Source organism: Diplotaxodon limnothrissa, linkage group LG9 (genome assembly GCF_057381915.1).
Source record: "Diplotaxodon limnothrissa isolate DT_005_m linkage group LG9, D_limnothrissa_male_GT1.1, whole genome shotgun sequence".
Lineage (NCBI taxonomy): Eukaryota > Metazoa > Chordata > Actinopteri > Cichliformes > Cichlidae > Diplotaxodon > Diplotaxodon limnothrissa.
Genome location: NC_140604.1, coordinates 28278789 through 28558489, shown reverse-complemented (window position 1 = coordinate 28558489; position 279701 = coordinate 28278789). Strand labels below are relative to the sequence as shown.

Sequence of the window (279701 nt, the reverse complement as noted above, 5' to 3'; positions counted from 1 at the left end):
CTGAATAAAAGTCCCTTAGACTGTCAGAGAGGAGCTTTCGCTGAGATAGAAAATTGCAGTGTCTGCTCTAAATGACTATTGGTGACCTCAAAGTATAGCACTCAGGGCTTTTATATCATTTAAGGTATTCTGTAATTATGACCGGGCTGTCCACACACACTGTACATCTGTCAAGTGGATGCAGCCCTGGATAAATGCTGGATGTTTACACCTACAGAAACCCTTTTTGATTCAGAGGGTTTTAGCAGACTACACACACACATGCACACAAACACATACACACAGACAAGATCTGTTTTAGGCAGTCCTCTAGTAAACCATTGCCTGCATCATCATTTCTCTTTTCTACTATTGTATGAGAAGATTGTGTTTATTTATTTATTTATTTTTGGATGTGCTGATGATGACATGTATGTGTGTGTTTGTACACATCCACACATGGATCTTTGTTGTCTGGATCATAAGCGTTTTATTACATTTTGCTATGCCTATTCACTTTTTTTTTACAACTTAAATGAATACCGAAGGACTGCTTTTTCCTGTATTTATCTCTTTGCTTTGAATAATGGATAATATGAATACTCACACTCCTGCACTATTGTCACTCTGGGTTGTAACTGTTTTCAAGTAACTGAATTATGCTACACCTCCTGCATTTGACTACAGTTACACATAGAAGACCCTAAATGTGTAGCTTTTTTACTGTAGAATGGATAAACTAAAGGAAGGAATCAGGGTTCCCTTCGGGAATACATTTTTATCCTTGGAAGGATATGGGCTCTGGGACGCCTATATCAAGCTGCACATATCGCCTTGTCAATATACAGTTTTGTTTTGACAGCTCCTCATGCTGTTGCCAAGGATGCTCCAGAACACACATGCTATTCCAAGCACTCAGCTGCTGCTTGCATCACCGATTCCTCTGAGCGAGCTCCCGCTCTCGGTTTCCAGAGAAACGTAATGACTTGCCAATAATGCGCAAGAGCACACGAGCGTTCTCCGTGTAATATAGTGAGCGAGAGGGCCCTGGGAGTGCTTGCCCATTGTTTGCTTTAATTTCAAATTGCTCAAATGCTCCAGTCGACACTGGGCAATGCACTGAAAGGGGGTGAGGGGCTGGGGAAAAGGAGGAAACAAAATGTGAATTGTGTGTGGCAGGGGAAAACCTATTAGAGCTGGAGAGAACAAAGGGAGGCGAAGGAGGGGGCAGCAGTTGTGGAGGGGCCCATATAGCTACTGAAATAGTGAAAATGGAAAATTATTATTATTTATTTTTTTCACAACTTGCATTTGATTAAATCAAAGCTCGATTTATGCCCAGTGTTCCTCAAGTTGCAGGAGAAGACCCCTCCCTGAGATAGAAAATTAAAGCGACACTGTCTACTCCCAGGTGACCTCAGAGATTACATATAATTAAAAGTACTGTGTGATTATAACCAAGCTGCCTTATAGAATAACAACATGTGAAAGCTTTATAGTTCATGTGGTGATTTATGTTGAGAAACTAAAAAAGTGGTCCAACGTCTTTTTGCCAACCAATAAAAGTTGTGTATTGTCAGAGACACTCTGAAGAAATCCATGTTTTGTTTTTCTTCACAGTTCAAATGTATCCCATGCTGCAAAGTTTATGTGATGGGCTCCTGACTGATTTAGTGTATTCTGCACGCTGGGTGGCCTAATTCAGTTACTGATGTAGTAAATGATGTAGGCTACAGAAGCACATAATGTTTTGAGCAAGAGAGCTGAAATAAACAAAAGTTTTAAACAAAATTTAAAGCCAAGATAAAACACAGAACCAGGCACAGAAGTAGAAAATAGTGTAATTGCTTTGTCCTTTGATTGTGAGGTGTCCTCGCTTACACTGTTCTTGTTAACTGTGAGATAGCTGACACTGATTTAAAAGTCAGAGGACTTCCGTGTTTGAGTTCTGGTTATGTTTGTATGGTGGCTGCGTTATGTTTTGGCGTCTCTTTGTTCAGAATGAGGAGCATGTAAAACATGCAGGGAGCAAGAATGACAACACGGGCGAAAAAAGCATAGGAAAAAAGCACCCCCCGCCACACACGCACACACGTGCACCCAGGGACCTATCGGCCATGTCTGCAATATCTTTGTGTAAATGCATTGTATAGCTGCACAAATGTTAGATGTACTTCCCTGCTTGCCTGGCAGTTATTAGTTACTGTTGTCCTGGTGATTGCATGCCTAACTCCATCTTTTCAAACTCCAAAGTTAATTATCAGAAAAAGAAAAGAAAAAAGACCCATGAGCAAAGAAACATTACGATGTAAATGAATTCTGAATTTGTTCCTAAATATTGAAGTGTGTGTGTGTGTGTGTGTGTGTGTGTGTGTGTGTGTGTGTGTGTGTGTGTGTGTGTGTGTGTGTGTGTGTGTGTGTGTGTGGCACTCTGGCAGGAATGTTTTCACAGACTGAGCTCATAAGCTTCAACAAATGACTACCAATAGGACTTTTATTTTGAAACAATAGCGTTCGCAAACATGCCAGATGCCTTTTTTCGAGTCAATTAACTGCGAGCGCTAACGGTGTTTACGTCAAATTGGAGATATAGGTTTGGCCCCATTATTTATGTATTTTTTTATATTAAAGACAAGTTAACCTGTATCAACTGTTTTAAAGACAAAGCGGTGACTTAGCTGCACATGCGCCGCGTGCTCTCTGTCCCCTCAAACGTGCGCTGGATTCGAGCATCCTTGAATTCATAAATTGCGCGCAATCAGCTATCAGTCAAACTATCATTACAAAGAGCTTTAGTTAATGTTATTCACCCGTAGTGGCCTAATAAATGCATCATTAAATTTAAGTGAGCCTCGTAGTCATTTAGGAAGTAATTATGGGCTATATGGCAATTTTATAGATATTTGGAATGATATTGTGTATGACAATGTGCATGTGGGGTTAAGGCAGGGCTGTCACATGTACCATCTGTATCTTTTTCCAGAGGACTCCAGAGGCTAACTGGCTGTTTGTGTGAATAGTCATTAGGTATTGGGGCTGCTACTGAGTTATTCACGCTTTTCTCCCCCCCACGACTGGGGGGGAGAAAAGCGTGAATACACACCAAAAGTGACATGAACACATGCAGCACGCTTTCAGAACCATCGGTGTGTAGCCCAGGTCTCCTCTATCTTGTGCGAGTAGCACAGGGGCCCAGGAAAAAAAATACAAACAGTTCCAACACGGCGGGGTGAAAGGTGAAGAGAACCCTCCCCCCATCACTGTCCGCACATACTTCAGGCTCGGATTGCATGTAAAATCACATTCTCCCTCAGTGGTGGTAGTGGTGGTGGTGTTGGGGGTGGTGGAGAGGAATTCATTGTTTTGGCATGGGGCAGTGGGTTTGTGTCATTAAAAAAAAGGTCTACGCGCTTACAAGTGCCTAAGCGTCCTTGACCAAATGTCTCCGTAAAACTCAATGCAGAGAAAGTGAGATGGAGCTGCAGGAGGCGGCGCGGTTGCTTTGATGAGTGTTATTTTTTTTAAAGCAGAAGAAGAAGAAAGAAAACGGATTACATAAAGTGTAAATTTTTATTTTCATTAATTATATGTTGAATTGAAATCACACACACAATTAATAATAAACCAGTCACGTGAAAAGTAGAGCAAAACACCGGGATGCAGACGTCATCACATGTGTTTATTGATTATATCTGATAAGTGAGTAAAGTCCTTACCCATAATCGGTCCCGTTAAGCCTTGGACATCCACGATGAAGTGACAAATGCAAAATATTATTGCTTAAAGCTTATTTAGTATTAACAACTGAAAAGGTTTAAAACGTCGTCTTAAAAATTATCTATATTTCACTTTGGAAAAGAAATAAAAGCTACGCCATCATTGGAATCTAGATCACAAGGTCGCTCACTCCCAATATGTCTTAAATATGTCCTACAGTTTACAGACCTATTATAACTCACCACATACAGCTCAGTTACAATGGCAATGCTAACCATGAGCCTTAACTGTGAGATTTAATCACGATCATTTCCCCACGCCTCCTCAGCACACAGAGGGGCTGCTGCATAGAAACCTTCACCGTACTTGAGAACTCTCTCCAGGCCACTCGGTCTTGCTTCCTCCCGCTGGTCCCCGGCCGACATCCAGGCGCAGTGGAGGGGGGAATAAGTGCCCTGTGGCATCTGTGCATGACAAAAGAGCCCCTGCTCTTAATTGGAAATACTCAGATTGGGGCAGATCTATACACACGCGGTAATACATTTAAATTTGTTTCATTAATTATTTGAATGTTGACTTGTTGTTAGATGTCTCCAAACTGACACTTTGGGGCGGTTAAGACATGAGGAGATGAAAATCCACCGACAGAGGTGCTGCAAATTTATCCCGAGGCTTTACAGATGGTGTGAAAGTGCTTTTATATATTTATTTAAAAATTATTATTTCTGATCATATTTAATACTCGCAGTTTAATAAATAATAACAAAATATATAATTATAATAATAATACACCGATATAGGTGTGTGTGTGTGTGTGTGTGTGTGTGTGTGTGTGTGTGTGTGTGTGTGTGTGTGTCATTTTTACATTACTACATAGATGACGTGCCTGTGACAAAACCACAACTCTTTACAAATAAAGTGAGTAAAATCCGCGTGGTTGTTATCTCAAAAACTAACACACCAGTCTCTGTGCGTAACTGCAGGATGGATTTCCGCTGCAGACCAGTCACATTCAGGGAAAAGCAACAAAACAAAGAGGATCGCTATGGAGCTTACGCAAGTTTGAATTGCTTGCGTTTTACGTGAGAACCTTTGGCTATAAGGGATTAGAGGAAGTAGAAAAAATAACAACAAGGGTCTAGTGTGCCAAATAAAAGTAAACCCGGGTTGTCCAAAGGACAAGGCGTGCAGATGTCAGAATGTCTGATGAATCAAGCCTCGACTATCCATTCTTTCCTGCGTCTCCCTAGGCCGGCCACGGTGCACAGTGTCTCGGGGATGTGAGCTATTCCCCGGGGACCCGGACTTCAGCGAGCCCTCTCCTATCCCCCTACCACCCACCCCCACCCCTCCCTTCACATCCGTGAAGCTCCTCATGTTGCATGTATTAATGCTGTCATAGATAATCAGCAAGTAAGAACACGTCAACGTGCGTATGTTGCATCTAAAGCAACCGCAAGGGTGCAGGTCAAATGACCCCCGTGCAGTGGAGCTGGACTTAAGGGAGCTAAAGAGATCGCGGGGGCTTCCAGTAAGACCCATTTTCAGTTATAGTTGCACAAAGGTATACACACAAAGACGGTTGCGTTGAGTTGCTCATCAGCGCACCAGCTAATATCCACATGCAATTGGTGCATTTAATGACAGCCTTCTGTGACTTATTAAACTAAAATATAGCCGACTTTATATGTACCCCCCCCCCCCCCCCCCCCCGCGTGCGCGCACACGCACACACACACAGAGGGTATTATATTTTTGATTATCTCCGTGGCTGTATTTCGCACAGTCGGTGTAATGCAAGCTATGAAATTAAAAAGGAGCAAACATCTTTTAACACGCACGATCTTGTTCCTGAGTCCAGCAGCACTACGTTGGTGGTTACGCACCACAGTCCCGGTCCTGCAGGGATATTGTGGATATGATGTTCTTAATCATTCGGATATTTAAAGATCTATAATAACAACGCCTACACATGTGACACGCCGTTTGATGTAACACACTGGTAACATCGATGCTATTCAGCGCGCAGTGACAAGCCAGCAAATAAGCAAATAGGCTTAATATTTATGGAAACGAGTATGCCCAGTGCTGAGTTTGACCCCACCGCGCTGCAGCACCGGCAGCAGGAGCAGGAGGAACTGGTCACAAGGGACTCACGTGTTTTATAGATCACAAAGATGGAATATAACCCGGGGACTATTGGAGAAAAAAATATGGCTCAGGGGCGAACATAATAGTCAGTCCATTCAGGCTAACTGTGGCCCGTTGCTATTTCAAACAATTAGTCCGTACTACACGGTCACATTATTTGGTAAACCCGCGCGCGTGTGTGTGTGTGTGTGTGTGTGTGTGTGTGTGTGTGTGTGTGTGTGTGTGTGTGTTTGGGCGGGGGTCCCATATCTGTGGCCGTGTGCGTGGAAAAAAGGTGTGCCGCTCTCAGATCCGCGGTGTTTTATGTAGTTCTGCGCGTGCATGCGCGTTCATTCTAATGAATTCTAACGTTCGAGTTTGTGCGCGTATTTGCGTTTTTGACGTGCGTAAAGACAAACTGTGTATACTGTGCATTTTACAAGAAATACAAAGAAATCTCTTGAAACAAAAGGTGTTCGTTTTTTAATGAATAATCTCACAAAAGTCAGGGTGCACGCCCTCCCGCTCAGATAAGCTACTTGTTGATGGAAACATAACCAAAGCACATATTCGTGACGCAACAGCCTATTGCGTATTTTATGCAATTTATAGAATGATATATTTAATAAGTGCTTCTATGTGCCTTGTTGAAAAACTAATTAAAATGGATCCGGTTTTTGAAGAGTTATTATCAGTGTTAATATTACAAGGATTCTTATTTATGCAGAAAATCATGTTGGAAAAGCAGCCCCGACCTGGCACTGTGATCACGCTCAAAAATCACGGTTCACATGGTACAATTTCACAGGAATTGCGTGACTCCGCAAAATTCACACACACGCAGCTTAGACGGTTTAAATGGCTTCTGAAACGCTGGGAGCGCCGGTTCGTTTATTACGGTATCACCAGGCGGATGGACGCGAGCCTATGTGGTCTCAGCTGATAAGTAGGTCAGTCTATAGAAGGCCTACAACCTTGGGGAAGAAAAATCAGGAGAAAAGGCTCGAGCACGCTAAAGCAGTTAAGTTTGATGTTTACTGGTCAGGGGGGAAAGCAGTGAGGGGGGGGAAAAGAGGCAAATTTCTTTGTTTAAGCAGCACGTCCGTAACGCACATCAGCCCGACTAAAATAGCACGTGCTGACTGGAGTCATTTTTACCAACATGCAATCGATTGCATGCTACGGTTACATACATTCTGATGACGACCGCGGGGGGAATTAGCACGACACATCCCGTCCTGTCATGACTATTTTCCGGTTCGGACTACTTACACCGGCTCTACACAAACTCTGCACTGGGCTGGATTTTCTGCAGCTCTTTATTTAGCTATCGAGGAAAAAATGTCACAACAGCATTATTTACTCAGACGGCGGAGACTGTGGGCACAGTTGTAAACTATTGTAATAGCAGGGTGCTGGAGGGGTAGGTGGGCGGGTGGGTGGGGATGGAATATCCATTTTTATTGCATCACCTGTCAGCGGCGTCCAATGGGCGTCGACTCCAGGGGCATTAATTGATGAAGGTGTCTCCAGACAGGCCCCCCCCCCCTCTCTCTCTCTCTCCCTGTCATTTTATTTGTGGCTCAACCAGCATCCAGAATAGCAGCTGCATTTTAGCTCTTTCTGTTTCTCTCTGGATCTGATTCTCTCTCTCTCTCTCTCATTCTGCTTTCCCCCACCCTCACAACACCCTCTCTCCCTCCCTTTCTGTCGCTCTCCCTCCCTCTCTCTCTCTTCTAGCTATTTTATCCCTCTGGCTGAGGCAGTGGTGTACACCTACCCCTCGTCCTGCTGCCGACCAGAGGGGAGTGGAGTCGGCAGAGGCAGGTAGCAGCCCCGGCTTGGTGGACGCATCCGTCGCATTCCTCCACCACCATGCCGGACCCGGGGCAAGAAGCAAGGAGTGGATGCTGTCGGCTCATTCAATCTATTAGACAGGGGCAGCTCCATTTAACTCCGCATGTCAAAGTTTGCATTTTCATTACGCAGCAGTGTGGCTGGATTATAGGTGTGAGCAGGATGCCTTAAGCTCGCTAACCTATGCCACTCACTGGTGAATCCACAGTATATTGAGGCTGACTACATGGAGTAATAGATTCTAGTGGATACACACAAATCATGGGAGACCTGGAGTGTGGCTTTGAGGAAATGCAAGGAGTGAGGCTGGGATACCTGCTCATCCAAGGCAAGCAAATGTTTGCTTTGTCCCAGGTCTTCACCGACCTGCTGAAGAACATCCCTCGGACCACGGTGCACAAGCGCATGGACTACCTGAAAGTGAAGAAGCACCAGTGCGACCTGGAAGAGCTACGGAAGCTCAAAGCAATAAACTCTATAGCTTTCCACGCCGCCAAATGCACTCTCATATCGCGGGAGGACGTGGAGGCTCTGTATTTCTCCTGCAAGACGGAGCGGGTGTTGAAGTCCAACAAAAGGAAAGCGAAAGCGGCGTGCTCCCCCGGGGATGAGGACGAGTCCTCGGGGTTCCTCCGTGCTGACGGCGAGCTGTGGAGGGAAAAAGTTTGGTTTAGTTTGCAGCACGGCGTCCCGGAGACTCTCACACTCCACGGCAAAGTGGGCAGGAAGAAGGAGCTGACTCCTTGCCTTACCGACTCCAAACTACCTCAGTTTTATCACAAAACGCACGGACGGGATTGCCGTTCGGCGACCAAGTCCAGTTACAAACACTTTAAAAACTATGAAACAGCGAAAATAACAGGGAACCGCGTCACTTTGAGCCAAAGGCACTCGTTTTTCCGGAGCGCGGTGAGCCGGCAGCCGGTGGTGCTTCAGTCCGCCATAGCTGCTCAGTCCAGGCTCTCTCGCTCAGCCGGCGACCTACTTCACAAAAGGAAGAGGAGGCGCGAGGGGGGCGGCGGGAGGGACAGCGCGAGGCACTCGTGGAGCAGAAGCAGGCACGCGCACCACCACGCACCGCCGGTGCTGCTCGTGCAACCCAAATCGTCTGGAAGTCACGGGACTTCTTTCGGTGCTTTTCACCTCGGTCCAGATTTTTATCTCGACCCCCGACCCCACCACCATCACCACCACCAACATCATCATCATCACCACCACCACCACCACGAGCCAACTTTCCCGGAGAGTTACAGCAGCGACACCGAGTCCAGCACCTACTCGGAACGGGCTTACCCCGACTGGGACCTCGGCTCTGGCTTTTCCACCAGCAGCAACTCCGCCAGTTCGGAAGAAGAAGAGGACGGCGAGGAAGAAGATGACACTCAGTCGGAGAGTTCAGAGGTCAGCTCAGAGGAGGAGGAGGAGGAAGAGAGCTCCTCTCAGTCCGACTCCAGCTCAGTTTCGAGCCGTGTTTCGGTTCAGAGCATCCGATTCAGACGGGCGCGGGTCGGATCGCTTGCCAAAAGTCTCAACACCAGCAAAGCACCTTTGGTCCTGCAGCCTACGTTTCACTACAACAACCCAGTGCAGCACGAAAAAGAGCACAAGACCCTCGGACATGTTGCTGCTTCGCAATCACGGGACAGGAGACAGGACAAACTTCAGAAATGTGAATTCACATGCAGAGAGACAGAGCAGGACTCGGGACCCTCGCAGCCCCAAAACTTTAACTCAGCTTCTGTGGGGGAGAGCTTTTTCAGCGAGTCTAAAAGGGAAAATCTGAACCAGGCCGACACTGTGGATGAGCTCATCACATATTCACTGGGACCCAATCGGAATAAGGCCTCTCACCCTTCACGCAGGACACAGGGGCATCCCATCAAATGCCCCCCGGGACTGAGGGCTCAGTATGACCACAGTAAAGAGGCCAAGCAGACCCAGAAATTTGTGGACAGGAGGGATGCGAAAGCGATCGCCAGCCCAAGTCTGCCCACTGCACTGAAAAAAATAAAGACCGAGTCAGAGGAGCCCTCTGTGACCGCCACCTCCTCTTCGGACAGGACAGCCAGGACGCCGCCGTTCAGTCTCCACAATGTGAAAGTTAAAGTGGAGGATAGCTGTGATGAGTATGAATACCAGAGCCAGGCCACTGTAGCTAAATGCAAAGGAGATAAAACAGAGAGCAACAATGGCCACTATCCCAGCGGAGCCATAAAACAAGGAGATTTTTCCAACAGTGGGATTAAAGCCACAGAGAAGAGCCCCGATGTGGCCCTCAGGTCCCCCTGTGGTCCTCAGGAATGCAGAAGTAGTCAAGACGCCCCGTGTATCGAGGAGGGGGAGCACAGGCACAAAAACTGCAGGGCTCCGGTGCAGGGGAGTAAGAAACCCAGAGTTTCCAGGACGCAAACAAAACAAAACCTATCCAGGGTCCACAAGGCTGCCTCTTCTTCTTCGTCGTCGTCGTCCTCCTCTTCTTCTTCTTCTTCTTGTTCTCGTCCCGTGGGGCGCGAGGAGGCATCCACGGAGGATTTACCGAGCAGACGCAAACGCAGCAACGTGAACACTGTAGCATCGCCGGCAAAAATGCCTTTCAGCCTAATGGCAAATTTCCCATCCCCGCCGTCGCTGATTGTTGGCAGCGACGGGGATTTGTGCCCCGCTTACTCCCTGAACTCGCTGAGGGGCCCCGGGCCTCCCCCTCCGTCCCACCCCGTGTGGAGGTGGCAGCCAGGCGGCCAGATTCTCCCTCCCCCACACGTTCACAGAACTAGGAAATAGACGGCGGAGCTGTTTTTTAAAGCAAAAAAAAGCCCTGAAAAAGCCCTCACCATTTCCAACCCAAACGTAGCCCGAGTCTTAACCTGTGCGCACCGAAATGCTCGCAACTTTATCGGTGTTGTTTCTTTTCTGTCCCCCCTTTTCTCTCCTGAGAATGGATTTACATTCCGCTTTGTTTTCAAGCTCGATCGAGGAAAACCCACAAGATTCCCCCCTTTTCGGAGCCTCTGAAAACGCCCACAGGACTGTGAGACACCGCTCGTGGATATAAGATTTAAAAAAAAAACTTGTGTTAAAATAAGCTATCCTAAGCAATATCTATTCTCAATGGTGTGTTCACGCGACTGTGTGTGTGTGTGTGTGTGTGTGTGTGTGTGTGTGTGTGTGTGTGTGTGTGTGTGTGTGTGTGTGTGTGTGTGTGTGTGTGTGTGTGTGTGAACTCGAATGTTTCTTGTTCGCTTTTCTAATTTGCTCGACCTGTTGGATTGTATAGTGCCGGGTTTCAGTGGTTTGTGCTTTGTCTGAAAGAAGGAAGGGGGGGGTAAAAAAATCACAGCATTCCTTGGGACGAGGCTACTTTAAAAAAGAAAAAAAAACTTGCTAGGATTGAGGAGTAAACTTGACTGAGCAAATCATAAAATAATAATAATTATAATAATATAAAAATCAGGGTTTCCCATTCTGTGCCACTTGGCATATTTTATATATATCAGCGCTGTCTTTCCTCTGGCGTGCTAACCAGCTTGGCCACAAACATCCATGTGCCCAAATATTCAGTTTCAGACATGTATACAAGAAAAGCTCAGTTAATGTCTGGTCATATGCTCACGGTTAAGCCTTTATTAGATTTGACATAAATTTATTCTCGGTGGTTGTGGGATTTCTTTTATTATTATTGTTGTTGGTGTTATTATTTAAAATGATTATTTTTCTAAGGGTGGTTGTATTCTGGTTTTCAGTCATGTTTTTATTTCTGCGGACTATTTCCTGGTTTGCAAGCGTGTGACTGCACATACGCAGGCCCAAACACAACGCGGGCCTTGTATACAGACAATCAAAAAAAAAAAAAAAAAACAGAAAGAATTTTTTTTTGAATGAATAAGCCTCCTTTATGAGGTCTCACGACAGACTCGACAGATTTGTGTCCCTCTAGGTCCATGTGGCCTCGGCTTCCTCTGGACGCAATAAGAAGTTGTGCCGGGGAGAGTGTGCGCGTGGTGAACATGTAAATAATTCAAGAAAATATAAAATGCAGACAAAATGGGATGTGATTTAGTGATAACGGGAGGGAGGGGGAGTGTAGGGGGAGGCACCAAGAAAGAAAAGAAAAACGAAAAAAAAAATCTGCGTGAAAACACCTTCTAGCCACTAATAAGAAACAATGCGACCAAGCACATGAGAGGGGCTTAAATGCATTGCATTTTGAATGTGTTTAGGTTGTTTTTCAGCTTTAGGGATTTCTAACAAACGTGAAATTACGCGCGAGAGCTGTTGATGCAAAAAGGGAAAGCCCCCACTGCCGGAAGATTGACTGTTTGATTTGAGGTTAAATATTTTATTATTTACAATTCAGCCATGTGCGGCCGAACCATCCAAATGCTGATTTTCTCATCCCTCATTCTCAGTCTCGTTGTTCTTAAAGATGAAAGAAAAACACAGTTCTTTACTATCATTGGCTGCCTTCCTTATAGGGAAGGCAGAAATGCAATCAGGTTCTCTGAAATCTCGCTTCCTTTTTATTTCCTAAACGCATCATCATCATCATCATCATCATCATCATCTCACCGTTCTGAATGTAGCCTCTTTTTTTTAATATGGCCGCTCTCGGCGTAGTAGCAGGCTATCCCAGACCTGTTTAATGTAGCCCCCACCCATAGCAGTACCAACTCAGACTCAAGCCTACACGCCTTTAAATCAAGTGGTCGAGAAGCACCTACACGTATAGGCATTTTAAGTGAATGTGTGGATGTTTTTAATGGCAGTTGCAGGACGCGCTCTGCTAATTGGTGTGCTTTTCTGTCCACGACAAAGAGAGGCCCCAGCTTATAGGGTGAGCCAGATCACAACAAACCCAAAGCCCCGTGAATGATGTCAGCCTCCTCCACAAGCACAGCAAAGGGCGCATTCATTCAGAGGATTGAAGAAACTATGTAATACGTGATTGTATAGAGAGAGAGAGAGAGTGGGGGGGAGGAGGAGAGAGAGAGAGAAGAAAAAATGTACAAAAAGTGCGTTTCACTCTGCCTGCACCATTGTGGATACATGTGGTAGATGTTTAGCCATGTGATTAAAGCGCCACTCTGACTGAACTCACCGTGAGCCTTATGTCTGAGGCTGGGAGAGACAATTCGGACCTGAACTCATATCCCCTACAAGCTTGTAAAAAACTGAAAAGAAAAAATGGCTAGTTTAGAAGCTACACAACACGAGCTCGTGTTTGTGCAAGCTAGCAGTAAAAGGGGGGGGGGGGGGGTTGCGATGGGTTTGGAGTGTAGTGGTGATGTTGGTGTCGATGGTGGAGGAGGGGGGGTGGTGTAGCTGTGTTGCAAGAGTGAAGCTTTCAACCTTTAATCCGCATGTCAAAAGCATAGGTTGCACGGCATAGGAGGAAGAGGAATCGCCTGCGCCGTGGAGTTGCGCTGGCTTTAGGCCCCCCTCTCCTGACGCACCAGCCTATTCTCACAGTGCACGGCTGAGGGGGGGCGGAGGTGGTTAGAATGGCCTGTTGGGAGGGCCTTTCCACCGTTAAGACAAACAGCTCTCTGACAGTGACGCTATCAATGTAAACAATTGCATCGCACAGCAACTACAAGCTTCATGCTCTCTCCCTCCATACTCCTCCTGTTACCCACTTCACTGCCCTCCATTCATTTACTTTTTGATTTTTACTTTTAAATTTTTTTTCTTTGGATACAATACTTGAGGTCAGGTTTTTTGACACGGAATTTGAAGTCACTGGTTGTTTATATGAAACTGAATATTTATTTTTGTGAATTTTATGGGGTTTCCTGTATATTGATTGATTTTTTTCATTCTTCTTGTGAATATACATGAGAAAACTGCACTCGAAATAGAAACTTGAACGGTGGATTTCTGAAGCACTTTCCCTTTCTTCTTTTTTAAATGATAAAGCATTCATTAAACGGGACTGAGTGTAATTGTCGGACTCCTTCTCCTTCTTTTGAGATGGGTAATCGTTTTTTGTTTTGGTGTGTGTGTGTGTGTGTGTGTGTGTGTGTGTGTGTGTGTGTGTGTGTGTGTGTGTGTGTGTGTGTGTGTGTGTGTGTGTGTGTGTGTGATGAGAGAGTTCTAAATGCCATTAAAGAATGGTATTTAAAATACATAAAGATTGCCACTTATTTTATATATGGAAAGCAGCTCCGTTTCACCTTTAATATTTCTTTACGTGACCTTGTTATAAAATATCCACAGCCTCTTAGTGTATTCTAAATTGCTCATCCAAGTCTCCCATTAGTTAAAAATCAATAAATAAATAGATAAAAAAGACAGATAGGTGGGTATTCCTTGGGCAAGACTTTAAGGTTAGAAGGGAATTGACCCCAAATAGATCTACAGTGTCGTTATCTCCATAATGTGGGCATCGTAATAGTACTGGCGATGGCTAAGGGCAAATTTCCTTCAAAGAAGGCCACATGTTGTGCCTTTAGTTTGGTTAAGCTCTTACAGTAGTAAGGGATTCCCTTTCCGGTGGATTTTAGAGGGATGTGGGACGGGAGAAGTGGTAGGCCTCCGGTGTCTGCAATAACAACAAGAGGCAAACCGCAGACATTTACGCATGCAGCATTTCCAACCGCTGCGCGTGAGATGGTTCAATATATATATATATATATATATATATATATATATATATATATATATATATATATATATATATATATATATATATATATATATATATATGTGTGTGTGTGTGTGTGTGTGTGTGTGTGTGTGTGTGTGTGTGTGTGTGGTTGCTGTAGTTTATATGCATCAGTAGTTTGCAGTAGCATGAATTTCCTGTGAGCGCAGACAGTCTGCATTTCTTACAACATTCGTGAGTCCTGGGTGTGATAGAATAACTGGGGGAAAAACCAATAAAACAACTAACAATTTAACACCATGCTGTTACCAAAGGGAATGAAAATAGAAACCCTGCTAAAACTCCGAGTCTCCAACTTTTAAGTGCAGTGTGACGTATTTGACGCGATGTTTCCCTGAGTAATGGCACTCTGCGATATAATGTCCAGGCCAAAGTCGCAAGGAAGTTAGGGGGAACCGGGGCTAGCAGGCTTTCTGGCCCGGCCAGTTGGGCTTCTGCCGCCAAAGCCCGGAGGGGCGATACTGGGAGTAGAGACAGGCCATTATGCTGTTGCTGCTGCTGGCATTTCAGGGTTAAATTCCTGCGCGGATTGGGAATCACTAGACTGTAACTTCTATAGAATAACAATAGAAACCATACATGAAAAGAACAAAACCAGCCTCAATACAATAAGTGTTTCCTTTAGAGGAAAAAAAAAAGGAAGAAGGAAAAGAAAACAATTGTTTCCCCAAAGCTGGACTAATACACTCCAAATTATATTTGTCTTTGGCTGCTTGTTCGGGAAACGAAGTTATGGGTAGTGTTGAAAGAAACATGGCGCGTTGTAGGGTCAGCACTTTGCATTGATCTTTGAGACAATTAAATACATTAAAAGCTGTCAGGAGGTTTTTATGTGGAATCTCTCAACTGTAAAACATTTGCCTGCCACTCCTCTCGTTCAAGGTCGCTCAAGAATGGCAAAATGTGTAGATGTGAAATATTAATAAGGACAAACAGTCGATTTGAAGTTTAGAAGTTTGGTGGAAACTTGGAGAAAATGTGAAAATAAGTGTTTGTTGTAGGATTGCAGTTCACAGATGATTTGTGAGCAGCTCTCTCTCTCTCTCTCTCTCTCTCTCTCTCTCTCAGTTTCTCTCTCTCACCCTTTCTCGCTCTCTGTGAGTGAATGAATCTGTGACATGTGTTTTGTGTGAAAGCGGGAGAGTCTCAGGGAGCAAAGGAGCCCTCGGAAAAGGCTCTGCAGGATAGAACCGCTTCAAACTTCGGTGAAAGCAAGAGACTGCAAGCGCATTCTTTGCTCTTCTGGAAATGCACCATGCACCGGAGAACTGCTGGTGCTGCCGGTGCACGCGCACGGCGATGACCTGCTGCCACGGATAACGGTGAAACGGTTAATGCAAAAAAGTAAACACTGTTAACTCCAGCAGTGGAAAAACCTGAAGATTAAACAATAACAAAAAAACTTTTAATAAAATGACAAAAGTTGTGCTTCTTTTTTTTGGGGGGGGGGGAAGGAAATGGATGATAAACACTTTTCATTTGATGCTCAGTGATGCAGTAGATCCGTATATCACACGGAGTCTAAACACACGCTGCAAGACACTGAACAGCGTCATCGTTTAGATTATCATAGCAGTACAGTCTGCGCTATGCTTTGGGCTTCTGATAACACTGAAGGCTTTACAGTCTCTCTCTCTCTCTCTCTCTCTCTCTCTCTCTCTGTGTGTGTGTGTGTGTGTGTGTGTGTGTGTGTGTGTGTGTGTGTGTGTGTGTGTGTGTGTGTGTGTGTGTGTGTGTGTGTGTATTCTCTTAAACCACACTGTTACGCAGTATAGAGGGAGTGAATGCAATAATCAGAGCCAATAGGAAGAAATGATTATTCTTATTAATATTCAGGTCTGTGATATCACAATAAATGCTTCATTTGTTAACTGTTGTGAAGCACCACGTGTTACTACCACGGACTCCCCGCATAAGTTTCTACTTTATGGGTAAAAACCAAGTTTCTCCGTCTAAAAAGTCGTGGTTTGAGATGGCTTCCCATGACCACCACAGCTTTTTTCTTTTGATTTGTAAAAGTCAATTTGTAGCAACTTGATTTGTAGCAACTTGAAATAGGATGATGACCAAAGAAAGCCTTATGTTCCAGGATTTCTTGAAATCCCTACTTGCATATATGCTTAGATATTCCTATTTAGATATATAACTATATACAACTGTATCACCTCAGCACAACTCCCACAATCTTTCTGTTTACCACTCTTGGTAATCCCCCTCCCTTTTTTAGCGACAGCTTAATTATTAGTATGGCTAGAAATTAAAACTCCCACAAACTAAAATCAATTAGTACAAAGGTCAGAAGTTCTTACATTATTAATACTAAAAAAATAAGTTTAAAAAACAAAAAAACACTTCATCAGCTTTTCTCGGCGTTCAGACAGCTGAACTGTGTGTGTGTGTGTGTGTGTGTGTGTGTGTGTGTGTGTGTGTGTGTGTGTCTTCTGCATGATATTCCCCTTCATTAACATCTCCCCCATTCCTTTCAATTGAACCGCGAACGTGTCTTAACGCGAAGGAGGAAACAGCGCTGCCTCTCCCGGGGGTTTGCCTGGGATCCCACTGCACAGACCCGGGATCAGAGAAGAAGACAGCGGCCTGTGTGGGGAAGAGATGGGAAGTAAATTGCTGCAACTTTATTATTATTATTATTATTATTATTATTATTATTATTATTATTATTATTATAATAAGCCGTATAAATTAAATTTAAATGCTCCTGACTTAATGACCGAGCCTGAAGCGCTGGAAGCAAGTTTCGAAAAGACACAAGGACAGTCGAAAGAGCTGGAGTCTGGTGGATTTCCCTGGCCAGGGGGACTGGTGGGTGGGTGGGTGATGGAGAGGAGGTCGGGGAAAAGCAGCGCCAGAGGGCTTCTGCTCCGTCATGGAGCTCAACTCCATTTGTAAGGGCTTTTCTGGGGACAGGAGAGACAGAGTCAGCCCAGTGCTGAACTTTTAACGCACAATCCAATCAGTTATCAACGAAGCAATGACGTGCGCTGACCTCGAGTCACAGCTATGAACCAAGATGGGACCGAGAGTGTTAGGAAGTCTGATCAGAAACAGTCCTGTTGTACTTCATCAATTAACAAGTTTTCCCTCCCCTAGTTGGCCTATAGCTCTGCTTACACCATATTCTTAATGTTAGTTTTTTTTAAATGAATAGTTCATTAAGGTTTAACTGATCATTCACGAAACTACGCGAAGAATTTAAAGTGTCTTTTCTTCTTCTGATTTCTGTGGAGACAATTTTGGTCGTGAAAAATATGCAAATATTTGGTTTATGGTCACACATTAAAAGGAAAAAGAAAAAAAACAAAGAAAAAGAAAAAACTCCAGCCAGTGTGACAGAAATTCTTGCTTTTCGTTGAAAATAACAATGAAGGTGCCCCTCAGCTAAAAAGGATATCAGGTATACGAACAAATCACCATTCAAGGTCTGAAAGTTGAATTCCAGTTGCTCATTGTCAAAACTTGCCTAATTCCATTACATGAATGATTGAACACGTGTCATGTTGGAGCATGTTAAGGGTATTATTCTTCTTCTTCTTTATTAATATCATTATTAGTAGTAGTATTTTGCCATGAAACCATGCTCCTGAACAAAATGGATTTAAAGCCCCAGATCAGCTGATTAAAATGTTCCACGCTCTGAAAGCTAATATCTGGACACTGCCCCCTCTATAACACGACGGGTCAGCTGAGAACATTGCACACTATAGAAGGATTTGAACACGGCCACATGCAGCAGTGACCTTTGACCTCTCCCTCCCTCTCCCCTTCATACCAGCGAGTTGGGAACCCAACATTCTGGATAAAAGCCACCAACACAAACAAACACACGCACTTTAATATGCTCACAACACTGATGGGAAAATAAAAGAAAAAAGTCTACCAGTGGCCTGCATGCATTCAGGCCACTGCTTGTTGACTATCGATTATTAGTACGTCAGTGTCATTTCTCTCTGCCTGAGTCGACAGATATCATCGCCAATAGGAGCCTATTTGTCAAACATGAGACAGATGAAGAGCCCGGGCTTTTTCTTCGGTGCTGCAGGGCGCGGAGGAGGCAGAGGACATAACGTGACAAAAACAGATTTGACTGGATGAGCTTCCTTTCTTCTCCCAGTCAAGTGATTTTTTTCTTTATTGGGCGGTTGAGAAATATAATAGGATGTTTTTTGGAGAGGTGTGGGAGGCAGTGTGGGCCTTTGTCAGGTAAGGTTTCAAGATCCCCCCCCCCCCCTCTCCAGTTCTTTATATCCAATGAGTATGTGAGGCAACACGGGAAGAAAGAGGGATTCAGTTAGGAATAATTTCTGTGGTTAGTAAGAAGCTTTTCCAAATGTACAAACCAAACTAAGCGGACATATATGTAGTCAATGTATTTTATATTGCTTATTAACACATGCTGTTTGATTATGTTCATTATGACAAGCAGAGACTTTAACTGAACTGCCTTTTCTTCTTTTAGCTTTCCTGACTCTGCCAAGATTTTAATAATTTCTACTGCGTTTTCTTTAATTCCCCCACAGCATATAATAAACAAAATATCAACTTGTTTCTGTTTTCTTTTTGTTGCTTTTTTTCTTTTTCTTTTTTCTTTTCTTTTTTTTGGTAAATCCTATCAAAGCTAATTTCCTGAACGTTGCTTCTGTTTTCTCAAACACACGAGGATCGCTCCTGGTAATCCAGCTTTGATAAGATCTGTGCCTTACACTGGATCCTCGCTTATGATTTGGCCCGACTGAGGCTTGTTTGCACAACGTAATGTGAGCCTGGGGAGATCTTTCCTCACTAGACCCACAGCGCGCGTCAAATAGCTTTTTAATACGCTTGTTTAACTTCTAACTTTAAACATATGTGCTTCAAAAAGAGGAAACAAGTATTAAATATGAATACATCACTGAGATCTAAAATAAAGCAGGGCTCTGGTTTCCTGCTGCTTAATTGCCTAAATCATTTCTATTTGTGTCACCATTTATTTTTTTGTAATGTATTTGCTTGTTGGTTACTTTCCTGCAGGCACCTGTTCACTCTCACATGTTTGTTCCCAGCACTGCCAGGACTTTATATGCCACGTTTGAACTGTGGACGTGTTTAAAGTGCTGTGCCCGCAAAGACAAGAATCAAATAGTGTTCTGCTTTTCGAATCGCCAGATAAACAGATGTGGGCAGAGAGAAAAAAAATGCAGAAAAAATAAAGACAAAACATCAGCTGATCGGGAAGAGACGGAGGTCCAGTATCTCGTTCATTCATTAATCATCACCAAAACAATCACATGTATTGATATGATGACGTTGGATTTCATTAGATCTTATGAATAAAGTCAGTGTGTACAAAACGCTTAATCATGAATGATCCATCCAATTTACGCCACTGTGTTCGCCTGTATTTAATAGAAAAGAGGTCAACAAGCAGAGTTATAAAAAAAATTCTGTGAAGTAAAAATACACCCCAGTGCTACAGGGGTCATGAATTTTCTCACTTTTTGTGTTTTTCTTGATATTTGTCTATTTATTATTTTTGGTTGATGAGCGAGTCTCTTTACCTCTTGCGCAAAATCATTGCCTTCATCGCTTGATCTGCTCACCTTAGCATGTTTTCACCGACAACATGTCACAGGCCTGACATCATAAATAAATAAGGATCAAATTATCGTCTTTTCCTCCTCTTTTTTTCCTTTGAATCTCTGTCATTTTCTGTGTATATGTGAGCCACTGTGGCTAACATTTAGAAATATTTCACTCAAGCAAACATGGCGAATTGGGGAGCACTGTGGCCACACCTGAGCCCCCTTCAACCTACAACAGGCTGGCTCACAAATTGCTTAATTTAATGAATGATCTGTGGTCTGGTTTCCATTTCAGGAAAATATACTGGCGGGGGGAAATCCTTGACTCAGTCAGGGCAGCGTTCTCAAACTTAAATTGATTAAAAAAGAAAAGGAAAAGAAAAAAGCACAGTTATTGTATCTGCTATAACAAAAGTCTCTGGAGTCTGTTGAGTGCAGGCCTTTTTGAATCTTAAAGATTTATAAACTAGAATATTTAATGCAATTTGATGAAAGTCTAGCCAAAATATGGGCTGTCCAGGGTTAATATTCCTCTCTAAAACGAGAAATAAAATGGCTACAAAAAAGGAAGCGCAAAGAACCAGGCAACCACTGTCAGGTCTATATTTGGGAGAACTAAGCAGGAAACATCTTTTAGAGCTAGAAGCAGTGCTTCGACTGTCTCCTCTCACCACACGATAACGTAATACTATTTTTATGAGCTTTGAACACCCGGAAAGAAAGTCTGACATTATCATGGGGTGATCTGCTCTGTTATGCAGTTTTGCGCACTGCCTTCAAATGAATGCGCTCAGTTGTGCGCAAATTTAAAAGAAAAAAGAAAAAAGTGACTGAGTTGTCATCCCTCCTCCTCACCCCTAACCCAACATCACTGAGACACAATCTATTTTCATCATCGCTCCACCTCGAGAGGCTCCAGTCTCCCGGAGTCAGCCGTGCTGTTTTCTCCGCTCCGTGTCCTCCTCGGTGGGGGCGCAAAGCTGCAGCCGCTTAAATAACGCTTCGCCCGTTCAGGAGGACTCTCCGTTACACGGCCGGTCCTCGAGAATATTTCGTTTTCTGATTAAGTGTTAAATGTTTCGCAGAGAAAGGAAGGCACGTGAATAACGAATGAAAAAAAGGGGGGCGGGAGGGTTCCCGATTCACGCGGGTCTACAGCGGGGTATTACGCAGCGTCGCCGCCACTGATTTTTAGGGTTTGGTTCGAAAAATGTGTCTCAGTGTGTGATCAGTGGGGACTCTTGGGTCTTCAGAGGTGCACGAGGAGGAGGAGGGGAGGTGGCCAAAGCATAAAGCATGTAACACGTTTTCGTTGCAGCTTAATTAATTCACGTGAATCAACCCCACTTCGATTTGAAGATCCCAAATTAAGCTTCACCCACGCAGCTGCTTCACTATCACACACAACTCACTCATTAATATAAAGTACCACAGGTTGGGTTTTGTTTTGTTTTGTTGTTTTTTGGGGGGTGGAATAAGATAAGCCAAAAATTAGTTCCGGTTTCTAGGGTTCCACGTGCATGCCTCCGTGATGTGTTAACGGTGCAAAAACTTCTGGGGACCCCTGAGTGACGAGATGAAACGAAATCGCAGAACAAAGTGCGCGTTTTCAGTATGAAAATACTCTGAGAGAAATGTGTTTGATTCCTCCACTCATGGAGAGATGGCACGGTCTGACAGTGCCCCCTGCCGCTAACTTCAAGCTCTGGGAATTTCTCTTAAAGGGGATGTCGAGCAAACCGGAAGAGCTTTTTAAGGTGGACCGGCGGAGTTAGCTACACGGCGCAGACTTGGTTTCCAGCAAAAGGGCTCACGGGCAAAGCTGAACTCCGAAGAGTCACACCGGTTCCGTCGCGGTTTTGCCCTTTTCGGCGTGACAGCTCAGATAAAATAAACCCACTGAGAGGACGCTTTGTCTCGTGTCCGAGCTGACAACCTTGGATTTCTCAAACTTAGCACAAAATTATCACTGCTGGTGAGATTTCATTTAAATTTACCAGTTTAACGCGAAGCATTTGGAATTTATTTCAGTTAACCAAATAATTGGCGAACCTAACCTGAGCAGAGGGGACAGCCTGAGACACCACACAGTTCTCTGTAGTACCTGTCCCCGTGTTTCCATTTTACTTGTGTAATTTAAAATAAAGTTACACGTGTAGCCCACATTAGACTTCGAATCTAATGCTTAATAAGGTTAATATTTGTGTTTTTAAATGTAATCTGGCGTCGAGCGTCGTCTGTCTAACGACCAGTTTCAAGCCGTCTGGCAGGTGATTCAGGGCTGCTCCTTCAGAATATAAACTAGCGTCTCATTCTCACAATAAAACAATGACATGTGATTACTTTGGAATTCTTTCCTTTGTTTGGAATTCTGGTGACAGAGGAGAAACGAGTCTGGAGACATCCTCTGGATCAGTTCGCTTGAAAAAAAGGGGCTGCTGGGCATCAAATCACTGAAAGGCACTGAGTGTCTAATGGCTCAGTAAATGTTATAACCTGTACGTGAAGCATGTGACCAGGTCGCTTTAGGCCACCTGAGCTTAGTGCAGTTTAATTCAGTGTCAAGCAGAATTCTTATGATCATGGAGCCGGATCCTTGGAGTAAAACAAAGCAAACACCTGCCGTTCCTCCCTCTCACTGCGGCTTTCCATTTAACGTATCTCAGTTTTCTGCCTTAAAGGCCGCATGATGCTGCTTTGTTGGCCACAAACGAAGCAGCAGTTCAGATCGCTGCAGAGGCTTTATTTGATGCAAGTCTCATAGTCCAGTAAAACACCCAGCCATTGGGTGTCACTGACATGTGACCTTACAGCGCAGCAGACATGCGTTGCTGCATTAAAATCTAACAGTGTTATTATTATTATTTTTGCAACGGGCATTTTGATGCTTCCGAAGCAGCTGCTCTCGTATTTAAATTCAAAAACGTCCTTAAGCTTTGCACAAATTATTAGCAAAGGCAAGTGGGGGATCACTCCATCTTCACACACGCAGGTGCAGGGCACCTGAGCCTTCACCTTTAAATAACTAGAATGGTAACACGCGCCTTAAACTTAGTAATAACAACAATAGCGTTTCCTGCACAGCAACAAAAGGCCGTGATTTTTTTTTCTGTTAGATTCCCGATCATTAACGCGATCTCCCTCCTCCCTCACGTGGTCTTTGACCCATTATTTGCATACAGTTACCCTCTCTGTTCACGCCTCCCAAACACCTTGTATGCACAGTTGCAGGTCTCGGTGCACCTGCTCCTCTCTCCTGTTCTCTCGTTCTCTCCCACTTGAAGCGTCCTCCTCAATCGCAGTTCATCCCGAGTTTCGCTCTATAGTCGAGGCCCGTGTCCGAGCAGTCATGCTCCGCGCTTTTGTCTTCTTTGCACTGCACTCCTTGTCCGCGTTGGCCTCCTCATCAGGTCAGCAGAGTTCACCCTGGTTCATCGGATGCGTCAGCGCGAGCTCTTCCCTCGGATTTCACGGACCCACGGGTGTCGGTGCCCGTGACCTTGACCCGGTAGCCTGCTCTGCACACTGCTTGGATGAGGGGTGAGCTGGTGGAGAAATGCTAAAAGAGCTTTCCGGGTCAGGGGGCATTACAGATGAAGATGAAATGTGGATGCTTGTCTGAAATTGTTTGACAGTGATGACAGTAACAGGTTAAAGAAATATTCAAATTTTTATAGCAGCCTTTTATTATTGCATATTTGAGGCATCATCTGTTGTGTGTAAAAGCACTTAAAAACAAACTCTCAGAAATCTTAATATATTCTCATCCTGAAATAATTTAAGAAATTACAAAAATATTTTTAAATTTATGAATAAAATTTGTGAATAAAAAAAATCCCAATAGCAAATCTCTAATACAAAAAACAAACAAACAAAGAATATATATGTATATATATCAAAAGTGCTGTTTTCAAGAAGATGTAACAGAAATTTAAAGCATCATATATTAGAATACCAACAAAGGCTTATTTGACATGTGACATGTGCTCTCAGTATGTAAAACACTAACCTTCACTGTGTTTATTGTGGAAGGTATGGAGTGGCTGCATTGTCTTCACAGACCTGTTACTGTGGGAACCAGCTCAGTGGTTTGGTGTTTAGAGAGTGTTTCAAGACATCTCCCAGTGAAGGAACAAAGGACGTGAAAGGAGGAAGTGAAAGACAAAGGTGAGGTAGCAGATTGCTTTCTTTTGCTTTTGATGTCTAACTATAGCTGCCGCTTCTCTTCTCATTTAAACTTGTGTTGTCGTGTCATCACTAAAGTACATTTTAAAAGCTTAAAGCAAGAAGCTTTTTGTCCTGGATAACTTCTTTTCTCTTCCAGTACCTTGAACTTACCTCTTGGAAAAGCACAAGATGGAAGCATGGCGCTCTACAGAACTGAAGGGCCATTTTTGCACAACATTAGTGTATTTACTTCTCCAGCAAGACTGGAGGCTGGGAAGACTTTTGTCATTGAAGTGAAAGGAAACCTCGCTGGACGTTCCAATCAGCCACCAGGTCAGCTGCTGCAGTGTTTTATAACAATGAGGTTCTTTGAAATGCAACTCTTCACCCCCGTGCTTTAATTAAGTTATTCCCTGATTTGAAAAGGTTTGCTTCAATGAACGCATTAATTATTAGTTTACACTGTCAGGTATTATTTGCGTATCTGTATCTGAAATTGTTTTAATTTAATTTACTTTTATCCTACTGTGTATTTTCTGTGGTCTCACATAATGTAGAACCTGTAGTTTTGGCTTCTATAAATTGGACTTTTATTATTATATCATATTATTTCTTGATATAAATTATTGCAAGTAATATTATTCATGTTTTCACACAGGCAGACGGGATCTGTAAACTGAGTATTTAAAATGTTGTTTTCAGTCTTTTTTCCATTCTTTATTTTTTAATTTAGATTTAAATGTTTCCTTAAAAATAATTATACTTATCAAAATGTATTTCAACAGAAACTGAACAAGCAGTATCAAACATAAGGCACATTTTTGCTGTTACAGTTGTATTGTGTGAAGTCATTACAAGTATCTAGTATGTGTTAAATTTTTGATATATATTGTACATTTAAACTTAATATAATTTGAAGAATTTTAATGAAAATTACTTACAATGTATTGCAAATAAATAGGTTTTTAAATTATTTTGATTGTTTTTCTTTTGTTGAGAAACCGAAATTTTCTATATAGTTGCTAGACAATGCTTTATTCAGAAAGTTAATGGACTGCACTGATGCTTGTTAATGAGTTTAAGTATGTTGGAATATATGCTAATAACCTCTGAATATTTGTGTATTATTTCCACGATTTGTAGAATTTTAAGCACTTTATATCAAAGCTCTTTTTTTTATCCTTTACATGATTATTTGTGTGATTTCCAGGCATCCTGGGTCTTAGCAGCCAGGCCCTGACCTATGTCACTGTGGAGTCTCTGGGGATGACCCTAAAGGTCAACGTGACGGATGATGGCTCCTTTACTGTGTCATCCGATTGGATTTTGAATGTTGCAGGCAAATACAAAATAAGTAAGTTCACCAGAGAAAATTTAATGTGTTTGCTGGTGATTTTTTCATCAGTTAATTAATCAAGAAAGGGATCACGTATGAGTAATCCTGTCTGCTCTGTGTGTATTTTTTGTCTTCTGTTTTCTTTTTAGACATCACCGTTTCCAACCTTCTCTCCACACTCTCCTCCACCCTCCACTTGTACATTTTGCCACCCTTTCCAGGGAACCTAACGGTGTCTTTGCTCCACGGCCCCCTGAATGTTCCCTCCTGCATCCCCACGGTTCACTTGGACTCTGACGGTGTGACTGAGGGTGTGGCTGCATATTGGGCCGATCCCGTCACTCTGCAGGCGTTTGTAAGTGACAGATTAGCAGCTGAGTTCTGCTGGTGCTTTACTCACAGGGAAGAAGAAACAGCTTCCCTTTCACAGCCACACTGTCTGAACAGCACAGTGGTAAATCACACAACAATAACTTATAAATGAGTCTAAATTAATTAACTTGTCAGGTTTGGCTTTAAAAGGAAATAGCTATTTGGGGATTTATAATGGGAAATTGATTTATGTGTTTATTATGTTAAGCTCATATATGCAGTTTGGCCTGTTTGTGATTTTCCAGCAGGAAAATATTAATATAAAAATATTATATATCTAAAATATATATAAGAAAGATGTTTTGCTCACTTGAATTGTCAGCTTTTCAAAGAATTTTATCAGCTGTGAATGTTAGCTTTAAAAAAAAAAGAAAAACGAAACAACCAAAAAATATAAAATAACTGAACATTCAACATATATGATAAATAATTTTTGATGTTTTTGCCCTGTTTTTCATGTATTTTATGTATTTTTTTAATGTATTTTTAAAAAACCTTTTCTTTAGATTAATACTCATCTGGTAAATCCAGTAACTCTTTTTTTTAAAACCAATTGCATCTAGAGTTTTTCCAAAAGAATCATAACGTATAAATAATAAACTAAAAATCTTGGAAAAATTGCAACAAAGAGAAAAGCTCTTGAGGGAGTTTTATTCAGGTTGAATGTGCAAAATGTGCATAATCCTCAAAATTACTGATTAGCATAACTACGTATTTGTGAGTCATTACACAACTCTTCTACGGTGACAGGGAAAAGAGCATAAGCAAACCTTGATGTGCTCATTAAAGCTCATCAAAGCTCCTCAGAGCTTAGTTTGTTCATTCAGAGCCACTGGTGTGTTCAAACTGAGATAAAGTAGAAGGTTAAGTGTTCAAACATTATTTAAGCAGTAGCCAACACCATAAATCTGCTGGGTCTGCAGAAGGACTGAAAAAAATGCTGTAACGCTAGTGAGCCAGAATGGCATACATACTTCTGATGCCGGACTGTCAGCTTTGCAAATAAGAATTCATGGAATTCCTCTTCTTGTTGAAGGAACGCAGTTTTCTGTAGGTGACCTGATTTTTTAATCTCCATCATCTGAAATATCCCTCATCCTTCAATGTACTGTCATGTTTTTTAATCTGAAAACTTAACGCTTCTCATCATTTTCAGAAGTGGACCTTCGAATCAGAGGGAGTTCACGCAGTGTCAGTGAATGCATCATGCCTCTATGGGTTGTTACGTTTCGGTGTTGTCAGTGTTTTGTTTTAGGCGTGACTGTAATGTGTTTCCTGTTTTACTTTGAAAGTCTGTCTTATCTCAGTGTTTTCAGTTTACGCTTCCTTGTCTCGTCAGTTCTGATTTGCCCCAGCTGTGTTTCCCTCCTGTTGTCCCTTCCCTGATTGCTCCCTCTATGTATTTAAACCCTGTGTTTCAGTGTGTCATGGTCGCGATCTTCCCCCCGTTGTAAATAGTTTGACGTCTTGTGTGTGGTGATGAAAATAAATGTCTTATTTTTGCTTTGATGTAAATAGGTGTCGATGCTTTCGTTTTGGGATTTTTGTGGAGAACCGTAGTAGTTTTTTTTTGTTTTTTTTTTTCCCTTATTTTTATTTTTTCTACGTTGCACCCCGGTTGCCTAGGCCGGGGTGTAACATATGGGGGCTCGTCCGGGATCGCTGGAGGGTCCGTGGGACCGCTCCAGCCTTCATCCGCCTTCGCTGGAGGGTCCGAGGGACCGCTCCAGCCTTCGTTTGTCTTCGCTGGAGGGTCCGGGATCGCTGGAGGGTCCGAAGGAGGGACAGCTTCGGCCTTCTGTCTTCGCTGGAGGGTCCGAGGACCGCTTCAGCCTCCGTCTGTCTTCGCTGGAGGGCCCGGGGACCGCTCCAGCCTTCATCCGCTTTCGCTGGAGGATCCGAGGGACCGCTCCAGCCTTCTGCAGCTGGTGGGCTGCGTGTCCGTGTGTGCAGCTGGTGGGCTGCGTGTCCGTGTGTGCAGCTGGTGGGCTGCGTGTCCGTGTGTGCAGCTGGTGAGCTGCTCATCCGCCTTCGCTGGAGCGTCCAAGTGACCGCTCCAGCCTTCATCCGCTTCTGCTGGAGGGTCCGGGGGACCGCACCAGCCTTCGTCGTCTGCTGGAGGGTCCGTGGGACCGCTCCAGCCTCCATCAGCTTCGTCTGCCTTCATCCGCCTTCGCTGGGGGGGAGGGTCCGTGGGACCGCCCCAGCCTTTGTCGTCGCTGGAGGGTCCGTGGGACCGCTCCAGCCTTCATCCGCCTTCGCTGGAGGGTCCGTGGGACCGCTCCAGCCTTCGTCGTCTGCTGGAGGGTCAGTGGGACCGCTCCAGCCTCCATCAGCTTCGTCTGCCTTCGTTTCAGCCTTCGTTTGTTTTGATCAAACATTTCACTTGGGGTTACATGTTTGATTTTTGGGTGGGGGGAACTGTTACGTTTCGGTGTTGTCAGTGTTTTGTTTTAGGCGTGACTGTAATGTGTTTCCTGTTTTACTTTGAAAGTCTGTCTTATCTCAGTGTTTTCAGTTTACGCTTCCTTGTCTCGTCAGTTCTGATTTGCCCCAGCTGTGTTTCCCTCCTGTTGTCCCTTCCCTGATTGCTCCCTCTATGTATTTAAACCCTGTGTTTCAGTGTGTCATGGTCGCGATCTTCCCCCCGTTGTAAATAGTTTGACGTCTTGTGTGTGGTGATGAAAATAAATGTCTTATTTTTGCTTTGATGTAAATAGGTGTCGATGCTTTCGTTTTGGGATTTTTGTGGAGAACCGTAGTAGTTTTTTTTTGTTTTTTTTTTTCCCTTATTTTTATTTTTTCTACGTTGCACCCCGGTTGCCTAGGCCGGGGTGTAACAGGGTGGAAGCAGAAGACAATACATGTTGTGAGTTCTCAGCTTTCAGTCATTAAAAAATGCAACGGTTTTGTATGAATTATGCTAGTATTAATAAATTAAAGGTGCAAACAACTAAAACATTTTATAGTTCTCTTTTTTTTAGAAAGGCTCAGTATGTTTAAAACAATAGCTGGGATATTATATAACCGCGGGAAATAAGAGATACAAGATTTTAAAAGCATTTATGCTCATTGTGTTCTTTCTTCGATGAGAAGAAAAATCAAATATGAATGGAGATATCCTTTAATCTCACATTGGTGTGTGTCTTTGTGTGTGTGCTTTCTGCATGTGGTCGTGTGGTCTTGCAGGTGGTCTTATCTCCCGGCTGCTCTCACCTTAAAGGGATCTTGTGTGGGAATCATTTAACTTCAGGTGAGATTGTTTCTGTGAGAGCTGCTCACCACCATGAAACACCTGCTTGTCCTCAGCCTCACACTAAATGTAGCCCCCACCTATGAGAGCGACCATGGCAACATCACATATGCTTACAATCTTGTTTGTTGACACGGCGGTACCCTCACACGTCAAACCTTGATAACCTTCACACCTCCGCCCACTCCAGCTGCAATTTGCACTCAATCGCCACTGCTGTAGGACAGCATCACCTCACAGCATCGATCCTCTCCACTGCCATCATTCATCAGTGGTGTCTCGAGGCCTACTAGGAGTTCATGCATCCGTACATTCAGAAGTCATCCATGGGAGGTCATGCCAGGCCAGGATTAGGTTTAGAAAAGCATTAGGTTTTATTTTAGAGGTGCACCGGGGTCAAACGTGGCTGCTTCGCTGCTGGTGAGCTCATCACCGCTGTACAGGAAATGCAGCTACATGACAGGAGCACAGGAAGTGGTCACGGTTTAGCTTTTCAACCACACTAGGACGGTTGCATTTGAGCGTCAGGCTGAGAATCAAGTGTTTTACTTGAGGTGTGAGAGCGTGTACAAAGAACAGGAAGCTGTCACCACAAGTGAGACTAAATCTAAAACGGTAACCACCGAGGAGTCACAGCATTGATGCCAAATGTTTCTGTCTTTTTTTGTTGTTGTTGTTATCTTTAATTAGTGTCATTATCTTTGGTGTGATTTATCTGTAATGACCATGTGTGTCTCTTATCCTTAGCTGTGAGGATTTTTGCAGCAAGGCAAGCATATCCAACAAATACAGATATAATCTTCCAAGCTGTGACTGACGTACCAGATCCAGTGTTCGTCTGGCACTTTGGAGACTACACATCAGCCACAACTACCTCTAGGATCATCACTAGAAAATACCTAAAGCCTGGCAGGTAATAGCGAGGCATGTGCAACATTTTTAAAATAAAATAATTGGAGATTTTTTAAATAAGCCAGAGCCTTAAAAGTGTTCATCCACGGACAAGGTTACATACGTTTTGTTTTTCAAATCCTGACAGTTAAAAAAAAAAGTCAACAAAACTGTCACAAGGGTAAAACATGTGAAGTTGGTTTACATGCATAAATTTTAACTTGTAATCTAACAGTCATAACAGAAACTGGCAAACAACTAGAATCACCCAGCCTCTGTTGGTTGGTCCTTCTCAAGTCTTCTAACGCTAAAAAAACGTTCTTCATCCCCACATTATTACGTGCACCAAGGAGGTTATGTTTTTGGTAGCATTTGTGTGTCATTATGTCTTTAAACACAATAGCTCAACAGCTTCTAAATAAAATATGATTAAATAAATCAAACACCATGTGAATTAAACTAACCCCTCTTAAATCCCACCTTTCCTCACCATAGGTATAATGTGTCTGTAATCATGTCACATGGTAAGATGGCCGTTACCTCTGACATGTTCCCGGTGGTAGTCCAGAGAACAGTGAAGCTCAACAGGCTGGTCCACCGGGCCTCGGTTTTGCAGAATCATACAGTGGTGTTCAGTTGCCGGGTAAATATGGGGACCGACATCAACTTCCTGTGGAGCTTTGGGGATGGAACAAGCCGGTCTGGACAGAGCACAGAACGGCACATCTTCCACAGGTGAGTCAGAGAGTTTAACAAGACTTTGGGCTTTCATTCTCCTTGTAAACTCAAATCGGACTTTAAGTTTAGATTAAGTTAGGATTAAGATTCTCTAATTTTGTATTTACCTTTTACAAACTTGTTAGTATGTTTCACTATCTGTCTTTCAGATAAATATGAAAATCACATGTAGCCTAACACAAGTGTGCTTAATAAACATGTTTTTCCTCCTCAGAACGGGAGAGTTCAGAGTGGAAGTGACGGCGTCTAACCTGGTCAGCTCTGCTTCCCTGAGCAGCCACATCTTTGTTGTGGACCAGCCTTGTCAGCCTCCACCTGTCAAAAACATGGGGCCTCTTAAACTACAGGTAGCTCTTTGTCCAGACCTCACAAGTACGTATGGCGGAGCATAGTTAATAAAAGACAATACAACCTTCTCTTTGCACCTAGGTACGAAGATATGAGGTTGTCCATCTGGGTGTGACGTACGAAACGGAAGTGGATTGTGATGTATCAAGAGGCCTGCGCTACTCCTGGACTTTATTCGACTCTGCAGGCCAGGCAGTGCCGCTGCCTCTCACAGACACACACAGGCAGATCCTCATAGTGCAAAGCCATCTCCTGGAGTATGACACTTATACGGCTACAGCCAGGGTGTGTAATAATAATACAATAATACAGAAGAACTATTTAACGGCCGGTCTCTCCATTTCAAGTCGTTATTTCTGTTGCTATACGATTATTCCGAATGATCGAGGCTTGTGTTTCTCCTGCAGGTTCAGGTCGTCGGCAGTGTGGTGTACAGTAACTACAGCGTAAAGGTTCAGGTGATGCCGAGCCCTCCTGTGGCTTTCATCCAGGGTGGCACCAACATCTTCCTTAACAACAGGAACACCATAGTAACCCTGGATGGGCAGGCATCTTACGACCCTGACTTCCCCACGAACCCACTCAGGTAGAAATTGAGCCCTGACACCTTTAATAGGCAACAAGCCAGAAGCTGTCGCCTCAATGAGGAAAAACGGATAAGAATGTTCACTTTCCTCTGGTTTTAAATGTTTATGGAAGTGGTCACGTTCCCATTCTCACCGCTACCTCTGCTGTAAGTTTAGTGTTCAGCTCAAGGTTTGCTGAGATTTTGCTTTTTAGGTCCTCCTCCTGACTGAGGGTATCTTACTCACTATTTAACTCCTGGATCAAAATTCAGTTTGTCCTATAGCGTGAGGCTTTTCCTCTGCCTTGAGCAGTTCATGATGGGTGTGTTCCTGTTGCTGCAGCTGCTCGCTTAGCTGCGCTCTCCAGATCCGCTCCTTCTGAAGCTGGTTAGTGAGCTGTGTCCACAGAAAGCTATTCTCTCTCGTCTCTGTGTTGCAGTTTGGGTGCCTAGAGTCTCATTTGTTTTTCGGCTGCACGTCTGGCCCACATAACATTTGCCAGTAGCATTTCTGAGCTGTAATTGCCAAAAGTCGCCAACATTGGGCTCAGCTATAACTAAATAAATGGCAAAAAATGCCAATAAATATGTAAATATTATATTTTGGTGGATTTTCCTACATCTTAGTCATTTTTAGTTGTATTTGTTTCACCTTGAGAAATTTAATGTGTGTTTGGAAGTTAACAGAATTTCTGATTTTCTCTGTATAGCTACAGTTGGGCATGTAAACCAGTGAGCACCATCACCAGCTCCTGCTTCAACCAGCACATTCCCACTTCGTCGCTGGTGCTCAAATTTCCCGCCAGCTTCTTAAAAACCAACTTTGACCAGTTCCAGTTCACGCTCACTGTCCAAAGCGGAGAGCGTTCAGCTTCATCAGAGACCTTCCTCACTGTAACATCAAACCTCATCGGGTGTGACCTCTTCATAAAGTCTCAATTGAATCACATAACCGAACAGAATCAAATAGAAGTGTTTGATTAAAAGCAGCACTTTAATTCTTAAGTGACGTTTAACATGCGCCTAAATGCATCCGATCCAGGAAGCTGTCCATTTACTGCCCTGAGTGTCGGGGAGACCGTGTGAACTGGGATCAGTCGTTCTCTGTCGGCACCGTGTGTGAAGACTGCCACATTCCTGCACGGCACATCCAGTACACCTGGAGTCTGTACCTGGTCAATGCTTCATCCAAGCCTTTCACAGAAGGTAAATTCAGTGCCACTGTGCAAGAAAATTCCCCCAAAAATTCCCCTAAAAATGGAAATTAAATTAAAAAAGTAAAATCTTGTGTTCTATTCTAGTCCCGTTTTGCCACACAGTAGATCTCAGCACCATGTCTGCCATCATGGAAAGTCCTGCCACCTCTACTCTACACCCTCCTGTTACAAATGTGTCACAGAACACCCAGACGACCCCTTATTCATCTTCTTCAGCCGTTACCGTGGCTACCTTTGAAACCAGAAACGGTGATGTGGACCTGGCTGATAGTGGGGCATCAACAACCAGGAGTGGAGACACATCAGACAAAGCTGGTGTGTTATTAGCTGTATAAACAAATATATATACATGACTTGGAGCGTACCACTCTGTCACTAAATGTGACTTCTTTCCTCACCCCGCAGGTTTGCCAGAGTCTAGTCCACGTGTTCTCAACAATGATGGTGTCCTATATTCCGACTACTTGATCCAAGGGGACATTAGCAGTGAAACTTCAGTGGAGTCTGACTCCTCTGCCGACTGGGACTTTTCTTTTCGTGTTCTGGAGAGTAGCAATGCGGGTGGTCGACTAGGTGAGAAAATCTAAAATCGCCATATAAGCTCAGTCTATTTAAGTTATATATAATTTGATGCTGTTAGCACAATTTAAACGGATTAAATTACAATAAAAATACAGTTTGTGAAAGAGTTTTACCAACCTGGAACCAACATGAAGAAAGTTCCCATCATAAATAAATAACTTTTTCCAAATATAAAGAATATTTTTCAGTTATATGGGGCAATATTATGTTGCTTGACTGTTATTATTATTGCACTAAAGCTGGTTCTGTTACAGATCCAGATTATGGTGCTCCCTTTCCAAACGCAGAGGAAGGCGACCCAGGGATGTCAGCAGGGAGACCCAGAGGTACAGTTCATATCTACAATCACTGTTTATTTCTTATCTGAGATGGTTTTTACTGGTACTCACTCACGATCGTTCCCAGGTGAAGATGGTGAGCGCTTCAGTGCAGGAGACGTCTCGATGTTTGATATGGGATTACACAAAGATGAAGGGAGTAATCTAGTGGATTCTAAGCCTTTTGTGGCAATTCAGGCACCGACTTTGCTCAACTTACCTCGAAATCCTCTGAACAGAGGCCTCTTTGAGTCCTTTACTTACACAGGTACATTATGCAGAAAAATTCCTGCTTCTGTGCCACTGTGTCAGCATTTAGCCATCTTTTTTTCCCTTTTAAAAATCTCTACAGGAATCTCCTGTTCTTTTCTCAAGATCAAGCCCTTCAGTCTGAGGCCCAGGAGCAGATACATGTTGGAGGTCACTGCCAGTAAGTTTGGGATGGCTACATATAGACCAGCCCAGGCGAGAGTTATTAGAGATTTATAAAACAGGATAATGGGACAAAAGGACAAAATCACAGACATATATTATTTTTTACATTTACTGCAGTACTTTAACTTGAACATTAAAATGCCCACATTGCCTTTAAAGTCAGTCTCCGTCTGTTAATGATCCTCTCGATTGTTGTCTGATGAATTGAGAATCTCAGAGCAGGCGTCTGGGCCGGACTCAGCTGTTCTTACAGACCAATCCTGTTCCAGAGGGCTTGGCGTGCCAGGTGCAGCCTGTCAGAGGACTCGAGTTACACACACACTTCAGCATCTTCTGCACCTCAGGGAAGGAGGTATTTTCTGTCGCATGCTTTTAACACTCTTCCTGCTTTGATTAAAGATTTTCAAAGTGCATTTTTATTACAAGACATTGCCACTCAGTGCTTGAAGTTCGGAGCTGTCTGCCGATGATTGAAGTAAACCTCTTCAGGGCTCTCCTTGACCCCATAATTTTACTAATTGATCACCCCAAATTTTTTGACCTTGGTCCTGGCATGCCAGTCTTCACAGAAATGTGTGTGTGTGTGTGTGTGTGTGTGTGTGTGTGTGTGTGTGTGTGTGTGCCAAAGGACTTAGTGTATGAGTACAGCTTCAGTGTAGGAGACCGACTCCCCAGGACACTGTACCAGGGGAGAGACTTCCAATACTACTTCAGCCTTCCTTCAGGTGACCCCAGGGATGACTATAAAGGTAAACACACAAAGACACACTGTTGCTTAAGGAGCATTAACAGAATTATTATTTTTCTAATATTTTCTTATTTTTTTATTGCTCTTATTACTGTTGTCACCGCAGTAACTATTTACACAGAAATAAGAAGCAGCACATATGGGTCAGCCACCAAACCCTGTCCTGTGACAGTACAAGTCCAACCAAGCTTCCTCAGAGACACCTCATCTTCCTCTTCCCATCATGATCCTGATCTTGAGCTGTAAGAACCCCCATGTGATCATATTATGATGATATGATATGCAGATGTCTCGTGCTGTCTACTTAAGAGGGCCTGCTGGTGATTTAAATAGCACTGAGCTTGAGCACGCTCAGGGATTTTATGCTGTCAGCCAAAAAGCTGCTGTTAAGAACGACTGTGTGTGTTAAACTACAAAGCATCAATCTGAGCAAGTCAACAATAATATAGATTCTATAGAACATGCAAATCCTTACTTTCACCATCTCCAGGTCGGAGTCCGGTCTGAGGAACCTGTCGGCTTTGGTGCAGCTTGGGAACAGTATGGAGATTCGTAACTACATCAGCCTCCTCACCAGCATCCTGAACAGACTCAGCCTGGAAACAGAGGCCAACACACATGCACAGAGGCACATGCGCACTGTGCTCATTCGCACCTTGTGTGAGCTTGAGAGCAGCGATCAGGTAAACACACTGACATCACAAGTGATAAAACACAACAATGTTCTTTTTCTGTTCTACAGCCCCGGCTCTCTGGGAGGAAGAGCGGTAGCATTAAAATCGAGTTTTGATCAAAGAAAAGAAAAATCAAGCATCTCACGTGGCTCTGAGGGGAAAGAGAAGGAAAGAGAAGAGAGCAAAAGACAACTAATCAATGCTCGTTTAAGCCTCTGAATGCAATACTGGTGTATAAACAGGTGGAGGTGAATGAAGAAGACACACCCAGTGCATAATGGGATGCCCCCAGCAGTCCTAGTGTACTGCAGCATAACTAAGAGAGGGTTCAGGGTCACCTGATCCAGTCCTAACTATAAGCTTTATCAAAAAGGAAAGTGTTTTTATGAATGAGGCCTGTTGTATAAAGTGCTTGGAGTGGAAGTAGAAAAGTGCTGTATAAGAACCAGTCCATTTACTGTTAATCATTCAGTTATGTTTCCATTCTAGGAGTCAATGACAGACAATATTTGCATTCTGAACGACCTGCTACGAGTTACAAGTCAGGTGAGTGGATGGACTCACAAAACCAAACTGGGAGCAGGGTTGTAGATGCTAGATTGTTTCTAATACTTCCTTTATTCCTTTTAGGTGACACTAGCAAGTGCCAAACGAGTAACAGCTCACATTCAGATGATGTCCGAGCAGTTTTCTGCATCTAGTGCTTATCGCCACTACATTATAAACCAGAAGGTGCTCAATACAGCTCTCACCCTGCTTTCACACAGCCTTCAGGTGGTGACTACTTGCACCTTCACACCTGACATTACACAAGAAGACTCAACTGCTGATGGAAACCTAAGAAATGATGAAAACACTCCAAACAGCACTGCAGTGAACTCATCCACCAGTGGCCACATCAAACAAGGACGTTCACCTCCAGCAAAGCAAGCGGTGATGCTCGTAGCTGATATTCTGCAGGCTGCATCAGAGCTCATGCTGGTGAGACAAAACACATTTAAAACTATTTCTCCACAGTTTTAGTTTTTTAATGAAATTCATCCTCCTTTTCTTGTTTTCCAGAAGTACATTTTGTTTCATGAGACCAAGGAGCACAGAGTTAGCAGCAGCCTCATTAATTTGTATGCTGCATCCCAAAACAACACCTCCACAGTCATAAACAGTGGCTCAGTCAGGGTCTACATGCCTGCTTCTTTCATCCAGATTCTGTTTCTCCAGCATGGACCGTGTGTCCTCACTGTGCTCACCGAGCTTGCTCACAGTCCTTACACCTGGGCCAATCCTACACAGGTGAGACCTGCTCAGTAGTTGCACATACAGTGATTTAACATCTATACCATCAGTGAGACTTTTAACTCTAACCCCTTTATCGGTTTTGTTTGTTTAACATAAACTGTGAATGATGCATTTTCTACCAGTTATTTCATGGTTCAGCTTAACAGGGTTAAAGGTGAGACATCTCTCTTACTTATTCTTTGGATTTCCAGGTGAGTGGACCAGTGGTTGACCTAAGTCTTTACAAGTGCAACACGAGGAGAAGGATCCACGTTTCCTCCCTCATTCAACCATTCAACACCGAGCTTCGTCACACACAAAGAAACGTGAGCTGCTGATTGTCCTTTTCTTTTGTTTGTGGAAAATGAGAGGTTCTTCATAATAAGATTTTGTTAAAAGAAATTCTTAAAACGTGCAGTGTTGTATCTTTACTCCAACAACACGAGACTAAATTTCTGCTGCAGAAAAGCTCCTCGTGGGAGTTCGCCCTCCTGCGCAGCCGGGTCAACTACCACAGCTTCAACATTACCCAGGAACACTTGCTGCAGTCCATCCAGTTCACTCTACTCTTCAGACCCACGACCAAAAAGGCATTTCCCCTCATGGTGCTCTTCAGGTATTATTACAGCACCGTGTTATACTCATACTCAGATAATAACAGAATAATTTGAATGAGTTTTGACTGAAAGGTGAGACTATGGCACATATCTAACCGTGAGTGTCCGCTGTATCAGGATGTTTGAAAAGCCGACTCCTAGAATGCACCATCTGCGCAAGATTTACAGGTGGGAGAGCAACACCTCACACATCACTCTGCCCTCATCCTACCTCAGCGGTAAGACCATTTTCTGTTTCTGACTCTTCTGCCCTCCTGGTCTTTCCTTCTGTTAAATTCTCTGTCCTTTTACAAAGTATTTTTAAGACTGATCATCTATTTGTGGAGTGAAAAATCTACCCAGAATCTCAGTTAAACTTAATAGAAATCAATTGATCCATGTATGTTTTAGCTGAGTAGTATGAGTCAGTCAAGTCATCTTTCTAACATGTACATGCTTTGAGTAAGTTCGCTGGGAAATATTGTAACAAATTCCCAAAACTTCCAGCTGCAGGTGTTGGTCACTTGGCACTGCTTAATGCTGATTTTGGTAAAGCACCCAGAGCCAATCACCTGACTGAAGAGATAAGCTACAGTCTGACAGTGGACAGCAGTCTGTGTTTGTCCTGGGACGGCCAGCAGGGGGCTTGGACACATCAGGGCTGCAGAACACAGCTAGCAGACACAGATTCAGCTGTCAGCTGCAGGTAAAGCATGTGAGTGTGTCTGTGTGTGAGAATATAAGAAAACAAACAAACACTAGAGGACAAATCTGGATGCAGAGGTGATTAACATGCTTCTTTATATTTGCTGAATCCTAGCTGCCACCGTTTGAGACCGCTGACCGTGAAGCAGCAGCAGATCCAGAGCATCCACAGCACAGCAGATGTGAACCCGTTCCTAAGGTGACCAACCGAGACCTGGAAAATAACAAAAAACACTGATCTGCACAAATATTTTTACATGCATTTTACCAAAAAAAGGGGGGGGGGGAGAAAGAAACAGTAGGATTTTTTTGCTCATCAGGTTTGAAACGTAATAAAATGAAACCGGATTGCTAGATTTTTTTTCTTTTATTTGTATTTTGAAATATATCAACCTCTTGACCTGTTGAAGCTACCGGTAAGTTTCTTTTGCAAACAAAATGTACCGTAGATGAAAAATAGAAATATAACATTAGTGTTGATATTTAACGCATCCTCTAAGGCATCTCTCTCCTTTTCTTTGCTTCTCTGAAACCTCAGCGCATCCACTGATCTGACAGTGCTGGGCATGCTGTTGCTGTTCGTGTGCCTGTACATCGCGGGGTTGGCGGCGTGTAAAAGAGCTGATGTTGTTGCAACGCAAAGTCAAAGGGTTCACTACCTGTCTGACAACTCTGCATCTGATCCGTATCTCTACGCAGTTACAACCCACACGGGTCTCAGCTCTGCAGCCCGTATGAGTGCAAAGGCAGGGCTGTTTTTGGTTTCTTTCAAACTTATCAGCTCCTTTGGTATTTAGCTGTTCTCAAAATATGCTCCTCCTGGATCCTTATGGCCACTGTATTTGTGTATTTCATTTTTTGTTGTCTTTCTTCCCATTTTCCCATTGTTTTCCACATACTATTCCCTGCATACAGAGCAGGTAAAGCAGATAAACTGTAACACTCCTCATTCTGTAGCACCTGATGCCGTTTGACATGCTTTATTAAATTATCTGAATATTTTTCGTACACTAATTCAGAACATGTTATAGATTAGTGTAAGAGAATTAATCACATAAAAAAGTTTTTAAAAGTTTTTCTCCCCAGACTAATGTTTTTTTTAATCTTTATATATTGACCAGGTGTACATATCACTGTATGGTGAAGATGGGTTCTCACAGACAAAAGAACTACATGTCCCAGGATGCACTCTGTTCAGGAGGAACTCTAAAGACATCTTCATACTTAGGTAAAATCCTCAGTGATTTAGAAACAAGTTTTTTTTCTTTGTGTTTGTGTTCAATATGTAAGAAAAAGGCAGATAAATCAGTGTAATTTTTCATTATCTCATTACCACGTGCTATAATCTCTGTGTCTTTGCTCCCCCACAGTGCAGCAGAAAGCCTGGGCCCAGTGTGGGGGGTTCACATCTGGCATGACAACTCTGGACCTTCCCCTGATTGGTACCTTACACAGGTGGAGGTATCTGAGGTAATAAAAAAATCCTATAACAAAAACTGTTTGTGAACACACCTTTTCATTGATGAGTGGACTTTTAAGGTGGTTTGACTTGTTATTCAGGTGCTCAGAGGGCATGTGGTGGGATGCTCTTGGCTGTTTGCTGCCCAGTGCTGGCTGGCTGCGAACAAAGGCGATGGCCGAGTGGAGAGGATGCTGCGTGTTTGCACTCAGGGGATAAACTTTGCTCAGGTACAACACTCATGTTCACATAAAAACTATTTTCGGCATCGTCACAGTGAGTTAATCTACACTAGACATAAAACTTAATGTAATATTTGCTGCTGTGTCACCCCAGGTCTCCCTCTGTGTAATTGCAGATGCTGCGTCTCAAGCTTAATGACTACTTGGCTGATTTCCATACGTGGGTATCCGTGTACAGCTGCCCCTCTCCCAGCTCCTTCACACATACTCAAAGACTAAGTGTGTGTCTGCTGCTGCTGTTGGGGTACGCATGTGTTGGTGCAGTAATCGTTGCACAAACGGATGATCAGGTAGGCCCTCAAAGTTGAAGATTTGGTGAGCAAGAGCTCTGAAATGCCTTACCTACAGCTTAATGATGCATCTACTTATTCTGTATTTGCAGCCGCTGTTTGCGTTGGGCTTTGTCGATGTGTCCGCTGGTGCTGTAACAAATGGGCTTGTAAGCGTGGTAGCTGTGCTGCCCGTAGCAACAGCGGTGTCTTTCCTGTTTCGACTGCGTGCGGTACAGCCGACGGGGTCACGAGTCCATCGTGTAAAATGCAGAAAGACTGAAAAGGAATATTCTGAAGGTAAATTGGTTTTCTGTGGACCTCTTTTTGAATTTTGTTGTGTCTTTTCTTGAATTGTTCATTATCCTTTTATTTTATTATCTCCTCACAGACCCCCTCTCACTAAGCGACAGCACGTTTGACCGCCGTCTCTCCTGGAGCAGCCTCCAGCAGTGGGATGAATCCTGGATGCAGAAATACCAGGTTACACCTCAGAATAGTTTCTGTATTCCCTTCCTTTCCATTTCTCCTCATTGTCATTCTCACAGCTTCTAACATCACTGCCTGACCTTTCTTTTTCTGCTGTAGGACGCAGACCTGTCGGTTTCATACAGTAATGTGGATGAAGCACCCCACAAAAAACAGTCTGAATTCCTTCCTGGCAGCAGCAGGTTTCATGAAACCCAAAGAGCTTGTTTGTCCAGGGCAAAAGATGAAGGTCAAAAAGAGAAAGGTCTCCAAGGACGATGTTCACCAGACTCTTCCTCTGAGAGAGGAAGCTATTATGATGCCACCGACAAACTGAGAGAAAGACCAACATGTCAGCGGCGTGTCTGTTTGGCCTGGACTCTGTGTCTGCTGTTGTCCCTCTCCTGCCTGGTGCTCTCTGCAGTGCTGGGAATGAGGTAGTGAAAGTAATGTTCATTGTGATGTCTGCTGTTTTATCTGTTATAATATTGTATCACGGGTGTCAGTGTCACGCTTTTGAAGCCTCTCTGTGCGTTTTGATGTGTTAGGTTTAACAGTGGCAAGGTTCTGCTTTGGGTCCATTCTCTTTTCATCTCCCTGATGTCTTGCATCTTCATCATTCAGCCAGCTTTGGTAACATAATATGTGCTTTTTATAATCAGCTACACAACTAAATAATGGCACAAACCTTAAATAAAAATATCATCTTGATGTTTTTCTTTTACAGATACTTGCAGTGGCCTTGGCTGTTTCCTGTTGGCACAGAAAAACATCAGACTTTCATACTTTTTTCAGATTGAGGGAATTCAATATTGAGGCTATGAAACTTTGGAGCCATAGAGGCATTAATGGAGCTGAAGAGCAGCTTACTGAGTCTGCTTTTCCCTACAGACGACGCTCACACCTTAAAAAGGTAATAATCAGACGCTCGTAGAGTTTAATGTTGTTCTGGTTTTTTCCTTCTGCAATGTGAACTCGGTTATTTATCGTTTACAGCTGCTCCGAGCTCGACAGCGAGCTCGGTACCTGGGTCTTGTACGGCCACCGACTCTGGCAGAGCTGAGGAAAACTCATAGGAGGAAAAGAAGAGAGGCTGTTATTCATAAAACCCTGAGGTGTGCTTTTGCGAATGCATGCGCACCCCTCTATATTTGATGTAAGACTTTTAAGTGCTTTTCCTTCTCATGCAGGGATTTGTCTCTCAGTGTCGCCATGCTTTCCCTGATGATGTGTATAACCTATGACAGCTCATTCAGGGAACATTACCAGCTCAACAGAGCTGTCAGAAGACACTTTGTGAGGTAGCACCCGAACACTCTTGCTGTATATCTCACTGACATTCACACTTACTTCTAAAGCAGAGAAAAATCAGATGTTATCTTTTATTAGGAACCGTGATCATTCATTTATGTTGATACAAAAGCATACGGAGTGGTGGAACTGGTCACAGACAGGTCTGATAGAGTCACTGTACGAGCATACATCAGCCCAAACAGAGGTAAGCTATGACTTTAAGCTCCAAAGGGACTTAAAACTCCAGGTTGGTGAAGAAAACTCTGACCACATGTTCACCTCTCTTTGATCCTTCAAAATTAAGATTAGTCATAAAGTCAAACCAAAGCACCACATCGTGACATTCTGATGTCATTCAGCAGCCACATATTGTGATTGGAGAGCCAATCCTGCAGAAGATTGAAATATCTGACACCTCTCCAACTGAGGTTTGTGACCAAAGATGAACTGATAGAAGGATAGATTCATATTTTCTTACATTAAGGAATGCGTGACTTCCTGCACTTATAAGTACTCACAATTAGTTAAGAAAAATGCTGTACTGTACATTTGTTAAACTTGTAATGGCACTGTAAAATCTGGATTTCTAGATTCTGTCTCTGTACTTTAGTTGTGTTTCTTGCCTCACAATTTCCAGGTACCTGTTATGACTTCAACAACGCTATGCGGTCGCCTTAGTTGTTACTCAGGACCAAGCGCTACAGTTGGCTTAGGGCACACAAAGTGAGAGATCCACGATGGAAACTGTTGATTAACTCACCTTTTTTTTGCTTCCAAATAATGATCAGTTCTCCTCCTCTCCTGCAGGTCTGATTCTGCATCAAAACTGAAACTTCTGCGTTCAGCTGGCTGGTTGGACGGACGGACGGTGGCCCTGAAGGTTCAATTCACCTTGTACAGCCCCGCACCGAACTTGTTCACCAGTGTGACGCTGCTTGCTGAGCGCAGCCCCACCGGTGTCCTGCTGCCCTCTGTGGAAGTCCATTCAGTCAGAGTACATCACACTCCTACTGCCTGGGACTATGCTGTTATGGTCTGCAAGGTAAAACACTACACTAACTTTTAGACTGAGTCTTAAAAGATGCTACAGATTAAGGTTTACAACACATTTGAATACATTTTTTTTCTCCTTCCTCCCCTCTGACCAGCTTCTCTTCCTCTTCTTGTCTCTCATACAAATCTCATGCCAAGTGTCCAGTATGGGACAGCAAGGGCTGATTGGATACTGGACAACACCTTGCAGCTGGGTGGAAGTAAGTCTGCCCGAGACAAAATAATCATTCCAGCATAAATGTTTGTAAGACTTTAGAAAGCAGGCGCACACACCAGCTCTCAGTCAGGCGCACACTAATCCAAACAAGATCACGACAACCTCACTGGAAGAATAAAGTAACCTGTGGCTGTTTGTCTAACAACCCTGACAAGCAAAACACACAGAAATATTATCTGAAGGTCAAATTATCCATGAAGCACAGTGAACGCAGCTTTCTCCCTCTTTCTGTCTTTTGCAGGTCGGTGTGCCCACAGCGACACTTGTGCACTATGTGTGTCACATTTATCACTCCGCTGTTATCATGAGCGTTGCAGAGCTGCTGGAGAGAAACAACCACAGAGGCCGTGTGGACGTTCGCCTCCTGGCTTCCTGGGAACAAGTGAGAGAAATTTACAGCACCTTCTCTTGGAAAATAAAGAATAAACCCTGTGAGGCGATCATTATGAGCAGCTTGTTTGCACTGTAGTTAGAGTACATTTTAAGAATGCAGAGATATGTTTTCCTCTACAGTTTCTCCGTACTCTGCGTGGCATCATGCTCTTCCTTCTCACCATCAAGTGTGTGGCTGTGCTGAGGGTGAACAGGACCTTTGCCACCCCTGCTAAACTCCTTTCCCGCTTATTCTCAAGTCTTTTATGGCCAATGGTAAACACTTTATAACTCTTCTTAGGAAAGGTCTTCACTCCAAGCACTGTAATAGTACTTGCTGCAAAATAAAGCAGTTGACATTTATTGCACCTACATTGGTGATATTTGATATATTTTGCAAAGTGTTCTTGCCAAAATGACTAGAAATTGTTGCATCTTCTCTTGTGCTAGATTTCAGGTGTGATCCTGCTGATGGCATCGTCCTGCTTGGGTCATCTGCTGCACATTCAAAGCTCCTGGGCAGTCAGCCCTATTCACGTCCTCCTTAGGACCCTGCCCTGCGTCCTCTACCGGGGACTCAGAGCCACCAGCAATAACAGAGGCCTCCTCCACTCTGACTGCGATGTATTCACCTGTGGAGTTCTGTATCTGTCTGCTGTGGTGTGGACAGCAGTGGTACATGTTTCCCATAATATTACTTTTTGTTTATGTGGTTGGTTGCTTTGTTTTGTTTTGTGTGTGTGTGTGTGTGTGTGTGTGGGGGGGGGCTTGTAAAACTTGTTGTCAAAAGGTTGATTTCTGTGATAGACAGCAACCCTATCTGAGATCACCTCATTGTTCTGTAAGAATTGTGTCTTTCTTGTAGGTGATTGGTGTGATGTCCTCACTGGTTAGAAGTGCCAGAAGATCTCACAGCAGGAGGAATTTGATCACCATTGCAGAACTGGCAAACTACATCAGACTCAGGGTCTCTGAGCTGACTACTGGGCAACATGAAGAAGCACGAATTGATAACCATACAGAGGGGAGGGTAAGTAACAGCTTCAAAAAAGAAGAAAAAATGCAGAACAGTTAGCTTGCTTTATGTAGGTAGATATAGCTTGAATTTAAAAACACTCCGATTGTGGTCAGTAGCTCTTGTTTTGTTCCTAGAAATGTGCCAGTTGACTAAATTATTTTGATTCCTTCCAATATAGAAATAGACTTTTCCCTTTTTTCAGGCCTACTATCTCGAGGAGTGTGAAAGTTTAGTGGACGAACTGTTGTTCAGACTCAATGCCCTCTCTGACAGCCTGCACCTCAAAGCCCATCGCTACAGGAAGGAGAGTCCTGTCATCTCCCCCACACCAGAGCCCTCCAACATGGACTCACAGGTGAATCCGTCTATATATGTGCCATACAAATAAACTTTGATTGTTTAAAGATACACAAAAAAATAAATTTAAGGAGTAAAATCAACATATTTGAATCTCTGTGTGATTCTATTAGGGCTCAGCAAGGTCACAGATAATCATGAATGGCACACATTCAGATGACCAATGTTTGTTAAATCTGGGAGGAACCCCAACTATGTCTCACCTGTTCAGGTAACAGAAATAGAAAAGGCTTCACCCAGTTTGTAGGTATTATTTTTAAGCAGGTACTAAAGGTGAATAACGTAATCATGTGACTAACTATAACACTTATAGGTCCCAGGCTAACAAGGACATCCTGCAGCAGAGGGGTCAGACTGGATGTAACCCCTCCTCCAACTTTGTTGTGGCATCTGATGATAGTTTAAAGGGCAAAAAATGCCCAGAGTCAGCCGGCAAAAGTCAGACCGCCTACACAACTTCACCACTAGAGGTTGTGGTGAAAGTTCTGGTCCATGAAGACCCTGCGAGAGCAGTCCCAGATAAACACTAGAGTCCTCATGGAGATAGCAAATCATGAATTCATTGTTCACTCTTATATTTGTTAATTGTTGTAAAGGCATGTGGAATAGGACAGCACGATATATTAATAACAAACCTTCTACTTCTTTTCTTCTTGGTATCGAGGTTGTGGGTAAAAGTCATGATTAAAATGTTTGAAGCAACAAATCTGCTGTTATTAATATCCATCCATCTTCATCCGCTTTATCCGGGGCCGGGTCGCGGGGGCAGCAGCCTAAGCAGAGAAGCCCAGACCTCCCTCTCCCCAGCCACCTCCTCCAGCTTATCCGGGGGAATACCAAGGCGTTCCCAGGCCAGCCGAGAGATATAATCTCATATCTATAATCTATAATCTCTGTTATTAATATTTTTGTTGAATTTATCTACAAAAAGGTACATTTAACTTGTTATTTTTACCCAGTAGTAGCATAACTTTTTAAAAACTTGTTAGCACAAAAGTTTGTAACCCATCCATCCATCAATCTATTTGGAGACAGTGGCAGTGACAAAGCTTTGTACTGCACAGACTCTGGAAGTTTTTCACTCTGAGCCTGAGATCTGCAAACTCAGTGGTCTCTTTCTACAAACAGTTAAAAACTCATCTTTTTAGATTTGTGTTTGGTTAACTTTTCTTTTTTCTCTTTTTGATGTTTGTGATGTCTGTCTTGAAATGTGCTATACGAATAAAAGTTTTGCTTTCTTACAAAAATACAGGAGGTTAAGCTGGAAGTGACAGAGCTTAACATGGTCAGATTTTCATTGGGAGTGACCAGAATTAACATGACTAGAAATGAGGGCATCAGAGGGACAGATCAGGTTGAGCAGTTTGGACAGCTTGGACATGCACGGAGAAGGAACAGAGGCCAAAGGATTCTGAAGATAGAGGTGACAGGCAGGAGGAAAAGGGGAAGACCAAAGAGTAGTGCTGTTCAATACTCCAGATTTTGGTATCGATCCAATACCAGGTAAACACAGGGCCAGTATTGCCTATGTCGATACTGGCTTGTCGATACAAGCAACACAAAAGTGTTCAGACATTTTTCATAGTGCATCTTTAAGGTATACTTGTTCATTTCTAAAACAAAAACAAACCAACAATAACAATTCATTGGGTTACATACTGAACTCAGAGGACAGAAACAAAGTATCAATGCTATTGACTTAATATCAGTCCAGTATAAATACCAGATTTCAGCAGTGTTGATATTTGGTATGGACATTTGGAACATTTATGGAAGTAGGGAAGGAGGCCATGCAGAGGGCTGGTGTGACAGGGGAGGGTGAGATGCATGGAGGTAGATTAACTGCTGTGGCATCCCATAAAGGGAACTGTCGAAAGAAAAAGAAGTGGAGTTGGAACAGTAAGATATGAAAATGACCCTTATGGGTTTCTGTTGTCTTCAACACAGGAAGCTGTAAACATGTAAAGACAGATCACCAGGCCATCTCTTCCTGTTTAATGAATAATTTCCTCCCTAAATCCTCTAAACATCAGGCTAAAAATAGTCCTGTGCAGTGACTATTTATTATTTGTGTACCATATATATTTAAGGTACTGTTAACACTCATTTAAAACATAAAAAATACTTTTAAAATTATGAAACTAAACAAACAAACGCTTTGAAAAACTTTGCCGTGAGCCAGAAAAGAGTAAACAAAAGCATCCAATAGTATCTGTCAACGTTTCAGCCTCAGGAATTGAGTGGCGACGTGTGATTGGAGGACAGTCGATGATGGCGTCCAATCACGACGTGGCAAGTCAGACAAGTTCCAGTACAGGGGAGGAGGAGGTGGTGAACTGTGTGCTTTCTGAAGGGCTAGTTTGTATGAAAGGTATGCTAAAGGTTGGTGGGGCCACACATCAGTATTGATCCGGGCGGCTGGTCTGTGCAGCCCGCAGTGTTTTTGATGACATTCATCAGCCTTTTTTATTAGCTAAGTTAATTAGCCGGCTACTCGTGATCGAGCAGCAACAACGATTGACGCGGGGCCGTATCATCTGTGGACACAATGAAGAAGCTTGCTCTGCTGCTAATTGTGCTGCTTGGCGTTGCACATTTCGCGACTGTCAGCAGATGTGAAGAGGGTGAGTGTGGGCATTTGTACAACCCTGCAGCTGAACTATTTATTGAAGTAGGAAGGTCGGTTTATTGTGTTAAAATTAACGAGCTAATTAGTGTAGTTGTGTTAGCTTGCCAGCTAACAGGACCGCTAATGTCAACACACTTGAATAAATGCACTTTAGGGTCTTCACTGAATGCACGCAAGAAATGAATCCAGGCTGTAGTGGATCTGACACGGACTGAAATCAGTGTGTGCTCTGTTTGCTTGCTTATTTGGTGTTTAGATGTTGAAGAAAGCAAAGAGGAGACTGATGAAGAGGACAGTGACGATGAAGAGGATGATGAAGACGACGATACAGAGGTGAAAGAAGAGAACGGGGTGCTGGTGCTCACCGACAACAACTTCGACACCTTCATAGAGGGCAAAGACACGGTCTTGGTGGAGTTTTACGCTCCATGGTAAGTTGGATGTGCCAAACTACTGAAATCCTTATGAGTCTGAGTGAGTTGGAGAAACAGAAGAAGCTCTGATTGTTTTCAAACTGTAACCAATGAGCCATGCAAACTTTACAGCGTGCCTCTTCCTGTCTACATCCTGTTGCATTATCTCTGTCCCTTTGTTTTTGGTATACTTTAGGTGCGGTCACTGCAAGCAGTTTGCCCCAGAATATGAAAAAATTGCCCAGACGCTCAAGGAGAATGACCCTCCTATACCTGTAGCCAAAGTGGATGCGACAGTGGCCAGTGGTCTGGGGAGCAGGTTCGATGTGTCTGGGTATCCCACCATAAAGATCCTTAAAAACGGGGAGCCTGTGGACTATGACGGAGAGCGGACAGAGAAGGGTAAGAGTGGTTCGTCCAGTCTGAGCATCATTTTGTTAAACAAATGAAGCACCGGCATGGCTAATTTTATCAGTTTCCTGCAGCCATTGTGGAGCGTGTTAAAGAGGTGGCTCAACCAGATTGGAAGCCCCCTCCTGAAGCCACACTGGTGCTGACCAAAGACAACTTTGATGACACTGTAAATAACGCAGACATCATCCTGGTGGAGTTCTACGCCCCATGGTGAGTCAGTTATGAAGTACTGGTTAGATGCCATAAACTGTAGATGGTCTCTGAGGGGGGGAAGTAATAAACTAATTATCACCTCCAGGTGTGGACACTGTAAGCATCTGGCTCCAGAGTATGAGAAGGCGGCCAAGGAACTGAGCCAGCGCACTCCTCCCATCCCTCTGGCCAAGGTGGACGCCACAGTGGAAAGTGAGCTCGCCTCACGCTTCGGGGTCACCGGCTATCCTACTCTGAAGATCTTCAGGAAGGGCAAGGTGTTTGAATACAACGGACCCAGAGAAAAAAATGGTAGGTCACAAAATGTGTAGTATGTATACTGCGGTTTGACACAGCATGTACATTTGGCTTCTTTTCATCCTCTAACAAAGCTGATCCATGTCTTCCACCTTCTCCATAGGGATTGTTGACTATATGAGTGAGCAGGCTGGGCCGCCCTCCAAGCAGGTACAGGCAGCGAAACAGATCCAGGAGCTCATCAAAGATGGCGATGATGCTGTCATAGTCGGAGTGTTTTCCAGCGAGCAGGATGCAGCCTATGACATCTACGTTGAAGCTTGTAAGTAATTCCATAAAAATAGCGTACAGTTTTTTGTTTTTTTTCCCCTCTCCTCTGGGTTTTGATATCACTCATCTTCAGTTCTCTGGAGTTCTTTGGGATTTGCATATGTATTAACTGTATTCACTGCTGTTTGGCTTGCAGGTAACTCGCTAAGGGAGGACTTCACTTTCCGTCACTCCTTCAGTGCCGAAGTGGCCAAACTGCTCAAAGTTTCTCCCGGTCACGTCGTTATTGTCCAGCCTGAAAAATTCCGCTCCAAGCACGAGCCATCGTCTCGCACGTTTTCAGTCAAGGTGGAGTCTTTTACTTCCAACAGATTGTTGTGACTGATTTGAATTTTGTTTCAGTGTGTATGAAACTCATCAGCATTGCAAATGGCTGTGCTTTCGTTCAGTCACCGTTGGTGCATAAATGCACTGCATCGCCTAGCAGCAGCTATCGTTTTGATTGTTGCACTACTCTGATCTGCAAATGTCAGCAGTGTTGCGTTGGGGGGGGAAAAACATTTGACATCAACACGTTCTTCTTCATAACACAGGACTCGACGGTGGTGTCTGACGTGCAAGAGTTCTTCAAAAAACATGTAATTCCTCTTGTGGGACACAGAAAACCAAGCAACGATGCTAAACGCTACACGAAAAGACCCCTGGTGGTTGTGTATTATGGCGTTGACTTCAGCTTTGACTACAGAAAAGGCGAGTAGGGTGGAAGAGTCATCTGCTTACACTTGCAGCTACTGTGAATAGCAGCAACATTCATGCGGGAGGAGTTCTGTGCTGTAACACATACGCCTTGTCTCCTTTCACTTTCAGCTACGCAGTTCTGGAGGGGCAAGGTGCTCGATGTAGCCAAAGACTTCCCAGAGTATACATTTGCTATCGCTGATGAGGAGGATTATGCGGAAGAGCTGAAGGGCCTGGGCCTGAGTGAGAGCGGAGAGGAAGTGAATGTGGGAATTCTGGCAGATGGAGGCAAAAAATATGCGATGGAGCCCGAGGAGTTTGACTCGGAAGTGCTGAGAGATTTTGTCGTGGCTTTTAAGAAAGGCAAGTGCTAAAAATCTGTGTGGGGTTTTTGCATGAAGGACTTAACTTGTTCATTTAGAGTTTGTATTGACAGATGTGTAAATTTCACTAAAACTCTAAATTTTGTCCACAGGAAAGCTCAAACCCATCATCAAGTCCCAGCCGGTGCCAAAGAACAACAAAGGACCTGTTAAGGTGGTTGTAGGAAAAACTTTTGACGATATCGTCATGGATACCCAGAAGGACGTCCTGATCGAGTTTTACGCCCCCTGGTGCGGCCACTGCAAGAAATTAGAGCCTGATTATTTGGCTCTGGGCAAAAAGTACAAGGGTGAGAAAAACCTAGTGATTGCCAAGATGGACGCCACAGCCAACGACGTACCCAACGACAGCTACAAAGTGGAAGGCTTCCCCACGATATATTTCGCCCCGAGCAACAAGAAGCAGAGCCCCATCAAATTCGAAGGTGGTGACAGAACAGTAGAAGGGTTCAGTAAGTTCTTGGAGGAGCATGCCACAAAGCTATCACAGAAGAGAGACGAACTTTGAACTTCCTCTGAGAAGTAGCAAAGAACTCTTACCGTGCTTGTGCAGAGTTTCAGAGGATGCTGACAAAACCTCTGGGAAGGTGAAGGGAATGCAGTAATTAAACAAAAATGGTGTTACTGATTTGCTGCGATGGTTTCTTTTCAATCATCCTTTTAGTTTGTGTTCATTCCAAGATTCAGGTTTCTTGTTTCTGAAAGCATGTAAGCACTGTTCAAGATTAATCCTTTTTAAATAAAACTGAAAATGCTGGCACATTTGCAGGCCAGCGCTGAGAAGTGGCTCTTTGTGTTTGTTTAATGGATACAAGTCATGCCAGAGAATGTGTTGCAAATATAGGAACAGGCACTGCACGCAGTTTCAGAAAACAAGTGTTTGGTTTTAATTACATTTAAGAACAATTAAAACAATTACTAATACAATTGGCTACATTCTGAGACATGTGAACAGCCCAGAGAGTACGCCTCAACGTGGCAGGGGCATAAAACAACGGTTAGTTAATCAAGTAATCCCTTAAAATGAATTGGCAGGAGAGGGATGCACCAGCAGAGTAAGAAACTGCAGAGACAATCAGTACTATCATCAGTTTGAACATTAAAAACCTGCAGGGCAATACTTTAAGAAAGTGCATCATGTAGTAAAACTTATTGACATCATCTTCATGTGCTGTACGAACATGAACGGGGCTTCTGCCTCAGTCACGTAAAGGTACTTAATGATACTGGCACTGAACAGTTGGTTCTTGAGATGTGGGACCATTAAGAAAACTCTTGTGTGAAGCGCAACTGGAACTCCCGGATCTTCTGCAGTACCACCTTCAGCTTCTCAGTTGGCGGCAGGATGGTCATTCTGGACGGAGAAAAGGTGGGTTCAGATTAATGATAAAGGTATCGGTAGAGGTGCTGTAAAACTGGAAATCAGATTTACGTAATAGAAGGACGGTGCAAACAATCAGGCTTTATCCAATACAGCTTTTTGTTTTTGGATCAAGGAGTATTTGTTAAATACTGTTGGCCACCTCAGCCTCCTAGTAGAGGTGCAGGTGTAGTATGCATTTGAAAATCCTAGTTCACGTTCATCTTCAGTTATCATGTTCAGAAACCTTGTGTCCACACTGCCTGCCCTGCCTGTGTGGCAGGGTGAGGATAACACCTCATCAGCTTCATACAGCTGAGAGGTAAAAACTGCAATGAATTACGCTTTTTTTTCAACATGTTTTACAAACTACATTATTTTATTTTGACTAGTTTGTTTTCATATAAATGCACACTTTGCTTAGACTTAAACCTGTGTGACTGTAAACTGACACAAGGTGTCACCGCTGAGCCATAAATTAGTAAGGTAAAACTTTCTCCATAGTTAAATCAAAATGTTTACATTATGAACTGACTGAGCAGGTACTGACTAGTTAGCTGCAGATTCGGATTGAGTTTCAGAGTGCCAGCTGCCTCTGTGCAGCACAACTGAAATTCACAGTTAGATGAGTGATAAGCTTATGAGGCACGTGTCACCGCACGCACAAGTGAGCCACAAAGTGAACAGGATCACAAACTCTCCTGAAGTCATGAAGTGTGTGTGTTTGATATTGTAAGATAGAGAAGTTTAACTTCTCAAACTTCAGGATGGAAGGGAGACAAATAGAAGAGCAGCAGGGCAAAGGAGTAATAAAACCCAAACTTAGGTGTATTTAGATTCAGACAATTCAGCATAATGTTAGTGCAGGGCAGTAGGAGAGTTGAAAAGTTCATATTTAAAGAAAACTGTTCATGTCACAAGAGAACTTGTGATCGAGTGGAATTGGATTTGGGGATAAGCAGAGGGTGTTAGTGGGAGCACATATGCAAACAAGATGGAAATACTGGCACAGAAAGAAACGTAATGCAACATCAGAATAAACAGATATAAGTGGTCTCATGTCTCATTCTCTCTTGTTGGTGAATATATATCAATATGACTTAAAAATGAATGCAAAGTGAAATGTCCTTTTGTTTTAGTTTACACCTGAAAAGTTTCAACTCTGAATGTGGACAGCAGGGGGCGGTAGTTACATTTGACTAGTACAAAAATTACCTCCTAATCACTTTACCTTGACCTTGATGAAAAAATGTCATGATGTCAAGGAAAGGTGTAAAATTGATAAGAAATTTGATAAGTGCGTAGAGAATGAAACCGCATTAAAACACAACCGAATCAAACTAGACTAACGTCACACTGGGTGCTGTGGGGTTTAAACCAATCCACACGTTTTTACCCCACCGATTTAGTTAGGTCATATAAATGAGAACTGATGAAAATTACTACTTCATTACAAAGGTTGGAATTTTTTAGAAAAACAAAGACATAGGGTCAGTATTCTGAGAGTACTTTAAGTTATCTAATAAAATATCAGTATCTGGTGTCCCTGTATTGATACAATATTGCCACACAAAATATCACCGCTGCATCAATTTCCCCCCCTCACCCCTAGTTTATACAGTGGAAAGGTTTGTAATAACGCAGAGCTTCTCTGCATAAACCCTGAACACCACCTCAGTCTCAGCCAACGGGACCTCACACAGAGCCCGGGAATTTGTATCAGAGACTTTGTCCTTTCATGAAAACCACTGATTCCTTTTCAGCCTCTGCTTGAACTACATTGCTGTTTTCACAAAGAAACACATACTTAAGGCCTGCGTTTACACTGTGTTATTTTGGTCCGACTCCCTCCTTCACTGGGTCTGCTGGCTTTTGAGCCACAAATCTGCTCTGCTCTGGGCACAATGCTGGTTATTATTGAAATGAACTGGCTGTGTATGTAAATTAGTACACCGTTAGTAGATGATCCTGTGATTGCGGCATCAAGCTAATTTGCCTCGCTTAGTAAATGTCCCTCATAGCCAAACAATGAAATAAATCTAAATAAATAAATAAAGTGTATTATTATTTTTTTAAGTTTTACTGCTGCAGAGTGTAAATAACTCCTCATCAACTCCTTTTCTAGGATTTCTATGACTGAAAATTCCCTCCATCTAGCTCTTATCCCATATTTTTTTTATTAATTCATGATCATTCAAAAGACCCCCCCCCCCCCCCCACCCCAGAAATGAACGTAAATCATACAGACACACTTTAATTATTATTGCTCACAAGTTAGATTTAAAGAGCTTACACAAATCTACATTTTTTATGCAGGGCAACAAACTGACAAGAAGGAGATTTAGTAGTTCAACTGTGGGTTTAACAGGCTTGTGTTTTTCATAATATATCAGTATTTTGTGCTACAGAAGATAATAAAGGAAACACTGGAGCTCTTTTGCTCAGATAATTCCAACAGCTCTTCCATCCATATACTTCCAGGTCACTTCTCTCACTTTGAAATCTTTCTAAGCAAAAACTATTTGAACATACTCAGCGTGTGAATTTAGCCATACTGACCTGAAGTGGTAGGTTCCCTCTCTCTGACCAAAGCCACTTCCTGGTACCAGGCAGATTCCCTCCTCATCTAACAGCCTCATACAATAGAACATGTCTGGAACCAGGCCCAACTCCTGCACACACACACACCTTATTTATAAGCAAAATTGCCTGCACACAAGAGTAACTCAAGGGATGCAGTGGGTGTATCGAGCAGACCTTGGCTTTGTCAATGGCCTTCTGAGGTAGAGTGATGCGAGGGAAGGTGTACATGGCTCCCTGGACTGGGTTACAGGTGATACCAGGCACTGTGTTGAAGATCTGCTCTGTTAGCCGGGCCTTCTCGGCCAGAGCTGATAGCACTGCCGTCCGCTCCTGGAGGGAAAACAAAAGGTAAAACTGTCAGCATTATATGAGTGAAAGCCGTTTAAAATAAAATACAATGCTACTATGTCAGCCCATGTTCACATGATACTATGTACTGTTTTAACTTTGGCGTTCATTTGCCAGGTTTTGGTGAAGTACCAACTATGATTATTTTGTATTCTGCATAAAATAGTAAGGAAAGATACTGGGTAGACAAAAACATGTATATCTGGTTTCAATGTGTAATTCAGGACGTAGGCTTTGAATCTAACACAAACAATCGTTTGTTTACCAGCCCCATTGTGGCCAATGGTGGCATACCTGTATGTAGCCATCCATTCACTACACAATAATTGAAGATCAGACTTTCCCACAGCTAAAACTCGCAGCTACACACTGCAACAACAAAGACAACTGAAGGTTTGCACTAGCTATGAGCACATTAATGATGATCAAGCTGTCTTTCAAGTCCTCACTGAACACATCGAGTTAATTACTCACAAAGCAGGCTGGAAAAACCAACCTAAGAGAACCTCTGTGACATTGACTTCTCTAAAAGCTACTCGGAATCAGGTGTACCAAGTAAGGAGATTAGATTGGAAGTGTGAGTTGCAGTAGAGGCCTTCCCAGCAAATAAAGCAACTCAAAGTGTGGTTGTGAAAGTCTGTGCCTAAGAAAGACCAGTGTGAACCGAACCTTGATTACAACAAGGTTTAAAGCATTACAGATCTCCGAAAGTTAGAAAACGGTTACAAAAGCCTTCGCAAACACCTGGGTGTAATGTTCACTTTATATTTTTACGAACTGCATACAAGGAAGGTAATTCAAGACTGCTGCTAATCTCCCAGAAAAGGGTACTGAAAGATCACGCCAAGAGCACAGAGCGCAGTCTTGAAATGGGCGAAAACATAACTAAGTGTAATTCAAAAAAAAGGTATGAAGCAATTTCTGCACCTTGCTAGAAGACAACAGACTAAATAAAATGTCAATGGACAACATGAAAGAAACTACTGCTTTTCAAAAATAATGAGTTTTCAAAATATAATATTAATGTTCTATAAAACTTTTAGACAGCAAACACATCACACTAACACCAAAAGTTCATCTTAACTCTGGATCATGAAGCATGGAGCAGAATGGTTACAGGACATTTTGCTATCTCAGAACATGAATCCCTTGGACTCACTGATGAAACAATAAAATTTTTTTACAGGCGCCTCTCGGGGCAGTAGTCCATGACACATCCAAGGGTTATGTAATGCATAAAGACAGTAACCAAAAGTCCAACATAAGTAAATCAACAACAGTGGAAAATAATTGAAAAAGATGGAGCAGCTGAGACGAAGTAACCAGAACAGGGCAGCTCAATCCGGACACCACAAATACTGATGTAATAGCAGGAGTGTTTTTTAAGGAATGATTCAAAAACCTTTCTCATCATACCCTGTTCTCACTGTATATGCTTCCTTTAAGTGTCATTTTGGAGAAATACCACATTGCCTTTCACTATTATGCCGATGACATCCAGATCTATTTTGAGCTGAATGATGATCTAGCTATGTCCGTGAGTAACTTTCGAGAGTGCATGTGTGAGGTCAAGCAATGGCTTCTGGCAAATTTTCTTATCCTTAACGATAAGAAAACTGAAATTATGATCTTTGGCAGTGACGCTCTTCGTGCCAAACTTCATGATGCTTTTGGTTTTCTCACTAGTTCTTTCCCTGACACTGTTAGGAATCTGGGTGTGCTACTTGACAGCTCATTTAAACTTGACAAACAAGTATCTGCTGTCGTTAGATCTAGTTTCTACCAACTTCGCCTTATTTCCAGGGCCAAACATTACATCCCGCACAATGACTTGGAAAAGCTTATCCATGCCTTTGTTACGTCACGACTAGATTACTGTAATTCACTTTATTATGGTCTCCACTCTACCCTTTTACATAGATTACAGACAGTCCAGAATGCCGCTGCACGCATTCTAACTAAAACTAGGAAGTTTGCTCACATCACTCCCGTCCTTGCCGATCTGCACTGGTTGCCTGTGAAATTTCGTATTCAATTTAAAATTCCGTTGTTTACTTTTAAAATTACCAATAACACAGGGCCAAGTTATCTTAAGGAACTCTTAAATTCATATCTTCCTACGAGGGCCTTAAGATCTTCCTCACAGTCATTGTTGGTTCAGCCCAGATCTCGCTTGAAGTCTAGAGGTGATCGAGCGTTCGCTCTAGCTGCACCTGAGCTGTGGAACAGTCTCCCGATTGGCATCCGGGCGTCTGATTCTATTCAATCTTTTAAATCACGGCTTAAAACATATCTGTTTGAACTTGCTTTTTCTACCAGTTAAATTCTCGCCTTGCTTCTAGTGAGTTGTTCTAATGTTCTAATGTGTCTGGTTGTTTTGCGTTGTCCTGTGCTGTCAATGTTTTCCATCACTGTGTTTGATGGTTCAGCTTTACAGCTTTACTCTGCTTTAGCTGTGTGCTATAGTTTATTCTTATTAGTGGTTTTTACCTGTGAACATAATCTCACACTTATATGACTCTGACGTTATAGTCTTAATTATTTTATTATTTTATTGTTGCGTTGCCTATGTCCTCTATCACTGTGTATGATGGTACAGTTCTTCTTTGCTACAGCTGTGTGCTATTGACTGTTCCTATTAGTGGTTTTTACCTGTGAACATAATCCCACACCTATATGATTCTGATGTTTTAGTGTAAATCATTTTATTGTTTTATTGTTTCATGTAAAGCACTTTGGCATGCCCCTGGCTTTTAATGTGCTCTATAAATAAAGATTGTTGTTGTTGTTGTTGTTGTTGTTTAAGTCTCACAAACAGCTAAAGAGAACATCTGTGGGAGTTACCAGTTTGCATACTTGTTTAGTCAGATTGTGGTCATCTATAATTGAGACTTAATGAAGACCAGACCACAATGAGTAGAAATCCAGAAGATGTGAAACAAAACAGCTCTGATTGTATGTTCAAATTTCAAAACCTGATCTGACCGAGTGCCACCTGAGAACTTTATCAAACCTAACACAGCTTTTGTGTGTAGATTAGGTGAGGCGATGTTTGCACTAGTTAATTCTGTTTGCATACACTCAGACCTTCATAAAAGTGGCATAAGAGGGCTCATCAGGCTGTGGGGGGTTCACCACGAGATCCAGTAGGGCCTGTCCGGGGACTGGTGGACACAGACGCACAGACACTAGTTTTATGAGTTGGGCTTTCACTTCAGGGTCCAAGTTGATGACCTCCATGTATCCTCCACGGAATCCACACCTAGAAAACAAACAGAGACAAGAAAGGTAAAGTTTGCTCTAACTGAAGGAGATGTACACGTCAACAAGGATTAACAACTCCAAGGACCATTTTCAGCTGCCCTGTGGGGTTTTCGTGCTTGTTTATTGGTTTTAGTTGAGGTGCATTACTAATAAGCATCTGTAAAACTCAACCATAAACCCCCAATGAAAACGTGAAGTAATTATGTTGAGTAAAATGCAGCTGAAATATATAAAATCAAAGGTTTATTTATTCAAACAATGAATCATTAAGAGAATATGCTTTGTATAACCAGAAAAGCAATCAAGTCAATTTCACTTAATTAGATACTAATAAATGTAAAATTTTACATTGTGTATATGTAACAAAATTCTTTTTTTTAGTGTATTTTAATCTTGTTTACTGCTTCCACTCATATTTACTGGCTTTCACTTTATTTTCTTTATATTTATGGCGTGTGCATGTGTGTGGCTGTATCTGTGTGAGATACTCACTCTCCCATGTAACATTTGGAGGTGGAGTGGAACGAAGCCATTTCCACTGTGTTTGAGTACTCCGGTCCCATCTCAAACAGAACTTTCTTAAAAGAGTGAAACTGGCAGCCCTCTGCGTATACATTATCCTGGTAGACCTAAAAAAATAAAATAAACATGGCTTTATTAACATTAATAACACTTCATTATATTATAAACATCAAAGACATTTTTCTCACACCCTTTTGGTGTATATGATAAAATATTAGAAAGTAAAAGAAACAACTGCTGCAGTGCAGTAAGTTTGAAAGAAACCTTTAAAGCGTAAAAGTTTGCACTCGGACACAAAACAGAATGTGAAATACGTACTTCATCGGCCATGAGGAAGAGATGTTCCTCTTTAGCAAATCGGATCACATCTTCGATGCACTGCCTGCTCTGGACCTGACCTGTCACACAGGGCAGAGAGTTTGATAATTAGGAGAAGTGTGTGAAGACAGAGAGAATAAACTAAATGTCTTTGAAGTCTTAACTGTCCAAGATCAAATATTATTGTTAACTAGGTTTGGTTTTGGTCCACACATACACAACAAGACTCTAAAACATCAGCAGCTTCTTAACGTCACATGGAGAAACTGCAAAGAAGTGTACCAGTGGGGTTTCCGGGGTTGATGATGCAGAGGACACGAGGATTGCAGTGCTCCCTCGCGGCACTGAGCGCTCTCCTGAGCTCTGTGATGTTCAGACTCCAACAGTTGTCTTCGTCCAGGTAGTAATTTATCTGGACAGCGCCCAGGTCTGCCAGGGCAGCTGAGTACAGAGGGTACTGGGGGATGGAGATCATCACTCCTGTTCGGTCACGACCCTCCCCACACACCAGCAACTTCAATATGGTCTTGGATTGGAAGGTGTAAAGAGAAAAAGGAGGAGAGTGGAGTGTTGTTATTATGGAGACTATGTATGGACTGTTGGGTTGATTGTGTACATTAAAAAGAAGAGTACAAACAATCAATTTTGTTGGGAGACAAACTTTAACACCTACATAGAAACATATTGGGGAAAAACAAGTTTCATACTGCAGGATCTTTAGTGCAGGAGTTAGGGTATTTTAAGGTCATTCAGCAGCCTGATTGGGTTGCAAAAAAGTGAGACAGACAAAGGTCTGTGGGTGGAGTAGTATTAGAGATGTACAAAGTACAGATAAGTATATATTTAACAAAAGCTGACTAAAGCACCTGTCCTCAGTTGCCATTTGTACAGCAGCAAAGTGAGTCAGCACATACCACAATGGCATCGCTGGCCCCAGTGGAGAGGTAGATGTTGTCGGGGTTGGAGGGGATGCCACCGTCTCTTTTCTCGATGTAGCGCGCCACATCCTGACGGATGCACTCGATCCCCTGGCTAGCACTGTAGGCCCCTAATGATATGACAATGAACTTTGTTTAACAAGTAACATATTTAGTTGACCAGTTAACACAGAGATCAGACTGTCCAAATTAATGATTGATAAGCAGACAAATAGACGTAGATGCTAGTGCTGAAGGACTGGGACAGAGAATGTGGTTGGTGTAGTGAGGGGGGAGTTGTCTAACCTATACTGTGGCCTCCGCAGGCCTCAAGAATGCGCCGTGCTCTTTGCTTGGCATCCTCAGGAAACTTGCTATCTTCCAACAGTGCTGGATAAGAGCAGAGAGCCAAGACCTGAGAGGAAAAGAACAAAAATCACTACATGTCCCACAACTGTGACCACTGTGACTTATTCAATCTGTAATTATTTGCAAAGTTAAGCATTTATTGTTCATGTTTTTTAATTTTAAATCCAATATCAAAAGTTACACTAAAATGCCACCATTAAGCTTCTATTTGAGTACTTTTATCTTAGTGCTGAAAGTACTGTGTATATGACATAGACATCTATGGCTTTTGGGCATCTGGGGGAAACCCAGAGGCCCAAGAAGAACATGGAAGCTTCATATGGTTTAAACTGAGAACCTTCTTGCTGTGAGGTGACAGTGCTAGCCACTGCACCACCATGCTACACCAGTTTCATAATATATGACCTAAATTGCAAGACTAACAAGGAGCTGGCCACTAAATATTTCTTTGGCGGGAATGTGTTGCTTCAACATTATTTCATATGTGGCTTTAGGGTTGTTTTGGGTTTTCTGTCATACAGTTTTGTTTCCTTCTGTAATTATGAGTCCGTCCTACTTAGCAAAAACACAAGCATTAACAGATTGTAAGCTTTAACCAAGAGAGTGGTCTAACCTGTCTGAAAAATGTAATTGGTTTCTGACCCATAGCGTGGGCGTCACCTATGTTGGCCTTGATGACTTCTGTGAAAGGTTTCTTCGCTCCCTGGAACAAAACAGAGAAAGGTACCTGATATCAGTGACTGAACAAAGTGTGAAAAAAAAAAGTTTGCATTGTTAATTCTAGGAACATATGCTCACCAAACAAGTTTGGACGTGTAAAAAAGGAGTAAGTGAGGAGGAAACAAGTGAGCAAAGGTAAAGCAGAAACGTTACTGTTTTCCCTGTCTTTTTCTCCGTTCCTTCTTTTGACATCCAACATCAATCATGGTTAAAATGATTATGGTTATTACATCATAACTGACATCTGGAGAAGAGCAGATGAGAAGCATACCCGGCATAAGAGACTCTTTGTAGGGAGAGATTAAAACAAAGACTCATAGGAAGCAGGATTGAGAATTGCAAAGTAACTCCAAGAGGTACATCACAAATCACCTTTGCTGTGCTCCTAATCTGAGCAACCTCAGGTTATAGCTTACAAGCATATAACTGATTACTACACATAAAATCTCAAACTACTAAATAATAAAGTCTGTATGAGAACGGGATCACCATTTCAACACGATCACAAGAGAAGGTTTTCTTTCTGACAAGCATATACATGACAGACATTTAGGCTACCTTCACACTGCAGGTCTTAATGCTCAATTCCAATTTTTTGATCAAATCCGATTTTTTTGTCTGCTTGTTCGCACTACAAATAAAATGCCTCCCTAGTGTGAACGCTCAAAGCGGCCGACATGCCCAAAAGAAGATGTCACACACAACGCGCTCTGTTTAGACCCAGAGCAAACAATATTGTTTGACTGATGGCCCTTAATATAAAGACTTCGGACTTTACGTTTCCCAATTTTTGCTTTAAGTAATGTAAATAACCTAATAATTATCCTTATTGCTGTTTTAGAGAGGAGCGGTGCTTCAAAGGATAGTTGCAGGTTTCTGTCAGAATCTGCAGATTATACAGTACAAATAAAATGTTCACGTTGTCTTCCCAACAGTTTCACTGACATCTACACTGGATGGCCAGGAAGCATTCGCGATGTCTTCTCCGGCGCTGATAATTGGCGTCTGTCTTGTGTCAGTGACGTAAAAGACGGATTTAATGCGACGTGACCGTTCAAACAGCAGTCGCTTTCTAAAACATCAGATATGTATCGGATTCAGTACCACATACGAAAGTGACCCAGATCGGATTTGAAAATATCGGATTTGTGCCATTCACACTGTCATACCATGATCGGATATGGGTCAAAAAAATCGGATTTGATGCGCTTTCGCCTGCAGTGTGAACGTAGCCTTAGTCACCAGTCCTGAGCGCTAGCATTTCTTTGCCCTTTAAGCACTGGTATTGTCATGTAATCCTTTAAAGCAATAAAAGCTTGTACTTGCTGACACCATAAGAGTAGAAAGCAAGCCAAGCATGAATTATGTTTTTTTTATGTTTACTTCCACCCAAGCATGTTTAACAGAGCCACGGGTTCAAATGTACAGGCTACACTTGTCTCAGGAGCTGTAAGAATACATGTAATCATTAATGAACACACTAATGTCATGGAATTTACAACTGCAGTTAAAGTCAGTCACCTTGTTCTTCGATATTATTAGGCTTATCTTCTTTTTTCATGTGCAATGTTTGCTTTTGGTTACGGTTTTAGCTGCAGTGCCTTTAACTTTTAAGCAGTGTTGTATTTTTCATTTTCCCTATTTGGTTTGCTCTTCTTTTGAAAATTTTGAGGTTATCGGGAGTCAGATCATGGTGGCAGCAGACCAAGAAGGATATTCTAGAGGCCCTTACCCCTAGCAACACTTTCCATTTGCTCCTGGGGGATTCTGAGGCATTCCCAGGCCTGATGAGATAATCTCTCAAATCAGAAGTCCTTGTATTCATCTCACATAGAGCTTTTTGTCCCCTCATAAACCTCACATGGATCTTCTCACCATTAGAAGTTTTTGTTTTACAAAGGCTCTGGTACAGACTGTAGTTTGGGCTGCAGCGCAAAAGTGCTGGCCTGGAAGGGCACAGTCCTGCTGCCAGGGCTACCAGACACACAAAAACGTCATTTGCTATTGTTGATGTTGGGGTTTCACTCACAAATTGCAGGCTGAATCCAATTATAAGACACTCTTGAGTCCTCTTCATTTCATTCCTCTATTTATCCAAACCATTTTCTGCTTCTGTCCACCTCATTGTCCACCTTCATTTTATTTGAACCCTTCCTCGTCAACTATTTCACCTAACCAAATTATGCACACGCTGGTCTGGAGCCCATTTGTCTATTTACTGATCACAACATGCACCACCCTTTGCTGTTAATTAGAGGAGGACATGTGATAACAGATGTCCTCTGTTACTTTGGACAGCCTGGGCCAGTCATAAAACTAAAGTGAAAACTGTACTAAGCCTTCACTGAAGGTTTGTCTGAAATACAATTAGAAAACTGCAAATCCCCAGTTTGTATTGCATTGTGATATAAACACAACTACATAGTACATCCACACTTCACTCAAAGGGGGAAGTGGTATATCCTTTTTCATAACTGTGGGTAAGAGGCAGGGTACATCCAGTCACCAAACCATCAAGAGAGACAACCACACATTCTCATTTGACGCCTATAGCCAATTTAGAAATCCATTTAACCTGAGAAGCATTTGTTTGGACTATGGGAGGAAGTCATGCAAGCACAGAGTGAACATGCAGTACACAAAAAGGCCCCAGCGTACCAGGAGGCTCAGCCCAGGAATGTTCTTGTCGTGAGGCGACAGTATCCGTGCACTGCTGTGTGGCCATTTAACTTTACCAAACACTTCCACAAGTGGCCTTTAATTAGCATTTCAGGCAAGGATACAACATTTTATTATCTAGTAATACAATAAAAAAAACAACAACACAAAGAACATAAAAAGAAAAAAATCCACAGAGCAGTTCCAGAAGTACATCGGAGCTTACTGCACCCTGTTTATGTAAACTGTCTTTGTGGTTCTGAAATTCAGGACATGCTGTTCTCATTCTACTGGCTCGCACCAATTCTTGCACCTCCCAAAAAATCTTGGGAACTTGTTTTGTTTTCTGCAGAACTGCAGCCACTGTCTATTCTGAAACCTGCCTCAGATGGGTTCTACACGGCTTTTCCTATATGTAATTCCTTACCTCAAGAGATTTTGGACTTTCACCAGTGAAAGGCTTCAGGTTTGCACATATTAACCATTTATAAGATAATTAAGACAAAACAGAAGATTTCTGTTAACCAAAATTACCAAAAGGATAATTTTAATCTATGAAAATGATTGGGCATTGTTTTTATCATGATGAAATAATGTTACGTTTCACTACATTTCTAAATAGCTACAGAAAGAAAACAAAAATTGCTGGTAAACTCAACCCAACATTCATTTTGGGTCTTATTTACTTCTTAACATTCACCAAAATAAGTGGACTATATTGTGGTAATATACACCTTACCTTACTGTAGTTTAAGTTGTCCTTTGGGTTAAACAACTACATACACACAACAAACAAACTGCTGTTTACATTATTCTTGCCATGATTCACTGTGCTCTACATGACAAAACAGCAAGCAACCTGCCTCTAAGTTCAACTGAAAGTATTTTCCTTGAAACCAAGTCACTATTAGTCATTTTTGTGTCCTTGAATAATATCAAGAGCAAGCTTTCAAATGTCCTTTGAGTTAGGATTTTGTCAGATAAGAGCTTGATTGGAATCTAAGTAACGGGATGCAGCACTTTTCCTTTTTAGCCCCCATTCTCGAGCAACAAAGAGACTGCTGTTCTCCGGGTAGAATAGGAGCCAGTTGGTTCCCCGGCTCGCTGCTCCGTTTCTCCTGCTCAGTCAGCACCAGGTGAATATTACGCAGACCAGACCTGCAGACCAGGCCAAGAAAGCCTGTGGGACAACAGGCCTGACAGTCATCGTGAATGTTATTTCACTTACAACAGCTGTAGTTTGGACTCTTTGTTCTCTATGCTTAACTGTGCTAGAGTAACTGGAACATGGTTCATTCAAGCTATAACTAAGGCAAAGTGGAAAATAACCTTGTTGCTTTAATCATGTGGTTTATCAAAGTAAATTTTACTGAAATGCACTCAATGTTCATTTCAGTAAAAGAAAATTAAAGAACTGTTTACAGTAATAGATGGGCTCTTTTCCCCCGTTCTACTGGTGTATTGTCACCCTTTTATTATGACAGGAAGTGAAGAACTGCCAGAAGCTTAGGTTCATGCTTGAATTAGCACTGTGGGCACTGTTCTGCCAGATGTCTGGGTCATTATCACACAGACGCACACACGCATAATATCTGCTGAGTTGTCAGTAAGTGTTCCAGTTAAAAGATTTGACAGGAAGCTCACCAATAGATGACGAGTCAACTTTGTCATGACTTCTGGGAAAAGTTTTTTTTTGCAGGATTTGCTTTGGCTTCAATAAGCAAAGAAGAACAATTTGACAACCAGAGAAGTGAGGCCACATTTCACCAGAACTGGGGGGGGGGGGGGGGGGGGGGGGGGGGGGGGGGGGCTGCTTGTTATAAGGCTCCTTGCACAGAAAGGCCTCTGAGGCTGCTGGGCCTCACAGCTGCAGCTCAGTTCAATGAAACCTCTCCCCCGCGTGCAGAAGGGAGGTGGGTAAACCCAGAAAGAAACGAAGGAGGACAGAGAGTGCACCCTCTCCTCTTATGTAATAACCCTTTGTATTATACACATCCTTTTGGATCCTTTGGCCACCCCTGGCAAGATGAGAGCAAAGTGTACTCAAAGAAGGCCAGAGCCGTCCCCGCAGGCTCATCACGTGTCTCGTGAAGAGGACATAACTGCAGAGCCGAGGGTTGCGTTACAGCTTTCAAAAGAGAGATTGTTCAGCCTAGCTGTACTTCCTAAGGGGAGCACAGTAAATCAATATTGCCCTGTTGAATGTAAGACGAGCAGAGGGCGACAAGCTCATCGTGGCGCATGCAAACATTTTGAATGCTGACGTGCCCTGAATGTCCTGCTTCCACTCCCTGAGCCAGTCAGCAAAAGTCAAGCATCTCATGCACAAAGCCTGCCCTGAATTATTATTTTGTAACTGTATCAGGAGGAAACAGAGTCGAAAAATTACACTTTTTACTTACTGAGTGCCAAAATCTAATATGAGGCAATCTTAATAATTTCTGGGCTTATATATAATGGGGGTATTTCCAACAGGTGTGACCTATGACTGTGTAGAGTTAGATTCCAGCTGTTTAATAGTTTCAACAGCTGGGTATGTACATAACTGCATAACCGTGTCTTCCCCTTGGCTAAAACAAACAAAAACAACAACAAACAATTAAAAAAAACACGGGAAATATGATTTAACACTTAAAAAAAACCACGTTAGAACCCGCACTTTAAAGCACATAGCTTTAAATTAACAAGCCATTCTTTTGAAACCCAATTCCCTCCTGAGTGCCACCTCAGCGATACTCTTAACTCAGTTCGCGCTTTTCTCCTGCTTTGTCCAACTTTGGCTCCACTTTACCTCCTTCAGCTCCTTCTCTATCTGCACCGCCCGCTGGACGATGGGTCCGCGGACCGCGTACTCCACCCGCTTAACGTTGGGGTTCATGCTGTCCAAAGTCAGCACCCTGCCCCGGTGCGAGACCCCGTTCACTGCCTGCTGGGACATGTTTGTTATGTCACGAGCGCACCGTTGAAGCTGAAGCGTTATCTAAAAGATGAAAAAGAAAGAAAAGAAGTTCAGCAATTAGACGCTCCTAGCTGCACGGGGAGCAGATAAAGTATATCAGCAGTTACCAGTTGTTCAGCGGTGATATTGTCAGAAAAGTTTCCGTTTTTGCTTTCCCTTCAAGCCCCTTTCCTTTAAGCTTCAACTGACACACGAGCCTCTGCACCCTGGGTGTTTGTATTCCCCCCCCCAGGGCCGCCCCGTGCTGCCCCGCCTTCGCGCGCTGTCGTTTGCGATTGGCTGGATTTTCCTAACCGTGACTGACGTCAGCGTCTAACGCTGCTGACTGGCGCCGTGTCATACTGCAAATTTTGTTATCGATCCGATACCAAGTGAATATGGTGCAGGTCCTGCCGATACCAATACCAATACTTTTAACCTATAAAGGCAGCTTATGTAGGGGAGTGACAGTGTGTTGTGTGACAGTGACATTTTAATGATTACAAAGTTTTTGTGATTTCCACTTTCCACAAAAATTGGTTATTTAAAAAAATATTTTTTGAGACTGAGCTTGCAAAGAAAAGCGTCTGGACTTCTTTAAGTTGCTTGAAGACGTTTCACCTCTCATCCGAGAAGCTTCTTCAGTTCTAAGGTCAAATGGTGGGGAGTCCCAGATTTAAACCTAGTGGGAGTAACCCCCCACAGAGGGACAAAGGACCCCCTGATGAGCCAAGGTGTGAAAATGGGTGTGGGTCCCAATCAGCCAGGTTTTCAGTTGAGCTCATTGTGAAACCTGGCCCCCCACCTTATCATTATGATATCATGCGAAAGCAACTTAAAGAAGTCCAGACCCTTTTCTTTGCAAGCTCATTTGACTACGATGACCTGGATGACTGAGAACCTTCACAGACATTTTTTGAGACTCTAAATCGCTTTGGGTTAGTGTTTGCTATGTATATAGGTTAAAGACTATACAGTCAGCACAAAAAGGCTAATAAATGTTTCACAATGCATGTTTGAGCTCTATTTTTCCATTTAAACAAATAATTTATTTAAGAAAATTTAATGGGCAACATACTGTATTGGAGAATAGAAGCAAAGTATCGATCCTATTCTCCAAAAGTTGATTCTGTTCATCTGGACATAGTGTTTTGTGGGAGAAACGTTTCATCACTCATCCAGGTGACTTCTTCAGTCTCAGCTGACTGCAGGTTTCCCCAATCTTATAAATGGTACATTGCATAATGACTGAAACTAGCCCACTGAAGGAACAATGGGCTGGGAGGTCCAGTTTTGTGGGAGAAATGTTTCTCCCACAAAACGCTACCTCCAGATGAACAGAATCAACTTTTGGAGATTTACTTACCTGGATGACTGAGCATGCATCAAGATATCGATCCTATTGCGTCAGTATCAATCCAATACCGATGCCAGCGTTGGCATCAGCTTCAGCTGCCTTTTGCTTCCATGTTTTTACAGTTATTCTTAATTGTTATGCATCGGGAAGTATTTCTTTAAAATTAAAGCATGAAATCATAAATAAGTAAGTAGCATTTAACGTTGTTAGCAAGCAGCGGCTAATTTACGTTAAGAGACAATGTTAGCCTATGCAAGTCCGAACCAATGTTGGCCACCTAAATAACAGTGACGAAAAAATGGATGGTAAAAGAGTGCACAAAGTACAGCCCAAGTTCTTTAATAAGGAGATTTTTCTTCCTTTCTTTGTCCTGCTTGAGAGTGTGGCTTGTCCAGTAGAAGAAGGCGTTTGGAAGATGTTAGTTTGCTAGTTTTATTGGCTTTTCATGAAGACAAGCAGCACAGCTCAAAAGAAAGAAAAAGCACTAAAGGTTAAGTCAAGGTCAAAGTTCCCACATTAAAGCGGTTTTCTTTTCTTTTTTAAAAAAAACAAAACAAAACAAAACTGAACTGTATAATTAGAAAAGAGCTAAGCAATAAGCACAATTCCCAACTGTTTTAAAGTCATATTTATGCTAGGTTCTCAAAACTGGCTGACTAACTCGCCTGGAATAGGCCTCTGGCGTGTTGCATCTGCTGTACAAATACTTTATTTACCTTGGACATGGACTTCATCGCGACGATGGCTCTGTTATCATGCGAATACCGTAATCTGTACTTCGTAAAATCTTACAAGACTAGTCCAATTTATTAAATGTCCTTCTTGAGTATCCGCTGCTGTGATCAATGTGGAGCAAAACAGTAGAGCAACATGAAGAAGCCACTATCTGATTTTTAGTACAGTTAATCAATAACCAGACAGTATTTAATAAACAACTTTTTGAATTATCTGTTCATAATGTAGGTCAGTGGTTACAACTGCAGTTACAATAGTTGTTAACAACATATAATAACTAGTTTCAGTTTTAAGTTATTGTACTTAGGTTTGTGTTTAAAAAATAATAATATTAATACAAATACTTTTTAGTTTTAGAGATCCTTGTCAATCACACATCATACAATCAAACATCTAACTTCTATTTTTATTTCTCTCATTCAGAAAATTCTTGCTGAAAACAAAAACGTGGGTTTTAATTGGGTGATTTGCTGTGGGTTCACCACTGGACAACAGTGTAATATCAGCCATACAGTGGCCCTGCTCTGAAGCAGAGATTTTGACTTGATATAGCAGGTGAAGCAGGCCTGGCTTTTCTTACAGTGAGGTGTCCCAGACAGCCATTACAGGTTGACAGTCAGCATACACAATACCAGGACCCCGATTGTCAAGCAGATAAATGAAATGCAGGTTTCATTAATTTTATTACTTAGCGTTTCTAGCTCTTAAAAAAAATCCATAAAACAGGTATACTGCTACAGTGAATGTAACGACAGAGTAACTATTAAAGTATTATGTTGTCAGCTCAGAATGGAAACTTCTTTGCCGGAGGGAGAGAGTCAGATTAATGCTGTCTGTGTCATTTTAACAGTATCATTTCTATTGGATTGTTGATGAATAATGCCCTGTATTATGACGGACATTAAGTGCAATAGCAACAGCTAACATATAGAAAAATAGACTTCTAAAGAGGGTTTGGGGCAAGAGTTTTGAAAGTTTTCCTCTTTTTTTTTTTAACACTGGAAACTGGCTGCTTTTTCAGTCATCTTGAGTCCAGTCCTTGTACCTTCACATTTTCAGAAGAATGTGTTTGTTTGTTGACCAACTTAACACTGACCTACAAATCATTCAACTCTGAAAACGGCACCTAAGTCAAGGCATGAAACAATGTTGTGTCTACACATCACACAACTTAACAAAGAACCCATTTTAAATTGTATCTTTAGGCTCTTTGTGACTAACAGCTGTCACAAAACTCATCATTTGTTACATCAAAATATGAAATGCCAAAGATAACAGTTTGAAAGGCATAAAACTGTACCAAGAAGGTCATTTTCAAAGAGCTCTTAGTTGAAAACTTGGCATCTTTCAGTATGGTGTGTGGCATGCCCTTAAAAAAATCTGATGGAGTAACACAAAAGAAGGTGCAGGTCTAAAGACTACAGCAGAAGAGCGTCTGATAGTCAGGTCTTTAAGAAACAGGGGAAACAAATCCAGCAAAGACCTGACGGAGGACCTGAGAGATGCATTGCCCCTTCAATTGATACATCTGCTGTTCACTCAAGCCTCATCAGAAATGGTGTCAGTGGAAGAGCTGCTGTTAGGAAGCCATTATTGAGTAAGGAAAACATAGAGAAAAGGCTGAGGTATGCCAAATTACACAAGACACAGACTGAAATCAGTAGCAACAGGTTTTATGGAGTGATGAATCCAAATTTGAAACACAGGGACAATAGTGAGTGTCTACAGTCGACTCTAAAACATGGTGGAGCCGTGTTGAAGTAGTGTGGGCTCATCTTGACAGGAAACCAAAGGCAGCCAACATCCAAAGAAGAGCTTTAAATGTCCTTCAAGAAGCCTGGAGAAGTACTCCTGAAGACTACTTAAAGAAACTACAAGACAGCTTCCATTAGAGAGCGCAGACTGTGTTGAATAAATTGTGGTCATTATCAAATATTGATTTTCAAAGTTCTTAGAACTATATTCATTCTTTTGCTTTGTATACTGTATTTTGGTTTATGTTATTGGACTGTGGCACGAAGGTATGGGTTAATAATTTGCATCCACGACACATCACTGTGTTGTCTTTTCATGCGAAAGGAACTACAGTACCAGAGAAAAACCACCTAGAATGCAAAGAATGCAGAGGAAATTAATGCAATGTCAAATAAAATTCATTTCTCACATGGAAATTTCCTTCCTTTGCATGTCATTTGTTTTAATCAGAGACAGAGAGGTGTGTGAATGCGTATCTGTAGGACAGTGTGAGACCCCCCCGATGGCTTGGAAAGAGTTTGGGATATCAAATGTCTTTCCCAAACTAAAACAGTTCACACACAAGCATGTGATGCCCTGGTGACTTTCATGTGCATTTTGTCAGACTGTAAGTGCATCATCTGTTCCAACTTTACCTCAACGTTAAATGACAGATCAACATCACATACCTTATGTTGTGCAACAGCTATATAATTACTATAAGAGAGACTTACAGGCTTGGTCCTTGTAACTCAGTGGTGCTGGCTCACAGTCAAAACAAGTCTGAACATAAGCATAAGGGTAACTGTTACTGAGGCCTTATACAACATAAAGATCTGTGCGCATATGTTTATGTGTGTGGATGAAGGTAATTCTGGTGCACCACAATGTTAAACCACCTAAATAAGCTGTCATTGTGTATTAACTGCTGCTCTGGAAGATGGCTCGGAACAGACTGTGTCATTCGAGATGTGCGGAAAGTCAGAGAGTGACTGATCTGAGCTAAGAGGACGACAAAAGGGGGAATGAGGGCAAGTAAAAAACATTCAGCTGATCATTTTTACCACAAGAGGGAGCTGTCATCAACATGAAACAAACAAGACAGACTGGGGATATGTTCAGCTTTTTTTGAACCAACTATAAGGCAATAACCTGATCAAATCTGTGCCTCAAATCACACACTTAAAAATGTAAGTTGGAATAAAATAAAATATTTTAAACCCATTATCTGATCTGATCCCCTCCCTGTAAGCATCCCAGTCATAACATCCAGATACATTCATTAAGAGTTCTTGCATATTAAAAAATATATACAAAAATCATTTGTGAAAACATGTTTTTATGTTTTGTTTTTCTAAACAGGGATCAGTAAAAATCACTAACAAAACTGAAATGCAATACAGAAAAAGAGTGCATTGAGAGTACATCAAGTCCATGTCAGACCGATTATGTAATAATCCCACTGCTCACAAAATTTAAACGTGGGACTTCGTGCAAGCATTGCAACCTTTTTTTAAATAAGACATTTAATGAAGGCACCAACCTCTGTTAAACAATCGTGACACGTTTGCTCAGTTTGACAAGAAAACTAAACAGACTCTTTGACAGTTCGGTTAACACAAACATATCATAATTTTCTTTTTATAAATTGTCTCCGGATCAGGAAGAATAAATAATATGATTACATTCTGAGGGTAGAAAAATAGAAATACTGACAGAAAAATAGGAATCTGATAGATGATGATGATGATGATGATGATGATGACAGGCTGAGCTAAATTTCCCCACAGTAGAGACAAATGGTTCATTAGCAAATTGCACCATTTCAAATTTTGTGCACTTGAAAGCAACAAGAGAAAAAATTTTCAGTCCAAAGTAGAGAAAAAAATAAATCAAGCAAGGAAACGGTCCATCTTCATTAAATATAAATTCAGAATATTGATTAAACCAATCATGATCAATCCCCCATAAAGAAACAAACCCCTTTCACTCTCGTTTACAATATAAATGTACGCTAATGTAGATCATGTACCTGTCATAGCACTCATTAAGAAGAAAAGAAAAAAAAAAGAACCTCATTGATTTAAAACAAATCAACTGCAATTCAGTCTTCTGCCTTATCTAGAAAACTTCACATGATTCTATGGCTTTCAGCCAGTCTAATTGTGTATTTAAGAGATGAGTAATGTAATGCCCCAAGAAATGGAGTGGGGGAGCTGTCTGCTTCTAACTGCAAGACTACAATCTGGAGTTCTCCTGTAGGTGAAGCAGGAGGGAAAGCTAGGACCTGCTAAAGGTGTGAAATGTGCAACAGAAATGAGAAAGCTAATCAAAGGAGGAATAATCACAGATTGCACTTTAGTTCACTTGGAAATGCAAAGCAGATTGATCCATCATTGGCATGTAGCCTTAACCTAAAGAGTCTCCAGTGATTCACTTAAAGCATGTCTGTTTTAACAGGGTTTTTTGCCACTTTTTGCCACCAGCTTTTGAACTTTATAGGCAGCATATTTGTCTGATTGCATGATTCTTTCTACATGAGTCCACAGCAAGGCTCCTTATTGTCGGACTGCTCTTCCTCAGGGGCTCGGAGTTTCAGAAGTGGAGGATCTCCACTGGCTGGGGTGAAGTACACCTGACTGGGGGAGACTGCCTCGGCGGCAGGCGTCATTTCAGGATCTGGCTGAGCCTGAATGGCTGTCACCTCAGCTGCTGCAACGGAGGGCTCCTCCTCAACGGGCGAGGGCAGCGGTGGTGCAGGTGCTTGGTATTTATTGAGCTTAGCAGCTGCCCGCTGGCGTTTCAGGTCAGCCAAGGTGTGGTGTGATTTCTCCCGAGTCATATTGTCTGCCCCCTCGCCCTCTGCAGACCCCACTCCAGACGCAGAGCCGAGCTGGTAGGAGGCGCTACGCTCCATGATTCCTCCCCCACTCCACTGCTCTCCAGGTACAGAAGATGCCAGAGAAACAGAGGTCTCTCCATTCCCTAGGCTGGGCATAATTTTCCTGTCTGCAGCCTCCAGTTCTTCCAAATGTGATGTTGCTGCACCTCGAGTAGCAACCTAAAACACGAGGGGGGGGGGGAGACAAACAAACAAAAAAACCATTTACACTGTTTGTAATGGTCACAAAAACAGTAATGAGAAACATTTTCCAAACAAAACCTCCATCACCATAGTGGCATGCTGGTGCAACTCATTGTCGGTCTGTCTGTCCTCATCGTCGTCCTGCGGCTCGGGCTGTCGACCGCGCTCCTGCCACACCATGGCCTCTTTGTGGTGCTCCCGGCGGTAGAGACTGGAGCGCTCGTTCACGCTGACGCGACGCACCACTTTACTGCACATAGAAATGAGAGACAGGAGGGGAAGCAGTAAAACAATGATCCATTTCAACTTCGGTGTATGCTTTTCCCCCTCTGGTTCCACTGAGCTCCACACTCACCCTCTGCTTCCTGTGCTAGATGCTCGTCTTTGCAGTGTGCCTTTCTGCCTGTCCTGGCTCTTCATGATGGCATCATGTTTGTGCTTCAAGTCCATCAGTTTGGCTCTGACTTCCTCATCAACACATAAATCTGAAAGGCAAAAGTGTCTCTCATGAATAAGCTTGATAAAAAAGGCAGAAACAGCAGCAACAACAATACTCTAGTTTCACCTAGTGGTGTCTCCTCTAAGACGGACTTTGCATTTAGATTGGCTCCGTGTGCCACCAGCAGTTCCACCATCTGCATCTATGGAACAAAAAAGAAAAAACAACAAAAAAAAAAAACAAACAAAACACTATGAATGAGTCATTTCAGAAAACTAGTTGCTTTAGGCATGACAGCAGTATGAACCTGTCCCCAGCAGGAGGCAGCATGCAGTGGAGTCCACCCATCAGAGTCCTTCACATCCACCTGAGCCTTGTTCTCTAGTAACAGCTCAGCCACAGACATATAGCCGTTAGCAGATACGATATGGAGCTAAAGGAATAAAGAAAATGAACTGCACGTCAGTAAAGAACAATATTTCACAAGAAAATAAAATTAACAAAATATTTTCCCAATTCTCTGAACCTTTATATTATTATTACATTGGCTGAATGTTACAGAAATGGTTGGTAAAACATTACAAAGAATGCAGGAAACCTGTGCAACCTGTTAATAGTCAGGGAATTATTGCATTTATATTCAGATGTTTTTAAAATATCTAGCTTTACAGCATTGGATATAGATTTGAACTCTGAGCTGACAAATCTTAAGTGCACAACACAGTTCATGTGCATGCGTCCTTGTGTCTCACCAGAGTTGCTCCATTATCATCTTGTGCATTTAAATCTGCTCCGCTCTGAGCCAGAGCCCGAATGTCAGCCAGCATAGCCGCCTCTTTAGCCCCTCTGCATTCATCTATACGGTCCTGAGTTATCCCTTCACAAAACAACACACACAGGGACAGGATTGAAAAGATCACTTGGACTTATTTTCTTCCTACTTTGGAACTGCACATAAATGTTGGCTGTCTGATTTCAAATGTGATACATGACAGGTAAGTTAAGCTTGATCATGCCTCTTTTTCCCCAACCTGTCAAAGGCAGGAAGGTGAATCTGTGCACAAACTTCTCACTGACCCTGTTCAGCCATAACCATCTCCAGCAGCTCAAGGGTAGCCTCGTCCTCACAGATGTCATAAGGCATGTTGCCATCCGCATTGACAGCCAGCAGATCGGCCCCACTGAAAGCACACATATCCATATTCAAAAAGACCTGAGTTAGCAGCTTTGCATATTAGGGTGTGTCACTCTAAGTGTTTTCATTTGCATTGGGTTCAGAAATTGCTTTCTCTTCCCAAGAAGGCTCTAAGTCTCAATTGTGGCTTAGCAAATAACATCCACTGAGGTTGAAATGAAAAAAAGCACATTATAAACAAAACATATTAGCTTAGAAATTTAAACATTTTGTGAGAGAAACAGAAAAGTTATGATGTGAGGCAGCACTCACCCCTGAATCAGGAGCTGCACCAGACCAGTGTGTCCACAGGTGGCAGCAGCGTGCAGAGGGGTCCACAACTCACTGTCACAAGCATTCACATTGGCACCAGCGTCTAGCAGACACTGCACTATCTCCACAAAATCATCAATGCAGCACTGAGAACAGACAACAGATACAATTGGGCCCATAAGTTTTTGGACAATGACAGATTCTTTTTTAATACTGTGCTTTTGCCTGTGTGCTATGGGCTCAAAATGTGGTCATAAATATTTTGTACTTGTAAATCAGTTTTGTACTTGTAAAAAAAGATTTGTGCGTGCGTAAAAAAAAGATTTGTGTGTGTGTAAAAAAAGATTTGTGTGTGCGTAAAAAAAAAGATTTGTGTGTGCGTAAAAAAAGATTTGTGTGTGGACTTAGCCAAAAAACCCCTGCAAGTTACAACTACGAATTTTGACCCTATTTTTCTTCCTTTCATCTGATTGGTGAATGTCATGTCAATCACAAATGTAACAATCCAATCAGAGAACAGATGGGTTTGGATGTCGGAGGGGCGCTTTTTTTGAACTGCAGGTCTTTGAAGGGAATAAATGCCCTTTTACGTGCCAACCCAGCGTTTTCCTTCATCACCACGAAGGAAAACAGTCTGTGGTCGTCAGAGTTTGGTGATTTTTGTGTCACAGGACTACGTGTTTAATACAGGGACTTCCACAGCCTTTTCAACAGCACTGCGGACGCGGGGGGCAGTGTTTTGGAAATGACAGTCTTCATCACAAAGCTTTCTTCGTTATGAATTAGCATACATGTTTTTATTGAACATTTGAAGAACTAGCAAAAAAACCAGAAACTCTTGTAGTTCACATAAAGTCAGCGATAAAAACAACAAGGAGCAGGTGCATCTAGTACAGGTAGAGCTACTGCAAAAACCCACAGAGCCCAGCAGCCAGCAACAAATTCTGGATCCTTTGCCAGCAACAAATTCTGGATCCTTTGCTTTTAGTTAGCAATTAGCATTAGCAGCACATCCTGCGTCCGATGTGAAGGGACTTTTATGCTGCGCGCTGTGACTCACAGCAATGGTCCCGGGTCAGCCCTGATGTTGTGTTAAACTAATCCTAAAGTAATAATGGTATTTCTAACCACTGATATACCACAACTTTATCCTTTCAACAGCTGCTGAAAGTAAGGGGACCTAACTGCTATTGGATATTTATATAGAGAATACCCTTCAAGGACCTGCAGTTCAAAAAAGTGCCCCTCCAACAGCCAAACCCATCTGTTCTCTGATTGGATTGTTTAATTTGTGATTGACATGACATTGACCAATCAGCTTAAAGGAAGAAAAATAGGGTCAAAATTCGTATTTGTAACTTGCAGGGTTTTCTTTGGGCTAAGTCCACACACAAATCTTAAAAAAAAAAAAAAAAAAAAAAAAAAAAACACAACACACAAATTTTTTTTTTTTTTTTTTTTTTTACACGCACAAATCTTTTTTACGCACGCACAAATCTTTTTTACACACGCACAAATCTTTTTTACACACGCACAAATCTTTTTTACAAGTACAAAACCGATTTACAAGTACAAAATATTTATGACCACATTTTGAGCCCATAGTGTGCAACTTTAAACATGATGTAATTGAAGTGCAAAATTTCCATTTGAATCCACTGGATGTAATCAAAGTACTGTAATAACCATTTAGGAAATACAGCTATTTTTATATATTCCATGTTTGTAAATCTCAAAAGGTAATTGGACAAACCAACGTAAATGTTTTAAATGTAAGGATTGTTTTCAACACTTTGGTATAAACCGTTTGCAGTCACTGACTCCCTAAAGTCTAGACCCCAAGGACATCACCAAATTCTGTTCTTCCGCTGAGATGCTTCAGTCGCTGCTTGTTTGTGAGACTCTGTGCCTTCAGTTTAGTATTTAATAACTGAAAACATGCTCGGTTTGAGATTAGCTGACTGACATGGCGATTGAAGAATGTCTCATGTCTTTGCCTTGAGAAACTCTTTGGATGCTTTTGCAGTTTCCTTTGACCCATTATCCATTAACACTGTGTTTCTGATCAGTTTGCAGCATTTCACTGAATGTGAGCAGAAAGTATAGCCCTGTACACTTCACAGTTCATCCTGCCATCCTATCACCAATCGCATCATCAATAAACACTAGTGGCCTGTGGCACCCATACATGCCCATACCATGACACTGCTCCTACCAAGTTTGATAGATCGTGTGGTATGCTTTGGTTCATCTTGTTGTTTCTCTCATTTACCACACTTTTCTGTTCCCATCACTCTGGCATAAATTCATAATGGTTTCATCTGTACAAAGCTTTTGTTTCCAGAACTGTGCAGGCTCTTTTAGAGGTTTTCTGTCAAAGTCTAATCTGATTATCTTGTTCTTGAGTGTAACCAGTGGTTTGTTCCTTTTGGTAAAGCCTCTGTATTTACATTTATAAAGGCGTCTCTTACTTGCAGACCTTGAGAGCGATTGAGTGTGTTCTTGACTTAGTCAGATGTTGTGAAATTGTTTTTCTCAATCACAGAAATAATTATGTCATAATGCACCTTAGCTGTTTTCTGGGGTCTTTAAGGACTTTTGATTTTGCTGACATGACCAGAGCATTCCTTCTTTTTAAGAATTAACAAGATTCCTGATTTGGACCCTCCTCAAGTTTTTCCTCTACTTATGGTAGGTTTGTGCGGATTTTCAGCCTAATGATGGTCTCCCTCACTTACAACAACATCTCTTTGAACATCATTTTAGGAGTTCCAGTGAGAAAATCCCAAATGGAACTATTCTTCTGCTTAATATGTCATGGAAACTGCCTGTCAGTCAATTTTCTAATTAACTTGAAGCCTCTGAAAATTGTCGACCGTTTATTAAAAACGGATGGAATAAACTTGAGGGAAAAAATATGATGTTAGAAAACGAGTACAAACAGAGATAGAAAAATCTAAACATTAGTATTAATGTCAACTAAAGCACTGGATAAAGAAAAGAATTTACATGTACTCAGCCCTCTGTGTAAACACTACATTTTCCAAGGGAAACGGCAAAGCAAACCGCTCTTGTAAAGAGTTCTCTGTGCTAACAAACAGTCCTCTCAGGAGTGTGTAGTAGTGCGTGTATGTGTAAACATAAGGAGAAATTAAAAAGGGGTGAGAAAATCGCAAGGATTTAAGGTGTCTTAAGGTGTCAACTAACAAAACACAGCAATATTGTGGTGGTTAAGTGTGACTGAGGTTGCCCAGAAATAGGAATGCAAGAAAAAAAAAAACAACCCTTTTTCACCTTTTCCATCTATAATCAGGGTAATAACTACTTTCTTTATGTAAAGTAACCAAGAAAACGTTAAGACATAATAAACACAACTAGCACTTGGTGAGCTCAAAACTGTGACCACACACAAACAAACATAAACACAGAACAGAACTGGCCTAAATGTTGACAGTGGTATATGTGCAACATGTGGTTTTACCGGCCGTAACAAAATCATGCCGCGTAAGCAGAACTGCTTTGTGTTTAACTCAGTAATGTTGATGACAATTTAGCATTTGATTAGTGCAAAGGCAGAACTAGGTAAGTGAGAGGAGGCATCTGAGTTTGTACAACTGGCAGTGTTAACAGTGAACAGTGGTTGACTGGTGGCGGCTCCTGGAGCTAAATGCATGTGTACCTGATGCAGAGCAGTCAGTCCATCCTCATTGACCAGATCGGGGTTGATTCCGCTGTTAAGCATCTCCCTCACTAGCACAAAAGAAAAAAAAAAGAAATTTACAATCATGTATATACAGATTATGCATGACCATCAGGGCAGAGTCTTTTCCATAAAAAATACAAACAAACAAAAACAACCTTGCCATTTACCTGCCCTGAACATATACCATCTTGTAAAGATTGTTCTATGTAAAATGTAAAAGGATTTACCACCTTACCAACTAGCTCAGATCCAACAACTTATAATAAAGCTCTTAATACTATTTTTAATCTCTAATATATTCAGTACAATTTTTTCAGTTCCTGTAAGTCATTGGTTTTTACAGTGCAAGAGCTTCTTTCAGCAAATGCCAACAGCTACAGGACAAAGAAGCCTCGGCATTACAGTCAATTCATGGCACACCAATACTTCTGGGGTCTTCCTTCACACGTTTCTGAGATCTGGATCAGTCTTCTACAGGTGTCAATACCCTGGATTAGTATATATTTGCACTTTGATGCTCTAAAATCACTGAGTTTAAGCTGAAGCATTTGAAAAAAAATTGTTGTTTTCTGATTATGAACTTTTTGTGCAGTGTGTATACCCACCTTCATCCAGGTCGTTGCGGGAAGCAGCATCAAGCAGGATGACAGCACTGGGGAATGTCACTTTGGTGGTGCGTGGCTTCTTCTTATCTGCTTTGGCCCTCGACCCTCGTACTGCATCCTTTTCCATCTGTGCCCAAGCCTTCAGCTGCTGAGCGCGGCGCTTCTTGGCATGCTTGAGCCGTTCTGTGGCACTCAGGCGCCCCATGGTTGCCATTTCAGCAAGCAGCTCGCCGTGATCTGCTGCCATGATACCGCACCGCCACAGCGGCTCAGCTACTATAGTACTGTTTCTTTCACTTATGTGAGGATATCCTTTAGGGGGTTTCAGCCTTCTTAATTTATCATATGCCTCCTGTCCTTTTTATAGGGAAGCCAAAGAGGCCTACATCAGGGTGGGAGAACACAAAAAGATACTGCAGTTCATCTTTAAAAGTAACTTGAACCACAAAAAACAGCAAAAATTTCAAAAATATGATGGGAAAGAAACTAAGTTGTGCAATCAGGTGACAGATATTTCTGTCTCTTTCCCATCTTTAAAAAACTCTTATCGTGCTAAAGTAAAATAGCAGCAGGAAGGTGTCCAAAACATAATAATCCAAAGGGTAGGTTTCAACCAGCTGTCAGTCCTCCAATCCATTTCTACTTTGGGTAACTTGGCGAATCATCCACTTGGCAAACAGAGAAAACAAAACACAACTATAAAAGGTCAGTCTATCTTAGCTTCTAATCCAAACAGATAGCAATCATGCTTCAGTATATGGTCCAAAGGAGGTGTGGATTTGTGAGAATCCATAGGCAGCAGTGAAAAACAAATCCACAAGGTGGAAAGAACCAAACATCCAATGAGAATAAAAAAAAAGGAGTCCTACTTCAGTTACTGACAGTAAACAATATTTGACAGAATTAAAATATTTCTGGGTGGTCAAATAACAACATTTCACAACTTCCTGTTGATAGTGTTGGTGCACTTTTTGGTAAATCTTCAAAAGATGTGATCTAGGTATAACGTGTTCACCAACTTGAATGACATTGTCTTCAGCCTGTGGGACAGGGAGAGAGAAGGAAAAACTGCAGTGAGACAAAATGTCAGGGCTATGTTACAGTATAATGACAACATACTGCTCTCTTAATCCTGTTATCTTTAACCCCTGAGCTCCTCTCCCCTACTCCCTCCTCTCCCACTCCTCTCCTGAAGGAAACTTGAGAGGGTGGGATGCTTTTCATTAATGACTGACACACCCTGCAGCCCAGCACACACATTACATGTGTTACAGGGTATTCACACGGTGAGAGTGAGTGATGGATGTTGTGGCAATGCAGTTAAGTAACAAGTATGTGACCTGTTATGGTGCAAGTTCCCACCCCTGACAACCCTGCTCAGTGAGATCCCTCTCATTGGCTTTCGTTCACTTCCAAGTAGAGATACGCGGCTCACACACTCGGCTCTTTCCAGGCTGTTCATTTATTATTTAGGCCTGGGCCAGTGAGCGCTGAGAGGAAGGTCAACTAGAGGCACTCAGTGAGATAGAGAGAGTGACTGATAAGACTGTAGTCCCAGGACACAGCTACTGCAACATTGTACCAATGACAAAAAAAAAAAAAAAAAAGCTGGGAGAACACACCGGTCCATAAATCAGCAAGATTAGAGGGCAATCAAGTGTAGAATCATTAGACATAACAATTACAGTGGTCCTCTTGGACTTTCACCTCATTATTAAAAACACTGTTGGATTCTTAGTTGTATTAAACACAAATAGTCCTTTGTTACAAACTAAGTGCAGATGCCTATATCTTAAAGCCTTGTGTGCAATATGATATAACATACAAAGAACTATAATTGTGCTTTTTAAATAGGGTTTTGCCCTGCCATTTGAAAGACTAATAGTTCTTGCCTTGGGGACAGGCAAGAACTATTAATATTCTGTGTATACCTACTATTTTCAGGATACCTAACCCTTCACCCTTTGTCACAAGCTACAATGTAAGGATTTCCTTAGTTGAAGGTCACACTCTGACTCTCTCCATGGATTGAAGGCTACTACGCAGATCTGTCTTTTAAATACACAGATTAATAAGGACTTGGAATGCACAGGACAGAGATATGTGTAATGAAGGTTAGTTTCAATTAGAATGTACCGACAATTGTACAATATAGCTTTTTAAACTTTCTCCCTCAGAGAAGAAAGCCACAGTATCCAAAAATCAGCACTGTAAAAGTCAAGAGTAAACAGTAAGTATACGGACTATTAAAGAATAGTCCAATTAGAGTTAGTGGCCTTGGTTATACTGCACTTAACTAATGAAAAGGGGAATAAGTTTTGTGGCATTTTAAGGGGCTTTAAAGGGGAAAAGGATTAGAGAAATCTGGAAAAATCCCTTCAAGAACTTTACTGATGTATTAGTGGGATAATTCCAGACACAATCGGAGAGATCAGTGGGAAAAAAATCTTAAATATGTTGTTGTTGTTTTTTTGTCAGACTCCCAAACCTAGTGTTTTTGACATTTTATCCTGTGCTGTGAATTTTAAAGATATCTTTTCATACTCAAAGCCTATGTTAAATGTTGACACTCAGACATAAACAACAAAGCCATAATATATCACCTGTATATTAAAATACATCCTTTAGTCCACATCTTTCACAAAAATCAGCCACTACTTGATTTGTGCACATCAGAAGTTCATTTCTTCTGAAAAAAGATGCTTTGATTCTTACTTCACTAACATTTCATGTTTGCTGAGTTTACACAAACAAAGAGTGATAAACTTTTTTTTTTTTTTTTTTTTTATATGCGATTCACAACAGCGCACTTTAAAGAGATGGAATTTGATGATTTGCATTTCTAAAGTGATCAATGTGAGAATCAAGGCTGCCCTCACCGCTCTTTCTGAATAACGTTATCCTACTGACTAAGCAGACAATAAAAGTGTGCCCCATTTGTCCCTGTGACTATAAAACCGGTTTACTGTGTTTCAACCCTCACCATGAAAATATGGGCTCACCTGACCTGCTGGAACTGCTGGCCTGCCACTGTTGTGGTGTGTATCTTACATGGTGTATCACTCTGGGATGACAGCATTATTGCGGTTTCTTATATTATTGTGGTTTCTTATACTCATGACCACATTGCTAACAAGTTTTCCACCATATAGTTATCGCTGCAAAGAAGGTGCTGCATCAAAAACCTCCTAGTGTTTGATTTGGTTACAGTTGCCTGCAATGTTTCATGTTTTGTGTGCAAATACTTGGCAACCCAGTGGAAGCAAAACTTGAAAAATGAAAAAAAAAAAAAAAGAAAGAAAAGAAAATGCTGATGCTTCATCTTCAAAGTAAAGGTTGAGCCAACTGTGTCCATTTACAGTTTGAATCAGACTTTTCTCTGTTTGTTCTAGAGCTCGGAGAATATCTGAAAAATGTTTCTAGACAAGTGCATCACTTAGATTTATTCTACGACCACAGCAATATAATAACAGCCAAATCACAAACAGGTTTTTGCCAACTGGTTGAGGAATACATACTTTTCCCTCGCAACAGGAGGTTGCCAGATTGCTGCAGACAGGTCTCCATGTCTGTGTGTAATTTACGTACTTATTCACTTAAACCTACATGGTCACCATGAATGTCAAACATCCAGAATGGCAGACAAATTGACATCATGCTAATAGTGGTCACATGTCGGCAAAACCTCAATGGGTCATTAGAACAATAGTCTATTCAATATGTCCTCTGTAGTGGGCATTGAATAGTTCTCAGGATGATATCACCACCTCTTGCCTTAGCGTGCTCTTGACAACACCTGAGAATGCTTTATGCAATTTCAAAACAAACTCAGAAAAATCAATTTTAAGAAATATCCATGAACCTATGGATGCAGCCATAGCGTGGTTAATCCATATATATCTTACGCATAAAATCCAGTCATCAAAAACACATGTCACTTAAAACAACCCATCCCTCCAAAAACTGTCATATATGTGGTGTGTTGACTGATTCACAATGGCAGATAATGCACTGAGGAAAATGCAAGAACACTGTTAAAGTTACCCAACTATACTATTAATACCAAACTTAATACTTTCTGAATCCTTTTCAAATTACAGTCTACAGAAAATGTTGGAGATTAGCAATAGGTCACTAAAAGCTACTTTTAGCTTCCCTCTTTTTTCATTACAGCAGATAGCTCCACATGTTTGACTTGGCAGATTGTTGTTTTTCTTCAGATTTCCTCTCTGATGTAACACTGAAGGGATTTATTTCTCCTCCCAGGATCAAACTAGGGATCTTTCACCTGTTAGGAAAATCAGTAAACCATGCCAATGTGGAGCCACAGTTTAGTAACTCATGCTATTAACCGGAACTGAAAATAACAGAGAGACAAAAGGAGTCAAAGAGAGAAAGAAGAGATATCCATGTTGGCAAGTCAGACAGACAGACTTGGAGAGGTAGGTAGAACATAGGTAAAGTGATTAGACTACCTTGGGAAGAAGTAACAAACTGTGTCCATGTGAACGCTCGTGCATGCATCTTTTGTACACTATGGGACTTGAACACACAGCAAAATTACACACGAGTAGCGATGGGAGGCATGATACATTGCACACAGGCTAACTTTCTCGCCTGTGAAACTTAACATAGATAATGTCAGAAATTTATTTCTAATTAAAATGTACGATCACACACATAAACACAAACTCTGGCATCAGAGCAATATATTCTGATGTTATGCCGTGGAGTGTTAAGTTTAGCAAACATGTAAGACATCCTCTCATACTAAGGTCTAATGAAGCGCATTTATTTGTTTGTTTAACCAACAGCGCCAGAGTTCCAGGTTTACATTAATGTCCCAAGCCTAATGGGTTTTTTGACCTCCATCACATCTTTTTCCCTAAGAAACTAATCCTGAAACCATTAATAATAAATGTATCCATTTCAAAACCAAGTAGTGTAGCAATGATAACACTTCCTAAATCCTTTCAGCAGGAAACACAGTGACAATTTCTCTTGCCAAGGACCAATTCTGGAAGACACAACATCCTTGTAAATGTTTTTCACTACGCAAGCTGATCTTGGAGAGTGTAAATAATGTTATGTGACAACTGCACTCTGCTCAGGACACTGTGGATTCTCACAGCTACCAGTGCTACCCCTCATTCACCAGATTTTCAGAAAACCTGAACTCTGGGGCCTTGACATTGAGGTCAATGAGATTTGAACTGATCAAGATTTTTTATAAATGCACTTTTGGTATATTTTTAAAAAAAAAAAAATCCCACATTGCCTTCTTCTCGAGTTAGCACATGCAAAAACACGGGCAGCCACACTGCCTGCCAAGGTGACTACAATACCCCATTAGTCTTTTACAGTTAAGGGGTAAAAATTGGGCTGAAGGAGAAATTAAGTTCAACGTCGCAAGTAATTCTGTGTTAGCCCATCATCAACGAAACAATGCGAGCACCTGATTCAATCACAATGTACACAAAAGTATTTGCTGTGAGTGTGAACACCGCTAACTTGTGGCTACACACTGACGCAAAAAACAGTATGTGTCAAAATCAGCCACTTCCACTCTGGATCTTGTCTCTTTAAATCATATACTGTCCAGTTTTGTTTTGACTCCACTTTAACCATGACCTTTCAGTCCAGTCTTTGCTTTAAAAGTCCCAGTCCCTAAAAGTAGGGAAGTTTATCCCTTTAGAGTATTACTCCGATAGTTCAGTTTTAGCCAAACAAACTACAAGTCATGTTGCTGTGAAAAAGAGAAAACACGTCTTCAGTATCCTCACAACATGAAAATGCTATCTTACTCAGACAGACCAGCAGCTCAGAAGTGAACTAGAGAAAAAAAACTACAAGATAAACAGTCAGTGGCCCAATACTGTGTTGCCTCTCTGGACATATTAATAGTTTGGTTGTAGTCAATTGTAGACAAGGCATCACCATGTGAGGATATTTCTAAGATAAATATTGAAGCTACAGTATTGTGCAAAAGTCTTGAGCCATGTCTGATTTCTTTAGATTTTGCTTCCAAGGAGTCAGACTTTCTTGTAATTTTTCTTTTCTTTACAATTTCTTGCAAGTGGGCGTGGTCAGCAGTTCTCCAAGCTTTCTGGAGGTATTTCAAAGTTTTTCTTTCACATTTCATTTCACAGGAATGTTTTGTTTGTTAAGCCACTTAACACTGGCCTATGAATCATTCAAGCCTGAAAAAGGACCCTAACTCAAGGAACCAGTGTTGTGTCTACACATAACAGACATTTTCATTTTAAACTGTATCTTAAGGCACATTGTTACTAGCAGTCTTTTACAAAGGCAAATAAATTGTTCCAATTTTTTAAGCTGAATCCAGGAAAAGTAGTTTGGACCAAACAGGCAATTCCCAAAGAGATATTAGCTGAAAACGGTGCATATCTCAGCAATGTGTGCTCTTTTTTTGTAGAGGATAAAAGAAGAAATGGCAGGCTTAAAGACTCTCTACAACACATGAACACTATTGGAAAGTCACATATTTAAGAAATAAGAAAAAAAAGGCAATCAAAGACCTGACACAGGGCCTTTAAGATGCATCTGATCCTTCAGTTGACCAATCTTCTGTTCACCGAGGACTTAACAAATTATAGGACAGTTTGTCTAAGAGAGATCAGACTGTGCTGAAGAATAAAGGTGTTAGAATTGCACAAAATTTGTTTGTTTTTTTTATACTGTATCTCTTGTAGTTTTGCACATTTCAATAAAGAGCTCCAACGACTTCCCATTTTCGTAGAGGGAAAAAAGGAAAGAAATGTAAGCTTTTGCACAGCACTGTATATTTTCAACAGTATACACTAGGATCAAGTGTTCAACAAAGAGCAACCCCTCCCCCGTCCTTGTGTTTTCTTAAGGAAGGATTTTGCTAACTATTCAAAAAGAAATAAGGAGAAAGCTATAAATGAAACTCTGAACACTAAATGAACAATCAATAATAATCTTTAAAAATTTGCTTCAATTTCTCTGCGATGCTGTGATCTTACCTTACCGATGTACTCACTACAAACACTTGATGCACAACAGACCTCAGCCTCATGAGTCTGTTAGTTTTGCTTCTGCTATATAAAGAATGGGGAATTTGTTAGTGGGAAGACTGTGGAAGAACCTTGTGATTCCCAGTGTTGGGCAAAGACGAGACAGGAAACTACACAGGAAAAGACAAATTTTAGCACGGCAGACACCACAGCGCACACTCACACACGCGCTGAAAAATATGACTAACATTTATTATGTTTGGGAAAACGTCCCTTCGTCAATGTGACATTTGTAGTCTTCTGACTAATTTTCCACCTAGTGACCTAACAGGAAGGTCTGTCTACAGCTGCTGACAAATACAACCTTTCACTCAACAGCTAGAATGAATAGAGTACTATGAATACATATACTGGGGCTCAAACTTCACCAGGTGGGTGGGACTGATCAAAACAGAAAATACAGCCTAAACACCCAACCTTAAATCTGGCCACACTTGGTCCTCTGTGCTTCAATCATGGGTTTGTCATCATAAAACAGCACCGGACGGCTCCTGTGTACAGCCTCCAGCCTGGTGAGCTATTTGATTTGAAACAGAGGACCTTACCGACCCACTCATTGAAACAAACATTGCTGAGTCAGTGTAGCTTGATGATTCGGGAATGATCCCGCCTGCAGTCTGAAACAATGCCAAAGTAGCCTAAAATGTGTGCCACATACTCACAAATACTCACTGTTAGAAGGGATAGAGCTGGGAATGGCTTGTCAAATCATGAATCATTATTTCTAATCAAAAAGCCAAGCGTTACCCAAGTGTAGCATCTACACTGCTTCTCTGCGTTTAAAAAAAAAAAAAAAAAAGAAAAAGAAAAAAGAAAAACTTGTTTTAAATTTAATGTATTTTTGGGCTGATGCTTGGACAAAGCAAGACAAACGAAGATGTCACATACCTTGAAATAATTTCCACTTTGGGTACTGATACAGGAAATGTTTGTAGCTGCAGCCCTTGAAGGACGGACAAAATTATAATCACTACAAATGAGAGCGAGGGAGGAGGATCTACAATAAGCCCTGTCATGTGTTAAGGTTTGAGTTGCTCCATGTAATCACTCAGAAATCTCAGTAATTCTATCAAGCAGCCAAGGGTTAGGAGAGACCATGAGAAACAAAAAACACAATGATGAAGGCGAAGATACGTCACACAAAAGAGCCGCTGCTTTTTTTGGAAGACAGGATGTGGACAGAGAGAGAAAGAGAGGGTTAAAGGATGTGGAGGAAAGAATGTGAAGGAGATAGAGAAGAATATGAGGAGGAGACAGGAGGGGGAGGAGACAGCCAGACTAGCTTTGACTTTAACTCCTCCGACTGCTTGTAAGTAGGAAGTAGGGTCATGTCATGCTGGAGCGGAGGAGGAGAGGCGAAGAAACAAAAAAGAAAACAGGAATCTTTAAACGGAGCCAGGTGACAGAATGAGATGTATCTTTATTATCCCATAATGGGATAATAAAGAAATGCCTCAGTAAGACGAGAGAGAGCCCCAAACCCGACAGAATTACTTTACAGAATTAATCTATTAGTTTAGTGGCGATTGCTACTCTTGCTGTAAAATCACAGTCCGGCCTTTTTATCCATTCTTCCTAAGTCTCTGAAAGCACGTAGCACTGTGTGGGCTGTCACATCGTGTATCAAGGAGCCCTCACACTAATTTTAGTCTATATTGTGAAACCTGCAAATATTTAACTTTACATACCAAGTCAATGTTGTTGAAGAGGCACTTTAAACATAGGCCTGACAAGAACAAATGCCTGAGTTTATTTAGGTTAATAAGTTATTGATGGAGGGTTAAAGTCAAATAGCTGAAGGGCCGTGCTTGATTGTGAATAATAATCCTTTTCTTCCTTAATCCCTTCAGACTTGTGGGTCTGCCCCTGTGCAGTGTGCCTATTTTCACAATAAGCAAATCAATTCTCTTTACAATTCGCTTTTAGCTGAGAAAAGAGATGTTATCATAAGATATCGGAATTTTTCATTATTATTCATTCAGTCATCAACCTGTAATATCATTTGCCAGACTGAGCTTGCTATTTTTATTATTATATTATTATTATTATTATTATTATTAACAAAATAGTTGATTAATTCAACTAATGTTAAAGTAATCCAACAAAACCCATTTCAGTAAATGATTGGATCTACTTGACCCTGAACTCTGAGCTGCCGCATGTAAGATAAATGAGTTGTATTTTTTTACGTCATGGTAATTAACTGTATAAGTTGGCACGTCGCCCTTTCACGCTGCTGTGATATATTTAGCTTTTTAAAAAATAAGTTAAACTTAGTCCCAAATCACCTTCACTTTTTCATCACAGTTTGATGAGATCGCTATAGCGCTAAACAACATTAATACAATAATGGAAAGTTTTAACAGCAACAGCAGCGGAAGCTTTAGCTCCTGTCACGGGATTAGCTAACCGACCTAGCGGTTCATAGACAAGCCCAACAGGTGTATTGTCTGCTGACAGGTAATGCAAGCGGCTCTTTCCCCACTTGCTTCATTCGTAGCTCTCATAACGTAGTTGTATCCCACACGCTTGACTTTATAAGTTGAAAAATTGGCAAGCGTACCTGTTGTGCGGCTACCTGTGGTGAAGTCATATTATGCTAACGTTACCTTAGCTTCGCATTAGCTCGCTGCTCACCGACGCTGAACTCGGAGCCGCTGCCCTCAGATAATTAACGTTAACGTCTCGGCGACAACTAAGTTCAGCTTATACACAATCGTTTGAACCGAGCAGGACGTTCAGATTCATTGTAAAACAATAGAAAAACAAAGTGGCGACATCTTACCTGTTGCGCTGCCTGTCAGCGGTAGGTCCTGGGCGAGCGGTGAAACTGAATCAGCTGCTGTCCGCCGCAGCTCCAGCTTCAGCCAGCCCTCTGGGGAAATGCTTCACCATAACAACCGAACCTGCGCCCTCTCCTCCCGCCGGACAGCCTCCACCAGGGGGCGGCAGGAGACAGGTGATCATCTGCCAAAAAACATGCCCGTATTTAAACTGTTACAAATGACTTGCTGACTCAAACCCCCCCCCCCCCAAAAGAAAAAAACATCCCAATGTGTAAGCAGCAATCAAGTTTTTGACAAAGTGAATTTTATACATCATTTATTTATCCAGGTACAAAAAAAGGTGTGAGATAAAAAATTGTATTTTTTAAAATGAGATCTGGCCAAGAGGGCAGCAGAAATGGCAACAAACATAATGGCTCTATAAATATATTTTAAGTGGATAGATTAATAGATACTTTATTCATCCCCAGGGGGGCATTAACGAATTCCACATACATGCTAGACAGGCCAGGACTGATACAAAAGCAATCACGACACTATGTACTGACTAATAATGAGTTATACTGTAGTGCATCATGTTATATTTAAAAGCTGTACTTTAGCTATTAGCGGTGGCTTGTGGTCAAAGTAGCCATTCATTTTACTTGAATCTCTGCCCTTCCTAACTTTTCCCCTCCATCTATTTTCTTACCACTCTCTTTTTGGGATTTCTGTCCCTCCTCCTGCACTTCTCCAAGACTAGTGCTAAGAACAGCAGTTGTTTGTGACGCGAGGGTTTGTTTGTTTTTTGTTTTTTTTTTACTAGTTGTTGCTGTTGACAGTGTAGCTGCTAACATGCCGGTTAATTTGACTCATTTTGTTGCATTTTTGTTTGTCTTTCTTTTTGCCTCTCAGCTTTTCAGCTCCACCTTTCGTTTCGCTGTCTTTATCAACCACGTCTTCCACAATAAAATCTCTTATACAAGGTGCGCGGGCGCACAGGGAACGCTGGCAGGGGAGGGAACAGTTTGAAATTAAGATATTTGATTGGGCAATCCAGTGTCAATAATGAAAATGCACCAATGGGCTGCTGTAAGTGTTTGAAGGCCCGGTGCACAGCTGCCCTACGACCTGTTGCCTGTATAAACATATCGACCAAAGACAAACAAACAAAGAACAGTTATATTGACCCACCAGGCAAATGCGCGGTATGCCAAATTACCAGTCCAGCCTTGATGATAGACATTCAATAAATACTAACAAACACTAATAGATACTTGTAAATACACAGTATTGCCAAAAAACTACTAAAAAGCAATTTAAAAAAAACATTAAAAAATAAACAGGTTGAACTTGCCTTAGTGTAAAAACAACAACCCATCCTTCATTTTTAAGTCAAATATTGAGGGTGTGTTTGCATGTATAAGGATGTGTTTGCCTATGCACCTGCGTTCTTAGAAATGTGAATTCACTGCAGTCTTTTCACAGTAAACTGTTAAGATGTGTTTGGTAACTAAATGATAATTGCTGCAACACACAAGCCTAAACAAGTGTGTCTTTAACACTCCCATAATTAAAAATCAACTTTGAGGCACTCAACCAAAAACACTGCTGGACAATGAAATACACAAGGTGTCCCTGTGAGCACCCGAATCAGTTACTAAATCCTAAAAAAGAGATAGACACTGAAGACGCTGTGACCTGCTGACCCCCGCAGTGACCCAGCTATGCATCACAGCGGTGATACCCTGCAGAGTCACAACAAGGAACCTGCGTTGGAGCTTTTGTTACCATCTCTGGTCCTCGGGAGAAGATTCAGTGCAGTGCTTCTTCAAGTGTTTTGAATATGCATAGAATGAGTTTCATAAAAATGATGGCAAACAAAGAGAAGAGTGACTCAGTAATTGGACTGGACTCAATCAGCCCATGTGAAGAGCCTTGTGAAACCAGTGATGCCCATGTTTAAAATCAATTAGATTTGGCTTACACAAATATTTATTATCCATTTCTGTGTCAGGAAAGAAAAGAAATCTTCGCCGTAAATGAAAATATTATTTTCAGGCCTTTTAGTTTTTCATTATTCTGGTTTTGAATGCTTCGGAAAAGTCAGATTTCATGTGGCATGACAGATAAACTGCCTGATACCAGCCTACAGACAAAAGGTCAGAAACACCTGATGAAGGTTTTTCTAAATGCTAGTACTAACCAATGGTATGCTTTTTTATTGCTTAAGTTATACAAAAGTCACTCTTGTCTTAACTGACACATCTCAAATCAAACTTTTCCTTACTTTCTCTGTGACAAAGAGCATGCCTTTCTTCCTCCTCTATCCCAGTATCGGGATGGGTGACAGCTTAGGAAGGATTTGTCTGGACTCAATCAGCCCATGTAAAGAGCCCTGTCCCCGATGCTGACCTATTCACATAGGACCCCATTCTCTTTATGTGTGGCTTTCTAATCCAGACCAAACCTATTAACTGGCATTCCAGCAAACAGGAAGGGATGAATTGACAGTTTGTATTCAAATCAGTGCGTCTGGCACTGGGCCCTTCACTGGAGAATGCTATGCAAATGCAGGTGGAAATTCCCCATATACACCAGTGATTCCCACCCTTTTTTGTGTCAGGTTTCAGCATGTGTTCGGTACTGTTTTTCCAGTACCTCTTAAAAGTAATACTGTATTTAGTTAACTCTTTTACTTTCGTTATTATTATTATCTGTTACTTTGTAGCATTACAATTAATCTGCCATTCCCTGATTGAAAATGTATCCATTACTTTCAGCTGTTTCTTAACTTTCAGACATATACCATGTATTCATTTTCTTTATGTATAACCTACAGAGGTTTTCCATTTTTAATCTGATTTTTTGTTTCAGACTCTTAGGCTGTGAATCATTCTTATACCTGTTTAATTGCCTCCGAATGTCTCAAATAGAAAGAGATATGAGGAATTTAACCCCGTTAAATTCTACATATTTATGAATCTTATGTAATTATGCTTAATTTTAATTCTTCTAATACTTCTGTGGTTTTTGAGTGAAACCGCTAGGTGGGGATAAACCTCCAGGGAAGGTCACCGACAGTGTAAGAAAAATACTGACCCAAATTGAAGCAGGTGTGCGACGAAGATTTGATGTTCACCGTGTTTAGGAGTGCCATCTGACCTAGAAAAACAAACAAAGAAACTCATTCAAATATTTTTGACTGCAGAAATTACACATTTGTGCGGTAAGTTTGTCACACGGGCGAATTATTTATTTGAAACAAAGCAAAAACGAGCAGAGCGTCCTTTTTTATTCTAATTTTTACAGCAACCTGATTAAAAGAGCGTCATCAGCTTTGTTGCCTGGACATTTAAGGTTAACTTGTGGAGTGGTGTGATGTGAGTGGGGGTCAATGTGAAAACGCCCAGTAGCGCCCATTAAAAGTGAATGGATTTTAATTGCAGGAAAACTGAGTTGTTTCCAGCTCTGCTGCTTCTGTAACTTTCAGGTGACACAACTGTTGGATCAAATCATCTTTAATCTGCGCATTAGTGCGAAACTCCTTACAACCCCGTGTCAAAGTTCACGCTTTGTCACATGATGGATCCTAAAGTTGATTCTTTGGTTGACTTGTTGATATTTTTCTTCTGCTTGAGGGAGATATTGAGGCATTTTCCAGCAGCTGGGGGTGTACGTGATTGCCCCTGTTTAAGGTGTGAATGTTCGACCCAACTACAACACTTAGCAGCTTGTAAGCGCCAGAAACCCCACAAATGGTGTTGAAACCCCCGCACCCCCCCGTATTTCCTCACATGCTAAGCAGCTTCTCTTTTTCTTGGGATGGAAAAGTCTCCAGCTTCCCGATGGGGGTTCTTCTAATCCAACTTGTTTTCACTGTCTTGCTGGGAAGCAAGAGTTTCAACATTAGCACTACGTTAAGTTGAACAAAAGAGGCGCATACCCGAAAATAGTCTTTTCAGCGCTGAATGGCATGCTCAACACTCCAGAGGGAGACCCCACTGTGGAAAAACACCCCCGTCGACTGCAGCGCGTTATCAAACAACCCAAAACAATGATGACTTCAAATATTCTGCACCTACTAATCAGCTAATCAGCGTAGTTTATGCTTTTTTCTTCATTTTTTTCTTTTTCTTTTTAGGAATAGCTTTCATGGGAATAGTTTCTCCTCTGGAATTAAAAGCCAAATCAAATACACAATTTGGCTAATTTGATTTTAGTTTCTCACAATTAAAAACCATTCTAAAAGAATTCAGTAGGCAGTGAAGGCTGAATTGCTTATTTAATAATTAATAAAGAAATGAAGTACTGAAAGGGGCATCGTCAGTGTTTGTATATTGGCCCTCTATTGTGTATATTGCTCATCTATAATTGTTGATTGCATCCGAGGTTAAATCGAAAATATTTGTACCCACCCTACCCCCACAAGTTTCACCTTTTACATCTAAGCCCAAGTAAAAGCTTTAGTGATATTAAAATTAAATAGACAAATAATTAAAAAAGTGTACGATAAGACTAAAATGTGTAATTGTGTAAAGCCAGACTTGTATTAATGTAGATGTGTTCCCCAAACATTTAAAGTCTCCATCCACGAATCTTGTAAACAGAGATTTTAAAGTAGTTGTGGAATCACTATGTTGCATGTCGGCGTGTTGATAAGGTATCGTATGGGTGGTTTACAGTTTTGCCCTGTCTTTCTCTCCCCTCTTCGCACACAGACCCAGCCCAGCCCCCAGGGCCGATCAGTCATTCTGCTTTCAGATAACGCATCCCCCCGATTACGCAGCGGGATTTACATGAAACTGTTAATTGTTTGCTCTTCAAATAGTCAGCCTGGAGCCAGCAGTCTGCCAGAAGTTAAGGACCGACTCTTTGACCTCCTCCCCCTCTACGTGCAGAGCGATATTCCTCCCCTGACTGATCAGCATGACAAAGCATTGGCCGGGGCAGAGTCTCTTGGCACCGATCGCTTCATCCCACCTAGGAGAACTTCTCGACCATCAACTTGACTTCCACAGAAATGAGCAGCAGAGTTTTTCTCCCAGCGGCGTAGCGCCGTGGAGCTCACCGGCCCAATACTGGCCTTACCTCACGGATCCGATGCCTCCCCAGCAGCTGCCGCGCTCGGAGGAACCAACGGAGCGCCCCGGACACCTCACCGGCGCCACGGGATTCATGGATAAAGAGGAAGCGCCTGGATCTTTAAACCCGAATGATCAAGATGGACAGTTTAAGCAGGATGAAACGCAGGACATGTGGAAAAGTGAACGGGAGAAAAGAAATGCCGGCAATGGGAAGAAAAAGAACTACCAGAGGTATCCAAAACCTCCGTATTCCTATCTTGCAATGATCGCTATGGTCATCCAGAGGTCTCCAGAGAAGAAGCTGACGTTAGCAGAGGTAATGATAAAACGAATGCTTTTATGTGTTAACTGTGTAAATGCTGCCGGAATTTGGCATTTGTGAGTAGACGACGCGCGCGGTGTTTTACGCACGGTGCCGCTTATGATCGTCACTTATTTCATCAGCAGAAGCAAATCCATCACTGCGTCGTGTATTTAGAGTAGACTCCATTAGAGTTTTATGCGAAATTTCTACAATCTGTCTGAGAAGATCGTTTACAGTTCCTAAAGTGACACTAAACAGCCACATCGTCGTGACACTTGAGTGACTTCTACCCGTTCCCTTCTTGGTTTGCTGAGATAAGGCTGGACTGCAGTGGAACCAGACGCAGATCTGTATCAGAAACAGTGATAAGATATACAGTACATTCCAATATTAGGCTTCAAATGGGGGCTCCATTCACTTTTTGTACCAGATGGAAAACGTATTTTCAATTTGTTTCAATTTTAAGTTCAATGAGTATAAAAATCCAAATCCTTCGTTGAAATTTGTAGTTTCACCGAGCTGTTTTTACGCAAGCATGGATTGCAGTTAATATAGTGACCATATAACGAAAATCTGTGATGCTGGTGTGTGTGTGTTGGTTCAGACTTTAATGCTGATATTTGTTTACATTTTAGATCCTCAAGGAGATCAGTACCCTCTTTCCATTTTTCAAAGGAAACTACAAAGGCTGGCGAGATTCTGTGCGACACAACCTTTCCTCATATGACTGCTTTGTTAAGGTTTGTATGGTAAAATGTTATGTAATGATCATTAAACAGAGAAAAAAACTAAAAAACAACCTACTCCTGTAGAAATACACCACTGGAGTCTTTCTATTAAAACCTAGAACCCACTTTAAATCACTTGTGTTGTGATAATTATTAGGTTGCCAGTCCTGTCAGACTAGGTTGTCCAGGCAAGCACTAATATTTCTGTCCATCCTTCCTCCACCTTGTAGGTATTGAAAGACCCAGGTAAGCCACAGGGCAAAGGCAATTTCTGGGCAGTGGAGCTGAGCCGCATTCCTCTGGAGCTTCTCAAGAGGCAGAACACGGCCGTGTCCCGCCAGGATGAAACCATCTTTGCTCAGGATCTGGCTCCTTACATCATGCAGGGACACAAGCCTGAGTCTGAGGCGCCCCCTGAACCTGTGACCTCGCTCCCTCCCACATCTTCTGGAAACTCTTTCCCACCGCAGGATGACTTGTACAGACCTAAGCTGGATTCGTCCTTCGCGATCGACTCCCTGCTACACAGCCTGAGGCCAATCAGTGCCTCTGGGGATTTAGATATGGCTTCAGGGGACTGCTGGGGTGAGGTGACTCGGGCTCGGCCTTCACCGGCTCCGCAACATCGTTACACCTCCTCTGCTCGGAGTGCCTCTGCCAGCTCTGCAAGCCCAGCCTCCACGTCCTCCTCTTCCTCGTCTTCATCTGATGAAGAGTGGAAAGGAGTAACTGGGAAGCGTGTTCCTCCTGATGTGGAAGCAGGGGGAGATATTTGTAGGCCACCACTGCAAAAATCAGCCAGACGGGAAACTGTACCACCTCCATGGGAGCTCCCCACCTCCTACGCTAAATATGCACCCCCTAATGTCGTTGCCCCACCTAGCATGCGTTTCAACGGGGGTCCTCTCATGCCCCTGCACAGCGGGCTACCCATCTACGGCTATGGTAGCTCTCCCATGACACAAAGTCACTTCTTGGGCCATACATACTGGCCCATCCTCCCCACTAGACAAGTTTCAGTGAGAGCCCCTCCTTTACTCATGGACCTGGACAACATGTTGCAATCTGTACCTCCAAATAAGAGCGTGTTTGATGTGCTGGTACCAGCCAGTCAAAACTCTCACCCACACTATCAGCAGCCCGGTCAGTACTCTTTGCAGAACGGGGCTCCTCTCAACCGGTACCATCAATACTGAGTATTACTGTCACTCAAACAGGATACAAAACCACAATGACAAACAACTGGATGCACATCAAGATCCATAAAGGAACTATATTTTGTTTGCCACTTCCACAAACTCAAGAAATACTACAATAAATGTAAAAAACAAAACTCGCTGAGCTGTAGACAATGTTATCAATTGACTCAGAGTTTTATCAGGAGATGAAAGTGTTTTTATGTTGCAATTAAAAAAAAAAAAAAAGAAAGTGTATGGAGTATTACATGGCTTCACTGAAAGAAAACCTTTTATAACTGTACAACAAAACGAGTATCTACCTCAGTCTTTCAGTGAAACTGTGTAAAGTCATTGCACTGCACCTATAGTTTGCACTGTTTCTTTATTTGCATATACAAGCTTCTTTTTTTAACCTTTATTATCATTTTTTGAATGTTTTCTACCTATTGTGACTACTGAATGTATTACACATACAAAGCCACAAAGAACTGGACTACAAGGCCTATGCAGTAAATATGAGCTAAAGACTGACACTGTAGAGTTAGTAAATGAAGACATTGCATCTTTGTCTTTATGGTGCGACAGTGCACAGATCAGTGCCTACATCTAAATTATGATAGATACCAAGAGATACCATTTGTTCATGTACGTCTGTGATGCTTCTATTGATGGTGGCATTGGCCTTGTTTACTCTTTTTTTCTGTCATTGTGTGTAAGGGGAAAGGAAATCTGTACTGGGAAGAAAACAAAAGATTTCTGGAGACAGTGTAATTTTTGTAATATCTTTGTTTTAGTCTGAACTCAGTTCAAGTGATATAATCTGAGAATCTGACAGCTTGTCATGACACTGGAGACTATTTTTCACATCCTGACAGCCAAAACGTACCTCAAACTGAATCATTTCCTGCAGAATTTGCACTGCTGGTTATTTTGCACTATTTTAAATGCCATTACAATCATCTTTTATAGGAAGCTGCTTTTAAAAGTCTCCTTACCTTGACAAGTGAATGTTTTGTTAGTTTTCTGACATTTTACTGTGATTTCTTTTTTTACAGTACTGAGTAGGTCAGCTCAAAAGTTTTGGGTATCCAAAGAATGTTCTGGAGTTTAACAGGGTATGTAAATAAAATGTTTATATTAACAGTGCTGTTCAGTGTTTTGTGAGGCTGTATAACAATTACGCTGTTAAGTGCAAAATCCTGCTAACTTTACATGAATATGCCGTATTGTGGTTGCACTATTTATGTTTATTTACACTCTGCAGCCACTTTATTAGGTACACCTTATTAGCAGTGGGTGGGACCCCACGTTGTGTTTTGAGTTTCCTTCAATTCAATAAGGAACTGGAAACATTTCTCCAGAGATTTTTATCCATATTGACATGAAGCTAATCACACAGTTGTAGATTTGTCAGCTGCACATCCATGATGCAAATCTCCTATTCCACTACATCCCAAATATGCTCTGTTTGACTGAGATCTAGTTACTGTCCAGGTCATCTGAGGACATTGGGTAGGCTGTGGCATTTAAACAATTCTCCGTTCATATCTGGGTGACTAAAAGAAATATCATCCACATTATTAGATGACCAGCACCAGCCTGAACTGTTGATACAAGACAGGATGGATCCATGCTTTTAAGTTTTGTTTTATTTTAATCCAAGATTCCAACTCTGACATCCAAATGTTGCAGCAGAAATCAAGCCTCATCAAATCAAACATTCTTACAATCTTCTATTGTACAATTTTGGTGATCCTTTGCAAATTGTATCCTCAATTTCCCGTTCTTACCTGACAGGAGTGGCACCTGGTGTGGTACTCCTCTGCCGTTTCTCATCTGCTTTAAGGATCAGCAGTTTTTGTACCCAGAGATGCTCTTCTGCATACCCTGGATGTAATGAGTAGTTATTCAGTAACTGTTTTTTTCCCCCTTTCCTGCCACTGACTTGATATTTCCCCTGTTTTTGGACTACTGTGCAAACCCTAGAGATGGTTGTGTGGGAAAATCCCAGTGGATCGGCAGTTTCTAAAATACTCAGACAAGCCAGTCTGGGACCAACCGTGGAGTGATCAAAGTCAATTAAATTAGTCAATTAAGTCTAATCTTTCTAACTTCTGCAGGTCATTTTGACCATGTCTATATAAATAAATAAACTGAGTTGCTGCTGTCTGATTAGCAGATTTGTATTAATGAAAAGTTCAATAGGTGTACCTAATGAAGTGGCTGGTAAGCATGTTTTCTTTATATGCAGGATCACTGGTTTTAGATGGTTTCTGTTACTTTAAAAAAAAAATTCAGAACTTTTGTATTTTGAGAATCAAAATTTTTAAATATAAAGCTTAGGCTAGTCACGTGAAAATAACAAGCTATTTTTTTTCATGATTATTTTGTGAATAAATCTTCTGATGCCCTTTATATATAAAGCAGCGGTGTAGCTGGTCTGCTACAAGCCAACCTATTTAACCTCAGGTATTTTGTGTCACCTCAAAATAAAAAGAACAGCAGAATGTCTTCTGAGTGTTACATCATCACAAATTACACTGAATTTACATATGCGAATACCATATGACTGATGGATGAGGCTTGTTTGAATGTATTGTTATGTAAGTGAAGGTTGTAAAAATGACATTATTGAAATATTTAAATAAATTAACTTGAAATTCCTACTTGAAATTGCATGGGAGTAAAAGAAAAAGAAAAAACACTTAAGTACCTCACGCTCAGCCTCGTGATTTAAAATCTTTTTATATTGTTTTTGTTATTTTTGTGCTATAAGCTGTCCTTGACTGTTTTGAAACTGCCAAGAAATTAATTTGTCATTATTATTACTTTATTTACTATATGAGAAACAAATGTATCAATTGAAAAACTAAATGGCAATGCACTTAAATATTTGCAATCAATCAGCTTTTGGGGATTTGCAATGAAATATTTTTTTCTAGCGTGTGTCTTTGAGTTTCTCCAATCTTTTTTATGCAAACAGTTTTTTTGTGGGTATTTTTGGTGACAGACTTTTTTTTAAGCTGTTCTAGTGATGCCAACACATCTGACTGCTTTGACTGGTGTGACGGAGTGTGAGTGTAACATTTATGTGTCTTTAAATACTCCCCCCCCTTTTCTTTGTATTTTGTGAATCTAGCTTCTCTCATTTCTTTTTATCTTTAGTACTTTCCTAAAGTTAATACTGATAATAAGCCAGTGGATAAGGTGAAAAGACAGAGTGGGCCAAGCAGCAGCAGCAGAGAGATTGTTTTATCACAGGAATTGTAATCCAGAAACAAGGAAGCTTTCTTTGATCCACAGTCCACGGCCTCCATAATGGGAGTTTCTAGCACAGCTATATCCACACACACACACACACACACACACACAGAGCTGATTTGCATCAATCGTCCAGCAGCCGTCAGCCTCCTGCTGCCTCACCTGCAGTGACCACTATCTCTTTATCTGCTGCATACGCATGCCTGCACTCCCTCACTATCCTTCCTGCTCTGCTCCACGATCATTCCTGACCCAGAGATGGGAGGAGGGGACAACACTTTAAACAGGGACAAGCCCCCACCCCGCACCAACACATTCAACAATCCTGGGATTTTTTTTGTGGCATGTCAGAAGTTATCCTAATCGAACTATTTTCATTAACTATCCACGATCCAGGTCAAATAATTTGAGCCTGCACGTGCCTGGATCACAATTCAGTTTAGTTTCAATGCATTCGAAGCTTAAACTGTCCTCATGAGTGAAGTTTGTGCGACACAATGTCGTGTCATTTGAAATTTTGAGTAAATCTGTGTGTGTGTGTGTGTGTGACTGCTATGGTGCAAAAAAAATCTTTTTAGTAGAAATAGAGTTTATTTGTCTGATTTGTTAGGACAAGAAAAACATCTTGAAATCGATATTAGACAAAAAAAAAGACTCTTTGAGGTCTAAATTAATGCTTTTTGAAAAAGCATCAAATGGAACTAAACATTAAAACTACTGAGTAGATTCAGTATAAGAACAGAGCGATGGATATGCGACATATAACAACTGTATGTCCGTTACAAAGGTCCTTTGATGGCATATTTAGTCTGGTGAGGACAGACCCAGCCTGAGTTATTAGTATTTAGCCAACTTCCCTGCAAATGTAAGCACAGTCTGTCTGTGTAACACGCCACATGTGCTGCATCTTTTAAACACGGACACTGCAACAAAAAAAAATCTTTTAATGGTGTTCAAGTAAAAATCTGAAATTCTGACAGCCTGCATGTAGGCTTGAAATCCTTTTTACTCAGTATGTGTCTCGCAAATATTTTGCAGTACAATGACAAAACTGTCTTAACTCTTCCTCCTTTTCTCACGTCTTTTCACACTCCCTCTTGTGCCATTCTGTATTCAAAGATGCTACCCCTCTCGGAGAATGTCTCATTCAAGCGCCTTCGCTTGGTCTGAGGCCTATTGTTTGCTTCCTCTTCTTTTCCATATCCACCTCCTCCAGGGGTGTAGAGGCAGAACATGTCCTGTTTGGGGACACACACAAACACAAAAGCTATGATGAAGCAACAGAAGTACCACAAAACGAAGCTCCTCTAGGTGTTACTTAAGGCTTGGTTTCCATGTTTATACCCAACCCAAGCAATGATTTTGGTCTTCATGGCCAGTGTGCCATTTCATGTTAAAGTAAAGTAATGCATTATTAGGGGTGTAACAGGTGGGCGCAATTATTTTGTTCTTCAGCCTACAGTTGGAAACAAAGGCTTTCTAAGATAGGGGTGTCAGAATATGCCTTACAAAGACTCCAATCCAGCCCACTGGACTGCTTTGGAAAAAATGCGGAGGGCATAAATTCTGGAGTTTAAACTGTATTTTTAAGTCAGGAGTCTCCATAGTGTAGAAAAACGACATACTGTTGTAACTGCAGTTGTTTTTCTTATGTTAAGATATCTCCAGGATTCAATGTGCAGTTGCTTCTGTGCAGTGACAAATAGGGAATGTTCACTGGTCTGGACCACTTAACACTAAAGTGGGCTGTACGTGACCCATGATGTAATATAGGTTTGACATCTCTGCTCTGACTGGACAGATGTTCAGTTTCTCTGGTGCATACAATTTGTTTATCAGCACATTTTTGATTCACCAACGTTAGCTTGTTATTTAATATCAAAGTGAATTATAATTTAAGATAGCTGCGCAGTTCTGGCTTTAAATGCATCACTAATCTGCCTGCACTGCTTTCTCATGTTGTCATTTCTTTCCAGCCTTTTGTGAACCGAGTAGCTTCTTCTGTCATTCTGCCTTTCAGGCTCCCATTCATATGACCCACTTCCTCCCGATCTCCATCCGAGCCCTCCACCTGCTTCATTTCCACTTCCAAGAGGAAACTGGACTCTGGGTGTTCCTGTCCTACTTCCTTTAACTTGGAAGTGGCCAACCCTGCTAAACACAAGGCTTAAAAACCACCAAAACAATTGATGTTGCCTCCATGATAATAATTGATGGTTTTTCAACCACAATAAAGCCATGTCCTTAAGTTTAACCCGTTTCAGTTCTGCCACTTTTATCTAAATTGCTCAGTGACTTCCCCCTTCTTTCTTGTCTGTCTATCTTCCTTGCTTCAGTATCTAATGAAGGCAAAATGACCCCAAAATAATCTAAAAACTAATAAAAATAAAAATTGTAACAAGAGACAAATGTATTTTTCATGAGTTTACAGTAAACAAGAAGTAAGCTCATTTTCCTATAGAAATCAATAATTCAAGACACCTCAGATATAGATTTAGATTGCTTTTTGCAACCAGAGCCCACTGATGGCCGCTGGCTTCAACTTTCTGTTGTTTTCAGACTTGGATGCTACGGCCATCTTGTATATAGTTATTCTGGGCTGGCATTTTTTCTGTGTAGTGTCATTATAAGTACACTAAAGCACGACGGTGCTTCACACGTGCACAGCCTTACCCCGGGGTCAAGGCTGACACTGGTCTTGGCTCCCAGGTTGAGGACTCTGCCTTCAGCTCTGTGGAGGAGGTTCAGCCCTGCTACACCATCATCTCCCCCTGACCGGCAACAAAAGATTACATTTTTTAAGATTAAGTAAGGAAAATGTGAGCATTTAGACTTTTTTTTAAAAATTGTTGAGGACATTGGGACTGTCATCAGGCTTTGATATTGAAAATTTACCCCGGAGGCCATAGGGGCGAGTGGATCGCCTCTCTGTCAGTACGGACAGAACAACCTTGTTCCTGAACAGAAGTTTACGAATCACACCGTCTCCACCGCAGTATTTCCCTGCACCCCCTGAGCCGGGCCGTAGAGAGAACTGCTCTAAAACCACTGGATACCTGAACATCAGAAGGACACAGACGGCATTCAGATGAATAACAGAAATGATATCATCACACGACACAAATCGTCAACTTATATCCCACCTCTTCTCCAGAATCTCTGGGTCAGTGATGCGGGTGTTTGTCATGTGAGTATGAACTCCACTCCGCCCGTTCCAGCCCGGCCCTGCCCCAGCTCCTCCAGCAACTGTCTCATAATAACCAATTTTCTCACTTCCAAATGAAATGTTGTTCATACAGCCCTAATGGAAGGAGCGAAATAAACAAAACGCCATTAACTAGTCAGTTGAATGCCAACGCATTGTGTTTCACACCATGTCAACAAGTTGTTTACTCTACAGGTGGAAAACATACAACAGTCGAAAAGCGGTACATAGCTATCAAATGTATGCTTCATCAGTCAAGCTTCACAGTAGAAACATGCATTTTTGCAAACATATTTTGGAATATCATTTACCTGTGAGGCCGCGCACACCTCAAACGCCTTAAAAATCACATCAACCACTCTCTGGGATGTGAGCACGTTTCCTCCAACCACAGCTGCATTCTGGGAAGGCTGGAGGATGGACCCAGGAGGGATGATGACATTGATGGGTGCGAGGCAACCCTAAACATGGGAAAAGAAAGGTGGTCAAAAAAGCAGCCCAGATGAATCACGATAGCCCCCCGCCCCAAAAATTACAACCAACATTCAAACCACGAGTTATTCAAAGTGAGCCAAGAGCTCCTAGAACTGGATTTTTACCTGATTGAGGGGGATGTCCTGTCCAACCATGCAGCGCAGGCAGTAGATAAGTGCAGACAGGGTGATGGCCCGTGGAGCGTTGCAGTTCCCCCACACCTCTGTTCCTGTCCCTGTGAAGTCAAACACCGCACTGCCCTGTAAAGAAGGAGGTTCACACATTTAACCAATCACAGTCCTTCTTGAAGAGCGGTTTCTATCCCAGCTTTGCAAACTAATAAATATGCTGTGTTACGATTCCTCCTCACCTCTTCTTCATTAATCTGAACCCGCAGTCTGATTGGTGTTCCGTCGTCCATGAAATCCTCTGACTCCACCTCCAAGGAGCCCGTCTCCTGCCGCCGCCGTCGTGCAAAGTCTCTCAGCATGTCCCTCACCGCCAGTTCTGCGTTGCTCTAAAATGCACAGAGGCTTTACAACACCCTCATAGCCCATACTTTTCAGAAATAAGAATACTTGCGGCCACCAGTGCTACCCCTCATCGCCTTGTTCTCAAGTTATTGCATTCACAAGATTTTCAGAAATCTTGACCTCTGTGCTTCAGGTCAAGGTCACTGAGATTTGAAATCATCAACCTTTTGAGGGGCAAAAAATCAAATTTTTCTTCTTTAAATTTTTGCTTGTAGCAACAGTTTACCTGGATGTATCCCATGTAGGCCTGAACCACAGCAAGTCCATAACTGTCAATCAGCTCTCCCACCAGCTGGCTCCCTCTCTGATTGGCCGCCACCTGAGCCCGCAGGTCTGACAGGTTGTCATGGAGATTTCGAGTCCCAGAGCAGCCTGGGTATTGGGCTGGAGCTATCAGAGCTTCAGTTACAGCTGATACAGAGAGATGGGAGAGGAAGTAAGGGGTCTAGAAAACAAAATGAATGCTAAAAAAATAAAATAAAATTGTCAACAGAGCAATAAAAAAAACAACAACTATTATTTACTAGTAATTTTAAAAACAAAGTCCTTTAAGTGCCAAAGAATGACTCTTTATCTTAAGTTAAGTGTCATCTCTTGATTTTCTATGCTCTCTCCTTTCAGAAGTGTGTCACATTCAGGTCCTGACTCGTCTCCTCCTCACTTACCTTCTTCCTGGAAGACCCCACCAGTGACAAGCTTAAAGGAAGTGAAGACAGCGCCCTCCTGCTGAAGGGAAGTGGAATGGGGTGGCATGGAGCCTGGAGTGATGCCACCTATGTCGGCGTGGTGCCCCCTGCTGGCCACAAAGAACACAGGGCCGCTCACTCCTTTTCTAAACACCTGAACAAGAAAGAAAAAAGGCAATGAGGAAAGAATAGAAGAAGAATTTGAGGGAAGAAATAGTGTTGAAAAGCGTGGTGGACTGACCGGTGTGATCACTGTGAGGTCTGGGAGATGGCTGCCCCCAGCAGATGGGTGGTTACTCAAAATCACATCCCCTTCTTTGAGCTTATTCCCAAGTGATCTGAGCTGCTCACAGAAGAAAAACAACAACATCCTTTTGTCATTCAACGTGTATGGCCACACTAAGAAAAACTCACTCACACATGGCTGGACTGTTCGTGCCTCACCTGGTACTGGACAGTCTCCTGCATGGCTCCCAGGTGGACGGGGATGTGAGGTGCGTTGGACACCAGACCTCCATCCTGTCCAAACACAGCACAGGAGAAGTCAAGTCGCTCCTTGATGTTCGTGGAGATGGAGGTTCTTTGCAGAACTCTGCCCATCTGCTCTGTAGGGGAAGACAGAAGAGGTAAACAGGAAGTTCATACTCTTCAACAACCTTCTTCCTCATCTGATTTTGCATGCTGGCATACCCGCGATGCTCATGAAGCGATGGGAGAAGATGGAGAGCTGCACTGTGTTGAGCTCAGTGCCGAGGGCGCAGTGAGGGTCTGAGCCTACCGTCATGCAAACGTCACCACCTTCTGTCAGACGAGCCTCACAACAGGGCTCCACCAGGATGGTGCTGATGGAGGAAACCGGAGCAAATCATGTACAAAGTACAATACATTTCAAAATCAGCACAGGAAATTAAAAATCACATCCACAGAAGTAAAAACTGCTGAAACAAGGACCTCAACTGATAACGCAGAGGTTTAATTTGCTTAATTTAAATAGATTTTAATGTCCTGAGTTCAAAAAATGCAAAAAGGAGAGCATAAAGAATATAAAACATTATTTAGATATGTTTAATTTGGTAGTTGTCAGCAAAAAGCAAATGCCTGCCTGTTTTTGTCAATGATGATGGCTGGTCCCTGGATGCTGTGACCACACGGCAGCTCCTCCCATAGATACACACTGGTGTCGACGTAACCGCCCTCGAAGTAACACTTGGTTATCTACACAGAAGAGCAGAAACAGAGTGACATGAAATAAATGTGCCCACAAGTTTAGGTAAAACATCAATATTACAATGATGGAACAGAACATTTGTCTGTGAACATCTCCCACTTCTCCCATGCTGCTTTTTTATGTTCACCTGCTGGTAACCACCTTTGTTTTATTAAAGGCTCTTTTTTTTCAGCTTCTAAAAACTCAGACGTGGTCACAGCTTGAGCCGGTGACCATGCAGCGGCCCAGGTTTGATCGTTTTTCCTTCAGGCCTTGGTGAGACTGCCTGCGTGTGATCATGTCTGATAAGTGATATATGTGGTACCCGGTAAGTGACTCCATTTACCGTGGCTGGTTTGGCCTGTCTGTGTCCCATTTCTGCTTTGTAAACTGATGTAATACCAGATTGCCCACAACCCCTCACTCTGATGTCATCCACCATGATGGGTCTGTCTGGGATGGTGAACCCGAACTCCTTCAGATAACTGTAATAAGAAGAAGGGGAAAAAAGAGTTAAGAGGAGGAGTAAGAAATCAAGGGTCCTGTGTACAAATGTCATGTAATATTTTCTCCTAAAGATAAAAGAAGATGAACAACAACAGCCAAAAATATAAACAAAGTGTACGCAGCAGTGATTTAGCCCTCTGAAAGCGAAAACATGTAGCAGCCAGAAGCTCAGGACATGAATGGGTAAAGAGAAGAGGAGCAAACCGTTTGGTGAAGGCACTACGAAAGTCTCCGGCTCTACAGGACCGGGCGTTGCTGGGGTATCCGGCAGCGGTAACCATGAGAGCGCAGTCCGTGCCCTCGTAACGCATGTGGAGGAAAACCTCGGTGGTTATCTGACCGCTGAAGCGGACGACAAACAAGACTACTTTAGTCTAGCGGCTACGATTGTTCAACAAACATCATGACTTCTTAACATTCACGTCTTTGCTTTTTTCACTTTAACAAAATGTAAGCAAGGCCACAAAGTCCCTTTTTCATTTTATTATTTGCTTTTAAATCTTTAAATGAGTTGGTGCCTCCTTAACATTCATCCTTTAAATTATGCATATCCGAATTGAATGGACAGAAACTTTTATAGTCACCTCTACTTGTTTCACACATATTCATACTTCACTTTATTCTGTGGATTTAAGAATTTTATATACAACCCCCGATTCCAAAAACGTTGGGACCCTGTGCAGAATAAAGCTAAAAACAGAATGCAAAGATTTGCAAATCTCATAAGCTCATATTTTATTCAAAATAGAACATATCACATATCAAATTTTTAAAGCGAGAAATTGAGAAAATGAACCATTTTTACAAAAATATCAGCAAATTCTGATTTTTATAACAGCTACACGTCTCAAAAGAGGTGGGACACAGCCATGTTTACTACTGAGTAGCACCTCCTCTTCTTTTAACAATAGTGTGTAAACATCTGGGACCGGAAGAAAGCAGATACTGGACTGCAGGCACACCAGTTTAACATCCAGACTCTTCTGCTATAAAGCCATGCTGCTGTAAAAGCTGCAGTATGCGGTTTAGCTTTGAAAGTTGACTAGCATGCCTGGAGTCTTACAGATGTGCTTGACCCCAGCCCATGTATTGTTTTGTGGTTTCTAACCTGGTGAAGCCTCGTGCACGGAGTGTATCGTGGCAGCGTTTGGATAGCTGCTCAACCCTTTGATCAAGCTCACTGAAGGACGCCGGCTTGTACTGCAGAGAGCACGGCTCCTGCACCTCCTCCACCACATCTGCTAGAGCCAGACCGTACGCTGACAGCACGCCGCTGTACCTGCAAATCATAAACACGGGCAACTGCTCACTCCGTGGCTCTCGGCTGTCTTTCACCTCTAGTGAAACAGAATCTAGAAGCCTTACTTATGTATAAAGACAGTCTTCATCCCAAGAGAGCGGGCAATCGCACAAGCATGTTGACCGCCTGCCCCCCCGAAACACGCCAACACATGCTGAGATGTATCGTGGCCTTTGGCCTGCAAGAGTGGAGCAGGTGGGAAATGAGTGGGAGAGAGAACAACAAGATGATTTTTTATGCTGAAATGTAGAAAACACAGTTTAATACCAAACATACCTGTGTGAGAGCTCTGATTGGCCGGCACATTGCCTCATTGGCGACACGAATGAATCCCATGGCAACCGCTTCCATGCTCATCTCTGATTGTCTGCTGTGTGAGTGGTTGGCCCCATTAGCATCAGCCTTCAAATGAAAGCACGAAGAGCATTTAAACCTAATATCATCATAAATATTTGAACTTACTCCACAAAGTAGTCCAGTACATATCAGTGCCTGTGATTGGTTTGAAGACAGGAAGACGTTGATCTCTTCAGTGAGTTGACGGAAATGCTTCGTGGTCTCTTCCAGGGACAAAGGCTCATTCTCTTTGGGCCCGAAGATCTTTGGGAAGAAGGAAGGGATGAGACGACCCAGGGCTAAGTTAGCATCTGTCACAGTCAGAGGTCCACCTGGGAAAATACCACAGCACCCGACAGGGAATCAGGTCTCGGTCTGTTTTTCAATAACCCCATTGTTCTGAGTTTTGAGTCAGCGTTAGCGTTCAGTGCTTTACTTGGCACCGAGGATGGTGGTATCTGAAATGAAGCTTAAGGCTAACCAATGAATCTACAGGGAACGTCAACAAAGAAGACTCCGATTTCTTTTTGTTAACACACTTGTTATAATGAAGTGCTTTGAGAAACTGGTCCGACGTCACATCATGTCCTGCCTGCCACCCACACTCGACCCGCTCCAGTTTGCATACAGAGCTAACAGATCAACTGAAGATGCCATTGCTACAACGCTCCACACCACCATCTCTCACCTGGAAGTGCAGGGCCGTTACGCCAGGCTGCTCTTTGTTGACTTTAGCTCTGCTTTCAATACGATACTCCCGGACAGACTAATAGATAAACTGCTGGAAATTGGACTTCCTTCCACCACCTGCCGCTGGATCAGAGACTTCCTCTCAGACCGTGTACAGAGAGTTAGAGTGGGGCCTCATCTTTCCTCAGCCCTCAGCCTCAACACCGGCTCTCCACAAGGCTGTGTACTGAGTCCCCTACTGTACACTCTGTACACACATGACTGTGTTAGTTCCCACCCAGACAACACAGTCATCAAGTTTGCAGATGATACCACTGTGGTGGGGCTCATCTCAGGGGGAGATGAGACTGCATACAGAGCTGAAGTTCAGAGGCTGTCAGATTGGTGTGCAGACAACAACCTGGACCTCAATACCACCAAAACAAAAGAACTGGTAGTTGACTTCAGAAGGAGGAAGTCCGAGCTGCAGCCTGTCAGCATCAACGGGGAGTGCGTGGAAAGGGTCTCCAGTTTCAAGTTTCTGGGTGTGCACATAGACACAGACCTCCAATGGAGCTCTAACACCTCTGCGGTCTTAAAGAAGGCCCAACAGCGTCTCCACTTTCTGAGAATCCTCAGAAAAATGGACCTGAAGAAGGAGCTGCTGACCGTCTTCTACCGCTGCTCCATTGAAAGTGTGCTGACATATTGCATCGGTGTGTGGTTCTCCAGCTGCACCACAGCACACAGAAAGGCACTCCAGAGGGTCATCAACATGGCCCAAAAAATCATTGGACATCCTCTTCCCTCCCTGAAGGACCTGTACAGCACTCGCTGTCTCAAGAGGGCACGCAGCATCCTACGGGACTGCACACACCCAGGACACCGGGTGTTTAAGCTGCTGCCGTCTGGCAGGAGGTTCAGGCTGCTGAGGTCCCGAACAAATAGACTCAAGGACAGCTTTTACAACAGGGCAATAGCCCTGATCAATGTAAATAGCTGACCTGACTGGATACCTCCCTGGACTTTTTAGGGGGAGGTAACAATGTTTAAAACAATAACAATAATATTTATATTTATAACAAGGTGCAATAATAATTAATGTGCAATAATAACAGTGTGCAATACACATACACTTATTCTTCTTTTTTATACTAAGTTAATATACTGTGTTGTGTTGTTTGTTACGTTGTGATGTGTCATATCGTGTCGTGTTGTGTTATATGTAGTGCCGACGTAGGACAGTTTTTCCAATTTCATTGTACTACTGTACTATGTATGACTGTGCAATGACAATAAAGAGTTATCTTATCTTATCTTACTTTACAGTTCTGACTGAGAACTATGAGGCAAGTTTGTGTTATATCATCTCAACTTTGGACGTGCCAATTTCCAGCCTTCTGACGCATAAATCGGATGATTAACCTCGGGAACAGGACAGGAGAACAAGCTCCGTGCCAGTGGGTGCTGGACTCAGTATAATGATTTTAAAAAGAGAAAAAGGGGAAAAAAAGAGCTGAAACTGCACAATTAATGGTTCACTAGATAGAGAAAGAGAGAGAGAGAGAGAGAAAGAGAGAAAGAAAGAGAGAGAGAAAGAGAGAAAGAAAGAAAGAAAGAAAGAAAGAAAGAAAGAAAGAAAGAAAGAACAACAACTGCTGGCAACAGTAGAACATGAATAACGGAAAAGCTGTTACCTTTTCTGTAGCAGGCTGGTCCTGGATGTGCTCCTGCAGACTCTGGTCCAACTACAAACATCCCTGATCTGGTAGGGTTAGAAAGAAGATAAATACAGAGAGTAGTCATTAAATAAGAAAATAAATAAAATATAAAACAATCAAAGTCAAAATGGGTAATATCACAATTACCACATCATCACATTATACTGGTATTATAGAAGATTGCTCGCAAATATGGAGCTAGTCCCACCGTCCGTTACACAATTTGTGCAAACTTGCCTGAAAAACAGTCGCGATCCTCCGCCTGCAGCCACAGTGTTGATGTCCAGCTGAGGTGCTTGCAGGGTGACTCCAGCTGTGGTAGCCTCAAACACATGCTCATACTGGCCTGCATACCGACTCACATCTGTGGACGTTCCTGCAGACAACAACAAACGAGAGCATGTAGGCACGAAAAGCTAAAGATAAAAACCAAAGTTAAAAACATCGCCCAAAAGAGAAGCGTAACTTTACTCCATAGGATCAGAAATATCAAATCCTGGATGTGGCACATGGAAGACAACAAACTGTATGAAGATCACACAAAAAGACTTCAAGACAATATCCAGAAGATGCTCAGTTGTCTCCTTTGCTCCCACATACACTCACCGCCCATGTCAAAGCCAATCACAGGCTTTTTCTCCATCTGGCTGTAAGAGGTGATGGCGTATCCCACCACACCTCCCGCCGGGCCGGATAGAATAGCCCGTGAACCGCAGAACTGCTCCATGGGAGTCAAGCCTCCATCTGACTGCATGAACAACACATCTACATCCTGAAGACACACAGACATGAGAGGTTTATGTTTTCAGACTAGTTTAAAGGTGTGGTTAAGTACATATTTATATGTAGGCTGTATGGTTGAGAGCTGCTGTTTGTCTCTGGTGGTACTTAAAGGGGTGGTGGGAGAGTGTCTAACTGAGAGGAAAAGTACTTATGCATACAATAGAGTTCTGAAAATTGTCAACCCCTGAAACATATCGACTGATGTGCGAGAAAAACAAACCTTCAGGCCATCCTTGAAGCCCGAGGTGAAACCTTTTAGATACTGGTGAATTTTGGGTGTGAGGTAGGCATCGGCGCAGACTGTATATCCTCGAGGCACCGCCCGCACCATCGGCATGACCTCACTGGAAAGAGACACCTGGCTGAAGCCCAAGCGACGAGCCAGAGAGCCCACTGCTTTCTCATGCTCGGACCATCTGAAGCACAGAGAGAAAGAGACGTAATCCTAGAAAGCAAGTGAAACATTAAACTCTTACGTAATTTGTTCTGCAGTATAATGTGTTTGTCTTATCACTTCAGTGTCCATTGATCACCTTTTTCTTAAAGCAAAGAACACCAAGTCTGGGCTTTCAGTGTGACATGTGACAAAAAGCATAAAATGAGAACTATTGGGTACCGAGATAAGAGATAAGGCTGCTGAGGTATGACGTCGGTAGACCGAGGTCTTATTTATAGAATGGAAGCAAGTTACTGGGAGAGGACAAGAGAACAGACTAGGATCGTGAGTAAATATTAAAGAAGCTGTAATACTGACGTGTACGAGTGCAGAAGAAGGACAGCCAGACTGGTGATACCACGGGCCAAAACTCCTCTCAGGTCCTTTTCTACTTGCTCCAAGTCTAACTCCTTCCACACCTCAAGGGAATCCCCAGTACTGCCTGGGAAAGACACACAAAGGGATTAGTGGGATTAAGTGAAATTATGTCAGTTAAGGCTTCCATGTTTGAACCAATAGCCAACAGAACTTATTTTCATTACTTTCCTCACTCTGAAAAAATAAATTCAAAACATAACTCTCACCTGAAATATTTTGTTATATATTTAAAATATTTACACACAATGCCAAAGAAAATCATTGTGCTTCATCCAGGTGTTTCCACAGATTAGATGTGTTGCCATGCTTTGCATTTTGCATTAAAAATGCAAAGCTGCATTTTGCACTTGAACCATTGTTTTGCTTGTTGGGCAAATGCATTATTATTGTATAAATAATGGGCTATTTAGTGCTTGTTAGCTTGTTATAGCTGTCAGTTTTTCAAGGAAGTCGAGGTAGCTGAATTACTGGTTTAATTAACCTCATGATTTTTCAGTCTGTTTAGATTGACAAGATTCCACAGTTTGTACAGGCACCACACGACGCTTTGTGGAGTGGCACAGTCAGTGTGAAAGATGGGCGTACCCACTGTTCCACATTCCCACTGGCAGTGCAGTTTATGAAGCGTACTGAAATGGGACATGAGCATATACCTGAAGGATTCTCCTTTCTGACTCCAGTAATTTACAATATAGCATGAAACCAGTGACTGAGCCCATGAAGTCATCAGTTCACTTTTCAGATGTGGAAATTAGATCTTTGGGAGTAACAACAATGCTTTAGCTAAAGGCTCACACTGATACTGATAACCTGCTAATGTTTAAAAGGTATAATATTAGGCAATTCTGGATGGACTAAAAACCTGAAGCCACATACTGCTAACACGGCAGAAGAAATTAGCAGTAAAGGGAGCGCACAACTGCCCCTCGCACCTGTGACAATCCGTTCGGGATCTTTTCTGGGCAGCTGACAACCATCTTGCCTGAGGACGACTCGCTCGTCCACCTCGATCACCTCCTCGTACAGGACGTCAGGCACCGCGACCTCCTGTTACGCACGTGCAAACACAAGGTATACCAGCTCAAAGCGCATGTACTGGGAAGAGCCAGAAAGTGATAAACAATAACAGTAACTGCTTTTACCAGCTAAGGCTTTAGACTGTTATGGTGCAAAAGCTTATCAGGTTTAGTTGGTGTGTTCTGCTGACCTTAAAGGTTAAAGAAAAAAAAAATCTATGTACAGCACAGTAAGCCACAGTTTACTGATCCGTAACCTGAGCTTTACAGATAAGCGACCACTTAATGTGTTAACTCTACAGCTAGCTCAGGGCAAACTCCAGTACTTGCCACAAGCCTGAGCACAACGAGATAATAACTAAACCTTGCAGAGACACAAGCCGTGCCTCACACTACTAATGAGCACCACATGCAGTACAATCACTGGTACAGGCTGAAAAAACAGACCAAGTCAAACAGCTTTGGCCTGGCCTGAGTGCCAATGTGCAGCAGGTCCTTGAATCCCTTTGTGACCAGGAGCGCCGTCCTTTCTCCCTCCCTCTCCAGCAGCGCGTTGGTTGCTACCGTAGTGCCCATTCTGATCCAGCCAATCAGAGAAGTGTCTACAGGCTGATCGCGGGGATACGCCTTCCCTGTTTCCTGTCAAGAAATGCAAACATCAGCATCATATACAGCTATCCCTAGAGATAATGTATGGATATGAATGTAGTGTTGCTCAATATTACATATCGTTTCCACATTGAGCCGCCTATTCTGCTTTTTTTGATACATGCTTATTAATAATCTATAAAAACAGTGAAATGACAGCCAGTATGACAGCAATTAACCTGATATTTCCTTGGCTGAAGGTGGACAGCACAACATTACCTCCTCCAAGATTCTGCGGATCCCCTCAGTGGGAGCATCTTTGTAGTTCTGGGGGTCTCGGGACAGCAGCTTAAGGACTCTCTCACAACCATCGGGCAGCCGGGCGAACACATCGGTGAAGGTGCCACCCCGGTCGATGGCAAAGTCAAATTTCCCCTTAGTCTCAGCCATAGTGAAGAAAGTAAAGTGCCACTCCCAAGTCTATAATAAGAAAAGAACAGGAGAACGTGGAAGTTAAAATTATTCATTCAACACTGTGATGATACAGGAGCAACTAAGGAACCTTTAATTTGAAGGAGAAGGAACATTTCTCGTTTAAAAAACACCACCTTCTTATTTTTAAGCCAGCAGCCTGCCACCATGCTCACTCCTTCACTCATTTTCCTCTCTCTGCTAGACCTCCAGGTTTTTCTTTGTTTATATGACTCCAGACTGCAGAGACAACACATGCATTCCTCTCTCATAGTGCACCGCTAATGCATCTGCAAAGTTCATGCATGGCTACCAAAGTTACTATAGTTTCACATTTTCTAATTAGTATTTATCTCATTTTTGACTTTTTGCTTTTAAAACAGTTTAGTTTCCAGAGTGGATTTCCTTGTTTCGGTTTAGTTTTTATTAGTTTTACTCTTTTTAATTATTATTGTATGTCTGAGTAAAGACTTATGAAAATCAGTACAGGTATTACAACAAACACAAACGTCTTATTTTTTTAAGGCAGCTGTCTTATAGACACCCAGTCTCTAGAAATATGTCCATCAATGTCCACATCAGCAAAGGTGTAACAAAACTTTGACCAAACTAACTAAAACTATGCATATTATCTCTCTATTTTTCTAAATTATAGTTTTCTTAGTTGTAAAAATTCACAAAATAATTTCAGTTAACTAACTTTTTTAAAGTCTACGATTAATAACTACGCTAACCTTGATATGCACTTGAACTTTGTCCACACTACTGTGCAAGGTGACGCTTTACGCGCGGTAAAGTCCCAGAAATGTAAGTTTAAACAAATGTGGTGATCATTTATACAAATCTAGACTCCACTAGGTCTTTACAGAAAAAAGGAAGAGGTGATCTGATGCTATTACTTCAAAATGAAGCGAACAGACGTGATCAAACTGCACTAAGTAGGACAGTAGCATGCATATTCCAGAGGAAGCATGCAGGAATATCACAGACAGGTCAGCCAGCATTAAGAGACAGAAATCCTTACAAACTCTGCCCGAATCCTTCAAGAGTGAAGTTTTTCTGCACCTGAGATATATGCACATCTTAAACCGATGCGAACTGAGCTCCATTGCATGCAGCTCACAGCGTGAAGCATGCCGGACACGAAGCAAAGCAGCTAGTAACAGCACCGACATACTCACCTGTGCGCCGGGCACTGCTGCTGCACTGCTAGTCTGCTAATCTCTGATAATCCGACGTCGGTCAAATCCTCCTCCCATAACCCCGCTCTGCCTCCTTTTCCAAGAGAAACAACGACGAAGTAGCTCCTCGGTGCCGCTGTCCGGTCTTAACTCCGCCTCCCCCAACTCTTGAAGGGAGCTCGAGGTCTATAATTTGAGCATATCGAGTTCCTGGGTGAAAGTGCTCGCAAAGAAGAAGGGGGTGTGGAAAGTGGGACTGACTTTGCGCTTAAACGAACATCATGTGCACTCGAAAATAAGTGCTTGTTTTGTTTTTTAATGCTAAACAGCAACAACAATAAAGCACTATAAAATGTGACAACGGCGATAAAAGGCGCGCAGGAAGTCCACTGCAGGAATGGCGAACTGGAGGAATAACCTTGAAACCGAAAGGTGATTAAAACCCCTGGAGGGTCTTAGGGTCGATTTGTGGCTTTTTCAAATTTCGATTACATGCCATTTGCACAGTGTTGAATGGAATATAGCGAAAGTCTGCAAAAAAAAGTTCGGTCACATTTACTGTTAAAATTTCAGTATGACTTCCGGAAATTAGCTTCAGTGGCTAAGCTAGCGATAAACTTACGCTATTGGTCCTAGTGGTCGATTTGTGCCCCATTGAAACCCATTATAAACGCTATTTTTCACGGCAAAAAAATTACGGTCAAATCGATCGTGATCGGTTATGTTTCCGCTTCCGCTTGCAGTACTGGCCTTAGAGTTGTAATTTTTTTATTTGTCCACCGGGTGGCGCCCTTGCTCCACATGTGACGCCTGCTGGAACATACACATGTTCTCCAGCGGCCTGCTCGAGACAGATACCCGGAAAAGGCAGACTAATTTCCCGCGTACAGCAGCAGCTTGGCCCGCTGCTCGTTCCGGACCATTTTCTGACCTTAGGATCATTTGAGGGTGCATTAATTTTTTTTAATCAACAGGAAATGACGTATTTGTTTTCACGTGGTAGCGGAAGTGTGTGCTGCAGACACGGGAACCGAACCATATGCTCCGGCGCTGCGCGAAACACACCCGCGGCAGAGGCACTCCTCCCCGGGGGAGCAGGAGCAGCAGCGCCGCCTGGGGACATTTTTGGCTTCTGGAAAAAAAATTAAAACCGGATCGAAATTAATGTTGGTGCCAATCTTTTGTCCATCTAAAGGCCTAATTATAATAACAATAAAATATTACTTCAAATGTTTTTTTTGGAAAATATTTTATGTTTTATGTTTTATGTTTTTGGGGCAAAAAAAGCAGTGCGCTCATGTGACGAAACCGGGATATAAAGGGTTAAAATCCGCGAAATGTAATTAAAACTTGACATGAATATTTCAAGGAGAAGTAGGTCTAAAAGATTGGCTAATTTAAAGTGGAATAAAATATTAATATATAAATTTTTTATAGCACTTTTTGGGCGTGGTCGATAGTGTGCATTTTATGAAATGCGCTCCTGGAAAAAAAATAAAAGGCGATCGAAATGACTCTTGGTGCCAATCTTTAGTCCATCTAAAGGCCTAATTATAATAACAATTGAATATTACCTCAAATGTTTTTTTTGGAAAATATTCAAGTTTTTTGTTTTTTGGGGCAAAAAAAGCAGTGCGCTCATGTGACGAAACCGGGATATAAAGGGTTAAAATCCGCGAAATGTAATTAAAACTTGACATGAATATTTCAAGGAGAAGTAGGTCTAAAAGATTGGCTAATTTAAAGTGGAAAAAAATATTAATATATAAATTTTTTATAGCACTTTTTTGGGCGTGGTCGATTTGTGGCTCTAAGACCGATAGTGTATGCATTTTTCTAAGACCCTCCAGGTTAAAGGGTTTTTGCTGAAAGAGTTTGTTGTTCTGAAGTGTGGTCCCATCTGATTAAATACGCAAATTGTAACATTAATAAAATGTGATGTAGATGTAATAAAATACTAGATGTAGATGTTGTGAAGGCGGATGAGGTTAAATACCCGGGATCAAGCATCCGAGGCAACACAGTGCAGAAGACAGGTGAAGTAGAGAGTGCAGAGTGGGTGGAGCAGGTGGAAACGACTGCTATGACGTATGGTTTGGAGATGGTGGCACTGACAGAAAGACAGGAGGCGAACCAGCTTCACCTGAAGTGTCAGAGTTAAAGATTTGAAGATTGTCATTGGGAGTGAAGCGCAGTTTGGAAGGGTCATGGATGTAGTGAAGGAGGAGATGCAGAAGGTTGATGGAGGAGCAGCATGCTAGAGTTAGGTGGAGAGATGGGGAAATAATCCCCTAAAGGGAGCAGTTGAAAGAAAGGGATAATGTTTTTGTGCATTTAAGAAGACATGCAGAAGTCACCAAGTCTTCTCTTTGGACGCTACAAATAGCCTTTGAATATTTACAAGCTGTGAAAAATTTACCCTACTAAAGGATTAGAAAGCACGATGACAGCTTTAAAGCTGCTCATTCACTCAGTTCTACGTTAAATCACTCACAAACACACGTGTGAGTTTGAATGGTGTTTATTTATTGTTAAGGCACAACAGAAAGTCAGCAGCACAGTGCTGACTTTTACACACAGAAAGGAGTGAGGATCTTTTCTTGGCCTGTCAGTTCTGGGCAGTAGTGTAGTCGAGGGAAAACTCAGGAATTTGAAGTTAGGCATCCCCCCCTTTTCCAGTGAAGAGAGAGGGCATTGATGCGTACATGGATAAAAACATGTTCCAAGTATTTACACTGTTATGAATTACTTTATTGTATCCGAGGTCTTCTACAGGAATAAAAGCTTATTGACAAAAGGTGTTTACATGTGCCTCCCCATACAGGAAATATAAACTTAACAACCAATACCTGCCTTTTAATTAACACGTTGACATTTATTGGTGATGTCATCACACAATACTCAAATGTGAGCAGTTTCTGGGGGAACACAGAGTCGTGGGTAATAAAACACGACTCTGTGAAAACAGTCTGGTTTCTCTCAGCCATCAGGCCAACGGATCCCAATCGAAGGAATAATCAGACACACACTTGTTTCGGTTCAAACCTCTTTGGTAACAAGGCACCCATGCAGTCATTACACGGCATCACGCAGACGTACAAACACACACATACACACATTCAGAAATGCTTCTATATGTAACTCTGGACTCTTGCTTCATCTATTTATCACATTCATCTATCACAATGAGAAAAAATTGGCACATTTTGTTTCATTCAGAAACACCCTGCTACTGATTTTTGTGCACGAGAAACAAGGCCACTTCAGTTTTCTGTAATGCATCCAGGCTCGTAACTGCTTAAACAGAAAGTAACGCACCCGTACTGCTACATCAGCTGTGCAAACATTCTGAAAAGGCACCACATGCATTCAAAGTAAATACTCCTGTTTTTTATACCGCATAATTCTGACCACGCTCATCTTCGTTACATAACTAACCACATTCTTATTAGTGAGATGCAGCGACATGTAAAAATATTATTTCTTTCATTCGGATTCCAGTGGAAAAACCAGTGAAAATAAGTGACTGTTAGAGATTTGTTGATTAAAGATCTCAGTATGTATTTAATGTATAAATTCTGCACAGTTTTGTATTAAATATAGCTTAAATAGAAATCTCAGTCTTTCTTTCCATGCTATTGAGAGAGCAGCTTTTTTCCCCAAGTTCAGTCATTCATTCATTCGGGGCAATCTGACCCATATTGACCCTCTCAGTGGCAGTTTTGGCATTTAGGGTGACACTTTCGGTTGTTCACGTTGCAACGACATCCTCCACTGGTGTCTCCTGGACCCTTTAAAAGCAACAGAATGAGGAACATGCTTTGATGGAAAACAAGGCTTTGCAGTCTTTTTAGGTAGACATAAACAGTTTTTGAGTCTATCTGACCAAGGTTACTAAATAAAGCAAAAATAGATAAATTGTTAAAGTTAAGGTAGAAAGGACAGATTTCATACCCTTGGCCCCCAGCGTGGCCCTCTGGTTACCCAGCAGATCTCAGTGTGACAGACTGTACAGCGCAGCCAGTCACATCCATCTCTCTTCTGTACAATGATGCCACACTGTGGACAGCGCATGGCCTCCCCTGACTGCACAAGAGTCTGTTTGTGAGAGATAAAATGAGAACAAGAAAAAGAAGAAAGAATATGAGACCCGAGGATATGGAAAGCATTACCAGTATATATCAGTTTGTCTGTAAGCATTAGACCACAAAGCCATTCACTGCTTACGAGTGGAGGTAAAAATGGATCTGCAACACTGTCCCTTCTATCTCTGTGCATTACAAATAGCCTTAAAACAGTGTACAACTCAAAAGAACTCTCTGTCATGTCGCACATCCCACATACAGTACAGATGTTGTGGTTAGAAGTTCACATACACTCATCATTGGCTGTCATGGTAATTTGGGGATTTTAATGATTTCTTTGGACGGTTCTTTTTCCAGGGTGGCACTGTTCAGCATACATCTTTTGTTACTTTGTTACTTTAAAACCAAGAATTTCTTGCACAGGTTTGAATTTATTTGAGATATTCGCTAATCTACACAGATTTAAAGGTATACACACAGGCACAAATATATACATACACTCACTTAAATGTTTTAATAATTAGTGATGAAGGTTCTACAATGTGTGGTGGCACGGTGGTTAGCACTGTTGCCGCACAGCAAGAAGGTCCTGAGTTCAATTCCACCATCAGGCCGGGGTCTTTCTGTGTGGAGTTTGCATGTTCTCCCCGTGTTTGCGTGGGTTCTCTCCGGGTACTCCGGCTTCCTCCCACCGTCCAAAGACATGCAGCTTGTGGGGATAGGTTAATTGGATAATCCAAATTGCCACTAGGTGTGAATGTGAGTGTGAATGGTTGTCTGTCCCTATGTGTTGGCCCTGTGACAGACTGGCGACCTGTCCAGGGTGTACCCCGCCTTTCGCCCTATGACAGCTGGGATAGGCTCCAGCGCCCCCCGCGACCCTGAAAAGGATAAGCGGAAGCGAATGGATGGATGGATGGTTCTACAATGTCTTTTAACTTGACAAAGCCAAGGCACGCTTACGTCTTGTTAGTAATTGTGATTGACTACAACTTTTTGTTTTTATTTGCTGCATAAAAGGGATTTATGTGCTGATCATGAAAGATGCCCCTGCTCCAAAATCAACACCATCTAGTTCAACTGAAATTTGCAGCTGCCCCCATGGACAAGCCAAATGTGTTTTATGGTCAGATTGAGCTATTTGGCCACAATTGCAAGACACATGTTTGGAGGAGTAAGGGTGTGGCTTTCAAACTTAAAAACAAAGTAAAACTGTGAAGCATGGTGGTGGTAGCATCGTGTTCTAGGGTTGTTTTGCTGCCAGTGGTACTGGTACAATACACAGAATGGATAGAATAATGAAGAAGGACTACCTCCAAATTCTTCAGCTTCACCGTAAATCAACAGCTGGATGGTTGAAACTTTGATTCAGTTGGTGTTGAGACAGGACAATGATTCCAAATACACACATGAACTGGTTTTGGATTGGATAAAGCAGGCTAACATTAAGCTTCTGCAATGGTCTTCCCAATGTACAAACTTCAAACCTACTGAAGACTTGTGGATTAAAAGCGGGTCTGTGCCAAGAGACCAACTAATTTAAAGAACTCTACCAATTCTGCCAAGAAGAGTGGTTAAATATCACAGACAGAATTATAGCAGAAGCTTGTTGATGGCTACCAAAACATCTGCTCATAGTACAACTTGCTATGAGATATTTAACCAAATGTTAGTGGGGTTGTATGTATAGATCTGAGCCTGTATGGATTAGAAACTCGTGCACCCAATTCTTGTTTTTCAAAGTAATAAAAATGTATCCTGCCGTTCAAAGAAATAACTAAAAACCCCAAATTACCGTGATATTCATGCCACAAGGAATGTATGAAAACTTCTGACCACAACTCCATGTCTGTTGTAGCTCACATTTAGTAGATGTGTTGTCCTTCGAGCAGCAGAGTCATTGATAGCACGCGCTGCAAGATCGTCCTGGTACTGCTTACAATTCATACCCTCATGGATAGACTGAGGAGAAAATAGAAAGAGGAACAAATAAGGATCTTTTAAAAACTGTAATTTATGTAAATCACTCTAGGACAATTGGATAAATTCAATAAAAATGTAGCTAGGAATGAGCAAAACAGGCATTCTTTGCAGAAATAAACATTTCTTATTCAATTTGCAGTTAGCATGAGGCAACCAAACCAGTTAAAACCATGTCAATACTTGGACATTTTTTCATTTATGTACGGTATTCATTTTTACAAAGTATTTTTCATTTTTAACAGCATAATGTGCAATTAAAATGAACTGTTCCTGGCAGAAGCCACTCAAATAAACTTATTCTAAATGAGCTTGGACTAATTAATTAGTTCAAAGTTCAGTCTGCATCTCTACATAGTATATGTGCAAATCTAATGCATCACATGAGTTCAAGCAACCAATATAGGAACAAAAGACAGGAATAAATTATTAAATTTCATTTTATACCAGTATATACTGTGTATGATTTCTACCTTGCAGATTAGGCAGTTGTGTTTCTTGCAGACAGGGCAGTGGAAGACATTGACAGTATCCTCATACACACACCAGCCCAGACAGTCAGGAGTAGCACAGTGATAGCTGCCCTCACACCGAGACTCTGCAACTGAAAGGCCCCTCTGCAGCCAGCGTTCATACTCCTCTGCAGGAACCAACTGTCACCAGGAAACAGGAGGAAGATGGTGAATGTGTGCTAACACTAAAAGATAAAACTGTAGCTTTAAAAACAAAACAAAAAAAAAAAAATGTGTCAGAAGCTGTTAGTTGGTCTCACTCACAGCTCTGATCTCCCTCTCCTGCAGGAAGCAGGAACAGGAGTATGTGTCATCTCTGTAGGGACAGGACACCTCGGGCTCCTCGCTCAGCATAATGACAGAGCGCAAGCACTCTCTAAGCAGGCGTGCACACAAACACAGAAAAGTCACCCAAGGTGTACAAGAAAAACAAAACAAATCAAAAAACCGCCACCCCTTAAATTTTACCTGCAAAAACAGTGCAGACACTCCCTCAGGAGGATGCCATCTCCCGGCTGTAAGCCTGCATAGCAGATCCTACACTCCACAGATTCAGGGTTAGGCACCAGGTCCTGACCATCCATCATCACCAGCCGGGCAAAGTTCTGCCTTCGCTCCTCCTCCCTCGCCTGGAAGAAGGAGCGGTGTTGTTGGAGGAGGGAAGTGAGGGTTAAAGGCAAGTTCTGTAAACTGCGCTCTTCCAGCTTTTTCTTATAATGTGCATTTTAAACTCGAAAATGCTCAAAATCCTCATTTACACAAACACAGACAAGCACACAGAGTCAAAACCTTTTATTTTTATCCATTCAGAGTATATACAGTATTGCAGTGCAAAATAAATGACTCATACATTCAACTCGGTGGCAACTATTGCTCCTAAAGAGTTCATTAAAAAGCCACTTCATTTGATTTGCTGAAAGGCTGCAGTGATTACGACTGTCACTGGATGTTCAATATGAGTAACGTCTTTTGGAGCCAGGGTCAAAATGTAAAAAGAAATCTCACAGGTTTTTTTTAAAAACCTGCCCGTCCTTGTCAGCATTACTGCTCATTCAGAGCACGTTTTCCACATTTTTCAGAAAATGTGCAAAAAAAAAAAAAAAAGTAACATGTTCTCACACAGCCTGTAAACTGCACGATCTTATGAATCTGCAAATATGGGATGCAACCGATGCATGAAGGCAGCTTAAAATGACTTCAGGGGTAAAATTCGACAGTTTTATTGCATAAATGTGGATATACATGAATATAGTCATGGGCAGTGGAGATGGTGCTTCAAGGATAGAAATGAACATAAGGTGTATGTCTGCCTGTGTCTGTGTGTTCAGTAGTTCTGGTCCAGGTTAAACAGGAGTGAGGTGTTTTGAAGCCCAGCACTCTTCAGCCCCTCTCTTCTCCCTTTCTCCTTCAAAAAACAGAGACAGAAGAGAAGAGAGTCAACCTGAGAGAGCCTGAAAGTTTCAATTCAAATACCACGGTTATTAATTTTTTTCTAAATAAATACATATCACCCTCTCCCTTTCATCGGTTTCACTTTGAGCATTTTGTCAAATTTGGCCAAACTGTGTGTCACTAAGTGGTGCTCCCCTCCCTGAATTTTTAACTGAGCTTTGTGTGCCCACCATCATGTTATATTCCAGAAATCATATTAAGTATGTGCACGTAAAACCATACTACCCGGAATGTATTCTTTTTTTAAATACCTGCTGGTATTGTCGGATAGCTTCTTTCTCCTTCTGAATTCTTCTGAGCTCCAGTGTATCAGGTCGATATCCCCCCGGGACAACGTAGTTCTCAGGTCGGTCCGTACTGCAGATCTCACAGCCCGGCCGTGTTGGTTTGTTAATGTAGGTGCACGAAGGACATGACCAACCCTGAAAATTTGTTTAGCGCCGTTATTCTCTACATTCTTTTTACCTTACTGAACTTAACTGTGTGTCCTTTAAGTATATGTTTTCGATAGGTTGACAAAAATTACATTACCTGGGTAGGCGATGTTTTCGGGCTCAGGGCTTTATCAAGCTGAGGCATCTCTAGGTTGATGAGATCTCTGATCTCTCTGATGTTTTGCCTCTCTAAACCGCCTGAGGCATTTAAGGAGAAAAAAAAGAGACTGAGCAGCCAACATCAAATCTGCGTGCAAACATGTTTGCTCAATATGCCAGTGTGTGAAAGACTTTATGGCACCTTTATGGTGTATGCATATAGATTTAAATTGAGTAATTATTTCTTTTCCTTGGTATTCTGCTGAGTTACATTTTCACTATGTGGGCACAGACCATACAAAGTCACAGACAAACTATGTTTAGTAGGGGATTGCTCACTTTACATTATTTATTTATTTATTTTTATCTAACAATAGAAATAAGGTGTTAAACAGTCATACAAGGTGAGATCAATAAAGTCTTTGAATCTGTCACTGAAAAAAAGAAAGCCATACTTAATTTAAATGTAGTCACTATTTTTGGTCTTCTTGGGCAGTGTGCAACAACTTCAAACACTTCTGCTTCTAGATCATGTCTCAGAAACTGTGCTGTGACCTACTTTGTGTGACAAAATATTAAGTTCTTTGTCAGACAGGTCAGGAGCATGCTTGTCACTCTTTTCCCTTCGACATTCATCCCACCGTGTGAAACGTTCATTCCCCCAGCATTAGGCTGTCAATGCAGGCCACTACTGTAACGTCTCAAGGTGCCTGAGAGTTCAACACGCGCTGAACTGAGCAGGCAGAAGCTTTTTCATCACACCATCACACTCATGAGCCCTACTCTCTGTCTTCATACTCAAAAAAATATATCGATACTGCACTGTATTGCAATATTTTACATGGCTATTTTGTATCGATACAGGGGCACCAAATATCGATATTTTATGAAATAAATAAAGATACGTAAATAAATGGGAACGCTGCTCTGCTAACATGAGACGAGCCCTCTAATAGCAACAGTGTTCATCTCCTGCACGGCGATCCTGAGATAATTTTAGCTGAGCAATCTTACAATAAATCAGCTCACCCGAAAAAACAGCCAACACTGGACACACTCAGCTTGACAGAGTGTATAATTACCAATTTGTCCTCATTCAGTCACAGACTGATTCCATTGTGATAAATTGTAGTATATGTTATTGTGAGCTTATTGCAAAATGCTAAAAATTGCAATAATACTGTATCGTGGGTAGCGGTGCAACAGATCAAAAATCTCACGGTTCGGATCAGATCGGTTTTAAGTCACGGATTGGATCAATTTTCGGATCAGCAAAAATAGAAAAAAAAGACAAAAATTCGACTCGCCATTTACTTATTTAAGTATTTTTTGCCTATTAAAAAACATTCAAGTGAAGACTCATTCCACACACTTATATAAAAACAAATTAAGGTGCAATATGGACATTATGGACCATGCTGGGCATCCTCTGCACACGGCCATAAACAACCAGAGGAGTCTGTTCAGTGACAGGTTGCTTCTCCCAAAGTCAAGGACCAGCAGACTTAAAAAGTCCTTTGTCCCACACGCCAACAAACTGTTTAACTCCTCGCTGGAGGGGAGAGGGAGGGGAAACGGGGACAAAGGAGGGGCGAACAAGTAAGCTGTAGTGCCTTTTCACTGTGCAATAGTTTTTGTTAATAACCAACGGTGTAATAGACTCACAATACTTGAAATGTGCCGTTCCCTTGTATTCTTATTCCTATTTATTCTTTTTATCCCTTTTGTATTCTCTGTGTTTATATATCTGGTATATTTCTGCTCACATTCTGCAACTTCTGTGGGTGCTGTGCTACTGGAAACTGAATTTCCCAGAGGAACCCACCCAAGGGATAAAGTTTCATCTAATCTAATGTGATCTATAGGGCAGTACAGGGCCACTCCGCTGTGATATAACGAGCGGTCACGGTCACGTGGCTTTCCTTTGCCCTGGAGGTCCACCCATTTGTAGTTTGAGCAACAGAAGATGCCTGGGACAGTTCAGCCATAACTTTAAACTTCTCCTGCTCATACATGCTTGGAACGATCTTGTCACACTGAAGTGGACGCGCAACGAGATATCATAGCGTGGCTCAAGCACATTCATCACAGTTTAAACCCCTTGTTTTGCACAACGGAATACGGCCTCCTGTCTGCAACTAAACACCCCAGTAGCTTTTGTAATAACTTTAGCCCGGTCGGATTGGTTGGCAAAGGGCTGCTTAAATGCCGCAAACTCCTCTGCTCTGCCACTTGGACCGCTAGCGCTGGCCATAACTACCGGCTGACAGACTGACCTCGCGCACCATACACATACTTTTTTCTCTTTTTCGAATCTTTGGATCACGTGCGTACCGAACCGTGGAGTGGGATCGGTTCGGATTTCAGATCAACTGTGATCCGTTGCACCACTAATCACGGGTGGTCTTATGATTCACAGAATCATAGACAGATGAACACTTGCAAACTGGCAGAACAGGACTTTTAGGAACTGATCTAGAATAGCAGGAGCCCTGGAAGCAATGTGGAGGTGCACAAGAACACAACCTTAAAGAGGAGACCTTTCAATTTTAAATCACGCTAAGTTTTTGCTTTTTTGTGGGAAGACTCATCTCGTATTAGAATAACATATAGAAGATAAGAAAGTGACATACCATGGTGTATTTTTCAAAGCAATGATCACAAGGGTTTTAGTGATAAGGTGTTCAAAGGCCCTTTGTTAGTAAAGCAACAAATACACATGTGTAATTGTGATTTAAATAGCTCAGATTTCACATAAACCACTGTGAAGAGACCACATCTTACCAGTGTTAGTATTGGTAAGGAGTCTAGAAGGAAGTGTGGTGTAAGGCCTCCAGTCCTGAGATGAGGGGCCATTTGCAGAGGTAGCAGGGAGTGGCGGGTTTGGAGAAGACTGAGATGAAGGGCTGAAGAGGAGGATGCTCTCCTGATCCTGCTGGAGGGCCTGCGGGGTCAAGCGAGCGTGGCGGGCTGACAAGAGGTACAAGAAGGCCGTGTCACCGTGCTGACGAACACCGTACGACGCGAGGGATCGGTTGTCGAAGCACAAGCACTGGCCGATCACCCAGCGCTGCACTCGTGGGTGGAAGCCGTATTCGAGAAACATCTAGAAAAAAAACAAAGAGAATGACGATGAATGAGAGAGAAACATTAACAGTGGGGCAGAATCGAAACCATGCTGTGAAAGGAATATGATAAACATATATATGTGTAGCTCAAATTAACCTGCTGTTTCAGCGACGCAGTAGTCATGTGTGGGAAAACTTTCACAGTGACACAACAGGATGAGGACGAATCCTCCACTACGACAGCCAAACTGCGAGACAAGATGAAACCCGTGCAAACAACTAAGATTACATCAAATTATCAAAACATAAAACTACTGATTATAGATCGTGCCGCGAAGTATCGAAATCATAACGAGTAATCGTGTTCCTACTTGACTTCATTGTATTCGTGGTCTCTGGTGGAGGGCTGGATCCTAAGTGCAGCACGCTGATGGGCGAGCGTAGCAGCAAAGGCAGAAGCAGACTGCATGTCACCTGCCTCTATCGCCTTGGTCAGCTCTATACAAGTGTCCTCTGCAGATGAAACAAATGCACGCATGATGAAACACAGAGAGACATGCAGAGATCAGAAGGGCGCTAACAACAAATAAATGAATGAAAACAGAAACAGAGGTGTCACACTCACCTGTTTGCTGCAAAGCTAAGGTGTTCTGATGATGGGGACCGTCAGGGGGCTGCTGTGGCTCATTATGGTGAGAGAAGGCTGCCAATATATAAATTTGAAACCCAGAGGGGGAAAAAAGATTTTAACTAAACAGATTTCAAAGACAAGAAAGAGATAAAGAAAACACATTAAGCTCCAGAAGAAACTCAATCATTCTGTGATTTTATCATTTCGCAAGTTTGTGTGAATTGAGCCCTGAGGGGGAAGCAAGGCAACGTATGGAAATATGAAGAGTAACAGCTAACGTCTGCCACTCGGTTTCCACTATGAAAGTGGAATCAGTTGACAGTGCTGTGCTTGGTTCCACAGGGCTAATTTGAATATCAGACCATCACTTCCACAGTTTGTATCCCAGTCACGCACACAACGCTGCACTTTTTCAAAAAAGAGAGGTCCCCATTGTTTGAGTGCAACGCTGTCGAGCAGCCGTGCAGACCAGGAAAGACGCGCAGTGCTTCATGCAGGTCCAAGTAATTGCTCTCGATTTTATTTTAATAAATCAATGTGTATGTCACGTTTATCTTATACGGTTTAACATGTACGAACTTACGTTTTGCATATATTACTCATGTTGCCTGTCCGATAATTTGTACAGCACTGTTGTTGCGTTTGCTTAGCTAAAAACATGCTTAAATAAATTTTAATTGATTGGATTTTGTGAAACTTCAAACATACAGCCAGCGGCACGAACAACTATTTTTAGCCATGATGAGAACAAAGAGCTCTCAGCTCACACAGGCCTCAGCATCCTTCAGTCAGCATGGGCAGTAACACATATACCGGAGAAGTTAAGGGAAGGGTAGGTCACAACAAACACCGAAGTGACGCAGGTTTGTTTTCTGTATTGTATGTTAAAAAATAAGGAAAAATGCTCAGGGCATGATTTAAACGATGCTCACTTTACTTAAAACGACACTTTATAGCTTTACGAACATCACAATGATGTCATTATTAGCCTACTGAGACAATCTGAGGTTTATCGTTCATCAGAGTATAAACCCTATACTCTGATGAAGCTTGGAATGGTGAGGTTCATGGTGGTGTTGCTACCAACCACTGAACACAGTCAATTTTATACCTTAATTTGCACAAACACAAGTTCCCTACAGGGTGGATCAGCATAACAAAAGCATCCTACAATATTTTGCAAATTTGAATGCATTTGCACCATGGTGGTGTGGGGTTATAATATTATCTTATGCCATGTTATACCCCTGATTAATGATTGTGAAAGTATTATGTAGTTTTAGTTTGTAGTATTCTCCTGAATTAGAAGAAGGTGATAACTATTACAGTTATTAAACTGATTTGTATTACATTAGACTGCTGATTCAGTGTGAATGAATGATATTGTTCATGATGCATTATACTGCTGAGTTATAAGAAATACTGTTTTCGGAGAGTCAGGACTTTGCTTTTTCTGATAGTAGAGGAGACAGAGAGCACATTCCACGGGAGCTTCACCCCCACCGTTGCCGCCGTTGTTAAAGGCAGACAAAATAGGGAGCCAAGGCCATAAGTCAGGCTCGCTAGGAGTTAGAAAGAATGAATGTGTAGGTTTTTACGACTAGGTGGGGGCCACTAAATGCTATAAGAGTTTGAGTAACCCTCCACCAGTTGGAGATTTGCTGTGACCCTCTGCATGCATGTCTCCCCATCCGGATGGTTGATGCTCAAAAGTGTTGAATTGTATGTAATAAAGTAATTGTTGATTGAGCATTTATACACCGAGTATTGTCCTTCCTTCAGCCCAAAGATCGAAAGAATTGGGAGGATTTAACAATTTAAAGCAAATTAAAGCTATTGCCTCACATCAAGAAGTTCCTGGGTTTGACTCTACCATCCGGCACTAGCCTTTATGTGTGGAGTTTGCATGTTCTCAGCGTGTCTGAGTGGGCTCTCTCTGGTTACTCTGGCTTCTCCCACAGTGCAAAGACATGCAGTTAGCAGGGTTAAATTATTTGGTTATTTTAAATTTGTCATGTGTTAATGGTTGTTTTTCTGGGTCAACTGGATAAGCAGAATAAAAAGGCTAGATGGACTTTGCTCCAAGGCCAAATATCTGTTTGTCATCTACAAGTATTTGCTCTCCTGGGTGACTGACCTCTGTGTGCTTCTCTTAGTGACGACATCACCACAGTAGCCCACTCCTGGGCTTCCTGCTCGCAGCGAAAGTTGAAGCTGATGCGATCATTGGGAGGAACGGCCAAACTCAGCTCGTGGCACTTTGGCGACTTCACCTCGTAGTTCACGCTCCTCAAATCAAACTCGGCGATGGTCTGAAATAATAAAGAGCGAGCGACAGTCAGAGGAAATCAAAGGCTGTCGTTTTTGTCACTGTGTGATGGATTTGTCTAAACTTTAATTTCCCACTATATTGTAAAAAAAATGTAGTTAGATAAAATAGACATGTGTATAAAACATAACATTTGCTTCCAAGCAAAGTGGCCTGAATCTGTCCCCCTTGGTCATGGGTGCCCTTTAAAAACACCCAAACAACCTGTGCAAAGAGGATATGGACAGACATTAATTTCCTTCACAAAAGAGTGGTAAAAATGGTAATATCTATTTTTAAAAAAAGAACCTGCCTTGCCAAAAAACATTTTAATATTTAATGATTTAGAATCACTACCTCAAGTTGTCAAGGGTATGGCCTTTGCATAAGGCAATTTACATAAGAAACTTAAGACCCTGGAGGGTCTGCGGGGATTTCCTAGACCAGGATGGCTTTGGTGTAAAGCCAGAAAACTGTAAATCACTGCACTGCTTGAGGTAGTGCTCATTAAAAATAAACCTGGACAACATAAAGCCTTGCATTGATGTGGAGGTACATCTAGAATACATCTCTTTCCTATTATCTTTTCACAGCCTGTTAACAACGTTTAAACACACATACCACAACAAGCCAACCCCCGCACTGCTGTGAACTCACCACACTCCGGCCAGTCCCGCCGTTCTCCAGGAGCGACAGCCGGAATTCCCCGGATTTCCCCGGGTCCATGCTGAGCTGCAGTCTCAGTGACTCATCACCTGCTCCCGGAAGACACAGCGGCCGAATCCCAGAATGGCACACTGACACCCGAACCGACATGAGGACGGTGTGGCAGCCAAGTTGAGACTGCGAGGCCCCATAGTGGCTGGGGAACGCGGCGGAGTGGTCCGGTGTGTGATCGGGGGAGGAGTGAGCCCAACCGCCTGAACTCAGCGACATCCTGCCCGAAGACTCATGTAGAAAATAGTTCCAGCGGAGTCCCGTCTGCCTGTCTGTTTACCTCCTGTCCCGCGTTCTTACCTGGTCTCGGCTTTCCTTTCTTTTACATTTCTGTCAGTGAGTCGTTTGACTGGTTATTTGACAGAGTCAGTGTCAACAGGAAGCAAGTGCGCAGAGTCGGAGAACTATTTTAGAGCCACTTCCAAAAAGTCAAACGCGAGCGATGTTTCACTTCTCTCTTCTTTTTTTAGAGAAAGCTCCGTTTCAGGCAGATTCGGTGTGTCTTATTTTGGCTTCTAAGTAAAGTTCCTTTGCCTGTAGTCCCATAAATACCGTCCTGACTCCAAGGTTATGGTAGTAGTTTGAGACTGGTATCGATATGTTGCTGTTTGCTTTCATTTCACATTGCGCATGCGTTCTCGTTGGGTGACGTATGCCGCTGTAATATTTATGAATCATGTGAACGCTGTTTCTTTTTTTAGCTGCACCGAAGATTCACTTCTTTCTTGTCTCTTAACACACTGTATATTTATATATTGCACACATATATTTGTTTGCGATGTAGTCCAGTAAAAAAGTCTATGTGCGCATTTGACCACAGAGAGGCAGCAAAGCATTCAGTTTACAAAAACGGTGGATGCATGTTCCCGGTATCTTCTAAATAATTCATGTCTGTGGAAATATATATAGTATTTATATAAGATTTTCAAGATCAACAGTGACTCCGTGTAAGCAAAGGAGTTTTTTTTCAGTCTGCATTCGTTTTAGTTCTCACTTTTTGAGACTTTGTTAAGTGTCCTTTTTAGTAGTCTCGACCCAGGTGAGACTTAAACCCACAACCACCAGCTCCAGAGGATGGTGCCTTGTCCATTAGGCCTCTGGGCCTCTCTGGTCCATTGCTCTCATCTGATGGCCTGAAAATGGCTTTTGTGACATTCAACAGAAAACATTTACCAGCCATCTATTCAACAGTGACCTTTCGTAAAAGGTTTACTTTTAAAATATTCATGTCCTCACAAAAATAAAAATTTTGTGTCCTTTTTTTAATGTCCTTTTCGCCCCCTGAGCTGTCTGTGTGTAAGGTTTGTGGATGTAGAATGTTTGTCTATATAAATGGCCTTTGTTCTGAATTCAAGGTGCAAGGGAAATACCTCCTGTTGTCTCATCCTCACACGCTTTAGATCATGGATAGTGTGTCAGCAATGTAGGAAAGAAGAGAAATGCTTTTGATCAGGGAGATCGAACCCAACATGGTATGCCACATACAACCCTCTTTGATCTCAAGTGGGACAAACTCCCGTTTTTGCCAGTGTAAAGATGTTTAACTACATTAAAGAAAACTTACTTAAGTGTAGCATGAATCACAACAGGGAGGACTTTATCAGTAGGGTTAGGAGCCTGTGCCAACCTGCGTTAAATTACTAACCCTATTGATCCCCATGTATTCTTGACCCAGGTGGGACTTGAACCCACAATCCCCAGCTCCGGAGTCTGGTGCCTTGTCCATTAGGCCACTAGGCCACTGGCTCCACTTGGCTGCCATTTATAAATAATTAACATATCTTGATCTTTCAGCTATATTATTCATAGCATGTCATGGAGAAGGAAGCCCTGCTGGTTACCTGGTGCTGTGACTTGATCAATACTTCTATAACACAAAGAAAGCTAATCAGCGATTATTCGGGGACCTATGACCCCACAGTCACGAGAGAAAAGTTTAAAATGAAAGATACTGCAATGTCGTGTGTTTTTGCTTTCAGGCAGGAAAATGTGCAGCTGGAATTATCTGGGCAGGAGAAAACAATGCTAACACCCATCACAGCAGTGAGATAAAACATTGCACACAAGGAACTGAGAACATTTTTCTGTGCCCTTTTTAAATGTATTCGTCTGCAAAATGCATCCAAGGGTGACACCAGCAAATAAGGGTTCCCTGTCATAAATCTAATTTGCTTCATTATTTATGGATTTTTCCACGTTGTGTTGCAATTGCACATCCTCAGGTTGTTATCTTCTCATTACTGCAGCCACACTCTGCAACATACAATCTGATCTCAGCCATGACGCAATTATGGCTGCTCTAATCGGTAGGAGGGGCACAAAAGTGCTGCCGCAGGGTGGAGTTGTGTACATGAACATAAACATGTGCTATCAGTGATAGTCTGTGTAGTTTTAGATGGAGTTGAATAATTATTTGATGTGCATTTGAATGGATGCATACTGTAACATAACTGACAAAAATTACAGATGTATTTTTTTGGTTTGAATAAAGTACACCTGCTTGTTAGGCACACCTTCAAAGCAGTTTGTGTTACAGTTTCTTGACTTGTACAGATGCTGGTTTGGGCCCCAAGGCAGCTTTACACCTCAATACATTTGAAAATCTCTCCTCACCATGCATAGCATCTCACTTGTGATTCACTGTCACCTTTCAGTACCTACCAGTGGCAAATATAGCATATTTCCACTTACTTCTTCCTCATGTGTAGCACTGTGAGTGTATGTGACTTTTCAGCGCCCGTCATGAATCACTGAAGTTCCAAAAGCTTGTGAGAAGACATCTTAACCAAGAAGCATTTTGCAGAAGCCGATGGTGTGCTACCCAGTCCCTATCAAGCTGATTGATGAAAGGCTAATCATAAAACGCCCACCAAAGCTCCGGTTCATTGTCTCACAGACCTACTTGGGCTGGTGGGTCTCCCCATGTTCATGAATTTAAAGGTGTCTGCATGTCATTGACTTGCTGATGGACTGCTCTGCTGCGTGACAGACGTCAGGGAAACTCTGAAAGCAAACCTCCATTCTCAAAAGGATGAGTGGGGGTTTAAAGAGTGGGAGGAGCAGAGGAAGGGTGATGCATCCAGTAGTCTGGGATCACTGTGGCTGACTGACGTTCTTGATTCATCATCCAACAGCCTCATGGGCAGCATGGAGATATATATAAGCTGGGGCACACCTGCCAACAATAAAGACTCAAGACGTCCACCAACTGACCTCAGCCTGTTACCAAAGTTCAGGGTAAGTATTTACCATTTGGGGTTTGCATTTTGCATGTCTAACGCAAAATGCAAATATTTTTACTTTGCTTTTAATAACTACAGTTGTGCTAATTGCGGCTAATTATACTATTTCAACCTGCACATAATCCCAAAGGATCTCTGATTTATAACCATCACAAAGTTTCTATCATCATTAAGAATTATGAAATTCAAGTTTTCAGATTACAGTTTCAGTGATTAGTCCCGAGGTTTAAAAGACTTAATCCTACTTGAAACGGTCTTTCGTTAAGTTTTACTATTGGGCGCAAAAAAGGCACAACAGTTTTATCAAGCTCTGTCTTTTCTTGGTTTTGCGAATAGCTCCTGTTTTCAGTGTCTTCTCAAAAGTGATAAGTTACTTATAACTGCGTCCTGTCTTTAGTGCCTTGAGCGACACCGCAGCATGCTGCCCGTGAGAGCGGCTGATGTCCGGCACTGCGTCCTGACGAGCCGCTGGCTGCCCGCAGCTCTGGCGCTTCTCCTCCTTCTCTCCTCCAGCTTCAGCCGCGCTCACAGCACCACAGTGGAGCACGACTTCCACATTGTTCATAATGTAGACAACAGAAGTAAGACCCGTTTTCTTTAAATCATTCCGATTTGACTTTCCCGATAAGGATCAGATGGGATTTACGCGCTCAAAAAGAAAAAAAGAAGAAAAAAAAGAAAGAAAGCTAAATAGGCTATTACACTTTATTAAATCAACCACAATTTAATAAAGTGTGTGTCTGAGTGTATGGAATTCAATAGATCTAATGTAGGGGAGAGCGGGGTAAGTTGTCACACTTTTCACACTGACTAACTTTTACTGAGCACCATACATCACAACGTAATAAATGTTTCACCAAATGAAAGAAGGAAGTCTCGGGCACATATGATGTATTCATTACATTTTCATATCTTATCTCATTACGGAGTTGTAGACTGTTGAATGGAGAATGTGCACTTGTGACAATTTGCCCCATCGGCAGGTAAGTTGTCACACTAGATTATCTTAAAATATGAACACAAATACTTAATTGTGATTATTGATTTTAATTGTTAAATTCAAACCAAAACTGGAAATTTGAACAATTATGCCAAGAGAATTTGGAAAAAAAACAATTATTTCAATTCAATACACATTTTAATCAAAACATTAAGTAGAAAGAAAACTTTAGTTTGAACTTTAAACTCAAATGTTCTCTGGCTTGCACATAAATCCATCATCCATGAATGGAATGCTGCAAATAACTTGCTTTACCTAACATGTTTATCCTCTGAACAAAACAGATGCCCTATTTCTGATTAATCAGACTCAACTTCAGAGTCACAATTCTGGCACACATAAATTGCCTGGCCTGAGGTGCAAGCATCATGGGCCCATTTGTTGCATTTTACGCATTTTACCCAGGTCTCTTTTGGACGACTGTTTGAAAATGGCTCCACACAGACAAGGCAGAAGCACTCTTCATCATCTGCTGATGACTCTTGAATTATTTTTCTTCTTTTAGCTGCGTTGTTCTTCATAGGTCCAGATGTTTTCCCCCCTTGCGTCCCTCTCTTTTGAAACAGCTTTTTGCTAGATTCAGCCTTATTCTTTTCTTTTTCTAGTTGCTGCTTCACTGGTGTGTCGGTTAGAATTGCTGATTTGCGTCGTTTTCTTCCTTTGCCGGATGGTTTTCGGCGGCCAGCTTTTGGATATGGCTGGATGTCCTCTGGAGTTGGTAGTCCACTGTCAGTAATTGCCAGCACTGCAATTACTGACAGTGGACTACCAAGTTATTACAAATACAAATGAATTACAATATCACAATTTTTTGGAGCATTTATTTGTACTGGGGCAAGTTGTCACATGTGACGACTTGCCCCAAAGTTAATGAGACAACTTGCCCCAAACTGACATTTATGCTAATTTTGGCTAAATGTCAGGGTTAGCTCAACATAGCACATCAGCTGAAGTATCAAAAGACACGTTAATGTCTCCTCTATTTTGTGTAAAATAATAACTTGTAACATCTATACCTAACAAAGTTGTACTGAAGAAAATTTAAAGTGATTTATTTTTCCTTTTAGGTCAAAAAAATAAAAAAGATGTGCTCACCTCAGATTAGAGCAGTCTTGACCACATGTGAACAGGAGGTTGACTATAGAAGAAGAAGTCACACAAAGTGGCTATTTCATTTTTGAGATAGAGCCTCTAGTGTTGGAGTTATGAACAGTGTGACAACTTACCCCGCTCTCCCCTAATTATTTCTTAATAATCCTATTATATCCATTGAAATCTTTATTTCCAGTTATTAAGTTTAAAGATATGCTGTCTGTCAGTGTAACCAGGAGACTTTCTGTTATTAGACTTTAAACTGATTTGGTTAATTACACACTGTTTAATTCAGAGTGAGGAAATGCTAACCGGGTTTCACCTTCCACCAGCCATCAAATGTAAATTCAGTATGTGGTTGTGTCATTATTGGAGTACTAATACTGGCTCCCCACGCTGGATATTTTGTTACTGAATTAAATGTTTTGATAGAAACGCATTTGTTAATTTATTAATACTGTTGATCGGCCTTCTGTGTTGTTGCACACTAAACGTTCTGAACAGATGTGAGCATTCATGCGTTTCAGGAGTTGTTTAAAGACTGAAAACATATTTGGCAGTTAATTTGAAAGGCTTTCAGACTTTACATGGTAATATATCAGAATACCATTGTTTTAGGTCTGAAGGATAGCCACTAAAAGACAATTTTTTAAAAAAAGGGAGGGGGAAAAGGCAAAATCATGCCGTTTTGTGGCTGTAATAGTAGTATTTGTCCTCACAGTCCGTCCACTAACAGAATATTTAACCACCACTTTCCTAAATATTAATTCTGTTTTCAAACATAGCTGTTAACATCTTGTATGGATCCCTTGCTTTATGTGGCACTGATAAACTTGTCTCTGCTTGGTTTCCAGGTCCAGAGATAGATCCATTCTGGTATGTGGGGCGTGGGGTGAGACCCATTGGGCGCTTTGGGAAGAGGCACAGCAGTCTGGAGGCTCTGGGCAGCGATGGGATGCCCGTCGTCAGGACGTTGGAGCTGCTGCTCAGCAGCCTGAGAAACAAGGAGAACCTTGGAAAAGTGCTCGACGGGGAGGACGGTGATTGGCTACCGTGATGTGCTCTCCTCCCCACATCCAAAAACTCCGTTTTATTTTTCGTTTGTCATTTTTTAAAAATCGACACTATATACACGTCTTCATAATTATATTTCTCTTGTGTCTGTTATGAGCCTCACCCATGTCTGTACATAAAAATGCACTCTACATTGATTAATAAATCAGGATGTCATGATTATATCTGTTGACAACCTTGCTTGTAACTTTCGTGAGTGTGAAGGCAAACATTTTCTTTGAAAAAACAAGCAAACAAAACACAATTTTAAGTTTGCGAATTTTATTTATTTCATAATACATTTTTTTCTCAGAGTACTGTGGCACATAGAGAATCTGCATTTTTTTTCTTTTTTTGCTTGTTAATAATTTCCCCAACATATCGTATGGATTGCAACAAACAATTGCACATAAAAGTGAATGTCCCGCCTGTGGAGCTGTGCACAGTGAACCTCTTCATAGTCGTTCACACTGGATTTAAACAGGAACAAAAGCAACATTTGTTTTTAGCTCTGGGAGAATCTCATCACTTCTCAGTATCCGCGACACTGTTCCAACAACCAACGAGATGTCCTGTGCAAATCCAGCCTCACAAGTCATGACAATTATACACAGTCTCTTGCACAACACTGAACGATTTGTCAACTATGATTGGGCAATAAACACATTATCATATCATATCCATGTTTTTCACACATATAGTATATTAACAAATTCTGCAATGAGATATTGTTACTTTTTTTAATTATTTTTTTCACATTAGAAAAATACAGGACACTGATGATTGGACCCTTGTGGCTGTGCTTCTTAGAGAGACATTTTTCATCAGTTTGATAAAGCCAGAAACATGCTCTTTTTTACATCAACACCTCTGGAGAACAAGATTGACAAAAAATACAAGATCAATGTGCAAACCCAAGATGCGAAAGGCTGGGGATGAAAAGGTCACTAATAGAAGGGGCAGAGCATTCATACAGAAGATCATCACACCTTTCAAACACTATCAGAGAATCCAAACATGCTCTTATTAAGCTGGAGCCAAAGCAAGAACTCTGATAACTGTATGCATGGCTAACTTAAAATCTCCCAAAACTGAAAGGCAGTATTCTCGTGTTTAAGGAGTACAAGTGTGCCTCTCATCACCTGTGTTTTCAAAGCATTTACCATCGTCATTACTGGCAGAACATCGAATGGTAAATGCAAGCTTACACTGAAAGCAATTTGAGTCATCACACATAAGAGAGTCTGGTAGGACTGACTGAGGTGGGTTCCTTTGAGGAGAGAATAAAGCCTTTAATTTGCAATAGTACTTATTTCAGTGGTATTGCATAAAAACGTTCAGTACAAAAATAAATTGCTCGTAACAAAATCATGGTTTCATGGCATTTGTTATATAGCCCGTCAGACTTTCTTATGTAAAAATCTTTACAAGAATCTTTGAATGCAACACAAAAGATCAGACGTGACCCCGGTAAAGGGAAAACATGAAAATACTCTTTTCTTTCTCCTTAAATAAAAGGCCACAACGTTTAAAAGTAAACAAAGAAAGTGACAGGGAGGAGGAAGAATGGCTTTGCGTTGGAGAAACTACATATGTCACGGAGGAGGATTTTCAGACCCAACTTGAATGTCAGATGGATGCCATCTTCATCTGCTTTATCCAAGGCCGGGTCGCGGGGGCAGCAGCCTAAGCAGAGAGGCCCAGACCTCCCTCGCCCCAGCCACCTCCACCAGCTTATCCAGGTGTTCCCCCGGATAAGCTGGATGGATGCTCCATGCAAACTATTTTTTTAATTTTGATCTATTTAAATGTTGTAACCCACAATTTCCAATATGTGAATGTATCTACAAATCAGCTTTTTCTTTCCTAAATAAATTTACACACTCCTCACCAGTGAAATGTCAGCATGGCAAATGGATGCTTAGCTTAGCTGAGAGACTAAAAAAGGAGGAAGCGGTGAGCTTGGTTCTGTCCAGCTCCCTTCGGTTTCGGATTATCATTAGCTGCCCATTTCTCAATTTGACCTCTCCTTTTTTCTTGATACAAGTTTGACAGTTTGCCTTGACAGTGGCTGGACTAAGTTACTTAGGTCACAGCAAGAAATTAAATGATTATATTTCCAACATGTTGACCTGGTCTTTTAACTAGCTTAATTTCTTCTCAGCTACAGTTTCTCAATGTGCTATTCCTTTATAGTCATCAAGCACATGGTGCAACGGACAAAACCTCCCCCAAACAAAACCAAAACACTGGTGACGTGATACTTTGAACATCTAAACAGCTCTTTTTTCCAACTCTTTTCTGGTCTGCTTGTGATTTGTATAAATCAGTAAAATATTGAAGGTTACAATCATCCCCATTTGGTGATTACCATCTGATAGCTATATGCGGGTGGATATTGACAATCATCAAAAAAACAAAACAGTTTGAATAAATCCCCCGTAACATTTCTTGGTTCATGGTGACAAAGACGATGCAGTATAAAACATGGCTCAGCCTCTTTTCAGGACACTGAATCACACAAATTTTCTTATGATTTTCCACAGCTTCATTGCACATTAATTCACAACACTCTTGCAAACAGATAGAAAACTGAGTTTTTCTTTATCTGTACATATATATTCTTTTAAGTCGGTTTATGAGGAGTGTTTGCAGATCTTAAGGCAGAGAAACCGACTGTTAAATAACATATTTCTGTGTGTGTGTGTGTGAGTCTATGTGTGTGCAGTAAGGAGGAAAAACAGCATGAAATAGATCTTGTTAAAAGAGAAAGATCCAGCGATGTCTTCTTTGATCTCTTTAACTGATGGGTACTGAGCTTGTGTGAGGAATGAGTGCTGAGTTGGGTTACACAGGGCAGGTGGTGGCCCCTGCTTGGCCTGGAGCTAGAGGCAGATGCTGGGTCAAGGCACTGGATGTGAAGAGCCCCTGTCCCTGGGGCTTGAAAATAGCCCTGAGGGACTCATTGTGCTGTTGACTGTCACTATGGCCGAAATACTTTAACCTGCTGCTCTGGCTCCAACTTCTCTGAAATGAGAATAAATGCCACATTTTTATTTTAAGAAAAGCACGTGTGTCTTGATTCATGCTCAATCATCCAGGTAAGGAAATCCCCAAAAAGTTGATTCTGTTCATCTGGATATATCGTTTTCCCGATGGTGCTACATCCAGATGAACAGAATCAACTTTTTGGGAAAAATCACATATATGTGTATTTATGTCCTTTGTCCTGTCTCCATCCTTCACCCCCAACCTATCATGACAGACGGCCATGATAGGTTGAGGTAGCCTGAGCCTAGATCTGAAAAAGTGAGATAGTGAGTACAAGCAGAGGAAATGGGCATCCTCCTTAGGGTGTCTTGGTTCTCCTTTAGGTAAGATTAGGTGCGGAGCGCAGTCATTGAGGCGGTACTCACTGTACAGCTGCTACACCTCCACATCAAAAGGAACCAACTGAGGTGGTTCAGGAATCTGACTAGGATGTCTCCTCGGCACTTTCTACATGAGGTGTTTTGGGCATGTCTTGGAGGCCCTGGGCAGGACATGCTGGAGAAATTACATCTAGCATCTGGTTTCGGAATGTCACAGTGTTTTCCCATGAAACTCTCAACTACTGTTGTTTTAAGCAATAAATCATGTTTCTGGAAACTACCAGATAAAATGAAGGTTTCATAAAACAACGTGTATACTCCTTTCACAGAGCTCTGCAAACTGGCTCTAACCTGAATAGGAGTGGGGTCTCCAGTACACATTAGAGTAATTAGACAATTCAGTGTCCTAAACTGGCAGATTTATGACATGGTAGTGGTAAAAGACAGATTTTGATAGTTCGTGATGGGGGTAGTACACACAGTTGCAAAGGCTTCATCACAACCTTGGTTTAAACAAGTCATTTATATTTATTCCATAATGTTGTATTGGATCAAAAAGTGCTTTTCCTCACGATCATTTCAAAGCAACAAGAAGGTTTGGTGGTGTATAGCTAAATGTCAGTATATTTTCACTACAAATGTGGAGCACGTTGTATGGACTGATAGAAGGAACACACTAAGGTGGAATTACTGAATCAATGTCTTGGTCACTGAGTTTGACCCATTGTCCTTTCTGCTGTCTCTCTTTGGAGCTTTGCTAAAAAGCCACCCTGAATCAAAGTCATTGTGTAGATGACGGTGAAGAAAAAAAGAGAGACAAAAAAGAAAATAAAGAAAGCTGCAGCAGAAAGAGGCTTTTCACGAATATGAAAAGGAACAGACTTACAGTTGGTTGATAAAACAGCCTTATCCCCCTGGACTGTGTGTGTGTTTCCATTTGGCTGCTTTACATCTAATGGAGCTTTTCAGTTACTTAGTCTCTTTTTAGCAAATGTATTCACTTTTACATCCATTCAATGGCCTCTCTCTTCTTTTAGGACAAAGCATAAAATGTGAGATGGCCGAATAAAAATGTCCCTCCCCTCTGTCTCAGTTCCCATCTCTAGGTGTCTCGGTTTCACACGCGTACATAAGCATACACGTTCACACTTTGTATATACAAGGCTGTACCCTGCATATGTCCGCAGTTTAGTTCAGTTTAAAAAAAAATAAAAAATGCATAAACACATTTTTCTTTGTCTCAACATAATAGATTTCTCCTAAGTGAGCAAAATTGGCACGTTTGGTACCTTTTAGTGGAGGCGCTGGAAGCTTCCTCCTCTGATGGCGTGATGAGTCCAGGGTTTGAGGCTGTAATGAGAATATTACCATCGCTCATCTATTATAGTTCATTAAAATCAACAAACCAACCATATCTGACCATTTCTTTATTCCAATAACCATTCATTACTATATAAGCACAGACAAGTTCATCAGTTACACCAATACTCTTTAAAGACATTACATATGGCCTGAAAGTACAAAACAAATTGCAAAAGATTAAGCGTGCAGGAAGGCCAGTGAGTACCTTAGACTTTGGCTTGAGCTTGGAGAAGCGATTGCAGACAGTCACGTTCAGCCCAGCCGTTTTCAGAGCTGATATTCTTGCCTCAATGTTTGATATCTTAAAGCAAAAAGATGATTTTTTTCAAGAGAATTTAAGGAGGATGTCTCAGGTAATAGTTCTTCTTATCTTTGTTCAGGGTTTAGTAAGACTATAACATATGATTAGCAGTATAAAGATGTGTGCAAACAGTCATCGATCCTCTGAAGTACCTGCAGTTCAGACTGCTGGACTTGAGCAGCCGCGGTAGCCACTTGATCTTCCAGGAAGGCCAGCTCTTGGTCTGTTGTCCCACTGCTAATACTGCGGGCGCAGTGCTCTAGGTCTCCCAGTGCTCCCTCGAGGCCATACACTGCACCAGCAGCAAGATAAACCTGCACAGAAAAGAGCAAAACATTTAGTTCCCATAAGCACCACTGATTCAGGAGGCAAAACTACTGGGTGGAGGTGCTCTCTAGCTTACATTCTCCTCCATTTTGGTAAGCCTCTGGTCCAACCTGCGGGTCTCAGAGCTGCTGGATATGGGAGAAGCACTCATAGACTCAGAAGGGGTGTAGCTCTCGCCTCCCGCCTCACCAATCAGGTCCTCAGTAGCATTCAAAACCTTTAGCACCTCCGTGGTGATGCTGCAGAGCGAAGCCGCTGAGCACTTCTGCTCCAGTCAAAGAACAAATAGAATAAACAGACCGTTTGAATTCAAGTGAGATTAAAATGAATTCAAGTGAAATGTCCAGAAACACTGGAGTCAGAGAGAAAACCTTATTACTCACACTGTTAAAGAGACTTAATGTGTGAGAAAAGCAGAAAATGTCAAGCAAGTACATCTAATCTGTAAACATCACCTTAAGGGCAAGGGCTTAATGTAGTGTAATACACGTGAAATGATAATGAAAAATATATTTCATTTCGAGAGCAAGGGGATGTGACAAAAGGCAATTATGCAACTATTCAATTTTGGAACATTATGCAATCATTAGCGCTGTAAAAACATCCCCATTTCAAAAATGAATGTGAGCCAATAAAGATAATGCGGCATCATGTTTTAATCAGCTGCATTAGCCCCCTTTGGTTTTCACACTGTAAAGCCTTAAAAATAATAATACGTGAATAAAAAAGAACATTTTGCAGGTGACAAGTGCACATATATTTGTCACTCTGGTCGCCTAATTAATGTTTTGTGAGGACCCACATCTACACATGCTTGACCTGGATAAGCAGTCAGAGGGTGCAGAACAGGGATGTGAGAAATGGGGTAATGAGGTCTCAAGACAAAGCCAGAGAAGTGAGTCATCTTCAGTTGTTGTTGTTTTTTTTCTTAGGCTTTGAATTGGAAAATGATGGCACTGTGGACACATCATCTCTGGTCACTGAGCTTCAGGAAAGCAATTGCAGTTTGGATGTGAAGCTGAGGATTGGATCATTACTCAAAATAATCTAACATCTGCCAGTAGAGGAGATAAGATTGTCGATTGATGCCTCGGCTAATCAGGAAATGGAAATGACTTAAGTCAGCTGTGGAGATCTCTCATTTCAGCCAAACCCAAGCAGCCTGCCTCCAAATTCATGTCAAATAATGTGACAAATAATGATTCAAAAGTAAAGACGGTGAGTGAAGAAAGTTGCCGTTTCATCCTCTTGAGCTCATGTAAACACTGAGCAAGAATAAGAAATAGCAGTAAAGAGAGAAAGATGTTATTCCATAATGAATGAATAATTTGCTGAAGCTTTGATCAGTGGGATCGGAAGCACATCGATCCCTCTCGGGCACAGTGTGACAGTCCGAAAAGCCGGATTTTAGCCGGAGAAGGTAAGTGATGAAAAAGAGACGAGATGCTGGTTATCTTTTTTTCCTTTTTAAATCACTATCGATCGATCTTAAAAAAGAATGAGACGCAGAGATGGACACAGTGAGGTATCGATTTGGGTTGGTCAAAGGAGGAGTGGAGATGTGCTGATCCACTTCAAAGAAGTAGGCCATCACCCGTCTGATCAAACAGTCATCACAGACACTGATATCTCACTCCTATCAATGAGGAAAGTTGATCCTAGTACATAAAAAACAAAGAAACTAGTTTGATGCCTTTTGAATATAGGAATATGTCACACACAGGGAAGATAAATAAATAAGGAAGTCAGATTGGCGTACAGGAATAAAAAGTTGTTGTTCAACTTTTTTTCCTGTATCGTTCCCTCTGTGCATACACCGGGCCCAATTACCTTCTCCACCCTGAGGGCTAATCTCTAAAGCCTCAAAGCCTCAAATGACACCACCTGTGTCCACAGCAGTGGTTCTAGTGGGGATGAGCTCATAAGGGCATGAAAAGTAATGAACACAGGTGGTTGATATTTTGTGAATCTGGGATTATTTATTCAATATTCTTTGCTTTATGTCTATTTCTGTACACCATCCAGACCCTTACCTGCTGAAGATCACGTACGCTGAAAATGCTGTGAATTAGTACGACGGCAGTGAGCTACTCGGTTTTCATTCGGATTCATTTAATAAAGGCAAAACACTAGATATCACTTCAAAAAGGCGCAAATATCACGGCTATGGTCACACGTTTTCCTCTATTCACATCGCACTGAGGCGTCCTGGCGGATTTGTAAAGGGAGCTGTGAAAGCCATCAGAAATAGATCACACCAGTACATGTGTCATACAAGCTGGAAGAGGCAAGCATTACTCATAGAAGCCCTTAGAATGAGTCTGCTTAATGATCAGCATCGACCCTCATGCCTCAGATGTATTGTCCAAGTGTGTACGTGTGTCCCATCTATCTGACTTTGTGTAGTTATTGATTTCTCAGTGCTGAGTTGATTATAAATGCAAAAAAAAAAAAAAAAGCAACTTTAAATATGAGCTGGAACAATACTTTTGACATAACAGATTGTAGTTTTGACATCTAGTTATTTAAAGTTTATTTTACCTGCCCAATATATGTCAAAAGTCATACATTAAACAATAAAGATTTCTGATAATACGCATACTTTTGTAGTGCACAAGAAATCAAAGTAATTTACAGTCTTAAACAGAAAAGTGAAGAAACGAATAACCTTCAGAAAGCCTGGAAACCTACTGCTCAACACACAGTCTCGCCCCTTGGAAGCAAAATGAAGGGATATGAGGGGTTTGCACAGCACTGTATGGACTGATAAAGAGTCCAAAAAATTTGACCATTTTAATCATATGTATGCAATCATAATGCAATTTACTACAGTGCATGTAAATAAGATATTAAGGTCATAAATGAAATGGGATGGCTGCAGGTTTGTGTATCCTTGTGCATGACTTCCAACTACATCCTCTTTCTAGCCCTTATATCTCACCTGCTGTAAGACAGAGGAGAGCAACTGAAGCCTCTGAAGTTGCTCCAAGTCATTCTGTCCCACCTGACACATATGCACATACAGAAAGCACACACACGTTTACCAGGAACACACAGACCAGACAAAAAACTCAAAAACAACACAGCAAACCAGAGAAAACATGGGATGAGGGACAGATAATGACAGCACTGATTGTCAGGTAAATAACACAGGAGGTTGTGATAGGAAATAGATTTTGAAGGCACAAAAAAAAGAATTTAAAAGCTTACAAACAGGCAACAAACAGACTGCAATGCAAGTACATGCAGAAGATGCTCTGCAGATGAAAATCAAATCTTGTGTACATCTCCCCACCTGGTTGTTTGACAGCGCCCCCTCGTGGGAAGAAGGGGTAACAGCAGGCGAACTTGCACTGGATCCGCTCCTCGCTCCCCCTTTCGGTCCCGCTTCCTTCTCCGCATCTCGTTTATGTTGTCTCTTACTCTGCCTGTTGGGTTCTCTTTTGTCTCCTCTCTTTTGTTCCTGGTCTTCCACTTTCATATCTAAACTCTCGCATGCCTTCTCAAACCTCCTCTCCCGACTTCTGCCGTCTTCTCTCACCGAGGGACTCTTTATTAGCTTCTCGCTTCTTTTAATCTCTTGTCCGTTCACTTGTTCTACTGCTTCGCTTGCTCTCTCTCTTGATTTGTCACTCACTCGCTGCCTCTCTCGCTCTCTTTCCTTTGGCTTCAATTTCTCTCTCTGTCTGTCACTTTCTTTATCCGTCTGCCTGTCTGCAGGCCAGTTTGTGCACTCTTCCTCAGATGAGCTGCTGACTTTGCTGTTGGCACTGATGACCAGCTGACCAAGTCTAGACTGCAGCTCCCCTTCTAGAGGATCTCTGGTTGTGGATCCAGGCCCTGAGCTACTGGATGAGAGCTCTCGCCCCAGGGTCAAGGAGGGGGGCTGAGAAGGGCTGGGGACCGGTGAATTTGGCGCCAGTGTGTCCAGGTCCTCTGGCTCAGTTGTCATAGCATCTAATTTGAAGGCGTCTGGTGCAGCTGTGGCCACTGGTATAGTGTCAGATTTTGGCTGTTCCTCACTTAATCCCCTCTTCAGCAGGGCGTGGAGTAGAATACCACTGTTTTCCTTAAAGGTCGACATGTAAAATCAAAAGATAATTGTAAAAAATCGAGCAGGTAACCTATATTTGCAGATTTTAAAGACTAAAGCCTAACCCTAAAGAGAAAAGCAGCCTGAACTAGAGACCTTCATTTGGTTCCTTCTAATGGTGAAACAATGCTTTACAACCAAGCCGAACAGCCCCAATAAATAGATGCACAGATGGATTTTAAAGTGAGTTCCTCTTAACAACCAATAAGGAATCACTAAATTTTACCTGCGCTAAGGGGTAGACGGACTGTGGATGGCTCTGGCCTCCAGTCCTGTTTTGCTCTGATGATGACTCCCTCTTACTCTTCCTGCGTCGCCGTGATCTTCTGACGGGATCACTTTGCCTCTCCTCTGCCTCGCTACTGTCTCCCATCACCTGGGAACAGTGACAGGAAGTAAACAGGTACATGTGCCACCGTTACATATCAGATTAAAGCTTTCACATGATAACATGCTTTTCTTTCTAGGACTGTCTTTTGTTATCAGGTTTTAATTGAACGCAACTATTATTTCTGTATCTTTGTCGGCTCATTTGAGGCCTCTGCACCAAGGACTGCAAGTAAAAACTCACGTATCTTTTGTTCTCTATTGTTGTCTCTACTAAGAAAAAGAGCTAACTGGGGGGTGGGTACTTTTCACTTAAGGAACACGGAGTCTCTTTTCAGAGTACAAAAAAGTGTAACAGGGAGCATCCCCAGTTCTACAAAAGCAGTCATGACCTTTTAATCAGCAAATAAAGAGCTGTTGAGTAATTAATTGATATAGGACTTTAAGACTGATAGCAATACCGATATTTGGTAAAGCCAATACTCTGATATATCAGTCAATATTCTTTCTTTCTTCCTTTTAGAATCTCCCTAAAATTTCTCATGTGTGATTCTTCAGTTATGCTCTCTCCTGCTCTGCTGTTGATCAGCAGGTTGTTGTGCTTGTGATGATCTATACATGCATTTCCAACAGGCAAGTTGCAGAGTGCCCTCTGGTGGACAACATCAACACTGATAATATGCTTGAAAGGTGTTTGCAGATATTATAATTATAATATTTGCAGATATTAGTCCACCAACTACTTGGTATGGCTCTAAAATTCTCACTACAAAGGACAATATTTACATCTGACTTTGTAGAACAGGATAATTCAAAGACATCACCTTAGGGTTAAAGTTCACATCCAATGACTCTGATTGGACTGGGTATGGAGAAAAGTTCTGCTGAAGGTGTTGGTGATGCAGCGGCTGGTGATGAGGGTGAAGGTGTGTATCCGGTGGTCCTTTCTTCCTCATCAGATTGTGGGGTGGTTTACGGGGACACGCAGAAAGCACTGACGAGGCCTCGGAGTCTGAGTTGAGAGTCTCTGTGTTGGTGTACTGCCCCGAGGATGGTGAGGTGACCGGGAGATGCTGAGTGTAAATCCACTCGGGGTCGTGCTGGGAGTCCGTGTAGTAAGTCTCATCTGACAGTTTGCGGCGAAACTGCCTCAGCGCTGCACCCCAGCCACCTTCATCATCCTCCTCTGAGTCAGATCCCATCTCGTCGTAAGCGGAGACAACGCCAGACTCCTTTTCCAGCACGCTGAACAACAGGCTCTTCCTCTTGGTGAGCAGGCTGGGCCGAGACAGCTGGGAACTGTGCAGGGCAATCCAGTTGCCGTCTGGACTCTGGAGCACTGAAGAGGCACCTGGATGAAAATCACAAGCAGCAGCAGGAAGTATAGAAGAACGGAGTCAACTGCAGGGATTCAGAGAGTACTAAATAAATTCAATATCCATACTCTCAATAAAATTATATGAGGCTAATATAGAGCAATGCATGGGGTAAATTTCTACAAATAATTTGTATGTCTTTGTATGTATGTGCATCTTTATGACATGTAAAAGTAAATCTATGGCCTTTGTCTAAAAATCTTTAAATCTATTCAGTTATGCATCTACACAAAGTTATATTTAAACTGATAAAAGCGAAATGGAAAGCTGCTCAACCAAAAAGAGTCTGTGAGTGTGACTTTTACTCGAGTTATCCAGGCGATCCATGCTCTTCCAGGTGGGTAAAGATGTGGCCGCCTTTGGCTCCCTTTTCAGAGAAGCGTATTCCTGCAAGCCGTCGTTGCCGCCACCGGCCTCAGCTACCTCCTCCTCTGGACCCTTCTCTGGGGAGTCGTCACTGGTGAGAGAGAACGCTGACCGCAACCGCTGCAAGAACAAACATTGACACACACACAGGTAAATACAGAGAAATATGACACAGATCCAAAGAATGGTACACAACTCTGTTGACAGGTTCTTTCTTTTTTTTTTAGTTTTTTGTTGACAGGAAGTTCAGACAGATTTTTAGCTGAGAAACAGAGATAACTGGCACTTGGCCAGAAAATATAATATCCATATATAGTAATTAAGTAATACACATAAGAGCATTTGGTCCATCTGGACAATTCACTTCCTGTCCAGCAATAAAAAAAACCCTAAAACGTCACTACTATGCCGGCTGTAATTTACCATTCTCACCAGCAGGTGGAGCTATAACACTGAGCAAATATCTACTAAGCAGTTCCTGTGATTCTTTCTGTGCGAAACAAATAAAAGTTATACATTTACATTAGCTCAAGATTTTAATATACTAAATCACTAGTCATTTATTACTTAATTTTTGTGTATTGTGTATTTTTGTGTAATATTTGTGTATCTGTGGAACAACATAATTTACATTCATGAGAGCTTTTTGGTGCATTTTACATTTGACAGCTTTTAGGAATAGTGTCTGATCTGTACTCTGGCGTCAATTCGAAAAATAAGCTAAGCTAAGCTATACTTTATTCTTCTCCCAAATTTGAGAAATTAATTGCAGAATTAAACACACAAAAATTCCTCTTTAAAAAGGGTGGGGTACAACATTAAGGTTTAGTGTTACACCGCGTAAGTACGCATGTGAGTGTAAATCTGCATGCTTTGTCTGTCAGTGAGTGGTTTTGTAGAGAGCTGATAAACACAGCTTATCCCATGGCAGGCAGAGCAGTCGAGGAGGATCCCTGCGTATTTCACAAGACTTTGATCTTCACTGAGTGAAACAGCAGGAAACTGAAGGCAGAGCCCCGGGGAGAGCAGCCTTGATGCTCTGCACACACACAGGACGATGACAAATCTCCAGGAGTCCTTGGTGACTTGTAGTATGAACCCGTGCCAGGTTTGTGTACTATTGATTTGCCTATGTGTTCCTGTGTGAGGACTTGCTGTAGTTGGCATATTGTATTATCTTTTTTCAAAAAAAAGGACCTTTCCCTCAAACCCTCAACAGTAAGTAAACTCTTCCAGAATTCTCCAACACATCATTAAGAAAAATTAGTATTAAAAAAAAAGAGTCTGAGGAAAAAAATACAGCTTATATTAGGAAATCTAATCGTACTACCTAATTTCAAGTGACTGCATTCACAATTAGTCAAAAAAAGAGAACCTGTCATCGGTGGGTCACGTACAGAGCAGTATGTGATCCATGCTACTAAGAAATCACACACTGTAGTGCCTCTTAGAAGTGTCTCATTGGCTATGTCCTTCTTTAATATACCGGTTATGCTTTATCTGTATTTATTCTGCATGTTTGTTTTTGACTTAAATAGAGATGGCTGAATACGGCAGCATGACATGCTCCATATGTCCCAACAGTTTAGACTGACACAGGGACTCACATAGAGAGAGTAGGAGGTTTTGAGCGGGTCTTGTGGTCCTTGTGATGAAGTGTGAGGCTGAGAAGGAGAGGGCAGTTCACTGGGCTGGATCAGAGACTGAGACTGAGGCCAGACAAAGTCAAACTCTGTCTGCATCTCTGAACGCTTCCTTCTCTGGATGATCTGAGGGAAAAGAAAAAGAAAAAAAGGAAGTGAAGAAGGCGATGAGGAGAGAGAACATGACAGAGACTGTGCATACAAGCTATGAGGCGTACACAACAAGCTTTTTAAAAGGATGAACTAGAATAATAAATGCACAATGGAAAGCAGAAATGCGCTCGTACAACAGAATTTTATGTTTAGCCATTAATAATTTTTAAAGCGATGATTTAATTTTCATTTAAATTTTATTGTAACATTATGTGCTGAAATCTTCAAAGTATTTCATTTCCAGTGAACTGATTTCCAACACGTTTGACTTTAAACTCAAAGACAATCAAACAACTGCAGATCCTGGCTCCACTCACTATCTGCATGCAAATTAAATGCCATGTGTAAAATTAAAGCAGTTGTCACTTGAATTTTAAAGTAATTTATGCAGATTTTGACACTCTAAATTATCATTTTCGAAGACCTTCTGCTCTTTTCTTGCTTGAAAATTATTTCCTGTGCCATATTTCACTAAAACGTTATATAAGTGCAATGACTTCTGTTTGAAATTATAGAGTAAAAGCGTAATTATTTGTCAATCCATTTGTAAAGGGTGGAGAGGAAAGGCATAGCCTGAAGTGCTACATTTTTTTTTTATTTTGAAAGATTTTAGCTGCAATTAATGCTTCCACATAAAAGAGACGAATAAACCTGCAGTAAAGTAATACCTACTTTTTGTACAATGGTTGTGGCGAGTTCTTCTATGAGCTCCTCTTTGTGGTCCCGCAGATACCGAGCCTCATTCTGTTTCTCCTACACACACACACACACACACACACACACACACACACACACACACACACACACACACACACACGCAGCATATTCAGTTCAAAGTGAATGTGAATTACCAAGAGAGAGTCTGTGCAAAGGTCTTTGCCAAAAACCATGACTGTATCCCGCTGATACTGAGACCAAGAGGGAGGCAAGAGTAGAGGAGAAGTAAGAAGCCATGACAGTGATATAGGGGATTGAAAATATGGGGATGGAGAGCAGGAAGGCAATACGAAAGCTCTGAAAAGTGGGGGGAAGAAAAGGAGAGGCAGAGGACAAGAGAGGGAGAGGAAGAAGGGGAAGAGAGGGATGTCTTACCAAGCTGTCACTGAACTCCTCTGCCTTAGCAATGGCCTCCTCTATAGCCTCCTCAGCAACACGCAGGGCGACTGTGAGTGTCTCTGCCATACTGTGCCCTGATAACACAACACAGCGCACACAAAAATAAATGCATGCATACAGAGTTCCCTTAACCTTCCCTCCCCTGTGGATGGTGATAGTGATCCACTGCTTCGCTCCAGAATGAACTAGATTACATAGAGAAAAGTAATGGGCCACATACACCTACAGTATCGACTTGAAACCCATGCCACAAAGCTCCCGGTGCACAGCTTTTGTGCTGATGTTAATGCCAATGGAGATTCGGTTCTATGCTGTTATTGAGTAAGCAAAGCGTCAGAGACTTTTATTAAGTCCATCAGCACTCTGCACAGAGAGACACAGACACCGCTTAATTAACTTTACACAAACCACTCTCAAATTCAGTCTTTAAACGGCCAAATTTTTCAAACGTTTGTAAAGGCGCACTGCATGGCTAGTGCTTGATCTTATAAATCAGCGGCAATGGGACTGAAAAGACCTGAATGCAAAGATTTAGAGGAGTGGCCTAATATTTTGGTCCATTTGGCGCATTTAAATGACTATTTCCTGAAATTTCCTACAGACATTCATAGTTTCCTAGAGCCCTAAATTACCTTATTTGAGCTTTTTGCACAAATTTTAGTTTCTAACTATTGCAGCAGTCATGCCATTGAAATTAGACAGGTGCTTTCTATTGTAAGGTAAAGACCCTGCATTAATACAGAGAAAACCCCAGCAATCGGACAACCCTCTACGACTAATTGGTTGGCAACAGTGGGAAGGAAAAACTCCTTTTAACAAGAAGAAACTGGCGCCATCTGCTGTGACCTGTTGGGCACAAGGGAAGGGACTGTGGAAGGGTGCCTTCTGTCCTGAATGTAATTATAATAGCTAATGGTTAAACACAGTGGTGTAGAAACACAGTGAAAAAGAGTGAGTGAAGAAGAAATGCTAAGTGTTTAATGGGAGCAGCCTGAGACCATTGGTGCATAATTAAGGTAGGTTTTCAGGGTCACCTGATCTAGTTCCATCTCCTTTATCAAAAAGGAAGTTTTAAGCTTAATCTTAAACAGTCTGTCTCCCAAATCCAAACTGGGAGCTGGTTCCACAGAAGAGAGTCCTGAAAGCTGTCGACTCTGCCTCCCATTCTACATTTAAATACCCCAGGAGCCACAAGTAAACTAGCAGTCTGAGAATCAAGTGCTCTATTGTGGTGATATGATACTATGAGGTCTAAAAGATAAGATGGGGACTGATTATTCAAAATATTATTCAAAATGCTAGATTTAACAGGGATCCATTGAAGGCAAGGTAATATGGGAGAAATACGCTCTTTCTCCTTCTAGTTCCTATTTAGTGCCTGCTTAGTGCTGATGTTGCTAGGATGCTGAAATTCAAACGATTTTATTTAATGTGTACAACGACCCTCAGTTTGACTCATACTACGATTATTTTACCCTTGCTGTAAATCATCATAAAAGAGCGCAGTTTTGTTGGCATTTCTGACACACCTATAAACACAAATACACACATACACACATTAAGCATATGGTATTTTTTTCTGCATGGGCCTTTTAGAAGTTGACATTATCTAAATGGCAGATCTTGATCACTGCACACAGCAGATAATTACCAGTAAACAAACAAAATTGGGTTTGTTTATTGTCAGCCGCATATCTTGTTAGCATATTTATCCATTTATGAAAGCGTACGTGTAAATATAATAAGCATCCACAAGAAAATCTGCTGTCTGTGGTGAGCACAGGGCGGGAATTTTATTTATGTGCACTTTTGCATGAAAGGAGGTTTATTTGCATTTGCATCCAGGAGATATAGAAAAGCACAAGCATGCTGATTCTACCTGTGGCTGGAATTACTCATCTGCAGTGCCACAAAACGCCGCCCTCCCATCACCGCATCCCTCACCTTCGCTCTGCTTGTAGAAGGCGGAGTCACTGCCGCAGACGCTGCCATCGTTGTCGTTGCTTCCCTCGTGAACGCTGCTTTCTGAAACACAGAGGTCGTGAAACGAAGCCTTCAGATAAAAGCTTTCAAACACAGCCTGTCATAGAACTTCAAATATCCTGCGTGTATCATTCCAGAAAATAGAATCGCCGCATGCTTTTTTTTTTTGTTCTGTCACCACGTTAAAAGTAGGTTACACTGCCAATGTCACCAAGACCTCTTTTTCTACTCTCGTCAACTGGATTTCCAACTGCACTTTTGTCATCTTGTCAATTTGTATTGTTTCGCTTCTTCGACTCGGCGCCATTTCCCAATTGTGATGTTTAAAAGAAAAAGAAAAAGAAATAAACAAAAATAAGATGACAGTTGAAAGAAAATGACAATTCATCTGATAATTCCCTTTGCCTTTCAAACAAATGACATGTTTTTGCTCACCAAGGACATTTTCTCTTAAGCATCACAGTGCAGTGGTGTGTTGTTTTTCCGGTGTGTGTTTTATGTCTAATTCAGGCCAAATCTCTTGTGAGTCTGTGCTATATTTGTGCAGTTATCTTTTTTTGAGCAAATTTCTAAAATCTAGAGTTACAACAAAAGGGACGTTCCTTTAACTCAAGATGGAAATTTGACAGGTCTACTTAAAGAGCTGTGAAACCCCAGAGAAGGAGTAGTAGTTACTATGTGCCCGCCTTCAAAACCAAATATTCCCTTAGTGGCCCATTAACTCCTGTTAGATATCTCCCCTGTGGTTCCCATTTATTGTGGCCTTTCACATCAATCTAGCTGTTAAAAAAATGAAAAGGGAGCACGTGGACATGCAGATTTTAAGAAGACAAACTGTCAGATGACACCAGAGAGCTCTCTGGGTGAATTTCCAACTTAGCCTCTGATATAAGTCCTTCTCAAACATGAATCCTTGCTCTTTTTCCGTCTTTGGTTTTCACTTCAGCTTGTTTCCACTTAGCACTCGGAGCCAAAACAAAAACCAAACTTCTACTCAAAGCCTAGGCTTTGTCCCAACATTTCAGCCCCTGCTGCTAACAAAACCCACAAGCAAGACTAAATTCCATGATTCCCACTCTTGGCCCGTCTCCTATAGCTTCTGCCGTTAATCTAGCCCCGATGCTGCTCCTGTTGGACGGGCTGCTGTCACTGACTAAATACACAGAAGCAGCAGAATGTGCCCGATGGTTTGGTGCAAGTCTGCCACTGATCTCTGCCACAGCTAACTGCAACACTGCCAAGAAAACAGGCAAAACCATTACAGAGCCATCACTCTTTCACACTCCAGTGTTTCTATTGGATGAAAGGTGGATTTCTCCCCTGAATATGTACATTTTGCAAGGAGCAGCAATAAGTCTTATAAAAGGCTTTCAGCCTGGGTTTAATGGGTCCTACGGATGAAAAAAGGAAGCCAAGTAAACAAAAAAAACAAATCCATCAAAATTACAGAAACAGCATTTTCTCCATTCCCCCATGAGAGCAGCAGTAACAGAGCCAGCTGTCAGCCGTGCTGTACTAGTCCAACTCTACAGCAAGATGAACTACTGTTTGTCAAAGCTCTGCAACATTATAGTGCAGAGCCCGAAAGCCTCTAAACTGCTATATTACTCCTTTCTGACCCCCAGAAAAAACAATGTTGAACGTGCCTCTACGCACGGCTTTAAAGTCGCATTGGCCTCACTCTACTTTGAGGAGTTGTCATAGATTTTGCGCTGCCTCGTGCATGTCCACTTGTAAGCCCAGTTCTCCCAGTTGCAGTAAGGTATAACAAGTCCCCAAACTATTACACGCTCCACACCTCCTTTCCTCCTCCAAAGTTGTCTCACCTTGACTCACACGGAGTCCAACAGAGTGGTACTGTTCTCGCTTGGTTAGAGCTGAATTATAGTTTCTGACAGTGTGGAAGGGGACAATAGGTGGGGGAAATTACCTGCAGCTGCTCAGGACAATGTAGACACAGAAAAGACCGCTGTCACAGAAAGTGACACGCCTCACAAGAATCACACAGACACACACCGACTGGTAGGAAAGTGGGTGGAACTGCACGTCGACACAGAGGATGAAAATCTTTCTTAACCTTAATGGAAGCAGCCTGGAGCACGCTGTCGTTTATTCAGCGTATATTCATCACCGACGAGCACTTTACAAATTTAACAAAAAGTGCCTCCGCTCGCGACGAGCTGCAAACACAAAATTGACTTATCGCATAATAAAGTGAATACGGCAAATGTGTTGGCAAACAGTTGCTTATTTAACATTCCCCTCACCGACCGTTGAACAATATATCTGTCTTACTCCATTTGTAATGCTCTACTCTGCTCACCAGCAAAGTTGGGAATGTTTTCAGCAAACGGTGATTGGCTGGGTAGTGAATGCTTGATTTTTAACCTACATTAATTTTTCAAAGCTCATTTCACGGACAGAGTCGCCTGCTGCGGCTTGGAATTAGGTCGAAAACAGCCGTGAAAACAAAACAAAAATTTTTAAATGAAAGGCACAATTAGCTGGACAATTTCTAAATAAAATATATACCTGGATGTCCGTTTTTAATAAAGAACATCATTGCTTCTGATATTTTTGATGCCAAAAATAATTAGATGTTGTGAAATTATTCATATCACTAAGCTTTGCAGCATTTGTATAATGACAGTGACTGCCAAAGAGGGTTTACCACACCATTGTTTTATTTTCCATTCTTCCGCTCATCAATGAGTTACATGTCCAAAGCAGCTTTGTGGCTACTGGGTAATAGGACACAACAGAGTCATTAGTTTGCTCAGAATGACACTGATATCCATCATTACGTTTCCTTAAGGGGACAAATCAACCCCATACTGAAAATCTTTATATTTGAAGGTTGTTTAAATGTTTGGGGAAAGCTGAGATTTAGGCTAAGGTTAGCTTTACTAGTAGTTATTTTTAGGGTTGGAGTAAATCTCCAGGAAATGGATGTAAATCAGTGTGCTGACCTCTGACATAATGAAAAACAACGATGCACATTTGTCACTTAAAATCCTTTTTAAATCCTTGGAGGTGTTTTATTCTCATTTTGTGCTATGAGACACTAAAATATGGGCTACGTCTGAAATCACTGTTTTGTTCACTCATTCACAAATCTCTACATACCTGCATAATAAGTATGAATAAGCAGGTGTGGGCACTGCTGAAAAATGAGTCATGTGGTGTAAGGTATTTCCCCAAGTAACCTTTCCATATGGAAGAAGTGTAAAATTTTTCACCCAATTTAGCTGAACTGGAGAGCACAATACCAAAAAAAAAAAAAGGGATGCAGATTAGAAGTCAGATGCACTATTATCATCATCATCATACTATAATGATCATACAGTATGTCTGTATATTTGTTTTGTATCTTATATCTGTCTTTATGCTTCTGTATTGGTTATTATGTTATCTGACTTTTAGACCGGAAGGTTTTTTTCTTTGAATTTGGTTCCTTACTGTCGTAGTAGAATTCCTTGGTCATGTATTACATCCTCTGTTTGTAGCCTGTCTACATTCTAGTTCATTTTCCTTTTGTGAACCTTTCCTGTCTCCCCATTCGTGTTCCCATGTCTCTCTGGCTGTCAATATCCCTGTTTTGCCAAGTGCGCGTGTCATAGTCTGGTTCTCAGTATGTGTGTTACTTCCTGTTTTATTTTGATAGTCCCTTGTCTTGTGTTTGTGATGTTCAGTCTGTCAGTCAGTTCAGCTTGTTGTCAGTCTGTCAATAAGTTCCTACATCGCCCTATTATAGTTATAAATGAAAATGATAGTTTCTTGTTTTCATGGTCTTTTGCCAGCAACAAAGTTAAGTTCACCTCTTTCTGCTGAGTCCTGCATCCAGGCTGCTACTTTCTGCTAATTCTTTTATACATGTTTGTGAAGGCACACTAAACAGCTAGGGACTGAAATGCAAAGATTAAGAGGTGTGTTCCAATGCTTTTGTCCATATAGTGTATAATGGATAAATACAATACACTACATAGGCTAGTATGTAGTAGTATAACTCCACAGTATGTGTAACCAGTTAACTACACAGGCGCTTCAAATTACAGCTGCACAGACAGAACTAGCAACGTTATTGACTTTTCTAACTGACCAGTTGAGAGCAGTTTACTGTATAATTAATAGCTTTGGTGTGTTTGTGGAAACAGATGTTGACACATGAAGGAGGATACAGAGTCCACACAGAAACACTGTCTGAGAGGCTGCAGTGTGCATCATACATCTTCAGCTCCAAAGGCTGAATTAATACAACCAAATGAGGCAACATTTGCTGAGTGTTGTCAATGGCAGTGTGAGAATAAGCCAGAGGCTCAGAGCAAGAGTCCCATGTGAACAGTGTGAGTTGGTAACCATGCTGATGACGTTTAAATATGCACCACTGTGAACACACTGATTTCTGGATTTCGCCCAAAGAACGTCTATGCCTACAACCTTAACAAGCTGATGGATGTAGCTAGCATATTGCTCAAGAACCTCCTTGTCCTTCTAGAGTGCTTCAATCTTCAACCTCTTTAATGCTCCATATATACGACAGAAGCAGTGTAGAGTCAGATTTTATTAAATTTTAAGGCATTACAATTAGATGAAGAACTTAATCTAGTTCATGAATTGTCTTACAAGAATAAAACCGTGTATGGATATTGAATAATATGGTTTAATAGGCCACTGCGTGCAGCAGAAATCCAAATTCTTTGCTGTGTTGGAATAAAAATATTGAATACAAAAGCAAGAAGAACTGCATGCTCTCATAAACAATTTGGGTTATGTTGATTGAAATAAATAGAGTGTCATAAAACAGACTATGTGGAAAGACAGAGGAAACAAAAGAGAGTCAGGGTGCATGAATAAATGAGCCAATAAAGCTCCACTTAGAGCATTCCTGAAGTGCCAGCAGCAGCGGCAGCAGGAGGAGGAGAGTCTGGGCCGTTTCCTTTCAATTACTATGCAGCATCTGGCAGCACATACAGTCTCATAAACAAAGTCCTCAGAACAATGGCTTAACTGACAGAGTGTCTGTTCACATCATGAAAGCCTAGGTAGTGAAGAAAAGTAACGTTTATTTATCTGTGAGAATTTGGCATTTTACTTATTTCCTTATTTGAGATTATGTCAAAGTCATTTAGATCTATCATGAAATGTAAGACACACGATGTAGGGTGTTTGATGAAATAACTTCATCCAGGTGGGGCTTCTAGCACCGGGAAGCGTGTGGGTTCATGCGTGATGAGAAATTAATTAGTATTGGGGCAAACACAGCCTTTAAAGTTCAAATGATGGCGGCGAGCAGTAAAATGAAGGAGAAAAATGTTTCCACTAATTAACTGCAGCTTTCAATTTTTTTTCCCCACTTCTGAAAAGCAACCAAAGCCACCTGCAGACCGCAATTACTTAAAAGGACTGACTTGATGACTTGAAGCAAGCAGCCGATTGGACTAATCTTTCTAATGCAGGAAACAGGTCACGAACAATGCTGTTTAATGACTCAAGAATGCAGCCCCGAGTCAGCGAAAATGCTCATTTGGGAGAAGAAGAAAACATTAATCCCACACAAAGCAGTGCATGAAAGAAAAAGATAAAAACAGACATTATGGCAGAAAATCTTAAGAGGTTAGACATTAGTGTAGGAGTAGTTGAAAAGAGGAGTGGGATGTAGAAAAACTACTAGAAATAATACAAGGTGGTATTAAATCCAGGGGCTAAAGATCAGACCTTTCAGTGCATCAACACACACACATACTGTATCTAAATGAATGCCAGCAGATACAGTTGACTTGTTGACACCACTAAAAGTCCAAGCCTTGTAGTTGTTTGCTTTAAACGTCAGTAGCTCTAGGCTCCCGGTTAACATTTTGCCCTCATCTTAGCACACATACAGAGCACTGTACTAAGAGTCACCAAGCTTTCAGCTCAAAGAGCCCAGCCAATCAAAAGAAAAGATCCCACAAATGCCAATAAATGATTTCCATGACTGTCTGGTGGAATAGCTTTATCGTAAAAGGTGCAAAAGAAGGTCTCAAATGAGGACAAATCTCCTAAAAATAAAAAAATATACATAAAAATGATCCAGGAGACCCTTGGGTTTTGTTACTACATTTCTCTTCTTCTGCACTATTTTAGCAGAACAGCACGAAGACAGACTCAAGGTCACTGTTCACATTGTCCTGTCAGTGACTCACTAGATAAGCTACATGTAACCTACTGCATAGCAGTTCAGTGCTGAAGGTTGAGACTTTAAATCAGTCAGTGGACAGAAAAGGATCAGACCAGACCTCGTTCAGCAGCATTTAAAAGAAGTTGCCTCATGAGCACATAAAATAAAAGCTGAGCCAATGTAAAGCATTGTATTTGAAAGCAATCTGCTGTTTGCATGGAAACACATTCTGTATTATTGTAGCTGTGCTGAAGCTTTTTATCACCACATGTGAATTGTGTGAATCCAGTTTTGCAATATGCATCACATTCAAAAGAATGAGAAAAAGAAAAGAGACTCAGAAGAGAAAGATTTGCACAAATGTTTGCAGCTACACATCAAACATTTGGAGTTACATCAGGTTTACTCACACGCCTGCTCCTCTCTCCCTCAACTTTCTCACTACTGAGAACTGAAGGTGATACGATGCCGGAGGATTTCTCAAGTCACTGTCACCTTCCTCGATAGGTAAGCCTCCCGAGCAATTGAAGGGATGTGACAGCAAACACAAAAGGCAGGAGAAAAGTAGGACATCAGTAATCCTCCATTTGAAATGAATGAGATTTAAGTGTCAGAAAAAAAATTCACCATTCCTGCTCTTGATCTTTTATAACCAACTCACCGTGCTGCGTTTCATGGCGAATTTTATGATGTTATACCATAAAATGAGACTGGAGAGGCAGGGAGATATCTATAAACATTACATTGTGATGGAGATATTTAATCCAAAGCTAATCTGTCATAAAAAAAATTGCCAATGGCCAATATCCAACATTGGCTACTGCACTTAAACCAGTTTACCACAGTGGAACAGAAATAGATTTTAGAAAGAAGCACAGCTTTTGCAAAAGACATGAACATGGAACAATATTTATTTAAAGTAGGCAGCCACTTTTTTAAGCACACCTGTTCGACTGCTCAACAGCAACTCGACAGGAAGAACCTACTGACACCATCAGATACAAGCGTTTTAATTTCCTAAGCTGCAAAGCAGACAAGTGGCTTACACTAAACTAATTTCGAAGTTTGAATAACTATGTTTGACAAGGTACTAGCAAGATGCCACAATTTAGATGACAGACACCTTTATTATGTATAACCAAACACCTAGCCGTGCTCCAGCTACAAAAAAGTTGATTACCAGCACGTAAAGCTCAATAACATCACATCAGGGTTGTGCCGCTGGACAATGATGTCAGGGACTGATGATGGTCATTTGCTCTTCACACACTACTCTCCATTTAATCTTTACTTATTATTCATCTTTGACTGTCTTCTGCAGTGTGTCTTTTGTCCTGACGTCCTCACATCACCACCAGCCAGTTACAGCAGACCCTGATAGGCCCCTCCCTGAGCCTATCGGAGATTTCCTTCCTTCCTTTTCCTTCCCACTGTCACCAAGTGATTGCTCAAAGGGCATTGTTTAAATGTTGGCGTTTTCTCTGTATTACTGTAGGGTCTTTACCTTACAATATCAAGCACCTTGAAGTGGCTATTCCTGCTGGTACTACATAAATAAAACTGAATTGAACTTAACTGAATTGATGAAGGTGCCTGTGCAGACAGAAAGGCCCCAGCCAGATAGATCCAGAACACAGGAATCCTCTTATCCCATCATGGAAGTGGCCAGTGTTGTTTCGACGGGTTTGAGAATCAATGATTACGTAGCACTGCAGTTCAGGTCATTTCAGTGGGAAGAAAATGACCGAAGACAGAATCTGTGGGCCCCCTCCCACACTGTTGTTAGTGTTTCCAACCTTGGCGTCAGCAGTTTTGTACTCCTGCGTTGATGCCAGCTTGGAACTGATTCTTGATATTTCATATCAGTATTAAAATTTAAATGGATTCATACTCTGTCATGTGCTCTGTGTGCATAAGAGAAAGAAGTGCTTTCCCCTCTAGCCTCTTGCCATGACACTATACCATATCTCTGCTGTTTTCTGTCACATCTAATAGCCTCAGTTTGTTGACATGTAGGCTCTTATTCGCTGCAAGAGTTTAATACTAAAATGTTTAAGAGAGACTAATGCACAATTAAAAACAACCGCTGCACACATTTCTTTTAATTTGATGCTATATTCCCCATCAAAGGCATTAATTACTAATTTAACACACATCCAGATTAGTGCTTTGCATCTGCCGATCCACTTAATCAGACACTTGGATCAGTTCTGAGAAAAGCAAAGAGAATAGATGGATGGATGATTCCCTTTAAGTCTTCTATCTGTTATCACTGATATGCGATTTGCTCGTCTTCAGAGAACGTGGTCACCAACACTTCATCCATTCTTAATGCGAAAAAGTCCCCAGGCGCCAGATTGATCACGCAGAGCAGTACTCGTATCCTTCTGTGCACACACAGACTATTGCCACAAAGGAGCATCGCTGCCTTCAACAGGAAAACATGGACGTGAAAGCACAAAGAGCATGTTCTGTTCCTTGCGTGACCTTCTCTTTGTCCTCAAAGAGAAGGTCGCACTCTCTCTTTGGAAACACGATAGATGTAGAACAGTCACATCACTCCCACCGGCCGTCATGGCAGCTGACATTTCACACTCGTGTGGAACTGATTTCACTTTCAGTGGCCCCTCGGTGATGAAATATTTAACATTCTTTTCTATGAAAGCAGACTATATTTCACATATAGCCGGGGATGGTTTATGAAGCCGCTTTTCTGTATGCATGAAGAAAAGAGATTATTAACATTCTGGTGGAGTTTCTGGGCTACATAACAAAAACTTATTTTTCTCGAAGCAAAACAGACCAAATGAGATGGTGCAACATCGGCTTGTTAATGAGCAACATCTTTATAATTGATCCCCCCACCACCACCCACCGCAATCTATTGCTGATTTACTTGCTGATCTTATTATTCTGTTGAAGCTCAGCAGTTCTGATGTAAATCGTGTTAATCTGTTTCCCTTATAAACTTGTCAAAACACTTGACATTAGCAGCCAAAAAGGAGGTTTTAGGAGCAATTTTCTTAAAGTCAAAGCCCTTACTTTTCTCAGCTTTAGCTCTGTCTTTTGATCATTTTTTAAAATATCTTTTGAGTTAGTTTGACAGAACACAAGATAATGTATTTAATACAAACACAAAAATGAAATATAACCTCTGACAGTGAGGACATCCACAGCTCTCCTGTACAAGCCACTAATATCCAGACACACACACAGAACCTGAATGGCCTGCACACGTCACAGCATATCCATATCATATGGGCAGTCCGTTAGCCAGTTACTGGGAGTGGGTGTGAGTGGGTATTTGAGAATTGGAAGCGGTGTAATCTACTGGTTGGTTCAGGCAAGCTGGAAGACCATGAGCAGAGTCACATAATCCCTCCTCCTCCTCCCCAGATGGAGGAGAGGAGAGGACCCAGTGCAAGCAGAATGGGGAGGAGGATCGATGATTACAGGGGAGAGAAGTGGAGAGGAAATCAAACAACTAGAGCTTTACAAGGATGATCATTTTGTCCACTCACATACCAAAATAAAAGCTACAGTCACAACAACCAAAAAAATAAAAACCATGAAAGCTTTGTACTTCTCCCAGAAGGACACCCTACTGTGAAAATGATAGAAATGAACTGCAAAATGTCAAACATGCGTGGAAGCCACTGAGTAACTGCATACTTAGTTTTGTTTTTTTTAAGAATAAGATTGATGCACAGAGTGCGGATGTAAAAACAAAACAGTCCCATCAAAGCTGTGCGATCAAGCTTTAAAAACCAGCATTTTATTGCTTTTAATAACACCATATAGTTGCTAAACTGAATTGTCACCATGTTATTAGACATATAGACATTAGACATGCAATCGTTGCTCTGGACTTCATACTTTTAGATCTTTGTCATGCAGAATTTGGCCAATCCCATTAAAAGGAAACAACAATAACGCCACAGTAATAATTAATGTAAGTTGCATTGCAGGCTGTAGTACCATAGCTAAAGTCCTCTACTCTGTGCGTTACATAGTTGCAGTTATAATTCCTTCTGGCTGTGATATTCATTGTGCCTCGCAAATCACTTTAGAAATTCCAGACAAAATAAACTTGATGTATTCCCTAAACATCTCAGCTCATCTAATCGTGCCTCAACTCTGACCTGATTTATCCCCTCTGTGTTCTTTTCCTCCATTTAATCCCATGTACCAGGATATGAAATAATGCCTTGTTGTCAGCCACAGGGTGCAGCCCGATCATGGTGCAGCCTGGTCAAAACAATGTTACGTGAAGCAGAGGAAGGCTGGGAGAAAAAAAATAAAAATGTTTTGGTATATACAAGAAGCAAAGTGACCTGAGCCTGAGATTAAGTGGCAGGACTTTTCCGGAGGGTATCTTAACCATGACCATTACCAACTCCAACACTCGTGAGCACCAGCAGCAGCAGCAGCAGTGACTCACCCACTTGCACGAAAGGCCAGTTCATAGGTGCAGAAGTATTTTCAACAAAACCAAGAGAGTCATTTGAGAGACTAGATTTCTCAAAACAACAAAAGAAGAGTCAAAGGATGCGCAGCGGCGAGTTTCGCTTGAGCTGAAGACGTGCATGTGTGTGACAAAACCTTTGTTACTGATGACAAAACAATTAGGCAACTCATTACACGAGACGGCAAAAACGCGTGAAACAAAGCGAGTGACCATTTAACAACGCGGACTAATGAGCAATCAAGTGAGCTTGGCTGCGTTTACTCTTAATGTCTGGCCAAAACCAAGAATCTCAATTTTTTTGATCATCTTTCCAGCAAACTGCTTTAATCACAGCGAGATGCAGACGCTGCCAAAGAAAGATTGTATCTGAAATCAAAATGATGCCAAAGGGAATAATCACAGGGTTAAAAAAGATATATGGCAATAAAAAAAAATCATCATAATATGCAGGAATGTACTTACCTGGGAGATCAGAGAACGTTCCTCTCTCGATGATGTGCTTTCTGCACAGAGTCTTCAAAACCTTGGCGCTGCCGAACCTCTTGAAGCGACTCTTCACATTATTGTAATACCATTCGAGCGACTGCGTCTTCAAAATCCTGTAGGAGCGAAAGGAAACACGACATTGAGTCAAAATGAACAGATGGCAATAAAAGTGGTAGGGTTAAATTTCACTATAATCACAGCAGGATTATAACTTTGAGCTTAAGCCAAAACAATTAAATCTGCATAAGATGAGTATCTTCTAATAATTACAGAGATAGGCAGGCAACCAGACCTTATAGATCAATTAAGAAATGAATGGATGTATTACCCACTAAAGAGTGACGCACACAGGACTGTGGATCTCTGTTTTTGTGGACTTTTCATGTGTTTTAATTTAAAGCAAATTGGCTTTTCAAGGGCTTCTTCCTCTCGTTATGTGTGGGCTGTATAGAAGCTACAAAACCGTTTGAGCAGCACTGTCATGCAGCATCTTAGCAGCGTCTTGTGTGTTTGACAGCAGTGGATGCTTGCGGTTTTCAGATCTGTCGTCACATCATTTTTCAGCCCTTTTCTTATTTCTTGATGCACGGACCAGTGTGGATGCTTGAAGGGCAGCCAGGCAGACCTTAGCAGAGAGCAGATGATTACATAAGCAGTAATTCATAACGGCGAGGGTTATGAAAATCCCTCAGAAAACGCGCTCCCTTTGCGCCAGCGTTGCATTGGATTGCATGAAACTCTGCCAACTTTGTGGTTTATCTTGCAGTCCCTCCTGCTCTCCTCGTGCTTTTCCATGCCACTGTCACTCACATGGGAGGACAAACAAAGACATATTCACTGTTCAAGCAAAGAAAGCCACATAAACGCACTGTATACATCATAGTACACAGTTAGGGCTTGTATGTTTCTGCCTTTGGAACAGTCTTCACAAAACAAATCATCATAAATGACGAACATTTCCTTTGTAATTTGTCTCAACTCAATTTCATTTGTGTGTGTGTGTGTTACAACATTTTGTGCACAAAAAACAGATACATTAAAAGCCTGTGGTACATAATAATTGATTAATTATGCTTTGACAACACCAAATCAGCAGTGGAAAATATCCCCCAACAAAAGTTCAATAGTCTGCTTTTTTATCTTTAATATGAATGAACAGGCTTCAGGTCTGCGGGCACACAGTTCTCTGTGCAAATATGACACCATGCTGCACATATCGTTGGCTCTATTTCCCATATTATGAAAGAGCAAAGTGAGAGAGCTCAAACAGACATGACAGAGTTCTTTAATGCGCGCGCATGTTGGTGCTTCTGCTCAATGAGTGGACTGGTTGGGAAAAGGGAGGGCGAAAATAGCTATTCTAATAAAGGGATGTGGTGTGTCCCTGAGGCTACATGGTCTGCCACATCCATCCCCTCCTCCCTCCTTTTTAACCTCCCTCCGCTGGATTTATTATCCTCTGCCTCTATCAGCTGGGCTGCTCAATGGGCCTCAGCTCCTTAATTTCATGCCACGGGGTCAACCCAGTCAATTTAACGGTGGCTACCGAGCTCAAGTAAAAAGGCCTGGCTCTTTTTCATCTCCATATGGGCTCGGGGAAGGCGGTACAAACATGAATCTGCGAGTGCAACGCAGTTATGAGCTGGCGTCATATGAGGGAGCACTACAAATAGGGTCCATTTCTGAAATGAGCTGGTGCATCGGGGGCAATCTTTAAAGTGAAGGAAATACTGAAGGAAATGAAAGTGCTGCAAAGCAATGGTGAAATGAAGTTGTATGCCTGAGTAGCATCTAGAGCTGGGCGATAGAACGATAACGATATGTATCGCGATATAACTTTTACTCGATAGAGAAATTACGCTATCGCGATAGACCTCGCCGCTCTTGTCCTCAAAAAAAAAAAAAAAAAAAAAAAAAAAAAAATTAAAAAAAAAAAAGGTCAGCCAATCCAAATTAAGTAGCGCAGAGCCGAACCAATCACAGCCGCAGCGTCACGTAGCGTGACTTGTTACGTACAGCACAAGTGCCAAGCCGCACGTGTGTTTGTTTGGGAAGCAGCCAGCGGGTAATGGAGGAAATGAGTGTGCCGACTAGAAAAATCAACCGAGCGTGACCGAAGAGAAAACAGATGATGGTTCCAGTGCCGGAGAGATTGTCAAACGGAAGAGCCATAGAAGTTCCGTAGTGTGAAGGTATTTCGGCTATTTCAAGTCTGACAAAAAACAGAGTAGCGTGCACTGTAAATTGTGCCGAAAGCAAGTCTGGAAATACAATAAACTGGTGCATGCGTCACACTGTGCGCCACGTTATTGTTTCGGTGAAATGAATTTCTACAATACTGTTACTGTTAATTCTACTCTCTGCAGTGTTTAAATGCTTACATATACACACAGTTACTGTCCGTCCACACACACGACTCTGTTCTGCTTCTATGCCCCAGCTTTGTTTACTTTTTCCCAACGAGGCTTCTAGACTTCTGATTGGCCAACATTTCTGCACGGTTAGGAATCTAGCGCCACCTGCTGCTTTGGCATGTTCATAGCAGCGTTTTCCTTCATTTCTGCCTTTATGTGTGGACGGGATTATTTTTTAAAACGAAAACGGAAAATCTCCGTTTTCAAAAATACCCGTGTACGTGTGGACGTAGCCTCAGTCTCTGACTGGAAGCGCTAATTCGTCATTCGGCTTTTGTCAGACTAAAGTAACTGTTAAAACTGTTTGAAAAGCTCAGCTATACAACAAGGAGAGATTGAGAATTTCCTTTTAGTTCTCAGTTTATTTGATATTGACAAAAGTTAGTCAGTTTTGTCTGTTCTTCTGTAAAACAAACTAAGATTTATTTTTAGAATTAATATTTTGTTTCTAAGTGGAATTGACAATTTAGTCTGTTTCGTTTGTTCTATTTTGAAACTTAAACGCTTTAGCGGCTGTCTTTTGTGTAGTTTGCAATATTTGCCTTTATTTATCTGAAAAAGTCTCATGTTCCTTAAGTACATCTACCCTGTTGAACTTATTATGGGAAATAAATATTTAAATAAAAACAAGCTGCTGATTATTTCACATTTTACTTGTGAGCAACGGCACATTTAAATCTTACAAATATAGTTATTTGGCTCATATCGTGATAGATATTGTTATCGCCTGAAATGAAAAAAACATATCGTGATATGAAAAAATCTCATATCGCCCAGCTCTACGTGATATGAAAAAATCTCATATCGCCCAGCTCTAGTAGCATCTATGTATAGAGCAAAATGAAAATAAGTATCACTGCCTGTCTGCTAAACCCCATGGCCATTTGGAATTTGTCACTACTGCTATGCCCTACTTTCTTAAAAGCCACAGTACTACCTGGAAATGTGGATTTTCTTTCTGAAATTATGACTGTTTAACACACTAATAGTTTCCACCATAGTCAGTTAAACTTGTGGTTAATTAGACTATGCTGCCTCTGGCTTTCTTTAAAAAAAATCTGTCCCCTTTCAAAACATCTTCAAAAAGGTATACCGAAAGTGCACCAAGGATATTGACACCAGACCAATAAGACTAACACTGATCATCTCAGAGTGAAATTATTCTCTGGGAGAACGTTGATGCTGTCAATTGTAGATATTACTTGGACACATAAAATCCACATAAACTTTGTTGCAGACCAACAACAATAGAACTCCTTGGCAACACTTTGTTGCATTGTTGATCCATTCAAAGAGTCCAAATCTTTGACCCAGACTTTAATCCAACCAAGCACTGCAATAAGTCTATGAAAATCCCATCCATGGACTGAGACCCAAAGGATCCAGTGCCGATGTCATATTAAATGTTTAAACTCATAAATGTTACTATTTCATTAAAAAATATATGCTAATTTAACATTTTATATGAGCAACACATCTCAAAAATGTTTGGAAGTAGGTTAAGTAAGTGGTACTAAAAAGAAAACAGCTGGAGGAACATTTTGCAACTAATTCAATTAATTCAGCAACAGGTCAGCAACATAACTGGAGGTCTTGATGCATTCTCAATCATCCAGGTAAGCAAATCTCCAAAGGTTGATTCTGTTCATCTGGACGTAGCGAGAAACGTTTCTCCCACTGAAAACGCTACGTCCAGATGAGCAGAATCAACCTTTTGAGAACATGATTGGATATAAAAAAGTGCATCTTAGAGAGGCAAAGACTGTCTGAAATAAAAATGGGTTCACTACTCTGGAAAAAACAGCATTTGTCTCACAATGTGAAATAGCAAAGAATATCTCATCATTTATAGCAAATCTCTGTGTGCAAGATTCTGAATGCTATGCAGTGCTAAACTTGCCCGGTTTGACGTGTAGCTGCCATCAAATTCAAAATTAGATTTTTCTTGAAATTTCAAATGTTCTCAATTTAAACATTTTATATGTTTTCTATGGTCTGTTGTGAGAGTTGGGGTTAAATGTGGCTTTATGAGATTTATAAGTTATTGGTTTACATTGTAGACAGCATCCTAACTTATTTAGAATTGGGGTTGTATGTTATATATACATATATATTGCCTCACAGTGGCCCAGAGCTTTCACTCCTTGGTTTGCCAGTCTCACTGGCACAAAAAACAGATGACCAGTAAATGCAATCCCCAGCTTAGACATCTGCTTCGTTCCATACCAGTGACACAAACTTTTTATAGTCAAGCGCTCCCTTTAAAAAAAGACAGATGGATTAAGGACAGAGGGAGAGGCGTCTTGATGAATGAAGCATGACATTGCTTCCCTGGAGTGATCTGATCTAAAAAGAAGATGAAGAAGGGAGCAGAGTGGATAAGCAGAGGCTTTCAAGCAAGAGCTCCACTGTTGTGTGAGCTTCTGCAAATACTCATACGCACTTTAATAATGAGGCTAAGAGATTCCCTGAAGCTCAGCTGCTGCATGAATAAGAGGGATTCCTGTGGTCTCCTGACGCTAGGTTTACCCTTCCGTCATCATCACTTTGCTCAACTCCCTGCCGAAGCTTTGGAACCAGCGCTTCATTTCTTAAAAGGGCTTCTTCTCTACCCCGTTTGCCCTCTGTACTTCAGAAACCAATTTGCACATCTAAGTGAATCCTAAATAAAATATATATAACAGTACGTCAAAGAAGTGCAATAAGAGTAGCTGGATTTGCTGACTTCCCACCTCCCCCAGAAAAGGGAAACTATTATCATAATTGACTTTCTGTGCCTTCTAATTAGTTGGTTCAGCTTCTGTTGAAGTCACTGTAGAGGCAACGGAAGGAGAAGGGAAGGTGGGGGTTGACTATTGCAGCACATCAAACAAACCACATTCCCTTCTGAAGGCACGCGGCGTGATTGATCTTGTTAATGTAAGACGAAAAGATGAAAAATGAGATTGTATTCAGCTCCAGGTTTAGATCAAAGTGTCTGATGCAGGGGAGGTTAAAGCTCCCAGGTTGTGAGGTCTGAGACAAAAGCTCAATGACTTATTCCATACAGTACAATCCTGTTTTCGTTCCACAAACTCAATAACTCATTTTTTTGCCTCATAAAATTTTGAAGTAGTCTACACTAAGTTTTCCATTCTCTAGTTGCATAGGCAGCAGCCTAAGCATAGAAGCCCAGACCTCGATTGACATTTGTCAGTGTATTACTTGTGCCCTCTCCAAAGGAATGTTAGGTCACCCAAGGGCCCCAACAGCAACCCTAGAGGCTGTCAAGAGACAACATTTAGCTCAGTGACATTTTTGGATATTGCAAGCTATGGTGAAGAATCAAAGCTTGATTAGGGAGAGAATTTAACTGTAATTTATGATATGAGCACCAGGAGAAAACGGTCCCAACAAGAATGAATGTGTTTCATCTGCATCTTTTGCTGCTTCTACAGTGGTGTGCTTGTGCAGATTAGATTTGTCCAGGAGGAAGAAGTGGGAATGAGAGATTGATTTAACATGCACACTGTAAACTGTGGAAATAAAACCAGGACAAGAGGGAAATATATACCATATGATTTAATATATGATTTAATTTCTTTGTGTGTTTATTAATAATAAACACACAAAATATACTGGCAAGAATAGTCATTCATTTAGCAGTTTACTTCATGCTCTTTACATAATGTCAGTAATATGGGATGTCTTGAATATCATCTCAGACACTCAGGCCCACCTCCTTTTCAAAACCTTCTCTTTGTTAGGGGCAGCCAATTAGAAGAAAGGTGGCTTAGAGGGAGGGTGGCTTTAAAGTAAATGAAATGAGGGGCAGCAGTGCCAGTATTTATTACCGCTCACTAAAGTGAAAGATTAAGAACATTAATAATTAATAATATATGGAACTGGAAAGAATCATAATAGTTGAAACCTAAATCTATTTTAGTATTCAGGTCCCTGTACTTTTTATCTGTGTTTTAAGGAATATAGCCGGTCATGCGCACAGGTTTTATGACACAAAGCTGAGAAAAATGCTGATTATTTTACATTATACTTTGTATATATGCAATGCATTGTAAAATAATTGGCACCGTTTTCAGCTTGGTGTTAATAGCAATGCTGTCTGTTTCACTATATCACAGCACTAAAGACATGCTACTAAAATATAGGCATTGGCAGAATAGGACAAGGTCGTGGGTCAACTGCAATGCCCATGAGATTTTCTGCAAACCTGGGCAGAACCGTACTAACCTGTCGGTATGATTTAAAACAGCATGTGGCTTGCAGGAGGCAGGAAAACAGCGCTCACACAGCAGTAGTCCTGTACATAACCTTTCCAGGAAGCAGCATGAATATTGATCAACTGCCTGTTCCTCTGTGATTGACATTTAGATAGGCAGGAAGAGGAAAATAAAAAGAATACATTATTTAATAAGGCGGTAAGAGGCGTATTTGTATTTCATGCACCATTTCTCCTTTTCTAATTTAGTGAGTGCGTGTGTGCTTTTTATTATTATTTCTGCATCCTTTCTCTTGCATGCTTTCTGTTCCTGCTGGAATAAATAATGTGCTCATTTAAAAGCACACCTCAGCTGGAAATATATTATATAAAATGCCAGATATGATGTTCAAATACGGGTAGAATAACAACCCAAACAACACATTGCATGCTACTCATTTAGAAGTCCGAGAGCGCTGACCATATGATCAGGGTCTGTAGAGAACACCGAGCATCTGTTTCTAGGATACAGTCTATATATCACAGGAAGAGCAGGAGGTCACTTAATGAACAGGGCACTATGACCGGAGCATTTTCATGCTGCATGTATTTAAATATACACAGGATTTAACTTGGATAGTTGCTTCAGGTTCAAAGTAAGGTGCTTTGGCACATTCATTTCACTTATCTGTATCTTTAAAAAGTATACAAACGTAAGCACAGACAGCTTTAAGCAATGGGCAGAAAATTTACTCTTCCATTGCTTCTTTCTGCTAGCTTTCTTTCATGGCCTAAAGCTATCATCCTTCTCTCTCCCTATCTCTCTGCCTCATGTGTGTCCATCCTACTTTTTATCATTCAGCTCTCTCTTTAGACCTTCACCTTTCAGTGCTGGCAGCTGAAAGAGACCAGGGCACAGTATGGAAATTACTATGCTACTTATGCACTGCCAAAATGGCTTTCTTAAAAATCAGTTAATCGATGGAGGATTAGACACTGAGCTTAATTAATTTCTTTCTGAATGAAGTGACGCCTAGATCAATCAGTGTTTACTCATGAGAGACATTTAATATTCTCCTTGAGGTTGATGCAGAATGTTTACAAGTTTAGTTTGTGAAATGTTAAAACTGTAAGATATCTTATTTAGAACCATATATTATCTAATAACTAGCAGAATACAGGGTATTGCAAACAGCATTTGCTCTACTGTACAGATAAATGTAATACAGCATTTGAAGTCTTTGGACAGACTGAAAGTTTATCAGTCATGAGGGTTTGAGTTTCAATTGGAGCTCGAAATTCACCCCTCATGGTGCAATTTTGGCATGGATTACCTACCTTGTCATTCACACATTGTCACAGCACAGGCACGTCTTGAAGAATACTTTATTTGAACAAAAAGAGGCTCAAATATGCTGCTCAAGAACATACGAAACTCAGGCGAAGTTGAGCCCCCAAATATCTACACAGTGTAGATATTTGTGTTTTTTAATTGCAAAAGTTTAGGAATAAATTAAGAAAGAGTTTGTGTTGATTGTAGATGTGTGGTTGTTTTCTTGACCTGTAAGATATTTTACATTGTTTGACCCTGTGGGTCACCCCCTTTGGTTTAAAGTGACAAGTCTTGACCAGAAGCATTTGTTTTTCCATTGAGGTTTTTTCTACAGTGCAATTTTCTACTGGATGGACTGTAGTTTTGGCATGTCTGTACGTCACAATTCTTTTTTTGAAGTTACAGCTTGATCCAAATACACAAAAATGGCATGTGGATAAAATTTAGGAAAACCAGAAACTATCCCATGCTTCATGACCTGGAGTAAACTTACCTGGAGCTATAAGCTCAAGCAATTTGGGCTCTTCATTAATCTCTCTCTTCCTGTGTTTACAGTTTGAAATAATGGGGAAAAAACAGCCTGTAATTGTTAGGATGCCTGGGTCGTTGACCCAGGGTTTTGAGTTTATTATATTATTTATCATTTCTAGTCTTTGGTTTCTTTGTTAGAGTTCTGTCTTATGGTTTATGTCTCTGTGTAATCCTTGCAGTCACCCCTGTCTGCTATATCCCCGTGTCCAGTCAGTGTCTGTGTCTGCCCTGGTCCCACGTCTCTGTTCCCTCTGTTGTAGTGCCTGCCTGCGAGTCTGTGTCTGTGTTATGTTTCCTGTTTTATTTTGAAAGTCCGTGCCTCATGTCTGGTTTTGCTTCCTTTGTCTCGTTAGGCCTGATTTGCCCCAGCTGTGTTTCCCTCCTGTTGCCCATTCCCTGATTGCTCCCTCTGTGTATTTAAGCCCTGTGTTTCAGTTTGTCGGTGTCATGATCTACCTACATCTTGCTGTGTGTTCTGTCTGCGGAAGCCTATTTTGTATTCCTAGTTTTGTTACCCTTTTGAGTTCAGCATTAAAGCTGGTGGACCCAAAGGTCTGCATTTTGGGTCCACCATTCCTGCCTGCACACAGCCTTCACATGACAGTAATGCTTTTACTGCTTGTCATACAGTATGAAATAGAATATGATTAACATTTGGAGAAATTAGCAAAAGTGAACCAAAATTAAGGCGCGTACACAGTGGAGTAATTGAGCATTTGAGAATTAAGTAAGGGCACTGACCACAATTTGGCTCCTGTAACAGCTGGCCAGATGTGTCGTCGTGTGTTGCTGTTCAGTTGCACATGTAGGTCTGTTAAAAGTGATGTCAGACATATTTACTTTAAGCCACTCCATACACAAGCTACATGGCCATCTGGAGAAATGAGAAAGCTACAAAGAAGGTTTTTTTTAACACCAGCTGTGGTGCATTTACATACTATTTGATGTGACTGTATAGAGCATATAGGAAAAGGAGATAATCTGCTCTCAGAGTCCTCCTCCTGCACAGCTAGAGCACCACATGGGATTTTAAGCGGAGCATGCGGAGAGGCAGAACGCTGCAGCAGCCCAGCAATGTGGGGAATTTTGTCACAGAATAGACCGCAGTTACGCTTTCCACCACACAAGTCCTCCTCCATCTGGCTATTCTGTGTTGATAATGAAAACTGCAGCTCCCTGCAGCCTTTATCTGAGCAGCTATCTGAAGCCAAAAATCATGGACAGTCAATATGATTAGAGGCTGAATGAGGTGAAAGCATGTAAACAAAATGAATTAACTAAATGTCGTGTGAGAGAACTACAAAGCTTGTGGTTGTAATTAAACGTCAATAAGATGGCATCGCTGGTGTTTTGATTTTTTTTTTTCCTAGGTCACTGTGGGAGCCCTGATTTTATCCTCTTAATGTCATCAAACACCTCAGCAAGGAAATGAAAATGCAGTCAAATAAAAAGGATTTTAGAGATTACACAATAACTGAATAGAAAAAAACCCAAAAAAAAACAGGAAATATGTTTTTTTTATATCCCCAATATTACAGCATCAAAGGTGGAAGAAATACTTTAATGTAGCGAAGTTATTATTGAGATTATCCTGTAATGAGAAGATCAGTCCTAATTGCAAACGTTTCCGTCAACAATTATCTTGCAGACATGCCCTTTCCCTATTGACCCCCGTATATGCTCAGTAATTGCAAACTTAGCTGAATAATAATGTCAGCTATGCACGTACGCTGTATAAAAGAAAAAAATCAGTCAGTGGGAAATGAGGGAAGGGTGAGCTGAATAGAGGTCATTAACCTGATTCAAACCTCAGACATTCTCTGCGAGTTACTTTGACACAAGGACAAACAGGAGAAAAAGTGGTAATCCTGAATGCTGAAGCTGCCAGAGCTCAATGTACCGAAGTGTCATTTTTAACAGCCTGTTAGAGAGCAGGAGGACCGAGCCTGACAACACCGGACAGATATCAGGATACACTGCCACCAGTCAGAGGCAGGAGAGAGGAGCAACGGAGGGGAATGAGAGGGCAGAGCAGGATAGGAAACGAAGGCAACGATGGTCATGTTAAGAAGAAAGGTCATTGCGTCGATGGGCGTCATGGATGCCAGGCACACGGGGCATTTGCTCTGCGTGGTCTATTTTTAGAAGTCTTCTTGAAAGCACACCACCATCCTATAATCCATGTGAATCGATCTTCAGTGGAAAATTGGGGGAAGCGAAGATGTCTTTAGTTGCAGTTGGCCTTTTAAGATGACTTTGAATTTATGTGTGTGTGTGTGTGCTTGATAAGCCAGGAAACCATGAAAGAGGTTTTTTTCCCCACATAAGAGGAACATATTGTATGGAAAGTGTTTCAGAGAAGGTTACAGAACAGCTCCAGACATTAAAGTTTGACATTTTGAATCAGGTCGCCTAAAGCAACGGTCTGTATGGAAAAGTTCACCTCGCTTTCCGCTTGCATGAAAGAAAGATGAAAAAGGTTTCGGGTTTCGTTTCTGGTGCGGATGAAGTGCTTGTCCTTGGCTTGAAAGACACATCCCATTAATGCACTAGTGTCATTTATAGCATAAGCACAGCTTTATTGTTCTACACACCACAGAGGTCACATGCAGCTGAAGAGAAATCAGATTAACGGTGATTATTTGTAGAAGTTTTTAGAGCAGACTGATGCCCATTAAAGACTAAATACCCTGCAGTGCTTCCAGTCTGAAATCTATATGCAAATGGACACTAAAGGCGGCACATGGCTTTAAAAGCCAAACCCACAAATCTGGTCAGTAGACCCAGATGCCTGTCTCTATCTCACAAGGGCATTTCTGAATATTTTGAATTGCACTGCCACAGGAGACCATTTCTTTTCTCCGGTGAAGACGTTATAAACCACCTCCTATTACACTCAAGTGAGTTTTTTTCCCTCCCCGTGTGTGTGGGTCTGAATATACATGCTTTTTTCTATTGAAATGATTCCTGTGTAGCTGTGACCTTAGGGCCACATTCTTCACTTTTTAAATGTATTTCAAAAAATTCAGCCAACCAGACGATAAAGCTGGCCATTTCACTGCATTCCCACCAATTAGGAAACCAACAAAGGGCCTGCTTCCCAAATGAGCCTCTGGCTGCCCTCATACTGGAAACAGTTCCCATTAAGTTAGTCACACGCCACCACCCAAAACACAAAAATCACTGGGACAGCAGAAGCCTCCTGGGTTTTTTTTTGTATTTTTTTGGTTCGGCCTGTTTTGTTTTCAGTATCACTGCATATCTGACTCTCTTTGTTTCTCTTGAAATGCTTCCCTTAACTTAACTCATTCATGAAAAATTACACATGTATGTTTAATCTGAAAAGAAAGGAAATGAGGCAGAGGATGGTCCCACTGCTGAGGTGTTGTTAGCAGAACAGGGACAGCACTGGATTGTTTAGTGGTTTATTGCCCCAAAACATAATGATATCAACTAGCAACATTTATCTGAATATTAGCATTTTTTAAAGAATATTGGACATGCTTAGCCAGACCGTGAAAGTAATGTACACGTGCTAGTGACAAAGGTTACAAAGAGAGGTTAAAGACAACTGCTATGTAGCAATCTAATTGCAAGGAGGTATTTCTGTAGTCTATTGATACTAGATAGTGGAAAAGGGGTGGGATTAAATAAGCTTATGCTTCTTCCTGCTCCTTTTTGAACATGAATGTTATTTGGAGTTGTGGTTGCTCGTTTTCCTTTTGTTTTGCTTTGTTCATTTGTCTCTTTTAATTCTATTTTGTTGTACTTTTTCAGCATGTTCAAAATAAAGATAAAAAAAAAATCTATTTTTTTGCAACTAAAAAGTCAGATTTATGTTTCAGAGCTACAGCTAGAAGGTCAAAGCTCCTCATTTGCATCAGGACCAAAAAAAGGAATTTAGGACGTAAAAACGAAGGCTAATTATTCTTGTGATGAAGACGACATTAAAGTAATTACTATAACAAGCCCACTACAATAGGAACTGTTTACAGTTTATAATCGTCGTGCTTAATATTTCTTAATTACCTCAGTTTACCCTGTTTGTGCTAAGTCGAACACTTTCAGGTAACTATAAAGATAAATATAACATTATCTTGAGCACTCACACAGACATGGTACAAAGCTAATAACTCTACCCGGCTCAGTCTGGTAGACAGGGCGTGGGAGACGGATGACAATGAATCATTAATGTTAGGCACAGAAATGCATGCAGTGTGCATACACGCTCAATCACACACACATAGACATCCTTGTACACTTCTCTTTATGGTGACCCTTCATTGCATTTCCTAGCCCAATGCTCTAAAACCAAACCTTGGCTGTCTACCTGAAATTTGAAACATGTGGGGTCCCCAAAAGCTGTTGTATCCTACAAATATAGTGGGCTCCTGGTTATCAGACCCCACAAATGTAGTAAAACAAGTACACACACACACACACACACACACACACACACTAATTTATCTCTTCTCTCTTACTCATCCATCCTTCCCCATTTACAGCATGGTGTTTTCTCTGCGCCATCGCTGATTTTGTGGTGACTGAGACAGATGGGAGGGTTGAGAGGGGAATGGCTCACCAACTGAAGAGGAGAAATCCCTCATTGTCTTTTACTATGAGCTGAAAAGGAGTTATCATCATCATCATCATATTCTTTATGCCTTTTGCACCATTCCCCCTTCATTCCCCCTTTTGCTTTTTTTGTCAACATATTATTGTTTTCAAGTTGGTCTCTTCATTCATTTCTCTGTATATTTTTCATAAAGAAATCTGGGTAAATTAAAACAGGGTAACAATATTAAAAGAGTTTCTTAACCTCCTAGGACCTGGCGTCCACATATGTGGACATCACATTTTGGGTTGTCTAGTCCAAAATACTAAATTTTGCTCTACAAGGGCCTGTTATCCACTTACGGGGACATTATACTGCCACTGCTCTATCAAAATTTAAAACGAATGTCCTCATATGTGGATCTCATTTTTCTCAGAAAAACATTCATCACATCCCAATCAGCCCAAATAACAAAGAGAAATTAAAAATGCATGCCATGAAAGAGTTTGAGTTCAACAGATACATATATAGATCAACTTGGAGTGTCTTACAATTGTGGAAACAATATTCAAAAGGTACATGTCAGACTGTGACATATCATCATGCACCAATAGCTTCAGTGTGATCAGGCTTGTGAGGGACTGTATATTGGAGATATGATGTTAGTGTGAAGTGGATGAGAGGATAGCAGGCTGCAAAGATGGATGCAGTGTAGATGAAACAGAGTGCCATCCATCAACCAGTAGCCTCTGTGACAGTCTACCCTATATGACTAACCAAACACATACTAAGCTAAGAGGGCTTTACCGCAGCGTGAGAGGATATAACCTCACCTTCAAACTATTTCACCATTAGGTCAGATCATAATCTTTTCAGCCTATATTTTTTCTCGTCTTTTAATTACCAATGTAAGCTTCATGAGGATAAAACCTTCCAAAACTACATCAGAAAAGCAAAATCATATATGGCAACATATGAAGGAAAATGTACCAGTTCAAAGATTAAGCTCATTTGGATGACTGGTGCATTAACACACTGCTGTTTAAGCATCTTTTTGCGAGTTTTTGGCTTTGATCACTCAGAAGAACCTTTGCCCTTCCTCTTTCATGTCAGTGTGCACATGCAGACGTGCACCATACTCCAGGCCAGGGCAGGGAAGCGCTGCATTATTCACACTAATGCTGTCACACTGAGTAATTGAAGCCAGGAAGAGGTGGAGGGTGCAAAGTGCGAGTGCATAGACACCTTCTCTCACTGCCTCCAAGTAGGAATTGTTTTGATCATTATCAGTGACCTCTAGGTGCGATCAGTGCAGACATCAAGGTGATATTCTGCATCTGATGGCAAAGTCAATATTGAAAGAGGTTGTGGCGGTCAGTGTATGGACAGACATACAGCTGCAGTGTATGCTGCTGCAAATACAGGAAAAACCCTTCATAAATATGGGATACTCAGTTCTCCCAAATTTATTTTAAAATAATCATTTTTGACATTTGGAATAAAGTATCCAAGTCCTGTTCAATTGTATTTTATTTAGATAGCGCCACACACACAGTGTCAGAATAACAGTTGCCCTGAAGTACGTTATATTGTAAAGGCCCACAGTAATGGAAGAAAACTCCTACAATAGGATGAACCTCTATGAGGAAGCACTTGGTTATGGTGGGAAGGGAAAACTCCCTTTTAACAGGAAGAGACCTCCAGCAGAATCAAGCCCATAGAGGGGCAGCCATCCACAATGACTGGCTGGGGGTGAGGGAACGAAGACAATATTTATCACTATGAAAGAGATACTCAGATGTTTTCGGGAAAGTGTTAATAAAACATCTGAGGTCTGAATGAATGAATATTGTAAAATTTAAGTGTGTCTAATTCATGTTGTACTATACACATCATGCAAAGTTTGTTACAGAAAATTCCACATTTTTTTAAGAAACCTATTTAAACCTTTTAAAAATATGTTGCACATCCTATTTTTATCTTTGTTCTTATTTAATAGATACCTGCAGTTGCACTCTCAACATTTGTTGTTGAGATTTTTCATGGAATCTAATTCAGCTTCATACTGCTGTGTTGGAAGTGTTGTAAAGAGCTAATGTGGCCGATCACTCAGACTTCAGCTGTGACTCATAACGTTGCCTTCACAAGATAAAGGATTCTCTTGCCATTCTTTTTCATGCACCTGCTTTAAATGTTATCAGCCCATTAGGCTAAATATTAGGCTAAATGACTGTTATCACTCACACAGATTTAGCTTGTATGGGCTCTCCCCCTCCTTGTAGCTGGTTCAATAGGCTTACAACATTAAGTGGTGGTGGTGGTATATATAACACATATGGGTGTTTGCTGAAACAATCGTGGCAAGTCTTTATTCAACAGAGGTGAAGTAGGTGATGGCGTGAGTCATTTGCTGAACTTTAACCCCAGAGATTGAGGTAGGTAGTACATATGTTTTAGTGATTTTGCCTTTTTACTTTGAGTTTCTGTTTGGTTTGGTTAAAGCACAAAAATCCCTTGTTTAGGGCAGGGAATAACTATGGCTTGTGTTTACCATTACACACACACTACATGCACCCTTCTCCTCTACTGTGTGCAGTTGGGCCCAATCTGAATCTGAAGCCTCTGGGTAGTAAAAAAAATTCCGTTGGTTATTTATTTTTTTATATATGAGGAACTATGAGTCACAAAACTGAATAAAGAACAAGCTGAAAAAGTAATGTGTTCTGCTTGAGGTATTTTTATTTAAAGCTACATATCTGACTAGATGAAAATGTCAACTGGACGTGTAGAATTAAAATCTGATGCTGGAAAGTTGATTGTAGGGTATGCTGTGTTCAAGTGACAGGCACAGTGGAGGAGTGAGCATTCTCTGTATAAACCAGAGCCACTAAGAGGCTGCAAACATGGTAAGTGGTGAGATAAACTAATGAATTACACTTGACCTATGCACCCAAACAATCTTCTCCAATGCAATGTCAGAATGTAGGGAAGTGTTTTGGTGTGTGTGTGTGTGTGGAGGTGGTAAGGAAAGGGATTAGCAAGCATGATCTAACCCAAAGATGTGTTTAACCTCTTCTTCACCTCATTTCTTCTATCCATATTTCTTCCTTGTCCTTTTATCTTTGTCCATCTTTGAGTTTTTCGCAGTCTATGTTTGTACCAAGATTTCTGAGTGTGTTCGTGGTAAAATATATATATTTCTTCCAGATGATACTTTGTCCTGTATCCCCGAAGTGTGCATTAGTCTGTCTGCTTGTAAACACTAGAGATGGCACGATACCACTTTTTTATGTCTGATACCGATACCGATATGAATCCGATATAGTGTTTTTTAATCAAAACTGTTTTTTTTTTAAATATCTTGCTGCATTTTGTATAAGTTCATACTCAAGTTTAAAACAACAACTACACTAAAGCTATTCTGTTATACCTATATGCAAAAAAAAAAAAATTTCATAGTTCAGCAATACTGATCAATCTAATAAACTTAAACCTACACCATCCTCCCTATTCTGGTATTTTAAAGAGTACTTAGCGTAAATATTAAGCAACCTAACTAATAGGGTTCCAACTCCCAGCAACAACAAAAATAAATAAATAAAAAATAGGGAACCACCCCTCACGCTCCACCTCATGATGCTTAATCGACGTAATCAACCTTAATTTGATGCAGTGTGAAAAAAAATGCACAGAAATCAATTATTTTTCAAGAAATATTAAATAGATTCAACATCTTTCTTCAACAAAATTGCAGACTGCACAGATGGTACCTTCCCAAAGGAAAAAGTACTATAGCTTACTAGGGTATATATATTAGACTTAATAGTCACTATATACAGTAATTGACTTCTATTCATTTTACATCAAATTAAAACTTTGGGTGTAAGATTCGGATAATTATTTATTAAAAGCGAGACATTTTAAATGAGAATAAGAAAGAAAAGTATGTCTTTGTTCCCCCTTTTCCCTGTTAATGCCCTATCGGCCCCCCTGGCTAAACTTTGCTAGATCCGCCCCTGCACAGTTACCAGTGTCAGCTACGTAGAAAAAGATCCTCGAGTAGAAAGTAATAATAAATAAATTCTAACAACAGCTGATCAAGCTTAAACGTGCTGCTGTTGTTCAGCCGCTGGTTTCCTCTTTCTGGTGCAAAGTGGGCCAAAAACAAACCAGAGAGACGGACTCGCGACAGAAAAGCCAATCAGCTGATCATTAAGCAGTTTCATGATTGAAGTAGCAGCCAGAAGAGGCAGTTGCTCCATATATCGTTTGGTAAGCTTAACGCAGGAATGCTTTACAAACATTCAGAGATGGACTTACACACTTGCTTTACTTCTCTCGGGGATAACTTTGTCGGAGATGAAATGCCGGGTTGCTAGCGAAGCTCCACATGCTATCCAGAGCACCGACAGGTCCCGCATGCCACAGCCGCTCTATCACGTGATGCATACTGCTCCGACGTGCTAACGTTCTGAGGTGAGTTACGTCGTGTTGCAAGTTTTGTGAGGTGCTTTCGTGATATTTAATGGATCGGATTACATTTTTTATTTTTCTCCGATATCCGATCCAGTAATTTAGGTCAGTATCGGACCGATACCGATATGTAATATCGGATCGGTCCATCTCTAGTAAACACTAGAGATTCATGTTTATCTGTTAGGTCCGTGTGTGTCCTCTGCAGGTAGAGAGGCGATCTTTTTTCATACCGTCAACAGGAGATGGGTCCAGGTTTAGGGGATTTCAAACTCACTTACGTATTCTTCACATACCTCCCCCCTCAAGATGTGTATGCTGAAGTAAACAGAAACAGCGTGGATGTGTGAATCCTGCGGCCGTTTGCTGGGGTGAAAAATGATCCTAGCCGAGGGCGAGTGAGGATGGTTTCATGCCTCAGATAGAGAGAGAGGCTGGGATACAGAACAAGAGAGTGACAGAAAGCAAGAGAGTGGTGACGCAGAAAGTGGGGGAGAGCGAGAGAGAGAGGCTCCACAACTGTGGAGAAAGCCTTCATTCAAAATGCATGAATCTACAAGTCAGGTAATCACGAAAGAACCTGCAAGGCTTCCACAAAGAAACCTCTGCAGGTAAAAGCACTCGATACTCAGGGCACTTAATGCACATAACACATAAATTAATAGTCACGTTGACTCACACAATAAAGACACATTGCAAATAAGACAACGAAAACCGACACATATGCACACATATCTCTGCAACATGGCCCCCTATTTGTTATAAAAAGCTGCCACAAGTCTCAATAGCAGCGCAGAGTACATTTGTGCATTGCACTCTTATTTGCGAGCTCTTATGCCAAGAAATGTGCACAAAGTACCTCACTTTGCGTTTGCATACGTGCGTGTGTGTGTTTGTGAACTAGATCGCTGCACAAGTGTGTCTGCTTGCTGCTTTGATATCTTTCACATTGGCAGCTCTGATATGAACAGCTGCTTTGATCCCATTCGAATCAGACAACATCACCCGGGTTCCTTTGCTGCTGCTCTAAACACACAGCCTGAAAGGCACACAGAGACAGAAAAGGAGGGGGATTCCTATTGTTTTCCAATTGCATTAGTTGCTATGGATCAGCGGTCATTCCATGTTCAGAGGAGCTATCTCCTGAAAGAGGTTCTGTGGCTTTTTTGCCAACAGATTAATAAAAAAAATAGATCTGTCCATATTTAGATTTGATACGGCATTGCTTGTGTTTTGGGAACATACTAAAAGAAAGTGAAAGTATAAATCTATAACTCTTCCAGTAGAACATCCAGAGCAAAGAATCCCTGAAACCAGTTTGTTTTTTAGAAAACTGACAGAGAACTTGTACTTGATTTTAATATATGACAATACAACAAGGAGGTGAAACGCATGCCCTCTGGTACAGAACATAAGAATCGCACTTCTTAATACAGAGACTCTGAAATTATGGTAAATGCTTAAATGGGAATCCTATCCCTCCATTTTCTTGGTGACATTAGTAGATAAAATGATTAACAATAAAGAAGGTGGAAAACTTCACACGGCTGTTTCAAAACTGACAATGCAGGCAGGGAGGCATCCAGCACCAATCCACCAGCCCCAGAAACAGCAGGAGGTACAGACTTGATAACATCATGTGATTTTTCAACAAATGAGATCAAACAGCACTCCTCGCTCAGGTGGGAAATCATGACTAAACAAGGTGAACGGAGTGCTCTAAGCGCCGCAGTGATGCACAGACAAAGCCTCATTTAAAGCGCTGAAAAATGGAAGAGGAGGTGCAATGAGACAGGAGGCCTGGAGCACTGTACAGCTATTGATATGCAGCAGAGAGCGCAATAAGGATGTGTACATACACACCACTTGAAGTCCTTCGGAACGGCAACAGCACAGGGAAAGTGGGGTAGTGAAATTAGCATATTCGTCTAATTGTTATTCATTTACACTGGCTCCATTTCCCAGTGCATTAAGTCCACATGTCAGATGTGTGCATTATATTTCTCAGCATGCCCGAGCATATGCTGCAAGGACAACTGACGGATATCAGGCAGCCCTCTGAAGTCTTGTCAAAGAAAACGCGAGCAGCAATAAAGTCACATAATCAGAAACACTGTTTTAAAATGAACCTGGTTAATTAAATAAAACCTTCTACATGTTTATGGTAATTTATGCTGTGTTGCACAGACGCTTCCTCTCTTTGGAGGAAGCACAGGGTGAATTAATAATGACTCACTTACACACAAGTTTTTCAGTACACCATCACAATGAGCCAACACACGCAAAAGCGTGACATCATCAAAGTGGAATGCAGCCATCATTACTACACCTGTGCTTTCCCTTAAGTGGAAAATATAGCAATAGCTTTGATCAGCTATTAAAAACTTAACTGATACTTTTATGTGTTTTGGTGAACTGCTACTCCATCAGTTATGTATTTATACTTTATGTTGATACATAAAATATTTACTGCATTTATGTGTAACTGAAAACCTTTAAGAGTTTATGTTCCTAATTTTATTTGAACACACTCCTCTTTACTTCAAAACTCGTCCATCCATCCTCTTGTGCTTAACTAATTCAGGCTAATTGGGAGCTGAAGCCAATCTCAGGGGTCACAGTGAGAGAGGAAGGGTACACCCTGGACATGTTGCCAGTCTATTAAAGTCATTCAAAGACTTGTTTCTAATTTTCATGACATATTATACTTTGATTAAACACCTCATGACTCACTCAGCTGAACCACATCTGGCAAACTCGGGTGTTTGGAACAAGGTCAGCTCATGTCAAATATAATTTGAATCACAGATCTGGTAGACTGTAAATAGATATTTAGCGGAGTCAGCTTGTCTTTTATTATCAGCCAAAAATAAAAAAAAAAGGTCGCAGTAAATGTAACTGCAGCATGTAGTGCAGGGGAGTAGTGACCTACATACACTCAAAGTATTAGCCTGTTTTTTATAGCTTAGTGCCATTTCAAGCACATTTTGTTTTTCAGAATGATTCAATTAGTTCGATCACTTTTCTGCCGATCTTCTACGTTATATTACTGAAAAAACAAACAATGCCCCACTTAATATTAGAGTGGGCTGTATATGGCGCATGATGTACTCTGAGTTTGACATCCCTGCTTATCTATCAGTGACGTACCCTCTAGAAACTAGAGTCCTGTTCAGTGTGTTTCACCAACCTGTCTGACACCAATAACCATGCTCATGTCCATGTTCACACTCAATTAAACTCTCTTTTAGTCAACAGGTGCACCAAAACTGTATTTCAGAGATTTTGTGCTGTTCAGTCATTTCTAGAGGGAAACTGAAGCTTTACTTTTAAAGTAATTGTTAGTTCAATTAAGCCATGATTAATGGATCAGTGTATTTATTTAATCAGTCAAAGGATTTATGTTACAGTTCTTGCTCCTTGCAGATCCTTCTCAGTAGTCATTTTGCAGGATATATGCTTCTTAAATCCTTGTGAAATCTAACCCAACATTGACAGAATGTATAAAAATACTGGAAAATTGGGTTAAAAAAACCTAACTTTCATTAAAGGGACTCTTGGGTTCAAACCAAGGAATGTGCAATGAGTATGAAAATCCCGCAGCAATAATAACTTCTGTTACACTGCAGAGGGTTCACTGTGACAGGAGATCAGACAGGATGATCTGCCTGAGGGAAGGATGAGGGTGCAGAAGAGGAAGAGAAAAAGTGAGAGGTGAAGTTAGGATGAGAAAAAAAACTATTACTATTCATGCAATATTTTTCATGCCAAATTCTTGAAGATTTACAGGAAAAGGAATAAATTGTGATCTCAGTGTGTTGTGAAAGCCACTAAACCTAATTCATAACCAAAAACCAGAGATTGATTCCACTGATCTGCCAATCATTGAGTTCACATCTTCCCCTGCCAGTCCATCAGGATATCAGACATGAATGGCTGTACTGTGGGGTATCTCCCCTGCTGAAGATGTTATTGATAGATCACATCTGCAAAAGCAGTCATTGTGAAACAGAGTGAGTCAGTGAGGGAGGAGAGGGCTCAAAGGGAGAATGTGCATATTAAAATTTCTATTTGAGTAAGACAATGTGCAGTAGTTACTGAGCTACAAGGTCTTTACTTTGTAAATGTTAGTAGATGGATTAAAAGTGCTGACCTCAAATGACACGAGTAAAACACACAGATTCTCCAGCAGCACTGCACTAATAGCCACAAATATGTGAAGTCTGTTTAAACCATACTGGAGGATACAGTTTGCTTGATTTACCAAATCAATAATAAACTAAAAATGACTCATTTTCTTTTTTTTAGTGGAAGGGAATATTAGCTATAATAATTTTGCAGCTAATGTAAGAGGAGGGTCTAGATGCTAAGCTGCTATGGAGTTGGGGGTCCATGATGGAACAAAAGGGAGCCAACATCTAAAGAACAGCTTTGAGTGTTAAAGAAATGAGACATAAGAGAGTTCAAGTTACACTGAAGACTAAAGGTGATCATAGCAATTATTTCATTAGAATTGTAGAAACTCTGCTTCTGCCGTATACACGGTATTTCCACGCATTTTTGCACACGTTTTAATTAATGGACCCATTTGCCATTTTCCTAACAAAATGTAAAGAAATCAAGACTTTTGTGCAGTATCGTACCGCACCCCAACCAGACACTGTCAGGACTAAAGATTTACTCAAATGTAGAGGTTGAGTGGAAAAAATTTCCAATAAAGGTTTCCAATCGAACACACAAAAGATAGACTCGACTATAAAGCAGCATTAGTAGGTACTTTTCTGTCTCCATTTCCACTAACCCACAATGAAAAGATGAGTTTTATAGCTTGTGTTATAAACCACTAGCCAACTTACTGCACAAACTGCTTTATTTATTTATTTCCAATCACCTCGGTTCTGCAGGCTTGCTGTGTGAGCACTGAAAGCTGTAAATCACTGGCTTCACATGGAGCGTTACAACATGGCAGCCAGTTTCCCCGGTCGAGAAATTACAGGATTTTACCTGCTGGTACACATCAGATCACAGGCACTGCGGATTGTGCTGCTTCAGTGTAGCTCACTCCACAACTGGACCTGGAGAGGTGCTCAGTTCAGAGGTGTAACTGATTCAGTCTCACCCACCTACACACACACACACACACACACATACGGAGGAGGCCTGGGATGTGGAGCCTGACTAGTGACATCAGAGAGACATTAATAACTCAGAGCCATAGCTGCAAAATAACACACTGGTAATAGCACAACTGACAGGAATTAGCACACCCGCAAGAGGGAACGTCCAAGGTTCTTTTTGTGCATGTGTGCGCTCGCATGTTTACCTGAATAATAGTGATTTATTGCTTTCAACAAGACCTCATCCCCTACAGAGAAAAGGCTTTTATGCTACACAAGGAGCCACACGATAAGAAGCACTGCAATACAAGCATTCACACTCACATGAACACACACACACACATAAATCCTTACTGGACAGACACACAGAGAGTGCTTCAAGGCTTACCAAACTCTATAGTAATTAGTTTGAGAGTAACACACACAAATTGCATTAGTAAAATTCAAGCAAGTACACTTCAATTAACGTGAGAAATATACCTGAATAAAACTTAAGTGGAACTGAAATGAAAAGGCAAGGAGTTTCTTTGAACCTAAGGCTACATCTAAGCTAAACCATTTTCCTTGCAAAACTCTGCTTTAATGAAAACTATATCAGTTTACAGCACATTTATAATTCCCATTTATATTAACTGTAAATACAGCTATATCATTTAGGTAGAGTGGGTATGATCCTAGACTCAGGAGATGGACCTGTAGCTTGCATAAAATTGACTTACTGGGGCAATTCGGCTACTTTTGGGCAAGATGGCCTGCTGAATGGTTGTTCTTCACGGAGTCTGCGATAAAACTCGACATTCAATTTTCCTGCGAGAACACTCGGATCGCTTGAAAAAAAGAAAAAGAGAGGCGATCAAACCGTCTAGACTGAAAGTTAGGGAAGATAAAAAGAAAACTCAGACAACGAGAAGGAGAAATTATTCGGTTTTAATAAACGTTTAAACTTTATTAGTCGATATCTAGAGAAGCGAGACCCAAAGGTTTTAGCTTAATCTGTAAGGATTAAGTAAACAGTTACTGAATTGTTGCTGCAAAGCAAACACACTCACATTGGAGCATTTCCCATTGGCAGACAAAGTCACAACAAATGAGAAACAAGTATCCACAAAAGGATGAAGAAATAGGAAAAGGCATGAGAGTCTGCTACTACTACTGTTCCAGTTTCATATGGGCGACTGACATCACCCATCTAAAAGTTTCGGCACATCCAGGCTCAAGCACAATCCCGGTGTTTTCAAACCACAACTGGGTCAGCAGAGATTCTTAAAAGTCCCAGTTTTAGATTAGTGTGCATGCTAAAACTAAAACATATTAATGTGGATGTACACTGGGTGCCGTAAGTGCGTTTGTGTGTGCATCTTGTGAGAGGCCGTGCGCGTGCCTACTGTCCCGGGTGACTCTATGAAATGCAAATTACAGGCAGGAGTTATGATCGACTGGTGGCTACTGTGTCAGCTGCGCTGGACACGAGACAAGGCTGTGAAGGAGGGAGAGAGGAGGAGGAGGAGAAGGAAGCAGAGAGGGTGATTAGTGGCTCTCTCTCCTGTGCCTGCAGCTCAGAGAGATGCAGGGTTTGTGAGTTGGTTCAGCTGCACTCTTGTTTCTGATAAAAAAAGCTTCCCGGAAGTATGGGAATGTTCAGAGTCCCAGTTTAGTGTCAATTTTGGATGCTGATTTTAATAAACCTGAGCAAGTTTACTTGCAAAATATGATTACACCCACATTAATTTGCATTACGGTTAACTGTGTTGTGTGATAAACATTCCAACCTAGAAACTGATAGTGCTGCACTGTGATGAATGAAAGAGGGGGTCGGGACTTTCATTGTTCACCCACTGAGGCTTGCAACTTTCTATTTAGGCTCTTTATTGGAAAACAGCAAGGAACCTGTCCTGCAATGCACGGTGCACCCAGCTGCTAGAAACCTGGCAGAAACATGGAGTAAACAAGCAGCAAGAAACAAAGCAAGACAGACATGCAAATGTCTTATTAAAAATGAGACACATTTCATCTGCAGCCTGGCGCTGTAGGGCACACCCTCCCCGTCTAAGACTATAGTCTTGCTCACCCACACTGATAAAAATACCCCCGCAAGGAGGACAGAAAAAATATCACACTGTGACTTGCTTCCTCTGCTAGCCGCAGGTGCTTGTCTGGCAGCAGCGTGAGAGTTCACTGAATTTTTGCACCGGTGTCTTAGTAAACACACACGCTATTGTTTTGGGATGATTTGGAGACGCTAACATAAATATTCATGAGCAAAAAATGTGAATGCAGTAAAAAAAAGAAAGAAAATTAAATCTCATGCTTACATTTTGTATTTGTGTGGAGGTGTTGATAAGGGGGAAGATTAATGGGTTTGGAGACAGGCAGGTGAAAAGTCAGAGAAACTGCACAGTCAACATAAAAGCTGCATATTTGAATTCATGCACTCTAATAAAACTGTAAAAGAAAAAAATATACAGCTGTACAAAACAACCTGTTTGTCTGGCTCTGTCAGACTAGAGTAAAAACAAGACAACAATCTTCTTGTAACCCTGAAAAACCGGTGGCTGCCTGGTAACTTGACTGAATTTTTCCATTGCAAGTGGTTGTGGTGGCCAACTAGTTTCCCAGAAGCTACCTTTGAGCAACCACTTGTGATCACAAAGTGCTTGCACCTATCTTGAAACAACTGTTTCAGCTCAGACCGACTGCAGTCACTCTCAGATTGGCGAAGGTTTCTAAATAATTGCTGTCTAATTTATAAATGCAAACAGATGTGTGGTGGATTTTTGTTTGATATGTATAACTATGTAACTATATACACTATATATCTATGTGCACTGAACATATATATTTTAACTTTCATGTAGAGTCTTAAGCACAAGACATTTTGCTTCACCGAGGTTTATCAAGGTGGTGCAGTAACAGGGCAGTTAATGCTGCTGAGAGTTCTGCTGCATAACTCACTCTCCAGCTAACTAACCTTCCCTAATACACACTCAACGTCTTTCATGCAGCACAACCAAAACAGTAAACACATCACGATAAAATATCATACGATATAATCACACACACACACACACACACTTTGAACTACACTGAAGTGTTTTAAGAACCTATGTAGTTATAAGATTATATATTAATAATTAGGATTAATGTGTGACCTTTGACCATGTTGTGACCTATTGTCAGAGGGCAAAGCAAAGGGTTAACCTAAGGGTGTCCCTTTGGCCAGGGCACTCAGCTAGAGCCCTGCCCGTACCCTGGCCTGTACCTGACCTCTGCAGCTGTGTTTGGGCGCGTGGGAAAGTTACTCAGCAGCAGGGGGCGGGGATACTGGTCCCAGTATATTAGAGGACCAGAGGACACCCCCAGTACTTTTTCCCCTCTGCTGTTACTCTCTGTCCGTCTCTGTGTTGCTCTGCTGTCTGTGCTTAAGGCTGTACACCCGGGGTTTCGCTTTGCTTGCTTTCTGCTATGTAATTTTCTTGCTAAATGTCTGTATGTATTTTTCCTGCTGTTCGTATGATTCAGTGTATTAAACTCTGTTCCAAGAATTCTACTCTTTTCCAGAGCATCTTTTTGAGTGTCTTGATTTTAATTGGATCTAAAGAGGTTGGATCTCCACATCGTGGGTGGGAGAAGGTTATCAAGATGGCTTCAAAATTTGCGACCACAGATGCCCAACACGTTGCAATCAATCTGAACCAGTCTACGTGAGTGAGAATAAATTTTTTGTGATGTCTCTTTCCTGCAAGGGACTCGAAACAGCTGGTTGCCAATTGGTTGTTTTCTGATTACTTTCCTATAAGGTTGAGCATCAGTTTGCAATTAAATTGCCATCCTGCAGCAGCTGTATCACTATTTGTGGAGGAATTTCAATTTCAAATCTATGCAGTTATGAGTTAATCTATGTGAATTTCTGTGTATGCTGAAGGTGACAGATTCGCGATTTTCACCAGTCTGGAACAGTTAATTACACTATTATTACAAACCGATTGCATGTCATTGCCAACTTGACCAGATTGCAACACAAACTGAAAGGAGACCGTTCCATCTTACTGCAGTTTTATCGAGACCAAAAGTCTCTTTGAAGACTGACTGCAAGTGGTTGGAGACCCCCGTCTTTGAAACAACCATGTCAAAGGCAACAAGATTACAGCTTCTGTAATTTTGGTCATGCTGCCTCTCCAACTACTGCTTCCCCTAGTGTGTCTGTAGCATTAATGAGCTACGGTGTAGAGGGGCTGTTTAAGAAAATCAATTAAACAGTTACAAGATTGATTTGCCTTAAAAGCTGAAATGATTTCAATATGGGGCTTTGTGGTGAGAACAGCACGGCAGCGTGTCAGCACAAGGAGATTTAGGCAATCAATAAATAGTCTACAATACACAATGGAAGAATGGGCAGGTGGAATCAAATGGCAGAAACAGACTAGAGAATTTGTCAAATGTCACGATTTTAAAAGGATCTAAACATGCTACTGATGCAGTTAGATTTCTATGCAAATGCATTTTTATGCCATGAACAAAGTATTCACACGACGAGACCAGAGGCAGTAGCATCACATTCCTTTGGGTGAATCATCTGATCAGCACCCCTTCATCTCCTTTTAAATGAACCTATTGCTATGAGACTGACAACCAGAGGTGTGGACTCGAGTCAGACTCGAGTCATTAATTTTATGACTTTAGACTTGACTTGAAATAATGTTCTAAGACTTGTGACTTGACTTGGACTTTTACACCAATGACTTGGGACTTGAATTGGACTTGAACCGGTTTACTTGAAAAGACTTGATATTTTACCCCAAATATAAAATTTAACATGCATATTATATAGAGATTGAAAATGTGACGTCATTCACGGGTAGAACCGCAAAGGATTCTGGGAACTCGTGGCAAGCGGTACTAGCGCACGCAGGCTTTCAATTGAAATCAGTCACACAGCGATAAAAAGAAACACAAAAATGTCAAGAAGCTGTTGTATTATTAACTGCAATAGCCGGTCGCATGACAGCCACGGGAAGCCGACGGGTAAAGAGATCGGTTGTTATCGGATTACGTCGTTGAAGAGAAATTGTTCGAGCCATGTTTCCGAAGTAACAAAGATGCGACTGGATTGCAGCCATTCAAAGATCAAATATAACGTCCCAGAACCCTCCAGCTCACAGGTTAGTCTGCTCCAAGCATTTCCACAAAGGTCAGTCTGCTGTTGTAGTTAATGCGTCATTTTTCTTAACATAATTGGTGATATAGGTTACAAGCAAGTCTGGCGCTGAACAGAAATTGTCGCGCTATGCTCCTTTGTTTATTGTGCATAAATAGTGAATTGTCCTGACAGAATATTGTGTTTCGCTTCTGTTATTATGGTACATTGACAAAAACATATACTTTTATTCACAGGGTAAAACAGTTGTTTTGTATCACTAATTGTCCAGTGCGATTACAGCATACAATATTATTGTCACTGCTACATTTCTGTGATGCTACCAGAAATTATTTCCACTGCTAATTAATTACCGTTGAGCTCAAAGGTCCTATTAATAAACGGTTAACGAATGTGTATTTATGAAGACGATTTGTGAGACTGGTAAACTTATGATACGTACGATGGTCTTTACTTTCTACACGGTGCATTTCAAGGTCCTGCACCCATCCGGCGGTAAACTGTACCTGGGCTTGTTGCAGTGACCGGAAGTTACTAAACTTCATGAGTGTATGCACTCACTCCAAGAAGCGTATAATTATAAATATGCATATAAATATGCTACGATGAGATAGCTGACTTCATCTAACTAGCAAATGTTTTCCAGGCTACGTTGGTGATGCAGTTTTTTTTTAAATTATATTTTTTTTAAAATATCATTTATTTATGTATGATATTTTTGTCATGCGATTTTAAAGCCGGTCCTACAAGCGCATCCAAGAATAACATGCAGCTTATCTCAGAACTGTCGGTGAAAACTATTCTTGGAGCTAGGTTTAATTGAGCTGCATTTTAAAGAGGTGCAATTTCACAATTTGTGTATATTTTCTAAGTTCACTATTTTGTCATGTGTTGAGAAAAACACAGATTTAAAAATTACATGGTCTAATATTTACATTTAGCATATAACTGCAACATGCTTTTTTTCGTTTTTTTTTTAAAGACTCGAAAGGACTTGAAATTCAAAATTTCAGACTTGTGACTTTACTTGGACTTTTACACCAGTGACTTGAGACTCGACTCTGACTTGCCTGACATTACTTGAGACTTGACTTGAGACTTGAGGATAAAGACTTGAGACTTACTTGAGACTTGCAAAACAATGACTTGGTCCCACCTCTGCTGACAACCTCTGTCAATCACAAATCTGAATCATTCAGATGTGGTGTGAACCATCAATATGGTTCTCGTTAGACATGAAAACAAACAGAAGGACCTCCCGGATTCACAAACAGCTTCTAGGACTGAACAGGGAGTGCTATTTGTAGCAGTGAGTGGATGTAACATATATGTGGATGTGTGAGGTTGCATGTTACCAGTAGCGACTACATGCTCTTTACGATGTACGATGCACAGCTAACGTCACATCGTAACTGCAGCAGCGCACATGGAAATGTCTGTTCAAGAGGACTCTGAGGTATATGTGCAGGGATCTGTTTGCGCTTGTTCTTGCTAATCTATAAGTTGCACAGTAAAATGATGTGCATCCATGCGTGATCTGATTAAAACATTAAAATTAATGGCAAAAAAACCAATTAATGTAAGTTTCAGCATGGCTTTCTGCTTCTCTGTGAATTCCTCATGCATGTGCTTGTGTGTAAGCCTCGCCTGTTTGCATGAGTGTTTGCGTACATGTACTGTACAGCGTAGCAGATGCCATAATCTCCTCAAAGTCATGCTTTAGGATGAGATTACGAAAACAGTACAAACATTTTGTCTGTTCGGTTTTTTTGTTTTGTTTTTTTGCAATTTCTGTGCAGACCAGCCCTCTGTGCATACACTGCCTGACAACTCTATATAGAGATGCACAGAGGAGCCCCTATAGTTTAAATGCAGGGAGTTGCAGTAGCTCTAATGTAAATGTGGAAAAGATGGATGAAAAGAGAATACTAAACTAAAAGCAAGAGAAGGCTGGGGGTAGCAGAGTAGCAAGTATTTTTTCCAAAGGCAGAGACAAAGAGAAAGCAACAAAGCGATTTGTGAGACACAGCAAAAGGAGAATTTACTTGCATTTCCACTCTTGAATAACTGGGACAGGTCATTTCCTCTTCTGTCATTCCTTTTTCATCCTTCTGCCCTCCCTTCTTCTTCCTCTCTCTTGACCTTACTTACTCCCTCTCTGCCCCTTTAACATTCTCACCAGTGCTTGGGTGTAGAGCCGAAAGGAGAAAAAAAAAATTACTTTTCAGTTCCCGCTAAAATGTTTTGACTTCTCCGATAAAAACCACTGGTGTGTGGCAAGTGTGATTATACTATGTGTGAGCGGTTGTGTGTGTTTGAAGACCATGGGCCGAGGATGCCGTTAATTTAACCAGGCTGCAAAATGGTCATGCCTGTCCCATCCTTTCAGGAGGGGACAGATGCGTTTGGTGCGTGTGTGTATACATATATATATATATATGTGTATGTGTGTGAGTATATGCGTGTTTCACAAGGCTAGAAAGGTGTTATTACAAAGCTGCCGAATCACTGAGTCTTCTCTACAGATACCATCTGCCATCGACACGCAACCATTTCTGTGGTTGCCCTGAAACATTTATGCAACCCATTACAACATCTATGTCAACCAGTCCTGCTCACACTTGATTTTGTTAATCAGACATGAGGAGACATGAGGACGTGCATCGGTTATGTTTGTTACATAACCGATGCACGTCCTCATGTCTGCTTGCATGCGAGCATAAGTCTGCCTGGATATACATGCATACATTCTAATAGGCATCCATGTGTGAGTGGGTGACTTTAGCCTCTGAGTGCGTCCATGTGTGCAATGATTACAAATCTGCTTTCCGTAGTTGGATCACACTTGTGGGCAGCGTGGCCACGCCACTGTGAATGTTGATGGACAGCCGGTGAATGCGAGTGAGAGCATTTGGCGGTTTGTTTCCTTTGCGAACAGATTTTGCATTTAACCAGAAATGGTTCAAAAAGAGACAAAACCCATGAAGTTTTTTCAACTCGTGAGTTTGACTAACACTGTATTTCATTCGATGTTTTCTCTAATGAAAATAGTGTTGATGAGGAGGTAAGTTGCATCGAACCGGTGCATTTCTTGCAATCGTAACTAATAGCTATTTCTGAAAATCAAATTCCAGCCTTCTCTTCCCAGTGAAAGCTGTTCCAAACGACATGACTCCACCCAGAGAGAGTAATTCATGCTAAAACCAGATTTAAGCTTGTTTAATGCGCTAATGAAAAGTGCTGTATTTATATGTAGCTGATAGACGGCAATGCTGTGACATCAGGTCCATCTGTGACTCAGTCTAAAGCTGTAATGAGAACATTACAGAGCCCCCAGCAGAGGTACACACACACACACACACACACACACACACACACACACACACACACGCATTCAAAAGGAAGACAGACAGAAAGAAGAAGAAGATGAGGGGGAGAGATGATCGATGCAAATCTTGTCACCTCCTTTGACTACCATCACCTCTTTCCCTCCTTCTCCTCCTCTTCTTCGCTGCCTCTCCTGCTCCCACTCCTCCTTCTCCCTCCTGTCTCACACACCAGGACCGAGGGCAGCGGATCTAACTCAATACACCATGCAGCAAAAATCAATGACAGACAGAAAGAGACAGAGCTAGGCGACTGAGGGGATGAAATAAGGCGAGGGGCGGCGTATTTTTTTTCGGCGGCTTTGTTGCGCTTTTAAATCCTGTCCACTCCTATTACCCTAACCCTAAACACACACACACACACACACACACACACACACACACACACACACACACACACACACTCAGAAAATGCTAAATGCAGCACATATACACATGCCTGCTGTTTTTTCTGGAGTGTTGCTAATATTACAACAAAAGACATCACCTCATACAAAAGAAGCTTTTACAAGCTGATACTTAGAGCCTAAACACACACATATATATCATATCCCAAACCCCACTGAATCCACCACAAATGGACTCACACTTTGGCGTTGTATTTTCAACAACCTGCTCAGACACAGAGAGTTTAATATTCATCTAATGGCAAGTCGGGACACACGAATAACTCCCAAGGCTTTGGACAAAACTGCATGCATAAACAGCCCAAAACAGACACAGACACATACATATGCACACACAGCAGTCATTTGCAAATGCAATTGGCTCCGGCACGTTCCCCTGCATCACACGCTCCTGATTGTTTTGGTTTTTTTGTCCTTCAAATCACAAACATGCATTGATTCCTTTAAAACCCTGACTTTTTTGTTTGGGAGAAAAGCAGAAAGAAATCATTTATTTTACTGTAGAAATTGGGTCTTTTTATGTAAATGTGAAATCTGCTGGAGAAAAATGGACACGTGCCAATTTTCATCACCACTGCCTTGTTGTATCTCTATTACCAACAGTTCATATCAACAATCGTAACATTTATTTTATAACTTTTCTCCACCTTTTCATTAACTGCCCTGCACTTTTCCCCTTCATCACCATATTAAACATGCAGAAAAATGCAAATGGAAACAGGGATGTTTCAGTAAGAAAGGATTGGACAGTATGATGTTTAAAAAAGCAGCAAAACAAAAATCAGAAAAAGACTCAAAACACACCCATCCTTAAGGCACTGTCACCATCAAAGTCCACCTTTCCCTCTCGTTCATTCACTTTTCCCCATCTGTCTCCTTCAGAGTCAGTATTCCTACAGCCCTCTTCCTCACTTAATTTTCTTTTCTTCTTTCATAAATTCCCTCCCGTTTACCCCCCCATCAATTTTCCTCTTCCTTCAGTCTCCTCCAGCCAGCCAATTCATAGCTTCTCTCATATCTCTCACCCTCATTCATTCCACTGACCTAATCTCCCCTGCCTCTGCCTCTGCCCAGGGTGTGTATGTGAACGTGTCTGCGTGGAAACACTAACCTGCCCTTCTGGCACGCTGAGCAGAGCCACGCTTTGTCCCTCTTGCTGTAGGTGCAGCAGGTCTTGCAGACGTTGTACTGGCAGTCCGGGCACTGGCGCTTGGGGTTGAGCAGGAAGGTGAAGGGCGCGCAGCAGCGGATGCAGCAGTGCTCGTTGAAGCGGTGCTGCTTGGAGAGGATGGAGCATCTGCTGCCTTCCTCCGCCAGCTCCTGCTTCATCTCGCTGAAACCGGGAGAGCGAGAGGGAGAGAAAGCGAAAGAGAGAGAGAGAGATAGGATGAGGGGAGGGAGGGAGAGAGAGAGAGAGAGGGGGGATGTGAGCGCCTGGTTGAGAGGTAGGACGTGAAAACGGCGGAGGACGCCGCGATGCAGAGTGAATGAAAAAACTGTGGCAAATGAAAAATTGGGCGGTGGGGGGTGAACAAGGGAAGGGCAGAAGGGGTCAAGGGTTTGGTGAAAACACTCTGCTGCTCCATGTTTCTGCCTCAAACGCCTTCTCTTTCCCTTACGCCGATTTTGTGGAATTAACGTGATGGCTGACATTTCAATTTGCGAGGACCTGTCATGCCTTTTTTTTTTGCACTTCAGTCGGAACTCCGCTGAGGACAGCATGTCATGCGCATCCAAAGCATCAGATGAAACTGAATTGTAGTTTGTTAATCAAGATATTATGAGGTTTGGAATAATTACAATAAACTGGCTTAAATCGCAGTTAAGTTGAAGGTCAATACACACAAATTAGCCTGACTGGGAAAAAAGGAGCATAAATAGAAAGCCTCTGATGAGTTACTCAAACTAAGGTTTAAAATCACATAAGTGATGAACAAAGACTCGCTGATCACATCAGAGAACTGTTTCCACTGATCAGCAATTAGGAATTAGGCTAAAAAGTTGAACAAAACCAACTGAAAAAAACAAACAATAATCCACAGTCTCAGCTAACTCTGACAATCCTACAGCTTCCAAAAATTAAGTGAGACTAAATTTATATCCTTCACCTGTAGCTGGGTATTAAGCTTATGAGAGAGACAGTATAATACGGACTGTTAATCAGTGTTTTAACCAGCAAAGCATCTTTCCTATCCGAAGCCTCAAGTGTTCACATTAACTATGCACATGGGTTTACCTCTGCAGGATTTGTGCTTACTGGGCAAAATGCAAAATCAGCAGAGGCTACAATAAATTATGTAATGGTTCGCATTTGTATCATAAACACATCCTCATCATCATCATCATCATTCGATGTTGCACTTGTGTCAGCTATATTTAAAATGACCCTCAGTGAGAAGGAGAGCTCGAGTAAGAACACATTTATCCATGTTTACATCATCAGCCATCACTTGTCATTAGGCACAAGCGGCAGCTGAGATGCAGAGATCGAGATGTTGCTGCTGGCGAGGTGTGAAAGTGAGTTCAGCTTGAATGGGCAGCGGGTAAATTATTTAAAGCCTCTACCCTACCCTCAACCAGGTCACGGCCTACTGAGCTTACGCTGATCTCACAGATGCACACATGTGCATGGCAGATGGGGCTTATATGTGCATACCACAGGCGTTAGAAGTATTCTTTACGCCACAGAGTCAATCCTAACCAAACCACTAAGTCATACATGAAAAATTAAGTAGGGAGCAAAAAGTGTGGTGAATGCAGCATATTGCAAATTTCCTGTGTGTATTTTGTTGTGTCGAACCAGCGGGGACCCTGCACTCTCCTGCTTCCCTAAGTTATTAACGCTGCTCCTCGAGCAGATCTCCTCTGCCGCCTCGCTGATTGCTTTTCCTATGCATCATTAGACGTAGCATAATAACAAGACGAACCAACCATTTCATATACAGCACCATGTGAGAAAGAGGTAGGTTTGGGGTGACGAGCGTGGGCGTTGCATATGGACACGGACGTAAACAATTATATACAAAAAACGTATTCAAAAGAAGGCTTTCATAGTTTTGCAGCTGGCAAATATTGGTTGCACTCAAATTAAATGATAAATGAAAATATTCAAAACACATTTATGTGCGCAAAGAAAAGCAAGGGAAATATATGCAGAGAACATTAATATCTCAATAAGCTAAAGAGGCAATTGCCTGGAAATCATTTCCCTCAATCCTGATTATGATCAGGATCCATTTTGCCTTTCTGCTTTCGTGTTATGGGTTTAATGAGCAGCCCAGTTAGACTGCAGCTAGCTATAGCCATTTAATTAAATGATCGGGCAAATGTACACATATCCAAAGACAAAGAGTGCTCATCATGCCTGCTATCGCTTCACATTACCTCATTTCCCTGTTAATGAGACATGAAAACCTGTGCTCAGTGCAGAGTAATCGGTGTAGATACATGTGGGTCATCCAGGTATTAGCAAGGCACAATTGGTCTCAGTGAGAAATAACACAAGGCGCTCTCTATTCACAAAGCAGTGTTTTGAGTTACTGATTTTTAACAGGTGTTTGGCATACAGCTTATAATATAATAATAATGTGCTGGAAATATTATAGCATTACATTTTAAAGAATGCTCCAAAATTCCTGCTAACGGTTGATAGCTCAGGCATGCTAGAGTAAAAAAATAGAACTGCAAGCTCCTTGTGAAAGAAAAGAGGAACATCTGCCATTGCCTTGTGCTTGCATTTAATTACCAGCTCATTTTTGATCACAGGGTGGTTGGCAACCCGTCTCCAAACAGTCATGGTCCACCTCAGAGGATCACTCTCAGACAGACTGGCGAAAGTTTGCAAATAACCGCCATCTACTATATAAACACATGACACAACATGTTGCAGTCAGTCTTAGTCAGTCTGCAGCACTGAGAGCAACTTGTCTGAAACGAGTCTCTTTCAAATAGGACACTCTGGCTGCAGACTGGTTTATTAGTATTTGTTATTCGGTATATATGCCTATATAAAAGATTATCCTATATAAAGGATTTCTGTTTCAGATCTTTGGGTTTCTGACTGAATGTCATGGTCCCCGTGCCTGCCCAGCCGGCCTCACAAGGCTACACTTGTGTTTTTTTTTCTCTTTCTCCCCCTATCTCTCTGCCTGGGCGGAGCTCACAGCTGGCTCCCGCCCTTGGCTCTCACAGCTGTTGGCGATCAGCTGATTATCCGTCTTCTATTTGAGGCTGGGTCACAGATCCTCTCATCGCGGGATGATTGCGCTACTGACGTTAGTCTGCCTTTCCAGCTCCCGTGGTCTTACACCTTTATGCCTTCGTGATTTGTGAGTGATGTCTCCCTTTCCCTGTTCCAGCTTATCTTCCCGGACCTGTGACCTCCCCGCGGTACGAACGTGTGTGAGGACGTGAGCGAGCGTGAGAGAGAGAGAGCCTTCCCCTAATCCCCTGGAACCCTGAATTTCCCGTCACTGTATATATTATTGCACGGGTGTGTAAATAAATCGTGTTCTGAGACATCAACCTGCTCTGCGCTTGAGTCCCTGCTTTCAGCTCGTGACACTGAACTCTGAATGTATGGAGTTAATGTGAAGGACGATGATAACAAATTTGCAATTTTCACAGGTTTATCATAATTAATTGCCATATTATCACAAACAGATTGCATATAATGGTCAACTGGACCCCATTCAGTCAAACTCATAGCAAACTGACCTCATCTTAACAGTGTTTCAATGCACCAACGTCGCGTGGAAGCTGACTACTGACTACGACTGAACGGAGACCTGATCCCAGTCTTCAAAGGAACCATTTCAAAGGCAACAAGGTCGCAGGTTCATTGCACAGTAATTTTGCTTGTTTTGAATCACTGTTTTTCCTACTGTACTAAGTTTACTAAGCTACAACACAAATATTTTGTTTAAATTTCTGCTTCATCTTTTTGGTCCAATGTCGTTGTCTTCTTCCAGTTGCTCCCTTTAAAAAAAACAACACACAAATGTGCGAAATAGTTAATAACTGGACTTTGTGGTAACACTGACATTTTCTTTTAACCCAACTCAGAGTACATTGCTTTTATACATCTTCTCTTGCGCTATGCAAAGAGATTTATCTCCTATATCGCAGTCTGAGACATTCTTGTTGATCTTTAATTGATAAATAAGGTCAGTCACTCATTAAAATTAATCGTATTTTGTCAATCAATATGTGTATTGCACTACTATAACAGAATGGGCTGAGAATGTTTGGGAAATGACAGTAACCATTAAATGAATTTAAAAACAATATTTATATAGTTACAGAGCCAAACTGTTGATTAACCGTCACATTTATCAATTTTACTTCATCTCGGCTCAGTTTATTTTAGAATAGAATAGAATAGAATAGAATTCAACTTTATTGTCATTGCACATGCACAGGTACAGGGCAACGAAATGCAGTTTGCATCCATCCAGAAGTGCTTAGTGATATAGATATATTACAATATATATTAGCAATAATATAGATATGTAAGTATATTACAGAAATGGGTCTATTATGTTATAATGTACACGGTATGAAGTATGTTGTGAATATTCTATAACTATAAGTATGTACAGGCTATGGACAGGATATAAATATGAAAAACTATACAGAATATGAAATAAATAACTTTACAGAAATCTGAGATATACAGCTATACAGAAATGGGAACTATGCAAGTTGTAAACAGTTGTAGGGTTAAAAATTATCGTATGTACAGAATGATTGTTTACACAGGGCTATACAGTAGTGCAGTTAAGGTAAGTGAGGGTGTGGATAATTTCTACAGAGGCTATATAAAGTGCTAGTGGTTGTGAGTGGTGGTTCACTCCATGTTATTATTGTGTGTTTGAGGGTACAGTTGTCCATTGTGGGTGTGTGTATGTTCAGTCCATGAGTTTAACGTGGGTCAGATGTCAGGAGGCAGAGTTCAGGAGTCTGACAGCTGTGGGGAAGAAGCTGTTCCGGTACCTGGTGGTCTTAGTCCGGAGGCTCCTGTAGCGCCTCCCAGAGGGCAGGAGGGTGAAGAGTCCATGTGATGGGTGACTGGGGTCTCTGATGATTTTCCCAGCCCTTTTCAGACACCGCTTCCTGTAGATGTCTTTTATGGCAGGAAGTGGTGCTCCGGCGATGCGCTGGGCAGTTTTCACGACCCTCTGCAACGCCTTCCGGTCCGAGGCAGAGCAGTTCCCGTACCAGACTGTTATACAGTTGGTCAGGATGCTCTCGATGGTGCAGCGATAGAAGTTCACCAGGATGTCTGAGGACAGGTGGTTCTTCCTCAGAGTCCTCAAGAAGAAGAGGCGCTGGTGAGCCTTCTTGACCAGCTTGGAGCAGTTGGTCGTCCAGGTGAGATCCTCGGAGATGTGGACTCCCAGGAACTTGAAGCTGCTCACACGCTCCACAGCCGTCCCCTTAATGTGGATGGGTGGATGTGGGTCAGCATTCCTCCTGTAGTCCACGATGAGCTCCTTGGTCTTCTCGGTGTTAAGACTGCCAGGTAGAGCAGGTTAACCACTAGCACTGTATTCACACCATCTCTGGGTTTCCTCGCTGCATTTGAAATGCGTATAATATAATTAATTACTGAAGCCTTCCTTAATGTCAACATGATTAACTGTAGCAGCTCTGCAAAGTTCTACAGGTGCTGAAAGTTTAAGGATGCCAAACTGTTAAATTAAAAACGATTGATTATGCAAATAAGTCGCTGCAGTGCACATGTTGACGGTGCCATGGGTTTAAGAGGGGGGAGAGAGCACACCCGCTGAATACTAATTTGTTTTGTAATCCAATACAGAAGAGTTGGGATGATATGTGGACCTAATGATGTTCAGGCTATTTCTGAAAATCTGTCACTCCCAGCAAATATTGTTTGTGCTGAAGATCTATTAACTCGAGTCTTTTTCATCTCTTTCTCCTTTTCCATCAAGTCTGCCCTGCATCCCCTTCTCACTCACACTCCTAGTGTCTGTCAGCCATCCATTAACATAGTAATTTTCCCTCCGTTTCCACCTCTCCGTAATGTCCATTCCTCTCTCTCTCTTTCTGTCAGATGACACAGTCTCCCAGATGACAAACAGGCTGGCTTAGGCTTAAGTTTCTGGGTGATGTTGAATCATGTTATGATCAGATTTGTAATCTAGATAATGGCATTTTGCAGTCTGGCTGGAAAACAAAAACAACTGCGGTTTCTTTCTAAATGATGTATCGCCCTCTCAGCAGCTGTTCTCTTGCTCAGTGCAGAGCTCAAGAGTTATAGCTCTCAAAACAGTTGCACTGATGACCTAAGCCTGGCATCACAAATGCCCAAATGTGAATTACTCTGAAACCAGCTTTGATTTCCAAGGGGCATCGTCAGCAGGTAGCAGCCAAAATAGCTCTGGATGCAATTAAAGAGACCAAGAACCAGCACAAGGCTGAGTGGACATCCAGGAAGGTTTTGTCCAGGGCAGATAAAATACCAGTTTTCAAACTGGCCAGGAATCCAAGGGCTAATGACTAGCACACAAGTGAAAGTCACTGTGATTAATAAGGTGGATTAGCTGTGAAGAATCACTGTAAAGAATCACTACTGTCCATCCATCCTCTTCCGCTTACCTTTTTAGGGTCGCAGAGTGGGGGGGGGGAGCTGGAGCTTATCCCAGCTGTAGGGTGAGAGGCAGACAACAATTCGCACTCACATTCAGACATATGGGCAATTTAGTGTTACCAATTAACCTATCCCCACTAACTGCATGTCTTTGGACGCACAATCTGATATCCTCGTGTTCATCTGATGATGTGGGAACAACACCAACACGAGGATATCAGATCGGCTGTGGGAGGAAGCCAGAATACCCGGAGTGAACCTACGCAAATATCTATCTATCCATCGATATATATCATATATCTATATCTCATCAATCTATTCGAGTCGAATCACTTTCATTAGATACAGATATGGAAACACGTCTGTCAGCGTCAGCAACTGTGTTATAACTATAGTCATGTGAAAAAGTCAGGTTTGGTAGGACTCTATGCAGCCCTCTGAAAAACTGAGTCCACCTTTATTGCTTCTATAGGAATTAAGAGGGTAAGTAGCAGCAAAGTCCTGCTAATCAAATGACCTGGATTATGATCAAGTGTGACCACCTCTTTAAAAGCTTAGCCAAAACTGGGTCATGCAGCAAGACAAGGATCTCAAGCACAGCAGCAAATCTACAACAGAATGGCTGAAAAAAAAAAAAAGAAAAAGAATCAATGCATTGCAATGGTCCAGTCCAAAGTCCTGACCTCAACACCGAAGCAACAAAATTCCTCTCCAACGATGTGAGAGATTAATGAATTCATAGAGAAAAGTATAAATTCAAGTTATTGCTGCTGAACGATGGGTCAGTGTAGTTAGATTTTCTATAGATAGCATGGAGTCCTGTGTAAAGCTTCTGTTTCACATGACTGCATGCTGAACAGGCACACAATTAGCTAAATCCAAAGGTAATGAGTAAGTAGCATCAGAATAACTATCATGACAGTAAAACATATTACTAAGAACTTAAAAATCCCTCTTCATTCTAAACTTCAGGTTGCTGCATTTCTATACGAAGGCCAGAGAGACTCACCATCTCTGAATAAGGAATGGGATTTCATTTCTGAGCAAATATGGAGGGACTAGTGAAATCTGAAATGGCATAAATCGAAGCCTGCTTAAAGACCATGCAGGGTGTTTTTAAAGTTAATTCATCACTATAGAGATGCGCACTCAGCTAAAAACAAAATACAAGCACATAAGAGTACATAAATATTTGATATAACACACGGTAAAAAAAAAAAACTGGCATGCGCAGTGTGATTTTGGATAAATGGCACAACTTTAATACAATAGGGAAAAATGTGGCGGTAGCATGTCATAGGAAGGTGGGGGTCACATGTAGTGATACTGTTAAGTTCATGTTGGTATTGCTGAGCAAAGCGCCGCAGAGAAAATGAGCGTAAAATATACCACAGAGACTTTTATCAAATGTTTGATCTGCCTGCTGCAGCAGAAACCTGCAAAACCAGTATCTGCACTTCACCAGAATCCCAGTGACTCACACAGCCTGGGAGCAGAGGGATGTGAGCAAAGACTGGGGTGACAGGATAGTATTAGTGTAGCGAAACTGTATGTGTGCGTGTGTGTCTGTATTTATTGATCAGAGTATTTTCAAGTGTACAGCAGCTAAACGCTTTGATAACTGAACTCGAGACTTTTCTGAGCACTTAAGCTGCCTTCACTTCAAAGTGGAAAATACAAAATGTGAAGAAGTACTTTGACTTGTGTTTGGATGTTTACAAAACTCACACAGTGGGACCTGTGTCCCTTCTGTGGTCAAAAAGAAACGCTTCTCACTGCAAATCATAGAGTGTTCGACTGAACAATTGATTAAATTTAGCGGAAGGTGAAAATGAGGGCAAGGTTTAAGAATTGATGGTTTAGGTCAGTCTTCAGGAAATGAATGTAATCAATGTGATGTCCTTTCAACTAATGAAAGTGCGACTGGCTGCCTGTATGGACTCAGGCTTGAGTCAGGATCTCAGCTTGACATCCCCTCCTGATGTTATTCAGCCTGAAGTGACTTATCTACACACTAAATTCTTGCGCATGCACACACATTTCTGACTTTGAGCATGAACACCTGAAGCAAATTTTGGCTCGAATGAAGAGAAAAAAAAAAACTTTCCTTTGGACCCCGGCAGGATAAAGCTGATTTACACAGTTCATCTAACTTCAATGCCGGTTCCAAGAAACAGCAGCGAGTACCATAATCTCAACTCTTATTCTCCTCTGCAATGCAGTAGCAGACTGGCACATGGGTAATACAAATCAAGGTAGAGGAGTTGTGACATTCAGCTGTTGGGTTGCTGGCAAGCTGCTGATTGATGTGCAGGTGTGAAGAGGCTGGTGAGCTGAGATGAAATCATATAGCTTGCAGGCAGATGGCAGGGATCCCTATCATGTGCAAGTTAAAATATTAAAGTGTCAAATGAATAATCCACTGAAAAAAAAAAAAAAACACATGCAGCCCTAGAACTTCAGGCTACAGAAGATGGAGTAAGCTCCAAAGTCTAACTGTTATTGAATAAAAATCAGAGTTACAAACCCTTTCACAATGTACCAAAACTCAGTACATTAGTCCATATCAGAGTACAAATGTTAACCTCATAGTGGCACTACACGAACCATCCAGTAACTAACAGTGTTGGGAAGGTTACTTTTAAAATGTATTCTGTATAAGGAGGACACTGGACTCAGCACATTCGGGTGAAGTTTCCCAACTTTACTTCGTTACCGGAAGATCCCCCCTACACAGCCTTATGGGTACAGTAGTCTTCCGCTACACCTCCTCCTTTTAGCTAAAGACATCGTAACGACTCAAACAGTTCACAAGAACAGAAATGCGGAGCATCATCAAACGTGAAGATTATACACATCCCTCATTTGTTCACTTACATTTGAACGGAACACAGTATTGTAAGCATCTCTAACAGCCTAACCCAGCTTTGAATAGGGCATGCATGGATAACTACAGATAATTACACATCCAATCTTTCAGGAGGTCTCACCTCTCGACCAGATCTGGTAACAGTCCCTGTTGGTCTAAGGTGGCTCCTATTTCTCCTCAGAAAACCCCTGTCTGTCTCTACCACATAAGATCTGGGGGTATTGGCAGGTCTAACTACTGCTCCAGTGGTTCCTTCAGTAGTAATCCACACTTTCTGTACTGACGATAGATCCAGAAGCGGTCTGACTCTATGTCTGCGGTTGTAGTGTTTTGCCTGCTCACGCCTCCCCTCCTCATCTTTAATGCAAAAAGCCTGTAAGTCGGGCCACTTTGGCACCCGCTTTGCCGCTGCTTGTGGCAATGGTCTCCCCATGAGCAACTGTACCGGTGAGAACCCATGTTCCAGTGGGGTGGCCCTGTACGCTAGCAGTGCTCTGTTGTAGTCACAATACTTTTTCCACATGTACCACATTGATGGTACGAACAGTGCGCTCTGCCTCCCCGTTGGCTTGGGGACCTGGGGCTGCTCATTTCATGTGTGAACTGCTACTCTTTAGCAAAGTGTTTGAACTGTTCTGATGAAAATTGCGGCCTGTTGTCCGATATCACAGTTTTGGCAACTCCATGTCTTGCAAAGGCCTCTTTTATAGCATTAATAGTGACCTCTGCTGATGTGTGTCTCAGTTCAGCTATCTCAATGTACCTTGAGAAAAAATCAATCAGCAGGAAATGTTTCTTTGACCACTCGAACAGATCCATGCCTACTTTTTTCCATGGGCGGTCGGGAACAGGCGTTGCCAGCATTGGTTCACGGCACTGTAACCTGTGTTTTTGACATGTTTCGCACCTGTCTACCATCTGACCTATTTGGGTAGAGATGCCTGGCCACCACACGGACTCTTTTGCTCTGGCCCTGCATTTTGAAACGCCCTGGTGGCCTTCATGCAAACGTGACAAAACCTCTGCTCTCATTTGAGGTGGTATGACAAATCTCTCCCCTTTCATAAGAAGACCATGAACCACATTGAAGTCCATTCTGTATTGCCAGTACCCCCTTAACTCTGGATCTAGTTTACCTTTTTCTGGCCAGCCTGTCACACATTGATTCACCACCCTTCTACACAGGTCATCCATTTCCTGCGCCAACTTAATCTCCTCCAGCCTTTTATCTGTGGCTGGGAGATGGGAGATTACACAGTCCACGAAAACCTCCACCTCTTTTTCCAGCTGAAGATCCCCAGCAGAGGGAGGCCCGCCAGCGGTGCTCGTGAGAGGGCATCAGCGGTGACGAGGTTCTTCCCTGGAACATGGACCATGGTGAAAGAAAAGCGCAGCAGCCTGAGGCGGAATCTCAAAATGCGTGGAGGTAGGTCGTCCAGACCTCTTGTGCTCAGGAGAGGGACCAGGGGTTTGTGATCCGTGATTAGAGTGAACTGTAATCCCATGAGGTAAGATGACAGTCTTTCACACGCCCACGTTACAGCGAGCGCCTCCTTTTCTATTTGCACATAGCATCTCTCCATGTCTGTGAGACCTCTTGAGATTTATGTGACTGGTCGCCAGGAGTTGTCAGACTGTTTCTGAGTGAGAACAGCTCCAATACCGTATGGCGATGCATCTGCAGCGACTCGTGTATCTGCTGGGTTGGACTACTGAGCGAGCACTTCTGGAAAGCTTAGTATCCATTTTAGTCTTTGAAACACTGTTTCCTGTGGCTCCGCCCATATCCACTCGTTTCTGTCTTTTAGCAGTTCCTTTAACGGTATGGTGAGTGTGGCTAGTTGTGGCATGAACTTGGCAAGATAGTTGGCCATGCCCATGAGACGGCGCACATCTTCCACACTCTGAGGCTGTGGCAGCTGCTGGATTGCTGTTACCTTGTTGGGATCAGCCGCAATGCCGTTTGCTGACACTTTGTGTCCCACAAAGATTATTTGACTTTTAGCAAACTCATACTTCTCATTCAGAGTGAGACCTTCCTTCTGAAACTTTTGGAGCACACAGTGCAACCTCTGGTGGTGCTCCTGCCTGTCTCTGCCATATACAAGCACATCATCGGCGTGACAAATCACCCCTTCAAAATCTTCCAGCATCTGTGACATTCTCCTTTGGAAATGTTCCGGTGCCGATGCTATGCCAAAAGGAAGGCGGTTGAACTGAAACCTCCCAAAAGGCGTGATGAAGGTGGTGAGTGGCCTCGACTCTGGCGTGAGCGGAATTTGCCAGAATCCAGACCTGGCGTCGAGCTTCGTGAACACTTTAGCATCTTTCATCATTGCAGTGTTTGATCTACTGCTGGGAGGATGTGTTCAGGGGTGTGAGGTCCACACATATTCTGGGGGGCTTTTCTGCTGGTCTGGGGATCACTACCATGCCTGAACATCACTCTGTAGGCTCAGTGACTTTGGAGATAACTCCCATTTCTTCCATTCTGTGCAGCTCGTTTCTCACGGCATCTCTGAGGGGAAGAGGAACACGTCTTGAGGCGGATAGGGCTATTGGTACAGCTCCTTGCTCTATCTCAATGTGGTAAGGCTCCTTCGGCACGCCTAAACCTTTAAAATCATCTGGGTATGCTGCCCTGAAATCTGTCACCGATTCCATTACTGTGCTACTGCGACAGACCACAGCAAAGTGTCCTTTCTTCTGACATTTTCAACCCTGTACCTCTTTGGCTGGACATTCTTTCCATGAGCGTTTGTTCTTGCGACCACAGCAGCCACATTCCTTTTCACTTTGCTTGATTGGCTTTTGTTCTTTCTTCTGCCACGTCTGCGTTTTCCCACGTTTTGTATTTGTCCGTATTGTGTCCATGTTCAGTGTTTTCTCCGCTGCCGCGCTACTGTGAAGTATTGATTGTTGTTGTTCTTTACTGTTTCGCTCTGCCTAACTCTCTCAATGGCTTTAGCAAGAGTCAACTCTGAGTCCATTTGCAGCTGCTCGGACAGTCTTTTGTCTTTTATGCCAACTACAATTCTGTCCCTTATGAGTTCGTCATTGAGTGCTCCAAATGCACAATTTTCTGCAAGTTTGTGCACGCAGTGATGAACGACTCTGTACTTTCACCATCCTGTTGCCGTCTGGAGTTAAACTGTGCTCTTTCAAAAATTATGTTATGTTTTCCTACATAATGTTTGTCAAATGCCTCTTTGACAGTTGCATATTTCTTTTTATCTACATCGCTCAGTGCTAAAACTGCCAAAACGTCATCAGCAGCATCTCCCACAGCGTACAGGAGTGCGTTAACCTGATACTCTCCCGCTACATATTCCACTACAGAATCAAACGTTTTTACAACTACATGAATGTACTATTGCTGTGTGATTTATTACTATTACTGAAGACTACTCGCCATACCAATACCAACTAGATGTTTAAATCTTAATATAATGAGTAACAGTAGGGTGGACATTAGGTAAGGCTGCACTTTTTGCAGCAATCTCGTATAGAAAACTATTCCGCGCCTATATAAAACAGGTCCGCGGCTCCTAACCGTAGTAAATATATTTCACTGGAACAGAAACTTTTAAACACACATTCTCAAACTTCTTTGCATTCTGTGGTTGAATTTGGATAATTCACACAACATGCATTAGTAATCATGTTCATTTTTCTGTGGTTGCCTTGGTGTGGTTTACTCATCCACTTCCAAGAAATAAAGAAGAGCCACATACTTGCTGTCTTTTCTCTCCGTGTCTCTCATCTTCACTTTGTGCTGAATAGGTGCCGTACTGGTAGCTTTTAATGCACAATAAGCCCCCTTTTCCTTTCATGCCTGCCTGTCACTCTGCAGGGTAGCATATTAGAAGCTCAAGGTGACCACAGCCGGGATGAAGTGAAGCTGCTGCTGTTGCTCTCCCCAACTGTTTTTTTTTTCCACTTGAAATGAACTATGATAGTCTGGAAAGACACCCACAAATGCACGCATGTACACACAAACCCATACAGAAAGCTTCCATACTGTCACACCATAGATAAAAATCCAGTATCCTATAATCCCAAACATCAAACCAGGAGAGACAGTTGTCTCATTCAAGATTGTGTGGGTGACATGATTAAAGACAACATTCCTTACTTTGCTCTGTATTTTGGTATCTTAAAAATTTGTAGGGAAATTCATTTGTTCCTATACCATCTAGACAAAGATTTCTAAGCAGCAATGTGGTGAGCAGATAACAAGGAATGTGCATAACAAGAATTTATAATCAAATGGGAAATACACTCCCATTGCCACAGGTGTATAAAATAAAGCACCTACCCATGCAGTCTGCTTTTAGAAAACCTTTGAGAAAGCACAGGTCGTGCTAAAGAGCTCACTGAATTCAAGCTTGTTACTGTAATAGGATGCCACCATTTCAACAAGTTCATGAAATTTCTTTCTTCTTGGTTGTTCTTCAGTCAGCAGTTAGTGATATTGTTGCAAAGTGAAAGTGCATGGAAACTACGACAACTCAGGCATTAACATCAGCACATTACTGTAGGGTTAATGTCTACATATGTCTATATAATGTATTTTTACCCATACAAATACACTGTTTTTTAAGCATTACCAAATTCAAAGAAAAGCAAAAAAACAAACCCTAAATAGAGTCACCAATCAAATTTAATTTAAAAAAATACATAAAAACGAATTAACTTGATGTTTCATAAAAACTTTTTTCCTCCTAAATGCGCCTCAGAATGGAAAAACCCACCCCCCTCCTTTACTATGCTCTTGGTTAGTTTTCCACAGGGACTTATTCTTGAAGCATCAGCAAGCACACATAAAGACAAGCTTCATTTCTTCAAATACATCATTTCATAGTGTTTTCTTTCCAGCTCACTGAGGTAAGAGGCATGTTGCAAAACACTATGAGGAAAAAAAAAAAAAAAAACATGTACGCAGACATATGTGGCAAAATGGATGGAACGGGGTATGAATCCATATAAAAGTCATGGGAACATACAGAGACACTGAGACACAGTTCATTTAAACACTGCATGTCAGGAGAAACCAAAGCTGTAAAGCACACAACGTTCATGAGATGGTTTAATGTGCCAATCAAATCTGTTCAGCAGGTATACCATAGCTGCAATCATCTATGTCATTCCCATTCCTTTATTAAAGCAATTACCTGTGTGAGGGAACATTATCTTTGCAGACTCCTTAACACAGGGTAAACTCGTGATCTGTGGAGATTATTGCAGTGCTTACAGCCATAATTACCTGCATTAGTATGATCTGATTTTTGATTTGAAAAGGTGGCACCCATTCTCACTTTTGACTCTCAGAGCTAATGCATTCATACAACAATAGGGTTATTAAAGCATATACGTATGCCGAGGGAGTTTGTATTGACATGACAAATGCATTTTAATGTGGAGTTTACCCATTACAACAAAGTAAGAGCAATTATTAAAGACTGTATGCAGGGGGAGAATCAATTACACACAGCTTCCAGGCAGATTATAAAGCTGCCAGTGGTTTAAGATAATGTCACACTCACAATTAACTCTTTCCTTTCAGTTCCATACTTCTTTTCTTTGCCCGTCTATGATTTCCAGTGTTGATTAAACTTACCGCATCTCTCTTCAGTCTTCCTTCCCCGAGAACCTTACAGTAGTATACCTTATATAGTTTGACACCATCATCCCAAGCCTTTAAGTGTCTGCTTTACACTCTCCAACAGTGGCTTAGTTTCCACAAACTTCCACACATCAGCAGTCTTCAGCCTCTGTATCCCTCATTTTCTCTCCCTCTCTGTGAACCCATGGCTAAAATGAAGCCTCTGGGCTATGGGGAGACTTCTCTTTGAAACAACTTTGGCTGTCGACAATTATACAACAGGGCAATAATGAGCCCTCACTTTGGGAAACAATCCAAGTCAAATGTGTGCTACTCTGATAAGGTTTCCAATCAGTGGTTTGCCTGCATGGCAGCTCTGCGAGAAAATGAGACCGAGATAAAGAGCAAGCGACTGCGCAGTGTTTTCTACTCCTACTTCCACGGTGACGCAGGCACAGCGAGGTGCAGAGATAATTTGGAAGCGAGGGATTTCAGTTTTGCCTTCTGTTATTGTTGTTTAGACTCTTTAGTAGCTCAATACTGAGAGATTAAACTGAAGAAAAGCTATTGCTGTTTAACTTGACTGTCCCTTCTCCTTTATCGGAGAGAACTGAAGAACTGAAGCCGAACCAATGCAGATTTGGTCTGTTGTTAATATTCAGTTCAATTTCATTCTATTCTATTTATATAGTGTCAAAATCACAACATCAGTTGAAGGAAAAACTCCCTTTTAACAGGAAGACCTTCAGCAGAATCAGGCTCTGGGAGGGCAGCAATATTATTATTCTTATTAACTAATAATTGAAGAATAAAAAAAACGAATCAAGAGTGAAAAAGGTGACTGAAGAAGAAACACTCAATGCATCATGGGTATCCCCCAGCAGCTGATCCAACCATAACTATATGCTTTATCAAAAAGGAAAGTTTTAAGCCTAATCTTAAAAGTAGAGATGGTGTCTATATCCCAAATCCAAACTGGAAGCTGGTTCCACAGAAGAGGGGCCTGAAAGCTGAGGGCTCTGCCTCCCATTCTACTTTTAAATACTCTGGGAACAACAAGTAAGCCTGCAGTCTGAGAGCGAAATCCTCGTTACTATGAGGTCATTAAGGTAAGATGGAGCCTGATTATTCAAGATCTTGTATGTGGGGAGCAGGATTTTAAATTTGGTTCTTGATTTAACAGAGAGCCAATGAAGGGGAGAAGCCAACATAAGAAAAATATGTTATTTTTTTCTAGTCCCCATCAGTACTCTATCTGCAGGATTTTGGATCAACTGAAGGTTTTCAGTGGGTTTTTAGGACATCCTGATAATAATGAATTACAGTAGTCCAGCGTAGAAGTAATAATAATAGTGTATATACACTAGACGTTTCATATATTTTGCATCCGAAATCCCTGTGTTGGTGTTCCTCCATCATTATACTAGTGTTGGTCCAGGATCAACACTGCAACTTACTCATCACATTGTGTGATGTCATATCTTTGAAATGTTGGGGGGAAAAGAAAAAATGCATTTGTTCATATAAAACTCTCTTGTGGAACAAATAGTCAGCATTTCAAGTGTTTTCTCTATTCATTTATACAATAGAAATAAAAGTATTATCAAGTTAAGTTTGCTGTTAGCCAAGTTTAGGTTACTCATGTCGGTTTGATGGTATAAACATAAGGTAACTTCTTGGCCAATGCTAACTGACTCCTCAGGCGTTGTCAATAGTCAGCTGCACTTCTGATCCTGGCCCAACAATATCATGATGATCCAAAACAACAACAGGACAGGAAAATCAGATCACTTTTAATCACGTTTATCTGTTTATCCCCTTTATTTTGCCTTTCTTCAAGAAAAATAATCAGATAATTTATCTCCTAAAACGCTAAAATATTTCATTCTATATCACCAGTTTATGATGCTTTAAAAATCTGCCATAGTCAGGGGATCACTTTAGCTACAGTCGCACTTTATGCTGTGCGGTGATGCTTTAGCCGTGGTCTACGAATGCTGGGTGTGCGAGGATGTTCTGCTGTATATTACGAGGAGGTCTGGGTTAGCCGCCAGGAAATGAGTGGCTATTTCTGTGGCAACATAGATGCAGAGCTACAGAGGAGCATCGTTCACTCAATTCCCCTGTGATGAGAGAAGAGCCGCATGCAGGAACTGGAAAAAAAAAAAGGAGGAACGAACAAGAAAAAGACAGAGAGGAATAATTAGCGCTGAGCCAGGCAGAAGACAGGAGGGAGTTATTTTTGGGAGATGCCAGTTCAATTACAGGCAAGAGGGATTTGGCTGTGCCTGTGACATAATAACCGCTCCCCCCAATTCTTGAAATGACCAGGAACTCCAGATCTCTATTTATTTCTGCAATAGGCTGACTGGCAGCCGCAGCCAGCCTGCTGCACCTTAGAGGCTTAGCGTTCATGCATGTACCCTTATTGCTCATGTTGTGGGGACATACACAATCACATTGTGGGGGATGTGCAATACTTGAGGGGGAACAAATCAAGCTTGTGTCTGTGTTGTTAAGACAATGTGTAGTCTAGGTGACAAATTTGATACCCTGTCATATTACACCACAACATACAATGATGCAGACACACACACGCACAGACTCACACACATACATCAAATCAATCTGTTACGCACGGCCTCAGCAATCTGGCAACAGCAGGGGGACTCATGATGACTCCACATACACATACAGTATAGACACAAAGTCATACACACAGGGTTGTGCACCACCCGCCACCATTTCCAAGTCCAGAGAGAGCAGCTTTTGTCGGTGGTAATTTGAGGAAAGAAAAGGCAGAATACAGTATTGAATGCAGAAGACAAGCTATTGATTGCAGCCTGAGAAAGGAGGGCATTTGTGGCTGCACAGCGCACTTGATTTGACTAATGACAAAGTGCGGGGAAGAAGCGCATTTTATCAGTGTTGAGTGCATTTTGCACGTATTCCTCAATTCAACCCCAAATCCAAAAATAATATACTCGCAACTGAGTGATTTATAAAGACGATCTAATGAAAGAGACGTTGTGACGCAGCGGACAGATTTAAGAGAGAAATAAAGAAAAAGGGGGGGAAAGGAGCAAACAAAATGCTAATGGCTGTTTGTGCAGCCTTGCTTGCGAGCAGATTAGCACTGATAACAAACAGTCTTAATGCACTTCCCGTGGCAAACAGACATGCATACTGAATTTATGATAATGCAGCACGGCAAATCAATAGAGCCAACCACACGTACTGTGCCTCGTGTGACATATGTCAGGCAACAGACCACTTACACCTGGAATAAGCACAGAAGCAAAAATCAATCTTCCATCCATCCATCCATCCATTCGCTTCCGCTTATCCTTTTCAGGGTCGCGGGGGGCGCTGGAGCCTATCCCAGCTGTCATAGGGCGAAAGGCGGGGTACACCCTGGACAGGTCGCCAGTCTGTCGCAGGGCTAACACACAGGGACAGACAACCATTCACACTCACATTCACACCTAGTGACAATTTGGATTAATCAATTAACCTATCCCCACAAGCTTATAACAACACTGAGTGTTATGGGTGTCTGAACTTGTGCACACTATTGCATTTTCTCATCATACAGTCAGTTTGCATTCTACTGAGATGGCTTTAACCTTGTAGTAAAGTTTTCCTATAAAGGCTGCTGTGAGGTAACTGCAGGTAACTCTCCAAAGTTCTGAAGCGTCCTCAGATAGCCCGAAAGAAATACATTTACCTCAGCCGCAACACAAAAGCGCACACACAGACACACATATACTGTATTTATGATATCTGGACAGCTTACACCACAGGGAGCTCAGACCATACTGTGGCGCTTTCAAGCCGCACACATTCATTTCCAGAGTGGTTATTATTTCCTGAGGCTCTATCGGCGATAAAAGGGAATTTTTCATCTTTGATGGAAGCGTGCGGAAAGAAGGTACTGTGTAATCTTGCAGTTACACATAAGAGTACATGAAGGCACTTGTGTTCAAATAAACCAAAGTATATCCTCGTGCGCATGCAAAATACCTCCAAGAAAATAATCAGACAATAATAATGTCTAATTCCACCTTCTGGGATTTAGATTGAGAGGGAGAAAGTGAAGGACGGACATTTTTACAGGCAGATGACGTCCTTGCATTGGTCACCTTGGGGTTGTTTTTAGCAGCTGACTTAGGGGGGAAGAGAGAGAGAGGGGGAAAGGGTTTATCACAGCTGGACAGGTGTAGCTGAGGCAGAGGGTGAATGACTGGGCCTAAGAGATTACTACTATATTAAAGGAAACCTGAATGCGTTTTGCTCCAACGTCTGCTACCCTTCACTCACTAATTTGCCAACACAGGTCAGCAACATCAGAAGGACATAGAGCACTTAAATTAATATGCCGAGGCACACCTCAGTGCACTCTTGAATCTGAGCATGGACTTTATATAGTTTGCACACTGGAGGTGCAGGCAACATCAAATAACAATGATTTAGCTTGAGGCTAAACTGGCTTATCCATTAAGGGATGGTAAAACCAGGCAGGAAGCAGTTTCTCAAAGCAACCCTAAAGCAAACTGCCCCACTGAAAAGCATGTCAGCTTACTGCGCATGTCATCAATGATGTGCCGGAAGAAAAGGCAATACTAATGATATAACACAAATGGAATTTGTAGTTTGGTATGCTATTATCCATTTTAAATGTATATTAATCTCTTTTTTTTTTTTTTTTTTTTTTTTTAAATAGTAGTAGTGGTAATATCCATTCACCCATCCCAGAACAGAAAACCCACACAGGAACATGGAGAACATACAAACTCCACACACTTTGAGATGCAATTATGAGATTTCTTTATTCACTAACAGTGTAGTCATTCGTCTTATACAAGTGACAGGACACGGGAGATTGCTAGTACTATGAGCTGTGTATACATGTGTCAAAAATGCTAGGTTTCACAAGTTTGTTCTTGGAATTGACTGTACTTTCCTACTAAAGCCCTGGACCAAGGCTATCCCTAAGCTTGTCTTTTTTTATTATTATTGTTAATTTTCAGCTCATCCCTCTGCCTCCACTTCACCCTATTCCTACCATCCTCGTGTGTGAAACCAACCCTCTGCATGTCCATCTTCACTACATCCATGAATCTTCTCTGTGGTCTTCCTCTTTTTTTTCTTTTCTCTGACAGCTTCTACCTTTCCTTCCCTGCATTTAAAGCCCCTCTTCTCACCTCCGCACTCCTACCTTTCCCCATTTCTCGCTGCTTCTGAATGCACCTTCCCCATCTCCTCATCTACCTTCGACCAACACTAGCACAGTTTCCACAGTCACCGGAGTCTGTCATTGTTAACCCAGGCCCTGACCAATCCAGTACGGAAATCTCCTTCTTGATGATTTGGAAAAGATGTTTCCCCTTCCTGACACAACTATTCCTCATCTATGCCAAGTTAGGAATGGCACAAGCAGTAGACCGGCTTGTGTATGAGAAATGTTTCAGTGGACAAAAACAAACCACTTTTACAAATTAATCTTCATATTTCACTCTAAATATCTGAAAGGAGTTATAACCCGGCACAAAGCAAAATGCCTCCAGGCGCAACTGCAGGGATCTACAACTAATGACAATGATGGAAAAATGCAAACAGACTACAGCATGTAGCCACTTTATTAAACCTGTCCCAGATTAGATAACTGGTTATGACTGGTTTGTAATGGACAAGGCTGAAAATCTGTCTAAACGGGCACATTTTGCCGGAGCGAATGAAATATGAGCTCTCAGATTCATCTGGTTCCCCGGCTATTCTTCAATAACTCCGTTTAATGAAGTAACAGACCCCAGTGACCGCAATGACAAGAGCTGACACTCCATCCATTCCCCTTCACTGGGAACCTGACTCTGACATGCAGGTCACACTGTAGCTTATTGCCTCACAGAGCAGAAAGACAGCTCCTTGTGCACAGGTAGGTGGGCCGTGTGTGAGTGTGCAGAATGGTAGATGAGAGAGTTAGCAGTCCGCGATGCTTGCACCTGCATCATAACATGAAAGAAACAGCCATATACCAATGCAACATATTATTGAGGGAGCTGACACCATACATAGCAGGTGTATTTTATAAATAAAAACGTATAATGTTAATGTAATAATGCTTTATTAGGTTGTATTTTTTAAACCATTCTCTTCTAAGAATAATTAATGTAATTTTTCTCTCACACAAACTCCAGTTACAGCCATTTGGTGCATTCCTTAAACACTCAAGAGATCCAATATTGGCAGATCAGAGACTTGGCAGGCAGTCTACTCTAGCCTGCATGTAAGGGCACACTGTGTGTTTACTTCACCATGAGCGAGTGTCAACCTTCACAACCCCAACTATCAACTGAACAGACAGCCTTGATGGCAGCCATTTATCTCCCCATCTGATTGCAGTCAGCTCTCTCCCACTGCCAAGGAATGGGATGGCCTCCGAAAAGGGCAAAATACCACTGACTGATTGCAAACTGCACCATATACAGCTTTTAAATCCTTCTATAGGTGATAAAAAATTAAAAAAACAGCAGCATGTTTATAAAAGGCAAATTTTCTTATAGTAAAGACCTAAACCATCAATCTCTGTAAGTCACATACAGATGCATATGTACGGTCAGAAAAATGCATTTTATAATATTACAAATGCTGATTTTATGCAATGCTGTGGTTAACGTCATGTAACTAGAAAAAGAATTTAAAAAATACATATAAATATTATATTTTCTCCCCAATCAATGCTTTCCAACAAAGAAGCTCAAACAAGCCAGTTATAATTGGCTTCCTATCTGAGTTTAACATGAGCATTTCACCTTCAGCATGGTCATTATCACAAAGTCTCACTTTATACATAATAAATCGCATAACAAGCCGACACTTAGATTCGACAAGAATCTGCTGGTGCAAAAAAGATAGCAAACAAAGCTAAATATCAGACATCTTTTATTAGAGAGGGGGGGGAAAGCCCATATACGCTTGAAAAGCCGTTGTTGACTTCAAACAGTGAGTATTGATCCTAGCTTGTAATAATTCAGCTGTGTCTGAAAATGACCTTCCAAAGTGCCAACAGAGCCTTTCACCATTCATTAAGATCCTGCCTCCAGAGGAGACGAGCTGCAGAAGACAACACAGCTTGTAAACAGACAGTCGGTCTATTCATCTTCTAGCTGCATTTACAGACATCATTAAAAACAACGAGTTCATTAAAAACTATTGTGTGTTACAGCTTAATTATTCTCCAGAGGAACAATAAGTCAGTTCCATATTCACAGAAAGTTCGGGCACTTCTGAGCTAGAAGGAGTGCGAAGTGAACATATTTTTTCAAACAGCAATTTAAAAACCAAATTACTTAAAGTATAATCAAATTGGTGGATAATTGCATTGAGCATGCTATGGTGTTGTCACCACAGACAAGGGTCTGGCCAACGTGACGTCACCCATTTGTTTCAGACTTTTAATTTGGAAGCTTAAACATTAGCATATCGCCCAATCCCATGTCGGTGTTCTTTTAAAGCCAGAAGTTAGCCTGGTTAACATATATGTAATATGTATGGTCTGCACTATACAGTACACTAAAACACTTCTCAAGGCTCCAACAGCTCACATACACACACAGAAGAGGTCCACTTTAATGATTAGTAGACAATGTTCAGCTCCTGCTGCCTGTCAGGACACCAATGCGACCACGCCCACACTTCGAAGAGGTATTATAAAAAATTCATCCCATTCAGAGTTCTTATGGTGGGGCAGTGGACTATCCATAAACTAATGAGTCTTTTCTGAAAGTAGGAACAAATGACTGCTTATGTTCACCAGCTTTGCATCCCCTACTGTTCTTTTTCAAAAAACAGTCAAAGACTAAATCTCTCTGCTGTTTTATCTCAGAGCTTCTCACTGTGAAGCAGCTCCCAATTTGCACTGATAAATACTTAAATGCACTGCAGTAGACTAAAAGTGTGTATATTTTCCCCCTGACAGTCACCACACATACATGACAAATGGTTCCCCTAAGTCTCTTATATGAGTAGTAACCTGGCTGGTATATCCATAGGCTGAGAGAATTATGGGCCTTCACCACAGGCAAGTCCAAAATGAGCTCAGATGCAGTTTATAGATCACAAGCTGATTTAGCATGTCTCCTGAAAAGGCCTTAAAAATTGACTTGCCTCTTGAAGCATAACTACAAATAATTCAAGCTCGTACCAGCCGTTCAGAATATAGATAACTACTTACCAAGGACGATCAACGAGTTATTTTTTGCTGTAACACACTTCTTCATAAAATCTGAAATTTTGCTAACTACTTGCTTTAACAGGAACTGCTTGGCATTTTGGGAGATACAATTATTTGTGGATTCTCCAGACTTGCATGTAAATATCAGCGCATATCTACTGCTAAATAAGAAACCAGAGTAGAAGGTGCTTAGCTTAGCATAAATACTGGTAGAGAGTAGCAGCTAAGCTAGCTCTGTTCAAATTCAAAGCAATAGATATGACTAGAACATGTTTTAATCCGTGCGCTATGCTGAAGGATGTATTTTTGAACTTTGGACTTCCTTCTAATCTTAACATTTGCTTGGCTTAGGACAGTGCTTCCCAAACTTTTTCCAGCCACGTACCCCTTGAGACATGTCACCCTCAGCCGCATACCCCCTACTACGAACGACTCTTAATTAGTGTCTATAAATACATTGCAATATCGCATGCATAAAGATAAATACTGCACAGTCGATTATTTCTCACCACCAAATGAATTTATCAATATTTTTTAGTAATGACAGAGTTTTAATAACAAACTTTACTACTTAATACTAGCAATGTATCAAAGGATTTATTAGAATTCACTTTTTTGTCGAGAGCATAAAGGCCATGAACTTTCATTAAACAGAACTTTATTTAATGTGATGGATGTGCTTGAGCAGAGGCACACAGCTCTTCAATGTTTGGCTCAATTTGGGAAAGGCTGAGTCTTAAATCGTTTTCCACACAAAGTCTTGCTCTGTATTTTGTTTTCATGTTTGTTAAAGCAGAAAATCCCTTTTCGCATAAGTATGTGGTGGCGAAAGGCATCAGTCTTGACAGCGCGCTTAGCCAGCGCGGGCTGTTCAGTGCGCAGCCCTATCCAGAAATCCGCCAGGTTCTTTTGAGCGTGTTCAACTTTTAGAGATCCATCTGTGGCGATTTCAATTAGGCTCTCCTGGTCAGACGGTGATAACGAAGTAGGCACGGCGGTGAACGGGTGACGTATCCAATCATTTGAGCCGTCTGTCTCTGGGAAGTATCGGCGTAACTGCACCGCCAGCTCCTCAAAGTGCACGTTACATTCGCGCTTTACACTTTTAGATAGTGTGAGATCATTAGAGCACAGAAAATCATGCAGCACAGGAAAGACTTCAGTGTTGTTTGTATCCAAGCAGTTCTTCCAAAGGTTTAACTTCTTTATCATGGCCTCAACTTTATCTTGAACATTGAATATAGTTGCAGAAACGCCTTGTAATCCGAGATTGAGCTCGTTCAGACGAGAAAATATATCACACAGATAAGCCAGGCAGGTAAGGTACTCTTCATCATGCAAATGTTCAGACAGCTCAAAGGGATGGTTACTGAAGAAAACTTTAAGTTCATCCCTCAACTCAAAGAAACGGGTCAGCACTTTCCCTCTAGATAGCCAGCGAACCTCTGTGTGGAGTAATAATGTCTCATGCTCGCTGCCCATCTCATTGCACAACGCAGCAAATAAGCGGGAGTTCAGCGGCCTGGCTTTCACAAAGTTAACCATTTTTACACTCGTGTCCAAAACATGTTTCAAACGGACAGGTATTCCCTTTGCAGCAAGAGCCTCTCGGTGGATGCTGCAGTGTACCCAGGAGGCATCTGGTGCGACTGCTTGCACACGCGAAACCACACCTCCGTGTCTCCCAGTCATGGCCCGTGCGCCATCAGTACAGATGCCAACACATCTGTCCCACACGAGTCCATGTGTGTTCATGAATGTGTCCAACTTTTGAAAAATATCTGCGGCAGTTGTCCTTTGTTCCAGCGGTTTACAGAACAGCATGTCCTCCTTGATGGTTCCTTCATGAATGTAGCGCACATATACGAGAAGATGCGCCAGGCCAGCCACATCCGTGGACTCATCTAGCTGTATTGCATAACATTCACTGTGGCGTATGCGCAGAAGTAGCTGCTGTAAAACATTTTCTGACATTGCATTGATGCGCCGTAAGACAGTATTGTTTGATGATGGAATGGACTGTATCGTCTTTTTTGCCTTTTCCCCCAACATTGTCCCTACCATATCTAAAGCAGCAGGGAGAATGAGGTCCTCCACAATAGTGTGGGGTTTGTTGTTTTTAGCCACTCTGTAACTGACCATGTAAGATGCTTGTAGTCTGTTTTTATTCATAAGATCTGGCACCTGAATGCAGGTTTTACTTGTTGAAAGTGATTTTAGCTGTCGCTCAAAATACTCCCTTGGTTTATTTTTCAAATGGGGATGATTTGTCTCTAAATGTCTGCGCAAAAGTGAAGGTTTCATTGAGTTCTGAGACAATACTTTTGCACAAATAACACACTGTGGCCGGGGAAATCCACCAATATTTATACACGTAAACCCCAGCGAAATATAATTGTCATCATATTTGCGCTTCTTTGATGAGGTTGTGTTACAGTCCGTGCTGTCATGCTTTCTCCCACTTTGACGCTCCGCATCAGACACTTCATCACTTTCCACATGGCTGGCTCCAGCTATGCTAGCCACTTGGCTAGTAACCACAGATACATCCCTGCTAGCACTGCTAGCATCCAAATCTGACGAACACATTGTTGTTGAACAATCACCTGTGCGGTCACTGGAAAATGCATCTTCAGATATGAGCTTATTGGTTGTTGTGGCCGGTGTCTCTGTGGTAGGGCCTTTTTTTCTTGTTAACCACTTGTCCATTTTCGCGCTGCACTGAATGCTTGGAGGCAACTTCAACTGTTAGGTGTCAGTCATTTGGGCAAATCACGCCCATGTATTTTGTCAGAGCTATTTTTTTGCTGAACACCAGAGGGTGGTATATAGTCATGTATTTGACAGGCAAAAAAAACTGCATTAGCGCAAATTTCGGCTTTTAAAACTTTTGATCCCCACTCCAACCCCAACCCACGCGTACCCCCTACAGCCACTTGCGTACCCCCGAGGGTACGCGTACGGTAGTTTGGGAACTACTGGCTTAGGAAATAGAAATCTGTGAAATGAATATTGACATTTTCTAAAATACACACACAAGGCACCTTATTAAGTAAACCTTGGATACCCTTTTGACTTCAGAAATGCTTTAATTATTTGTTGCACAGACTAAACAAAGTGATGGAAACATTTCCCAGAGATTTTAGTCCATATTGACACGATAGCCTCACATGGTAATGGCAGATTTGTTGGATGCACATTTATGACACAACTCTCTTGTTCCACCACATCACAAAGGTGCTCTATTGGAGACCTGGTGACTGTAGACGCCAAAAGAGTACAGTGTCCAAATTGTGATGTTCAGTTTGATTTAAGGTTTGTGACTTGGCATCAGAGAATGGGTATACTGTGGTTAAAATTGAACTGACAGACAGCAATAGTATTCAGATAGGTTGTGGTGCTTAAATGGTGCTCAGACGGTACTAAGGTTCCCAAAGCATCCAAATTGTAAACATCATGCTGTTTACACCAAATTCTGACTCTACCAAATGCAAATCACAGTAGAAATCAAGACTCATCAGGCCAGACAACCTTTTTCCAACCTTCTTTAGTCCAGTTTTGGTGAGCTTATGAAAACCGTAGCTTCAGTTTTCTATTCTTTTCGGATAGGAGTGGTACAGAGTGTGGTCTTCTGCTTCAAGGTTCAAATCTGTACACTCAGAGATGCTCTTCTGTATCTTTGCTGTAAAAAGTGGTTATTGTAGTTACTTTTACACTACTCTAAGGTATAAAGCTAGAACCCAAAGGCAATTAGCCTAGCATACCATTAAGATTGGAGGCAGGAGAAATGAGTAAGGAAAGTTCTGTCCAAAGCAAAAATAAGACTTAAATACTTATATATTTTCTCAGTTAATTACTTCCTGGCTGTAGCCTTGTTTTTAACCAGACAAAAGTGTTCCTGTCTGAACAAAATATTTATCTTCCCAGCTGTCAAACTGCTCCTTTATTTATGACCTATAACCTACTTCGCTGCACTGATGTGAACATACTGTATGAGGTAAAACAGGGTGCTTGTGTCCTTAGAGCACCCGCTTGATGACGGGTGATCTGAGGAGAACATTGTTGCTCCAAGCCAGAGACCCACTGACAGACACTGATGGCATGGGACAATATACGAGAGACAATGAGTGTTAGGGAAAGTGAAAGACAGCACACAGAGAGTACAGAGGAGGAGAAACAGTGAATTATATAAAGGGAAAACAGAGGAGGAGGAACAGTGGATTGCAGCAAACAAACAGGGATTTTCAGAGAGCAGTGAAGGAAAACGGATTATCATTTGGAAAGACTGTGTGTCAGTGTGTGTACAACACACACATGGATGAGTCATAGCTGGAATCTCGCTGATTTCTAGTCAGACATACAAACTGGGTTTGTGCAGCATTTTTGGCTCTTCGGATTCTCAACTGCATCTTTAAACAGGAAGTAATATTTTTGCTATAACTGATGTACTGTACATGTACAACTCCTGACTCCAGTGAGCTGCATTTGAAATGAGCCAAAGTGCAGATTTTCATCCATGTACATCTGTTTAGCTGGTATAACAGGCAGAGAAGAGCATTCATGCACTATGGCTTAACACCAGACAAATCCCTATCTAGGCATTAATCCCCATGTTAAGACAGACTTAGCTGATATGCAATGATACCTTGCTGGGTATGAGCATGTCGGGTACACTTTTTAGTCTGACAAGAAATTTTATTTTTATTTTATTGCTGTACGAGACATCTGCAAAATGTCTACATCCTATAACTGAAGGATAGCACGTGGTAATCAAATCTGTAAATGCAGTGAATGGAACAGACGACAGAGAATATTTATTTGGACAGATAATGCTGTAATGGGCAAAAGCAGTTCATCATGTCGGCATGGTGATGCATTCATACGTGTCAGACATGCTGATGATCTTAATCCTTAATCTCCTGACAAATGAAAAAGAAGCCAATCTCATTAGGAGGTGCAACTGTCGTTATGGCAACGGGAAATGACTGACAACTTGGCATAAGTAAGAGCTGGAGATCTTTAAAGCCTACATATACAAGCTCATTTCTTGACCCAGTGTATTTGGGTTTTTCCCACATTGCCCGTTTCCCATTTGCCTCCCGAAATATCACGTTCATTCCGTCTCACGTCTTTTCCCCACACACACAGTCCTACATACAAGCGTTCTGTACACTTCAAACTCCACAGTGGTGGGCTGTATTACTCTGTGAATCACTGCTGCATCCTGCTGCTTCTGTAGCTGCACTTGTGTCCCACACAGTTTGATTCACACACAGCTACAGGCCTAATAGCCCCCGTAACCCTCACTGCTGTCACCTCTGAGCCCTAACAGCCCTCACACCTCTACACCAAGCTGTGAGATCCAAATTTACAGAAGCCACAAGCATCACTGCTAAAGGGCAAATAGTGGGTTAACATGGATAGATTGGCATTTTGGGATACACATGCGTTCACTGTCTAGTTGAGCTGGAGACGATAGGATCAACCCATTTATCTGTGTACAGTGCTGTGCAAAAGTCTTGAGCTATCCCTCATTTCTCTATACTTTGCTTCCAAGGAGCCAGCCTTTTTTATATTGTTTAACAGTTACTGTATTTCAAACTATAGTTCTTCTGGCTGAAGTTTTCTCTTTTGATATTAGCTGTTTAATTGTTTTTTCATTCATTATTAGTCCAGTCCTTGTACCTGACCATTTTCAGAGAACTGTTTTCTTAGTTTTGGTTTGTTGTTACTTGTTTGTTAAGCCAATTAAAAATGACCGATGATTCATTCAAGCATTAAAAGGGCACCTAACACAACTCAACTAGTTTTTAAAATGCGTACAGTTTGTTCTTAAGAAAATTTGAGCAAAGTGGCAGGACATTGCAGTCCCCCCCCCCAAAAAAACACTACCTACAACAGATGAACGGTATCTTAAAGTAACTTCCTTCAGAAATAGTGGTGTCCAACAAAAACCTGTCACAGGACCTGACTTTTGCATCTGTACTTTCAACTGATCAATTAACTGTTTGCCAAAAACAAAGCAAACATGGTCTCAGTGGAAGGCTGGCTGACATTCCTAAGCAAAGGAAGCTTCCCAAACCACTCAGAGCATCCATGGGATGTACTGGAACAAGCCCAATCCACAATCACTAAGGTTCCACCAGTTAACCCACACCTGAATGTTCACATGTGGCCCTGTGTCCATACCTGACAAATCTAAAGTGTTTTGTCAGCACAAGGATGGCATAAGTTGAATTAGGCATGTGGCCGTGGTCTGCAATTCCTCTAGTGAGTAGCAAATTATTGTGGAGTGTAAAATTGTGAGTGCCACTCTAAACAAACCACATGTTAATTAGTGAATTATAAAGGTCCTGTTAAGAGGTGTTGTTGCCCTAGGACAGAGCCAGGTGTGTTCCCCTTATTTGCAGTCTCTCTGTTAAGCTGAGACTGTCAGCTGCTGGCTGAACAGTTGCTTCTTCTTTAATGTGCAAAAACAAGAGCGGCAGTAATTCTCTTCTCTAACCTTTGGCAAAAGACAGAATAAACACGTTTCCAAAAATCCAAACTGTTACTTTAACACTGACAAGAAAAACAAAACAAACAGACATCAAGTATATATATGCATATTTCATGGATCACATCACACCTGCACCTATTGTTCATCAATATAGCTGTAGCATTACACTGCACTGGCTCCATTCTATATCCCCAGTCTGTAATAAATGTTATAACATCTATAAAGATGTAAATATAAATTGTGCCAGTACTGCTACCAGCGAGCACAAATCTATAAAGTATCAGCAAATAGCCTAAACTGCATTCATAAAATATGACAGTAGGACAGGAAGGTGGTTTAGGAGGGCAGCACAAACACAAACAGGTTCCAGGAAAGAGAAGGAGAGAGGTGAAGAGAAAGGGGACTCATGCAAGAAAGAATTTGGGTGATATAAAGAAGACAGTTTTTAATCTTTACTTAATATCTGAACACCAAGGAGTTACATAAATAACCCGTTGTGTCCTTGACTGTGCTGTAAACACCTTTGGCATTCTGAAAATCACTTACCTTATTAAAATCACATCATAAATATATCCAGCTTGAACTGTGAGAGAAGTGAGAATAATTATTGCTGACACAACACCATGCAGAGTGTGCAGTGGATGATAACGTGTGGCTAATACAAAATGGGGCTATAAATTACAGTGCAGGCCAACAAGCCTCACAGCAAGATCTCCTTCAGGTGGAGACACTTTGCTCAGTGTTGCCTTGGGAACTGGCTTGATCAAATTTCAACTTCAGTCCTGATTCAATGATGATTCACAATTTAATAAATAATGCCAGTGGTTATCTGCTGTACAGACTTATGGTGAAAAAACACTTCTAACAGATTTTGCATAATTTCATGCTTACACATTTGAGTCTATTTGGTATTTAAACCTGCATTGTCAGATGATGTTGTTTAGTTTAATGGCAAAAGAAGAAGTTCTACAGATAAGGTGAAGCATCATTATTTCTCCATCCGTTTTTTAGAGGCGTAAAAGCAAAGTAATGGTGAAAGGTCTTGTGCAAGCAGTGGAGAATAAGTGTCAGTAATGCAGCCACAATCTGATGGCTTACTGCACAAAGCAGTCTGCAAGACACAATCGTTGTCTGAGAAACACAGAGTCGCTACAACCTTTCTATCTGACTGGGTCTTTCTATACCAGAATTTCAAGGGAAAACTGTCTGTGTATCGAAAGCTGTTTGTACAAAACATTACCAATTACTCTTCCATGAAGCTGCTGCGTCCCCACACTGAAACTCTTATGCCTTGTTGATTCAAATCTTTGAAGACACACTTTAATCCATCTCTATGGCATCTTCAGGACAGTAGTGTTAAAAAGGAAGCCAATTTCTACCTCGCAGAGGCAATAACAGTTTTTACAGCTCCGGTGGAAATGAGAACAACTCAGTAATAACATATTGAAATATTAGGAAATTATTGTGGTGAATGCAATTTGGTGTTCCGGAAATTACCTTTATATGCAACCAATTTGTTGACCTCTTCAGAGGCAAAATCACATTTATGATCTGATCTGAAGTAGAGAAGATCTTGGTAGATGCATACAACAAAAAAAGCTCTGTTTGAAACTACTAAGCTGTCTTTGGTTGGGTTTGAAATGTGTTTGGGGTTTGTTTAAATGTAATGAAACATGTATCTCCATCAAGCTGCAAAATCCAGGGCCAAAACAATTGTGCCAAATATTCCTTGAATGGCTACTTGGCACCAAAATCCAGTCAATCCCCACATACTTACATGTCAAAAAGCCCAACTTCCATATAACTTCCATGGTCTGCCCTGTCATCAAAATATGGTCTTCTTTGGTTTCAAAAACATCCAAGGTGATGATGGCCAAAATGCCAAACTTGAGATTATAAAACAGTCACCTGAAGTAGTGGACAATGTCTTGGTGGCTACGTCCATCTTTTACATAAACTCATCAGGTCTTACTACATTATGACTAGGGATGGGTATCGAAACCCAGTTCTTGTTGAGAACTGGTTCCCACTGTTTCAATTCCTTGGAATTGTTTGCCATTTTTGCAAACGATTCCCTTATCGATTCCAGTTGCCCCGAATGAAGTCACCACGTTGCGGAGCGTCATTTACCTGGCAGGAAACACGGCGCCTAAGCGGCTCAAACGCTTTGGTTATACTTTACGAGAACAGATGACAACAGGACAACTTGCAATACTTGCAAAGTAGATATTTCATTTAAGGGAGGAAACACTACGACTATGCAAAAGCATTTGCTCACAAAACACGTGATGACCTTAAATGAATGTCGTGTTTTTAATTCCGCTCCGGACTCATGAATCTCAACCCAGCAGCAGCGGTAACGTTTGCACGTCCTCTCCCGTTAATGCGGCAGGTAAATAATCAACTAACAGTGCATATTATGTTAGCGCGATCTGCCTTATTACAAAACCTGCCATTACTGTGCATTTAGGTGACCATGATGAGAGAGACAGACAGAGTCTGGCTCAGATGCTGGCAGTTCTCGCTGCAGTCTACCGGTAGCGTCTCCTTTCAGGCCAGGATAGACGAATGTCACCGAGCAGTGACTAAGTTTGTGGTAAAAGGCTTGCACCCATTTGCCACAGCAGATGCCCTCGATTTTCGGTAAGTGAATGTGTTTAATTGTAGGCAGGGACATTACTGGATATTCTTGTGTAATTGCTACAGAATAATTTATGTTATACTTTGTTATTGCTACAGAAGAATATTTATTTTATTATTTTACATTTACAATTTTTTTTCCTGGGGACCCTGTGACACCCCATTGAAGAGCCGTAGGCTGTGGATCTCTTAAGATCTCACTGTTGGGTTTGTAAGGCCATGTTACTCCTAAATTTCTATCTTGTTCAAAGAGAAGATATAAAACAAAGTTCTAAGCTAATCGATATTAGTGTTCTCCTTTTAAAAAAAAAAAAAAAAAAAGAATTGAATCGTTAAACAGAATCGAAAATGGAATCGGAATCGTGAAAATCTTATCAATTCCCATCCCTAATTATGACCACTGAAAGGTGACATGAGTAACACTTATTGTCTCTTTATCACGGCACCTGTTAGTAGGTGGGATATGTTAGGGAGAAAGTGAACATTTTGTCCTCGAAGCTGATGGGTTAGAAGCAGGGAAAATGAGCAGGCGTAGGGATTTAAGCAAGTTTGACAAAAAGCTAGATGACTGGATCAGAGCATCTAAAAACTGCTGCTCCTGTAGGTTGTTCCTGGTCTGTAATGTTCATTATCTATCAAAAATGGTCCAAGGAACGAACAGTTGCTGGTGAACCAGCGACAGGGTTAAGGCTGGCTGATGCACGAAGGCTGGCCTGTGCGGTCCAATCCAACCGACGAGCTACTTATACCGCTGAAAAGGTTACTGCTATTAAGCCATATGATGATGTCAATATTAATAGACGTTGCATTGGAATATTAGACGTGAAAGCATAGAAAAGATGGTGTTATTGAACACACTGTGGTAATTTGAATTTAAGATGAAACCAGAGAAACATAGCCTGGTTAAGAAATGGATGTACATAATTTGACACCACCCGCTGATTTCTTGAGTCCCGTTTCGAAGCCTACAGACAAACATTGTCGCTGGTGCCATCTTGGTTGTAAAGACATAACTGTACGTTCATTAGTTACCGACTTATGATTGACAGGTCCTTAACCAATGAGCCTGCACTATCTTTTTTTTTTCATTTAATATGACCCAAACTGAGAAACTGAGCCCAAAAAGGAAAATGTTTACAGAGAATCAGAGATCTCTTTTCCCATAGACTTCAATAGGAGCTGTAATCTGTTAGCAACCACAGCTATCGCCATCTGGTGGCGTTCAGATAGAACGCAGGTTTAAGGCTCTCCTGCATTTGCTTTATTTTTCCAACCTGGAAGCTATGTCCATTTACTGTGTGTCTATGATAACAAAACACATCTGATTAGAGCAATAACAGTGAGCTGGTTTGTCATGATTAAACCCCCTACAGTCCTTTTAAATACGAACTACTGACTCATGACGTTTAAAACAAGAGCAATTACCCAAAACCCCATCTTCTCCTTTCAAAATCCATGCTTATGGACTTTCTAACAATTTATTTTTGAATGTGTAAATCAACTAACGAGGTAACCAAACTCACTCGATTTCTCATACAACATTTAAATACCCCATTGATTATACCAACATGTGCAAGAACAAGCATCTGTGTGTAAGCAGAGTCATATAACTATTTTATTTGCACTCTCGCTATAAGCCTGAGTCTTCTGTTTAGCAAACAGTTTATGCTCCCTGCATGCAGCAGGGTGACAGGGCGATGTGTGCTTGGAACGTGAATCTAAACTAGAAACCAGTGCTGCGTTTTGCCCAAGGAAGAATATGTCTAGTAACAATGTAGAAAATAAAGGTAGAATATTCTCAGTATTCACGGGGAATTAAAGAGCCCCGCAAGAGGAAAACAGGGGAGAAAAGTTGATTTATTGCCTCGTGTAATATTTATCAAGCAGCTGTGCCTGGCAGAATGAAGGTTCTTGTTTAGTCAAGAAGGGAGTATAGAGAGAAAAGAAAAAGAGGAGTGCCTGAAGTATTTGATGCGAACATTATGAGTGAGGGGTACCAGCATTTTTATTATGAGACAAGGCAGAAAAGGCTTATATTAATAACCACCAATACACATTACTTACTGGAGCTTTTAACCTGCGAACTAACATGCACTTATTAGAGGGGTACAGCAAATTCGTCTTTATTTTTGAAGATAGCAGCAAGCTCTTTCAGCAGCAATAATGATGCCTATTTATCAAGTATGTGCTTTGTGAGAACAATGCAGGAAGTAACAGGTACCAAAAGGGATCACTGTTCAGGAGCAAAGTCAGCCAGTATGTTCGCATTACTTCTGGCCCATAAGCAAACACTGTTCAGACCTACAAGCAGGGAGGTGAACTGCACTTATGTGCTGCTGCATTGCAGTGCAGTGACCCAGTCCTCGTGTGTCACGTCTGCACTAACAGCAGAACAGCCAATTTAACTCCATGTACCCACTGAGCACTCTTCTAAATCAGTGTTTAATCACTAGAATGACAAGCTCAGCTAATTATTGCCCTCCCCCTAACTCTTTAACCACTCCACCTCACCCCACATCCTCTGCGCTCCCTTCCCCAGTGTGTGAATGTGTGTGTGAATGGGTGGATCACTGGATATGTAAAGCGCTTTGGGGTCCTTAGGGACTAGTAAAAGCGCTATATAAATACAGGCCATTTACCATTTACCATTCCCCTGTCAACTCTTTCCACGGTGTGCTGCCTGCTCAAGTAGCCTAGTCAGGCAATGGTCGGCTATTTAAAGCTATATACTGTCAGCTAGAGCTGCGTTATACGAGTGTCCTCTTTTGGCCTGTTAATTATTACGATCATTCCGTACAGCCCGAAGACACAATTCGTTGCCTATTTGCATTAGTGCGAATCACACAGCCTGTCTTTGCTGGGAGTGCGTGCTGCCAGTGAAAATGTGGTGAGGTCTGAGTGGACGCCTGCTGGAATTTGTCTTTGCACAGAAAATGGACTGAAACGATTTGAAACGTTCGCCTTGGAAGATCATCTTTTCAACAATAAAAAAAAAATAGATAAATAAAAATCAGAGATTCTTCACTGATTTACAAATCTTTTTGATGCCTCCTTTCACAAAGCATGAGGATGCTGCAGATAAGCAACCACGCAAAACCCAGAGTCTATTTGATTTTAGAAATTAACCCCAGAAAACGTCTTGCTTCCATGTTTATACATCTGTTTGCTCACAGGAAATGAAAGCAGGGATTGGGGGAGACGATATTGACCAAGAGGTGCAGTTTTCACACTCCAAACAGTCATTACAGAGAGATTTATTTATATTTCAAAGTGACATCTCAGACATACAAGAGAGCGCTTGTTAGGATTAAAATCTGCAATTAAATCTGGAACCAGAGGAGGGCACTAAAAGCAATGAATACAGCTGTTAAATACTCTGTATATGTGATTTACTGCAGTATAAAGAAGGAACAAAAACTAGAGGAAAAAATGCAGAATAAAAAGATTTGATTTAAAATTCGTATCAGCTGTTTTTCCTTCCAACATAAATAAAGCTTTGGCAGAAAATCTAGGTAGTATTCTCTCCCCCCGCCCACCCTTACCCACACTAAAGCTCGACAGACTGACACTGAATTAGACCTGAATATAATTTTGACAGGAGCCCTGTGGGTCACTCAGTCTGGTCTGGAGCCTGTGGTCAGCCACCGGGATGAGGAAAGCGCAGCCATGTGTGTACAGTCTAGCTTGGTCCTGACAAGACGGACAACAGTGCTCCCTATGGGCCCAATGGAGAAGGTCATTTTCCAAGGCTGCTCCCAGACAGGAGCGTTTGGAAACCAGGACTGCATTTTAATGGCTTAGAGGCATGTTACTTTCCTGGTCAGCATAGTTTAACCATAGAAACTTTTTTTTAAATGAGGGGGAAAGGTTGTTGTGGTGGAGAGAAATAGGGCCATTTTTTTATTTTTTGCTTTAGAAGCACACTGCCAGCAGTGCAATCTGCAGTCTGAAAGTATTAGCAGAGTGAAATGTTTTTCATTGTTTTGGCTGCACTCCAGCATGCTGGATTTCAAAACAATGGGTTTAAAGTGCTGACATTATGTTTTAAGGGTGTCTGGTGGTGTTCACATCTATATATCGAGGCCAAAATAAGGCGCGCTTTCAGTTTGTACAGCATATACAAAAAGGGCTATCATTTTTTTGCAGTTAATTGGTCAGGGTATGTAAAATAAAGTTGAAAATAATGCTGAAAGTTGGAATCGCACCTACTTGACGAAACAAATACCAGCACACTGTGCTCTGTGTTATTAAAGTTGATTTTTTTGTCTGGAAGATCACAAACCCGTTTTATTTTATTTCCACAATCCAGCTCGTGGTTGCGACTGGCAACTCAATGAGCTGTGGCACTACTCCATCAGCATATTTGGGTTAACATCTGACAGCCTGGCAGCCAGGCAGTGCAGCTGTGCAAAACCATCAATACAGACGACACAGTCATAAAACACAGCCTCCTATAAAACACGGGGAATTGACAGAATTAGTCTGACTCCTGTGCACCAGGGGGAGAAAAAAAATCTCAAAATGAGAAGAGCAGGTGGTGCTGCAACATCGCCGAACCATTATATTTTTACATTTTAGCGGATTAGAAATTTCTCCTCCCCAGTTTGGTTGCTAAACATAGCGGGCAGGATGTAACCCAGGCTTACTATATACTTAATTGCAATTAAAGATGAATGTTGGGTTTCCCGAAATGACAAAGAGAAGTCTGGATATGTGTTCCGCATGTCTCCAGATGTCCTCGAGTCTACCGCTGCTTTCCTTCACCTGACCACAAATCTAATTGCAGATGTACAGCTGGCCAAAATCCAGAGCCTGAACTAATATGTACTGGCAGAGGAGCAGTGCCCCCGCCTTCGCCTCCGCCAGGCTTAATCCACCTACACCATGATGTACTGTACTGACCAAAAAATTAAGTGTTTATGATGGCCGAACATTAAAAGAGGTGAACACAGGAATACTGGACTGGCTTCAGCAGAGAGCGCTCAGCTTGTGGAAACAGAATATATGTCAGAGGAAGGTATTAACAGTCCTGACAAAACCACAAGCATCAAAGGGAGCAAAGGAAAGTGGAAGAAAAGAATATTTAGAGAGAGATGCTCACAGAGAAAGAGTGGAGAAAAAGTTGAACCAGGTGATGAAACCAAAAGCAAGCAGCACGCTTTAGATTTCCTTTGTGTGGAATCATTAGTAAAGCAGGCTGAATGGGCTTCGGTTTTCTAATCAGCTTTCTTTGACTTAGCGAGTGACTGGAGGAAAGCTCCAACGCAACAAGGAGCTTTCCACCTGGACAAGTGGCTCAAATTACGGGACTTTGTTTCTGCATTGCATGCCTTCTCATTGTGGGTTTTTACCTCATGGGATATGTCTCATTGCTCAGAAGGACATAGCAGATGTATAGTCACAGCCCATCAGCAGCAGTATGCTGACACAAAATATGTTTTACAAAATATCAGAAGACATGTGATGCAGTGCTCTTTAAGCACAGGCCTTCAGTGCATTTAATCATCCAACTATAGATTAAGTCTTCCTTTTGACACTAAAGTGAGCATAAATTCGTGACTCTCCTCCCGAGCCCCGGTACATGCAAATACACACATGCTTATTGTAACCCCTATAGACATGGTTACTAGTATTTTCTTGTTTTTACCTGGTATTATTATTTCCGACACCCCTTGAACACACTTTGATTTTCCGTAGTTCAGTGAATGCAACAAAAGCACGTTGCTGCATTAAGCTAGGCAAAACGGAGCAAGACACCGAGAGCAATTAACAAGCTACACAGTGAGTCTTTCGGTATAAAATAAGTGTTATAAAGTATTTTCAACAGTCTCTAACTTAAAGTTATGTACTTTTCAGAGGCCTTTATGTGTTTTACTCTCGACCAAAACCAGGCAGAGCGTGTATTTGTTTCTTGGGAATTCCGGTGAGTTACTAGAGATGATAAGTTAGCAGGAAAACTTATGCTAATTGTACATGTGGTAAACACTGCAACAGTGCGAATTCTGTATTGTCTAAAAAAAGCTAAAACCAGTCGGAGTACTTGAATTGTGTGTGAAATGGAATGTCGTATTTTATTTTATTGTCTATTTGATTGGGCATCTTCACAAATGCGCAAAACTAATGCAGGATGCACTTTTCTTTTAGCCATAAATGTTGTGCAGTGCCTTTCCTGCACTTTGTCATTTCAGTTATAGGTTAATACATGTAAATAAGTTATTTAAAACTAGTTACGTTACAAACATTTCATGATGTGATTACATATGCCTTAAAAAGGGGGTATTTAAATACAATTGATTGTAATGCTGTAAAGCAATACAAATGGAATTCATAGAGACAGAACAATGTTAAAACAACAGTGTACTTGATTTTGAAAACTTTATGAGATCTCATTTTATTTAGAAAAACTGTTAAGAACTATTTTGTTTATTGCTCTGTACTGTATGTGCAGACTGGTTTTTTGTGATCCTGGATCTGAAGTGGTTCTGGATATGGATGGCGAGCCAGACCCTGTGAAAACTCTTGGCGAATCCAAAAGCAGTGTGGCCAGCTGTTCTGGATGCAGGAGTAGAGCTACAGTCTGAATTACTTCGAATCGCAGGATTTCAGATAAGCAAGAGCAAAAACTGCTTACTTCATACGGATTGTTTCTCTGGGAAACTATTGAACTCCCAATATCCTGCTCATCAGGAGTCAGGTCTAAAGAGACTACTTATTTTATTTTATTTTGTTGTTATTTTCAAAAGAGCGCTCTTCTCTGTTGATCTTCTGTTAATTTTCTATGCTGTTTACATTGGATTATTGCACCACTGTAACATTGTAATAAATCTGCCGGCTGTTCAACACTCAATTCTCTCAAATTTATTTTACTCCTCGCGAATCTAGTCTATAAGTTTAACCCTACTATACTAAGCAGGTGTTACATAAAAGTGGCGAGCCAGCCAGGAGAAGTTTGGCTATTTAATGCCTTTAATCCAATCATTGGCACACAGTTGGCAGTTTTATGACAATTTTTGCACATTTTTCCACTGAAGTAACATGGATGTCATTGAACGTGAACGTATCAAGGTACCAAATGCTGTACTAATCAGTGGGTTTTCTGGTACAGAGACTGATGAAGAAGTTGTTAAGTTTTTGCAACACTATGGTTCTATTGCACGAACAGTGAAAATTGCTAGTTCTGACCCTGACTTTAAAGATACAGTTATAGTTGAGTTTGAGTATGGCACAGCCATTGAGTCGATTCAGGGTGAACTACCCTGTCACAGAACAACATCTGACCCAAATGTAGTTCACAGCATCCAACTCTTATCCCCAATTTACAGTGCTAAGCTAACGGCTAGTACTACAGAGTCTTACCTTTCTAATTTAAAGGGTATTGCTAAGGTGAGTGGGGTAGATTATGAGAAAATGCTACTTAGTGAACTTAACAAACTTCAGGCCTCTGCTGGGGAAAGGGAGGGTACAGCCCCCTCTAAGGTCATTTCAGTAGATGACCCAGTCCCTTTAATACCTGGTTCTGTTTTGAGACGACCAAGCAGTGAAACTATCCCACCCACTCTGACCACTGACACCATCAATCCTTCCCTTACTGACAGACCAGCTCCTATTTTGAACCCTGAACACTTGACCACACCTGAAGTCCAGAGGGTCATTGTGGAGCACATTGTCAAAAGTACTGATATGTCCCAATCCTATCCAAGCTCTGTAAAATTCAGGTCCTTTTCTGGAAAAACTCCATGCCCTAATACGGAGGTTGACTATGACACTTGGCGAAGTCATGTTGAGTTTTATCTTGCAGATTCTTCTGTTCCTGAAAGACAAGTAGTACGGAAGATCATTGACAGCCTCTTACCGCCAGCTGCAAACATTGTTAAACAATTGGGTCCCTTGTCCAGCCTCAAAGACTTTTTGAGCTTGCTTGATTCTGCATATGGAACTGTAGATGACGTTGATGAGCTGTTCGCAAAATTCTTGAGTACAAACCAAAATGCTGGCGAAAAACCTTCAGCCTATGTGCACAGGCTGCAGACTACCCTTGACAAAGTTGTAAAAGGGGGAGGAGTCCCAGTTAGTGATTTCGATCAGCAGCTTTTGAAGCAGTTCTGTAGGGGATGCTGGGATGATAACCTAATCGCTAGCCTCCATCTAGAGCAAAAGAAATCCAGTCCACCCTCCTTTTCTGAGCTGCTTTTACTCTTGCGAACAGAGGAAGATAAGCAGGCAGCCAAGTCAACTCGCATGAAGCAGCACTTGGGAATTTCAAAAGTAAAGGTGCAGTCCAATCCTTTAAATGTTTACCCAACCACTGAGTTTCAAGCTGCTGCTGCTACTGACAGCTCCGCTCAAGCATCTGCCAAGAAACTGCAAAAACAAATTGCTCAACTGCAAGAACAGTTAAGTTCCTTAAAAGCTTCAATGGAAACCATGGTTGCAAAGAAACCTCAGGCAAAGTTCCCAAAAGCTGTAAAGAAACAGCAGCTAAAGGAGGCACAAACACAGAACTCTCCGTTGAAAAATGAAGGCTTTGGCAAAAACAAAAAGCCTCGCCCATGGTTCTGCTTTAACTGTGGCGAGGATGGCCATATAGCTCCCTCTTGTGACAATGAGCCGAATCCCAGTACTGTTGAAGCCAAGCGGAAAGAGCTAAGGGTAAAACAAAAAGCTTGGGAAGACCAATGTGACTCTGATTTAAACTAGTTCCTGTTTCAGTTGAGGGACAAACTGGAACTAGAAGCGACAAAAGTCCCACTCAAAACCACCCAACAAAAAAGTGTTGTGCACGAACAAGTATGCGTCATTCCAGCTTTCCAAAGGGCTTAATTGGCAAGAAGTGCACAGCTAATGTCAACATAGCTGGAGTGAGTTGCAATTCTTTGTTAGACTCTGGGTCGCAAGTAACGACTATTTCACACTCATTTTACCAGAGACATTTGTCTGATCTTCCCATCCAGCCAATCAGTGACTTAGATGTTGAGGGTGCAAATGGACAAGTTGTACCTTATCTAGGGTATGTAGAAGTTCCAATTGGCTTTCCAAAGGAGTTTGTTGAGTCTGAGCCCCAAATTTCTACATTAGCTCTCATTGTCCCTGATTTACGTTCCAGCACAGACTTACCAGTTTTAATTGGTACAAATGCCCTTGATGTTTTATATGAGGAACACTGTAGGGATACTCCTATTTCATCAGCTGTCTATGGCTATAGTCAGATTTTAAAAATCCTTGAACATAGACATGAAACAAAAAGCACAGGAAAGCTTGGACTAATGACACTGAGGGGCAACACACCTTACGTAATACCAGCTCATGAAAGGGTTTGCCTAGAGAGTTACGCCCACCTAAATTCACCAACCACTGACAGATGGGCAGTTGTAGAGCAGCCAACTTCCTCAGCCCTTCCGGGAGGAATCTTTGTCGATTGCTGCCTTATCACAGTGCCACGTCAAAGTCCTTACAAGCATCCTATTTGGATCAGAAACGAAACCGATCATGACATCATCCTTCCTGGCAACTGCGTTCTTGCTGAACTACACATTGCAGACCAAGTCCTTGAAACTCAAACCACGTCGAGTGCAAACTCTGCAGGCTGTTGCAGCCTGTCGGCAGACTCATGTTCATTACCCAGTGACCAGTTGACCTTTGATTTTGGCGATTCACCTCTGCCCAAGGAATGGGAAAGTCGGGTCACGCAGAGTCTTAGTGCCTACCGTGACGTTTTTGCATGCCACGATCTCGACTTTGGCCATGCCACTAAAGTTAAGCATAAGATCAAGCTTAAAGACGAAACGCCTATAAAACAGAGATCGCGGCCCATTCATCCAAATGACTACGAAGCAGTCAGGAAACACCTTAAAATGCTTCTCGATGCTGGGGTAATAAGACAGTCAGAATCTCCCTTCTCATTCCCCATCGTTGTAGTCAAGAAAAAGAATGGTGAGGTACGCCTCTGTGTGGATTACCGCAAGCTTAATGTGCAAACGGTAAAAGATGCTTACGCGTTGCCAAACCTCGAAGAGACCTTCTCCGCCCTATCTGGTTCAAACTGGTTTTCTGTCATGGACTTGAAGTCAGGCTATTACCAGATAGAGATGGAGGAGGAGGATAAAGCCAAAACAGCCTTCGTATGCCCACTGGGGTTTTATGAGTTCAATCGAATGCCCCAAGGCATCACAAATGCTCCCAGCACCTTTCAGAGGTTAATGGAGAGGTGTATGGGAGACATTAATCTCAAGGAGGTACTCGTCTTCCTAGACGATTTGATTGTTTTCTCAGACTCCCTCGAGCAACATGAACAGAGGCTAAAGCATGTTTTGGACCGTCTTCGTGAATATGGCTTAAAGTTGTCCCCGAAAAAATGTCGCTTTTTCCAGACATCAGTTAAATATTTGGGCCATATTGTCTCCAAAAATGGTGTGCAGACTGATCCTGAAAAGGTTGCTGCTATCAAGACCTGGCCAGTGCCACAAAACTTGAAACAGCTGAAGTCATTTTTAGGGTTCACAGGCTATTATCGTCGATTTGTTAAGGACTATTCAAAGATAGTCCGGCCCTTAAACGATCTCACATGTGGCTATCCACCTCTCAGAAAAGGCCAGAAACAAACAGGCACTTCTAAATATCTCAATCCTCGAGAACCCTTTGCAGACAGATGGACACCTGTTTGTCAGTCAGCCTTTGAATGCATTAAGGAGAAGTTAACATCATCCCCTGTATTGGGGTTTGCAGATCCAAAGCTCCAATATGCTCTGCACACTGACGCTAGTATCACGGGCCTGGGTGCCGCTCTTTATCAGGAGCAGGATGGTAAAATGCGCGTCATTGCCTATGCTAGTAGGGGATTGACACCAAGCGAGACCAGATATCCAGCTCATAAGCTAGAATTTCTAGCTCTGAAATGGTCCATTGTCGAAAAATTCCATGATTACCTTTACGGTAACGAGTTCATCGTTGTAACGGATAACAACCCGCTTACATATATTCTGACCACGGCAAAACTTGACGCAGCGAGTTATCGCTGGTTAGCAGCGTTGTCTACCTTCAACTTCCAAATCAAATACAGAGCTGGGAAGGCTAACCAGGATGCCGACGGCCTATCACGGAGGCCTCATCAAACTCTGGCTGCAGATAGTGTGACATTGGAAGAGGAAAACAGGATTCAACAACTCACCTCACGCCTTCTCGGATCCCTTCCAAGCTCTAACAGTGTATGCCCTGACACTGTAGCAGCTATATGTAATAAGCATCTTCTCAATGAGAACAGTGAGAACTCACCTTGTGTCATTCTGGTTGAGTCCTTGGCTATGAGTGCTGATGCCATTCCTGATGCATACAGTGATGCTGAAACATCTGGTCAAGTAGCTGCTCCCTTGTTTTCTGAGCATGAGCTTAAAGAACACCAAAGATCTGACCCAAGCATAAACCACGTCATTCAGTTACTAGAATCTGGTGCTGATGTTCCATGCGAAAACAGGTCTGAAACATTTGACATAAAACTGATGCTCAGAGAATGGAAACGTTTTGAAATGAGAAATGGCCTTCTGTATAGGAAACGACAGTGTGACTCAGTTACAACTTACCAGCTTGTACTCCCTGTCTCTCTTAGGTCTACTGTTCTCAAGCTGCTCCATGATGATATGGGTCATATGGGGTGGGAGAGGACTCATGATCTAGTGAGGGCAAGATTTTATTGGCCTAAGATGGGTGCTGATATTGAGACTAAAATAAAGAACTGTGGTCGTTGTGTTAGAAGGAAGTCCTTGCCTGAAAAAGCAGCACCACTGGTTAACATCAAAACCACACGCCCAATGGAATTGGTGTGTATGGACTTTCTTTCTATTGAACCCGACAGTAAGAGTACCAAAGATGTGTTGGTCATCACAGATCATTTCACGAAATATGCAGTGGCCTTGCCCACCCGAGACCAAAAGGCAACCACTGTGGCCAAAAACCTTTGGGAAAACTTTTTAGTTCACTATGGGTTCCCCGAACGCCTCCATAGTGACCAGGGGAGGGATTTTGAGTCACATGTGATTAGGGAATTGTGCTCAACCACAGGCATTAAAAAAGTAAGGACCAGTCCTTATCACCCAAGAGGTAACCCCGTTGAGCGATTCAATCGCACCCTGCTTGGTATGCTGGGCACCCTGAAGGATGAGCAAAAGATTCATTGGCGTGATTTTGTCAAGCCTCTTACCCACGCCTACAACTGTTCAAAGAGTGAGGTTACCGGGTTTAGCCCTTACGAGCTAATGTTTGGTCGAAAACCCAAGCTACCAGTCGACCTTGCCTTTGGGTTGCCAGTTACAGGGGACTCACCAACATCCCATTCCCAGTATGTGCGCAATCTGAAAGCTAGGCTTGAGGAAAGTTACCAGATTGCACTCGAAAACTCCAAGAGAGTTGCTGAGCGAAACAAGAACAGGTTTGATAAAAAAGTCAGAGAGTCCACACTTCAAGCTGGGGACAGAGTCTTAGTCAAGAACGTTCGCTTGCGCAGTAAACACAAACTTGCCGATAAATGGGAACACATGGTGTACCGTGTTGTTAAGAAACTGGAAAATGTTCCTGTGTATGTGGTCCAACCGGAGAAGGGTGGTGGTCCGAGCAGGACTCTTCATCGAGACCTTTTACTTGCATGTGGTGATCTCTCAGACATTGAGGATGAGGTTGAGACAAAGCCCAAACCTCCACGTCGACCTAAGACTCGGCAGAGCCCTTCTGAACCTAAAGATACAGAAATGTCAGAGTCTGAGGAGGAGTATGAATGCATTTCAGGTCATCCCTCAATCCAAACCGAGACGTTTATCAGGATTTGTGACCAAACTCAAAACCATTCCAATGTGCAAAATGAGACAACAAGCTCCGAAATTCAAAATGATCCATGTACGCTCGAAAGTGACAACTCTTTGCTTCAACCAATAGAGACAATCTCGGACAAGAATGACCATGGACAGGGAAATCAAACTGAACCTGAACTGCTGAATGAGGAATCTCACTCTAACATCATGGGAGAGAATCATAATGTCCAAGTTCCAGGAGAACCAGATGTTGAGATAGAAAACACAGAGCATAGTGAAAATATCACTGACCAACATGCTGAACAAACACCTGAAATAACTCCTGAAACACCTCAAGTGAGAAAATCTGAGAGATTAAAGCGACCCCCAGGACGGTTTCATTACCCCCAGTTGGGTCAACCCCTTATATCCTTTGCACAACGATTTCTGGATAACTTTAACCAAGCTCTTGAGTCGTTTAGTAGCTATGAAAACACTCAAATCTATGATGTTTAGATACATTTTAAGTACATGAAGGGACTCATGTTTATTCAAAGGGGGAGGGTGTAACCCCTATAGACATGGTTACTAGTATTTTCTTGTTTTTACCTGGTATTATTATTTCCGACACCCCTTGAACACACTTTGATTTTCCGTAGTTCAGTGAATGCAACAAAAGCACGTTGCTGCATTAAGCTAGGCAAAACGGAGCAAGACACCGAGAGCAATTAACAAGCTACACAGTGAGTCTTTCGGTATAAAATAAGTGTTATAAAGTATTTTCAACAGTCTCTAACTTAAAGTTATGTACTTTTCAGAGGCCTTTATGTGTTTTACTCTCGACCAAAACCAGGCAGAGCGTGTATTTGTTTCTTGGGAATTCCGGTGAGTTACTAGAGATGATAAGTTAGCAGGAAAACTTATGCTAATTGTACATGTGGTAAACACTGCAACAGTGCGAATTCTGTATTGTCTAAAAAAAGCTAAAACCAGTCGGAGTACTTGAATTGTGTGTGAAATGGAATGTCGTATTTTATTTTATTGTCTATTTGATTGGGCATCTTCACAAATGCGCAAAACTAATGCAGGATGCACTTTTCTTTTAGCCATAAATGTTGTGCAGTGCCTTTCCTGCACTTTGTCATTTCAGTTATAGGTTAATACATGTAAATAAGTTATTTAAAACTAGTTACGTTACAAACATTTCATGATGTGATTACATATGCCTTAAAAAGGGGGTATTTAAATACAATTGATTGTAATGCTGTAAAGCAATACAAATGGAATTCATAGAGACAGAACAATGTTAAAACAACAGTGTACTTGATTTTGAAAACTTTATGAGATCTCATTTTATTTAGAAAAACTGTTAAGAACTATTTTGTTTATTGCTCTGTACTGTATGTGCAGACTGGTTTTTTGTGATCCTGGATCTGAAGTGGTTCTGGATATGGATGGCGAGCCAGACCCTGTGAAAACTCTTGGCGAATCCAAAAGCAGTGTGGCCAGCTGTTCTGGATGCAGGAGTAGAGCTACAGTCTGAATTACTTCGAATCGCAGGATTTCAGATAAGCAAGAGCAAAAACTGCTTACTTCATACGGATTGTTTCTCTGGGAAACTATTGAACTCCCAATATCCTGCTCATCAGGAGTCAGGTCTAAAGAGACTACTTATTTTATTTTATTTTGTTGTTATTTTCAAAAGAGCGCTCTTCTCTGTTGATCTTCTGTTAATTTTCTATGCTGTTTACATTGGATTATTGCACCACTGTAACATTGTAATAAATCTGCCGGCTGTTCAACACTCAATTCTCTCAAATTTATTTTACTCCTCGCGAATCTAGTCTATAAGTTTAACCCTACTATACTAAGCAGGTGTTACATAATACACACACAAACAAACACACAAACAAATTTGATCAAGAACTCACAACACACATAAATGCAAGGCAGCTGCTATAACAGCCAGCAGCAGCCTCAGCTAATAGGACAGAGCTTGACGCATCTGCATCTCCTGTGTTTCATCAAGGACACATTAAAAAAAACTCCAACTGTTTATCTTCCCTCCTCTTTCTGCCTTACTCTCCATTTCTCACACAGTTGAATCTTATCCAACTGCTCCTCCTCCTGCCCACCTTCACCTAAAAAATAAAACACATATGAGACTCACGTTTCAACTGCAGCTTATGTCCTTTCCAATAGGGACTCAAACAACTCAAACACATGAGGAAGTGAAAAAGGGCAGCTGATTGCGATAGGCTTCAAGAAGGAACCGTATTAAAGTGTGAGGAGTTTTGGCTAGATGAAGCACTGTCAGTTGTAATTGAGTGTTATCATGAATTATAAAGAAATATATATTCTAATCTCTACACGAAACTAAAGAAAATGTAAAAAAACATGGATGGATGACCAACTGTACACAGTCCACTGTATAATATAGCATGCAAGCAGCTAATAAAAAATGCATACTTGTGCTCCGGTCAGGGCACAAGTATGCATTGTGCCCTATGCCTATAGTATGATATTACAATTTGATAAGGACTCGTGAGACAATGGGTTTGCTAAAAGAAATGTAGTCAGTACCAATATCACTAAAATTAAAGAATCAGGGCAGCACTATTGCAGCTGCTGCTTCACTAGTCGCTACCTTCAATGTGCAGTTTTGCTGTGCTCACAACCACCCTTCTTCTTCTCAACCATGTAAGGATAGATTAGAACACTTGTTGCCGTATGCTGCCTCCATCAGCTCCTGATTAATTACAGCTTATGCACATTTTCTGACTACGGCACTGAAAAAAGTTCCAACACATTTTGAGATTTTTGGTTTCAAAAGCTTCTGTTCATGACAATAAAAACTGCTTCAAATTGCACTTTATCGTGATTTGAAAATAGGATAGTAACTCAGCGGTTCAGTTTCTTTGGTAAGAGGATTATGTTTTTAATTTGCCAAAACTCACATATAATAACAGATGCACCTCACTAACCAAGCTAGCTACATAAGCTAGCTGCCAAGCACTAGTATTAGATGATAACACCCCAGCTCTCCCTATAAAACAAACATGGTGAGACAAAAAGAAAAGAAATGACACCCTGAACCCCTGAAATCCCACAGTTGAGGCTTCAAAACGCTAGTCAACAAACCACTGTTTGTTGTCATTGAGACTTATAGCCATCTCTGATATGCAGTCTATGTTTAAATCAACAAAGCAAACTGTCCTGGAACCAGTTTGTATTATACTGTAAAACCCTCCAAGGTTCCCCATAAACTGATTCAACTTTCTAACTATGAAAGTTTAACTCTGAAACAGCTATTATTCTGCACATAGATCACAGAAGGTAACATGGGTTGAGGGTGAAATGTGGTACAATAAGCACTTAAATGCATCTAAGCAATCCACCAGTGGTAAACATTTTAAAAAATGAGGACCTGCGTTTGAGTGTTTCACTTACTAATAATGAAAGCAGCCGCTTTATCAGACCATGCAACTCCTGCAGTGATTAAACAGAGAAGGGAGAGCCAACTGCTGCGCCAGCTGTGACTCATAATCTCCCGAAACCAGTCACTCAACCAATGACGGCTTCAAGAGAAACACAAGCCACTTGGAAGAAATAGCCACGGGTGGTGGAGTGGCACCCCCAAATGAAAACAAAAGGGTGAGGGAGTCTTATTTAATTTATTTCAATTTGGTGAGCATGTGCAGAAAAAGCACAGGTATATGGAAAACAGTGGCATGCAGGTACAGGTACAAGTGAAGATTGAAGTAGACTGGAAAAAAACATCAACCTTGCATTTTAAATTTGTCCTCATTAGCAAGACAAATTGACTGACAGGTGTCTTTTAAGCCAGAGAGGTCGGCGTCTGCTCCTCTCACCTCAGACCACAGTAAAGTTTAAGTGCGGTGATGCAGATTCTTTGGAGGAGCTTATACTGTCATTACTGGGTTGTTTTGATTACAAGTCAGAGAGATGTCTTCATGTATGTCTAGCCAATCAAAGTGAAAATATATGTTGTTTACTGGATGTCAACAATGGATTTCTGATTTACAGAATGTCACCGAATGCACCATATGCCTTTATGTAGAAAGAAATTTACTTTAAATCTACATTTCTGCATATTTGAGATGACATTTTGAGAACTCTAAGGAATTTTATTTTGATTAGAGGGCGAGATGGTGGTTGGTGAAGTTTCTAACAATAACACTGAAGACATCTTTAATTTGGATAAACTGGAGGTAGCAATGATTTGGTAAAGACCGTCTCTGTATTTACTCTGATTGTGGCTGAAGGTCATGAGGAGTGTAGGAAGACTTGTTTAGTTTTCACAGAGTCTGGTTCCACAGGACTCATTTACACCGCGCATACACAAACACACAAATACCAAGAGACTAATTACATTTTCTGAGTTCTGTCAAATTATCAAACATCACAGTTTGTGAAACCAGAGTTTGACGAGTGCAAGAATTTCATAAAAGAGGAGGCAGACATCTCGTAAGAGGAGAGGTGGAGGAGTCTACTTTTATGTCAACACCAGCTGGTACACCGACACAAGAGTCATCGACATGCGCTGTTCACCAGATCTAAAGTATCTAATGTTGAACTGCAGACCTTTTAACTTTAAGGAGTTTACCCTAAACAATATAACTTCCCCACCAGGCAAAAAGAACATACTACACCAGATCTACACAAACTTTTCAGGTGCCTACAAAGCTGCCCCAATGCACATTTCAACTTTCTTACCAATCTGAAAGTCTCATGCCTTTTACCCCAGTATCTGCAGACACAAGCCATCTATGAAAACAGTTCAGGTATTCGCTAAGGGAATCATCTCAGCACTGCAGGACTGCTTCAATGTCGCAGAATAGAGTAAATGTGCTGAGGGTGCAGATCTGGAGGAAAATACTTCAGCAGACCTCTCTTATACAAACCTTTGTGCTGTGAATGTCACTACAACAAAGACATTAGAATTGTTTCATAATCAGAAAAAATTGGCTCAATAGTGAAGTTGAAGCTCAACTTAAAGCACAGGGCTCTGCTTTTAAGGTAACCTGTGAAGAAAATCGATGGAGATTTTCTATCACTCAGTTCTGGCAAGTGCAGAGCACTTTGCTGTGGTCTGCTGGGAAAGCAGCATCGGTGCTGGTGACACCAACAGACTGAATAAACTGATTAGTAAGGCTGGCTCTGTGATGGCTGTAAGCTGGACACTTTCAAAGCTGTGGTGGAGAACAAACTGTTACCCATCATGGATAATCCTGACCACGCTCTGCACCACTTACTGGAAAGGCAGCAAAGCACAGTCTCTAACAGAGAATAATGCAATATATCTAACTGGCAACAGGTCATGTGACAGGATTTTACTGTAATTTAACAGTGTCAGAGTGGACCACTTCTACTATTTCTGTCAGGTGATTAAATCGAATTCTTCTAATTCAAAACAGTACAAGTAATCGAAAATGAGCAATAATAAAAACATAAATAACCATTCTCAGACAAATAAAAGAAGAAATTAAAGTGGCAAAGATCAGAATCAGTATCTTTACAGAAAAGCAGCTCCAAGTTTATAGTGTTTTAAGAGCCGATTTAAGTTTAGTTCATAATCTTTACGAGGGTGAGAAAAGAGCACAGAATCAAGTAGCCCGGCTTTAATTAAGCATGTTTTATGTGACTTCTTTAAAACTGGGTTTTATGGAAAGGTAATTATATATCAGCTACAAAGGGAATCACCTCAGCTTGTGGGTGCAGAGGGACGGGGTGGTGGATTTTAAATACAGTGTAAATACTGTATACACACACACACACACACACACATGCTGCCATGACGATACTGAGTGAAACAAAGAAATGATACACTTTTCCACTTTGCGAGCAATAAGTGTCAGAGAAAAACAGATGGAAACAGAAAAGGAAATTTTAAAAAAGACAAATAAGAGAAGATTCAAAGAGTGTCTCATATGAAATACAGAAACAGTCCCGAGGGAGATATCGATTCGGTTCTGTCCATTTCCTCAAACTGAGAGCTAAGCTCCAACTGAAAAACAAAAACAAACATACACTGGAACCAGTGGAGGAGAAAATGAGAATCAATGGCCATCTCAAATAAACCCAAGAAATCTTTAACACAAGACTCGAGCCTGCAAATTGAAGCTGCAGCACACTTACATGCAATACATTTCAAATATAGGAGGAAGATCATATTCTTTATTGTTCCTCTTCTTCATTACTTCCTGTTTTCCTTTAAGCTGTGCAGCATGTGTCTCTTATGTTTGGATGTGGGATTCTCTAGTGCGGGGATGTCAAACTTATCTTACGTCACGGGCCAAGTATAGCCCACCCACATTCAAGTGAAACTCCCCTTTCTATCACAGTAAAGTTTCACTTCACATTTAATCCTACAAATATCTTTATATAAGAAAAAGAAGTGCAATTATAAGATTTTGTTGTTTTTCTACACGATAGAAAAAATGCTGGTGCAGTAAATGAAAGAAATCTGCCATACCACACATTTACATATCGAGGTAATACCTAAAGAAATCCATTGCTGGAACCTACCATCTTGCACTGCTGGTGCAAAGTCGGGATCATATGCTGGCCAGAGCATTTTTACCATATCCTGTAATTTTTCACAGTCTCTCCACATTTTAAGGGGGAGATCTACCCACTGACCAGGTGCCTTTGTTTCCTTATCAATACAGCCACATACACCATTTGTAATGGTTTAACTGCTGTAGAAAGTTCAATGTTGTTCCGCCTGGTTTCATAAAGTCGATCGCACCAACATACAAGTGGCTGTAATTGTGCAGATGAGTAATAATCAATTAAATAAAGGAAGGGCCCTACCCCCGTCCCCCTCAGGCAGCTGAAAGGTAGAGAATTTCACCTTTGGTTTCTTATTATTCCAAATGAATCATGAGATGTTTTTATCCCAGTCTCAACATTGTTCTTTGGGTATTTCTGTAGGTGATGTTGAGAAAAGATATAATAATTTGGGGAGAATGTTCATTTAAACTGATCTGATTCAGCTGCCAAAGTCCAGAGGGAGCAAGCTCCACCTTGCCATAGGTTTCCAAAAATCCCATCACAACAGGTTAACTTGAGTCTGGGTCAGGTAGTGTGACCAAAACATCATCTGCATATAAACTGACCTTTTAATCATTTACTACAATATAAATACAGTTTAGTGTACCTTCCTGGCGTACTGGTTGGGCTAGTTGTTTAATAAATAACTTAAAAAGATTTGGGCTGAGTGGACAGCCTTGCCAACAGCACATCCCTGGTATAAGGTGAAGGAACTGAACTTTGTTCAATAATATGTAGTGTTCTTTTTTATCGTAGTGGGCTTGTCCATTTTTATATAAAGCCATGATCCAGGAAGTTATTATACTGTCCATTCTTTTTGCTACAATGGAGGTGTATAATTTATAATCTACGTTCAGGACACTGATGGGTCTATATGATTTACATTCAAGTCTATTCTTCCCTTCTTTTGGTATAACTGATACAAAAGCTTCCTTCCAGGACTGGGATGGTGGGTGGGGGCAGTTCCTCCTAACAAAATATAATTAAAACAATTTTCTAAAATAAACAGTAATGTTTCCCCTTAGATTTGTACCATTCCGGTGGCAGCCCGTCTACGTCATGAGACTTATTGGCGTTCAGTCTAGAAATGGCCTTACCTATACTTATGAAATACCCTACTGAGTGAGGGCAAGTCTAAAGAGTTTAAAAAGTCAACAATTGTGTGTTTGGTGGCCTGTGCTTTGGGGGAGTAAAGGGATCTATAAGACTTTTAAAAAGCTATTTGGATACCATCCAGGTTATTAACATATTATATACATATTATAACAAAAAAAATTTTAAACAAATCAGAGACGTTTAAGCAGAAGGTCCACGTTACTTTGAGAAGGATTCTCCTTAGGTTTTTTTCCTCAGTGGGTTCTCTGTGTGTTAGAAGTATTATTTGTCAGTATGTCTGCATAGACCTCCTCGTGTCCCTGCTCTGTCTTGTGTGTTTTCTTCCCTATAATACTTTTTAGATGAAAAGGGTGAAGAGGATGTCATACTGGATGGGAGTTGTCAGATTTTGTCAGAGTTGTACCCAAGGTGGCCCTGCGGCCTTCAATTTTTCCCATCAGCTTTTGTTTTTTTTGTTTTTTTTTTAAAACACCTCCTGAAAGCCTCATTAAAGCACACAGCATTTATTAAGTCTACAGCTACAATGGCATGCTATTTTGATTATCAATCTGCTCATTAATTTGAGAATTTTGAGTTATGAAACACATTAAGTTCCTCAGAGGCTAAGATGACCACATCAAAGATTCAGTGTTAAATGACATTTAAATGCTTACTCTGAATGATGGCACAAAAAAGAAAAGAAAAAAACACCTCAAAAGAAAAATAAGACAACCAGAACAGAGACAGAAGATCACCTGCATACAGAGGAGTTTCAAGTACGCAAGACTGCTTCAAAAGGAAAAGAGGATTCAGTTTCTGTTGTTTTGCACCTTGTATAAAACACACTGTCTGTCTCCCTCTTCACCTCATGGACCGGGTGCTTTTCATTATGCTAACTTATGCTTCCTTGTGTCATTTTGCATTCCGAGACCATGAAATCCTTCCCAACATGAAGGATCTTTAAATGCACCATGAAGAAAAAAAAAAGAGAGAGAGTGAGAGTGCGGTGATGCAGAAATGTTACACCTCCACAAGTGGCACACAGTTTGACATGTGTGGTGAACACAAATGTGCTACCACATTTTGGTAAATTTTATTATTTTTAAGAAAAACATATGTCAGCAATTAAGACAATTATTATTTTACATTCATTACGTGTAGTCCATAACAATTGAGGAGAGTAAAAGTGAGAAATAATAAGCGGAACTGTTGACACTGTAGTCGTTCGCCCGCGGTTGCCTAGAGCGGACCAACTTCCTGTCCTCTCAGATGCAATTTGGGAAAAGACACGAGTGCTCCTGTGATTCTTTCTCTGAGACTCTACCTTTATTTTTACAGTCGTCGAGGGCAGATCCAGTGATACCAGAACCACGACACAATCGTGACAAGGCCGTTACTCCAGCCAAGCCAGCGAGTAGGTGTCCAGGTAGTGAGGTGAAAAGGGGACCTTTGCCTCGACGTGGAACCGTACTGCAGTGAGGGGAGTGTGACGCATCCTAGTCACTATCGAGCTGAAGGATAATCAGAAATACATACAACATGTCGACCGAGAGAAAGGAACTCGCCTGGAATATCAGGAGACGCTTGTTTTCACTCCAAGGTCAAGACCTCTTCGAACTCGCTAAGAGCCTCGCATCAGAAAACAAAGACACTACACAGCTCAGTCAGGAGGATAAAGAAGGTTGTATGGACTATATCACCTCCTACATGCAGTCAAATACACTATTGCAACTTGAAGATGAGGGCATGAGTCATTTGTTGACGCTGAATGATTTGATTAATCTAGTCATCCAAGGAAGTAATCCTGCCGTGCAAACAGCTGGTGAGAATGAAGTACATGCCATGCCCAGTCCACAACCATCCAATACCGTGCTAGACCCACAACCGCCGGAAGATCCACCAGATATATCACCAAACCCCTATGCAAACGCAGAAATACAACAGTTAGAGGAGTTGAGGAAAGCGTATGAGACACTGGGTGAGAGGCTAAGACTATGTGGAACTGTAAGGGCCCAGTCACCTGCTTTAGCACGCCAGCAGAGCAATTTGCAACCACAACCAATCATACAGATTAGCCCTAAGCAGCCAGTCACTGTAAGAGACTTTTCGTACTTGCCACGCAGAGAATTCAAAGTGTTTGGAGGACAGATTGGAGACAACAGTTCCGAAATCAGCTACAACAGTCTCACCAAGCAGATTAATGAAGGAGTTAAAGAAGGATTTGTGGAGGCTGAAATTGTTCGAGGTGTGTTGAGAATTGTGAAGCCTGGCACTTTCCGGGACATGTTAATGCTCAAAGATGACCTGTCTCTCCATGAACTTCAGGGCTTTCTGAGGTCTCATCTCGGAGAAAAAGCGACAACTGAAATGCTCCAGGAGTTAATGTGTGCTAGACAAAGTGAACAAGAGACGCCCCAGCAGTTTCTGTATCGCATGATTGGACTTAAACAGAAGCTTATTTTTCAGTCGAAGCAGGCCAACACTGAGATCTCCTATGACCCAAGAACCGTCCAGGAAGTTTTCCTCCACACAATCTATCAAGGCCTGGGGGCTAAGTACGCAGACTTGCGACAAAGACTAAGACCTCTCACCTCAAACAACAATGTCACTGACGAAGAGATTCTTAGTGAGGTCACAAAGATTATCAGTGATGAAAATGAACACCAGCGAAGGTTAGGCCAAGTCGCCCGCCAAAAGAGTGCACAAGCCCAAAGTGCTGGGGTCGAAGCAAACGACAAGATAGCCAAAGAGCAATCCTCACCAACAATCAAACAACTTGCCGCCCAAGTAGAGACTCTAACTAACATGGTCGCCAGCCTAATTAAACAACACGAGGCAAAGCCTTTCCAGCTGTCCCCACAACCACCTCCCAACCCGCTTTTCCAAACCCCAGCCAACCCCAACAGACCTCCTCAAAAGAAAGCGTTCCTTTGTCCAAAGTGTACTGAACAGAACTTGCAGGACTGTAGTCATTGCTTTGTATGCTGCGAGTCAGGACACCGAGCGGTGGGATGTTTAAAGCGGACCAAAACTCAGGGAAACTGGAATCGGTCTCTGTCGAGGGACAGCCAGAGGCCGGCGCAGAGTCACAGTCCCAGCCAGTAAGGTCTTCCTCTGCACAGCTTACTACTGAGTGTGCAAGACGTCGCAGTAAGCTAAAAAGAAGGCAGCCAAAGCGAGACCAGAGAAAGCAACAGGTAACCTCTTGCCAAAGTTTAACACCAAACAGCTGTAAAGTCCCCCTAGTTGGAAAGAAAAGCCTCCTCAAGTGTTTGATTGGTGGCTATCCAGTGACAGTGTTATTTGATTCTGGCTCACAAGTGAGTTTAGTGGATAGACAGTGGGTTCAGCGGTTTATTCCTAACTATCAGGTGAGACCCCTCCAAGAGCTGTTAAATGATGGACTTGAAGTTTATGCGGTTAACGGACAAGCAGTTCCTTATGATGGGTGGGTTGAACTTACAGTCACTCTTGCTGGTCACGAAGATCCCAATCTTACTGTGCAAGCCCCTTTCCTTGTCAGTAAGCTGTCACTCCCTCAGCCCCTCCTGGGAGCGAACGTGCTTGGCACCATTATCCAAACACAAGAGTCAGACCGAGAGGCCAGTGCTTTATTATATAGTCTCCTACGCAAAGCTTTTGGTACAGACGAAGAGCAAGTGATGGCTATGGTAAACTTCATACAAGTACCACAAAGAGCAGAATGTGACCCAGCCACAGTGAGAATTGGGAAGAGCAATGTGACCATTCCTGCTGGAAAAGCAGTCCAAGTGTGGTGCAGAGTACCCCAAAGTTTTGACATTTGTGACCCCCTGGTGCTGTACGAACCCGACGAGAACACTGCCTTGAGACACCTGAGTGTTGGGGAAGGGCTCCTTGAGATCAACAACCCTCAAAGGCCATTTGTTAAGGTCCCCATCTCTAACCACTCCAAACACGAAATAATTCTACCGAAGAGAACAGCCCTGGGTACTATTCAACATGTCGCTAAAGTTATTGAGGCAGACCGACCCACAAACACATCAGAGCTGACTCAACCCACACAGAGCCCCATCACCATAGCTGAGGTGAGCGCAGCCACTCCTGTTTCTGAACTGTCCACTGAGTCATGGCTACCCCCAGTTGATCTTAGCCACCTGAGTCCGGACCAACAGAAGTCAGTTGAAAAGGTGTCCCAGGCTTCTACCTTTCTACCTTTAAAAACCACCACCAGCCAAATGGCTGGTAGGCTTTTAGCTAGGCTTTAGCTTCAGCCAAGTGGAAGCTAAATTGGCTAGTCATTCATATGTAAATTAGGTTGTTAGCTGGGAATTCTGGAGGGAGGGGAGTGGGAAGTTCACAGCTTTTAGCAGCTCCCCCACCCCCTCATCCACACACCCCCACTCCCCTCCCTCCAGAATTCCCAGCTAACAACCTAATATACATATGAATGACTAGCCAATTTAGCTTCCACTTGGCTGAAGCTAAAGCTTAGCTAAAAGCCATTTGGCTGCTCTCCGGGTTTTAAAGGTAGAAAAAGCCAAATGGCAGTCCGTGGTGATGTAAGTGTAAGGGAAGAGTGTGAGGCGTTCTCTCGTAGCAGCACAGACATAGGCTGTATCCCTTCACTACAAATGGAAATCAGGCTCAAAGATGATACACCAGTCCAGAGGGCCTATGCTTCTATCCCTAAACCCCTTTACAGGGAAGTGAAGGAGTATATTCAAGAGCTGATTGTCAAGGGATGGGTAGTGAAGTCACAGTCGCCGTATGCTGCTCCAGTCATTTGCGTAAGGAAGAAGGATGGGTCTTTACGTTTGTGCATCGATTATCGTCTCTTAAACAACAAGACTGTGCCAGACAGACACCCACTCCCCCGGATCCAGGATCTCACAGACTCGCTAGGTGGTTACAGCTGGTTCTCGATCCTGGATCAGGGTAAAGCTTATCATCAAGGTTTCATCGGAGAAGGCTCAAGGTACCTGACGGCATTCACTACCCCGTGGGGCCTCTATGAATGGGTGAGGATACCCTTTGGACTGTCTAATGCCCCAGCAGCCTTCCAACGGAGCATGGAAGAAATGCTTGACACCCTCAGAGACGAGTGCTGTATCCCTTACCTTGACGACGTGCTTTGTTTTTCCAAGTCGTTTGACGAACATGTCCAAGTGCTACAGAAAGTCCTCCAAGCCCTACAACGGCATGGTGTAAAGCTAAAACCCGAGAAGTGTGAGCTGTTCCGTAAAGAGGTTCGCTATGTCGGCCGATTGGTATCTGCAGATGGAGTAAAGGTGGACCCCAAAGATACCGAGGCAGTACAGGCACTCAAACACAAAAGGCCACAGACCGTCGGAGAAGTCAGGCAGCTTTTGGGATTCCTAAGCTACTATCGGACGTATGTGCAGGACTTCTCCCGCATAGCCAAACCGTTGTATGACTTGCTCCAAGTCCCGTCCAACACACTGCCACCAAAGCCAACTAGAGGCAGAGCAAAACACACTCAGCAGCCTTCTCGAGCCCTGATACAGTGGAACAAAGAACACCAAGAGATCCTTGAGCGCTTGATCGACATGCTCACTCAGCCACCAGTGTTAGCGTACCCTGATTTCACCCGCCCTTTTATATTGCACACGGACGCATCCCAGAGGGGCCTTGGTGCCGTCCTATATCAGAACCAACAAGGCAAGATGAGAGTGATTGGGTATGGGTCTCGCACGCTCACACCTGCTGAACAAAACTACCACTTGCACAGCGGAAAACTAGAGTTTCTCGCCCTCAAGTGGGCAGTTTGTGACAAGTTTAAGGATTACCTCTACTATGCTCCACATTTCACCATTTTTACAGATAACAATCCCTTGACATATGTCCTCAGCACAGCAAAACTCAACGCAGTTGGACACCGTTGGGTCGGACAATTGGCAGATTTCCACTTCGACATCAAATACCGGCCGGGAAAAGTAAACATTGATGCAGATGTGCTGTCACGTTGCCCACTTGACATTGAGAGGTTCATGGGAGAGTGCTCAGAGGAACTGTCGGAGGAAGCCGTATGTGCGGTTTGGGAAGGGAGCAGAAGAGCGAAGCAAGGAGATGTAGCATGGATTGCAGCCCTTAACCTCACTGCACCAAACCTACCCATCAAAGAACCCCTACAGTCAATCAGTCATGACCAACTTGTACAATCGCAGAGAGCAGATCCAGCAATCAGAAAAGTCATTGACATGGTAGAGAAGGACATAAGACCAACAGAAGATGACAAGGCTGACACTAACACAAAGAGACTGTTGAGAGAGTGGAGTCGGCTGCACATGGAGAATGACCTTCTCTATAGAAAGACTACAGGACGCAAGCAGCTGGTCCTACCTACTCTCTACAGACAGGTAGCTCTCACACACCACAACAACATGGGCCATGTCGGCGTGGAGAAAGCCTTGAACCTGGCTCGAGAGCGGTTCTATTGGCCTTTCATGAAGAGAGAAATTGAAGAGTACGTCACAAGGAAGTGTCAGTGCATCAAGCAGAAGAAGCCTACGACACACGAGAGAGCACCCATGGGTAGCATAACATCCAGCTCCCCTCTTGAGCTTGTTTGCATTGACTTCCTGCACTTAGAGTCTTGTAAAGGTGGGTTTGAATATATACTGGTTGTTGTAGACCATTTTACCAGGTTCGCACAAGCGTATCCCACCAAGAATAAGGCCGCAAAGACCGCGGCAGACCGCCTCTTCAATGACTACATTCCCAAATTTGGCTACCCCTCCAAGCTCCACCACGACCAGGGTCGCGAGTTCGAGAATAAGTTATTCAAGTCCCTAAGAGAACTCGCAGGCGTTGGTCACTCAAGGACATCCCCCTACCATCCCCAATGCAACCCTACTGAAAGACTGAATCGCACCCTGTTACAGATGCTGCGTACACTGGGAGAAAAGGAGAAACAAAATTGGAAGGAACATCTACCCCATGTTATCCATGCTTACAATTGTACCAAGCATGAATCGACTGGCTTCTCTCCGTACTACCTCTTGTATGGTCGACACCCTCGTCTTCCAGTAGACCTTCTCTTTGGTCTCATGGCAGAAAACAACACTGAGACACCACATGGGTATGCAGAAAGATGGAAGGGGAAGATGACAGAAGCATACCGCATTGCAAATGCAAACAGTCAACAGTCAAGTTCCAAAGGCAAAGCAAACTATGACAAAAGATGCAAAGGAGTAATGCTACAGGCAGGAGACAGAGTACTGGTACGAAACCTGAGTGAAAGGGGGGGCCCTGGCAAACTGAGACCCTACTGGGAGCAAACGGTCTACATTGTGAGGGAGCAAGTGGGCGACAACCCCGTCTACAAAGTGAGTCCAGAGGCGGGAGGCCGTCCTGTTCGCACCTTGCACAGGAACTTGTTGTTACAAGTAAATGACTTGCCAGTGGACATTATCCAAAGTCAGGCTACAAGACCACACAAGAGAAACAAGAAGTCCACCGGAAGACCAATGACACCAGAGCCGAACCCTGACACAACTGACTCGGAAGAGGGTGAGCCATTGTACTGGCTTGGTGTACCCAGATACCCTCGAGGGGGCCATTCTCCAGTCACACCAGTTCCAAGTGGAGCGCAACGGAGCTCCGGTCCAAGTGAACTAGGACAAGTCTTAAGGGCTCGTGTCCAACCTAGAAAAAAAAGTGCCATGGTTCCGGAAGAGGATCTAATTGTGTTAAGAGACCCAGACCTACCTCAACTAAGTGACAATCAGGAGATGCCTCAGGTTCAAGAAGAAGTTGACGTCACTGAGTCCAGTCCTGATCCAGTAGAGGTTCCTGACCCAGAGCCGGAACCCAGGGTGGAGCCAGGGGATGACATCCATCCAGAGCCACCATCTCATCCTAGGCAGTCCAGCAGGCAGAGACGTCCCACCACATTCTTCACCTACCCATCCTTGGGTCAACCAGCCTATCAGGCTCATCCTGCGGTGAACACCATCAACGTCCAGCCTTCGCCATATCCTTCCCTCTACTACCCTCTTCTCTACTCCCAACCCCCCTACCCCTCTCCCCTCACCCTTAGCCCTTACTTACCTGTTTCATATGTTGTTCCTTGCTATTGAATCGAACAGAAATCTCAGGAAGAAGAATGCCTGAAGTCTAAGGACACCTGGGCAAGAGGAATATTCCAGGGACTTCTGTAAATAATAACAATAATGGATTGGATTTATATAGCGCTTTTCAAGGCACCCAAAGCGCTTTACAATGCCACTATTCATTCACTCTCACATTCACACACTGGTGGAGGCAAGCTACGGTTGTAGCCACAGCTGCCCTGGGGCAGACTGACAGAAGCGAGGCTGCCATATCGCGCCATCGGCCCCTCTGGCCAACACCAGTAGGCAAGTAGGGTAAAGTGTCTTGCCCAAGGACACAACGACCAGGACAGAGAGCCCAGGGATCGAACCGGCGACCTTCCAGTTACAGATGCGATTCCCAACCCCTTGAGCCACGGTCGCCCCGTAAAGAGACTTTGTTAGTTTAAAGGTTTTTTTTATAATTCAAGTTAAGTGTCAGGAGCCACTTTTGCTGTTGGGGAGCGTGTGGTGAACACAAATGTGCTACCACATTTCGGTAAATTTTATTATTTTTAAGAAAAACATATGTCAGCAATTAAGACAATTATTATTTTACATTCATTACGTGTAGTCCATAACAATTGAGGAGAGTAAAAGTGAGAAATAATAAGCGGAACTGTTGACACTGTAGTCGTTCGCCCGCGGTTGCCTAGAGCGGACCAACTTCCTGTCCTCTCAGATGCAATTCGGGAAAAGACACGAGTGCTCCTGTGATTCTTTCTCTGAGACTCTACCTTTATTTTTACAGGTCAGTATCGTCTTAAAAATACAGTGTATGAGGGTTTTGTGCCTTGTTCTACTTCGGTGTTTACTGAGAGTTATGTTGACACCGCCGATGTAACCTTAAGTGGGGTTTAGTTGAAAAGTACTGAAGCGCGGCACCGCAGCGGTGGTAAAGCCGAGCCGCGCAGCCCCAGGTCTCGCAAGAGTTACCGCGAGAGTTACCGCGAGAGTTCGCCAGCCCGCGGGATGTATTTAAACTTGGTAAACTCCATTTAACAAGCAAATATGTGTGTGTGGTGCTCCAATTTAACTGTAAAGGCCCTGACATCAGATTATTCGAGATTAAAATATCTTATATATACTTTATGGTTCAAGTGATGTGGAAATGTTAAGAATAAGCTAAGAATGAATGTACATTTATGTTGTTACATTGCAAAGTAATACATTCAGGTGTGTTTTGTCTAATCTAGTAAGATTTATGCACTTATATCAGATTTGTGGATAAGCTATTTTGAGTTTGCCCTATATGTGAGAAAGAGCAATAAGACGTTTAAGGCATTATATGCTATCTGCACTGCTGATTTAAATGAGTGAAGGAATAGTGTGGTTAACAGTGTAGACTGGAGAAATGTAATGACCATAGATGCATATATTTGCCAAATGCCTTTTATTTACCTTTTACAGTTATTGAGCATATCTGACAAGTGAAAGCACTGGATGTAAATTATATTTGTTGATCTGAAATAAGAGATGCAATTCGGGAAAAGACACGAGTGCTCCTGTGATTCTTTCTCTGAGACTCTACCTTTATTTTTACAGATTTGTATTCTTTTTGTTATTGTGGTCTTCACATCTGGGACCCGTAACACATGCATAAGGCTGATGCTGTTTAAGCATGCATTTTTTCCATTTGGCAGTTTCAGCTGCTCTGTCCTTGCACCATCTTCACGAGAAAAAGATGTAATCCCACAAAGGACTTCTCGCTTTCTTAAATCCTTACCTCCCAAAAAAAGATCCATTTTCTCTGAAGATGTGGTAACTAACTGGGTATTTGCTGCTTAGTAACCCTGCAAACAGCACAAACCACTGAGTAGACCTGTGATAGAAGATAAATGAGTCTGGTGTCTCTTAGCCTTGGTGTAAAGAAGAGTTGGACTGGGGTGATAACAGATTGTGAATTATTCAGCCCATCTAAAACACATAAAGGACCTTGCTAAGTATCTACTGAGGTAGCAAAACATCCACAGATAGCTGCATAGAGGATATACTACTGAATGGAAAATGGGACTGAATCAGACACTGACACTGAATAGATGAGCCAATCTCAAAAAGGGAGAGATAGGAACCAAGAAGCGAGATAAGACCATCATTCTGTTGGAACCAACTATTTTGCTCTGACTCAAAACAGCACTTGACATTTTGCCAGCAGCAGAAGCAATCATAGCAGACCGCAGGAGAAATATTCAAGTTATTGCTCTGAATCAGTCTTAGTCTTCTTGCAGATAACCCGCGAGTTTATCTTGGTGGGAAAATGAGCAGGTTTATCCAGAGAAAGACAAAGATAAGCAGTGGTCCGTTCACCTCCATTTGAACCTTGGCTAGCTGAAGCTCAGACACCACATGCTGGCGCTCTCTCTCTCAGACACACACACACGCCAGGTTACTTGCAGGCAAGGTGACACCTATCTACTCAGTCAGCCGGAAACGCTAAAGGGGCGTAAGAGCTATGAAAGGAAATGTGCCACAAGTAGCTAGGATGGATTTGTTTTTCACCATCTCATCAGCCAATCCTGTTGGCTCAGCAGCTCCAAGGGGATGAACAGCGGCTGATTTGTCACACTCGGGGGAAATCAGAACCTACCTCCAAAAAGACGCCGTAAACTGGCATCTGTTAGAGATGCTTGTTCTCCAGGGACTCGGCTGATGCACAGCAAATTTCATTAGACATTTCAGTTTTCTAATTTTCTGATTTCTAGTGTGTTTTATTTTTAAGTTAACAGATCATAGACATGATTGGCTACCATGGTGCAACTAAATGATGCCGATTAAACAAACACAGTATTGTGCAGCCCCATTTCTAACACTTAAAAAAGACCTGCAATCCATCCAAAAATTACAACCAGTAAAGGAAAAAATTAAACAAGCACCAACTGATTAAATGTTGTAAATAAAAACATTGGTGAAGTTGCAGGTAAGATGCTATTTTCTATAAGAGCATAAGATGAGCCATATATCAGAAAAATGTGTCTGTACACAGAGAGCAAGACAGTGTATGCATAAGCACGCCCATGTATAATTGCTGTGGTCAGGGGGCTTATATTTCCTTCTGCTAATTAAGTTCAATTATATTAATGTCGTGTACTTAGAGCCATATTAAAATCTAATTAGAAATTAGAGTCTGTGGCACCTGTACAGCCCCTGAACACAGGTAAGCAAATTAAGTAGGTACTGATCTGAAGTCAGCACGCAGACTGTGCCATTCAAACAATGGGAAGCTTGCTTTGCTATTTGAGATATGAGTCAATGGCATTTTATTTATTTATTTATTTTTATATGATTAAAAGACAGAACACTCTGACCTGTCACACAGAAGTGGGTGGCATTATTAAAACAGTTACCGCACAACAGTGAGGTCACAGCAATTAGCAGCTCTGATCAACTAAAGAAACATTAAATGCTATAGTGCTCCTGATGTAGCCAGGGTGAAGAATCTATGCAGAAAACATATTCAGGTGCTTTTCTTTTCTGAAGTCTAAAACAAAGTTAAAAGAAATAAATTACAATAACCAGAGCAGTGTAATGTCACCCTGGCAGATCGTGAAATGTGAAATAATCACAAAATGATGCTGATGTAACACCGGCCAATGTGGCTTCAGAAAAAAAACATGGGGTCAGAAGGATTTGTCCTTCCTGCTTGCTGCACACAAACACATAAAGTACAACACGCTGCTGACGAGACCAGCACACACACACACACACACAAAGCACTTTCACATCAAAAACAATCCACATCAATGTGAGTCAGACAAATAACCCACACCAGTAACACAACACAGATAATACCCACCAAAGAGGAACCGCAGCCAAGAAAACACAACTGCCACAACAACAGCTAGGCTGAAATTAAACTACGCAAAGACCTACTTTACTGGCTGCTGCACAGGTTATATACTGTAAGTGTTAAAAATAATTTTAAAGCGGGGCCTAAAAGTGGATTATGGCACAGAAAAAACACCTTAGACACTGAGAAGAAAAGAATAAGGCATGTCTGTTAAACACAATGGAACCATTCAGCCGCCCAAAAACCTCAAAGCTGCGTTCGACCAGTTACGCAATTTCTGGATTTTTCCTCAGCAGACACAAGTCGGGGTCATTAGTTCAGTCTGGGGAAACCTGCTTCATTAGAGAAACATTAATAAAACAACACTCTGCTGCATTTAGAGGACGACAGTGTAATAGATGTGGGTGTAAACTTAAATCCGAGTCGAAGCTGTGAAAGGAAAAGACCTCAGGCCTTAAAGTCGATGTCAGAAGGCTCATCTGCCCCCCCAGTTCTAGTGCAGCTTTAATAGAGGAGATGGCAGTGCAGCCCAGAGGGACTGTCCTGCAACAGAGGGCAATATCCTCTCTTACTGCATGCGCTCTGAAATCCAATTACACCAATTTATTGATCCTCGTGAATAAGGAGCCACTTGGACCAAACAAACCTGGCTGTCTTTCATCTTGGCTCAAAAATAATACATTTTGAAGCTGTCCTTTTATATATCTACAAAGCTCATCTTTATCCTCTTGCCTCTCTCCACACAGGCAGCCAGGAGGATGAAATAGAGGTCATTCTGTCCCCGACAGAGCGACAGCCTCCCAGTGTGACTCCTGTGAACCTGTCCCTACCTGTCAACCACATCAACCGGAGCTAAAAAGAAACCACTGACTAAGAAATGAGAAGAAAGATGCCAAAGCCTTTGCTTGTATGACACATAGCATTTGACCTAATGGTTGGAAATGCCAAAAAAATAAGAAACAAAATAAAAATTCCCTCTTACACAGAAGCTCAATGTGTTTAATGCGCAATAATAACAGCTGCACAATAAAACAGGAGCACATGGTTTGAATAAAGCTTCAAACAATCACAAGATCTCTAATAAAAAGACGTCAGTAGTTACTGCTCACTTCTCTGAACACAACTTCATTACTTAACCATTCACAATTTTACTGACTAATTAAAGCTGGTGATGCAAAGTATCACTCTCTGCTATTCAGCCAGCAATTACACCAAGACTAAAAAGGACAACAACTTCACATATAATTAAGACTTACCCAAAGAGCACCATTTGCTTTGGTCAACGCACACAAAGGAGCTGGGATAAAGGAGAGCCTTTCAACTGGTGGGACAGACTTGCCACAGCTGCATTTGAAATGAGTCTTGGAGGTACAGTAATTGCCCTATCCATGCAAGGACTTGCCAGACACTTTAATGAAGTGGATCCTTCCCAACACCGAGAGAAAATTACCTGTAAGAGTCACCAGCGGCTGAAACTCCAGCCATTGCCTCGCTGTTGACAAAGCAACAGTGGTGGATTGCTATCTATAATAATTTCCCAGTCTGTCTCCCTTGGGTGTGCTTGTGCTGTTTGTTAAGTAGATCCAAGCCCATGCTCCCCTGAGCTGCCTGCTGCTACATAATGAGCCTCTCCAGCTGGATGACCACTGAGTCGGTGGAGGCCAGGGGTTGAGCAGCTCACCCCCTCTAATTGAATCACACAGAAGCACACCCTCACCCCTCAGATGCAGTCCAGTGAGGTTGCAAACAGGAGCTATTACAGATTTATTTTCATATCATTTCAGCTCTGTAGTGTGGAACTCAGTTAAAGCTGGTAGCTGACAAAGTATTTGCCCCATTCCCAATTTCTTATTTTTTACTTACATGTAACTTATATTACATTTTTATATTTCACAAAGATAACACATTTACAGTTTTTAGATGATTTCATAATCATAGATTGTTTGTTAAATCATAAATTAACTGTTATAAACTACATTTTGTGGAAAGTTGACTTCAATTTCACCAGCTACAGTGGGGCAAAAAAGTATTTAGTCAGCCACCGATTGTGCAAGTTCCCCCACTTAAAATGATGACAGAGGTCAGTAATTTGCACCAGAGGTACACTTCAACTGTGAGAGACAGAATGTGAAAAAAAAAATCCATGAATTCACATGGTAGGATTTGTAAAGGATTTATTCGTAAATTAGCTCTTTGGTCTTGGCCATGGCAGAGTTTGGAGTCTGACTGTTTGAGGCTGTGGACAGGTGTCTTTTATACAGATGATGAGTTCAAACAGGTGCCATTCATACAGGTAACGAGTGGGGGACAGAAAAGCTTCTTACAGAAGACGTTACAGGTCTGTGAGAGCCAGAGATCTTCCTTGTTTGAGGTGACCAAATACTTATTTTCCACCCTAATTTACGAATAAATTCTTTACAAATCCTACCATGTGAATTCATGGATTTTTTTTTTTCACATTCTGTCTCTCACAGTTGAAGTGTACCTGTGGTGCAAATTACTGACCTCTGTCATCATTTTAGGTGGGGGAACTTGCACAATCGGTGGCTGACTAAATACTTTTTTGCCCCACTGTACAACCAGACCTGATTATAGATCCTATCTGCTGATGGTGGAATTGAACTCACGATCTTCTTGCTGTGCAAACCACTGCACCACCCTGCTGCCCTGCAGCTTTATCTAATATTAAAAATTGTGACAATATTAAACTGTGACAGCACTGCAGGATAAGCACAAGTATTAGTAATGACATTTTCAATAGCTTTGTTCTATTTAAGTTTCCCAGTAAGCCATTTAAATTTAAGTTAGCCATCCCAATTTTCATGAAGTTCAGCTTTTCTTTTCCTACTGTAATTCAAAAAAGTGCTTTGCACTATAAAAACCAGCAAAGTTTAACAAGAGCAGTTGGGAGGAAGTGTCAGTCAAGCACCAGCAGTGCTAGCTCACACACAAGACAGAATCAAATATGACATTTAAGTTCTTGTTTGATTTTTCAGATTAAAGATCACAGCTGCATGGCTGGTTTATGGGTTACTAATGAAGGCCTCAGATGTCTTTAAACTTCATTTGAAACTAGGATTAGCACCCCACTGTTATAACCCAGCCAGTCAACTTACAGTTAAAGTCCATGTCTGCACATATTCATAACAAACGTGTGCACTGAATTCTTTCAGCAAATTCAATAAAAGATATTAAGTGTGTCTAACTTTAGTAAGTGTATCTAAAGCTGTATTAGAGTAATGACAAAATATAAAATGCAGATACATCATGAGCATATGTATATTGTAAGAACCTGAAGTTAAATCACTTTTTCTCTTTGAGACATTAATGCGAAATCTTGTCATCATTAGCGTAAGAATTCTTGAGTTCTGGTCAAATGACTTTCATGAGTTCACAGTGCCCTTTGACCACCAGATTTTGAATTGTTGATTGCCGAGCCCAAATGAACAGCTGTTACAGATGTAATGAAATTCCATCCAGGTGTTGAATATGACAAATACATGTCATCACACTACTGAAATTGAGCATATGTAGGTATACCTTAAACAGACCTCAGCAGCAACAGAATAGTAACTATCTAAACAAATTGAATTGTGTTATACATTAATAATAAACATAGTTTTAAACACTCATTTAAAAATATTAAAGCAGTAAAGCCGGGAGACATCATAGACTACCTGCAGTTTCCAACATTAAAACTTTAAATAATTTAAAGAACAGCACCACTTGTCTCTAACTAAACTTATAGCTAGCTGTGCCATTTCTTTAATGAATTTATTTTATCTGAGTGTGTATAAGACAGCAGGTAAAGTCTGTCAGGTGTTTCAAATATTTCTTATTATTCACCATTAGGGCTGTTCGATATAACGATATATATCGGATGACGATATAAAAACATCTATCCTTTCATTTTACGCTATCGTTTGTCTCGTGATGTCGCAAAATAAACGTTTACAGCATTTTTTCATCGTTTTGTTGGTCACTGTAGTGGCTATATTAATTTCTTAAAGTTCTCTCTTTCTCTTATATTTAATATAACCACACTACGGACGGACAAGCGCCTGCTTTTATGCGTTGTCGTTAGCAACAAAGACGGTAAAACCACCGCGACCGCTTCTTTATTTTCTACATAAAATAGAAAATCGGGGGGGGGGGGGCGATCGTGGCTCAAGAGTTGGGAGATCGCCTTGTAATCGGAAGGTTGCCGGTTCGAGCCCCGGCTTGGACAATCTTCGGTCGTTGTGTCCTTGGGCAAGACAATTCACCCGTTGCCTACTGGTGGTGGTCAGAGGGCCCAGTGGCGCCAGTGTCCGGCAGCCTCGCCTCTGTCAGTGCGCCCCAGGGTGGCTGTGGCTACAATAGCTTGCCATCACCAGTGTGTGAATGTGTGTGTGAATGGGTGGATGACTGGATATGTAAAGCGCTTTGGGGTCCTTAGGGACTAGTAAAGCGCTATATAAATACAGGCCATTTACCATAAAGCTCAAAATCCTGTTGAGACTTTTCAAAATAAACTGAATCACGTGAAAGAGTATGCAGAGTATCTACGGATGAGAAGCAAAAAAGTTTACAGTTAATTTACAACTTATGTCTAAAAATATATCGTTTCATGCATCGGTTAAAACACTCGACTCCAGCTACACGACGCCCAGCTGGAAACACTTCACGCAAGTCGAGCTACCCGAGATTCACAGAATTTACAGAAAATGTTACATTTTTGTGATTTATATCGTTATCAGACGATATAATTCTTATATCGGGATATGAGATTTTGGTCATATTGCACAGCCCTATTCACCATGAGGGAAAATTAAATTCAGCATTAAATGAGCCAGCTGAGCCTTAAACTGTCCTACGAAAGTTTACCAGCCTAATTTGAAGCTCTGCAGGGCTGCCTTCCTTCACAAATAAATAAATAATTACCATAAATCAATCGTAAAAGAGTTAGCCATGCAAACCGCAGAGGGAGCCTGCTGTGAATGATATATAAATGGAGAGAGATTTATATTCCTATTCGTAAACTGCGGAAAATTTTCCAGTGCAAATGAGAGGATTTGGGGTTTCTTTCTTTTTCTTCCTTCCGTAACTTGACTGGCCGTGGTAGTGGTCAGGATGCAGATTGTTTTCTTTTGTTTGGATTTCTCTTTTTTCGGAACTGTATAAAGTCAAACTATGCAAGGACCACCACACAAATATTTTTTATTTATTAGATGAAGGCAGAAAGAAAAAGCAAAACACAGTTCCCAAGAGAGAGATGGACCAAGAACACGTCCTTGTTCAGTATTTAGCCATGGGCAGTATTAAGAGAGTCTAAAGCATTTGACTGTGCAGGCTGATGAAGCTTGATGATGTTAGGGGTAATGTAAGCAGTGGTATTCAGCCTAAAAAATTAAAGGACAGTTGTAGCATTTTTGCATTATAATGAGATGGTCGACTTTGCCCCGTGAGGCCACGAGGCTCATCTTGGTTTGGACTCGGATACTAAAAATTCATAAGAGATGAGACGCTGTGAACAGGCTTGGAACAGACAAGTTTTTAAGATGTGGGAAGGTCTATTGAAAGAAAACATTTGTTTTGGAGCTTTGCTGTTTACTACTCCAGTAAGATTTTGCCTAAAATGCAGTTATAAATATAAGCTCAATGGGGTAGGGGGGTACCTCTGTATTTAATTACATGGATGACCATTTTGACAGCTGAAAACATGCAAATTTTTCTTTTTTGCAGATCTGTGTCACTGGATTAAATGTCGACTTTACTAAAACACTCCTTTAGATTTAAGAACTACAGCTCTCAATTTTTATACACAAACTACTGGCAGGTGAAGTGAATCACATTCATCATCGCATTAGAAACCAATGCGATGATGACTTAAGCAAAAAAAGAACACTCCCCGACGGCAGCAGTCTCTCCACAACTCAAAAAAATGACAAATCAAAACAACCTTAATGTACAAATAGCACTACAGGCTACAATTCATTTGAATTGGGCTGAAATACCCCTTAAATCTAGGTTTATCATGGGGGACAAATTTAGATCAACTGTGACTTTGCGTCCTCTGGAAAAAAAAAAATTGTTGTTGTTTTTTTTTTTAATATCTGCTTTGCTTTTTTTAAAGAATTGTTGCCTAATAAATATTCCCCTGTCATTACATCATCAATATTCTGCTCATCTCCTTGCTGTAAACAGCAGTAATAACAGCCTGAGAGTCATAATTTATTTCAGCTCATTCATGACAGACTGATGGGGGAATATTTTACAGCCTAGTAATTTGGGAATGCAGCATCATTGCTCTAAAACTAATTCTGGGAAACTAAGTAGAGTTTCGAGCAGCGCAAACCGACGGCTGCATTCTGGTTTGTGAAGCAACTTTGTTTTGCTCCTCTGAGTACAGCTAAGATGTTTAGCGCTCCGAGTAAAGGAGCCTAATCACTTGTGGCATTCACTCAAGAACAATAAACCACTGAGGCTCACTGTTCAAGTCTGAAGAAAGACATCAAATTTCCACAACAAAATAGCTGAGGCAGTCAAAGGAGAATATTTGCGTTTCAAAAATTATAGGGTTCACCTAAATTCCAGCTGAAAAACAGCTAAAAACAACTTTCTGGATTTTGTGGTGGCATTAGATACACTGGCAAACCTCCTCCTGTAGTCACGATGAAACAACAACACTGAACCGAGCATATGTTTGATGGCCGGCCTCCTATTAATGTCTGTCACAGCCAAACTGAATCCGCTCTTACTCCTCCCTGAGGGAGTGAAGGAAAGGAGCTGAAGGGATGGAAGCAGTCTAGCATTTGTTAATTAAGAAGATGTGACATGAGAGAAAGACCAGAGGGCCAAAATAATGACCCTATCAGACCTGACAGCCTGTAAGCAGAAAACACGAAAGGAGGAGCAGGACTGAAAACTCAGTTACAAAAACTACTTTGCTACTTTACTTCATTTATAAACTCACAGAAACTGCTGTTGCTGTTACAACATTGGCAAAAAAAGCCACACTGTATGATATGGATCTAATGGTGGAGGATAAGCATGATGGAAAACACCTGATAGAAACAAGGCTTCAGATGCCACAACTAAGCTAGATTTAATGTGGTAAAACATGACATTCGTCATTGTTTTACTGGGAAAAAACCAAGTGTAGTTGCAGTTTTGCTCCATGCTTTGCACGGCCTAAAGTCACATGTGACAGGTGTACTAGGAAGCAAGATGATTGGCATTTGAGAACTATGTTGAATTTACAGTTGGAATTTTCTGTGTCATGAAAACAGTACTTTTTAAAATCACTGTTGTAACTTATACTGAACACATAACCTGGTCCATCATCTGATGAAATCTCTGATTGGGTTGGGTGACGCTCACAGGGATCGTTTTGTGTGGAAGAAGAGCTATTTTACTGCTGCTTTATTTGACTGCTTTACTTTACAAAAGCCATGCCGAAGAGGCTTTCCATTGTAGCATAGCACCCAGTTCAATTCACAGTCACTACAGTGGCCCGTTCAGTAATTGGTACATGCATTCATTTTTGAAACATTAGGTCTTTACCCAGAAAAGGACAGCAGGTCATTCATTTCAATGCAAAAATCTTAATTTCACCCAGATCAGCAGTTTTTAATCACTGGTCTCATTATTTAGGCTGTACATCGTCACAGTCCGCAACATGTAGGCATAACTTTCTATGTACCTCATTTTAGCTTGCAGAGTATTGTAAACTTTATGTGGTAAAAGGTTTTCTGTCTAAATCAGATAAGCATCTCGATTTGATAAAGTGTCTAAAGTTGCACATTAATCCAAGGCCTAAAGAGCCTCTTTCCTTTCCTTTCTGGTGAAATGGATAACATATATATAAACCCTTCCTAGAGTAAATGAGCTGTACAGACGCTGACAAACTGTAGACATGAAGAATGTGTACAAAGACACCCTTTTAAGGAGTAGACATTAGAACTATGTAATACATATTCAACATATGTGGGCGTCTTTGTTGTCGAGTCTCCTGAATGTCCTTGAGAGTCAGGCGTATGTACCTGCTGTGCCTAGTCACTGTTGCCAAGCTGTTATTGCACCATTCAGAGATTTAGTTTTGCAGACAGTAAATGTAATTTTTATATACTTTGTAAAAATTTTATTGCACAAGAAATATACTAGTAAAGAAGCAGGTTGCAGAAAGGAGATTTGGTAAGAGCCAGCTGTAGACGCGAATGACATTGCCTTGCATCAGTTCCTGTCACATCACCCTGTACTTGTCAAATGTGCTAAAAATACTCAAAATAAAAAATAGGCACTGAATATAAAATTCCAATCTCACCTCAGCCTGTCCTCCTCCTTTTTTCGCAGTTTCATGTCCCGCTGGACCACCTTCAAGACGTGCTCAGCCTCGCCCTCCGTCAGGCCTGACAGGTCCAGCTTTCGGCCCATTGTTCCTGCCCTCGCCACACCGAGCTGCTGCTGCTGCTAGTCAAAGAGGTGGAGAGGCACAGGAACCGCTGCTCTGGGGGCCGAGGCTGGGACAACCCTGGAACAAGACAAACGGATAGAAAAATAAAAATGGATTGTGCGTTTTTTAATTAAATTCACTTTTATATGCTGTGTGAGTATGTCCGAGTGGATTTTAGTAATTTAACACCGAATGATGCTCATCTCACAGTGAAAATGACTGTGTAACTTTCCTTGTATGACTTGTGGATAACTTTTGAGTCACAGGTTGCTTTGCCTGCAGGATGAACCTCGGCTGAAAAGTGAATATCGAGTGCCTTGAAAGCATCCTCTTCACACATTCTGGGACCATTCAGAATACTGTTACATAAACTAGCACTGGAAGCAAAAAATATATATTTTTGAACTTATGGGAACATTTAATGTCAAGCAAATGTATTCAAAATCTTCTAAAAACATTTGTATAGTTCCTGGATATTTCTAGACTATGAAACAATGTGATGTGCTATACTGCCATCCAAGAATCCTGTCTAATACAGTAGCTGTGGAATTGATTATACCCTTTTGGTTAAACATAAATAGAAATATAGAAGTCTATGTTGGCTAAGACTATTGATAAGCCAAGCATCTTCCTTGGAAGCTGCAAAACTGCAGTTCCTCTTCTCTCCACTTGAGGCTTTCACAGATTCCCATGTTAAACTGCCCATTTTCAGAGCTGAAGTAACCATGCTTAAAAGAAATCTGCTCACTCTAGCTAATTTTTCCTTTCATACCATAATATTTTATATTATGATAATATATAATATTTTATATTTACAAATAAAATGTAGAATTCACACATTTAAACAGCATTAAGGATTAAAGTTATCATTTTTAGAAGCGGGTGCCCCTTTGACTGACAGGCGGATGCCAGAACAGGCGGCTGTAGTCGACAGCCATCTGTTAAGTTTCGCCTCGGTTGATTGTAGTCACTGAACTGGCCCTCTTGACCATCTGAAGTATTTTTTTATGTCATTATCTGAAAAATAAAATGTCTTGCAACGATTTTATTTCTACGAATGGTGCATGAACTAGCATATTAGTACATATGGTGAAGTAAAAATAGAACCTCGGAGACATAGAGGGGTTGCCTTTAAAAAAACAACAACAAAAGAACAAGACCAAAACAGTAATGACAGCACAGAAAGAGAAGCGAAGACAGATGAGGAGATGGACAGGAGGAGAACATTAACAACAGAGCCTAAACAAGATGGGTGAGCACTGCCAGTGAAGAGAGCTATGACTCAGAAGACCAGACAATTATGTCCATTCTATTATTGGACCAATAGCTTTATTGACAGCGCATCTCCCTTTCAGTCCTGCTTCTTACTCATTCCTCCAGTCACTTCAGGACCTGGCTCACCCCAACACACTGTTAAACTTTCTGAAAATAAAACTGAGCCAGTCATACTTGGTTTATGTAATAGTCTCAGTTTAAGTTTGTTAATAGGTTTGTAATGTTTAATTGTAATCTACCTGATCCCAAAAGACAAATGTGAACATACACAATTGACAAATTGAAGTTTCACATTATCAGCACGGTGGCCCAAAAAATAAATAAACCCCAGTAAAATCTCTGTCTCAAAATTCTATTATCACACAGAGTAAGCACACTGTCACATTACCACTGCTTTTCATTCAGCCACTGTGAAGAAAGACCTCTGTAAAGGCTTTCCAGTCTATCAGAATCACACTTCTTTTTCCACTCAAGATATTAAAATAGTCACACTTAGAGTTACACATGCCAGCAGGTGCCTAAAAGTATGAATGGTACTCATCATATGGCTGGCATTCACTTTTGTTTTTCTGGGAGGTGAAACAAAACAAAAAAAATCTCTAGAAAGGATGTTTTGGGTTGTTGTTTTTTTTACCTGCATTGTCTTCTTTCTCTGATTTTAAAACTTTAACCACAGACTGTATATGAAAGATGGAAAAGTAAAACCCAGTCTGAACCACCTTAAACCTGCAATCTTTCTAATCACCAGCAGGGGGTGACTGCTTGGCTGCTAAAAAGAAAAAAAACAGACTGCACTGAAGTCTATCAGAAAAATGACACTGCTTTTCTATTGACTTAATTCCCGCTTCTGCATTTTTCTCCACATGAATTTGTGGTCTCAATAACTTTGAAATAGTCTTCAGTACAAGATAATGATTGTTACAGAAGAGAAAAATCACCACTGAGTGATGTCACAATAAAATGATATATACACACACACAGTTCTTACCCTGCTTGACTTTACTACTTGATCGGAGCAGTAACAAATACTGAAACACTGTTTCAACAAAAAACATAGCATATTTCCCAATAATGAGGTTACTGCTGTGCCAAGTGTCTTACTAACTTTGCATTTCTTCACATCTAGTTGATAAATTCGGGAAAAACACACTTTCTCACCTGAAAACTAATCATGCTGATCTCAATTCTGCATTAAACCATGTTTACTGCTTAAATTAGCAGCTGGAATATCAATCTATAATCTATGGAACAAATTACAGCAGCAGTGGCTTATTAGGACAAGTTATTTTTCTTGCATCCATGTTACTTTTGATGTATAGAGAAGATGAATACACTATGATTATATGGCCATTAGTGTATAGCCACAAAGGAAGGCAATTATTAGGCCTTCTTTTTATAGTGAGTGGTGTCAAGGACAGGGATGAAGCAGCATTTATGCATGAGAGTGTCTGCATTTGAAGCTTAGTGACGCATATACTTGATGGCTGCAAACACACATTCAGTTCATTATTACTTTCACTGATAATTTCCAACAACATGCAATTCATGCATGCACACAAACACGTGCATATTATGTCTCAAATTTAAGCTTCCCACACGGAGTAGAGTCACTAATCTGCAGCATCACTAACAAACCAAAGTCAATACCACAGGTGTGGTGCACACAGATGAAAAGACAAAACGAAAAACCTGCATTCACCAACACAAAACTGTCTTAGTGGTTCAAAGGTCCACAATCCGTTCAGTGTTCTCAGTGAAGATGGAATACTGAACTGAATAAACATGATCTGCATGTTTTTACTTCTTAAGATAGGATACCTTTATTAGTTACACCAGCAAATACCATATTGTATCAAATAATACTAAAAACTTGCAAAAAAATTGCAATTACTAGGATAAAAGTAAGGCAATTTTCTTTTATTCCTTTCCTCCAGTTTAATTTGTTTTTGCAACCAAAGCCGCCAAGCCCTGCTGACTTCACATGAAACACAGGTTTAAGGTAGCTCAACACAGGCTTCAGCCAATCCTTTAAGCTATAGTCACACGGGCCTACTGGCAGTCCCGAGCGACTGGTGGTTATTCCATGCTAACTGCCAGTTGCTTGGAAAAAATGTATATTCCCCAGCTGATTAGTGAGTAGTTGCATGTGGTTGGTTGATGTTGATGGCGGAAATTAGTCAGAAATAGGTGACTAACGCTGCAGCACTGAAAACATCCTTGCTTTACACATTACACAGAGAAATAATATTTTGTTACACTGCTATGCCGATGAGGCACAGCTCTACCTCCCAGTTAAATTCACTAACCTCTTCTCAACCTCACAGTCTGTCTGCCTGATAGTATGACACTGATGTGTGGATTTATCAAATTAAAGTCAGATAAAACAGAAACTCTTATCATGAATTCAGACAAGCTGCATCCAAACATTAAGTTTCCCCTTGGTCCCTTATCCGTCCAGGTAAAATCCGCTGTTAGAAACCTGGGTGTGTTATTTGATTGAGAAACATATACATTTTATCTGTAAAATACATAATTTGAGCCAAAATAATACAATTACCTAATACACAACAGACAGTCAGGTGACTAGAAAAAATACATCGTTTAGTAAAGGTAATTTATGAATGATAGCATCTTTCTGTGTTTGAAACCATTAGAGACATTGTAAAACTTTATTATAAAAATATTGAATATTGATGTTATACCATAACTGCATCCACTCTGAGGCTTCTCTTTCTGTTCAAAGTCACAAAAATACAGGATTTGTTACTAGTGTCACATTTTGACTGACACAACAATGGGGTGCACCAGTGTAATATTGTCAGATTACTAGAGCAAACATGTTCAGGCTGACACTCTGAGAGCACAGAGAATCACTTCAGACAGAAAATAGGTCACACTGATGCATCTCTCAGGAGAACAGAATACAACCCCTCCATTTTCCTGCATTTTCGCCAAGACACACCATCTGCATCAATCATTTCTTTAAGAAAACTGCAGACATGCAGATGCTAGATCATCCTAAATAAACAGGAGCATGCAGAAAAACGACTCATCCTGCACCGTGCTGCAAAGCACTTGGCTCTGCTGCTGCTGTCTGTCACCTCGGAGAGTCAGCAGAGGAGGGGCGAGCTGAGGACAAGGCCCTGCTGGAGCGCTAAAAGGGCAGGTGCAGCCAAGCGCTAAATGAACTGCTTGTTTTAGACACTCTCCATTGCATCAGCTTTTTGTGACAGCTTGAGGTAAGTGCATTGAGGATGACTTCATTGAAATTACTTTTTGGACAGAAGATAAATACAGCGGACTGACTTTGCAGATCAGTCAGTTTGTGTGTGTGATGCAGCTTTGAATGGGAATATGAGCTGGAAATTGTCTTACACTGTGCTTGAAACTTTAGAGTGACAGCTCACTGTTTTCTCAGTGTATAACTTTGGTCATTTGTCTTCTTACAGCCACGTGCGAGCAGAAACAGACGTGTTCAAGGTGTTTTTGCTACCTGGGATATGACCACTATCCGTCAAGATGACATCAAGAGTTGCCAAGAGAGAGAAAAGAGAAGCAATAAAAACTGTGGCACCAGATTTAGTTTAGGACAGATACAGTGAATCCTGCATGTCAAAACAACATTTTAAACAGCTCTACATGACCAGATCTGTCATTAGAGATGAATTTGTGAGAATATCGATTCAACCTAAAATCTACAATGGAAAGAGAAGCGTATAAGGCAACGGCAGAATTGGTATTAGAAACGCTTGGAGAAACAAAATGCATATAACTCAGTACATATGAGCCATTATGGTGCTAAATTCAAACAATTAAGTTGTTACTTGTGTTGCATGAGTTCTTCAACTATCTGAATGATGGGGGAAAAGAAAGAAATCATCAAATGTGCACTTTTCCTGAGCCCTTGTGCTACAATCAGCTGATTTCAGTTAATTTGCAGGGAAGATAAAAATAGTAGGGCAGTCTACAACTTTTGAGGAGTGGAAAGATAAAAACTGCTTCCATTTTTACTGCACTAAAAGGGAACATTGACTCTTTGCAATCATCTGCAAGGGAACTTTAACACAAAGCTACTAGTGAAGAACTTGCAATGCAATGCCAAACCCAGAGAGGCAACCATGATAAACAGTCAGGCTTGTAGTACTGTAGCCTCAGTTTCTACAATAGCATCACCAACGCTGTAGTCAGAACCCGTACATTTAAAAGAGTGTACGTGTCCTCATTTGGATAGGGATTTGTGTCTGTGTGTGGGCATATAGCCTCAGCCTTTTATTGTTAACTGGTAATTGTGAGACAATGTTGCAGAGTAACACAAAAGTAATGGGACAGGAACTGCTTTCTTCGTGAAGTAAATCATTAACGTAATGTTGTAAAAACTAACAAAGTTGCATTACACAACTGGGTATAGTATCAATCTTCAATGCCAATAAAATGCCATCACTTTTTATATTAAAACATGACTCTTCACAAACAACACAAACCTCCTTTGGGGAGAGATTATCTGTGATATAATGATAGGATGGCATAAATGCAATAATTTGACACAAAAGACATGCAATATAAACCACAGACAAGAGGGTAATTAAGATTAAGGACGTTAGCTGGTTCAGCAACGACTCACCCCACATTAACACTAAATGCCACTTTGGGAGCAGCGAATGCAGCAACACTGACAAAAAGCAATATTAACTACATCATATTTGACCATTCTATCATTTTTCTACTATTTCCATTGTTGCCATTTATAAACTCTACCTATGTCAAAGAAGATAAACTAGGAAAATTAAAGCTGTGTAAATTCAATTAACCTGCTTCAGGCCCCCGGTCCTGGTACAACACATGCTGGCTCACTGTCACGGGAATATTTGAATTTTATTTTACTGGTAACTTCTGTGATTTTACTGCTGCTTAAAAAAACATCTTGTTTCTACTTTCTATGAACATAATCAACCAAAATAAAAGGAAAGAGAAGGCTTAAAAAGCATGGCCTGTTTTCCCACGGCTCAGCTGGTCCAAAGCAGCCATCCATGGTCAATATGGCACCAAATGTTAACTCTGCCAAAGAATATTCTAACATCAAGACCGTGGGAGCATTAAAATCCCCACTGAGCTCACGATCACTCGTCCCTGTTTGACATCTACCTGCTGTGTCACATCTATCACTAACAGGCCAATTACCACTTTACGCAGAGCAAGACAAGAGGCTGCGGAGACCAGACCGTGAAGACACACAACACAAGGCATTAACCGTGAAGTGTTAAAATAAAAACAGGTGCTGATTAAATCTGCCTGGGTAATTGTGGATGTGACTAAGTGTTGAGCACTACTGTAACATGAGCACTAAGTGTGATTTTTTGCTGGGTGATCTTCATTTTTCTTTGAATGAACGCCTCAGAATAGCACACTCATTCATTAAATATTTGGGGGAGTGTCGCCCAAGTGACCCAGGTGTCCCCAAGTGTTACTTTCAACAGGTGACGATCGGCACCACAACAACAACAACAAAGCAACACAAACAGCTGCACTGAGAAACAGCTCCCTGTACCTGCACACCAAACTCAGAGTAGCAGCCAAGTAAGGATTTTTCCAGCTTACATTCCTGGGGATTAAAGTTTTTTTCCTTCTTGCAGTGGCTCAGACTCAAAAATGTGACTTTAGTTGTTTTTTGATGGCTTACTCTGATTAATCCGAAGAGTCTTAGTTTCTCAATTTAAAGAGATGAGTCACGCCGTGCGTTGCCTGGACGTGCTTTTAGTTTCCAGCACTTGTGATGATGCAAATTCACCTGCACCTCGCAGGCTAAAAATACCGCATTTTTTCCCCTCATTTAAAACCAGCACCTATACTCATCTCACTCGGGCTGCCACGTTAGCTGCGATCGCATGATGACATCTGTGCAACAAAGATCTCCTGTAGCTCTTGCACGAGCAGCTGGGCTGGCAGCATTTTCATACTGAGGTATGCAAGAATCGCCGAGCCGTTAAATCGTGCATCTCAAAATCAGCCACCTGACCGAGGCTCCTGCCTCTTACGCCTGTTCATTATAACGGGCTAACGTTCACCTCTTCGCCTATTCGGTGAGCCGGTGTGGAGAATCACTTACACAGGATCAGTGGGAGCCGAATGACCGCCAGTCACAGTCTCTTTCACGTTATTCCAGATAATGAGAGAAAGACGCGGAGGGGATGCGCCTCTGCAAGTGTAAACTTCCGCGACACCTGTCCGTCTCCCAGATACTTTTCCTCTCCTGCCCCTCGGTTAGTCAGCTTATTGTGTTTCCACCCCCCATCACCACCACCACCCCCAAAGCAGCGGACGTAGGAACCGCTGAATGGGCGATCACGAGGTTTGTATTACACGGAGGAAGAAGGAGGAGGGAGGGGAGGACGCACTGCGAGGGAGGTCAGGGATTGGCACCCAAACCTTGATTCTTCCCTGGTGGCGCACAGCGTGAACTCATATTTAGGGATGAAATTTTCGAGGTTGGAGAGAAACTAGTTGGGGCTGTTTCCGCGCTTTGCTGACGCAATATCACATTTCATTTTTCTGCAGGCACCTGGGCATCCCGAGCTCCAGTGTTGGCACTGATGCTCATGCATGGGGAGAGTTGGGGGAGGAGGCGCTGTGTTGGCTGACTGCTTCATTCACAAAGCCATTCACTGTGCAATTAACCAAAGAGAGGGTGAGGCAGCTCGTCCCAAGTCTCTGTCAGATGGATCAAATCGTTAGATGACTTCACTCTTGCAATGGTCTGGCTTAATTAACTTTCACATAAGTTACGTAATGCACTAATTAATTACTTTTAAAACCCATTTCAAGAAAAGATTTGAATTGTTTTTCATAAACAGATGGACTTTAGAAAATCATTCCAATTCCTGCATATCCATTATTAGTCCTGCCTTGTGCTCTGCCAAAGCACCACAGCACTAAAACCTGGCTGCTTGTTCTCTGTATTAGTGCTCTGTCTTAGGAAATGCTGACACTAGTGCCTCACAAAAACAATTTCTGGGCTGTTGCCCTACATGCTTTTTTGCAAAATAAAGAGCTCACCTAACTTTGCAATTACGGGCTACTTCGCCTGTATTATAAATCAAGCCGTGCTGATGCTTACTTTATTCTAAGTGTAATTAAAGATGCTGGATTTGCAGCAGATGTTGCCAGGGCAATTTTTCAAAGTCATATTTTATCGCACATACTAAACCCTGTTTTCACTTATTAGATAGATTATGTACTGGAAAAATGGAGGCCCCACCGTTGATCTGCAGGCATAGAGTACTGTTCAAAAGTTTTGAGCCACCCTTCTTCATATTTTGCAGGAAAAGGGGAAATAGAGGTAGTCATTTATTAAAACATGTGCAATTATTGATGGAAATACACAATATAAGTTGTTGTTTGTTTGTTTTTTAGGAATTGTGCAATTCTGACAAGCTAAGTTTTTGTCAAGGTTTTTGGGCATGGCCTTGTTGGCACGAAAAATTATCCCTGTCAGATTGTGTTAACATCGGAATTTGATGTAACCAAAGAATTGGGAGAAAATTATGTGTTTTTAGTAGCAACTGGCTACTAGTTACATGTAGAGACAACACTGGTTCAGTCCTTGTGTTAGGTGCATTGTTGATGCTTGAATGATTCATAGGTCAGTGTTAAGTGGCTTAACAAGCAAAAACAAAAACTGGTGAGAATGGTGAGGTACAAGAGCTCGACTGAGCATGAGTGAAAAAGCAGCCAATGTCCAAAAAAGGACTGGAAAGACCTTGAGAAATCCTGGAGAACTATTCCTCAAGACTTGCTGCAGTGGCAAGTCTCTCTTTAATTATACTTATTCAGACTTTAAAATGGGTTGTGAATGTCAAAGTGTTATGTTTTTTGCATATTCAAATGCAACTAAAGACCTAAACTGGATCCAAAGACGCAAACTGGAAATGTGTGTAATTAATTATTCTAATTAGAACCTCAATGATTTTTAAAAGATAATTTCCAGGCTAAAAATAAGCCAGACGTCCCAGCTCTAAGGCTGCGATAGTATGGCGATGCATTAGTCCACATGGCATCTGCAAAAGCTTAATTAACGCTAAACACTATATACAGATGTTGTACAGATAATGTCTTTTGCAGAGAAAGTCTTTTGGCACGTTGAGACCAGAACTGTTGAGGAGCTGAGACCCAATTTAAAGCAAGAATGTGAAAACGTATTATTTTTATAACAGCAGCTACTGTTCTCCTCACCTCAGCTCACAAATGCTCACAGATGATGCTTAAAAAAGAGCAAAATAGAGACATG

The 279701-nt window shown here is 41.6% G+C and overlaps 10 protein-coding genes and 1 non-coding gene across 13 annotated transcripts; 5 read left to right on the top strand and 6 right to left on the bottom strand.

The window, feature by feature from the left end:
• Positions 1-7944: 7944 nt before the first annotated feature.
• On the top strand, positions 7945-10464 carry skida1 (SKI/DACH domain containing 1). The gene has a single exon (XM_085362459.1). The coding sequence runs from the start codon at positions 7945-7947 to the stop codon at positions 10462-10464; it is 2520 nt and encodes an 839-aa protein (XP_085218585.1).
• A 20539-nt stretch (positions 10465-31003) lies between these two features.
• pkd1l1 (polycystin 1 like 1, transient receptor potential channel interacting) lies at positions 31004-45417 on the top strand. Its single transcript, XM_085362207.1, has 46 exons — positions 31004-31024; positions 31107-31310; positions 31433-31611; positions 32301-32504; positions 32633-32796; positions 32892-33025; positions 33224-33380; positions 33629-33715; positions 33795-33974; positions 34059-34136; positions 34351-34493; positions 34770-34890; positions 34996-35131; positions 35380-35572; positions 36053-36109; positions 36194-36544; positions 36626-36853; positions 37051-37164; positions 37303-37454; positions 37573-37673; positions 37942-38140; positions 38255-38338; positions 38678-38885; positions 39261-39367; positions 39510-39609; positions 39700-39828; positions 39957-40130; positions 40223-40409; positions 40501-40592; positions 40698-41014; positions 41126-41210; positions 41305-41490; positions 41574-41692; positions 41768-41878; positions 41967-42075; positions 42233-42298; positions 42508-42593; positions 42678-42912; positions 43019-43123; positions 43382-43522; positions 43654-43788; positions 43963-44187; positions 44378-44542; positions 44733-44885; positions 45001-45098; positions 45201-45417. Exons 1-46 carry the CDS (start codon positions 31004-31006, stop codon positions 45415-45417), a joined length of 6837 nt encoding a protein of 2278 aa, XP_085218333.1.
• Positions 45418-47231: 1814 nt separating this feature from the next.
• pdia4 (protein disulfide isomerase family A, member 4) lies at positions 47232-50964 on the top strand. The gene is made up of 10 exons (XM_085362974.1): positions 47232-47511; positions 47773-47947; positions 48126-48331; positions 48415-48553; positions 48642-48847; positions 48957-49115; positions 49260-49411; positions 49657-49813; positions 49931-50164; positions 50277-50964. The coding sequence occupies exons 1-10, from the start codon at positions 47436-47438 to the stop codon at positions 50690-50692; spliced, it is 1920 nt and encodes a 639-aa protein (XP_085219100.1). The 5' UTR covers positions 47232-47435; the 3' UTR covers positions 50693-50964.
• On the bottom strand, positions 50960-68415 carry LOC146625760 (alanine aminotransferase 2-like). Of its 2 annotated transcripts, none has more exons than XM_085362975.1 (12): positions 68255-68415; positions 66035-66223; positions 60479-60568; positions 59803-59911; positions 59494-59627; positions 58862-59105; positions 58580-58659; positions 58232-58368; positions 57563-57737; positions 54302-54457; positions 54104-54216; positions 50960-51538 (listed from the first exon to the last, which is right to left on the bottom strand). In XM_085362975.1, exons 1-12 carry the CDS (start codon positions 68270-68272, stop codon positions 51448-51450), a joined length of 1536 nt encoding a protein of 511 aa, XP_085219101.1. In that variant the 5' UTR covers positions 68273-68415; the 3' UTR covers positions 50960-51447. The 2 variants fall into 2 exon arrangements, with proteins under 2 accessions (XP_085219101.1, XP_085219103.1); XM_085362977.1 differs by lacking the exon at positions 68255-68415 and adding an exon at positions 66310-66535 and having other exon boundaries at positions 50961-51538.
• Positions 68416-72127: 3712 nt separating this feature from the next.
• ppp1r16a (protein phosphatase 1, regulatory subunit 16A) lies at positions 72128-80051 on the bottom strand. The gene is made up of 10 exons (XM_085362458.1): positions 79287-80051; positions 78658-78728; positions 74979-75124; positions 74609-74712; positions 74284-74408; positions 73839-73964; positions 73658-73733; positions 73448-73577; positions 73180-73342; positions 72128-73068 (listed from the first exon to the last, which is right to left on the bottom strand). Exons 1-10 carry the CDS (start codon positions 79531-79533, stop codon positions 72541-72543), a joined length of 1716 nt encoding a protein of 571 aa, XP_085218584.1. The 5' UTR covers positions 79534-80051; the 3' UTR covers positions 72128-72540.
• Positions 80052-94038: 13987 nt separating this feature from the next.
• On the top strand, positions 94039-96424 carry foxh1 (forkhead box H1). The gene is made up of 3 exons (XM_085362457.1): positions 94039-94512; positions 95136-95240; positions 95459-96424. The coding sequence occupies exons 1-3, from the start codon at positions 94039-94041 to the stop codon at positions 96422-96424; spliced, it is 1545 nt and encodes a 514-aa protein (XP_085218583.1).
• Positions 96425-100418: 3994 nt separating this feature from the next.
• oplah (5-oxoprolinase, ATP-hydrolysing) lies at positions 100419-116305 on the bottom strand. Its single transcript, XM_085362973.1, has 28 exons — positions 115159-116305; positions 113786-113986; positions 113366-113557; positions 112835-112949; positions 111843-111966; positions 111309-111504; positions 110912-111077; positions 110543-110681; positions 110282-110349; positions 108072-108247; positions 107856-107981; positions 107645-107757; positions 107388-107558; positions 106484-106621; positions 106119-106257; positions 105668-105780; positions 105256-105407; positions 105010-105170; positions 104807-104908; positions 104545-104719; positions 104106-104290; positions 103717-103863; positions 103472-103606; positions 103184-103333; positions 102811-102968; positions 102563-102723; positions 102341-102438; positions 100419-100905 (listed from the first exon to the last, which is right to left on the bottom strand). Exons 2-28 carry the CDS (start codon positions 113954-113956, stop codon positions 100753-100755), a joined length of 3924 nt encoding a protein of 1307 aa, XP_085219099.1. The 5' UTR covers positions 113957-113986; positions 115159-116305; the 3' UTR covers positions 100419-100752.
• Positions 116306-117672: 1367 nt separating this feature from the next.
• On the bottom strand, positions 117673-131061 carry shrprbck1r (sharpin and rbck1 related). Its single transcript, XM_085362972.1, has 14 exons — positions 130385-131061; positions 129557-129731; positions 127414-127491; positions 127160-127301; positions 126946-127036; positions 126505-126826; positions 123719-123819; positions 123439-123609; positions 122204-122364; positions 122000-122111; positions 121697-121876; positions 121107-121205; positions 119113-119256; positions 117673-118949 (listed from the first exon to the last, which is right to left on the bottom strand). The coding sequence occupies exons 1-14, from the start codon at positions 130661-130663 to the stop codon at positions 118869-118871; spliced, it is 2136 nt and encodes a 711-aa protein (XP_085219098.1). The 5' UTR covers positions 130664-131061; the 3' UTR covers positions 117673-118868.
• Positions 131062-132111: 1050 nt separating this feature from the next.
• Positions 132112-132184, bottom strand: trnar-ccg (transfer RNA arginine (anticodon CCG)). The gene has a single exon. It is a non-coding gene; the product is annotated as a tRNA-Arg (tRNA).
• Positions 132185-133582: 1398 nt separating this feature from the next.
• On the top strand, positions 133583-136835 carry prlh2 (prolactin releasing hormone 2). Its single transcript, XM_085362456.1, has 3 exons — positions 133583-133681; positions 134084-134267; positions 136633-136835. Exons 1-3 carry the CDS (start codon positions 133583-133585, stop codon positions 136833-136835), a joined length of 486 nt encoding a protein of 161 aa, XP_085218582.1.
• Positions 136836-139814: 2979 nt separating this feature from the next.
• myripb (myosin VIIA and Rab interacting protein b) lies at positions 139815-270126 on the bottom strand. 2 transcript variants are annotated; one of them, XM_085362454.1, is made up of 17 exons: positions 270017-270126; positions 197041-197262; positions 164337-164473; positions 153211-153291; positions 151243-151340; positions 150823-150903; positions 149962-150123; positions 148294-148474; positions 147437-147963; positions 146512-146661; positions 145488-146261; positions 145134-145196; positions 142269-142460; positions 142018-142179; positions 141770-141865; positions 141492-141552; positions 139815-139858 (listed from the first exon to the last, which is right to left on the bottom strand). In XM_085362454.1, the coding sequence occupies exons 1-17, from the start codon at positions 270124-270126 to the stop codon at positions 139815-139817; spliced, it is 3141 nt and encodes a 1046-aa protein (XP_085218580.1). The 2 variants fall into 2 exon arrangements, with proteins under 2 accessions (XP_085218580.1, XP_085218581.1); XM_085362455.1 differs by having other exon boundaries at positions 142269-142457.
• Between the last annotated feature and the right edge of the window lie 9575 nt (positions 270127-279701).

Coding starts and splice junctions, on each gene's coding strand:
- shrprbck1r (XM_085362972.1), bottom strand. CDS start 130,663: ATGTCGCTGAGTTCAGGCGGTTGGGCTCACTCCTCCCCCGATCACACA. Junction 127,492..129,556: donor ACTAAGAGAAGCACACAGAG/GTCAGTCACCCA, acceptor ATATATTGGCAG/CCTTCTCTCACCATAATGAG. Junction 122,365..123,438: donor CTATCCGACAATACCAGCAG/GTATTTAAAAAA, acceptor TCCTTCTTCCAG/GCGAGGGAGGAGGAGCGAAG.
- foxh1 (XM_085362457.1), top strand. CDS start 94,039: ATGACAAAGCATTGGCCGGGGCAGAGTCTCTTGGCACCGATCGCTTCA. Junction 94,513..95,135: donor AGAAGCTGACGTTAGCAGAG/GTAATGATAAAA, acceptor TTTACATTTTAG/ATCCTCAAGGAGATCAGTAC. Junction 95,241..95,458: donor CATATGACTGCTTTGTTAAG/GTTTGTATGGTA, acceptor TCCACCTTGTAG/GTATTGAAAGACCCAGGTAA.
- pkd1l1 (XM_085362207.1), top strand. CDS start 31,004: ATGGGGCCTCTTAAACTACAG. Junction 31,025..31,106: donor TGGGGCCTCTTAAACTACAG/GTAGCTCTTTGT, acceptor CTTTGCACCTAG/GTACGAAGATATGAGGTTGT. Junction 40,410..40,500: donor TGAAAAGGAATATTCTGAAG/GTAAATTGGTTT, acceptor ATCTCCTCACAG/ACCCCCTCTCACTAAGCGAC.
- LOC146625760 (XM_085362975.1), bottom strand. Junction 59,628..59,802: donor CTGCGGAGGCCACAGTATAG/GTTAGACAACTC, acceptor TCATATCATTAG/GGGCCTACAGTGCTAGCCAG. Junction 54,458..57,562: donor CTTATGCCACTTTTATGAAG/GTCTGAGTGTAT, acceptor TTTTCCCTCCAG/GAGCGGACGGCAGTGCTATC.
- ppp1r16a (XM_085362458.1), bottom strand. CDS start 79,533: ATGGCAGCAGATCACGGCGAGCTGCTTGCTGAAATGGCAACCATGGGG. Junction 75,125..78,657: donor GACTGACTGCTCTGCATCAG/GTACACATGCAT, acceptor GTCTGTTCTCAG/TGCTGCATTGATGATTTTGT. Junction 74,713..74,978: donor GTGCAGCTCCTGATTCAGGG/GTGAGTGCTGCC, acceptor GTGTGCTTTCAG/TGGGGCCGATCTGCTGGCTG.
- pdia4 (XM_085362974.1), top strand. CDS start 47,436: ATGAAGAAGCTTGCTCTGCTGCTAATTGTGCTGCTTGGCGTTGCACAT. Junction 47,948..48,125: donor GTGGAGTTTTACGCTCCATG/GTAAGTTGGATG, acceptor GGTATACTTTAG/GTGCGGTCACTGCAAGCAGT. Junction 48,554..48,641: donor GTGGAGTTCTACGCCCCATG/GTGAGTCAGTTA, acceptor TATCACCTCCAG/GTGTGGACACTGTAAGCATC.
- oplah (XM_085362973.1), bottom strand. CDS start 113,956: ATGGCTGAGACTAAGGGGAAATTTGACTTTGCCATCGACCGGGGTGGC. Junction 110,682..110,911: donor GATTGGCTTTGACATGGGCG/GTGAGTGTATGT, acceptor TGTTGTCTGCAG/GAACGTCCACAGATGTGAGT. Junction 105,171..105,255: donor TCGCTTCATGAGCATCGCGG/GTATGCCAGCAT, acceptor CTTCCCCTACAG/AGCAGATGGGCAGAGTTCTG.
- prlh2 (XM_085362456.1), top strand. CDS start 133,583: ATGGGCAGCATGGAGATATATATAAGCTGGGGCACACCTGCCAACAAT. Junction 133,682..134,083: donor GCCTGTTACCAAAGTTCAGG/GTAAGTATTTAC, acceptor TCCTGTCTTTAG/TGCCTTGAGCGACACCGCAG. Junction 134,268..136,632: donor TCATAATGTAGACAACAGAA/GTAAGACCCGTT, acceptor CTTGGTTTCCAG/GTCCAGAGATAGATCCATTC.
- myripb (XM_085362454.1), bottom strand. CDS start 270,126: ATGGGCCGAAAGCTGGACCTGTCAGGCCTGACGGAGGGCGAGGCTGAG. Junction 150,124..150,822: donor CCACAACCATTGTACAAAAA/GTAGGTATTACT, acceptor CTTTTCCCTCAG/ATCATCCAGAGAAGGAAGCG. Junction 141,553..141,769: donor AGCTCAAGCCAAAGTCTAAG/GTACTCACTGGC, acceptor TTCTCATTACAG/CCTCAAACCCTGGACTCATC.
- skida1 (XM_085362459.1), top strand. CDS start 7,945: ATGGGAGACCTGGAGTGTGGCTTTGAGGAAATGCAAGGAGTGAGGCTG.